A 244,608-nucleotide genomic window follows, 5' to 3' on the forward strand; every position below is an offset into this window, starting at 1 on the left:
ATTCCCAGCACCTCGCAAGAGTAAACACTCATAATCAGTGAACCACGAACATTGACCTGAATCCAGCCCGGCATAACAGACACTTTCTTTGCTTGCTTGTTCAGACTGGGCTATTGATCCTGACAAACAACCCATCGTGTTGCAGTCATTCAACACATCACTCCTCTTGTCTCAGTTCCAAGTTTCTTCTATCAACAGATCCCTCCTTTGCGCTGCAACGCAAACACTCAGCGGAGTTTACCTTCAATGAGCTTAGCCATAACAACTCACTAAGTGTTTGTTCAAGCAGAAGGTGAGAAGAGGTGCGGGAGGGACAAAGGGAGCGAGGGAGGCAGTGATGATAAATCACCAGTGAGGACTTTGTGAAGCTGACAGTATTACATCCTTGGACTGTTCCTCAGTAGGCAAGGTTAGGCTGTCTATTGGTGGGCTGCGGCTCCCTCTGAGCCTGCAGGAAAGGCAAAATTAGGCAATTACAGGCAAATAAATCTTGTATCCCTTGACAGCAAGTTTCAGAGTCTGAGTGGAAAATGGTGTTAGGATTCAGATGAAGTGCCTCTGTGCACCAGGACTTGGGCGTACAGGATGTACTCTACACACTATGAAGAAAGGTCCTATTCTTGTTACCAAGAGCTGGTGCTGCTAATTGTCAATGCTGCAGATCAATAACATAACAGTTTGAGTTTGGTAAACATATGGGAGCTCAATATAATTCATGGCCACCGACAGTTAATTATGTTTGTTATTTTTAAATGTCTGTTTTCACCTGGCACAACAGGTTTTAGCTCTGAGGGCATGTTGCTGTTGATGAACCTACAAATAAAGTAAAAGTCAGTGGTTCATTCATCTCTCATTATCTAATTTATCAATCATATCCTAATGTAATGAAATAGTTACACTGAATAAATTGGCCAGGTAAATCTTGACGGAAGGCAAGTGTAAGGCCTTGTTTAGTCAGCTCAAATCAGTTTTTGGCATATACAGATTGTAACCAGATTGATTTTAGAAAGTCTGGACTGCATAAAAAACATGAAATGCGTCTCAGTCAGGACGCTCTGGCTGCTCAAATATAGGGTACGAAGTAGGGAAGGGGCCTATCCCGCTTTACACCCTTGGCGATTTAGAGTCGTGGCTGGTGTGATTCCATCACAAGATGGTCTCTAGTTTCTGTTTGTATTGGATATACCATAATAACAGAGGATAACATGCATACATTCAACTCGTGTAGACGGTGTACCAGTTGATATTCCCTGTGAGAAAATCGCACATCAGTGCTCCTGACTTCACCAGCAGCCGAGGTGAGGCTGGAAATAGTAAAGATACATTTAATGATAGTGAAACAGAGGTATATTTAGTATTCATGAAGAGACACGCCACTCCAATGCCTGTTCTGCTGTGGAGGGACATGGCTGGCCAAACACAGCAGCTTGAGGTAAATGCACAGAGGTAGTTTATAATGTTTGGGAGTGATAAACATTCTGCCCTTGGCTCTTTCCTAGCAGACGGACCATGGAGAATTTTACTACTGCCATAAAGCATGTTCATCTTCTGCCTCTCCCCTTGCTTTCCCTCAGTTATAACACACACACAGAAACACACACATACACAAGCACACACATCTGTCATATTTCACAAACACCTTACGCATTAAAATGAATGAAGTTAACGGGAATGCCTTCTGTAAAAACAGTGAACGGTTCTCCTCACCACTTCATTGCTTGTTGATACCAAAAACAAAAACTAAGGAAGAGTTAACCTTTCAACTGATTTATTTGTAGTTTGAAATGTGAATGTTTATTTTATAGGTTAAAAGGTACAATATGTAATACTGACAGCTAGTGTTTAAAATAGTTACCCTTAGTACAAATTCAAAACACTGGAGAGTCGTCTCCCCCACCCCCTCCTCCCCATACTCGAAGTTCACGGAGGTTGCCAGGCTGAGACCGCAGCATCAATAGTCTTGCTTTGCCAGACCCTCCTCCAAAGCGTGCTGAAGGAGCATCCACAAAAAATTGTTGCTAGACGCTTGTCTCACATAGCCAGACATTACTTCACAGCACAGCGGAGTAGCTAACGTTAGATGCTGGCTACATTGATAGTCATAGAAGCCCGTGCTCACGCATGCTCTGTACCCAACTGACAGACACTTTTTTGGAATTACGGTAGGAACCGCTTAAAACACAACAGCTTCGCCATTCTCTCCACCCGACGGACAGACACACTTCCTAGGCTTAGAGTTATGATAGGAATCGCTAAAAATAACACTACCTTGCCGTCCTCTCCACCCGACTGAACACACTTTATTGGCTTAGAATGACAGCAAAAATCGCTAAAACACACTGCAAACTCACAGTCCTCTCTTCCCAATTTACAGCCCCCCTCGCTTAAAATAACTCACCGTTGTCGGCTATGGCTGCTGAACAGGCTACACGTTGTAAACAGCCGTGGCCCGCTTGCCTGGTCCTCCGGTATCGTTAGCAGGGTTAGCATAGCGGCATTAGCCAAGACCAGTTGGGGTCACTTTGCTGGCTGTGTCTCAATTTGTTTTTGCGAGTAACCAACTTGGGTACTCTAGCTATATAATTCAATGTGAGTACACAAATGTTGAAATGACATAAAATGTCCTTCCCTTGTTGCCGTGATAAATTAGCCTGAAGCTAATGCTTAACTGTTCAGGAGGAAATTAGCCAACTCGGCGTCCTTTTGGGCTCTTATCTGTCTCCATCTTTCCAATACATCTCCAATATTTACCCAGGGTTTGTTACGTCTCTTGTCACGCAACTGTTAGAAACATGCCGGTTTTTTTTAGGTCGGGTAGAATTTATCTCCATTGACCCCGTTCGTTTGTTTGCTGCTTTCATTACTAATGCTACAGCTGTAGCGCGCTGGGTTTACGTTTTTACAGACCATCTGGCAACCTGGCCTGGCTGTCAAACTGAGCAGTTGATAACAACACACAGGCCAAAACAAACAGAAATTTATCAAAACCAGAGATTACAAAGTGCTTTAGAAGGAAAAAGGTTTTACAAAAAAAAAAAGTGAGAAAGGTAAATGGTAAAAACGATTTCAATTCACGCGTACATACAGTACACAAACACACACGTAGCATGTATTTCATACATACCTACACACGTAAATACACACATGCAGACAAAACTACCCGAATAAAATACCTAGCCCCTTCCATGTTACATGCTGTTTTGTAATCAACACAGACAAGATGGAGTGGTATCTATGGTGATTATGCACTTCAGAAATCACTATCTCCTACAGTTATAACCCTGCAATAAGGATTCAGTTCCAGTTCTCCAGTTTTTAAATCCCACTGACAATTTGTTTTCAAGATGAATTTCTTATGATTTAATAAGTAAATGCTATTTTTCCTATAGGTTGAATGTATGTATTCTATATATGTCACTTTAGACCAAGGCATCTGTCAAATGAATGCAGTGTGATTGATTTATAGTTAAATGAAAGCCTTAATCATAGCCTTAAGTTTCTATATTTTTTTTTAAAAATGTTTTAAATGTTAAGTGAAAACCTGTGAGAACCAGAAAGATGCCGTGATCATCTTCTTTATGTGCAACTCTTTAGACTCCCTGAGGCCTGGTTCAGCTTTACTCATAACCTGAAGTTCTTTATTGAAATTCTCTAAGGGTCAATATAACTTTGACTGAAAATAATGGCAAAAAATAAACTCCTTCCTTGACACGTTTCTCCCCAAATCCCTTACTCTCAGTACAACTTTTATAAAGAAATTTTTTAACTGCAGTCAGTGGTGTCTTTGGCTTCATTGACTCATGTCATTTTCAGTCAGAAAAGGAATACTCACCATGTACTCAATATATAACAAGACTCAAGAGTCTACAGCCATGCTAGCAGCACTGTGAGGCTGTTCTTTGAGCTAAATGCTTAAGTGAGCATGCTAACATGCTTACAATGACAATGCTAACATGGTGGTGTTAAGCAGGTATAATGTTTTATACCATGTTCAACCATCTTTGTTTAGCATGTTAGTTTAGCATGAAGTAAACACTAAATTACAGCCAAAGCTGATGGAAATCTTAGTTGTGTTATTCGTCCATGAACCAAAGTATTGGACAAACTGATGGCGCAGATTTAAAGTCAGGGGATCACTAGTCTATATCAACGACGTTTCATTTTCCAGGATTGTTCAGGTGCCTCCGGAAATGTCCCTCATTTTGGCTGGATGTCCCTCACCTTCCGCTTTCTTTGTGTTGGCATTTTAAAAGGTAAATAGAGACGGCTAGCTAGACTATCTGTCCAATATGAGTTTTCTGTTGCACGACTAAAACAACCTTTGAACGTACACGTTTCACCAAAACAAGTCTCATTCAATTGATATTTTTCATAAATCTGCTCTATATGGTATTGGTAGCTAATGCAAAGATTTTTTTATTTCAGTAGAAAACAGTAAAAGTAGTAACAGATAGATAGATATAGATAGATAGATAGATAGATAGAGATATATAGATATATATAGATATATATAGATATATATATATATATATATATATATATATATATATATATATATATATATATATATATATATATATATATATAAGCTGATTCAGGATGTTATAACTACATAGACAGCAATATTAGATAGAATCTGTGAATTATAACATTTGGGAATGTTGCTTGCTAGGTTACATAAATGAAAAAAAACAAATTTCTGACTGTTTATGCAATATAGTGCTGCCATCAAAATAAATAGTAGCATTGAAAAAAAATGTCAGTCTTATTTGTATCAAAATACTACTTTTTAGTTTAACATTTTTCCAAAACTAAAAGCTGCAGAAATTATTTATGGAGGCGATAGATTTGAATGTTATCTGCGTAACTGAAAATGTATGTCCTGTTTATTGAAGATGTGGCCAAGGGGTAGTCCGTACACATAACAGAAGCAGGTCAAGTACAGATCCCTGTGGGATACTCCAATACAGAACTATTCTACACATCATGCTGGTACCAGCCCATCGAGAACAACAGTGTCCTCAGAAGATCTGAGGGGACCTTGTGATCCTGAGTGTCAAATGCAGGGAAGATATTAGATGAGAATGCACAGCAATTAACAAACCATTTACTACCCTGGTGAGTGCAATTTCAGTAGAGCGTTTACATCTGAACTCAGACTGAAATCAAATCAAAAGGAGTGGACAGATGGGCTGTGAGTTGACCAGCAACCACTTTTCCCAACAGTTTAGACATGAAAGGACGATCAGGCAATCAGTCTATAATTGCTTATTGTAGGTGGATCAAGGTTTGGACTTCAGAGTACAGGTGTGACTACATTTGTTCTGCAAGCTGTGGGAACAACAATAGGATTTAGTGACTTGATGTTAGGTAGTGGACCAGTGCAGGGAACAATCTTTTATAGCCAAAATAGGGTGTAGGAAACATTTTAGAGTCCTCCCATAAGAGCAAAACTATCACCAGCATCAACAATGAATGCTAATTGGTCAAGAAATTGGCAAAATCAACATCAGGTCCGTTTGCCCGTGATCTGCTGATTATTAAACAGAAAATGAATCAATTAACTACAAAAACAAAACATTCATTATTTCCATTTGGTTTTATGGCTGGCTGAGTTGCAGATGAATTATGTCACCTCTAAAAACCAATTACTGGTCCAACTTGAATAGAGAATTGTGTAAAATTCTGGCTCAGTAGTTGTAACTGGCTTAAGTCACCTACTTTTAAAAATGAGAGTGACTGTGATTGACCCCTCAGAATTTTATATGGGTCTTTCCTAAAGTAAATGTACTAATATATTGTGTTATAAATAAGATAGAAGGCATCTGACAATTTAATAAAAAGGCCAAAAATTAGATAATGATGATAGCCTGTAGGAATATCATCATAAAGTATGTCTCTAAGGACTTCAGAAGACAAGCCAGTGTACATCTAATTATTCAGCAATCAAAGAACAAAAAAAAAAAAAAACACAATTTCTAGCTGCAGACTGCATGCTTTTACCTGCAGTGGTGGCAACAGCAAACAAGGAGAGAAAATGTGGATCCATACTAAGGTTGACGTTGGGCGCCAGATGAAGATATCTAACCTCCTACATATAAACACCATACTGTACAAGGATCATAGCCAGAAATACGACTTTCCATTTGAATCCATTTGGAAGAAGTAATAAATGGCACCAATACATTTCCTTATAAGATTGAGCTCATGCATCCATTGCTTTGCAAAATATCAGTACATAAGCAAACCTACAGCATGTCACGCTATACATACTTGGTGGACAAAGTAATGCTGATGAAATGCTGCTTTTAAATAATTGAATTCCTTCGTAAGTGTACTAGCAAGAACACTGTTTTGATCCATTTATGATAAAAAGTGACAGGTTATACGTTCACTTTTACATTGTTCAAGTCAGACAAGATGATGAAACGTGTCTACAGCAGCATATGGCAGGAGTGCACTCTGATCTAAATCTACATTTGGAGGTATTTTGCTTGATTGTTTAGATTATAATGCATATCACTTACCCTGTAAAATCATTATAAAAATGTATTTAATCATGTTCGGCTTATGTCATTTTCTTTGCAGTGAAGTCACATCTACAGCATAACACATAAATGTATAAACATCATTATCATGGTTAAAGAGTAACTTAAGTCTGATTTATGCTTCTGCGTAAAATCCACGCCATAGGTACAGTACGTTTACAGACCCTATACAGCGTACCCTACACTGTAGCCTGACGTGCACCCCTCAAAAACGCAGACTGCAACAACTGATTGGTCGTGGCCGTGGTTTGGTTGCCTCGCATTTCCCCCTACTCATTTCCAGTGGTGGAATGTAACAAAGTACAAATACTTTGTTACTGTACATTTTTCACGTATCTGTACTTTACTTTACTATCTGTACAATCAATAGTGCATACTTTTGGCTTTTACTTCGTTACATTTTGCAGCAATTATCTATACTTTCTACTCCACTACATTTCTACAACGTTCCGTTACATTTTCTGATCAGTTTTTCCCCGTGCCAAAACGTCTTCCTGACGTCACACGTTTGCAGTCCGCAGGGAAGCCTTCAGCAGCAGCCGTCCAGCTCCCGGTGCCGCTCGCGATATTACGAATCCCACTATGGCCACGCCAAGACCCGCCCTTCAATAGCATTTATTGGCCAGGCGCGTACCGCTCCCCGTACTACCGCTGCTCCTGTTACTGCTGCTGCTCCCGATACTCTGCTTGGTCATATGTGAAGCATCCGTTCACATAGGGTTAATATACAACCCGTATAACTATCTTAAAAACACTCCCGGTCCTCCTCAGCTCTGAAGCCACATACTTGTTGTCCAAGCCCGTGTTCTCTCACTAGATAAATGTGTGCAGCATTCACTGTCCCGTGGGAAATAATGCAAAGTCGAGCTTCATGCAGATCACCCTGATAGATAACCAGAATTGTAAGTCAGAATGTAAACTGGGCCACAGATGGTAAGCACAATTACATTAACCTAAAACTAACTTAATTAAAATGCCACAGCCCATACTGTTTTTAATTATTAGAATATAGACATTAAGAGAATAAATCGTTATGCAAGTACTTTTACTTTTAATACTTAAAGTACATTTAAAATCAGGTACTTTTTACTTAAGTCATTGTTGTACTTCTACTAAAGTAAATGTATCTCTGGTTATTTGTACTTTTACTTAAGTACTGAGATTCAGTACTTCCTCCACCACTGCTCATTTCCAGGTTCTCTGTAAACAACATGAAATCAAGAAGATTTCATGATTTCCTGCTACAGCTTTCCCAATGTGGTCAGAAAGCACAGGGGAGACACTTTGTTTCTTCCTCTATGCCTCCAGAGTCGGTACTTGCGCCGAAGTTAATCCCTGTCACTCTTTCACTCGCTCTACCACACACTCCCTGCTATTCTCTTAAAGAGATACGCTAGAACGAAACAGCGCACAAGTATGAACTTCAGACCACTTACGTAGGCTACCGGCGTAGCTCTGCGTAGAGCCCCCACAGAAGTATACATCTCGCTTTATAATAACACTCCCAGAAAATCTTGTTTTTGCTGACCTCCAGTGTTTGAACATCTCCCCTTGCTGCAGGGATGTGCAAGTGTACTCCAGTACCCTGTGACATCCCTGTTGGGTGTTGTTACAGGTATAAAAGAACACACTTCTGACTCCCATAGAGTTGAGGAGGACAGTGAAATATCAGTAAAAGAGATGCTGGCGAGGATTTTTCTGTAGAGGTCTGAAACAAAGCTATTGCCTTACCTTAACCATACTGATGTTGCCATGTGCAGACCTTAAAAAAATGCTGTCATTCAATGTAATTCAAGATTTTGCAGAATTGTACAATATCAATATCAAGAATACTGCTTCTTAGCCTGGCGTCGTTACTTTATAGGGTTCAGCATTCAGCACTACCGCAGGGCAAACTATTTTGGTCTTTACGTTTTCTAGTGAAAGGTATAAATTAAACAAAATGCTATTCAAATATCTTGCCGTTATTCAGTGTCAAATGTGTAAATAGCGTAATGGCATAAATAATGTCTTTGTCTTGCCAAGGCCGCCCAAAGACAAATAACTGGTTTGTCCTTACAGAGGCCTGTTTCAGAAAGCAGGTTTAGTGAAAACTGAGTTTGTTAACCCTGAGATGAGGTAAACTCTGGGTTTTCCGTTTCAGAAAGAGAGGTAACTTAACCTCAGAGTCAGTTAATATGGTAACTGAGTTTCTCTCAGTCTCCTCCCTCTGACACAGCGCGATTTCATTTCCTCATTCATTCAGTCTGTCTGTATCAGGCGCATTTTAGTGCAGTTTGTTATCTGCATAAAAAAACAGGGTTGGTTTATTAACTGTGTAGGCAGACTATAAAATAAATGTTTTTCTCAAAACATGGCATGTCCTTTTGTCGACAATCCTGTCGATGAAGAAGCTGTATTACTTCGCAGGGAGTTAAACACACGTCGGGAGATGATATTGAGGCCCTGACTATAGATGCATTTTCATTTCCAGATAACTACCTATTTGAGCGGTATCGTTTTTCTTCACCGTCGATCAGATATGTAGCCTCCATAACCTTATCCGTCCTCATATCACTAACGTCACCCATCGTGGACATGCTCTACATCCCAGCAGATTCTTTGTGTCGCATTACGTTTTTTGCAAACGGCAGTTTTCTTTACAACATTGGTGATGCGGAGCACATTAGTAAAGCCACTGTATGCAGGGCCGTCAGAAGAGTGTGACTCGCTCTGAAACGTGTTTTAAACCTTTTTGCAGTGTTCCCTGGACACAAACCAGTGAGAGCCATTAAAAAGGAGTTCCACAGTATTGCAGGTGAATGATGTAAACCCTTTGAAATAAAAGATTATGAATTATAATTCTGTTAATGATGGTGCTGCAGCCTCAGAATGGTATTAGTAGGCCTAGTACTTTTTCGCTAATAGATTATAGGTTCAATACCATTTCACCAGTAATATTAGGCTATTGTGATTAAATATGAAATGAATACACTATATTGGAACTTACGCATATACTCGAGCAGCATGTTTCTCCCACACAAATTCTCTTTTGCAGTAGCCGCTGTGTTGCTTTTTTAACGAAATACATGTTCAAACTCGCTGTATGTGCGCATGAGTATTTCCGCCAACCAGTTTGTTTGCGTTTGCTTCCATGGTGAATCGTAGTATCGTGGCTCCATTCATGCTGCCTTTTTATAGTGGTGGTGCACACGCTTAACTCTGAGTGAACGTACTCTGAGTTGATTGAACTAAATCAAATCAGCTGTTCTGGAACCGAAAACTCAGTTACCCATCTCAGGGTAAATCACCTCAGAGTTCAGGGTTAGACTCAAGAGTTTGTTAAACCTCCTTCCTGAAACGGGCCCCTGCTCTCAGACAAATTCTTTTTTAACTCTTATTTTCAAGAGTGCACCTTCAAACATTAAGACTTTCATTTTGCTCAGACTGACCCAATCCTATCGCACATTCACATCCCGTCGAAATACACACTGTGGCTGGGGGCCATAGTGTCCCTTTTTGTAGCCAATTCTGAAGCTCAGACTGTTGCTTTGTAGAGATGTCCCACCCTTTGAAGCCCTACCAATGCATTGTCCAGGATGGTGAGTTGGCCGTGGGGCCAGCGCAGTTAGACTCGAGGAGAAAGGTTCATTCCAGTTCAACCAACCAGAATTACCTTCAGGTCCTTTATAGTTCTGCAAATGTGATTGGTATGCATTAAAGAGGGAATATATGCAGGTACTGTATAGGAGTTGATGTTACTAAAACATGGACATGTCATGGTTTGATCTTTTTAACAACCAACTCTCTTCCAGCTAGGTATTTTAAAACTAGATGGTAGCACTTTCCAAAAATATAAAAAGGAAAATGGCTGCCTGTTTTCACCGAATAAATTGTAAAAGGGATACATTTCAAGCTAGCTTTTCATGCAAACTTCACAACTGCAGCAATCTTCACTGTTTACCGTGGGCACATGCTTTTATCAGCACGAAAGAGCTACCAAAGCTGTTATGATTAGATGTGCACCGTAAAAACTTTTACAAATTTAAATAATTGTGGCAACAGTTTACACAACCTTTTTGTTTTTATTTGAAATCAGTCTTTTTTTTTAAATGAATTAATTCAAATTTAAGTACAGGTTAATTGAAATGGCAATGCAATCAAATCACTTCAACTTAATTATACTGAGTAAAAAACGTGTAACATAACCTTGGCTTAAAAAGAATGCACTTTACAGTGTTTCCCACATAAGATTGTGGTGGTGTTGCTAATGCATAACAGAGGAGGGTCTTGAATATATATAGATATTGATTATTATATATAGCATAAATCATATAACACTGCACTATGATGTGATCTATGGTCATCTGCTGCTGGTGATAAATGGTGCTTCCTCCCAGTCTGGCACAGGACTTTCTCCCTCGTCCGAAGCGTCCAAGTCGAGTCTCCAAAACCAGTCTCATCACAGTTGTAGATGAGATGTGGCTTGTCCTCCAAACTCTGCTGTACAAAGAGGGACTCGCACAGCTTGAAGAAGCCTTCAATGGCCTCTGGTGCAGTGCCTGTCCAGGGAATCTGCTGTCTGGGAGGTCAGTTGTGGACAGCGGGCCTTAAATATTGAACACCAAATGTCACTTGGCCCCTTCTCTAAATTGGCCAGTGTGCTTTGTGTTCTGCCACTCTCCTTAATTATCCCAATCGTTAGGATTTTAACAAAGGATCCCTTGACAGGGAAGCCATGGTCTGCCATCTTCCTCCTCAGGTGTCAGAGCAGAATTGGGATGAGGGTTGTGGGAATATTTATTTGTGTGGTAGTCCTGCAGTGTGGTGTGAGGGATGCTGTATTTTTTAAAAGTTGCCCTCAAGCTAGGTCCTGCCTCAACTGCCTGGTCTAGACTTTCCTTACTGTATTTTTTTCTTCTGAATTTACTTTCTTTTCTGTGATTGGCTTTCCTGACATTCCTTTTAAATGAACACAGTAACATACTTGATTAATCATTTTAATATAAATAAAATTTAAATAAACAATTATGTATGAAATCTGTGAAATCGTATTAAATCTGAATATCTTAACATAGTTACTGTAAGACTTCATTTCAAATTACATTATTTTAATGAGTTATGTGAAATTATTAAGACATGCCATCAGGAAGACAGACATTCTCATTCCCAACTCGTAAAATACTGACGCTTGGTCAGTGGCTCTCAGCGTCAGATACCGACGCAAAAATCACCCTTTAACATCTGTAGTATTAAGAGCTACAACGGTAGCAAGTTGTATGAAAGACCGAAAATTCGTGCAAGGATGTAGGTTGGTGTGGTGGATGGGTCAAACTAACACAGGACTTTCACCCAAGAGACACGGATTTGTGTCCCGTTCTTGTCCCGCGTGTCACTAAAATGTACATTTTGTAACCCACAATCTTTTCCTAAACCTAACTGTCCCGTTCTTGTGCCGCATGCCAGTTAAATGTACGTCCCGACCCAGAGAGTCCAGACAAAGCACATCTAAATATGACGCTAAAGGAGACTTTTTGTATCAATAACAAACGCCAAAGGCACCTGACCAAGCGTCGCTTTTTGACGTGATGGGACTGAGAATGTGTTGTCAGAAAACACAATTTAATAAAGAATATTGATTTGGATTTATTTTAAGTCAGTTTGATTACTAGAAAGTAAAAAAAAAAAAAAAAAGAAAAAAAAAAAAAAGAAAAAGAAATTTATACTTGCCATTTATATCTCTGAACAGAGAGACCCAAGTATAGGTTTTTACAGCATGTGTGAGAAAGCCTGCAGTATTTGGGCTGTAAAAAGCATTGGTTTATCAGTTAGAAAGCTGAAGGAAGCAGCAGGTGTGTGCCTGTTGCTAAGCAGCACCAGAAAATTTCAAAAGCACAGCTGAAAACAACATATGGAAAATAACGCTAATAGAATGATCACTTTTGTGTAACATTTCAAAGGTGGGAACTTAATGCAAAAGGAGCAAACCAATACAAAGCAGTAAAAGTTGCAGCTCAGGTGGTAGAGTGGCTGGCCAATAATCAGAGGGTATGAGGGAAAGTTGTAGTTTTAAGAATTGCAACATGAAACAAATACAAAGTTTTGAACTTTTTAACACTATTTCCATCCCTGCAAAGTCAAAAATCCATCTTAACACAAAGTTCATCTAAAATGAAGGTCACTTTTAACTAATCGTTTGTCCATTGAAAGCAATTTGTTAAAAAAAAAAAATAAAAACATGTTCAATACTTTTGGACATACAGGAGACATAAGGCAGGAGATATGATGTTGAATCTCTATTAGCTGATGATCAATTTCCTGCCAAAACTGTCACAGCTTTGGCAGAAAATTAATTTAGGACCCCATCTTTCATAGCTGATTGAGAAAATAGGTTTTCAGGGCCTTTTAAATTTAAAACTAAATAAGTATATCTTGTTGAGTTTATTATCTTGTTTTCGCCAGGTGGTTGTATTATTTGTGTGTGTACTGAAACGCAGCACATCCTGCAGCTGAGGGGTTTGACAACCTGTACAGTTACACACAAGTACATTTTGAATGCAATGGCAAAAATGCAAATAACTGGAATTATCCTTTAGATGGTTGAAGAAATGAGGAAATATATACTTAAGACATTTGCACTCAATGCAGCCTTTCAGCAAATTACTGGATGCTCAGCTCGGCACTCAGGAGCATAACAGTTTGATTGACATGTCTGAGCTAGCCGAAGAAGTTGCTCTGGGGTCGCTCTTTCAAGATAAAGTGTAGCCTATACAAGTTGTGTGAGTTCATCCTTACAACAGATTAGCATGTTATCTTTTTGAAACAAGTCACAGTGTTCCATGCGACTTACAACATTTATAGTGATGAAATCTGACTGCAATTATGTTTAATCACTGCTTCTCAGTTTTTGTAGATGTCATCTCCACATGTAATCATTTTTGGATGTTGAGCATTTGGGAAATAAGAGTAATTTACACAATGCCCTCTGCATACGCAATGCATTCAACTCCCACATCAACTTTTTCTTCAGAACTACACTTCATAATTCAGCTTTGATTTGCATTTCGGGCTGTTTGTAATGTTTCTTAAACTGGGACTGGAAGTAGTGTGCCCTTTTTGTAGCAAAGCAGATGTTAATTCAATAAGGGGGACTGGTCTTTGTGTCCTACAATTAGCTGGGATTCAGACCGCAAACAGCCCTGCATTACAACAACACACTGATTTGGCAGGTTTAAGGTTTCAGTGAGGCAATGAAATACAATCTAGGAAGTCCTTATCAGATGCCAGAACACAGCATAATGACTTGTAATACTCCGGATTTTACAACTCTGGAAAGTCCTATGGGTGGTTACTATTTTATCTTGTTGTGATAACCGCAAGGTAAACAGTAGAAATAAAGCATTCACATTACAAAGTAATCCACCAGGAATATGCTCTTGCATGCATTTGGTTAACCAACGCAGCACCTTGCTGGAAGACGTTGAGTTGAGCCTGGACAATAACTGTGCTGTATTCAGAGCTCAACTAGATATTTAGGGCTGACAAACAGTAATAACGCTAAACAGAATGGCTACAGCTATGTACTATGTAATGAGGGTGGGGGTTCGAGATGAGTCATCAAAAATATTTTGTTATTTTTACAGTAAGCGAAAAGTGAGGTATTTCGATATAACAATAAAAAAATAAGTTTTGTGATATATATTAAGCAAAAAGACAGTAAAAAAAAAAAAAGGATTAGAACTTCTAAATCTTTAACCGTAGTTGTCTGTTCTTTTCTGGTGAAAGGGTTTGATTGTGCAGATGCTGTAATAATATTGTGGATATTATCGGACTGGAATTAGTGTCAAAGGAAATTGTGCAGTTATTTATCACACAAATCGAATGATGCATATCAAACTAAATCTAGTTGATGATTACAACTAGAGAAGTTAACTTTTATAGCCATCTAGATGCTCTCATATTCATAATGTGACATGGTCATAACACACACACAGTCCAAGTGAATAACAGATGACTATCAGTGCCACTCCCACAATCCCTTTCTTCCTGCTGTGGGCTTCCTTTCTCCAACACATACCGCTGAACTTGAAGGAAAATTGCTTTTCTGCTATTTCACAAAGTGTGACCCACATCCACACACATCCACACACACACATCCACACACACACACACACACACGCCAGATCTACTGCTCGTCCTCAGTGAGCTTTGAGCCTAAATCAAAAATCCATTATTAGTTTCATTTTGTCATCTGTCATAATAGGCCCAAATCAGAGATCAATGCATCATGGTGAGTTAATAAATGACTGGAGCAATAAAAATTGGCGGGTATGATCATGATTATGTAATATTCTCACTCAACAAGAATCATTTTTATGACATTGACTCAGTTGGCATCCTTTGATCAAACTAAAAGACCAAGCTGGAATTAAACTAGAACTGCTGAAAATGAAAGTTCATGCAGCAACTAAAAATATGAGGACATCTTTATTGCCGTTGCTCTATTTAATAGTCATAGGGGAAATAAAGGAAAGCCAGACAATGGGGAAAGATTGGTAGCAAGGAGATGGATCCTCCTTTAAGTAACAAGGCAAATCTTACTGCCATCTTTAAAAGGATCATTCTGGTTTATTACTCTTGTTATTATTCTTGTTTTGCTCTGTCCTGTATATATGATAACATTGTACTCACCAAAGCTATTACTGAAATGTGATAAAGTCAAACAACAACGAACAACAAAAAACTATATAGGTTTTAAACAAGCCAACAGTTTAGCTGGATTATCTAAACCAGCGGTAAAACAGAAGTCTGGATAACTTGGTATTTGTTTGTATAAATCATGTATGATCCAATCCAATCCACTTTATTTATATAGCATGATTTTAACAAACACAAGGTTTCCAAAGTGCTGCACAAAAAGATAAAACAGAAATAAGTAAAATAAATAAAATACAATATGACAAACACCATACAAATATGCAAGTATACACATAAGATCAACACTCTACCAGGAGTTAAAAGGCCAAAGAAAAGAGGTGTGTTTTAAGAAGATTTTTAAAATTAGACAGAGAGGAGGCCTGTCTAATGTGCAGAGGCAGTCCATTCCAAAGTTTTGGAGCTGCAACGCTCAGAGGGGACCAAGCAGACGCTTGGTCCCCTCTGAGCTTAAGCCTAGCTTTAGACACCATCAGGAGCAGCTGGTCAGCTGACCTGAGAGATCGGCTGGGAGTGTAGGGGTGCAGCAGCTCAGAGAGGTAAGGTGGGGCAAGGCCATTCAAGGCTTTAAAAACAAATAAAATAATTTTAAAATGAATCCTCAAATGGACAGGCAACCAGTGGAGCGAAGCTAAAATAGGTGAAATGTGCTCGTACTTGCGTGTGCCAGTTAAAAGACGTGCAGCAGCATTTTGTACCAGTTGCAGCCGAGCAATGGAGGACCCACTAGCCCCTATATAAAGTGCATTACAGTAATCCAGCAGAGTGGTCACAAAGGCGTGGATTACTGTTTCAAAATGCTGTCTATGAAGGACTGGTTTGATTTTTGCCAGCTGCCTTAGCTGGAAAAAGCTGGACTTCACAACAGCTTTAATCTGGCTGTCAAATTTGAGGTCTGAGTCCACTTTTACCCCCAAATTTGTCACAATTGGCTTGCGATACTGTGCAAGAGAACCCAGATCAACGGGGGGGGGGGGGGGCACAGACGAGCCACCAAACACCATGACTTCTGTCTTTTCTTCATGAAAATTTAAAGAGATCCAAGCTTTAATGTCGTGTAAACACTATAGCAGTTGGTTAACAGAGTAAGAATCAGACTTTTTAAGGGGAAGGTAGATCTGACTGTCGTCCGCATAGCAGTGAAAAGAAATGCCATGTTTCCTGAGAATGGAACCAAGTGGGAGTAAATATAGAGAAAATAAGAGAGGGCCAAGCACCGAGCCCTGTGGGACCCCACATGAGAGGAGCAGTGGAGGACACCGAGTCATCAAGGCCGACACAGAAAGTCCGATGTGACAGGTAGGACCTGAACCATTCCAGTGCTGTGCCACCGACGCCCACCCACTGCTCCAAACGAGCAATGAGGATGTCATGGTCCACTGTATCAAATGCTGCAGTCAAATCTAAAAGTACAAGGATAACACAGTGACCAGAGTCAGTAGCTAAAAAGATATCATTAAAAACTCTTAAAAGCACTGATTCTGTGCTGTGCAATGCTTTAAAATCAGATTGAAAAAAATTCAAGAATATTTTGTTCATTTAAAAAGTCCATGAGCTGGGAATATACAATCTTCTCTAAGATTTTAGAGAAGAAGGGCAATTTGGAGATAGGCCTAAAATTTGCCAAAATAGTAGGATCCAGCCCAGGTTTTTTTTAAATAAAGGCAGCACAACTGCATGTTTAAGATTTACCGTGACTACTCCAGAGGAAAGATTGCTATTAATAACTGTGAGACAAGATGGCCCAACAGTGGTAAAAACCTCCTTTAAAAAAATCGAGGTGGGACAGTATCATCCGGAGAACCCGAGGGCTTCAGATGACCAGATGATAGTAGTGCTCGTGTTTCTTGTCTTACTTTTTTTTTGGCCTTTTCAGATCAATTGTGAGTACAATCTTATTGCAAATAGAAATTATGGCCAAAACTATGAAAATACAGCCCTATTCTCCTCTAAATTGTCGTTTGTATAAAACTATTTTGCAAAACGAAAAAACCTTTGACAGATCAACATAATGAGAAAATTGTTTTTAATGAATGGATCTGCAAAGTTGCAAAAAGTTCATACAGAACATATTTGCAAAAAAAAAAAATGTCATGTGTTTTTCCTCCATTTTCCACTCTTGCTCAATATCCGCTCAAAGCAACTGAATAACGTTTATGGTTATGTTTAGGTACTCACATCATTAGGTAAAAGTCAAAAGTTACTTGAATCATTAATTAATGAACATGTAACCAAAACCACAATCTTTCCCTAACCTTAAAGGGGTGGTTCAGAATTTTGGACATAAGACCTTATTTCCAAATTAGCCAGTGTGTTATTTATCAGTGGAGACAGTTTAACACTTTTCATCCAGTCCTTCCAGTTGCAGAGTTCGCTGGTGCTAGGCTAGCGCAAGTCAACAGTATCTGCTAGCCTGCCACTAAAAACTTACCCACTCCACAGTACACCAAAGGCAAATAAATTAAAATAAATGCCAGACTATCGATGTAAATGTCTGTTGATAGAATAATGTTAGAAATAAAACTACCCTTGCATCTCAATGATCGCATTACATTTTGAGGGACTAGTTTCTCAGCAGCGGCGGAATTTTACTTTGCTCCGGTTAGTAGTACTGGGCCGAAAAGTAAACAGAGAAGCACACTACAGTCGGGACACCTAGCACATTGTTATTGAAGCATTGGACTGGAAACTAAGGACTAGGCAACATGGTGATTCAGTGTGCATTTAGAAATTGTAAAAAATAAACCAAACAGATGGGCCCCACAAAGTTTCCAAAAAAATCCATTGCGAGGTCCAGAAAGGAACCAACTGTGGCTTCTTGCTGCTGGCTTGGACATTGAGATACCAGCCGAGACTCTACTCAAGTTGCGAATTTGTAGTGATCATTTTAGACCAGACGACTTTGAAAAACCCCGCAATCTAAAAGGACCACAAATCATTGACAACGAATGCGGTTCCATCGGTCTTTCCAGATGCACCAACAGCTACTGATGAACAGGTAATAACTTCTGGTAGGCTACTCTAGCTAATAAAGCTAGCCCCTTTCATAACGTTAGCCTAGCTGCTACTGATAGATTGAGACTGACGTTAGTGGAGATAACGTTACAGTTCAATGTATTGTGGAGAGTGACAATAGTGTAGCTAACAGTATAGCTACACCCTTGGTAGATACCTGGCTGGGCTAACCGCTAACTATGTAATTGCTTACAGAAAAGTCATGTAAACTCTGACATTTTACATGCAAATTCCTAGCCCGTGTGCTTTTGTGTACCGGTAACGTTATGTGTGTTATAGCCTGGCAGAGTGGGATTAGTCGGAGTTCACATGCACGTGGAGTGAATCCCTGGCCTAAAGCCTAAGTTTATGGTAACGTTACGTACTGTAACTTGGTCTATGCCCAGACACATCTTAATCTTGAAAACTAGTGTCCAGCTCCAGTTCTGTTATCTGTGGGATAACAAAGTCCCACTCCCTGCAGCAAAAACATTCGTCATCTGTCGGCATTTTTATACATTTTCTGCAGTGGCACCACCCATCTCCCGATGTTCTGTCCCGGTTCTCTACGGCATCTCCAGCGGGGGCTGTCTCTACAGACGCTCTCTCTCTTTCTGCCCTTTTATCATCCATCTCTATTAGTTCTTCGTCTGTGTATTCCGGCTCATACAGGTACGGTTCGTTGGATGACATACATTCCTCGTCTTCAAAGTCAGAAACATTGGCATGGCTCTCAAATGTGGCCATTGTACTGTATCTTGTTGATTCCTTCGTGCAATGTACTCTGCTTCTGTAGCAATGAGTGACACCGGCAGGTAAATAAACTTGCGTGATTGTCATGTGAACCGGCTTTCTCGGTTGCCTAGGTAATATCACTCCACCGCTGCTGTAGCCTGTGCTACCAACTACAAGGAACAAAGTATAACTATTGCAATGCGATGCAAGGATAGTTTTATTTCTAACATTATTCTATCAACAGACATTTACATCGATAGTCTGGCGTTATAATTTATTTGTCTTTGGTGTACTGTGGAGTGTGTAAGACTGTTTTTATGTCAGGCTAGTAGATACTGTTGACTTGCGCTAGCTTAGCACCAGCGAACTCTGCAACTGGAAGGACTGGATGAAAAGTGTTGAAAACGGTCTCCACTGATAAATAACACACTGGCTAACTTGGAAATAAGGTCTTATGTCCAAAATTCTGAACCACGCCTTTAACCAAAGTCCTTCCGTTGCTTAAATCTAACCACACATTGGTCTCAGGATGCAAACCCCTGGTCTCCAGTGTCAAAGCACTGCGCTTTGTACAGCAACCCTTCATTCCAACTGCCTCCCTTCTATTTTAAAAACTTAAGTAAGGGTTAATGCCCGACGAGGTGAACGTTTCACGCCTCACCGTCGTCCATTAATACCTGACAATGGATGCCTCAAAGGGCATTAACCCGCTTATACCATGGTCAAATAACATATTTTTAAACCATTAGTTTATATTTTAATTTGTTTTACAATCGAAATCTAAAGTTTATCCAAACAATAACTCTGTTTCCCTGGTTACGCCTGAGGGTTTGACTAATACCTGGAACAATCATTCCCATCCTATAAAGGTTCTTATGCAATTAGTGCTGTCACGATTAGTCGACGGCTATTTTTTTAGTCAACGTCGTTTTACTATTGACCGCCTATTTATTTTTGGTCTCCTGTCTCAAATGGCTCACTGTAATTCACCTCCACACCAGTCTGTGCGCTGTCCGCGCCCTGCTTGTTAATCTCCTATCCCCTTCTTTCCCCCTCCCCCCACCTTCACTGCTTAGATTTGAAAAATGGCGGAGGCAGGGAAGTCCTCCATAAGCACCATAACTGTGTGCCTGCCTGCTTTCAGCGCGATTCATTATTAGGCAGAGCTAAGCGGGGGGGAGCTAAGCTAAGTGTTGTAGGCCCAGAGACTGACTAATATGGTATAGCCTAATGGAAATGCAGATACTTATGCTTAGATTGTTAATACATAATGTTTGTGAACAGTTTACTTAATGAGCTTCTAACAAAACTAGGCTGATATTGATGTGATGGTTAAGGTGAAAGCCCAGACAGGATATTAGGAATGGGCTCTCTACATCAGTAGGCTAATTGTGTATTTTTCTCCTCTTTTTTTCAGTTGCAGGCAAAGTAGTCTGACTGAATTCCTCCCAAGGAAGGACTGCACGCCACAACTTGCAGCAGTACTCACTGACCGTGTTCTGAAAATGATTGTGAGAGATATGAGACCACTGTCAATCGTTGAAGGTGAAGGATTCCAGAACATGGTGGCAACGTTCCAACCTGGCTACATTCTACCTAAACGCACGTTTCACCAAAATGATGGAGAGGAAATATGATGAGGAATTTCAGTGAACCAAAGATGCCCTGTCCTGCAGCTCCATGATATGTCTGACAACAGATGTGTGAACAAGTATGGCCACAGAGGCATACTTAGGCTTAACCTGCCACTTCATAAATGATGTCTGGGAGCTCATGAACTTTAATTTGACTACCATGTCACTTGAAGAGAGGCACACAGCCGTAAATATTGCATCATGGATTGAAACTGCAGTTGCCAAATTTGAAATCCCTCTGCATAAAATACTCGCCATAGTTCATGACAATGCATCAAACGTTGTGTGTGCCCCTCAAAATCCTAGAAGAAAGACATGGGATCTCTTCTGTCCGCTGCTCCGGTCACACTTTGCAGCTAATTGTGAACCATGCTATGAAGAAGAATACCCATATTCAAAAGGCCATTGGCGCTGCAAGGACCCTGGTGGAGCACTTTGACAAGAGTGAGGTTGCCAGCAATAGCCTGAAGGTAAAGCAAAAACAAATGGGACAGCCAGAAAACCGCCTCATTCAAGATGTAAGTGTGAGGTGGAACAGCACCTACTATATGATCAGACGTCTGCTGGAGCAAAGACTGCCTGTAACGGCATGTCTGTTGGATCCAGGCGTCACAAATAGATCAAAGCATTACCTTCACCTCAAGCCAGAACAATGGAGCCTCCTGAAGAGCTTGAGAGAGCTCTAAAACCCTTCGAATGTGCTACAGTGTACCTGAGTGGGGAGTCATGTGACACTCTCTAGCCTACCCCCACTCATTAAAGGGCTTCTAAAAAGTGCACAGACCACTTCTTCATTTCAGAATCCCCACATACTGGCATTTCAGAAAGCTGCAGAAAATGAAATAACTGAAAGGTGGCAAAATGAGCTTGAATTCACTGAAGACACCCCAAATACCAGCCTAATTGCTTCTGCTCTCGATCCCAGATTCCGCAGGCTGAAATTCTTATCTGCAGAGGACATCTTGAGAATGCAGGGGAAGATTCAACATCTTGCACTTGAGGAAAAGCAGAAGTCTGATGTTGTAGTACAGCAGCACGTCACATCCAGCAGTTCTGCTGACACAAGTGAAAAGGCCCCTGTGTCAATGTTGGAGACATTGCTGGGGTCAGACTCGGATGAATCATCCCACCAAATGGACAGTGAGGATGATGAAACTGATGACATGCATTCAGTGCAAGAAGAATTTTTCAGATATATTGGGGAACAGCCTTCACCCAAAAACACAAATTCTTTGCAGTGGTGGAAGTCCAATCAGTCCAGGTTGCCTTGCCTGGCATCTCTTGCAAAGTATTTTCTAGGTGTACCGGCCACATCTACATCTTCTGAGCGCCTGTTTTCCTCAGCTGGAAACATAGTTTCAAAGAAAAGTCCAAACCATGTGGACATGTTGACATTTTTGCACCACAACACAACATTTTGAAGTGGCCACAGTTGGGCACTATACTCTCTTGCACTCTACATGCTTGCATACAGTTGAGTTTATTCTAAAACGGTCAGACAAGACTTATTTCATGGACGTCAGCACCTTCCAAACATGTTGGATTATAATGGAAAAATTACACTTTGGACAGTGTAATGAGTTTAGTTTACTTTTTTTGTGTTTTCTGTGTTCAGTTAAGCCTGCAACCTTCTGTTACTCATGACATGGAGCAGTTTTAAACTGGGTTCTTGAAAACAGAGACATTGACCTTGAAAAACGGTTTTCTCTAATTTTGAAACATTCAGAATTCTTTTTTATATTTGCACTGTTAAGCAAATACTTTGCACTGGAAATTGCATTTTGTTTTATATTGATATAGCAACTGTGCAATATTTGTTTTGGAATGTGGAAACATCCCACTTCGTAATTTTTTATTTGGTAATATTTAAGTTATTGATATTGTTTACATTTGTCATTTGGTAATATTTAAGTTATGTATATGGTTTACATTTGTCATTTTTTATTTGGTAACATTTAAGTTATATTGTTTATGGCACAGGTGACATTTTATGTTTTGGCCCTTCATTTGAGTTCAAAATAAAATGGGCATGAAATAAACATTTGATTTTTTTTTAATTAGTCGTTTAGATTAGTCACTAATCAAAAAATTTGTCGAAAGATTAGTCGTTAGTGGCAGCACTATATGCAATGCATATGCAATGGAAACGTTCACTCCTCCAGGAAATAGGAAGGACCTTAGATACGACTTGCCACCCTTAGCAACCGGAGATATTTATAGTCCGTTCAGCTGGTAGAACCCTTCAGTTTAGCTACGAGCCAGAAAGCTAACGCTATGCTAGCAACATCCAAAGTCAACAACATTGTGTACAGTTGGCAATCAGTAAAAATAATGTGACAGTATGTTGAACAACAAGACAAGCTAGCTATCCAGCCATGTCATTGTCCCCAAAACAATATAACGACTTTTACGAACAATTTGATCCGCGATGTGTAACGTTACTGTCGGCCGCAGCGGCGCAGCCTGAAGTAGCGAGCGACCTGAACAGTGAACGGGATGTGAGATAATGTTCTTCTCTGTTAAGCAAAGTCAGTCCAGAGGGGGAAGTATAACTTACTTCTTGCAGCTTGTGTGTTAGCGCCATCCTGTGGTGTTCAGAGGACGAGTTGGAAATAACAGATCCACATTTCCTTTTTGATTTAATGTAGCGCATTCATTTAGAACAGTAAACAGACAGTTTCACCGGAACTCCTTTAGTAGGTGTCCTACACCACTTTTCTATGGACACCCTGCAGCCAATCAGAATCGAGTATTCACCCAGACCATGGTAAAAACATTATTAATGGACATTATCCAGGCAGCAATTATGTTTCCTTCAAAATGTTTTTGGCAGACAAGGTTAGAAAATGTGACCCAAGTTAAATTTATTTATAAGGGTATCCTTTCAGGATTTGGTGCCTTTAGTTATCTAATACTAAAACGAGATGGCTCAGAAGCTCAGAACACACAGTGACAGTTGAAGCAAAACAGCAGAAAAGCTTCTAAATATTCTAATTTCGAACAGTTAGAAGTTTGATTTCCGCTTCCCTGTATTATTCCTAACTTGATAAAGTGTAGTGCAGCACTTCTGTCATATCTCACCGGCACTACATATTTATACTACAATGTCAGCCGGGAGTACATTTTCATAAAGCTTATCTTCCACTATATTATACATAATAAATAAAAAGAGGGTCTGCAGGATGTGCAGCAGACACTGATCAACGCGATCAATCCCCTGAAACGACTCCGCTGTTAAGTGTATTTTAAGACTATCTGGGGTTTATGTTCAGTCCCATTAAAATGAGCTCACTGTTAGTGATTTGACCTTCAGTTCTTCTGTCATGAGCGGAAAATCCAGAGTTAAAGTGACATCTAGCTGGCATCCACTGACAGCAGATGAGGAGGTGGTTTAGATGTGTGCATGAGAAAGAGATATTAAACCCTAAGAACCCATAGTGCGACTGACAGCTCCTCCACTCTTCTTGTTTCCTGTTCTCATCTCCCCTCTTGTTTTTCCTTTCTCACTCTGTCATCTGACAGTTAGCTGCACAACAGGAAGCTCCACCGAGGAGGTTGAGATTAAATAGCTTTTTTTTTCCTTTTCTTTTTTTACACAGTCAAATGCTCTTGCACAAAGCTACATAGAACATTTGTACATGGTTACACAAGCAATCAAGCAGGCAAAACACATTTCTAATGATTCAGACCAATGGGGGCTTTGGATCAAAATAAATCAATGACAGGGGGTGTCTGAAGTTATCTGCCAGGTTGTTTTTTCATGTCAACATTTTATGAGACGTTAACATCAAATTGTGTTGGTGTCCTTTTTTTCCTGTTGCTCTTTCTGAGTGAACTTCGCCTGCAGAACAAATAGCATCTTATTTTCGAAATGTAGTTTTGCTAATTGGAATTCAGCTGGCTTCATATTGATTTATTCAGTAACAGCTGGTAACAGACAGGGATGTAGTGGGGAATAAAATCCCTTAAATCTTTTTAATTTCTTTATAACCCACCAAATGTATCTGTATCGTCTTAATTTATAGCAAAGATCAGTCAGTACGAAAGTGTCAATTATGAAACAAGCACTTTATAAAACACTTTTTTTCCATTACGGGAACCTAAAGCTACTGAAGAGCATCACTACCAATCCACAAGCCAGGTGTGTTTTTATTACAGAATATAAGGGATGCCAGGCTCCATCTATTGTAACTATGGTTGCCAGTATACAGTATTTACAGTTGCTGCTGTGTGTGTGTGTGTGTGTGTGTGTGTTGCATATACAGTGTTGCCCTGCTATTGAGGTAATTATGTCAACTTTGTAAAGCACGTTTTGGTCACTTCATGCCACTGTAAAACTGAATGGTACTAACTGTGGGGAAAACAATATTTATTGTGGAGGCTCCCTGCAAACCTATGAAACCAAAATCATTCAAAATAAACAACCAAGGGTCTCATTTATAAACATGGCGTAAGCACATTTTACAACCTTTGCGTTTTGTGCATACGCCACTTCCCAAGCAAATGTTTTGTTTATAAAAAACAAACTTGACCGGAGAATGTGCGGTCCTCCACGTAAACTCTGACCCATGCGTACGCACATTTCGGAGACATTGGGAATTGGCGACCCAGATGGTGAGGTGGCTCAGTCAGACTGCAGGAAGTAAATGTGGGAATAACGATTACTCATAATATTTTCAAGTAGGCTACTGATCAGTCCCTCCAGGATTTCTCGGCCTTTTTTTTAGATTGTTGCGGCCCAAAATGCCTGATTTCACGGGATGTGTGTTGTTTGTGTGTGTGTGTGTGTGTGTGTTTGTGAGTGTGTGCGAGTGTCAGCCGCGGGGGGAACGGAGCAGCAGCCCCACCCGCTGCAGAGAGCCGACAGCCAGGATTGAAATGGCAGCAACTTCAGCGACTTTTAAATCGTTAGTCTACATTGAGGTTAAAATGTATACAGGTTGGCAGGACGGTCTGAAATATTTTGCACGGCCTTTCGCTGTACCTTTTGTTGGTAATGTGAGATGTTCGAGTCACATACGTCTCGTCTTCATATCACAAACAAGGAAATGATCAACCCGTTCTCACTCCCGCTTGGTCGTTGGCTCTCAGAGTGCACGTGGGACTGCTGGGATTGGTTGAAGTCGCGGGAAACTTCAGGTTATTGGTCAAATTTGCGGAAAAGTTGCAGTGATTGGTCAAAATTGCAAGTCGCACCAAATTCGCGGTGATTGGTTGAATTCGCGTGAATTGGCGCGATTGCGACATCCTGGAGGGACTGATTGATGCCTCACGCACATTTTTTCACATTATTATGAAGATTAAATCCAGCAGTGTTATTTGCGCTTGTACTGAGTGATAATTGTTCCATAAACACCTTGTAAAACCCAACTCAAATCTTAAATAAAAAGTTGTTCTTAATATCTAATCAGCGCTGTCTCACCATCACAGAGTCCACTACGGAGCGCAGGAGGATGAGATAGCCCGTCTGCAGGGAATACACAGACTGATTTGAAGAAGTGGCATATGTATGACACGCCAATTCGTATGTCATTTTGGCGTGTTATCAAGACGCCTAATCGCTTTTTAGCGTGTTTATCAACGCCGTTTGGCCTCCATTGACTTACATTATATGGCGATTGCGTGTCAATTTACGCCGTAGCGAGTAGTATGAAAGCCCGAAAATCCGCATAGGGAGGCTGGTCGGGGTGGTGGATGGGTCAAACAATACAGGACTTTTACCCAGGAGACCGGGGATCGTGTCCCGCGTGTCACGTTTCCTAAACCCAACCGTCGCTTTCTTCTTTTCCTAAACCCAACCCATTCGCCGTGATGCTAACCCGCAATTTCCACCTACTGCGAAACGGCTGCGGAACGGCTCCGCTGCATGTCGGCTCCGCGCTCCGCTGTCCTTCAATACCCACCAGGTCCGGATTTGTTGCGCAGAATGGCTGCGGCCATGACTGACAGCTGAAGTCACGAGGACCCACGAGATCTCGCGAATTCACGTATGATTGTGCGATATAACAGGATGTAGTTTCTACAAACAGAACCACAAAACAAAAACAAAACAGTTTGTTTCCATCCAGGAGTAGAGGGGAAACAACTCTGTGCTGACCTGCTGAAATATGATCCGCCGTGAGCACGGTGTATTTTATTTAGAAAATTAACCGGATGTTTTATTTTGTTTCTGTGCTCGACTTCCTGTCCCGCACAATTTGCCCTGTGCTGAATTGCTGCGGAGCTCTCCTGCATCCGGCAAAAAAAGAAGCTCTGCGTATCTGCTCTGGAGGGCTGCGGATCGCCGGAGCTGGGACGGAGTCGGAACGCAGCCGTTCCGCAGTCGTTCCGCAGTCAGTGAAAATACACACATTTGACTTTAATGGAAACCTAATGACTCCGCCGCCGTTCCGGAGCGGATCCGCAGCCGTTCCGCAGTTGGTGGAAATTGCGGGTAATTCCTTGAGCCGTTTTTCCTGCTCCGTCTGTGTGTCGCTCTTACACTGTTGCCCCTGGCAACCGATAGTATAGGATCCCAAAATGTTGGGCGGGCTCAGACACCTCCCAAATTGTCACGTGACAGCAAGCTACCACGACGTATGTCCTCATTCTCAATACGGCGTAGATATACACGCATATAGCTCAAAATGCAACGTGCTGTATACGGCGTATACACGCGGATAGCTCAAAATGCGTACAGATAACACGCCACTTGGCTTTGTAGTGGCTCTGTGGCTTTCCTGTTTAGAAAGTGGCGTGTATGTTTACGCGAAGTCATGATGTCACGTTATAAGAGGTCTTCTCACTATTAGCAACTGCTTTGGCAAGTATTTATGTTTTCCATTGTCAATATAAAAATAATTTTAGCCACAATTTGTCCTTGAGAAGTATATTTTGAGACTTTTTTCTACCTTTCCCAGCCTTAGAAGTGCAATCAAATCAAATGAGCATTTGCATTGCCATTTGAGATAGTCCAGAGTCAAAAAAGAAGAAGGTCTGAGGTACAATTTTGAAGCCATATATCTGTGGGTGATAGAAACATTTTCCCATTTAGTTTCCCATCTGTGTGGGTGTGACTGTGTCTATGTATGTGCACATGAATGTGCACGTTGCACATTTGTGTGTGTGTGTGTGTGCGCTTGTGTGTAAATGATGACGTCACTTGCATGCAAGGTTTTTCCACACACAGCCCTATTTGGCCCAGCACAAAGGCATACAGACTTCAAAGGCGTGGGGTTTGGATCAAACGCGGCTGGTGCAGGTAGGTGGTGAATGTACACAACTCTCTCCATGGCTCCGCTCTCTTCATCTAGGACTCTTTTCATGTCTATGCTTGCAAGAGCCACATTTAATACAACACTTGAATCTTAATGTGAATAAATGAGCTTGAATCAAATTAAATTGTGGTTCGAAAAAATCAGATGTTGGAACCTGAGTGTAAAGCTATACTTGACCCTGTGCCTTTCAGTCACGAAAGTCATTTGAATTCAAGGACTGAATTCAAGGACTGAAAGGGACAAAGTGTGTAAAAACTCTGTGGACCTTCAAAGCTGACAGCCTTTCAGAATAGTCTTATACAACAACAGTTCCTATTCACTTTAGGCACAACAAATTAGTTTGCTTTACATTAAAAGACTGCGTCCTTATCAAATATTGGAGATTTGTACTAAACCTCAAGAAAACTTTAACGCCTGTAAAGGAAAACTTGTGAGTTAACCAAAGCTAATGACACACACACACACACACACACCTCTTGTTTAGCAGAGTAATTATCCACATCTGGTCCTCAACCATCAGTTTAACATAAGTTGAAGTCAGATCTGAGGCAACGCAGTGAAGTGCTCCCTAAGAACATGGATGAAGGGGCCACTTTTAAACTCCCACTTAAGTGTGTTGCTAGAAATCCCTGTGGCTGCTCTGCTGCCCAAGTCACACAGTCCTTCAAATTTATTCTTGAAGTTTGACTCGTGTTCCTTTGGGACCTAAAGGTCGGAGGCGGCTGGGTGAGCGTCCCCTCAGCTTTCCTTCTATTCTGTCCCCTCCACCTCCTCCTCTCCCCCCCCCCCCACGGTCTCCTCTCTTCACCCATGGGACACAGGGAAGGTGAAAGAGGGGCACACAACTCAAACGCATGGCCAGTTCTATGTCCATTGGCAAAGATCGAAGGTGCGTTAATATCTACCTGTCTAAACTCAACTTTTCGCTGCAGACAGGTGTCCGCATGATAAATGAAAGCAATAATTCTGTTGAAATTGGACAAAATGAATGAATGATGTTTTGAATTTTTTGGGTGAAAAAAAATAACTCACTTTTTGTCCTCACGATAAATTTGTACTTGCATCTTTCAAAATGCAATATTGTGTAAAAATATGATTGCACCGCTGAACTGAAATGTTTTTTTAATGTAATTTTTATTGACTTTGCTAACTTTCATTACACTTTCCTGTTACATTAAAATGTATTATTGTATTTTGGAATAATCCAGTTAAAAGTTAAGAAGTCTACAGTTGTGTCTTTATAACCTCATAACATTAATCACTGTTAACCTGATAATATTCATAAAACTCCCCTCCCAACCCCGCAGATTCATCTCCTCTGATTCTGTCTGTGTCTTTTTACAAGGGCCTAATGGAATGTGATTGATGACAAAATTTTCCGTGATTAAAAATAGCTGTGACAAAGATGGTTATGTTGTTGAGTGGAGAAATGTCAACATGATGCCTTTAATGGGTTATTTTCAAATCGCCTCTGTGATTTACAGGATTGCAAAACATTTAATATGCCAGACTAGTAACACTGTTGTAATAAGCCATCTAAAACAATTTATTGGATGTTCTCTCACAATAATTCATGAGGGTCATGCATGTTTTATGAACAATCAATCAAACTCAAACACCAGCAGGCTGGATAATGAGGAACTATTGAGAGGAATGAGGCCTGTTCAAGTTCAGAAATGGAGTAGGACAAACACCATTCTCTAAGGACTAGCTTGAACATGGCATAGTAGTTATTGGAAAGTTGTGCATCTGTCTGCATCTGTCCGTGTGCATGCGTGCCTGTGTGTCTGTCACTTACAGAGAGCGCATTTGCATGAGTCGATTTCTTAAAAACATGCAGTATATGCTGACATTTGTGACATCACAGATGTTTAGCAGGTGTAATTTTTAACATGTTTACCAAATTACTTTGGCCTGTTAGCATGCTAATATTTCTTAATAAGCACTAAATAAAGTGTTTTTTTTATTTAGTTAAGCAGCCAAAGTGTTGCATGAATTAAAAATTTGACTTGATGGCGCTAGATGAAAAATGTGGATCATCAAAGATTAAGTTTAATAGGATGAATAGTAATAGGAAATGTGTGTACCAAATTTCACTCAATAGTTGTCAAGACACAAATGTCAACCTTGCAGTTGTGCTATAGAAAATTCAGGGGATCACAAGTCAGTCCGTCACTCAGTCAATCACCCTCTGAGCACCATGGATGTCTGTACCAAATTTAATGGCAATCCAGCTAATATTTGTCAAGACATTTCACTAAAGATCCAAAATATCAACTTAATGGTGGGACTAGAAGAAAAGTCTGCGGAACACCAAAGTCATTAGGCTTCATCCTCTGGGGACTATAGATGTCTGTACAAAATTTAGGGTGCTTTTACACCTTAGCTGTTTGGTCCGTTTAAACCGAACCCTGAAGTGTTTCACGTTCATTTGGGGTGGTGTGAAAGCTTGCCTGATATGCGTCTCGGTTTGCTTCCAGGTGCACTAGAGTTCGGTTCTTTTTAGGTGAGAATGCGATGCTTATGACCATAGTCGTTCGCTCTCTCTCTCTCTCTCTCTCTCTCTCTCTCACTCTCTCTCTCACTCTCACACTCTCACACTCTCTCACTCTCACACTCTCTCACTCTCACACTCTCTCACTCTCACACTCTCACTCTCTCTCACTCTCTCTCTCACTCATCAGGGCCAGTTCTGTCTGTCTTGTCAGCTGCTCACATTGTTTACCTTCTTCTAGAAAACCCAAGACCACATATATGTGGAGTTTCTCCAGATCAGAGACCAGAATGTGTCGGTGAGTTTCACTCGATTATTCTGTCCAATAGGCAAGCGACCGCTTCGACCGTGTGTCATTTGTTTACGGTGTTTGGTGTGCTTGACAAAGTCCAGTGTGCAACAATGTTGCAACTTCACTACCGAATCGCATGAGTCTACTGACCTGTAGGTGTGATAGCGCCAACATTTTCAACATACAGTGCCTCCAAACTGACATCATACTCTGATGTACATTATCACATATTGTTTAACGTGTATGTATATGTATGTTTCCCGCAGAAAATTTGTTAGTTAAGGTGGTAGGGTTGCCATCTGACCGATTTTAATTAATTTGAATTCATTAATAAATGACCAGCTTTTCAAAACAATAGTTGCAATGTGCAATTTTAAGCTCATTAAATTATTTTCAAAAAAAGTGCTATAACAATTTTACTGGCATTGCTCCCATTTTCCTCCGTGACACGCGCTCTTCCACCTGACAACTCTTCTCCAATACAAACCGCGCTGAGATAACAGAGCTCAGCCCATAGCTTCACTCACTCAAGCAGATAGTATATGTGAAATAAAAACAGGACACGTAATTTCACTGTGTGTAGTGGAAACTATAAAATAAATAACCACTAGGATTTGTATTCTTTATCACCTAATGTTATTTTTCCAACCCTGGCATGTATGCAAGTAATCCAACAAGACATGACTCATTCTTTATTGAAAATAATCTAAAAACTGTGACAAATTCCGCTGTAACAGAGCAAACTATTTCTGTTACACATCGTTTGTTACTCCCTAGTCTTGTACTTAATGTGGGACATGCAGCACTAATCTCCCCCAGGGGACATGCAGTCACTTGTTCTATTACCTGCCCATTATTGGGCAGGCTTCCAGATGTATGTAACCATGCTGTAGGTAGAGCTAATCCTGTAATGACACAGACAGTCAATTGATTGCAGTCTGATCTCTATCCAAGGCTCTCCCCCAAAGGTGGAACTGGTGGCTTGTGAGAAGAGAACTTAACCTTCTCTCAGTGAATTGATTGAGAGAGGGACAGAGCAGGAAATGCTTCAGTCCATCCTCGCTGCGTATAGCGGATAAGCAGCCGGAGACAAATACTGACATGACATTTTGTCACAGACGTTGCACTGTTGTGCCATCATTTCGTTTAGAGAACATGGAGCGAGGCAGAGATGTTCCAAGAAACACAATGCAGTCACAGAACAATCAGACAGATCCTTATGATTTGGTGTTTTACATTTGTTTTCAGTTCCACGCATGATGCAAGACTGTGCAATACTCTGCTTTAAAGTCATAAATCATATTCCTCATCTTTAAAACCAAACTATGTATCATTTTGACGTCAACAGATTTCTTTGTTAAATGTGGATCACTCAAGAGAAATTCTCCCGCAGAACCGACCGGGTGGGCTCACTCTGAAGTGATCCAGTTTGACGAGGGGGAACATCATCTATCAAGCAAAGAATCAATTTGATAAGGAATAATTTGATAAACACAAGCTACACCAACAACAGAGACTGCATGGATCCAAAAGGAACAATCAAAATATCAAACAACCAATAAGCAGAATTGATTTTAATGTAGAGCTGGGCAATGTATCGATATTACATCGATATCGTGATATGAGACTAGATATTGTCTTAGATTTTGGATATCGTAATATGGCATAAGTGGTATTTTCCTGGTTTTAAAGGCTGCATTACAGTAAAGTTATGTCATTTTCTGAACTAACCACACTGTTGTAACTATTCTACTTTTTGCCTTTAGTTATTTACTTATTTGCCACTTAGTCATTATATCTACATTACTGATGATTATCAAAAATCTCATTGTGTAAATCTTTTGTGAAAGCACCAATAGTCAACACTACAATATCGTTGCGGTATCGATAGAGCTATTAATAATCTACCAGAAAGCACCACTGAGGCTCAGGAGCTTCCAACACATGCTACGTTTAAGTGTTCAGTATGCTTGAAAACAAACTAGGTTGTTCAACTTATACGAACACGTCTGAGGGTAAAGTGTTAATATCTGTTTTGACTGGCCACTTTGAAGGTGGGTTAAGTGGGTGTGCTTGTCAGATTGTTGGTGTGAAAAAGTTACAAAAATTGTCAAGAACAGCTTGCACAATTCCCCAAAGAAAAGGTGTTGGGAAAGGGGTTTCAGATGCTGTTAGGTGGTCTGACAAGCACTTATTTTGAAGTATACTGATGCCCCCTTCGAGTGATGCAGGACATGTTCAACATGATGACTAGAGGAACAAGCTTTTAACCCAAACATCCTGGGATCTCTAGACTGAAATAAATTTTCCTCATCTTCCTCAACTTGGACGTGCACACAAATTGAGCTCCTCAGTGACCATCTGTATAACACTTAAGAAACATTTCTGTTATGTAATTTGTGTTAAGACGCAAAATGTGCCACCTACAACTAAGCCTTAAATAGGTGTGACCGTTAAGTATCGGAAAATGTCTTTCACACCACTTTAAAAGAAAAATAATTCCACTGACTCATCTGAAAACGAGGAGACATTTAAATTGTATTCTTTTATGAAACAGCCTTACATTTAAGATTTAAACTAATAAATGTGTCAATTTTTAGTCAATACATCTGTAATGTACCGGCTCCAACCTGATTTTTCCAAATGTTTTATCAGCCAAAAGATGTTCCCCGAGCTGTGTGCTATGATTAATAATGGCTCTGAGAAGGGTTACCTCAGGAATAACAGATAAGGGATGATGGTTTATTCCAATGTAAACTGTGAGGGTTCAATTAACACTGCACCAAGTGTCCCTATGTTGCTATGCTGCAATGGACATGATTGACAGATGGGTGTGCAGGAGAAAGGTTAGAGGGGCTTTGGAGGTAGCGGTTGTATTATGGGATGGGAGGGGGCAGTTGGGAGGTGGCGAGTACAGATCACGCTCAAGATCACGCCATGCTATCCATACCAATAGGCTCATGCATAGACACCACCGTACAAATCTTCAGATTAGTGAATTCGGTGCACACATGGATGCATTTGCACACATGCATGATGAATGAGTTTCTTTTTCCCCAGTTTCCTTCTGCACATAAAGAATTTGTACAAATGCATTAACACTTAACATTAAACGGACTGTAAGGAGCCCAGTGTTTCTCAGGTTACACAGCGGCTGGACAGGATCATTATCATCTGGGAACTGTGACTCACACTGACTGTCTGGATGGTCAGCTATGATGGGGTGGCATACTGCAACAAGCTCCAGGTGACTTGGTAAATTAATTGAAAAATGGAAGGGGACGGAAAAGACAGAGAAAAAGACAGAGCAAAAACAGGATGGTGTGAAAACATACAAGAAGAAAGGCAAGGAAAACAGATGCAAGAGTTACAAAATCAAGAAAGGCAGGACGAACAAGGAGGAAGAAGAAGGATTTGATAATGTGAGAAAAAAGCACAAAAAGAGAAAGCCTGGCAGAGCAACAGAGAGAGAAAAAGAGACTAAGAGAGAAGAGAAAAAAATATAGGGACATTTTTCATTTGAACAAAAAGCCTGGCGTCAGGATGAGCAGAATAGTGAGCCGCAGTTCTGTCATCATGTCCCTTTTTCTTCCCAGAACAACCTGTTTGATGTGAACAGAGTAATATGGCGAACAGCGGGGGGTATCCACAGCATCAAAGAGAATTGAAAACACACACTGGCCCATTATTGTGCAAAAGTGTGTGCGTGTGCGTGCGTGTGTGCAGCACGTAACAATGCTTGATTGTATGCCTTTGCCGCGTTGTGACAATTATCAACCAGCAGGTGTTCTTAGCATGATGTGTCTTAACTACCAATCACAACTAGTCCCCTGTCTGTTGTTACAACATTGAGTGTAACAGTGGAAGTAATAACAATGAGCTGCTTTGACTAGGGATCAGGGACGCCATTTGTTTTTCTGTGGGGCTCCATCGTGGCTACTGCGTTCACGCATCAGCAAACACGCTCCGCTCTCTGGTGGAGGGAGGAGGTTTTGAACAGCGCAAAGAAAAGAATGCAGAAGAAAGTCCCTTCTAACCGGAGTGCAGTGATGGATGGTCCATTCCGTTTGGCTCAGAGCTCACATGAATAAATATACAGGGCTGGTGTTTGCTGCAGAAACTCCAAATGCAAACCTTTGAATAGTAAGTATTTGAAAAATTATAATTATAATGATTATGGCTACGGCTTGGAGGGGGATTCAGTTCAGCTGAATTGATGTTTTGATGGGTACAGTTTTGAACCATTGATTTTTCTTCCCCAACTGAAAACAAATTTATTGCCACAAGTGACTACACCTTGTTCCCTTTCTTAAAGCCTAGATTGTATTGTCAACCTTATGTTTTGCACCTGATACAAGACCGAGTAGGTGTACCTGATACAAGACAGTAGGTGTGAAATGTATATAATCAATCTATAGTTTCAATCAACATCTCTGCAGAACTTTCTCCGACCTTTTTCCAGTGTCTTACAGCTCTGCTCAGTAAATTATGGACATTCATTTTCATTCATAATTCTGAGAAATAGATTTTCTGGTTTAGCCTCTCTCCGTCTCCCCCAGGCTACACTGAAGCCCAATCTTGTACGAGAACTGGCCACAGTTCAAGGCTGCCGTTGTACTCAACAGCTTGCAAGGATTAGTATTTGAATGTTAAGCATTGCTGAAAAATTAACAAGTATGCACGGTCGTATTTTTGGATGAATAAACATTAGTAAAAACCTTCTGAGGCATATCACACAGGACTGTCCAAGTTGTTCCATTTCTCAAAACAAGTGCACAACTATTGCAAAAATATTTTATTCAGAATTTATTTAATTTTAAACCTGCAGTACTATGTATTGTCAGTCAAATATTTACTCTCCTTGGTTGGTTTTGGTCTTCACCAACTCCAGGGAAATATCCGGATAATTAGCAACTAACTTCTCCACTATGTTCACCAGCTAGTTTCTAACTTTTTCTGTCAGCCGTCTGATGCTGGGCAGGTAGGATGCAGTGTTTCTTTAGGGCTTTTTATCTGAAAACAACCGCCTGCTGCTGTCGGAAACAACATTGATGAAGGCGATTAAGAGCGAATCAAAACAGTAAAGTTGCGGACCGTAAAACTCACCAAATGAGGTGAAAGATGCTGAAATGCTCTGTAGAGTTGAGGCGAACCGCAGAGTTAGGTGATAATTCTCAGTGGGTTCTTCACTAAAAGTGACCGCTTTTATACACAACTACTCATGCAATCCATAGTTAATATAAAAACATTGATTATTGGAGATGTCCCAAGCCAATCCTAAAGATCAGTGTCAGCGTCGATCCAGGTATATTTGAATGAATCGCTATCGTTTGTCCGCATTAGCCTGCTAATGTTGCAGCGCTACTCTCCTATACGACAGCCGGGCTTCTACAGTGCAGGATTTCGCTCGCACAGCACTGAAAATTGTGTGTGTGTGAATGTGATGGTATTTGCACACAACAGCGTAACTCTGAATTCTGAAACCCAGATTGGCTAAATAACATTACACAAACTCTCTTTCTGATTAGCAAAGAGCAGTATACAAAACATTCAACTAGCAGCTCCAATTGCAAGTGGACTGAGTCTTTTTGTAGTGCCAACAACTCCAACAAAGTGATAATGTGTTCTCTCTAGCTGATCGTGTCAAGGTCCATTTAAGGAGTCGCTTTCTCACAGTTAAACTTTTATTTGCAATATATCAATATCTTAAGCTTATCAAAGTAATAGTTAAGAATCAGGAACATAAAGCCTGTGACAATAAGGTGTGCCAGTAGTCTACAGCTGTTATAACCAATGTAAAGCACAAAGGTGTGTTGAGATGTAGCATAGTTAGTTCAACTATTTAACTCAACTATGGTTATTGCTTTTGGATCATTCTTTTTGAAGGCGTTACCATGGTGATTATAAAGTGATTAGAAGTGATGCAAACTATTGCAAAAACAACACAAACCAAGCCCTCGAAATGCCAATAACTACCTCTCCGACACAATATCAAGGCAGTACTTGTCGGATCGTTTTATTAGTATTGTTAATGATATTGTGTCCACAGTTATAATCATATTGGTTGGTTGGAGTCTTTAGAGGTGTGTGTTGGCAGAGAAATATTTGCTAATTAATGCATGAATTATCTTAATTATGACCTCATTAGCACACCTGATTATGTTTAATATATCACAGAGGTAGTAGAACATGCTGTTTTGCTTATGAAGGCAGTGGGAGAGCTGAGAGAGAGACAGGCAGCCGGGGAGACAGAGGTCACGGCTCTGCAGGGTTTTCATCCCATGCCAGCATGGTTAACAGTGTGCAGTCTCTCAGCTGAGGGCAAGAGATACGTATTCCTGGCTAGTCTAACTAAATCTGAATCCATTTGCTTCACCCAAATAAAAATAAAAAAACTATATTTTCACTTACTTCTTGTGGCATTAGCCATGCAGATAGTTTTGGTTTTATTTGTCCAGGTTTTAAGATATTTCTATATTATATATGTCTGTATCCATGGCTGTGGTCGAGACCAACTTAATCGAGTCCAAGTCAAGTCCAAGACCATGTCCTGTCGAGTCAAAGACAAGACCAAATCCAGAGCAAATTGAGTCCTGTTGAAGACCATAATAGTCAATAGTGTCTTTTCAATGCTAATATAGTGATTAAGGAGTTTTCTGTGCCTTCCAAAGCCTTTACAAATCACTGTTGAAACTTGTTTTATAAATGTAAATGTACAATGCTATGGTTAACGTTAGGTTTAGGCACAAAAACGACTTGGTTAGGTTTAGGGAAAGATCATGGTTAGTGTAAAATTAAATACTTTGTCAAAGTAAGGGAACGACCGTGGTCATTAAAACCAACGTTGACTGTCTTGCATGTTAAAGTCTGACATTTTGATGACCCATCCAGCCAACATGGCCTCTGTGGACTGTCATTCATAACAATGTCACGTCACACTACTTCCTCCTTTGCTTCCAGTAATCACCGAGCAGAGTGATCGTCCTGAATGTTATTCTTTGACAGGTAAGCTCTCCGCATCACATTTTTAGAATAATCCATTTAACACTGCGTAGGGCTAATGCAATATTATACAGTGTTCACTCTGAAAGGTGCAGCCCCACCCTTTAACTACATATTGATCTTGTCTGTGCAATTTAGCACTGCCTCTCTTCCCTTCAACTCCCCTCCCAGGACGAAAAAGCAATACAGCCTCATCATACACACAACAACAAGCAAACAGTGCACACATGTACATATACACACACTGGGTGTGATGTGTGTGTGTGTGTGTGTGTGTGTGGGGGGGTCACACTCGAATACATGACTAATAGACTGTCGACATAGATAAATGACTTTTTAAGTAACAGAAAATTGCTCTGTATTCCATTCACTGAACAGTAGTTTCCTCTCTTCTCAATCTGTCTTCCGTCTTACCTTCCTTCGTCCTCCATTTCTCTGCTTCCTGCTCATATCTCCACCCTCACGCCCTCTTCATCTCTACACCTTTGCACCACTGAGTCCTTTCTCCTCTGCCTGTTCTCTCATTCTTGTCCTACTATGCTTCTCTTCATTTTTTTTTTTTTTCACCCCTGTTTCCAAAGCAACAAGTAGCAAAGGTTTGAGAGATTTCTTTTTTTCCTTCGTCTTTTCAGATGTGAAGGAGGACACAGAAAAAGATCTGGGACAGCACAATAGTGGAATTATGCAAATTAATCCACCCAGTGACAATGGATTAGAGCGTGCTCCCTCACAGATGACAGAAGGGGTTTAGAATGAGCTCTAAGAGTCACTTTAAAATGATTTTTGTCTCACAAATCTGAGTCACCTTCACGCTAAAATGTCCATGTCCACCTATTGCCTTTCTCCAGCCTGGTTGTTTGAATAGCTGTTGTATCTGTGCACCGTGTAAACAGATCTGACATCTCAATACTTTGTAATATATGCAACAGTGAAAAGAAAGCAGACAGAACCGTTGCACAGAATAAGAAGACATTATTATTATCATATCTTGACCTCTCCGCAACAGAGAAATCTCTATATGCATGTTTACAAGTGTGAAGGTGTGACAGATTCCATTTTGATGAGTAGTTGTAACCTGTGTCTCACACGTAACACACATACCTGTGCCACTCCCACGTTACTACAATTCCAAATACCATTTACACCTTATTACGTGTATGGCACCTGGACAGTTTTATTTGAATGATCCATATTTTTTACATGCATTAAAGCTGCATTTTACCTTGTGAAATCAGATTATTCTTTCCTTCCAATCAAATAGATATAATTGCCAACCTGACACCCTTTTTTCAAAGCCAATACAACATTGTTACTCTTTGTTATAAACATTACAGGCTCTGCAGAGGCCATGACAATGCCAGCACTTATTATTTTATTTCAAAGTGTGTTTTTGTCAGGAACTAGCCACAGGGCCCAGCTCAATTTCAATCAAGTTACTAATTACACAAGGATATTGGTGTGCATGTTTTATTGCAATTTGGGCAAATGCAGAAATAAAACGGTTGTGTTGTTGCTGTGTGTACATTGATTTTGCATTTACACTTTAGCCCATCCAAAGCATATCTCACGGCCTATTGAGGTTAGCACTAAACACATAGTACAGCTGAGGCTGATGAGAATGTCAATAGTGGGTGCAGGTATTTGGTCTTAAACCAAAGGAACAAATTAACATTTTAATCGGATGATTGCGCTATAGGAAAAGTTAAGGGATCATCAAAATGATCATCAAAGTTAGTACAGTTTATCCTGTGGGGGACATGATTGTTTGTACCAAATTTCAAGGCAGTCAGTTCAATAGTTGTTTCACTCAAAACCACAAATGTCAACCTCATGGTGGCACTAGATGAAAAGTCAGTGGATCACCAAAGTCATTAGGATTTATCCTCTGGGCACAATGAATGTCTACAGAATTTCATAGTAGTGAATCCAATAGTTGAGATATTTCAGTCTGGATGGAAGTGGTGGACCGACATCACCCCACGACTAGCATGGCAAAAACAAAAATCCAAAGATGCGTGATAACGACTGGAGCAAAAAGGTTGCAATACACAAAACCCTGTGTTGTTAAGTTAAACACCATCAAACAAAAGCATACAGGCAAAAGTGAAATCACCTGAATGTTGACTTGTGTTCCTCTGTACTGTGGATACACTACTAATTGTTTGCATCTTGCTGACTTGTTGGATACACAAATATGTGTATCACTCAAACCAAAGATTCATGCACATGTTCATGCTCTCCTGCCACATTGTGTACACTACATGTGTATACGTTCACTGTACTAATGGCTGAATGTTTTTACAGAGGTTCTCTCACTGATGTGCTAGAATGATCAGTGTGCACTCAGGTATCTTGTAACAGACTGATCTCACTAAGTGGCGTATGTATGACACGCCAATTCGTATGCCATTTTTGCGTGTTATGAAGACGCATAATCGTTTTTTAGCGTGTTTATCAACGCTGTTTGGCCTCCATTGACATACATGGTCAATGGGTAAAACACAGGACTTTCACTGAGGAGAGCAGGGATCGCGTCCCGCGTGTGGCATTTAACAACTGTTTATTTATTTTTTTTAAAATAAATAAATCCTTCCCCAATGTTCTTTTCCTAAACCCAACAGTTTGTTTCCCTAAGCGTGTGACGTTGGTCACCGTTGCGTTTGTCGTTTTTTAGTGTTACTAAAGCCTTTCCCAATGTTCTTTCCCTAAACCCAACCTTTTATTTTTATTTTACATGCGTGTGACGTTCTCGCGATAGCACGTATGTTTACATCCACTGTATACAGCGTAGACATACACGTGGATAGATCAAAATGCGTACGAATAACACGCCATTTGGCTTTAGGAAAGTGGCGTGTATGTTTACACAGTCATGATGCCACCTAACAGCAGGTAATGTCACGATGCAGAGCATGCTGTGGCCTTGAGGTGTAGCCTATATGTTCATGAAATATAAAAAACAAGATTAGTGCCCATTCTTATATGATAAAGCAATTCCTTCATGCACATAGGGAGGGAGACTGCAGGCTGTGTTGACTGAAAAACAGGTACAGGTGGCCCAATACTAAAGAAAAATGTGTGTTTTTGTGTGAGAGAGGGAAGTAGAGGGGAAGATAAGAAGAAGCTATAGGATATATGTACAGTATAGTGTATCTGGCTATACAGATCCACCCCCCATGCTTCAGTGAAGGTCTGATACGGATCAGATTTTATAACAGCCTAAAAACACCCTCCAAGGGGTATCAACCTCAGCTATTCGATCTCTGCGAGAGCTGCCATCATCTTTAGCTCGACAATCCAGCGCCCGTCAACAGCCATCAACCCCTCAACCGACTGATATTGACAATAAAACAGGAGGCAGGATCAGCGGATTACTGTGAATGTGTGCACACATACATGCAAGTTTGCACGTTGGTGAAAAGATCCAAGAGTGCACAGTCGTTCCAACACCACCATCCAGAGAAGAGTCATTGTGCACCTGGTAACTACTGTATACTCTCACACGGCGGGATAAAAACACATTTCATAGAAGCGTGGAGATGAATACAGAAAGGCAGCCGCACAGAAAGAAAAATGTATAATGATCCCCGTTGTCACAGCCATGACTTTTGGACAGCTCTGGTTACTCACAGTGCGCTGCAGAGAAGATGGAGAATTGTAAGCCTTGTCATGCATCATAAATGTAATACCATATGGGAATGTAGCTCTCACACGCAGAAGAGAATAGGAAATTTGTGCGCTCCATAAAGAAGAATGTATTGCCTTTTACGAGGTAGCGAAGGACATATCGTGTGGCAGGCCTCATAAACATACGCACGTTTCTGAGTTTTTCTGGGATTTGAGTGAAAGCTGTACAGAATGAGAGAGGGGGATTAAGAGGACAAAGCAAAGACACTATTTACATTGGTTGAGTACTGCTTGAGATGGGAGAGGATGAGGACAAGTCAAAATGGAAATAGATGAGAATGAGATGATGTGACCTGGATCTGAATTGAATGAGGTTGAAGGTGCAGGCAAAAATAATCATGTATAGGATGTTTGTGCTGATAGATACATATCAGCATGCATACCATTTCGCTCACCCCTGCCCCAGAAGGGCTCTTCGATGGCAATCTCAGTTACCTTTTTTTTTTCTTCTTCTAATATTTGCCACAGAGGAATCAAACAAAAAGTGGATCTTGCGAGCATGGAGGAGTTTTCATCTCGCTGTCTCTGGTGGGATTGTTAAAGCAGACACCGTCTATAGATCTATGGGGGTCACAGCATTCAGAAACCTCCATCTGTTGGTGCCATCATCCCCTTGGTAACAATAAAAAACAAATGGTGGGTGTGAGTCAGCTTGTGGGAAGGATCTGGACTCCTGCTCCTCAGGGTCATCATCTTTGCTTGCTGCACAGCTCTGCTGAGGGAGCAGCAAAACTTAAGACATCATGCCCAGATTTGGCAGTGCTTACTTTCAGTATATCTGGCTATTTCTCTGTCCTCTCCCTGTGACTTAGCAGCATCTGTAGTGAGACTGATCAATAGATCACACCAACAAGAGGTCCTGAGGCCAATTAGGCCAGGCAAGCAGGTGTCTTGTCTGCCCTTAGGAACAATGGATAAGGAATAAAAGCAGATAGATATTACCGAGTGTGTGCGTGTGCTCTGCAGTTACTAATTTACATTAAATGATCATCGGCCCTTCCAAGAGAAGTTCTAGCACATCTTAAGCTCTTGACCGCTCCCTATTTTCAGTAAATGCCTCCTTCACTGTCGGGTCTGCTCCTACATACCAATAGAGCAGAGAAGTGTGACTAAGGGCAGCTGATCAAATGGCATTGTCCTGATTTTATTCACAATGCTTTAGCGCCCTCTGTTGGTATGTTAGATTACAACACTTATTTTTTTTAAATATATATCACATTATTTGACTTGCTCATGCATCACAGGTGATAGAAATGATCCTAAGTGCACACATTTTCAACCAGCTCCTGACAGAAAACAATTGCCATCCCCTGAACCTAACATTTTACAATATTAGTTTAATTTCCCCACGCCTTTAGCAAAAAAAATAAATAAATAAATAAATAAATCAGTCCAAGTCTGCTCAATTCTGAAATACAATTTATCTGAAAGATACCTATCTTGGATTAATCATGAAGGTGAATTCATTAACTTTACTGCAAGGTTTATGTGGTGAAAGGCCGAGGTGTGGTGAGGGTTCATAGAAGGGGAGATACAATCCAAGTGATTCAGTATTGGTTTGCAAAAGACTTCTGGCCAAGCAATAACTGAGAACATCTTTCTCTCACATACACATATGCACACACACCCTCACTCTCTCTAGGACAATCAAGTTAATTAAAGTAGTTGAACAATCAGGTACTCGAAGTAAAGGCAGAATTTGTCACCCTGAGGCCTCAGGTCTTTAAATCTTAATCAGACGTACACTAATTAAACTTCATTTCGGCAATATAGCCTAAACATGAAGTATTTTGCTCTCTGATGCTTGTGTGTGAGGTTGTATACACTACAGTACTGACACCAATGTGCTTGTGGTGTGTGTATGTCTGCATACAGTATAGTTATATAGTAATTATGTTATTAATTGTGTTATGCACATACAAGTGCCCAGCCCATGTTGACTTACTGTATGACACCAAATATACTGTTGCAGTGGTCAAACACTTGTTGGACAAGAACACACCTTGTTACATATATTACACTGCAAACTGAATTTTGTATTCTAAGCCAAGCTCAACAAATGTCACAAAATAAGGTTCCCTTCCTGAAACATTAAATCTTTAATCTCATCTGAATCAAATTAGATAATAAAGTATTTAAAAGATTAAAACCTGCCTGCCTCTATAGCTAATAATTATGTTCCTGTAGGTAACTGTGCACACAGAACTGTTAGAATACACATACTGTACGTTTACACCAGTATGTTCTTTTTTCAAGATGTATTTTTTATGCAATCGAGATGACTAAAAAGAGGAGCTAAATGGAAAACCTTTTAAATTTTAACCATGATTCACACGAAAAATTACCTGTGTAAGTGCATGAAACTTTGGGAATGAATGTATGAAAAATAGCCAACTTGACATGATAGGCTAGTTTATTTGTAGTAGCTTGTGAAGGTACACCGTGACACCAGATGGTAAAGAAAGGCTAATGCACAAACAAAAAAAACTAAAAAAAAAGTGTAATATGTCAAGGAAAATTAGGCTTCTAGCTTGTTTGTCAAAGCTTGACTAACCAGTTATGTCATAACAAATCCTGCTCTGGGCAAAAAAGCTTTGGTGCTGCTGCTTTGGCATCTTAAACTGCTATGCATGTCAGTTCAGGCCAGGAAGAGCAATCCAGCCATTCCCAACCTAGAGGAAACTAGGAATTCAGTTCATGAAACAGATCATGAAAACCCAATGCTCCAGTATTAAAATCAACTCATTTGTTTAATTTTTCCATGTAAATGCCAGCAGCTATTGCAAGAATGGGGATTTTTCTAGCTCAATGCTTTCAGCAACTACCCACTTCACTCAGATTCTATGAATAGAGAGACGATTGGGAGCAGCAGGAGTAGTATGGTGTAACAGATTGGAAAAGGAGAATGGAAGAAATGTACAGCTCCATCTCTCAAGACATAATTTCACTTGCATGTGACCTCACTTCCTGGAAAATGTCCTTCCTACAGACATAGCATGTGGTTATCAGGTGCCTTTTTATCCCTCTCTTATCAGTGTTGTAACGTTTTATGGCACTGAAGTCTTGAGGGTAGAAGGTTCACCACACCCTGGCTGCGTGGTCCTCTCTGTTTTTTGGATACGTTAAAAGTAGCGATTCAAAGATAAGTTATAATAATCTTTTGGAACTTAACCAGGTAAGTTTTATCAGTAACACATTTCTACATCAGTCATTATCTTATGGGTTCTAAGAGCATAATTACAGCTTTATGCCGATTTAGTATTCTTTTGTGCAAGCTGATCAAAAGGTTGTATCAAAGTTAAACAAACTTTCTCAAAACTAAAAGTCTGTCTGTAACTCAGTTTTCTTATTTGTCTCTGTCTATGAGTCCATTAAGCATGTGCAGGCAAGAACACAAAAAGAAAATATGTTGCCAGTAGTGAAAGGGACTAGGTAATTCAAGGTAATCATTGACACAGCATAACTGTTGACATTTTGTGCACATAAAAAAGAACAGCCTGCACTCTGGGAGAGTGCATAGTCAACGCATTCTCACGAAGAATGTCAGGATATCATCTTAAAACACTTCACTTAAATGCCTGTCAATCAACTCTCTGTAAAAGAAAAATGAACTGTGGGTTGTGAAATTCTGTTTTTGCCATGTAAGCACTCTGAAGGACATTCATTCCACATGTGCAGCTTTCCATTTAGCTGTAGAAGTGTTTGTTACATTAACAAACAAGTCTTTCACACCAAATCCACAAGTTAAACTGAGTGTACTGAATCAACAGTGTGAGTGTCCGTATCAGTGGGTTTTTGCATTGGAGCTCCCCTCACTGGGGACTGAAAGTACTATAGTCTGCTGTAGCCATACAGAAAGCAAACACACAGACACACCTCGACTGCCTGCGCCGACTTCCCTGCTGTTTCTCATTCTTCGCAGGTCAAAGGGATTTTCTGTGAAAGGTGCATGTCACACCATACAGTCATCATGAATAAGCCAAAAAAAGGTGAGTTATCTGCAGGTTATGATACGTATGTGGCACGTTCTTCTCTCCTCCTGCTCAGAAGGGCTCCATTTTCACTTTCCTTTGCCAGTCTGAATTAATAAATATTACTGGTGTTGATGATATTATTCTCTCATTAATTCAGGGTCCCATTTTCCCTCATGCTGTTCTTTATCATAATGTACTAGATTGTTTAGCCAACAGTTATGGTTGGTTTGTATTTCAGCTTGAAACCGTTATTCTTTATTGTTCAGTCCCTCCAGGATTTCGCGATGTCATGATCGCAACAATTCACGCGAATTCAACCATGAATTCGGTGCGACTCGCAATTTTGACCAATCACCGGAGTTTACCACGACTTCAACCACTCACAGCAGTCCTACTGACTTTGCGTCAGTATGTGACTCTGCAGACTGATCTCATGAAGTGGTGTATGTATGACACAGCAATTCGTATGCCATTTTGGCGTTTTATCAACGCGTGTTTTTAGCGCGTTTATCAACGCCGTTTGGCCTCCATTGACTTACATTACCTTGCAATTGCGTGTCAATTTACGCCGTAGCGAGTAGTATGAAAGGGCGAAAATCCACGTAGGGAGGTTGGTTGGGGTGGTGGATGGGTCAAACACAGGACTTTCGCAACTTTTTTGCAATTTTCACTGTCTCTCGCAACTTCACTGCACCAAAAACACAAGACATTGCAACTTTTTGGCCATTTTTTACAAAAGCTCCTGCAAAATCAGGCATTTTGGGCCGCAGCTATCTCAAAAAAAGGCCGCGAAATCCTGGACGGACTGATTGTTTGTCATGTATCAATTAGCATATAGCACACCGCATGGAGGATGTATTTTTGTTTCTTTTTAAGTACTTATGTCTATCCATTGTGGTTTAACATTAGTTAATTTGTTGTTACTGTTTTGACGCTTATAGACACCACACCCACACACGGTCTTAATCTAGCTAAATTCTAAATATATAATTATGAAAAATGTAATGTGTAAAGTGATAGGCCTACATCACACACACACACACACGGTCTTAATCTAGCTAAATTCTAAATATATAATTATGAAAAATGTAATGTGTAAAGTGATAGGCCAAGTTTACAGTTTAAAGTTAATAAGCTCACCTTATTAATGCCTACATGAACAAGTGTCATGTACCTATACTGTTGTTTCAGTTTAGTTCAGCATTATTGAGCCAAAGTAAGTTTTCCTTTAATTAAGAACATTGTCTGTAATGGTTAGTACTTTGAGCCAGTTTTCTCAGTTCAAATGTGAGCAATTCTTTAAATAGGTGTGTATATTCATCCTTTAACTTTAGGTTGCTTGTAACGTTTTTGCTCACAGTTGTACATAAGAGTATCAGCTACTGTAAGTTAATTTGAATACAAATTGAAATGTAAAATGAGTTATCCATGCTGTTTTGTTTCATTTTAAATCTCCTTTTAGATGATATTTATGCATATGCGCTGTCCAAGACCCTGACAAAAGTTTCATCGCCTGCAACTGTAGGACTCTACTCTTCATGTCAGAATCGAATTAACATGATCCTCGGACAAATGGAAGGTATTTAAACACTCTCTGTCCCCCAGCATGTCGTCTCTTTTGTCTGCTGGATGACTGTTGCTTTATCAACCACTTAAAGACCAGTTGCAGAGCCGCAGCTTCTCAACAGGCAAGCCAGGCAACTGCTTGGGGCACCAGGCCGTTAGGGGGCCCCCCCGAGGGCTGACAAACTTTACTCCACAGCAATGTCTCAAAATGTGGCCACCACAGTGAACGCAACCCCCCCGTCCCCCTTAAGCCCCTTACACACCAACCCGACGGCTGACCGTCGGCAGAAAAGGCAGTCGGACTGATCAGTCGGCTCCCAGAGGTCCACAAACTGCCTTGGAACACACCAAAACGACGCCGTCTTGAGCGTACGTTCAGCGCGTGCGCGAGACGTAATACAAAAAATGAAAACCGGAAATGACAACGCGTCATATGGGTCTGGCTTCTCCAGCCAATAGTAATGGCGGCTTGTTCGAAATACGATCTCGTATTTTACAAAAATAGTTCACTGAAACGTGTTTCTGAAAACATACAGGCCATACAGTTGCTGAATCTGTCTTCATTTCAGATCGACAAAGGTCTGTTTAAAAGATTTTCGTCAGATTTTGAGAGCCATTCGTCACTCATCCCTCTCGTTATTTCCGGGTTAGTGTGTGCCCGCCCTCCGACTCAACAAGTCAGGTCAGCCAAAACGAAGGCCGACAGCTCCTCCGATGGACGACGGCACGGAACACACCGAACAGACTCAAGTCACTGACCTCGCCAGACTGTCCGACGGCCGATTATCGGGTTGGTGTGTCAGGGCCATTAAACAAACAAATTACTTTTTGCAATGACATCTGAAGGGGCCCCATGTCATTCCCGTCGAAGCATGATAGAATTTTTTTCAATTGAAAGTCAAAGGGAAAAAAAGAGGAGTTATCCTTCTGGGAGAGAAAAAAAGAAAGAAAAAATAAGGATGAGAATATGCAATGAATATTTTTTTTTTGGCAACTTTCAATAACCGCTTAATAGACAATCTGCCCACAGTCCCATCCTCAAGGACTGGGGTCAGGGGCAGTTACAGCACACAATGTAATCTTTCAACAAAGTTGTAATTCTGTTTAACAGCCAGATGCTGTTCACCTCTTTGTGACCTTCTGCATGCAAGACAAAAAAAAAAAAATTGTAAAACTTAAATGTTACCGTATATGTTGTTAACTTGTTGACCACTTGAACATGAACAAAATTGAAAAGAAAATGTTTGCAACTTACCCAATTACCCTAGTTGGGATTGTTTTGTGTCTTACACCTAAGTCGATACTGACTAGCAGGTAATGTTAGCATTACAGCATGGTAACCTCAACAACACAGCTGATAACGTGCTAATGTTATATCCTTACTAGCTAACGTTAGGCGTCTTACATTATTAATAACATGCTAATAACTTCTTTGAATTTCTACGAGATTAAAAGCGTGTTAAGAACATTATACCTTAACTTGAATGCATCCGTGCTGGAGAAATTGTCCTGAGGTGTTCATAACATCAGGGCTTTCGTATCTGACAAAGTCCAGTTTAGAGCTGAAGATCTTTCGTCGGGTTCGGTCTTAATTTCTATCATTTTACACGGGCTCGGGCCAGGCTCGGGCTCCGGGTTGCACGGTAAATGAGCGGTCAGGTGATGCGTTTCGATTAGTGTGAAAATGGATGCTGAGGAGGTGAAACAGAGGCTGGCCTCTGGAGGACTTATTTTATTTCTTTGTTCCAACTTCCAAGTGGCCTATAGCCTATGTTAGTCATGAATAAATGTTAAAAAATGTATAAATGACTCATTCTTGACTAAAGACAAAAGAGCTGTGCGCGTCTCTTTTTTCTTTCTCTCCCTTTTCCGCCGAGTGGTACGTGTGCCTGCTCACGGTGTAAAGCGCGTGTCCTCGCTATTCTCCGACATGCACTCTAATCACTGCTGATAGACGGCCTTTTCTACAGTCAGGCTGTAAACGGGTACGGGTTTTTAAAAAGCTGTCAATCAAAACGTACTTGTCTGGCTCTGGCCAAATTCTGTCGGGCTCGGTCCTTGTCGAGCCGAACTTTTAAGGCCAGATTACAGCTCTAGTCCAGTTCATTTGATTAGTATGAACAGGGCATAACCGTATATTTTTCCCCAAGGAGCACATTTGCTCCTCAGTTGAAAAATGTAGGAGTGACTTACATAAGGTAACTGCTATTACTGTTGTAGCTAATTTGTACAATAATACAATATTGTTACAAAACATTATTAAGTGTAATATTTTCTATTTTGAAATATTGATAAATAACATTTCGCACTGATGCAGTGCATGTTCTGAAATAAAAATAAACATTGCCCTGATGTACACACATCGTTGTTTAGGTTGTTTTTTTTGTCAGAAGCTACATAGGCAGTGTAATTTTTTTTTTGTTCATTACCTCCAACCCCCGTTTTGAGTCGCCGGATCCACCCCACCTCTGCGCTCTGGGACCTCCCACTTTACAAATTAAGCACTGTCGGCAGGCATGTGAGCCGCGGATTAATTGCAAATGTAACCATCATAGTGTGAAATACAGTTTAACTGATGCTGTTACGTGAACGGGGCTCAGCAGAGTGGCGGAGAGAGACGACGTCTCTGCAGCTTATTCAGGGAGTCAGGTCAATGCCGCTAAAGCACTCAAAACGTTGAGTTTCATGCGTAGGCTACTCCCATATGGCTCACATATGTACCCACTCGATCGCTCTCTGGGACATGTTTTCATGCTAATCGAATGCGTTTGTAGCTTGAAACAAGCTAGCGCGGACCACTGATTAGCTTACAACGCTAGTATTCGGGGCACAGGGAAAGTAAAAACAAATCGCTATTTATACCACTAAAAAGGCTCCAAATATCACCACACTTCAACGGTAGCATAATGAGGGTAACTAAATGTTAACCGAAGCATTGAGATCATTGTAAGTGTACAGACAGTTTATTAAAAAGATAGTTTAGAAAGACAGTAGCTCCCAAGACGGCGGCCGCCTATTATACGAGAACGCGACTCTCTTTATAATCTATCTTTTTAATAAACTGTCTGTACACGCCACAAATATATCAATGTATGGGAAACAGTGAAACCTAGCTAATGGAACTGGAGACACCAGCCTAGAGTGCAGGTCCATCTAGCTCCTGTTCAAGGAGAGACTTTCAGGACTGGCTCTCATTTCAATAGGAGCAAAATGTGCGAAGGTCTTTAGATCTGGAGGACATAGTGGCAGCATTTGCCGTAGCCAAGGTCCGTAAACAGCATTTGTAGAGTTTAGAACATAATGGTGACAAACTCTAGGGGCCCCCTAGGAATTCTTGCCTAGGGCCACAACAGACCCTAGAATCGCCACTGACCAGTGGCAGTGTCTACAGTCTGTGGGTAGGAACTATAGGATGTTATAAGGTCTTGAAAAGTCACATTGGCACCAAACATAAAAACTTCAAAGGATATGCATGCAAACAGATACCGTATGGCAGCACAATACCATTACAATGTAGAAAACGTAATGTTGAATTACTGCACTGACTTAGACGCTGCTACTTATTGGCATATGAATGAGCTGTGCACCACCTCAGAGCTGGCTCATACTTCAATGATTTCTTCACAACTGACTGATTGAAAAGTGGACAATGTATTTCTGCTCTGCAGGACTCCAGGGGATCTCTGTGTCCTTAACTAAACATACCATAATTCTCATAAAACACCGCACAGCAAACAAGTTACACAAACATTACATTCAGAAAGTATTAGGACCCCTTCACTTTTTCACATTTTAATAATGATGCAGCTTTATGCTAAAATCATTTAAATCATTTTCCCCCTTGTCAATCTACACTCAATACATAACGACCAAGCAAAAGCCAAGGCAAGGCAGTTTTATTTGTATAGCACCTTTCAGAAACAAGGCAATTCAAAGTGCATTGCAAAAATGTTTTGCAAATTAAAAAGAAAAAACTGAATTATCACATTGTCATAAGTATTTAGACCCTTACTCAGTACAAAGTTGCAGCGATTACAGCCTCAAGTCTTCTTGGGTATGACTGGTTTCCTCCAGACATGATGCTTAGAGTTGAGGCCAAACAGTTCAATCTTGGTTTCATTAGACCAGAGAATCTTGTTTCTCATAGTCTGAGAGTCCTTTAGGTGCTTTTTGCCATCTCCAAGCAGGCTTTTATGCGTCGTTCACTGAAGAGCGGCTTCCATCTAGTCACTCTGCCATAAAGCCCAGATTGGTGGAGAGTTACAGTCCTTCTGGAAGTCTCTCCCATCTCCACACAGGATCTTTGGAGTTCAGCCAGCGTGACCATCGGGTTCTTGGTAGTCTATATCAACGGCGTTTCATTTCCGGGACTGTTCCCTTGCTGCCGGAAATTACGCTGGATGTCCCTAATTTTCGGCCTGATGTCCGTTAAATTCCGCTTTCTTTGTGTTGGCATTTTAAACTCCGGTCAATTTATGAGGACTATGGTTAACTGCTCCTCAGACGTCTGCAGGGTCAATCCAGACAGCTAGTTAGACTATATGTCGAATCTGAGTTTTCTGTTGTTGCACGACTAAAACAACTTTTGAACAATCTGGCAATGCAAGACTAGGTTCTTGGTCACCTCTCTTACCAAGGCCCTTTGCTCGGGGGCTTAGCTCTAGGAGGAGTCCTGGTTGTTTAAAACTTCTTCCGTTTAAGAATGACGGAGGGGCCACTGTGCTCTTGGAAACCTTCAATACAGACATTTTTTTGTAGCCTTCCCCAGATCTGTGATGTGACATAATCCTGTCTCTGAGCTCTGCAGGCAGCTCCTTCGACCTTTTGGCTTGGTTTTTGCTCAGATATGCAGCTGTGAGAACCGTGTGTGCCTTTTCAATATTTGTCTAATCATTTGACCACAGGTGGACTTAAGGTGTATAAATATAACTCAAAGATGATAGAGAGAAACGGGAGGTACCAGAGCTAAATTTCAAGTGTCACAGCAAAGGGTGTGAATACTAATGTCAACATTTTCTCACATTTTTTCTTCTTTTTAATACATTTGCAAACATTTGTTAAAATTCCGTTTTCACTTTTTCATTATGGGACATTGAGGAAATTGTTGATAGGGGGTAATGAATTTAAACATATTTAGCATAAGGCTGCAACAAAACAAAAAGTGAAAGGGTTTGAATACTTTGTGAATGCTCTGTATATCCCAGCTCAAGGTGTGCTCACATCACACTCCTTTAATACCCCCCCCCCCCCCAACACATTTATGTCATATGGGATGTATAGCAAATATGGTAATTACAAGTGGTTTCCTTTCGCAATATACTGCGGCCAAACAATCCTCAGTATTGACTGTAACAGGGCAAATGTGAGCAAATCAAATTACAATTTACAACAATGTCTGCAAAATAAGCATATTTTCGCCTCAAGAATGACGGCTGAACAGGTGCTACTTTGATCTTTAAAGATAAGATGCACATTTTTGAATTGAGGACATAGTCACCTTGCACAGGAAATATGTGAAAACTCAAACATGAAAACACAGGTCACACAAGTGACATTAAACAGACTGAATGGAGCGTGTGCGGCTCTCGTGGAGTCCGTGTTACCCAGAAGGTCTTGCAGTATAGTTGTAGTAGCTTTGACATGTTGCAAAAAATCCATTGTTCACTGACTACATTTGAATTTTTTGAATGTGCTTTTTGCACATATTTAAATAAACAGGCATATATGTATTATCCTCTTTATGTCCAAGCCATTACCCAACATATTGTTTTACCTGTCTTGATGTCTCTTTGCCTTGATGTGTATTACTTAGTTTATACTTACATGTACTCCACCCAGCTATATCATTTATCCTAAATCTAAATGTAAATAATATCAATGTTCTGTGTCTCTTCAGTGTACATGGAGCAGGAAGCTTTGAGGACTCAGCAGGAATATGAGGGAAGATACAGGCCTCGCTCAGTTACGCCTTCATTTAGTGGCTTTCTAGCACTCATTGGCCGAATGCTCTTCTACAGGCCCATTTGGACAGAGGAGAACCAGCAACATCATAACATCAGGTTCATTCATGTACATTTTAGTGCCTGGCATTTTGCAGGCAGTGACCTGCTTTGGGCCGGGCTAGCCATACGGCTGTTTCATGCCATGCAGATGAACTTTGGGAAATTACGGATTGTACTATACCGTGTTGCTCAACATAATGAAGAAGACGAAATCAAGAACAAGGTTCGTAAATTTAACTTTTCTCAGTTAATAAGCAAAATCTACAGCCATGCTAGCGACTCGGTCTGTACTTGGGTGCAACTGTGCTTCGAGCTAAATGCATGCCAACATGCTTACAATGACATTATGCTTCTGTGACACAGGTTCACCATGCTCACCATCTTAGTTTAGCACATGGACATAAATCAAAGTACTCACTTTTTTTATGTTTTTGTCCATTTTTTTCCTCCAATTTTTGAAGCTTTTTCTAACATTTGTCACTTTTTTCAACGTTCTTTTGTCTTTTTTTTTTTTTTCAAATGCTATAAAATAGAATAAAACACCAAAAGTCAATTTAGAGTGTACTTACTTGTGAAGAGCGTTGTATGGAACAATCCACGTTGTTGTTTTTTTTTACAATTTGGTTGAAAGAAACCCAAATTTGTGATGTAGAAACTTTTTGAAAATGGGTCGAATTTGACCCGAAGACAATAGGAGGATTAAAGAACACAAGGTGCATTAACATGTCAACATACACACATCACACCACAGAGCCCCTCTGTCCAACAGCACTTTGCAGCCTGTGCAGTGTGCACACAGAACTAATTATTAATCAATAACTATACAACCGGAAAAGAGGCCAAAACTTAGACAATTACACAAATATGACCGACAAACAAAGACATAAAAAGAGCTATGTACACCTCAGCGGGTGCAACAAGAAATATTAAAAAGCAACAAATGAAATAGCCTGACGCTTCTTACAGAACCAACAGCAGATCAAAACAACGCCAAGGCAAACATGACATGCATAAACAATAAAAACTCCAACACAGCTGCAGCCACAAACACACGTGTTAAAGCCAAAGGGGAGCTGCACAGTTTTCGCACAACACATGCACACAACGCTACGTTGAAATCTTCTTCTGGAGGAAGAGTGTTTGGCTCACCTGTCTGAACGCGAGTCTTGAGCACAGCGAAGTCCTCCACAATCTGCTGCAGGTTCAACTTCTCTGCTCATCCATTTTCAAAGCGTAATATAACCAGTCCACTCAGCCTCTCTCGGTCCCACTATAACCAGTCCACTCTGTCTCTCGGTCCCACTATAACCAGTCCACTCAGCCTCTCTGTCTGTTTTCAAACATTTTAGCTAAATATGAGGCTCTATAGTCGCTGTGACAGAGATTATTGCTAAAACAGCAGAAAGGCCTCACATACCTCACTAAAGGTAAAAGTTCCTCAGTTAATGTGAAGTCACGCTGGAGGATCCACCATGTGCATTTCATCATTTAGCGTTAGCCACACCCAGCATGCACCTGCTCACGCCAAAGTGTGGGTGTGTTTGATTTGGGTCACTTAGCGTGTTAGCCGGGTGGTGCATTAAACCAGGAATTCATTAAAGGTCGATGCGACCTTTTTTTAAACCTATGTGCCGAGGTACATCAATGCTAACTTTCCATTCTCACATGGTTTATCTGGACTTTTGTATGTGGCTTTTGTTTTTACTCTGTAATGGATGCAACTTGAAATAAATACTTGAGATAATAACAAAATACTTTAGTAAAAGTACAATGTTTTTTAAATTAAATATAAGTACAAGTAGCGTACACGAAAAAGACTTTCTTACAGTTACAAGAGTAAATGTAATTTATTTCCACCCCTGAAGAAATGTATTGTAAAAAGTGAAATTTTGACCTGATGATGGCGCTAGATGAAAAGTCAGGGGATCACCAAAGTTATTAGGATTCATAGTAGTAATGTGTATGTAGTAGTAAATGCATGTCATGGCAATCTATCTTAAGGTTTTTATTGATATTTCAGTCTTAACCAAAATGGAGGACCAACCAACAAACAACCAACAACAATGCAATCTCTAGGAAACATTGGCATCTAACCTTCCTAACCCTTCTGAACTGCTTCCCATTTGCTGTGTTTTTGTTTGTTTTTTTAATTCAGACAGTGGAGAATGGTCCCAACCATTGGAGGTCCAAAAAGGTTTGCTGCTGCCCTCTGTGGTTTCTCGTCCTGTCCATTCTTGTGGTACCAATTATCATCCTGGTATTCGTGTTGACTTTTAGCCTTCCCAAACCTGAGGTAAAACCAGGCGGGGCAGTGAATGGAACAAACTGCCAGGTTGATGTGCTGGAGGGCCTGGCCATTGCTGTCTTTGGAGTCCCTGCAGCAAGCGCATTGAGGTTTGTCTTTCTGATTGGTAAGAACCTTATCTTCAACCAGGAAAAGAACATAAAGAAGGGGATGGACAATGAGCGGGTCAGCAGCCATCTGGGCTTCATGAACGAAGTGAGGAAGGAAATGTGGTTTCTGTCTCGATTCATCCAGTTTATGGAGGTGTTTGAGAGGAGGAGGATCCGGGTGGTACTGCAGATCACCAATCTGGACCGTTGCTCCCCCCAAAAAATTGTCGCAGTTTTGGATGCCATCAACATTCTGCTTTCAGATGAGGAATGTCGATATATTTCTATTCTGGCCGTCAACCCAGATGTTCTTGTGGAGAAAGTGAACTTTGCAGATGGCTGCTTTAGCAAAGAGGACAGAGCTTATTCACTGTTACACCGCATCGTGACTCTGGCCTTCACGATCCCACCGCTGTGCGATGATTCAAAGCGCAGTTTATTTTACAGCCTCACTAGTAATTCAAAAAACCCTGAGGACATAAGCATGAGCCGAAATAAACGTAGAACTGGGGGCCTCGAAAAGACATCCTCCTCAGATTCATTGTCACTGGAGATTGCATTTGAAACAAAAGAGTCATATCCACTGATGGACAAAACTACAGCAGACCTGGATGTAAATGAGGAGGAAGTAGAAATGTTGGTCCGGAGCATCCTGACCAGCAATGAAAGGAATCTAAACACGTACATGTTTGAGGATGCCATGTCTATGAGGAGGGCTATCAACTCCATTCGGGTGACTGTGATAATCATGAAGACTTTAAAGAAAGAGCTTCCTCAACCAGAATACATCGCAGCATGGGTGGTCTTGGCCAATCAGTGGCCTTGCCGCCTCAGCTGGATCATCCAGTGTGTGGAAGACGCTCAGCAGAGAGCAGATATTGATCGTAACAATACAGCAAACACTGATGATTCAAAGACCTTGTGGACAGTGTTCAGCGAGTCCAGGGCAGAGCTGTATGTGATGAGTGCACAGATTGAAGACCTCCTCGAGCAGGATGGAGATCCTGAGATGTTTGAAAAATTCCTCGCGGTAGATTTCCAATTCACTGTGAAGGACTTGAAGACATTTGAAGAAGCGACGGTGAACCTGGATCATTCAATTAGGAAGGAGCTGGCTCACATCAGAGGGACATCTAGGCTGAAGGATTCTGGTTGGATGAGGAACCTAGCTCCTCTGCCAATCACAACTATCATCAATATGAAGAAAGAGGATGTATGTGAAGAGGTAAGGAACTTCTTTGAAGTTATAATCTTTAAACCTACATTGTGTAATTCTTTGAGTTGATTCTTAGCAAAAAAAAAAAAACTTTGTTCTTTCACAAATATGTGCTCATTCATGAGTAATTACTTCCACCAACTAATCAAAGTATTCTCATAAGCGTAGAATCTGACATTCAGAATCATTCAGAATACATACCGGCGAATCGCTCGAATGACGGCCGGCATGTTGCGCCTCCATCTTTAAAATACATTAGCCAAAGAGGGACATACCTCATTTCGCCCTTTTACACTCAGTGGCACCCCGCACCGTGACGAATGACAGGGGGAGATTTACTCGCCAGGGAAGCGAAAAAGAGAATTAAAACGACAATGCGACAAAGCAACAAGACCAAAGTTAATATTGCAGTGGCCAGAATAGCTGCGTGTAAACAATGGAGATACTAAGAGCTAATTTTGGGTTCGGCCACCGTACCAGTTAAAACGAGATCGGAATGGGAGAGGCTAGAAAGCAAAAATTCAGTTGGTTGTCATATACAATTTCACCACTAGATGGGAGAAATTCTTACACGATGTAGCTTTAAGATTTCAGTCCTGGTTGATTTACTGTGGTGATATCAGCGAGTGCAGTCTAACACTTCTTGAGCAGCTCCTTTATCAGAAATACAACAGCTGGTTTTTAACAACTGGTGTATCTGTTTAAAGTGCAGCCAAACAAATTCATGTTGAAGATGTTAGTCAATAATTTGCCTTTTTCTATCATGACATGAGCAACCACAATCTGATTTTCCCATGGCACGACGAGTTGGAGGTGCAGCCAGTTGGCTACAGCTCACAGTGGCTGCTCGTTCTTGTGACATTCAACGAACGATCACTGTCAGTGCTAACCTTTGTGACAAAAACATTGCATTTCCTGTAACTGCTTACCCTCTGTGTCACCAGTTCAATGTTTTTTTTCTTTTATGTGAAGCAGCAGTAGTAGAAAATGTTTGGTTTATATTAACAGTAACCTAAAACAGCTGCAGATCTAGAGTTTGGTGAGTGATCAGTAAACAGTGAAGCTGTTATCAATAAGTTATAAAGTAATACAATTACAAATAGTAACACAGAATTACATGCTGCATCATTTCTGTGAAACCCTTGTGCATAGGTAGTCCATTTTAATCAATCCCGGTAATTGCGGACACCGCCACTAACAATGTAAATTACTATATAGAAGGGAATATATATTGAACTTAAATACATTGAATGACTTTTGCTGAAAAATGCTTGCTTGCTTAGCTTAACATAAATAGTATCCAAAAAACAGGGTTTAATTTTTAAATTTAAATCCTGAGTATTGTAAATTGAATGTACTTTTATTACAAAGCAGTATTGAAATGAATGTTTATTCAACTCACACGATAGTGCAAAACAAAACTATGTTTCGACTTTTGCATGTGCAAACAAAAAAAGGATGTTTAGATCAATTCAGTTATTTCAGGGAGGATTAGGAAGTCATTTATATTAGGTCTCTCTGTTTATAATGCTTAAATGTTCTTATTTTTCCTAGTTGGAGAGGATGGAATACCCCCGTAAGTACATTGATACTGTGAAAAGCCATAACCTCAACGGTGCAGCACTGGTCTTTGGTGATGCAGATGATCTTAAAGACCTGCTAGGTATGACCTTTGGTGAATGGGCAACTTTCAGACTCCACTTCCTGGGTTTACCATCACATCTCCGACCACAATACAAGAACATGGCAATGACACATTCTCATCCTCAGAACAAGCTGTCTGGAGTTCCCCTCCATGTTTCCAATCAGTACTCGTCTAATCCCAGTCTGATTAACAGCTAAATTTCAATCCATTTCCAGTAAGTGCAATATCCCTATAATTATTATCTGCATTTGTAACATTTATTAACAATCTTTACAGTAACAATACCGAGTTTGGGAGTTTATGTAAGTGTGAAGTAATTACATTCACTTTGCAGGAGCTTGTGAAAAACTTTTGATTCTGCCAAGAAAAATATCTTCTGTAACTATGTCAAATAACTATCACGTACATGTTGTTCTTTTACTTAAAGGGACCAAGCCCAACAATGATAGCTGTAGTTTTACACACAATAGATGTCCAATAAGTCAACCGCAGTTGACATGATTGCACATTTGTGTTTTTCATGGATCCTATTTTCCTATAATGAAAAGGTCTTTTTCACAGTAGATATTTTGAAGTGTCACACTAGGAAAAGCACATTTATGATGGCTGAATGTCATTTGGCTTCTTCAGGTTCAGGGTCCTGGTATTGTGCATGTTGGCTCACTGTAACACTTGGGAGAAAAAATATAAAATAAAACGGAGTCATTGTTAATGTCACTAATAATAACACCTGTGCTTTTCCTGCTACAAGTCAACATGTCTGCTGTGAAAAGACCTATTATGAGACACACTGTTGTTGTTTTTACAGAAAAGCTGTGGAACATACCTAAAGACAATACAGAGCAAATATTGTTTTAACATTGCTTTTAAAATTATTTTCAGTAATATTAAAATATATCATTACAGATTACATGACCTTATTATTGGAAAATAATAAGCTTAACCTGTTAAAAGCCTCTATTTTCAATCTGTCAGTCTTGCCACACTATCACACTAAAGTGTGATATGCACATTAAGATATGGTGTTGGATCAACCTTTAGTTCACTTAGGGTTAACAGAAGGCTCCATATAAAAAATTGCAACTTGATTGTAGGTTTCTTTTTTATGTTTTGAATGTATTTAAATGTTCTGTTTTGTTTGTTTGTACTGTAACTTTTACTGTGGCTTTATTCTGGAATCAGTGAATGTTTATAATGAGGTGTGGTGTGCCTATACCATACATCATAAATGCATGCTAGTTTGCAAGTTTGGTACTATAACTTTTTTTTTATTTTTATTTTAACGTTTAGGTTGTGGAAATTCCTTAGATGCAGACATAGTAGGATTACATGTTATTTCAGAACCTGAACTGGCTTTAACAAGCTATATTTGGTATTTCATCAATTAAAATTCATTTGGGAATACTTATTGATCCTTAAGAAGAAAATAAGTACTTATTAATACTGTATATGTGCTGCAGTAAACTGTAATTCCCTATTTCATGCAAATCAACAAAATGTAAAGTCTGACAAATGAAATGCATATGCAAGTGTCCCATAACTAAAATGCCCATCCAAGCGGATATATTATTTGTTTTGTAGCAATGCTCATTTTTTTCAAAATACTTTTTCCAGTTTGCAAACAGCCCAAGTAATGTGCTGACTCACTGATGATATTTTTTTTACATCAAAGTGTGCTCATGTTAAATAATCATCCTAAGATTCATTTCATCTGGATTCCTTTGAACTATTTCCCTCTGAAAGTTGCAAAAATTAATTTGGCTAAAAATATCAGGCTAACAAACCCCAGGCATTTACAGTACACACAATACTGAAAGCATACAGTACATGCTGACGTTTACTTTAAATGAGGATTTTGTAGTCTTTCTAATCACATGAGCACCCTCTGATCTCATGTTCTTCCAACTCTCTGTTGGTGTTTGAAAACATTGGGATTAAGGGACCAATTGGACAAATCAGCAGTCATGGAGTAATTCTTTCAAGAAAATATTAACTGCCAATCCAGGCTAGTAGAAAATGACAGGAGGCACCAGTTAATCACCATCTGATATGTATTATATTAACCATATCCAGTGGATTTATTAACACTTAATGGTTTGTATACAAGTCTTGCTCCCAGTGATAGCTAATTTCTAAGTGTTTCTTAAACATGTTTATTTTTTCATGTTAGCAAGAGGAGACATTACAATATCCTCAAGAATACAATGGATGCTTTGTAACTAGTCATACTGAGGTATAAAAGCTTAAAAGGTGAAAAGGCAGGTAGAATTCTGATTTGGGGTATATTAAGGCATAACTATTATAACTGCACGTAAGTCACATTTTAACCATTATATGCATTTTAAGACGCATAGTTTTTATATATATATATTTTTTTTTTTTCAAGGCACACATGTAATTCAATATAATGTCAAACAGCAATCTTTTCAAATTAAAGAACATGTTATACATAGCCGTTTGCAATCATGCTCATGGTAAAGTCATAATAAACTGGGACAACATCTTTTCTAGAGAGAAAAACTAATTTGGACAATTTAGGAATGTTTAAAAAAATTAACATTTCCGTATATAAAAAAATTTTTTTTTAAAAAAGGCATCTGCGAACAGGCCCCTTTTATGACAACACCACAGTGATATACATTTATATATATATATATATATTTTTGTTTTTAATCGGATCCCATTTCAATGACTAATCTTGATGTTCTGGTATAATGCTGAGTCCTTATGTTGTTATTCGGCATTTGTCCTGGATGTTTTACCATCACAGAGACAGTAGCAACACTTCCAGGTAGTTTGGCCGGAAGCAGTTTACTTGCGTCCCAAGGACTCGGCTAGCTTCTTGAGCCTTTTCTTCAGCTCCAGAGGGAACTTCTCATAACACTTTTTACAAACAGGCTTCATGTCAAACTCAACAAACTTGTTCCTGCAAAGGGAAGAAAGACCATGTCAATATAAATGTGTCATCTAATTATTAGTCTGTAGCCCATATTATACTTTCAGATTTCCCTCCCACATGCATTCTTTTTTATCTAAATATGATCATCACTGCAGGTTAAAATTTATTTAAGGTCACAATCTGCTCACTTTAAATAATACTAACATTAGGGCCGTACTGTTAGGAGGTAACATCCCATCTTCAGATCTGAAATTATCTTGGATACCATTGAAATTATCATGCAGGTTTGTCGTTTAGTGCAAGGCAGCAATTACTTATCTCACTCAAAAAAATAAAGCTTGAGGGAAGTAGAAATTTCTCATAAATTAAGTTGAAACAATTAGTAGATTAAGCGATTAGTTGAACGACAGATCATTTAAGTTGATTTTTAAACAAAAATTAAAACAAATACAGTGGCCCTGAGAGCTCAATACACTGCAACTTAAAACACATGCAATAAGCCAAAACACAAGCAAATGGAGAAAACATCTTCACCAATTTGATAGAATATGCACAGAATATCCTGGGCTTTAGACCAATTGAACAAAACAAGACATTTGAAGTTGTCACCTTGGACTTCTTTCTATTTTCTGACATTAATTGAGCAGATTATTCAATAATGAAAATAATGGTTAGTTGCAGCCCTACTGATAAGCATCAGTAAAGGCAAACTTGTGTTTGATATAAATGTATACTATAGCAGTTTTGCACAAATTCCATTAACACCAAGCAATGGCAGGGTGTTGGTTTTACTTTACACAATAAATGTGAAATAATGACACCATCCCATACTGTCAAACAAGTAACACCACAGAAAAAGAAGAAGGTAGCGATAGCACCAACCAAGGATGGAGTGGTGAGTTGTTAGCAATAACAACACTACAGACAGACAGCAGTTTTTTTCTTGCGGTCTTTGGCATCACGCTCACGCCGAGCCAAGCGTCGTTTCAGCTCCTCAGGCATGTGCTCATAGCAGTGCTTGCATACCGGCTTCAGGTCAATTTCAACAAACTTATCTCTGAGTTACCATAGAAGGGAAGTGAAGCATGGAAGAGGAGAAATGGGAGGAAAAGAGCCAAAGAGGGAAGAGTTGTAGCAGGAGAGTGAAATACACAAAGACAAGTGTTAAGACTGACACTAAAGTAGAGCTGGGCAATATATCGATATTATATCGATATCATGATATGAGACTAGATATCGTCTTAGATTTTGGATATCGTAATATGGCACAAGTCCTGTCTTTTCCTGGTTTTAAAAGGCTGCATTACAGTAAAGTGATGTACTTTTCTGAACTTACCAGACTGTTGTAACTGTTCTATTATTTGCCTTTTCCCACTTTCTGTCATTATATCCACATTACTGATGATTATTTATGAAAAATCTCATTGTGTAAATATTTTGTTAAAGCACCAATAGTCAACACTACAATATCGTTGCGGTATCAATATCGAGGTATTTGGTCAAAAATATCGTGATATTTGATTTTCTGCACATCGCCCAGCCCTACACTAAGGTAGGGGTTAAGTAGGAGTGTTAGAGTCCTGAGAGGAAAACAACAATCAGCTGGCAGTAGTGTACATGATTAGTTAGTAAAAGATGCTATTACTGAACAACATCACTTACTTGAGAGTGAGTTTTGTGTGGCAGGTGGAGCATGAGAAACAACTGACACACCAAGCCTTGTTGAGAGCAGACACCACTGAGGGGTTCACAGAAGGAAAAAAAAAAAAAGGATATTATGAACATTCAACGGTTGTATGTTCAAGTGACATTTTATGTTTAAAAAAAAAAAAAAAAACACTGTAATATGCCCTTTGTTATATTGATACTCACCATCGCCTTCAATCACACGGTTGCAGTGATAGCACACATCGCCAAAGAGCTTGATAACAGAGAAACACGGAGATGGAGTTTTTATACAGCAAACATTGCTAACATTATAATGTGCGTCATGTCCTCCACAGCCATTATTTTAATTGGCTCTTTTGTTTCTTACCTGGTTATAATGAGTCTCACAGTAAGCCAATCCCTTCCTCTCGTAATGCCGATGGCCGAGGAAAGGCTTCTCACACTTGGCACACACAAAATGCTGTAAACAAAAACAAATGTTGCTGAGGGAAACATGAAGGCATGTGAAATTGACTAGAGGAGCTGGTGCCAACACAACATGAATATTACATGAATATGTTTACTTACAGGCTTGACCTATGGAGACATGTCACTGTTGTAATCCTTCAATGTTTTTTAATCACATTTAGCCAACCAGTGCCAAGAAGAAACCACTGTAATATTTCTATAGTGTTCCCACAGTGTTACTTTTTTTTTTTTAATTAGGTCTACTTGTCTGGCGCCTACCAGATTAATTTCAGCTAATGACTGTCTTTAGCATTAAATCGACTGCTATACACTGTTGATAGAGCTTGTGAACAGTATAAATTCAGCAGCCTCCAGACAGATGAACACACAGCTTTATCTGCTGTGCTCTGCCTCAGGAGAAATAATCTTACTTAAAAGTGCTCACATCTCTCCTACTGCCTCAATGCTGCTTGTTAACAGTGTTTTGGTACTTAAGTGGTTTATTTAATGAATTCATATGTATAAGTAATGGTAACTAACTGTGAAATGTATTCTAGATTTGTATTCTGCTTTTGTGTGAAGGCGTTACATATATCAACCATTAAAGTTGATCAGCATGACATTTGTCCACCATTATAAACCTGTCAGTGGTCTTTCTGAAGCATACTTCCTTTAGTCCAACTTACAATGTGCAGAATAATTTTAATGAAACACTTGTTATACTCAATTTAGGTTTTGCCTGAATAAATGCCACACGATTCTGTTACTACTTCTTAATTATTTAATTCGCCCCTTGATGTACCTCTCTCTGGGAATTTGGACACATCAAGTTGGCAACTCAATGGAGAGATAATGTCTAAATCAGTTACACTTGCCTGTCCTTACTTCTTTCCAAACAAATACCAAATACAGGAACGTAACATTGCATCCAGTGTATTATAGTCTCATTCTTATTGACAAACCTCCACATGCCACTGCTTGCCCATGGCATTGACAACACGCCCCTCAATAGGTCTCCTACAGGCGCCACAGATTGGTACACCCATCTTGTCGTGGCAGGGCAAACAGAAGAGCTCTCCCTTGAGTTCCCTGGCTTCAACTGTCAATTCTTTCCTGTGGACAGAGAAACATTGAACAACACAATAAAGATATTTTTTCATGTGGTCCTGAAATATATTCTGAAGTGTGTTTTCTGTGCTAAAAAGTGGGGCGGAGTGGGAAGACTGACCCACAGTTGCTGCAGTTGAAGTGGTCTGGGTGATATGGGTCATTCTTAAAGATCAGTGGCTGCTCCTCAATGATGGCATGGCACTTCTGGCAGATATACTTTCCCAGGCCACGAGCTTTCTCGCGGTTATGGCATGGTCGACACAGGTGCCTGAGGTAAAATAGAGGAGAACAAAATGTAGGGGTGTCAAGAAAGTCTACGTATTATATGATGTTTTGACATACTCTGTCACAGCTGCTTAAAATTCCATTATTTGTTAAAACGCAAAAGTAAGAGAGTCAGCAGCTTGACGTGTGTAACCACCTGTTTTACAGGCTGTCACAGTGTTATATTAAGACTGTAATAAGATGGAATACTTACCTGCCAGCATTTTTGACAAACCCCACATCTGCCAGCACAGCCTGGCAAATGTCACAGCAGAAGCAGTCAGGGTGCCAACTATTGTTCATGGCCTTAATGACACGACCAATGATGAACTCCCCTAAGGGAAACCCATAAGTGAGAGATCAGTTTGAGACAAGTCTAAGTTTGACTTTTCCAATATTTGTTGTGACTGGATGCTATTTTTGGGTACTGTACAGTAGTTTCTATAGAGCACTCCATTATGGAGTCCTGGTGTTACTACAATACACTACAGTGCTTCCTATAGTGTTCTCAAAGTGACACTTTAATGTTGAATGCATTTTAATTGTCCATTTAATTTAATTAGAGCATACTGTCTCCCCTTGGACACAGTCAAGCAGTATTAAAATAAGCTTACGTAGCACTAAAATGCATCTTGGGTGATCCAAACACAAGTGGGAAGTTATAAATAAAAGTATGAATAGGGGATATGATCTCTCAAACAAGATATGGAGGCCAGGGATGCTTACATTCACATATGTACCGTAGTGCAGTGGCTCCCAAACTGTGTGGGGAGATGTGGTGAAGGATAGATGCTTTGGTATACAGTGCTTGCAAAGCATGGAGCAGTTTGTGAAAGGTCTGTCGGATAAACATTGAGCAGACAACAATCCAAAGGCAAAAGTGGGACCAACAAAAAGGATTTGGGAACCACTGGTGTGGTGAGAACACAGTGACGGCAATAAATGAATGCTTAATAAACATTTTAATGTGCTTATGTCTGACAAACCTCCCACACATATACACCAATGCCAAAAAACTAGGCAAGGGTTTCAAGTTCAACCCTACACAAAGTCGAAAAAGCCAAAACAATCCCTTCTATGACCATATTGTTAAGTGCAAATGACATTTTTTTCTGTCCATCTCCTGCAAATGAAAACAGATGTAAGCAGGAAGTCTAAAAAAGGTCTAATCATTAATAATCATGTGAGGCACACCTGAGATTTATTCTAGCACCAGGTCTATCTCAATTAGATCTAGACATAGTCAGAATATATACTTTATTCATTACACAATGTGGTCACTAGTCTTTTTGGGGTCCACACACACCCACAAATACTAGATCTGGACAGGCCCTAAATGAACGAATGAGGCCCTATAACACTCACCACACTGGTGACAGCAAGGTGCAAAGAGCATCTGGAAGTCATGTTCACAATATTTTCTTCCTTCAAACTGTGAAGAGAAGAATATTGAGATTCCTTCACTTAAGAGAAACAGTCTGTATATAAAAGAGTAGCAGACAAATCATCACCACACATGCAGTGCATAAAGTATGGCTCATCATTGTGTTAATTTGTAATTCGTATTACAGTGATTATTTGAGTGCACTACCTCATAGAAGAGTCCATCTGGGAACTGCTGAAAACACTGAGCACACACAAAGCACTGCTCATGGTACAGCTCTCCATTACTGTTGACAATCTTCTCAGTTGGAGCAAAGCCACTCTTACATCGCTCACAGGCCGCACTGGCCAGGGCATTAGCAATGCTGTTGCATAAGACAAGAAAATACATATTAGTACATTACTTACCCAGAGTCACTGTGAAATGTTAGGCTGACAAAATAGCTGAGATGCAGGGCTGCACCAATGTTTATCATTTCTCACATAACTTCTACATGAACTGCTTGTTTCAACAGCTGTCACCATGCAGAGTGGGACATAATATGTGAATCAGTTGTGGAACTCACTAACACCGTTACTCACTGCACAGCCATCGCCTAATTTGGTAAAGGAAAAGAGGTACTCAAACCTAGCTGAGAGACGACGTGCAGTATCTCTCTCTCACTCACACACACACACACACACACACACACACACACACACACACACACACACACACACACACACACACAAATACTAGTTAGTAGTTGGTTCAATAAAGTTCAAGGGCAATGATGGCTTCGTGTGGAACGTAAAGAGGTTAAAATTAAGTTGAAAACTAAAACATTAACGTTAGCTAACCCAAGCAAACGTAACGTGAATTCATGTTTAAAGTTCATCATTTCCCCATGCATCCTTAACGTTAGTTGCTGTCTTTTAGTAACTTCAAATCAATCACGGTCACACCTAGCTAAATGCTTATAACCTTTATGATTAACGTTAGAGTTCAGGTGCGGTGAGTACTAATAACTCGCATTATGTTGACAATTCAAAAACCATTAACTTAAACAGCTAGCTAGCTCACTAACGTTAGCATGCTAATCTTACAGTTAGCTCCAATATGGGAAAGAACCGAAGAACACTAGCTAACGTTACCATTATTTCGCATATAGTTAGTTAACCAGCTATAACGTATCAACAGTGAACCAACATTTAAACTGGACCAAGATATGAATTGATAATATTTTTGCTGGTGCCTTAAAAAGGGTGCATCTAGCTAAGCGGTTAGCTAGCTAACTTTACCCCAATGGTTAGCTACGTTGGCAAACTAATGTGACGTTAGCTTTGGCTTGCTGGCTGAAATTAGCGGTTGTGTATGTTTGCTAATAATCTTACCTGCCCGTCATTCCAGCCACCCCCAGCATCACCCCCGATCACGACAGTTTTAGAAACTAATACACTAATTTGTGTGCTAGCTAATTCCTTTCGCTGTTGCCAAAGTTTTTAGTGGTAAGCAGAACAGACTCGTTTACGCCGTGTCGCCCCCTACCAGCAGAGCTGTGCCGTGCCGTGCCGTTCAGGCGACCCACTAGGGGAGTGTCCATGGTATCCTTGATCATCAACTTTCTAAATCTGCTCTTACACCAAACTGCCCTTGATTAGTATGGATTTTAAACAGCCTCATAATACTGTATTACAGGCGGGACAACAGTCTATACAAAAATGTCCATACAAAAATGGGATATGGGCATATCTAAAATACATACTGTACATGAATGCACTGTATGTTTATTTTATATCCTCCATATTTTCTTACCAATATCCAAGACAGAATCACATATAGGATATGTGGTATATATGTTCCTACACATCCACACAGCCTGCTGCAGCCATTTACTAAAGAGACAAAATTCTGATATGTGCATGCATTTAAATATTGTCTTTATATTTCAGATTAAATAAAGACATTGCTTGCTTAAACACTGCAACTAACAGAATACATAGACTATATAGTATTACCTGGCCTGTGATGTGAGTTTGCTGAGGTCACCCATATACCATGTACTTAAAACAATCCAAAAACAACTCGTCAAAGTGAGAGGTAAAACAAGGACAATCAGGGAGAAGTCAAACAAGTACAGTTTCTTTACACCCACTGCCACAAGAAGCATTCAGTGAAGTAATTACTGTACCCGACATATTGCATAGATGTAGCATTCCTGTATATCCAATATGAAGTAGCCTACAGGGAGATTCAGTCAGTAAAGTATACACTGCACAGTATGTCATCACTGTCATGAGCAATTAATCAAAACAAGTGAAAACACATGTGTGGGGAGGCTGACAAAGCTACCAAATTCACACTTCATCTCATTCAGAGTGCCCACTGAGTTATGTCTTATATCTGATTTCACTTAATAGACCTATTATTTGAATGTGTCCTCTCTTGCTTGTGCTTATTTTTTATGATGTCCTCATGTTTACTGTTGTTTATTACCTTCTTGGAAAGCACTCTGCTTGTATTACACTTTATTCCTTTTCCCTGTAATGATCCAATTTCCTCACAGAGATGTTTGAAGTTTTAATGTAATCCTTGCGACTGAGTTTATCCTGTGTAGAGGTGTATTTTTCTACTTGGTAACATGACTTATATTTTGCCTATTTTTTTACTGTAAATACATAGCATCTATACATTAGACACAACATAGTTTGTACAGTGTTTGACCAATAAAATGTTTTCTGTGAGCCATTAGGACAGAGGATAAGAGCTCTGCAGGAGGCGCACAAGAGTTATAAAGGGCTATAAAAAAAAGTGTTATAGAAAAAAAATAAAGAATCTAAAGAAAAACATATATTTCTGGTATTTTTGTTGGATCCACCAAAAGAAACCTCACTCCCAAAATAGTGTGTTTTACTAAATGCTAAAAAAAAATACTAAACTTTGTGGAGCATCTTAGAACAGAGATCAAACTCAGCTCAGATCTCTTCAGCCTTGTGTAGTCTTAAAACAAACTGTGCAACAAAGCTATAATAATAAATAAAAAAACACTAAAAGCAAATTAAAGCAACAGTGTTTTTATAGTTCAGACATGAAATACATATTCAAACAGGCATTTTTAATGTGAACTTAACTCAAATATTACATCTTTGGGAAATGTAAAAAAAAGAAAAAAATGTTACCTTCCAATAAACCTTCTCAGTACTTGTTTAGCTAAAAGAAAACACACTGTCACTGTACACTATAAAATACTGCAGTCCTTCCTCGGCATATCCTTGAATATTACAATAACCATCTATAAGCACTGAATACAAATGCAGTTTATACCCAGTAAATGGCATGGTGTTATACAACAAAATGTACTGTAAGTCAGTAAAGGACTGCAGACCTTCAGAAACAGAAAACAGAAAATTAAGACATGATGGGTCGCTGTTAGAGTGCAACAACTGAAGAAATATTAATGTGAAGATTTTTCAATTAACATGTACACATAAAATACACAAAAAGGATGAATATCCACCCTGTAAAACAAGTATCCATTTTAACTGAACATAAGAGTTTACAGGTCTCTTTCGTTCCACAGTCCAAGGGTGTCCACAACATCCTTGATGAGTCCACTTAACAGATCTTCCAACTATTATTCTTTCTCTATTGCTTTCTATTTCTTTCTCAGTTTGCTACACACTTTCTTTTTATCACTTGAACCCCCCTTAACCACAAACTTCTATCCTCCTCACCATCATTTCATACCTTGAAGCGGACATGCTGCAGGTGGTTGGAGTGCCTTTTGATTATCTGTTTGATGAGTTCTGGGTGTGTGGCCTTCAGGTAGGAGCTGGCTGGCTGGTTCAACTGAAACTCAAAGCAGCACCACAGTTCTGGCATGTGAAGAGCATGGTTCCTGGGGCTACCTGGTAGCTCACCTGATAGAGCGTGTACCAAGGCTCAGTCCTTATCGCAGCGGCCCAGGGTTCGATTCTGACCTGCGGGCCTTTGCTGCATGTCTTCCCCCTCTCTCTCCTTGATTTCCTGTCTACAACTGTCCCCAAGTGGTTCCAGCCTTGGCACACCTGTAGCGACCCCAATAAAAATGATAATTTGTAATAAAAGTGATCTGACTCTCGCAGAAATATTCTTCATTTGGTTAAGCTTAAAAGGAATACTTCACCCTCAGAATGATCATGTGTATATCAATCACTCACCCCGTGTTACCTTGAATTCTTGAAGAGCATTTTGTTTTACTTACATGCCTCCACAGTCAACAAAGAATCCAAAAAACGGAGCAAATTATTGATGAATTAAAGTAGAAACAAGAATTTTCTCCGTTTTTGGATTCTTCATTCATGCAGGCATGCAAGAAAAACTCATTTTCTTCTGGAATTCAAAGTAACGGGGTGGGTAACTGATATACACATGATCATTTTGAGGGTGAAGTATTCCTTTGAGGAGCATTCTTTACTTATTCAAAACTGACTTTACAAAAGACAATTCAAGTTTATTTTAACCTCTATAAACATTTTTAAAATGTCTCAATTTTTCACACAGCTAACATCAGCAGCAAAACTAACCTGCTAGTGGCATACTGAATACTTGAGGACAGAATGCTTAGCAAATCCCTAGCCCAGCTGACAAAATGTGACGAGAAACCATTCATTTACCCTGAGGCAAGTGGCCTTCACCCCAGCAAACACCAGTTATGAGAGTATGTTTGTGTTTTATCCCTTTCTGGTTATTTTTTTTGTTCTTGGGGCCACTTGAGGGCAGTGAGCTGCAGATTCAGGTGACAATTCTCTGTATGCTCATCACTATGAGTGACCACATTCACAGTGTCACTCTGTTTTCATGTTGTCATTTGATACATTGTTATTATTTAAAAAAAAAAAAAAAAAAGATTGAAAGCATATATATTTAGCAACTATTTAGAATTAAAAATTAGAATTTATAATGATAATCTAATGATGAATAATAAACACATTATCTGTTTTGAAAATCTTGTATGCTTTTATATTTTGTTGCAATAATGTCACTGGGTCGATGGATCTGCTAAATTTGCGATTGATTTAAAAAAAGAAATCCTATTCAAAGTACTGAGACTTACTAAAGCAGCCAGATGCAAAGCATGTGTAATATCTGAATTGAATGGTGCAAGATAAAATATAAAAGTTTATTACAAAAAAAAGAGCATGCACATTACATTAATTGTATATCTCTGATGATATACAGCTCTTTTCCATGGGAAATATCAAGATGACACTGCATTTTTACAATAAATAAATTCAGAATACAGTTGCAGAACCTTATCAAAACTCACATTGTCTCTATCAAGTCTTAAATGTTAATACATCTCAGTCTTTCCAACCTGTTTTGATTATAGACAGTTTATAAAGATGAATGGCTTGACAGATTCCCAAAAGTGAAGTCTCAAACGCCTCCTGGTGGCTGGCTGCAGTATAGCTCATAATGTCCCCACCCCCCTCTATGTTAGTGGATGGGACATGGGCTAAACTAAAAAAAAACAAAGTACACGTCAAATGATTTTTGCCCCAAAGATTGTTTCTGTCATTTTAGGTAGTTCTTATGACGTTGTTTGTTCAAGTGTTTAATTTTCTGATAAGTTAGGTTTTATTAGTTATTTGATGCTATAAAAACATGCTGAAACGTCATGATTGATTTGCAATTGGTCGGGCGGGATGTTGATAACGTGGCTTCACCGCCCGATCACTACTGCGCAGCCTCTGGCTCCAAAATTACAAGATGGCAGCACCTGTGTCTGGAATATTTTGGCTTCACTTTTGTACAGTGGGAGGAAGTGGAGATGCATAGTCCATCTTTGTAAACAGTTTATGGTATTGGTAGTAACTGTATTTCCAAAAAAAAGTGCCCACTGGACTTTTCTTGTAAATAAACAAATGTTTGTGTTCACAGTCTGTGTTTATTACCAAGACTAATTGTATGTATTTTTGAGGTCTAACAAACATATTTAATGCATTTTCTTTCCTTTTTCTTAAAAGTTTATCTCTATCTATGTTTGTTGGCTTGCAGTCTTCTTATCCACTGTCTCACAGTGACTTCACATTAGTGTGTGTGGTTTTTTGTTTAAATGTTACCTGTTGATAGTGAAACCGGGTGGAATGTGTGCATTAGAGCAAACAAACTGGGAACCACACATAAAAACATTGCTCTATAGCGTTAAGATCATTAAGGTCAAAAACTCCAAAGGGAACCTTTAAACATAGCAAGAGGAAAAGGAGTACAGAGCAATGTACTTTGTCATTTGCCTTCTATGTGAAAATGAACATGAGACACTTTAATATCAAACCTTCTTCAGATGGTTGCTTGAAAGGTAAAGCTATTTTTTGTCAGTCAATCAACCAGACGTGGTTGTTGCCACTCAGAAAGAAATAAGGCCGCAAAGTGTTGGAGTTGATTTTAAATTCCATGGTAGAGGAGATCATATTTGGGAATATTTTGAGGATCTATGGGACTCTGGACAATCATCTTCCCACGCATGGCTCCTCTGTATATGACTTCAATCAGATCCATGAAATCTTGTTTGGTCTTGAAGCTGCCGACAAACTTGGTGTGATCTGGGGAGCTGAGAGAGAAAATAGGGTCAATCTGACAGCGTGTACAATCTTTGGTTACTATGGTAAATATGCAAAAGCCAGCTTCTCAAATGTAAATATGTGCTGCTTTTCTTAAACTACATAGCTGTGGTGTATGGACTGTTGGCTCTATGAGTTGTAACATTGTAACATGTTATAGACTGCATAATGAACTGATTAATTGTAGAGCTGTAACAATGACTCTATTAGTCCATCAACAGAACATTAATCTGCAATTATTATGATAATCTATTAATTATTTAAGTCATTTTCACAGCAAAAATGTAAAAAAAAAAAAAATAAAAGACGGTTTCAGCTTATATAAATATAAAGTTGGAAAAAATAAGTTGGTTGGGCAAAACAATACATTTGAAGATGTCAACAGGCTCTGCGAATTATGGTCATTTGTCACCATTCTCTGACATTTTGTAGACCAATACTAATTTGAGAAAATAATCAGCATATTAATTGATGACGAAAATCGTCGGTTCCAATATTTACATTCTATGGTTTCAGTCCTATTTATGATACATTTTGACGTAGAGAATAATACATAATGGTATATTACTTATTATCATACAACTACAACCTCAGCCAGCTCCGTCCACTCACCCATAATCCACCTTCATGTGTTGTCCGTTGAAAAAGAAAACAGTGGAAGGGATGTAACTGATGTCAAAGTATCTTGTGTAGACGGGAGCTTTATCCACATCAACAATGTAGATGGATGCCATGTTGCTTAGGCCATGTGCAGTTTTTGACAGCTAAAATGAACAGAAAGGAATTAATTAGTAAATTAGCAAAAGCACAACAGTCGTGACACTTACTTACAGGCGTTTGATGAGTTATTTGCATTAGCCAATGATCCTGCTTACAATCTCATCGAGCTGGAGACAAATCGAGTCTTCGTCTCTCCCAAACCTCAAAACTACGACTTTCTCTGCTACGCCTTTGATAACTTCATCTATGTCTTTTTTGCACGTTAATTTAGGCAAAAACAAACTCATTTTCGAGGCTAAAAAGTTAGCTTTCCCTTGTTGTGCTAACAGGAGGAAATTACGTAATTATTGCTGTACGACACTGTGAACAAATCCGCCTGGAAACTACATCTAATTGACGCGAGTGTAAAAAATGGTTATTATCATTATCGACCCGTCATAGAGAATTTAAGCTACAGTAAAAGTGTATTCGTTGAATTATCGTGTTATGGTCAGCTAGCGTAGATAAACATTTAAGACCAGACAAGCTGTGTCATGCCCTATATATATGGTCATGCTATGTAGTGGCATTTCACTACGACACATTACAGTGTGACACCGTTTTAACAACGTGACCTTCTTTCTCCTAACATTTGACAAGCACGAGCGCCGTGATAATTGGAAACAACTTTGGGACAATTTAGGACACAATATGCAGATGGCACTTTGATGCTACATTTGCATGACGGTGGACAACGGAGAGAACCGCGTTGATGACACTTTTTGTTCCGTTTAAATTCTCAAATTCACAGTGACAGTCTTCCTCGTTGTAGTACTTTTGATACAGCTGCAGTTTGATATATTTTATCGCGATGTTACGGCTCTTCACTAACCAGGGTTTTTATGAACTCTGTAAAGTCCGTCATTTTGTTGCGTCCTGTGTTACCAAGAGGCAAGTCATCAAGGCTCATCACCGACTAACGTTACACATCCCTGCTCGCCTCTTCAATACTGGGATCCCAGTGTGGAACGACGCCCTCCAGCCAAAAAGAGAGAAATCTGAGGAAATGCGTACACTAGATCTGGACAAATGGAAATCTGTAATGAGAGCCCAAGCGGCATCAGAAGAGAAACAACAAGTCAACGACGAAGAGGAAGCAAGTGATGAAGATGAAAACCTCAAAGATCCAGGTGGTGATTTAAAGGACAGTTCTTCACTGGATGCCACTCGGGATCTGGTTGCAATGTGGCGGCAAGCTGGGAAGCTTGTACCTCAAGAGATGACTGAAGAAGAGGTTCAGACGCTGGCAGGGCTCACCACCAAATCCTCCAGGAAGAAGTACCTGAAGTACCTGGCCATCAAGGAGGGCCACAAAAGGGCCCGTAAGGAGAAGCAGCAGCAGAGGAAGGCAGAGAGGGAAGCCTCAATGGAGACGAGAAGAGGACGGGACAGTGATGCAGAGGAAGAGAGGGGACCTGAACTTAAAAACACATTGTTCCTCCAGTTCTGGGGGCGCACCCTGGACAAGCACCTGGCCTGGAGGAGCGCCCAGGCCATGCTGTTCGATCAGCCTCTGGTGTTTGACATGAGCTATGAGTCCAACATGGCCAGGCGGGAGTTAGAGAACACAGTGTCCCAGCTGATGGAGGTTGAAGGGTGGAATCGGCGTGCCACCGAGCCTTACCACCTCCACTTTTGCAACCTGCAGGCAGATGGGGCCTACCAGAACGAGCTGCTCAAACGATACGGTGCAGAAGCCTGGGACCGCCTGCTCATCACCAGCTCTGACCAACAGCATGTGGATCTGTTCCCCCGCGAACAGCTCGTATACCTCACTGCAGATTCCCCCAATGTCCTCCGCAGGTACGACCACTCCAAGGTCTACATCATTGGAGCTCTAGTGGACAGGTCGATCCAGTCAGGCTTGTCACTGGCCAACGCCAAGCGTCTGAACCTGGCCACAGCCCGTTTGCCACTGGATGAGTTCCTTCACTGGGAGATGGGAGCCAAAAATCTGACTCTCGACCAGATGATCCGCATCATGCTCACTTTCAAGGAGACGGGGAAATGGGAGGAGGCGTTGAAGTTCGTGCCTAAGAGGAAGTACGATGGCTTCCACCAACAACAGACACAGAAAGAGATTACCAAAAAGGTCAGGGGAGTCACAAATCCCGGACCAAGACAAGATGAAAGGTCTGTAAGATCTGGAGAAAGAAATAGTGAGAGGACATTTAAGAATCAGGGCCAAAGTCTTTACAGGTCCCATAAAGAGGCTGGGTTCAGTAGTAGAGACAGAATGGCTGCACTGTCCAGTGACAGAGAAAACAAACCAGCTGCAACCAGAGTACGGACATCATTCAAGAGCAACATGGAGGGAAGAAAAGGTCCAGGCAAAGGCAAGATGTGGTGGGGTGACGAGTGAAGTCAACATTTTGTAACTTGGGATAAAAAGGGCTGTCTGAGGAAATGTCAAAAACTGAGACGAGTTGTAAATAAAGTGTTGTAATAGGTAGTCAGTGGTGCTTACGGACTGCATTTGTCTTCCGGTTCCAATGCGGGGTTATAAACAGAACAAGAACAAGACATTTAAAGAAACTACTTTGGTCTTTATTTTGGTCTGACATGGATGAAAAAAGATGTATAAATATTTGTTATGGTGTGCTTTCACTGTGACTTTTACTGTCACCATTAATGCAAACTTTTCCAAACAGATGTGGTAAACCACAACATTATACAACTTGGTTTTTAAAAAATTGCAAAAAGACATGTGCAATTACATTACTCGTCATTTCATGAGGCAAAAAAAACTTTTTAAAATGAATTACAAAAACATCACCCAAAAGGAATGACAAACAAAAATAGTAATTTCAAATGTTATTGGATTTTACTTTTTTTTTTTTTTTTTTTTAATGTTGCTTTCAATTTTTCTAACGCCACACAAGTGTGTACAATAATAATCTATTGTAGTACCGTCAATCACTTCCAAAACATTCAATGTATATTATGACGCCTTTACAGCATGCATTGTACAAAATATATTAATTCAATATAATAGCACCATCATATCGAGAAATTGGGTACATAGGTACAGAGCACGTGCGACTGTACAATTAGCTCAATGTCTGTTAACTTCCTGGAGGGTGTTCCCGTAACAGCCAGCCCGGTCAAAACTCAAACGTATCAATACAGCCCGTTTGCTCTATTGTTTGCACATTGACTTATGAGATTATGTAAACACTTAATACACGAGCCTTATATTCAAGTTTGAATAAGCAGACGCTGTCTGTTCACCACGTAACACTGACTCGTCTTGACCTCACAATAAATAGCCTTTTTTCCATAGTTTAAACCAGACTACAATGGCTCTAAAATGCATTCGGTTTTCGGCACTTTCACATCATGATCCCTGAACAAACTCCATTTTTTTTTCGGGTTAAAGTGAGCAAAATTAAACAGCAGGTTGATCAAGTTTAAAAACATCTGAAATTGTGGAAATCCAAAGATCAGAGATGCAACGCACTAAAATGGGTAGCTGATACAAAAGAAATGTCTGCTGGAGAAGCTAATGTTTTGGTGTTGAGTGAAGGAGCAGAAGTTGACACAAAACAGCAATATCCTCCAGAGTACACTCCCGTTCAGATCTCAGTCATTTCGTAAAAAGCTCTGATGCTGCATTGGTGCCAAATGGGGACATTTTGCTGCTCCTCCACCCCTACAGCACCAGGATGTCTCCGGTGCAGCGCTCGCAGCAGTTAAAAGTAATGTTCTCATAGCGGGTATATGGGTGAAACCTGCCGATGCTCTTCTTATTGCTGAGAAAGTTTGGGGGGGTGGAGTCGCTGAGCGGCGGGTCTGCTGTGTTTTCTGAACAGGAAATTGGATCTAAATTCTTCAGCACCTAAGATAGAAAACAGACAAAACATTTGTGAAGCTCTGGATGTCATGACAAATGTTAGAGAATGGTCAGATTTGTACACGGATATGAAGTTCGTACCTTCTCAGCCATCTTCTCGGCCGGAGTGCTGCAGAGATGCTCCGCCGTAGCACTGCTGCTCTTCACCGCGCTGCTGGTGTTACCCAGCAGGTGGGAGTTGATGGCGTCTGCTAGCTTGTGATTAGCTGCTGCCAGATCTCCTGTGCTGAGGGGCTGTGCACTGGGGTAGTATGTCTGCGGTCTACCCCACTGCAGGGACACCAGGAGCTGCTCCAGAGATCTGAAGACAGAAAAGCGAGCGACGTCAGCACATCATCATCTATGCTAACAAAATGTTGCAGGAGGTGTACAACGGCAGCCAACGACCACTGGCATACACACTTTATCATCAGTGGCTCAGCTGCGAACCTTGTGTTGTGTTCAAGATTTCTGTTTGACTCGGCTAAGAGGTAACGTTCATCCAGCTCTCTCTGAATGTTGTGTATTGTAGCTCATCTATTGTTAAGCAGTGTGATAAGTTCTCCCAGCAGGATCCTCGTTGCTGCGGAGATTTGTTGACAGTTCCTTCAAAAAGCAGACTCCTTCCATTTATTTGCCACGAATGGTTCATTTCTTAACATAGGCTAAAGTGAAGGCTCTAAGTGAACTAGAATGTACTGCATTAAGATGCAAAACCAAGAGTTCTCTTCATTTCCAATATTAAATGCAACTTTGTGCAATTTTTCTAATAACTTCATTTTAATTCGGTAAAAGGAAATCATTACATGATGTCATTCATTCCTGCTCTTATTATTTATCATATCATTCCATTATACCTACTGCTATAGGGCTGAGCGATATGGAGAAAATCAAATATCACGATATTTTTTACCAAATACCTCGATATCGATACAATATTATTTGAAGGGTTGACTATTGGGGCTTTCACAAAATATTTACACAATGAGATTTTAGATAAATAATCATCAGTAATGTAGATATAATGACTAAGTGGGTAAAGGCAAATAATAGAACAGTTACAACAGTCTGGTAAGTTCAGCAAATGACATCACTTTATTGTAATGCAGCCTTTAAAACCAGGAAAAGACAACACTTATGCCATATTACGATATCCAAAATCCAAGACGATATCTAGTCTCATATCACGATATCGATATATTGCCCAGCTCGATACTGCTATAATAATTATTATCATCTCTCTCTTGCTCTCTATCACTCCTTTTGAATAGCCATTTTTTTAACAAATGCACCGGACAGTGGACATCTAGAGTAGAGCGCTTACTTTGAAGGAAATGCCATAAGTGGACTTATGACTTTATTTATAATTAATAAACACGTTGAATTGAACCGAGTGTTCCTCATCTTTAGGATTTTTGTTGGGGCATTTTTTTTTTTTTATTAGATAAAAGTTAAGTGCAGATAGAGAGTGGGGGTGATATATATATATATATATATATATATATATATATATATATATACACACACACACACACCTGTGAGTGAGCACCATGTCGCTGGAGAACTCTTCTCTCTCTAACAGCAGGTCCTGGATAGCTCCTTGTGCCTCCCTGGTCTGTCTCTGCAGTGCTGCTCTGGCATTCGTCAGCTCCTCTGCCATGACTCTGAGGAGACAATGACAACATTGATGCAAGCGTTTTGATCAGCATGATAATGTTTAATTAGGTCATCTCAGATTGATCCTCGTAGAAGTAGAATCTTTCTTTAATTGTTGATTTGTCCTCCTCCAGAAAAGCTGAAATGTCGGACGCTTGAAGGATGAGAGCATAGCAGCTGGTAGTGCCCTAAAATAAAAACGTCCCATCCCTTTCCATCATTTCTTAATTCATTTCCAACCACTTCTCCATTTCATTTGTCACACAATTGTTTGGTCTACTTCATACCTGCTGGCCAGGAACTTGCTCCTCCAAACGTCACACTGGATACTCATTCGCTCCAGCTGCTCTGCGGTGTGTGCCAGACTCCGGCCTAGAGCCTCATTCTCCAGAATCAGCTGGTTCTTCTCCCGCGACATACGCTCAAAGTGGTACTGAAGGTCATCACCCACCGACGCCACCAGCAGTTTCTTCAGCTCACGGTTCACCTGGCACACGGATGAAAGTTACCAAAAATACTTTTACAGCTGTATGTGTGCATGAGGAAATAAACTGCTTTTATATTCACTTAAAAACATGTAATCACTGAAAAGACAAAAACACAGTGCTCTCATTTCTTAGTCAACTCAAAGAGACAATAAGGAGCATGATTATATTGTATTACCAATTTGGACTTATCTGGACAGAATTATAAATTCAAGCAATTTTACACGAAACATTGGAATTCATTGATAATATTAGTGATCGCTATACTGTTCAAACTATCCATAATTCCTGCATGGTTTGATACATGAAACGGCAATAACCCTGACTGCGTAAAGCCTAGTATGTCTAATATCTTAATAAAATGCATCTGCTTCATTTGGGGCCTTACCTCTGTCTGCACACGGAGCTGATTAGAAAGCCCTTCCTTGTCCTGCAGCAGCCTGCGTTCAGAGTTCTGCAGCTTATCCAGCTGACCTCTCCAGTCCTCCACCAGAGGCAGCGGGGGAGAGCCCTGCTCCTCAGCCTGTTGCCCAGCCTCCCCTTTGCCCTCAACAGGTCTTGTACGGGTGTGCCGGCTAATAGCAGCACGTGGGACGATGATCCTCACAGCCTCCACCTCCGTGCAGGCCTCTCGACTCACCCTGCCCAGGTGGAGCACCCCGAGAGGCTGGGGGGGAGCGGGATGGGTAGATTTGGGACAGTGTTTGGGGCTAGCCACCTTCAGAAGGGGAACTGCAGACAGACCTGGTGGCAGCGTCTCCGTGTTTACCTCCAGGACGGCGGGCGGTTTTTCCGTTTCCATGCCATCGCCAGTGCCTCGGATAGGCACACTGGCAGGGCCTGGAATAAATAAATACAGCCAAGTTTACACTTTGAACTTAAATGTGTCCTGAGTGATCCAATCAGACGTGGACCGCTCTAAATGTAGGAGTGAACATTCCTATAAACACACTTTTGTGTTTAGTTTGTATTTTTTGTATTGCACAACGAAACAGTTGATTTGCCAATGCCAAATAACACAGACAAAGACTTGAAGGTGTCCAACATGTGCCATGGTATAACCACCAAAATCCCTCCAGCATGGAGGGCTTGGTATTGAACCTACAGCTGATTGTGTTTAGACAACATTAAACATACATTTTGGCTTCTTATGTTAAATGAAAAAAAGGGGTTTGAAAAAAACTAAACGATTATATTCCTCAAAGTAAGGTTCGGACAAGACTATAGGTTTGATATCAGTACATAAACTCAGGTACTGAATGGGCACAAGTATTGATAACACCCAGCCATAGCTGTATGGATGAGTGGAGAGGTTTTTTTTCTGTGTTTAGCAGCAGTTACAAAATCTGAAAAATCAAGTGATCACTTAAGATGCTGTATGTTCACGGTATCATTTTAAAGTTGTAATGAAAGACAATCTTGATCGGTCTAAACAGGCTAACTATGAAAGCAGTTCCCTGTGTAATAACCTTAACATACATTCTATGTAAATGCTCAACAGTAAACAGAATGAAAACATAATTATTAGTGATGGTCCTAAATAAAAGTAGTCCCAAATTAAAACCATAACGTTACATACCTCTCACAGCAGCGGTCATGGTGGAGGTGCTGTTAGTTGAGAAGGAAGTCCGTTACAGTTCAGGTGAAACCAGGTGAATCGTCGTCCTGTGACAATTATTAACAATGGAGAAAGTGTTTTGTTGTTGTTAACATCTCAAGCATTCAGTGTTAGTGACGGCGAACAAAGACGGCCGCTGGTCAAAAGTCAGGTTGAACAGCTGAGGTCCTGATAACGTTAATGTCCACGATAACGGTATCTAGCTAACTTAGCTGAGTAGCTAACGTTACCTTGCTAACGTTAGCTAGCTAGCTGTTTGTCGAGCAGCGTTGACGGGAAGTTTAACAACCCCACGTTAAAGTAACGTTAACGCTATCATGATAGCTGCTTATTACACGGAAAGACCCTTCCCAGTAGCATCATCTAGGATCAGATTTAGGAATTCAGACAAATTGTTAGATAACATACCAGCCGGCTAACTGGGTCCAACCTCCTCGATTAATTCGCTGTAAGCAGCAGCTACAAGCAAGCTGTTTATTTTGTCACCGGACACAGTTGGCCTGATCTGACGAGATGAAAGGGGCGATTTCTGCCCTGGGTCTGTGTCTCAGGCAACACTTCCTGCCACGAAACACAATAGAGAAACACCTCCTCTTTTGCAAACTAAAGGCCACAGGGAGTTCACTGTTCGGCACTGTGCATCGATCAATACTCCAACTCGTTGGTCTAACTTTCCCACTGACAATATCTATAAAAATGCCATTTTGTCGAAGCAGCAGCAAGCGAAGCTTTAGCCTGACAGGCTAAATCCAGGAAAAAATAACAATTTAAAGTCAACTGTCCGTCCCATCCACAAAAACTGATTTCTTCAATTACTCACGAGCCGTATAGACATAGCTAATCATTAAACGGCTCTGGTTCTACCGTAATTCTTATAAGAGAAACGAACCGTGAAACTGATTAAACATCATCCATGCTGCTGCCCGAAGCTGGTGGTGTAGCTATAGCTATATGTCTATGGGTGTAACAGCTTAATATAACCCGACGTGAATAAGGCGGAACCTTCATGCGTAGTCAAGTAACGTTATTGTTTTCCGGACAAAAATAGTGTAACAACCAACGTTGAAAAGTGCCGCAGCTTATGCTTTCTTTTACTGTCTATGAGTTCATACCGTCCAGATTCTTATTTTTCACTTTAGTGATTTCGGAGTTGATATGAGAACATGCTCAGATAAGTGAAGCACAATTAATTTGTTTTTGTTTTTCAGTTTTTAATATTGACAGTATTTCGGTTGAGTTTTGGTCTATAGTTATAATGGGAGTGCATGGGCTCTGGAGGCTGCTGGAGAGTACAGGGAAACCCATCAACCCTGAGACTCTGGAGGGAAAGGTCCTTGCTGTTGGTATCCTGACTTGGTTGTGATCTATACATCTATCTTTCTATCTGTCATTGTTTGAGCAGGGTCCCATCGTCTTTATCTCTCTGTCAGATCATGTATTGTAACTGACTGTCAACCTTAACCAGACCCCTCCAGACATCAGTATATGGCTGAACCAGGCAGTGAAGGGTGTGAGGGACCGTGAAGGTAACAGTGTCCAGAACGCCCACCTCCTCACTCTCTTCAACCGCATCTGTAAGCTGCTCTTCTTCCGCATCAGGCCAGTCTTTGTGTTTGATGGAGACGCACCACTGCTAAAGAAACAGACTCTGGTACGTCCAATGCCGTCTGAAGAGCCACATGAGCAGTCTGTCTGTGTAAAATATTTTTTTGATATTTCTTCCAAATGGATGTGATTCCCACATATTCTGTCATTTCACATGACCGTGGCTCTTCTGCAGGCTCTGAGGAGGCAGAGGAAAGAGGAGTTGAGTCGGGAGTCGAAACAGACCAATGAGAAACTTCTCAAAACATTCCTGAAGAGACAAGCGATCAAAGCTGCACTTGGAGACCGCAGGTAAGAGACCGTGGCAGTGGCAGTGTACAATGGAGGGATGGCAACAACAGAAAAACGGCCATGTTTCTCCTTTCTCTCCCTCTCTTCTTACCTACTGTCTGAATAAATAATTTCTTAAAAACTACAAGGTGAACTGTCTACTCTCCTACCGCCACAGTAAGGATCCTCTACCCAGCCTCTCCACCGTGAGGAGAGATGAGGTGGACGACATGTATGTTCTACCAGCCCTGCCAGCTGCAGAGAAGGACAAAAACAGGTCAGAGGCCTGGAGAAGATTACTATTTGCTAGTTATAGTAAATGAAGTGGTAATTCAGTCATATTATCTACAGTCCACTCCAGAGTTTTAAATCCATTGTTTGCGAAACAGTTGAGGAGGCTCCAAAGCTTTTTCATCTTCACATGTGTTACATGTGTTAGATAGGAGAGTCAAGTTAACACCAACTGTGCATGAAGGAGCACACAGAATGTATTGTTTTATACAATTATTTCACCTACAATACTGGTATAATCATTTTGAATGTGTTTCGTTCTTGCAGTTCCGAGGAGGAGGAGGAGGAAGAGAAAGAGTTGGAGGAGACAGACGACGGCTATCACATGTATCAGGTAAAATGATTACATGCACAAGAGCATCAAATTCTATAGCACCAACACCAAATAAAATAGCTTTATTGATGGTATTTTGGCTTTTTAATAGTATTTTCATATTGTGTGGTTGTTGTTGGATCCTGGTGTGGTCCTGGCTGTGTAGCAACAAAGTGTTTTCACTGAGTGAAATTAGCAGTGAAGGCCTCTGTTTAAGGATTATATCTTCTTAATTGTTTCATAAAACTCTACTAGTTGCCAGTGTGTTTCTTATTTAGAGTCATGTTCAAAAAAATCCTCACATTATTACTATGTTCTTATGTTGGTTGGCTTTATCGCCCAGCCTTTCTCTGTGTAAACTGCCTGTTTGATAATTGACATTTAAAGCCAGATTGCTCATTGTGTCTTAGGGAGAATTGTATGAAGACCCCAACTCAGTGGACATTAACTCAGAGGAGTTTGCCAGTCTGCCTCCTGAAATGAAACATGAGATACTCAAAGACATGAAAGAGTTCTCCAAAAGACGTCGGACCATGTACCACAAACCCCCAGAGGTACTATTAGCTCTCATTTGTGGCACAGCCACACACTCACCCATCTCACCCATCTCCTGCTCTTCAACACAGACTCCTCTTCACTTCTCTTAGCATTCAGGAGACTTTTCACAGTACCAGCTTGCCGGCCTGCTGCAGAGGAACAAGCTGAACCAGCGACTGCAGGGTGTGGAGAAAGAGATGAGCCAGCAGAGCACCGGCAGCGCTCCACAGCTCTACCAACTGGACGGGGACCAGCAGAGTCACAGCGTAGAGTCACACCGACTGGTTTCAGAAGACTATTCCCACTATATCCTTATTAAAGGTGAGGGCAGCTATGATGGTGTTCACTCATCAAAGGACCATAACAGGTTTTCAGTTTTAAACGTTTTCAGTTTTAAACGTATCAAAAAGAAAGTTTCCAAAACACTGCTCACAATTTTATTATGACAGTGTCACTTTAATATAAAGTAAAGCAAACAAATAGTTTAGTGTGATATCATATTTTAAATCTCTGCAAGAACATTTGGTGCCATATTTCAATCTATGGTTGTCTGGAACCTAAGAAATGCATCTGTAACCTTCTGATGTGTTTTAGACAGTGGTTGTTGTAAAGTAAAGGCTTTTGTGGATTTGTGGAAAGGGCCAAATCCGAAAATGCAAACTTGTCTTCATTTTCATATTAAAAACACCATTCCGCTCTTTCTACACAGGCTCCAAGAAGAGTGAGACTGCCCCCGAGAGCCGACCTGCAGCTGCAGCCTGGTCTGGGAGCTCCCTGACAGGCTGCAAAAGACGAGCAGCGGACAGACCTGAGCCACTGTGGCGTCCTGCTTGTGAGGACGAGGCAGAAGTGCAGGGTCCCTCCTCAAAAAACTCCAAACCCTCTGTCTTAAAACCGTCTCGGGGAGACACATCACCTCCCTCGCCTCGTACACTCAAGGCGATCCAGGCTGCAATGAGCGACAGCTCAGACGAGGAGAAGGTGGACCATGATAAGGACGGCAGTATGTCCCCGCGCACCCTGCTGGCAATCCAACGAGCTCTAGCTGAGGAGGAAGATGGCGCTGCTGCACACAGCACTCTAATCAGCAGCACATCCACCAAACTGCAGGCGAATATTCATCATCCTGGGCCACAAGTGGTCATCGGCAGCTCAGAGGAAGAGACAAAACCTGAAGATGTGAACCCTTTGCCTAATGAAAAATCTAATTTTAAGGGGAACCCAACAGGCCAAAGTTTACACCGGAAAGATGGCTTGTTTGTTAGTAGTTCTGAAGATGAGATGGAGAGTGTGATCGGTCAGAGAAATGAAGCACTCCGCTTTGCGGCGCAGCAACAAACTCCTGAGACGGAGATGAAGTCAGAAGAGGAGACAAAGAGAAGACGGTTGACAGAGGATATACAGACGGGAAGTAGAGGACAGATGGAGAAACCAGAAGAGCTGGAGGGATTGAACACAAAGCCACGTGCTGCTGCTGCTGCTTCCAATCAAAACGCATTATCCATTAATCTCTCTGCTCAACTATTTGGAAAAGCCCTCAGTGCAGAGACTGAAATTCATCCTGCGTTGTTAAAGCAGAGGAGCAAAAAGATGATTGACGCTCAAGGGGAAAGGAACGGAGATGATGTGAAGTCGGAGGGCAGTGAGGAGAGCGAGTCAGAAGGTGCAGTAATAGTTGGGTTAAGATCACACTCATTCGTCATAGTCGTATCCAATTTAAATTCATTCATCGCATATATTGGACCAAAGTCAGGTTAGCAAAGATCAAACCAGAGATAGATCCTACATGTGATAGGTGCAGGCAGGCCCCAGCTTCTCTGCTTCACATGTTCTGGCTTTGTCCAAGTTTGACTGGTTTCTGGAAATTTATTTTTAATCCTATGTCAGTTGCACCGGGCTCTGTAATTAACCCTTGCCCACTTGTTGCACTTTTTGGTCTCTCCCCAAAAAACTGCACGTTTTTTCAAACCTCCATAGCAGTGCGCTCGCCTTCTGTACTTTAATAGCCAGGCGATTGATTCTCCTTAATTGGAAGTCAAGCCAACCGCCTACTCATATAAACTGGGAAAGTGACTTAATGAGCTGCATCCATCTTGAAAATATAAGATATCTGAGAGATGGGAGGCAGGAGAAATTTAGGACCATTTGGAACCCATTCATTTCCTACTTCTCTTCTGTCAATGCCACATCCTGCCATCACTGTCTTCATTAGTCCCCAGCTGATACCCTAGAGACGAACCCCCCCTTATTCAGTTATGTTATTTTAATTATTTTAATTTATTATGTTATTTATTTTCTATATATTTTTTATAATTTTTTCGCTCCTCTTGCTTGGTGTGATAGTAACATCACAAGTATAGATTTTTTCTTCTATCGAATAACTACAATTGCCATAGAGGATGTGATTGTTCAGTATGTAGCTATGTGCTATCTGTATGTCTGTTATATGTTGTCTACTAACAAAAACGAAAATAAAGTTACATTAAAAAAACAAAGATCCCACACATTCATAACTCCTGAAAACAGCAGATATTAACGGAAGGGCTTTTTTGTGTTTTCCCAGAGAGCTTCATCGAGGTGTCAGACAAAGAATTTCCAGAGGAGGATGCAGATGACTCACTAGTAATGACGGGAGAGAAAGGATCTCCAGATGAGGCCCGTAGAGATGAGACCAAGCAGGAAGAAAACCCAGAGGAAGGGTTGACAGAGGCTCCAGCTGCTGCTTTGGAATTAGAGGAAGAAGAAGAAGACAAAAAGAGACGGACAGAAGAGAATGCGCTAAAGGAGGGAACAGAGACAGAAGAATCCAGCTCAACTCCAGCAATCAATGAATGGGAACACTTTGATGTGGTAAGCTTTCGTGTCAGTATTGTTTAGACACGCAATATTTTGCCTATAATGATAAAAACTATTTTAAAGAATATAAAAGTTCTTCGGATTTATAACAGAAAAATAACAAAACGATTGATCATTTTATTTTGACTTACTGTGTGTGTGTGTGTGTGTTTGTGTGTGTGTGTGTGTGTGTGTGTGTGTGTGTGTGTGTGTGTGTGTGTGTGTGTGTGTGTGTGTGTGTGTGTGTGTGTGTGTGTGTATGTAGGATGAGCTGGAGGCGCTGGAGAGCTCTCTGCAGGCGGAGCAGAGCAGCCTGAGAGAGCTGAAACAGCAGCAGGAGAGGATGGCGAACACAGTCACTGGACAGATGCACCTGGAAAGCCAGGTGAACCGAAGACACTGTGAAATCACATCAGGACATACGGACACATTTAAACCACAAATGCACTTCACTCCTCACACTTATCCTTAAGGAACTCATGAGCTGCTATTAGAGCTGGGCGATATGGAGAAAATCAAACATCATGATATTTTTGACCAAATACCTCGATATCAATACCGCAACGATATCGTAGGGTTGATTATTGGTGCTTTCACAAAGTATTTACACAATGAGATTTTTGATAAATAATCATCTGTAATGTGGATATAATGACAGAAAGTGGGAAAAGGCAAATAATAGAACAGTTAAAACAGTCTGGTAAGTTCAGAAAATGACATCACTTTACTGTAACGCAGCCTTTAAAACCAGGAAAAGACAGGACTTATGTCATATTACGATATTACGATATCCAAAATCTAAGACGATATCTAGTCTCATATCACGATATCGATATAATATTGATATATTGCCCAGCTCGAGCTGCTATCAAAGAATTTTCATTGTAAAAATAGAATACAAATGTAGATACACATGCATGATATATGACAACCTGGAAAAGGCGACTGGGGGATATATTTGTTTGTGCTGCCTCTGCCATACATTCCCAGAGCCATGCAGTCAGTATTACTTTACAGTCCTTGCGGTAAGTGTGCGTCTGTCTGTCAACTCACTCACACTATTAAATATCACAGGCTGTCAGCATTTTCTGCCTTCTAACTTCACCACGTAATGTAAAAACCTCTAAAGTGCAATGCTTTATTAATACCCTTGGCTGTTTTGATAATGCTGCTAAGAGCGAAGGTATTTCTCAGATGACTGCCGAAACATGCACATACTAAAACTCTTACACTAAAAAGGTTATAGTTATAAGATCACAGTGCAAAACATAGTGTCATCAAGAAATCAGCATAACCCCGATGTGTGCAGATTAAGACACAAACCATCAACTTTGGTGTGTGTGTTTTTGATTTTATTTGCGAGCAATGACGGTTTCATCTTTGATACCAGGAGCTGCTGCGGCTGTTTGGCGTGCCGTTCATTGTGGCACCGACGGAAGCCGAGGCTCAGTGTGCAGCACTCGACCGCGCTGAACACACACACGGGACCATCACGGACGACTCAGACGTGTGGCTGTTTGGAGGGAGACACGTCTACAAGAACTTCTTTAGCCAGAACAAATATGTTGAACACTACCAGTACAGTGACCTGCAGAGCCAACTGGGTCAGTGCTCTCCATCATCTGTTTAACGTTTGGTCCTTATAAAGTAACATGTTTGATCATTCATTTCCTCTTATGCTGTTTTTTTTTATTTTGTTAAATCGATTGTAAATCGATTTAGACAGAATTTGACATTTTCTCTTATGTTCCTCTGAAGTGTCTAAATTGTTCCACTTTTGACTTTTAAATCTTTCATTTTGTGGTGCATATAAAAATTCCTTTGGTCTTAGTTTTGGGGAGAAACAAACCAAACCACAGACATTTATCACATGCATGATGCCATGTCATTAGATTTTTTTTCTGTTAAACCTGCAGATACCCTGACTTTTATGTGTCTGTAAATGACAGGTTTGTTCACTCTTATCATATTTATTTAGTTTCCATCTTGTTCTATTCCAATCTAACCTCTGTCTGTCTCAGGCCTGGACCGGACCAAACTGATAAACCTGGCTTATCTGCTCGGGAGTGACTACACAGAGGGCGTGCCGGGGGTCGGATATGTTACTGGCATGGAGATACTGAATGAGTTCCCAGGGCCAGGCTTGGAGCCACTCTCACAGTTCAGGTGTGTGTGTGTGTGTGTGTATTTTTAAAGCTAGTTTATTAATCGTTTAGTTACATTTTTTAAGTTCTATATTAATTATTAAATTATTAAAAAAATTAAAAAAAATAGCATTTTTAACATTGATTGATTCTTTAGTAAATGGTGGTCAGAGGCTCAGGAGAAAAAGCGTCTGGTAGCTGATCCTCGGGACACCAAGGTTAAGAAGAAATTGAGGGACCTAAAACTGCACCCTGGGTTCCCTAACCCTGCGGTGGCTCAGGCTTACCTGCAACCTGCTGTGGACCAATCAGAGAGCTTCTTCAGCTGGGGACGTCCACAACTCGACATGATCAAAGAATATCCTTGATCGACGTGTGTGTGTGTGTGTGTGTGTGTGTGTGTGTGTGTGTGTGTGTGTGTGTGTGTGTGTGTGTGTGTGTGTGTGTGTGTGTGTGTGTGTGTGTGTGTGTGTGTGTGTGTGTGTGTGTCATCAATGTATAAAGTTTCCTTAACCAGTCTTTTACATTCTGTCTGAGTCGTTTTGGCTGGAGCAGTCGGAGGACAGAGGAGACTCTTCAGCCTGTGATCAAGCAGCTCAACACCCAGCAGGTAACCAGGGTTACTAGTACCCCAAGGGATACTTTTGCAGTTATTTGCCAGCTAATTACTCAACTAATTAACTCAACTAGAATAGATTTAGGAAATATACATCCACGTGTTAAAGAGGAAAGTAAACAGACAGATTGGTGTGATGCTGATCTTTGTTATATTTACAAGCTGCCCATCAACACAACACCACGTGTTGCAATTGCGTTAGCATGTGAGCAGAGAAGTTGTAATTGAATAGTAATTAGTATAGTAGTTAAAAGTAATGGATAAACCATTGAAATAACTAAAAGTATGAATAAACAATGGATATAGTTTGTTTGTGGTGGCTAAAAGTAATGGATAAGCAGTTTAAATTAGTAACTAAAAGTAATGGAGAAATGGTTTAAACATCTAGCTTCTACCATTGTAAGTGATAGGAGTGCAAATGCAAACTTGAGCATTGACAATGGTACGCAACAAATAGTGTTTTATATGTTGTAGTTAATAATGTTGATTAACAATACCATCCATTCATAAGAACATATTTGGAGCGTGACGAGTGGTGCCGATGAAGGGGTACTTGAGCTCATCTGATTGGGCTGTGGGGTTACATCAGATGTACAACTGAAAGAATTTACAGTAGATGGCTGCTACACATCTTCAGTCCAGTGAGCACACTAAATAGCACTCTCTGACTTTTGTTCTTGGTCACACACTCTTACATGTCTCCAGTTTGATCTTGTAAGTTTGAAATAAGTCAGTAATGGGGGGAATACATCCACTTTGTAGTCTAACATCATTCATACTTTATCTCTCACTGTTTTGGTTTAGACTCAGCTGCGAATCGACTCGTTCTTTCGCATGGAGCAACAGGAAAAGCAGACGATCCGCAGCCAGCGACTCCGCAGAGCCGTCACCTGCTTAAAGAGAAAGGAGAGAGATGAAGGAGAGGAGGAGGAGGAGGACAGTGAGGAGGAGATGCCATCCCCATCCAAATTTAAGAAAGGGAAGGAAGCAAACAGGAGTCTGAAGAAAGGAGGAGGAGGCGAGAGAGAAGAAGAGAGGACCGTGTCAGGAGGAGGGTTTCTGGGGTCGGAGGTGATTGTCAAATCTCCTCTGAAGGATGTCAGCAGCACCAGCCAGGAGTCCCTCTCAGTGAAGGCCGTCCCTCAGTCTACTAAGACTGTACCTCAGAGGGCCAGGAGGAGCAGCAGCAGCAGCTCGGGGGAGGACAGCGATGGTGGCGGTGAAGTTGCTATGGTTACAGCCCGATCTGTGTTCGAAGGCAGCCGACGAGGCCACGGAGCGAGAAGCACAAGAGGGAGAGGAAGCACAAGAGGGAAGGGAAGGGCGAAGAAGTTGTGAGGGGGGGGAAAAAAAACCTCAACATAACATTTACAGAAATTGTCCAAGCAATTCTGATATTGAGTGTGAAACATGTCACACACTCCCAAATAATGTCTGTGAAGTTATATTTGAGATGTATAAGGTAAATATGAATATGAATCATGAACGGTGATGAATTGAGCTTTTTCTGTATTCTTTCAGAATATGTGTTTTGTAAACTATTGAGATGTATATCTGTGAGAGGATTGGCAATATGTTGCACTACATCTTTGAGGTACATTGTTTGTAGTTGAAGTCTTCCCAAAGTTTGGCTCAGGCTTGTTATTTGTTGTGCTAATGTATTAACTGTAAGACTTTAAGACAGGTGCATGTCTTCAGCGCCCCACATCCCTTGCATTTCTTTCAGGCAGTATTTCAGTCGCCTACATGCTAGTGTATCTGAATAAATACATGCCATTTCTATAACTTGCAGCTTGCAGTGGTATTTTAACTTATTAAGTAAATTCTAACCCTAACCCTTTTTTTGGGGTCATTATTTAAAACATTACCCCTCCTTTTCACTCCCCAGCTCCAGTTCAGCAGTTGGACAGAGCAGCTGTCGCTGTCCCTCAGTTATATTGCATCAGAGAAGGGTTTTAAGCATGCCCAGAGAGAGCTAGAAATGTTGGGTGGAGTAGAAGTGGTTGGGCAAGAAGTTGGGAAAGGGTGCCAGCCAACAGCCTGCTTGAGATCTGGATCCAATGCGAGACTAGATCCACAGTGACCCAAATCCAAAGGACTTCATCAGGGACCACAAATCAAGAACGGCAGTTGGCCGCTATAGATTTTCTGTTTGGGGCGTTCTTGCCCTCCATGCTTGGACTCCTTCAAACATGGAGACTCAACAGCCAAGGGTCATGAAGGAGGACTCCAAGACCAAGGAAGAAGGTGAGAATTTGGAGTAATACACAACAACAAAAACTAAGGATTCTTTCTCATTTCAGTGGCTTTACTGGCTGTATGGCACAGGTTTAGCTTTTTTTTTTAAACAAGGTCACAATTTTTAAGAAAGCCTTTTCCTTTTTGAAACAGTTGTGTCTTAAACATTTCAGAGATAGAATGCATGCATCGTTTAATTTAAATCCAATAAACCAGCTGAGGATTTAATGTCAGAGCTTGTTAGCTGTTTGGCTGTGTTGAAATATGTATTCCATGCAACAATTGCATCTCTGCTTGTTAATGACAAATATAACCAAGATACTGTATATATACACACAACAGCTATAAATGGATCTCATAAGCACTCTCCAACCTTTGCATTGTCACTCTGTGGGCTCCCCTGACCTTTTCTTTAAACCAGTGTTACATACATAAGATGTGTGTCAGGTGCTGTTACTAACCGTTGGCACTGACACATAGCTGGAGTCTGACACACTGGCATGATGTTACAAACAAACACAGCAGGATCAGAGGGGCATTATGAGACTAAATGGGATATATTTATAGAGCAGAGAATCAAATGTTACCTGTAATGTGATACGAAAGAAAAACAACAGGATTACTCATCTGCTTGATTGAAGGCTGGAATATTTTAGTGTCACATTTAGGTGATGTGCAGTGATGGACAAAATAAACGAAACACCGACCAATCCTGCATAGCCGCCCTGCAGTCTTATCATGTTGTTGATAGTTTTCTGTCTGACAGAGATTTTCTTCCAACTAATCTTTTACCCAAATTACTTTCTTACTCGGTGGTATCTTGGCATTCAGATAGTTTGGCTTTTATTTGGCTAAGTTCTGAAATACCCATCTATGAGATTTCTGCTTCCATTCCTCTACAGTGGAGGAGGTTAATGTACTTAATGTGTCCCCCCCCCCGTAATTTAAACTGAGTTACTGTTGTTGCTGCTTGAGTTGTTGGAGCATCAAACACCTCAAAATGAATTATTAAAACAGCAGTGGGAATGAGGAACAGTGCTCACAACAGACAGTCATTAACAGATGGGAAGAGACTGCAAACAGTTCACTTTTGAACTAAAAAAACACATAAACGACACCATTATGATCTTTTACAAAACTAGTATTTGCTTGAGGCTACTGATCTGTATTGTAACGTGTTTTGGTTACTTTGCCTCAGTAGCAATGTTGAATACTGTTTATTCTAATGACCTTTTTCAAAATGTCGGCAAAATTGTCCTCACTTTGTAAGCTTTCTTTTTACCGGTCTCTCCCGTGGATGCAAAAGCAGGTGCAGCTGTGGATGAGGAGCTAGCCAAAGCCATAATGGCTCGCTGTTTCCACCCCTCCATCATGGGCCCGGAGGCCTGGGAGGGATACGTCTTTTCTGATCTGGAAATCCGTATCAAAGAGTCCACAGACCTCTATGGAGCTGTACTCTGGCCCTCGGTATGCCCAAACGTATACATTATCCCAAATATTTAGCTGCTGTACTGTCCTCTTTTGCCCTGTCAGTGAACTTTCAACTTGTGTCCCCCAACAGGCAATGGTGTTGTGTCATTTCTTAGAGACCAACCGAGACAAACACAACCTGACGGACAAAAATGTGATTGAACTGGGTGCTGGAACTGGGCTCGTCTCCATTGTATCCAGCCTGTTGGGTACAAAAACAAAACAATCCAGTGATTAGCTCTCACAAGTCTCTTTGCTGTCTCAGTTCCTGTTTGTATCTCATTTCCTTTAACACTTAGCTGCACTGTCTCTCTCCAGGTGCTAAGGTGACCTCCACTGACCTGCCAGATGTTTTGGGGAACCTCCAGTACAATGTAATGCGCAACACCAGGGACCGATGCAAGTACATCCCTCTGGTAGGATTTCTATTCTCTTTTTGTAGTAACAATTTCATACTGTCGAGTTGATAATATACAAAATATATTTAGATATGGCGTGCCTGGGTAGCCCACCTGGTTGAGCGTGCGCCCTTTGTACAGAGGCTCAGTCCTTGCTGCAGCGGCCGCTGGTTTGATTCCGACCTGTGGCCCTTTGCTGCATGTCATTCCCCCTCTCTCTCCTCCTTGCCTGTCTTCAGCTGTCCTATCTAATAAAGGCCTAAAATGCCCAAAAAACAAATATATATTTATTATATAGATAGATATACTCAAAAATCCAGCCATGGTACTGTTGACAAGACAACCATCAGCAATATATGTTGCATTGTGTTTGGTTGTTTTTCGCTGTGTATATTTGGGTCATGGACCAAATATAAAATCTACTGTGTCACTTCATGAAATCTTGAGTGCAGCTAACACCAAAGATGATACAAAACACCTTAAGAGTATGCAAAAGTAGGCTTTACCTTGTAAATAATGTGAAAAATGAATCAACCCTAAATCATCTCTGTTTCTAGGTCACAGAACTCATCTGGGGTCCGGAGGTGGAGCAGCGTTTCCCCCGTGCCACACATTGTTTCGACTACATCCTGGCAGCTGATGTGGTGTACTCCCATCCTTACCTGGAGGAGCTGATGGACACATTTGACTACCTGTGCCAGGAAAATACGCAGATCCTGTGGGCCATGCGCTTTCGTCTGGACCCAGAGAACAGCTTTGTTGATCGCTTTCGGCAACGCTTCCATGTGGATGAGCTGTACGACCTCCCCAGTCTGAGTATCAAACTGTACAGAGCCTGGAGGAAGGACAAGAGGACTAGAGACCAGGGACAGGCTGCTGCCTGAACTGTTAACACAATGCATATTCATTGTGTGTGAGTGTTTCTGTGACTGCAGAATTAGGTGAAATGTATAAATTGTGTTACTGAACGGGAAAGTTTCACTTATTCTGTAATGTCAAGTGTTTTCATGGATCTCTTGTGCAAATGTCTAAATGTCTCTTTTACATAAAGACTTTATGATGTTCATAGTTTTATATGCCAGAATATCACAATCTCAAGTTGTCATCCATGTTTTTACACATTTTTATTATATTATTTACTGTATTAACTGGTGTATTTATCTATTAGAAACATTTAAATATAATGTAATACTAATTAACAACACCACAACCTCCGAAATGACCAATGAATTCAATCTGACACGTCAACAAAAGCTGAACAGTCTTATTTATTGTTGATCTGATCATTTTAGTAAACTTTGATAAACTGGCAACTCTATATGTTTTGATAGACCTAAGGCTTTTTCATGTTTAGTAAGTGGGCATTTTGGATTTTTCACCCTAATCATGACATCAATGCTCCAAATGCTGTTTTGTTTTAGGTCATGTTGGTCAAGAAGCACCTCTGCAGGATCAAAGTGATATCTTTTTTTAAAGCCGGTTGTCATCCAACAGCAGCACAGACTTACACTTCAAATCTTGGCTGACAATGTTGTTTTGTTCCAGTCAGCTCACAGCTCTGATGATGTGGGCAAATATGGCTCTGGATTTTTCAAGTGGATTTCTGATGAGCTAGTAGATCTTATTTAGGAGGTCTGTTGCTGTTTGACTTCACATGGACATTATGATCAGGTTTTATTATCGTTGCCAGTTTTAACAAGGACAGGAGAAGCATACTATTTATTTCAGTATCTCAACTATTGAATGGATTGCCTGTACTGTTGGATCAAGTCACTTATCTTAACATTAGTCCTCTGGGGGCCATGAATGATTGAAGCATTCACCTGATATTGTTAACAGGCAGCAGCAAGCTGAGCAGAGCTTTAAAGTACAACTGAGGCTGGTGATTGTTTAGCAGGTCAGACAATGTAGAGCTGAACCTGACAAGTGAAGTCTGGGATGTCCTGATGCAGCTACTGTTTTGATTCACTTTCACCACTTTCATAGTGTAATTTTCAGCTAAAAAGCTCTAAAAGCAAATTACTGTACACTACCTGCTCAGCACCAAACAGCAGACAGACCCAGTTAGAGACTTGCTGGTGAACCTAGCGGAGCATTTAGCAGCTAAGGCTCCAGATATTTCCTTAAAGAGTTGGTAGGGACCAAAAACTGAGCTAAAAGGAGAGTGAATATTGGACTCACATTTATCAGGTGGCCACAAACTCGACTCCAAATGAATGATAATGTTGCTCTGTAACTGCTGGATGTGTAAATAAGCAACTGTTTGTTACCATAGCAACCTAAAAGATGTAATGTCAGTGTTGTGTTCACAGCTGGTTCCCACTGCCCCCAAGTGGCAGAGAAATTGGTTATTACAGGTCTGATGTTTGACTTGATGTTTGATGCTAGAATGAATGGTCCTAAAGGACGGGCAAAGGCATGACCCGCCTCTGATTGGTTGATGCGTTGGTTAGGTTTATGCATGAGGAGTGAGATTGTTTTAGGTTAGGGTAAGAATATCAGGGTAAGCCAATCAGAGGCAATGACATTTTATAGTTGGGACAGTAACATATATAAAAGCACAACAATGTTATTGCTAAAAATGCAAACGAAAATATTGTATTTATTATTTTCAGACTTTAATGTTCATCACCACTGCATGATGTGGCATAAAAAAAAATGAAAATAGTATGAGGTCTTCCCTTTCCATCATACATAGACCTACAGTCATAATCAGGCTCACCTTTGTATAAACATAATAATCACACTGCCGCTGCACATTTAAAAATCAATGTACAAACATCTTCCATTAATCAAATGCTATATAAATCCAACAAATTTAATAATTTAATAAATAAATAAACATTTATCTTTACACCTAGATGCTACTTCTTTGGGTAATATTTCACCAGCTAAACACTTTAAAGAGGTCAAATAAAGAAAGAGAGGTCATCCATATTGGGCAGTATGTGCTGCTTCAGTAAGATGAGTCGCACACAAACCTTGCATGTTTTGGAAACTCACCAGTTAGCTTGATTATCTTGGAACGAGTAAGTTCAAGTCACCTGCTATTAATATCACCTATTAAATCTGATATCTAAGTCATGATTCCAGATCCTCCCAACATTTTCTGTCCTGCCATTCCTCGTCTTTTTGCCCGTGTGATGGATGTGTGTTTGGCTGCAGGAACACAAGCTGGATTAAAGAGGAACAAGAGAGGCTATCTAAGCTGGTTGCACTGTGTATCATTGTCAAGCCAAACGAATACTCAACTGTTGAAGACTGCGTCCCTAAAGAGGTATCGGTTAACTTTAGCACTCTTTCAACAGTCTCTTGGTAAAATACAACCTTTCATCGAGAGACAGAGCTGAAATGCTGCCTGGCATCAAGCTTAAAAACTTCTTTATCTAAATAAGGCTGCTCCACATCAACCCTTCCTGAGGTTCGGGATGGATTTCAAGTTTTGGGATGTGAGTGGATTTAGAATGACGATATCTGAAACTGGGAGGTGATACTTTATGGCCAAGGCTGAATGTAATGTTAATACACGGGTGTTGCATGCCAGCTTGATCCTGTTGCCTCCCATCTCTGGTAAAGCAATTGAGGTTGTTGCAGGTAAAACAAGCAAGCTAGCAAGCTCTTTACGTAGACTTTGCACAGAGCTGTTTGTGTGTGTGTGTATCTACGTTTGTGTATGCTTATGTATGTGTATATATACACTTTTTATGTACAAACATATCTGTACATAGTAGTCAAATGTTTGTTTGATCAACTATGTTGTCCTTGTTTTTAGCCATATGTCTATTTCTGTATAATTTATACTGTGAGAGCAACAAAAAAGCTGGAGTCAAATTCCTTGTATGTGTTTACACTTACTTGGCTATTAAAACTGATTCTGATAAAACCTGGCTTTCATCTTCATTTATCTTTACTGTCTGATAACAGTGTTTCAGAAGACGTGACATCAACTTAACAGCAATTCAAATAAGTTAATGAGGCTTTAAATGGTTTGGTGCCAACACACACATACACATTCATGGTTTTCTGCCAAGATGCTCTCAAGCCAAACACATGCTGTTTTGGTCTGGGGCTGCGTTACCAGTGTAACGTGCAATATGTGTCCGTAGGTTTTTAGCACATTATCTTTTCAAATGATATCCAGTATGAGGTTACAGACCGAGGAGGCTTCTGGAAAGCACCAGCAGAGAAGTCCTTAAGCAACACTGGAAGCAAAGATTCATGGCTGTTGGTATCATGACATTCCCGTCATTCTCTCTCTCCTTTTGGCTCCCTCACCGACTCATCTTTGTTTGTGTGTGTGTGTGTGTGTGTGTGTGTGCATGTGTGCGTGTGTATGTTTGTGTGTACGTGCGCTCTGATCTTGTATCTTGCTTGTGTTCATTTCTCCTAGTGAGCACGACTCTAAAAATACCCTCATGCCCTTGTGATGATGATGGGTGTAACCAACAGGATGCTGAGACTATAACCTCAAAGTCAGAGGTCTCCAGATGCATTGCTCCTGAGATTCTTCACTGGGAAATAAAGCAGCAGCAGGTAGGCCAAATGTAACAGGTAGGGTGTTTGAGCATGAAGTTTTCACTTTATTCACACAAGCTTTGTGGGAAGCACTTGCAGAGAGAACTTTTTTTAACAAGACTTTGGACGTAGGGTGTTAGGGTTTGGAAACATGTCTCCCATGTAATCTTGTGCTCTGTTCCTGGTCACATTAGAGGACTTGTTTTGCCTATTTAGCTGGGTAAACTGTAGAACTGCACTTAAAAGTAAACTAATTATATAAACACAGTAGCTAATTAGTATGTAAAATATCAAAATATATGAACACAAAATCTTGCAAATAATCTTGTATATCTCCTAGTCTGTTCTCACTTTGGTAACAAAGACATGAAAGACACAGAAAAAAGATAACTACTGTAAGTTAAGAGAAAACGGAATTAAAAGAAGAAACATTACATTAAAAAAGGTTTAACTGAAGCTCAATCTCTAATGCATATATCTGCTATCTGTCTTTCCAAGTCCAACAGCATACAGGACTTGATATGGAAACTTTGTCCACATACTGTGTGGAGGGAACCAGTTATATGAGAAGCGGAGAGGAAGGCAAGGAGGAGGAAGAAAAGGAAGGCGAGGAGGAGAAGGAAGAGGAGGAGAAAGATGGGGGTGAAGAAGATAAAGAGGAAAAAAAAGGTCAGATGAACTATGCAAGCAGGAAGTGAAACATTTCCAAACTCACACTGAGCAGAGAACACAGAGAACTGAGCGTCTGACTTTTCTATCATTCAGATGAGTCAGCCATCCAGCTACAAAGACCAGCCTGGGTTCCGCGTTTCTTCTACAAAGAAGATAAAGAGGTGTACAATTACGTGGGCCAGGAGATCATCATCAGGTGGGGTCTTGACTCCTATGCAGGCATGATATGGCCAGCAGTGAGTAGCACCTTTTTTGCAACCTCATTCACCACAATATGACAGACAGTACCTGTGTTAATACTATTTTTATAGGATGGCTCTGTTTACTGATGCAATCATATGCCAAAGTGTTAGTGTCAGTTTTGGATTATAGGGATGTCATATATTGAGATGCTGCTGCCTAAACTCTGAGGCCCCTAGACGACATAATAACCACTGCTTCTTATTCACATACAACGATCTTGTATCTCATCTTTGTTGCCCTGACCCTCTGGCCCATACTTAACCTGCTCCAGTGATGCTTCAGGAGCCCCGACCCAGAACTGATCTAGGAAAAACACTTATACCGCCCCTGTAACTCATAGTCATCTTGATTTCCCCTTAAGGCTCTGGCTCTCTGTCACTACCTGGACACCCATCGCGAACAGTTGAATCTTATGGACAAGGCGGTCCTGGAGATCGGGGCAGGAACTGGCCTCCTGTCTGTTGTAGCAGCGCTCCTCGGTAAGAAGTTTTTTGCCATTTGCACAGGTACAGAGTAGAAGTCAATCAAAGAACAAGAAACAAAGATGTGGGGGAGTAATGAGCAGTTAAAAAGAAGAAACACAGAAGAGAACACATCTGGGTGGCTCACACATTGAGGTAAAAAAAGTGATGTCAATAGGTCAGTATGTTTGCATGTGGGCTTTAGGTAATTAATATACATTAGTTCTTCCCAGTGTGTATTAGGGGGTTCAGGTGAAGTACTATGAGTTCAGATGGACAGGGGGCTTGGAGTATCTGAAACAATGAACTTCCTACTGTCCTCAGGTGCCTGGGTGACAGCCACAGACCTTCCAGAGGCCCTGAGCAACCCGAGAGCCAACCTTAACAGGAACACCAGGGGCCACTGCAGATACGCACCCCAAGTGGCAACTCTGTCCTGGAGCGACGACCTGGAGCGCTCCTACCCTACATCCGTCTACCGATACGACTACGTGCTAGCAGCTGATGTGGTCTACCATCACGACTTCCTGGACGAGCTCCTGGTCACCATGAAGCATTTCTGCAAACCAGGAACGACTTTGATCTGGGCCAACAAGGTGAGGTACGAGGCTGATCTGACTTTCATGGAGAAATTTAAAAAGGCTTTCCACACAAGTATGCTGGCTGAAGACGAAGACATGAAGATCTTCATGGCAACGTGTAGAGAGTAAGAGACAGAAAAGATATGGATGGATTACTCAATGGCCCCTACAGGCCCAGGGACTCCTGAGTCAGAGCCTCGGTTTAAAGTTATTAACATTACTCTTTGGGAAGTCAAAGGGTGAGTATCTGCCACCATTAAAGCAACACTATGTAACTTTTCCCCGCTTCGGGCCCCCTACAGGTAGTAGTAGTTCGAATGAACTGGACAATGTAATGTAATGGACAATTCAGCTTCCAACCTGTAGGGGGACCAAAGCGGGAAAAGTTACATAGTGTTGCTTTAAGTTTTGCATTTGTTGTTTATTTTTCTCTCCAAATAATACAATGGCCCAGTGCATTTTTAAGCTATAATAATAATAATTAGTAAAGCTATTTAAATTATTTTCACAGTAAAATAGCTCAGCTTTAAGAAAATTCAAGCTGCATCACAGGTTGCCTTTGATGGTTTCATATAATAATTGTATATTAATTTGTAAAATGTAATAAAAGATTGTCCGTTTGGAACTGTAGTAGCAGGAAGGCGTGGGAAGAGACAGCCTCTCTTCATCTCCAGCATAAACAAAATGCTGAATTTCAGTTGCATTTTTTTCATGTTTTCAACCATCACCCAAACTGTAGTTACTGTATGATTAACCTGTAAAATATCATTTTTAAAGATGGTGCTATGTAGAGAGGAGGGTCTTTTACCTGTGTGTGCTTCAGGGCCCATTATCCATCTGTTATAAAGGCTTTATGATGCTCGCAACCAGCGAGCACTACAGATGGTAAGAAGGGCAATACAGCAAGAGTTTTAGTTTAGTTGTTGCTTGAACTTACACTTTCACTTATTTCCTTTTTTACTCCATGCCATCCTGGTCTGATACCATATTTACTACCTTGTGAAGCACCATATTTGGCCTGAATAAGTCAAACCTGTGCTACATAAGGTTCAAGAATAGTTCATTAGAATCAAACCAGTTATGTCTCAATGTTGAAGTAAAAACAATTAGTTGATTAATTAATTGACAGGTCAGCTTTTCAGTTACTTATTTTAAGAACAAATGCCAAACGTTTGGTGGTTTCAGCTTATCAAATGTGCAGATTTAATGCTTTTATATTTCATATATGATAACCTCGATTCAAAAGCGCTTTTGCACACTTCTTTTTTGGGGCAGGTGCATCGGAAATGGTAAAGGTTACCAGTAACACTTATGAAGAAGTCCCACACACTGTCCATTACGCATGCAAATGCTTTATTTCACAACGTTTCGGTCACACAGACCTTCCTCAGGTAGCCTGGTTGACACCAGACCCTTCTCAGTTGTAACTGCGAGTGGGTCTGGGCAAGGTTCATTCGTAGCTCAATTCCAAAAGAGGCGTCACCAACAGACGCCATTAAAATGCCTCTGGGCGCATTGGATAGTCCTTCAACCAATCAGACCAACGATCCGGGTGACGTAGCAGCAACTAATACATCCATTGCATCAACGGGTTGCTGTGCTTTGGTAGCTGTCATGTTGAATGTAAACAAATCTCAAATTTGCTGGAAGTTCGTCAGGGTTTTCGGTTGACAAACTTCCGGCAAATTTGAGATTTGCTCTGCAAGTCAGTCTGGCCAAGAGCCCATTCAAGCCCATTTGCAATTTTTCCAAATCGAGGCACCAATCATAACCATTGAGGCAGGTTTTACTTGATGACAATAGCGCAGCGACGGCGAGCAGCTTTTTGTTTGCATTCAACATGACGGCCACCGAAGCACAGCAACCTGTCGATGCAATGGATGTATTAGTCGCTGATACGTCACCCGGATCGTTGGTCTGATTGGTTGAAGGACTATCCAATGCGCCCAGAGGCATTTGAGTGGCTTCCGTTGGTGACGCCCCTTTTGGAATTGAGCTACGAATGAACCTTGCCCAGAGCAGAGCCACTCTCAGTTACAACTGAGAAGGGTCTGGTGTCAACCAGGCTACCTGAGGAAGGTCTGTGTGACCGAAACATTGTGAAATAAAGTATTTGCATGCGTAATGGACAGTGTGTGGTAACCTTTACCTTTTCCGATGCACCTGCCCCAAAAAAGAAAGAATTCAAGGTTATCATATATGAAATATAAAAGCATTAAACCTGCACATTTGAGAAGCTGAAACCACCAAACGTTTGGCATTTGTTCTTAAAAGAAGTAACTGAAAAGATGACCTGTCAATTAATTAATCAACTAATTGTTTTTACCTTAACACTGAGACATAACTGGTTTGATTCTAATGAACTGTTCTTGAACCTTATGTAGCACAGGTTTGACTTATTCAGGCCAAATATGGTGCTTCACAAGGTAGTAAAGGTCTGTGTGACCGAAACGTTGTGAAATAAAGTATTCGCATGCGTAATGGACAGTGTGTGGGACTTCAACAATATATGATATCCTAAATATCTTTAGGTTTTGGACCGCCGTGGGACAAACCAGTCAATTTGAATGTGTCACGTTAGGCTGTTGGACATTTTTAAGGCAAAGAAATGTATCAGTTAATTGAGAAAATAATCTGTAGATTAATTGATAAAAAAAAAGAAAGAAAAGAAATAAAAGTTAGTTGCAGCCCTTTCTCTGCATGTCTACATCAGTTATGTAATGTCCTGTTTCTGATGGCATGTGAATTGTAGGTTGTTTTTTTAAAAACATTGCTATTGTTTAATACAGTAAAAAAAAAATGAAGAAAAACCCTTGTATCTGTTAACTTCTTCTTGTACTTTACTCATTTCTGAACAAACTCTTGGCCGGCTATTTCAAATGACGAGGTCAATGAAAAGAGTAAAACTGCTCACTTACAAAACCCAACAAACACTCCAACACACTCCATTTTGCTGTACGTACAAATGATGACCAGAGCACACTTTAAATTCTTCCAAATATTTTTTATTCAGTGTCGTTTTCCTTGTTTGTGACTTAACTCCACGTGACCACAAAATAGCGTGACAGTTGCTTGGGTCTTTCCCACGTCATCGAGGAAGAATAGGTATAAAATAATATAATACTAAGAGCATACAACCTTATCTCATAACATTCTGTAAAATATTGGCATTTACTAGATTTTATGACTACAAATATAAACACTCAACATCCAGAAGAAGTATTTCCTGACACCAGCAGAGTGAGAGCAACAGATATAGAGAAGTCTGTCTGGTGCCAGAAATGGACGGTACAGTCCTGTGGTGAAAGTTAAGGCCATTTTGGAGAGACTGTCATTGGCAACGTGTACTGTAGACAACTGAACCCTGAATGTAACATTTGCCTGAACCAAACCCCAAACACAGGAAAGAGGAGAAAAAAGGATGAAGCAGCAGAGAAAACAGAAGCAAAAAAAGACGATGAGGACAAATTCTGTTGAACCCAACTGACTCCAGTAAAGCCCTGCGCACTTGGAGAGGCCTGTGCTGCTGACCGCTGCAGAAAGCGCACGCAAGTCACAGCTAAAAACAGAAACACTTTACCCCTGAGTCAACATGGGTTGTGACAACTGATTCGCCGCTGGCGAGCACCGTCACACTCGTTTAGTCGGGGCCAACTTCAAATGTTGTTTACAAATCGCAACCGACAAATCCTACTCATTCTGCCTTTAAAGTGGGACAATCATGATTTGGTTCAACTGATAATACTACAGACTGTGACAGGAAATCTTACTTTTTGTTTTACAGATGTACAAGCAAAAAAAAAGATAAAAAGTGATTATGTAGTTTATATCTTTAACATCGTCCTCTTTTGCACTGGAAAACCAAAGAGCTGTGTCCTCGTTTGATTCAGGCGAGATATTTTAATGGACCGTGCCAGTGTTTTTGAAGTTTTAACTCGACTAAAAATCATGTAAACCTGACCATTTAGAAATATTCTACTGATAGATGCATTTTTCCTACCATTCTGTACAGTCACCGTTTCCCATTAATTTCCATATACATGAAAAACAAATGGTTGATTTTCAAACTTGCTCAAAAAGGGGAACTACTAGCTACATTTTAAATGTGCGTTATAAATAAATTTGGATTAGATATTTGGAAATAAAAGTTGTATAAAGCCTTTTGTGGCTCCACAGGGCTCCTTTTTTAAACTGTCCATTATGTTATAGGAGTGAAAAACTAAATTGGTGGAGTACTCTTTCAAGTTTCATAATTCAAAATGAACATCAAGCAAGTCTGCATTCATTTTTGCCAAAGTTGCATTATATGTGCAGAGTAAAGCATTGAAGTATATTCAAATCAATGTGTGCGCAATTACACTGCATTGCTAAGCATCAAAATTTGTTAAGTTTTAAAATTAAACAATTCAGCTAACCTGCTTCATCAGGACTTTGTGGGCGTGGTTTAGTCCGATTTTAATTGACAAGAGGCAACATAAACATACAACCCCAAAACTGTCATCTCGTTTTGATTGCTAAATCCTGATTGGTGCTCAGAAATATGGCCGTACCACCTCAACCCAGTGAGACAGCACAAACAGAAATAAATCCCCTGTAACATAATTAAAACTGTTCTGACTTTGCCAGAAAATGTTGTGTTTATGTGGAACCCGATCGCCCATAGTAAAAAGATGATTGAGAAATTTGGTTTTAAGGGTTTTTAATGCAGACTTGGTGTTCACCATTGGGTTTCAAAAGTCACCTAATATATTGAAAATAAACAGATGCCTTAACAACCCCATTAAAAAATATAAAATAACATAGGATGCAAAATGGTTAGCTGTGATGTAAAGTTATTTGTAGTAAATCAGATAAAAACGTACAAAACCCACTGGCATGGTCCTTTTAAAGTAAAGGTATCTGAAGAAAACACTAAAAAACCTTCATGCTTAACCCTCTCTAGTTGGCTATCATTTCAGTTCTGTAGGGAGAAAATGTTCATGTACACAAAATATGCTCACAAGTAACACGTTAAGTCATTCACAACACACACACACTCATGAAAATAACAGTGGATTATCGTCAGAATCTTGTTTGGGATTAAAAAATCTTTCAAATGGAAATTAACTAAAATTTGCTTTCAAATAAAACAATTGTTTTTCCTTACATCCTAAAAGACATGCATATACGCAAAATACATCAATTTGAATAATATTTGTATTATATACCTATTGCATTTTAATATTTTTTTATGTTACGTGTGTATGTACATTACTTATGACACTGTGTACAAATGCAACATTCTGAATGCTGCAGAGACGCGTCTAATACTGCATGAACATTTTACAATGAAATCTAAACATCGTCCCGCTGCCCACAACGGCATCCATTACGTTAGTGAGGTCTCTAAAGATGAAGTTTGTCAAATGTGCTGCTCAGGTAACTGCAGTATAAAATGAGTGGCCAACAGGTAAGCAGAAGCCCAGAAAGTGTGTTTGTGGCTTCCTATTAGCTGACAAATCACTGACGGCCTGCATACAGTTCATGGACACATCAAACTGCAGATATGAGCTTTGTAACCACATTTGACACCAAAAGGCTGATGGGTGAAATGACTACAAGCGGCTGAGTGTTGACTGACGCTACCGATTCTGCAGCCTTGCATTGGTTTTTATCCCATCAGAAAAAAAAAGTAAGGTACATGTAGAAAGGCACCTTAATATTGTTATAATGTGTTCTGTGTACACGTGTAGGAGCCTAAAAAGACAGACAAGACTAATAATGTTAACTTTTATCAACCCGGCCTCGCTGGAACAATCAAAAAACGAAGAAAGAAAAAAGATATCAAGTTGTGTCTCCCTTTTAACCCAGGGACCAGGCAGACACTGCGTGCCCTCGTATGTCCGAACATCGTGCAGAAGAAAGTCCTCCCGTCTTCTCACTGAAGCATTATAACGGCCAGTTGGGAGTTTTTCTGCTGTCGATTTTTTGGAAAAGCGAGTAGATGGAGTCAGTTTATTTCTCTTTAAAAGACTTGGGATGCATCCCTGGGGTCCACACTGTCCCTTTTACACAATATTTACACGAGAGAATGAGGTTATCTATGTGATATGGATTCCAGACAGCTGAGGATGAGTGGGGATGTGAAAGCCTCCAAATGTGTAGATGACACCAAAGTAAAGGACAACACCTAAACTAAGAAAGCACCGAGCTACAGTATTAACAAGCCTTGGCAATAGTTTGGGAGCATTTTATTAATTTAAACTGAATCATTTGTTGTTTTTCTTTTGGTGGCATTCAAATTAACCGTCGGGCCACGTGGTCTGCAGAGCTGTAGTGTTCCACAAGACATTTAAAGACAAACATGATCCCTTTTCGCCTTATAAAGTGTTGAGTGCCGCGAACCATTTACACAGCGTTATCCTTCATTTTGGCGTCCACCTACTTCTAAATTTGAAAACCCAGATGCATAGACCATGTGTGACCCTGAGGGACATGATATCAAAAGGTATCATGAAATGGACCATGTATGGCCATGCTGCTCATGCATGCATGTGTGTATGTGCCTAGAAGAGTGTGTAATCTGCGGGGTACATGACCGGTAGCCAGTTCTCGCTGAAGGTGGCGCAGTGTATCCATCGGAGGTGTCGCATAAGCTGCAAAACAAAAAAAACAAAAAAACAAGAAGTTATTCCAAGGGAACAGGGCAGACAGTCAGCTAACATTTGTTCAATTACACTCTACTCTACTTGGAGAGTATGCAGCCAAACATATCTAGTATACATCTTATTTATGTTGAACCGATATCAGCCGTCACTGCTCTCATACCTGGATGCAGTTCTTCATGTTGTCTTTGCTGGGCTTCTCCTCCACCATCTTTGAGGCGTATTTTAAGGCTCGGCCGTACATCTTGTTCACAAGAGCGTGTTTGTATGAAAACATCAACACCTGAGCCGAAAGGACAGAAGACAAAGAAAATATATTAGCTTAACATGTATGGAATTAATACAAAGTAGTGAGCTTTATAGTGACATATAGTACATCCACCCAAATTGACATTTCCAGGAGAGAAACCAGAGGACAGAACATTGTTTCAGGTACGACCTTCAGATAGTGTGGTCCTTATGACTGATTATACAATGCTAGAAAAATTAGGGAAACAAAATCACAGGTAAGGAGATGAGAACAAATGAGAAGTCTGGTGACATTCTTCATTTTTTATTCGATCTTTTCATGGGATTTGTTGACCAACAGAAAAATATAGAATATGGCCAGCTGTCCTCCATTACAATGGAACGACTTTGGCCTTTCCTTCATTTTTATTTTTTAAAGATTTTGCTTACCTTGGAGTCAGTTAGCTCTGCCCACTTCTGCACCTCCCAAAACGTATCTGTCAGCGCTTGAACCACGCTGTGCACGGCGTCGTCAGAACTGCTGGCCACTTGTTCCCCAACCTCCTCTTCTGCCGCTGCTTGTCCCGTGGAGACAGCACCGGCGCCATCCTGCGGCGCCGGGGGCAGCAGGAGTTGGTCGGCCAGACTGCAGCCCTTCCTGCACAGAGCGTCCAGCAGAGACGACTTCTGCTTCTCCATGTCGCTGAAACACAGACGTTAAAGACAGAATTACGGCTTCAGGGTTGTTGGGATAATCTACTCAGGGTTTCCCCACAGTGTTTAATAGCAGAGGTGGGCCACCTCGCCTGAAACAAAGACCACGTTGGCGGACCTAAATAAATCCATGCACTTTTATGAGTTGATCAAGCTTGAAGCTTTAGGGAAAAAGAGCAGAGGCACTATTTCACACAGCACTCTAGTGCATAGTTTCTGTCTCCCCCATGAGGAATTCTAAGTAATGACGCAGTTGCTTGTGACAAAGGAAGAGATGGAGGATTAAAAAAAACATGATGGACTCTTCAGAAGAGGTCATTATCTTCACTCGATTTTCTGCGTGCAAAAGTCGCCGGACGACACCAGTTTCTAAACACAGAAATACAGAGAGAGTTGTGTGGAGCTGATAATCCTTTTTTTGCTTTGTATCAACTCATTTGGCAATGGCTTGAACGGATGTTCATTTTTATAAAAAAAGTTACGCACTAAAGCTTCAAAGCCAGACTATGTCACTTTTGTAGTGCAACAGTAGCAAAAATAGAGGAGTCACCCAGTCAGTAAACTAACTCACTTATGTCACTTACACGGCGATATCTATTACAAGTTTTGCTAACATTAGCCACCAAAAGCTACTGGTAACACCAGACGACCAATTGGGGCTGTACCAACAACACCCCTGCGTGCACTGAAGTGAAGTTAGAGTGTGTTTATTGCTTCTGAATTCAACTTTTCCTCTGCGAGACAAAGAATGTGTTATTTCCTTTTTCAAAAGCTACATAGTGGCGCTTTAATAATGAGTGCAGTTGTTGTATAGGCCGTCAAATACCAAGGAACTTGATCACAGGGTGAGATGTGTCAGAATCTGGGAGGCTTACCACCTCAGATGAACAAGTTCCTGCTGCTGCATCTATCACTTCATGTTCTATGCTTGTTTAGGAACAACCTAACTGTATATTGTAATATTGGTAAATATCACAAGTCTGTAATGTTCAATGCATTCAAGGATTTATTTTTCATGGGGTGCTGTAATTCACTTTGTGTGTGGTTAACTCACTATTCTCCTGCTCTGCTTCCCCCTTACTGCCAACTGAGTTTGAGTTGATGAAGGATTCTAAAGATGTTCATATTTCTACTATTAATACTAATGTGCGTGTGCGTGTGTGTGCGTGTGTGTCATACGTCTTGATAGATGCGGCATCAGGCCGAGGGTCTGTCTTCAACGTGAGGTAAACAGCCAGGGCCGTCTGGTCGATGTGGGAGATGACGATGTCGGCGGCCGTTTCCACCTCCCTCAGACGTTTTACACGCTCCTGAACACAAACAGGAGGAGGAGAAATGACTGTGAACAGAGATAATTGCGTAGTTTAGAATCCAACTTGGGTAGAAAAATTATGAAATGCTCCTGGGATTGAATTCCGTTCAAGCTCCCTCCATTACCCATTTTCTCTTGCTGGCGTGTACCGTTACCTTTTCGGAGTCCAGCTGGTGCAGTCTTTGCACATGCAGTGGGAGGTAATCGGCGTAGTTCTCCCCCAGTTCATCATAGATGGAGCTGGAGTCTAACCTGAACGGCCAAAAGACAACATGACACGTGGTTAAATGAGAAGAAAAAGAATTTAAAAAAAAAAGGAAAAAAAAAAAAAACGAGCAATGTGTTGCTGAACAAAGCAGAAGAGCTACTGTGCACACTTTGTCATCCACTGAATCTTTAGGTCTCTCATAGCTTCGGCAAACTCCTCCTTCACGTCTTTCTCTTTGTCTCCTTCCTTGTCCTTCTCCTTCTCCTTTCCTCCATTTTTTGTTTTGTTGGGAGCAGGAATTAAGTGGTAGACGACTGGAACAATATCCTGTATGAACACATAAAAAAAAATATATAGTTTAGTCAAAAAATAACTGATACATTCAATAAAAACCCATGACCTCTTTTACTACTCTGAATCAGAATCCCAAATTCTCCCCCTCTTCCTAACAATGCCATGTCCTTTGACTCCTTCTGGTTATCCCTTTTTTTTAAATCAGTTAAGAAAAATGCTTTTTAATACCCAGTTATAAAAAGCTTAAAATAGTGCTCATTATCAATTGATGTTGAAATTCATAGATATATTGGTAATTTTTACTGACCACCGGAACACTTTAACTGCTCTATATCAAAATATATATGGCTAGCCTATTGCATATTTCAATACAGCAATAATGGCATGCTTTGACACAATTAATGAAGATACAACAAATCCCATTTTCAGGTAAGGAATAAGCCAATTCCTAATGGCAGGAGAGCAGTGGGCGCTCTGTTGAACAGTGTTTCTAGCTCATCCAGTACCTTTTTAAACTTCCCTTGTCGTTTTGCAGAGGCCTGCCCCTGGTGGTCAGAATAACACACAGTGAGGAAGAGACAACACAAACAAAAACCAAAAAAAGGATTCTCTCTTTCTTCATGTTTTTTTTTTTTTTTTTATCTTTCATTCTCGCTCAGAGTCTCGGTCTAATCCACCTACCCGTCTCACTTACATAATTGCTACAGTGGTAAACAGTGGTGTAATCCTTGTTGCTGACAAGCTCCGATTTCTATCTTGTGCTCGCATCTAACAAATCTGATCGACGAGTTTTTCCTACTTCTGCTCTGCCGCAAGGGTCAAGCACTGCATCTTCACTCAGAACTGAAAACTACAGGAAATCAATAGGATGTGGGTTCACAGTGAATCCTTGACTTGAAGATACAACAATTCTTGCGTGTGCGAGACTCAAACAAACAGATCTTCAGCAATGCAATGTGAAACAATATGGATATTTTAGACATTGGAAAAATATGCATTTGTAAATGGGTGCTAAAGTTTGACAGGAAAATCTTTGCATTGGAGCCACGGAGTCAGGCAAGTTCAGCCAAAGACAAACATGACACATGTGAGATGATGTAAAGGAGGAGCACCTGCAGCCCATGGAGATAGTGAGAATACACTCCAGAAATCAAATCAATCACAATTCAAAGTGAATATAACATTTTTGTAACACTAAGAAATATTTGACTTCAGCCAATTCCTGTTTTTTTCTGTACACGCACCTCTGAGTGGGCTCAATAGAAAGTAGTAATGTTTGAACTGTTTGACAGTGATAAAAGTTTGGAAACAGCGCAAACATTGTGGAGCACAATGTAGAACAAAAAGACACCAGTAACAATGCAGAAACCCACATAAAATGGGACTATGAATGAATCTATTGCCTCAGTGCATGTTGGGACGGTTCTCAACACACCTACCTCATATAAACACAATCACATGATCAGCACTCACTATATGAATGCTGCTCATGGTTTCACATCTCCACTAAATTTGCCTTTATTTCCAAATTAGAGTGCACTGTTACCCAAGATAACTATATCCAGGATTTACAAATCAATCCCCAAAATGCTTTCAAAGAACCAAATTAGCTGGATGAGAAACAAATGATTAGTTTAGCCTGATATCTGCTTGTTAGCCTGAGTAAGTTAAGCTAAACAGGAGACAAGGAGGATCGAGGGTAAAAACAAACAAAAACAAATATCCACTCACTGCTTTCTTGCCATACTCGCTCTTGGGGACAACCAGAGAGCCTGAAAGATAGCATCCTGGACTCGTCCCCTTTGGGATCCTGAAAAAAATGGGAGAAACAAAGGGAGAAAAATGATAGAGCGAATAAAGACAGGGACATTAAACTAAATTAGATCACAATAATATAATGAATACTGATGGCAGCATCAAAGAAAAAAAATCTGGAAATAAATTGCAATACATCGCAGAATATTGCAATATGGTATGTTGAAAATCGCAATAATATCGTATCGTGACACAGGCATTGTGATTATATCGTGGTTCCCACCCCTAATCTCCAGTTGTCACAGCTGCTTCTTCCTCAGTGCTATGGGGTCATGGAGGACTGTGAATATGTCCTGCGAGTAAATTAAAAGTAATCTTTTTTTATTTCTGTAAAAGGTAAGGTCTCTGCTGTTCTGTGATCAAGCACCAATCAAATTCAGCTGACTGATTCTTAAGAAAGTTAGCCTTTTTTGTTCTGTGCATGATAAGTTCTTTAAAATAAAGTTCCTTCTATAAGATCATACAATGCAAATGAAAAGTCCCCCGCCAAATGGACTCACTTGTCGTCTGGCAGGGCTGTGACGTAAAAGGGCTGTGTGGCACCTGGGCACAAGGTGACAGAGTTTGCCTTCTTCTTGGCCATGAGGGCAGCACGGTGGGACTCGTAGACATCTAGACTGAGTGTGGTGGACAGACGGTGAGAAACCACAAACGGTAGGTCCTTAAGGCGCTCCAGCTCACTGGACTGCTCGTGGCGGACCTGCAGACGCACGGTGTAGTCCCCCTTTTCCAGCTTCAGAGAATACTGGAGAAGTGAAACAGACAGAGGGGGGGCGGGGGGGTGTGTTAGCTCATGGCGTGCACACAAGGAACTTATCCTTCTTATCCACAATCCTACCTTCTGAAAAATCTAGAGATCTACAGATATGAGTGAACATCTGGCAAAGAACAAAAACATGTAATCTTAGGGGCAAGTGCCTAATGTGGCTAAGCATACCTGGTGTGGGTAGGCATCCCCTGAGCCCAGTAGTCTCTTGTTCTGATCAAACAGCATCCAGAGCTGACTGTCAAACTCAGACTCATACAGCAGCTCACACAGCATGGGACAGCTGGGGGTGACCTCTCCACTCTTAGGCTGAGGACAGAGAAAAGAAGAGGGTTATACACACATACAAAAACAAAGAAAAATGTATCATAGAAAGTGCTGATGGTGTTGGCGGTACCTGGTGAAAACTATAGGTGAGCACAATCTCGTAGATTTGTCTGTTGTTAGGCAGAACATCCCTCAATCCCAGGGCTTTTATCTTTGAATTCAATGGCCTAGAACAACAAGGATGAAACAATGAACTGCACTGTATACTGTGTGTATGTGTATGTGTGTGTGTGTGTGTGTGTGTGTGTGTGTGTGTGTGTGTGTGTGTGTGTGTGTGTGTGTGTGTGTGAGCAGTTACCTGAGAGGCTGAACCCAAGACTTGAGGGTGATAGTGGGGGACACCTCCTCGTACCTCAGAGGCGACGACACATCAAACCTCGTCACTCCCTCTGAGGCATGCTGGGCAGAGACAAATATGAGTTACAAACAGATAACTGATAATGTCTGGGTTGTAGCTTACTTGTCAGCGTTGCTAATCTGTAAGCCTGTTCTTCTTACTATGTGCAGGGGTGAAGGGGAAGTGTTGAGTCCGTGGAACGAGATGCTGTAGTCCACTGTCACGTCACCCAGGCTCGCCCACCAGCGGGCAATGCACAGCTCTACTATCCTTCCTGACTGGAGAAAAAAAACATGCAGAAATTAGTCCACCGTTATGTCATTTTTATATGTATGCATGTACGAAACGAAGTGACTTCCATTCCAGGGACTTTGTGACTCTGGTACATACACAGAATTACATATGTGCAAAATCCCAGTCAAATAAGCGTACATTATACATGAAATATACGTACCAGCACAGGGAAGGCCTCCGTTAGTGAGCCTTGTTCCAACAGTGAGGAGAACTTGTAGAATTCATTAGCTCTGTACGCTTTCTGTTTGACCAGGTGCACCGCATGGAGAACAAACTTTGACGACACATCACCCGAATGAGAGGTCAGTGTGATCTCTGCAGGAGAGAGACAGGGACAGAGAAGTGAGAGACGTGAGAATGTAGATAATGACAAGAACAGGAAAAATATTTAAACACTAAAAGCCACATTTTGATGATGCACATCTATCTCTACTTAGAAAAAAACAAAGTAATATCAAGTCACACCTCTTACTACTGACTTGTGGGTTATTTGATAATTAGGATGGATTTAAAAATGTTTCCCCATGCTATATCGCACTCGTCATCAACAATAAATCAAATTGTGACAGCGACACTCTCAGTCACCAAGGCAGGAGGAGCGTGGGAGGAACAACCCACACTGACACAGAGGGACACAGCATATACGTTTTTTTTAAATGCAAGAAATAAGGTTTCCAACAAGAGTAACCAAAATGCAAAAATTGGTTCTGAAGAACGGGTACGGGTAAGTTGAGCCCTCTGGAGAATCCACTTTAAATCTAAAACAATATACTTTACTAAAACTGAATGTTAAAATCAAATAGAAATGGAGGAACATGCTGTACTGTAATGTGTAATGTATCATATTATTACTTAATGAATCAAAACAGAACAAAATGCCACTGACCTGCCCAGGAGGCTCCCTGAGGAACAGTGATGAAGTGGCGTCTGATCTGGCCTGGTCTGAAGTGGACGTCTGTGAAACTCACCTCGTGATTACGACTATCTGTCACTCTGTCACATGAAAGAGAGAGAGAGCTGTCAGACACACACACACACACAAAACTCTAGAAGAGAGACGGAAGAAATAAAATCCTGAAATGATATAAGAACTTACTTGGTGGGGATTATAACCGTGATTGGGACTCTGAACAGGGGGCCACAGCTAAGTGCTGCTGTATCATAGCCACACACCTAAAAACAAAAAGGCATGCGTTCAGAATGACCACATTAACATTGATGGACTCCAAAACAAAGTCTTTCCATCCTACTCTCTTTCCCATCCCCACCTCTGTGTAGTGCACGCCCTCTCTCAGTCCCACAGGATCGACGCGGACATTCACATGACGACACTGGTTCATCAGCTCTAGATGGGAGGGGCACTGGACCCACGGGGCGGCACATGTGAGCGCCAAGTGTAGCTGCAAGGAGATTCGCTCAGAGTTTTCTGTGGTGGACGTTAGAAGAAGACAGATGATGTAAAAGATGCAAACACTTGTCCACACTAAACTAAACGGCTTGAAATGGGAGGATTTTGCTACCAAGTATGAACAGTACCAGTGTTCTCCGGGAAGATGGGTTCAATTCCTACTCCGTGATCCGAGGATGCAAGAATGTGGGCTGGCTCCCTGAGGTAGATGCCTTTTTGTGATCCCACAGTTACTGAGAAACCTAGGTGGCTTGTGGGTAAAGAGGCGTGTTGAGTGAGGTAGTCTAATGCCTTGTCCACCTGAGAGGAAGAAAGGGAGTAGATTACTGGATGGCACACAGACACATGTAACGAAATAGCAACAAATTCTCACGATAAAAATGAAAGAACATGCTAAAACTGTTACAAGAGACAGAAGAGTTACCTGCATTATTCCATGGCCCTGTGCAAACACCTCGATGTCATCAACCTTCAGAGCAGTGTGCTCCAGCGCTCTCCTCACCGCAGGAACACTGGGACGGATCCCGCTCTGTTTCAATCCTTTTATCACACACACAAAAAAGGTATCACACACTAGCATCAGATTTGCATTTGTGCACTTCCATACATATAATATATTCCCACATCTAGTATCAGTCTGTGACACTGGACGCACCTGAGAGGATTAGTGCGATGCCGCCACAGGCATTAGGGGACGACATGGATGTGCCGTTCATCAGCTGGGTACCACGAAGAGTCCAGTTGGGTACAGATGCAATAGCCCCGCCAGGCGCACTGATGCTAACGCCCAGGGCCCCGTCTGTACTGGGGCCCCTGGATGACCAGGTGTACTGGTTGGGAGGCAGCTTCTCCCTCAGGGAATACTCTGCTACCATCATGTCTGGAGTCACATATGCTCCAACTCCTAAGAAGAGAATGGAGCAGTAATTAAGGCGACATGTAAAGAAAATGAATACATATACTATATTAGGGCTACACAATGGATTTTTTTTTTATCATTAGTGCTTTTGGAATTTCCGTGATAAAACACACTGCTAATTACTTTAACATCTATCTAATAAAGCAAGACGTATCTGTATGTATTTATGTATGCGTGTGTCAGCGTTTTGGGGGCGTGGTTGGTGGGAAGGTAACCTGCACGTCACACGCAGACGCCACATGCAGAACACTTTACAACATGCTTCCAACTTTAGCTACATGATTGCAGGATATACCAAACTAACTTTTCTTCACTTCACACGAGCGGACAGCTGAAAGGAACATCGTGACCGTTGTGTGGAATAAGGTTGGCGAAAAAAAGGCCCTACGCTTTTCAGTGTCTATTATTTCGCTAAGAAGAAACTCAATAAAAAGCCATTTGCCAACACTATATAGTATTAAGTTGCTGTGAGCTGTAGCCTACATTCACCACCACAGAACATAACGTAATCTCGGAGATTATTCCTTCAGAGCGCTGTGCAATGCGAGAATATCTCAGAGTTGAACCGGGCAGACACAGCAGTTTTCAGACTCACCCTGGGTCGGGTTAATTAAAGTCTACTGCTAACTTACAACACTAATAACATAACCGTCGCCAAAATACCCCCGCAAATCAAATTCTCTCTCTCTGTCTCTAAGCAGCAATACCACAGACCAAGCAATCGGCCCGTTCCAAACAGGCACATTTTCAACGGGCACTGTACTAGTCGCTATGACCCACCAAATATTCCTAAAGCTGTTGAGTATATATCGGTCCCGCTGTGAATAAAAAAAAAAAAAAAAAAAAAAAAAAAAAAAACTATACAGCCATCTTAACTTACACAATCAAGTTATTCATTCAGCAATAGGCTACAATATCAACTGTAGCACGTGTCTGTTAATGACCCAGTGTGATCATGGCTACATACATCAGTTTTCCAGAAAATGTAAATGTTAGAACAGTGTGTACAAACATACTAACATTATTTTTTATTCTTTTGCTTTTCATGCAGTCTGAAGGTGTAGACTTGATTAATAAGCATTAATAAATAATTGATTGGAGGTTTAATAACAATCCTCATGTCATCAGTGTAAGTACCTATGACACTGCTGGTGGTTCCCCCCGGGCAGCCGACCGTGGAGAGGCACGGGCCGTTGTTTCCTGCACTTGAAACAAATATGACATTGTGCTTCTGCACAGCCTCTGTGATCACCTCACAAATCCTCCTGAAAGACAAATTGACATAAATCAGTGACAGTGTGTAAAACAAAACAAACCCATACACTCACACCCCGTTGCATTACTTACCCCGAATTGGGCCAGTGGGTGGCTTCCCCATAGCTATAGTTAACCAGGTCACACTTGTAGTTGATGACTTCAATCATCTTTGAGCGACAAGAGAGAGAAAAAATTAAAAGGGTGGGAAGAAATTGGAAAGAAAAGGGTAGGCAAACTGCTGATCTGTTTTTGTCGTACCGCTCGGATGAGTCCTGTTCCCGTTTCCATGGTGCTGAGGCGGGTGTCTCCAATCTTCAGAGCCAGGATTTGGGCCCCGGGAGCTACACCATTGCGCTCGGGTTCCTCTGGGAAGTAACCTGCTGCAATGCTTGCCACGTGTGTCCCATGAGCCCCTTTAAAAGCACACAAGCAAGTTAGACTGGAAAATACACGGTGGACTCCCAACACATTATGCAACTTTAACTGCTGAACCTGCCATAACCTGCTGTTATGCTGAATATATGTTTGTGTTAACGGACTGAATCACATGAAGGCTTCCTTTAAGAGGAGATGAATTACATGCTTTGGGATAGCTCACCTCCACTGGTGACGATGCAGAGTGTGTTTCCCTCATCATAAATACTAACAGAGTAGTTAAGCATCTCAGCATTTCCTAACGTGGCATACTCTTGCCTTTCTCTGTAGGAGCTCAGCACAGTGCACTGGGACAGCTCTCCACTCTCTAAAGTGTCGACTACGGCCCTAGAGAGACAGTAACAGACAATGTGAAGGATAAATATACCATGGGTAAACAGTTGTAGATAGCAAAAAGAAAAAAAAAAACGTATTAAGGAGGGGAAAAAAGTTGGGATGGCTTGCCTCCATGTGACGCCGTCGTGCCAAAGCACACAGTCATATACAGGACCAGGATCACTGTACTTCTTTTCTAGTGATGCCAGCAGCTCTGACTGACTCTGCAGCTCTTCTTTTTGCAACTTCTCCATCTGGAGAGAGGAAGCAGGGGGAAGGATACATGCGAGAGTGACAGTAGAGAGAATTCAGATTAGGAAACACCACATTACTGTGACTTGCAACTGCATGCAAACACTGACGAGTTCACAAAGAACTCCAGTTTGTAGGTCTGACCTGTGAGGGTGATGGGTGAGAGAGGTCAAACTCTTCTGTCTTGCGAGAGACCTCAGCTAGTGCTGCTCTGTGTGGTGGGTCCCACAGCTTCTCCTTTCGCTCTTTCTAGTAGACAATAACAACAAAAGGTATCTTAAACACCCACAGAGGATGGCAAGCCAATACATTTTCATTCCTTGGATCTACAGGATTCTGACAATAAACATGTTTTACTACTCTGGCATAAATCTATACTAAGTAGTAACACTGCAATGGAGAGAGGCTATCTGTGCACAATAGGGCTGTTGGAACGAATTCCAAAAGTCGAATAGTAAAAAAAAAATAAAAAAATCAATACTATTCAAATGTGATTTTTTTTAAGAAATATGTTGGCCTCTTCTCACCGTGGCCTACCCACATGTGAAAACGAAATGCTTTTGTCACGTCATGTCTGATGAACAATAAGTTAGCAGGAGTGAGAAACACGCTGACGTTAGCGTTACGTACCGAGTAACGTTAGTACAGTGGGAATAACAGGCTGTGGCTGGGAATCGGGAGAAGGGTGGGAAATAGTTTTAACATCACCACCCACCGAGCACCGTGAGCCTTTACAATACACCTGTTAGATAAGGTTTCATTCTCTGTTGATTTGTGTTTGTCGCTGTGGGCTCGTGGTGGAAAATTAATGTAAACAAAGTTGCGTGCAACGCGCCATGACGTAGATCCCCTTGGAAGTCCCTCTAGTGGACAGAACGTGTAACAACAACCACATGCTTAAGGCCGTTTTATGGTTGTGCGTAAACTCCCACGCCGTAGCTACGGCGTCGCTCCTACGGCGTCGTGACCCTTTTGGAGTTCTGTGTCGGGGTTGAACGCGTTTCTTTACATCGCAGTGCATTTCACCGCCAGAACGCTAGGGGGGGGGGGGGGGGTTTCCAGAGGGTCAACAGCCAAACTCGTTTACTTGCGCGTTGGTGTGTGCCTCAAGCCGGCATGTGTGTGTGTGTGGGGAGTGGGTGATAGAGCGAGGGAGAAAGTGAGAGAGTGACGGCAATTGTCTTCGGAACAAGTTGTGACTCTAGAGGCAGAGAGAGAGAAACAAAGTGTCTCCCCTGTGCTTTCTGACCACGGTGGGAAACCTTTAGCAGGAAAAGTTAACCCTCTCCTTGATTTCATGTTGTTTATGGAGAAGGAGAACCAGGAAATGAGTCGGGGGAAATGCAACGCTACCAAGCCACGGCCGAGCGACGTGCGTGGCCGCGACGTGTAGTTACATTTTTTGAGAAGTGCACGTCAGGCTACGGTGTAGGGTCCGGTGTAGACGCAGAGTGGTCTGCGGGGGTCTGCCGTCGATTATACGCACGACCATAAAACTGCCTTTATAGTGGCATTGACAATGAATATCCTGAGTAGTGTAGTACATATTAATAATATTTAATGCATTTGAGCATTAAATATTTGAATATTATTCAATTATTAAAAAAATAACAGATGAAATTCGAATGGTATTATAGAGGAAGACTGACAGCTCTAGTGCACAACCATAGTGTTGCAAAAATCAAACCCATGAGAGACCCAGTACAGCGGTCATATGTCCTCCTACCTGTATTCTTTCTTTGAGAGCCTTAGGGAAGAACTCATAGCCATTTTTAACTCCAATGCGATACTTCCCTGATGGATTGACCCAGGCAGGAGGGATCTTGAAGACATAAAAAGACACAGTGTGTGACAAATATGAAGAAAATTAGATGAAGTGTAAGTCTAATGATCTATACAAGTATAGTTAGATTTAGAAATGGGCCATACAGAATCAATAAAAAAAAATATTTCAGATTTAAGATAATACCTATGTGACGGCTGTTATTCATTTTTCACTGACCTTAAGTGTTCTACCAGAGAGGCCAGTGATTGTCCCATCTTTAGGTTCTGCCACTGTAGTCATGTTCACGTCACCGCTGCCTGTTGTATCGATGATGTCGACGATCTTTGGCTTTCCCTCAGTTGTGACCTTAGGAAGCATTAATGAAGAAAGCAATCAGTAATCAATTAGGAAATTCATGCTAAAAAGGGATGCATAGTACATAGTAACTTATCCAGATCAGAGAGGGCTGTGGACATTTTTAACTTAAATCTAGAGTATTGTTTAAACTATCCTGAATAGTGAATACATTATAGAGAGAATAGAAAATAAAAACAAGCTAAAATAGAATAAGACAGGTACAAAATACAAGTATAAAAGTTACAGTGCAGTGTACAAAATGAACAATTAGCCTACTTGATTTATTGTGAAACAGAAAAGTCTTCAGCCTTGATTTAAAAGAGTTGCGGCGAACCTGCAGTTTTCTGGGAGTTTGTTCCAGATAGATTGTGTATAAGAACTTAACGCTGTTTCTCCATGTTTAGTTCTGACTCTGGGACCAGAAAGCAGACCTGTCATTTTGAAATCAATTCTTTGAGAGACAGGGAGCCAGTGTAAAGACCTCAGAACTGGAGTGATGTGATCCACTTTCTTGGTCTTACTGAGGACTTGAGCAGCAGCGTTCTGAATGAGCTGCAGCTGTCTAATCGATTTTTTAGGGAGACCTGTAACACTGTTACAGTAGTCGAGTCTACTGACTAAATGCATAGACAAGATTTTCCTATGTTCTTAGACCCCTGATATTCTCAAAGTGATAGTAGGGTCAGTATCTTTAAATAATGGCTTAGTTTCTCAAAATAATGACTTAGTATCTTAAGTATTTTAAAATAATTATAGTATCTTAGAATAATAACTCAGTATCTTAAAATAATGATAGTATATCGAAATAATAAGCAACGTTCTCAAAATAATGATATATCTCAAATAATGATATAGTATCTCAAATAATGACTTAGTATCTCAAAATAATGATATAGTATATCAAATAATGAGATAATCTTAAAACAAGAAAATTTCTCAAATATACTGTAATTTACTATTTATTATATCTCATTATTTTGAGAAAGTTGCTCAATATTTTTAGAAACGAAGTCATTATTTCGAGATACTGGATCTTTTTTTTCATCACTTTGCGGAAATGGCTTCCATAACATTGTAGTTGTCTAAACGTGGCGATTAAAATTCAGTTCTGAGTCATGACTACACCAAGATGTCTGGCTACAGAGACATATCTATCTGTACGAACATTGACAGTTGCTTATCAACTTACCTAGCTAGCCAATACTGTTTAACGTTAGTGAGCTAAGCTAGACTCCAGTGTGACTTGGCAGTAAACATGTAGTTACGGCTCACTAACCGATCGATTGTTTTTGCTACTTACAAATCTGGTCGCAACAGCCAACTCGTATTCACACTGACAGGACACATTGAAATCACTGAGGAGTTTGAAGGAAAACTGAAGCGGACGAATTATGCTGTTAGCTGCCAGGCTAACAGGCTAGCAGGTATGCCCAATTAGCTAGCTAGCTAACGTTACCGCTAATGTTAGTAGTTACTTGTAAGTTAGTCTAGCACCGAAACACAATTCGACACCAGGAGGAAATGCTTGCTATCAATGGTATTATGTTGATTTGGTTGTCATAAAAGCTATGAAGTTAATTGTCATAGTTGTGTTTATCAATCGATGCTAGCCATCTGGCTAGCAGTTGCCGTTGGGTGACTGTATGAGCCGGGCCTTAGCTTTGCTAGCTTGCACCAGTTAGCTCGTAGCTAACAGGCAGCCGGTCAGATTTACCTGCATGCCGGGAGCCCCGGGATCCACGCCGGTGTCAAGGATAGCGATGAGCACTCCTCGGCCATCGTGTTCGGGGAACCTGGTGAGAAAAGACGCGGCGCCGGTTTCTTTCTTGGGGAGCAGCCCGTGAAAGGGGAACGGTTCTTCGGTAGAATGAGCAGCCATGATCAGAAGCGACAATGAAAACAAAGCAACGAAATGGGGAAGAGAGCAACACCACGGTGGGAAAGACGGGGAGGAGAGCTGTTAAAGGGGCAGGGCCAGCCACATCGCTCTACTGTAAACTTTATTCAGCAGGCCTTTTAACATTATGTCGCTTAATGTTTGAGCTAACTTTACCCTTATCCCATCATTTCATGCATGGGTTTAACTTTGGTTTGAGAAGTGTGTGGGGGGAGGGGGGGACGACGACGACGACGACGACACACAAAACAGGGGATCTGGTGGTCTAAATGTATCCCATTTCCTGCATTTTTTACATATATATATATAGGGACTATGATGATACGAAATCCAGGAAATAATGAAGTTGATCATAATGATAAATTCCGCCAGAAAGAATAGTACTGAACAATGTATAAGAAAAAGATGTTTTACTTTCTTTATTGTTTAATATAGGGGCCGATCGCCAAGACTTGAGAGAATCATTTTATAAAGTAAACAATGTTCACAAATTGAAAGTGTGTGTGTGTGTGGGGGGGGGACTGCACCCTAGTGTACATGTAATGTTGTACCCAAGGCTGGCTTATCTCAAAGTAAAAGCCTGGACCCTAAGTTGTATGGGTCCCAGCAGGCCCCAGGTTCACCATGTGCCGGTTGATTTATGGTAATTTAATGAAAATGAAATTTGTTTTGATATAAGGACACTTTACACAACACAAACTGAAACAACAGAGGACTTATGGAGGTACTGCATTTGATCAAAGTTAGGGGCTGTGTCACTATTATGAGTGTACCGTAATTTGCATGCCGTTTTATCAATAATTATCATATGAGCTGTCTGCAGTCTTTGAATTCAAGAACAAAATTACTTAGATTGGAGATGTAATAAGCAGTGTTTGGGCTCAGGAAATCAAATGTCCTATGCACTTAATCAAAGCCTAGAATGGAAGGTTATTTCACATTATTGATAATGCACATAAAAAGCCCTACATGCAACACACCCATAGTATGCACATGCACAGGTGATTTTATTGACTGATTAGATGTCCTCTCAGGAGTTTGTCAGCCTGTACAAAAAGTAGTTGATAGACATCTTCATCACTCGACCGTTATCTTTGCATCAGACTCCACAAATGCCGAAATTCTTGGGTTGCACAAAGCTGTCTAGGGCTGATTTTCTACGGATTCTGGGTAAATTCAGACTTTTTTTTTCAAATTACTAAAAACGTGGCTGACTGAGCAACTGTGTCAAAGTGCTCAGCTTCCTTTACTCCAGCAGCCTTCTTGAAGAATAAAAGGACAAGAGTGTAACAATACAAAAAACGCCCAGTAATTAAGTGCAGAACTGAGATGCTATTGCTCAATACTTCTGCTGTAAATTGCCAACCAGTCACTGCACTCTCTAAAAGCTCTCTATTCCTTTTGCTCTTTAGAACATTGTTAGAAAACTGCAAATCATGAGTCATGTTTTCCTCTTTTTTTGTGTCAGTAAGTTGCCACTTGTCAGCAGGTGTCACTGATTGTCACCATGGAAACATTGCTCTTAGCAGAGGAGGCTAACTTTTTAGGCTTAAACTAATATTCAATTCAATTCACTTCAATTTTATTTATAGTATCAAATCATAACAAGAGTTATCGCGAGACACTTTACAGATAGAGTAGGTCTAGACCACACTATAATTTACAAAGCCCCAACAATTCCAGTAATTCCCCCAAGAGCAAGCATTAGCAGTGGCTAATGCGACAGTGGCGAGGAAAAACTCCCTTTTAGGAAGAAACCTCGGCAGACCCAGGCTCTTGGTAGGCGGTGTCTGACGGTGCCGGTTGGGGATGTGATGAACAGTGGCAATAATAGTCACAAAGATAATGGAACAGTGACTACAAATGGTAGTCATAGTAGTTCATGTCATAACAGGGCACTGAAGGGCGTTACAGGATGTAGTGTGGCACAGCATAGCATGGGTGGATGCAGCCGGACACTGCAGGGCATCGCAGAGCGTAGGACCACAGTGTTTAATAGTAGCCTTTAATTATGTGAAACTGTCTAACTTGCATTAGACCAGTCTAAGAAGAAAAATAAGACTGGCATAAGACTACAGGCCTAAAATATTCCCTCCATCCTGTAAATCTTGTAGTGGGTTCATTTATCCAATAAGTGGGCACTAGGTGGTGCTGTAATACTGATAGTTGTGTCACTGCTGCAATCACACTTTGTTCTCTTGGCTGACTATACTAAACAGAAGTCATTCATTGCAAAGTTTGGCAGTGCTGCTACTACAATTCAATTTTGTACCATATTAAGGGACAACATAATGGAATCTGATGTCTTCATGCAAACATCTATCCTTTGAAGAATAGCTGCTTGCACCAATCACAATGCACTTTACACTGCATTGTGCATTTACACTGTACCTTACATTTGATTCTGTTAAGATAAATCTTGTATGCCCTTTTTTCATGCATTTAAGTGGTTTGAAGGATTACATATCCTCCATGAAGTGAGACAATTCTTAACCTCTTAGGCTCATAACAGACTCCAAGCTATCTGGATAATAAAGCAAGCAAACATAAACAAAGATGTTTTCTTAGTGTCAGGAAGGTTTACATTTTTGAGATACAGATTTATCACCTAAACAGCGATGTGTAGTTTGCTGGTTTGCAGCTTAACCTGGTGGCCCTGAGCAATTTCTTAGTTTACCTCTGTGTCAGGTCGGCTCTTCTTAGTAAACATGTTTTTTCGCTTCATACTTTCTGATATTATCTAAACAGCAGATCACTTCTTACTCCATATTTTAATGGTTAGGGTTAGGATAACATAGGATACAATAAATAAACTGATCAAATATCATACATTTTTAATCTCAGTCAGAGACTGTGGCAGGTGAACAAAAGGTTGTGTTTGGATAAATGTTTGGATTTCTGGTTTAACTGAAAGGATGGAGAAATGACTATCCGCATATCTGCATGTGTTGCTCATTAGTTTCTCTGTAACCCTACTACTAGCCTACAACATGATTTCTGCATTTTGTATGTTTATTTTCTACAGATGCCATGTTGAGAATGGAGGAAGGTGGAAACAATCAATTTAAAAATAACAAATCTGATCACCATGGAGGTTCAGCTTATGTAAATTGGGTATTTTTAAGATAAAGTTGCCGTGGTGTTATTTCCACATACCAAATCACATGCATTGTCTAAAATTTGTTTTCTACATAATACAGGGATTAACTTCACCATCACCATCTGTTCAACTCAGTACTCTCTGTCTATTTCACATCGACTTACATATACCATATCCATACACATTTGTACACTGTATGTTACGGTGTGTGCTTGTACTTAAGAAGAAGGGAAAAAAACAAGCAGCCACAGTTAGGAGGGTTAGTTGTTAAGTATGCAGGTATTTTAAGTGTGCCAATGCTGCTCTGGTGGCTGGCTGTGCATAATAAAACAACAGTGAGCATCCTTTTACTAATCTGCTTAGGGTCAGCATCTGCCTTCTCTTCCTCTTTCTGTCATTGGCTCTGTATTGTCACGCATACACGAACATATGCACACACTTGCACAGACACTGTTTAATGCCACGGCCACACTTGGACACATATTTTGATATTACTTGTTTCCTTTTTTGTTCAAGATAAGTTAGACCTCCAAAATATGAGGCTGTTTTTCTGTCTTATACCATTAACACTCTCACACACACACACACACACATACAGTTACACACACAGGCTTGTGGCTTACCACAGGGCGTAGCCACTTTAGCTAAACTGAAATAAATGCACGTCATAAACGTCTTTAAAGCATTATTTCCCTATGTGATGCCATGCATACAGCAGCTACAAAAGACTATTCGCTTCCTCCCATTTTTTCTTGCAGATATGATACTACTTTGGTTGTTATGTATTGATAGTGGCAACCCTTGACTCTTGCATTGTACTCTTATATTACGGTGATTTGACTGATCTGTGCATCAGTGATCTGTGCATGCAAAGTTAAAAGTCAAGAGGAGAGTCCTCAGTTTACCTGCTGGGTTAAATCGACTTTAAATGAAGTTAGAGCCCAAATCGCTCTCACCCATATTGCCACATGCTGCACAAACATGCAGCTGACAGGATGTGGCCAACATAAAGGACCTTTATTATTGCTGTTTTCCCCTTTGTCAAGTTTTTCTTAATAAATAAACTTGTCTTGAGAGGTTATTCAACATGGGTAATACCATGTTTATTATCTATGGAAGTAGTCGCAGAGTTTTAGAGGAGATAGTCAAAGACACACAAACCATGTTGTTAACTGTGTCACTGATAAGCACGCACAGGCACAATATGCACATTCAGTCAGTGGTGGAAAAAGTACTGAGATACTCAAGTAAAAGTTAAATACAAGTCAAATTCATTGAAAAATCTATGTATACAAAATAAATTACCAAAAGTAAAAGCGCTCATTATGCAAAATTGGCCATGACAGATTCCAATATGTATAATATTATGGGATTATACTGTAATTATTGATGCATCAATGTGTAGTAAGCATCATTATTGTTGCAGCTGCTACAGGCGGGGCTAATTTCAACTATTTTTACATACAGTATATATATATACATATATATATATGTATATATATAATATATATATATATATATATATATATATATATATATATATATATATATATATATATATTATATATATATATACAGTTGGGTAGTTTACTCTATAATAATGCATCATAACGTATTTGTTAATAATGTTTGTATTCAGTTTCTTAACTTAAGTAAAAGTACCAATGCAACAATGTGAAGAATCAATACAAGCATGTAACAAGCATGCTTTCAAAAGTCAAACTACGCGTTCTGCAGGAAAATGGCCCTTGTGAGTGTTATACTATATATGACATTATTTGATGCATCAATGTGTAAGCAGCATTTTACTTTTGTAGCTGGTCAAGTATCTTATATACAGTTATGTATTAGTCCAGTGGCTCCCAATCTAGGGATCAGGCCCATTGATGTATCAGGCCCCTTTCAAAGGGTCACAAGATAAGAGTTTGTGAGATGGTTAATGGGAGAGAAAAGAAAGAAAAAAATTCAGTTCTGCTACACAAATCTGTGTTAATTTTTTGGACATCTCTCTCTAATCTTTACTGTTTTGTTTACTGTGAAATATTGGATAGTTTTACCTCTTTAGACCTTGAATAAATGAAACCACGTGAGAGTAGTGTATGGGGATGTCTCTTTGGTGTAACTGCTAATAACTCATAGACATCTGAAATGTGTCACACGAGGCCCCAACTGGACAATGCTTTTTATTAAGTGGTCACAAGCCAAAAAAGATTGGGGAAAAAAGTACATCCTCAAAATTGTACTTAACTACAATACTTAAAGTAAGTGTTGTTAGTTACTTTCCACCATTGGTGATCCAAATCTAGAAAAAGTAACTAGAAACTGAAGCTGTCAAATAATGTAGTGGAGTAAAAAGTACAATATTTCCCTCTAAAATGACTGAAGTATAAGTATTATGTAGCATCAAATATAAATGTACTTGAGTAAATTTTCTTGATTATTTTCAACTACTGCATTCAGTTAGCTTTAGTGAATGGCAGGGTTGTTGCAGTGTGGAGAGCATTTCTCCCCTTGAGGAGGGTCTAACATGCTGACGGTAGCAATGAGATATATATCTTAATTAGATTTAGAGCTGTTCTAAAGGAGTCACAGCTAATCCCAACACTTTAGCTGGCAGCAGAAGCACTGCAGTTAACTGTTGTTTCTGGTAAAGAGGCTGTCCGACTGTTCTTTTAGTCCCACATCTCTGCTGGGTTGGGCTCGGCCAGCTGGGCTCGTAGAGTGCCCCAGACCAGAGTCAGGCTATTTTGAGGAATGTGTTCATGGTGATCTCAGAGGCGTGGTCCAATAGGCTGGGCGTGTGGACTGATGATGACCCTGTGTCTTTCACCTGAATGGATGGTAAACTGTGTCCAGACATCATCCCTTCCACTGAGCAGGCCAGCACCTTGTCCATTCTTCCATCTGTTAAATTTGACCCAAGATCAATGTCAACAGGAAAACAGCGACAAATTCATTATTCTCAGGTTATTGCTGTCTTGTTTTGTGACTGCCTTTAAGAACATTTCTCTTTTGGCAATATCATTTCTGTCTGTCTGTCACCAGAAGATGAGTTTGGTGGCAATTTAGATACATTTAATAGCATTTCAAATTATATCTATATTTTAATTATATCTCTGAGAGACACAGTTCCAATCTCCTTATCCTTTATTTGACCATTCAAGAGGTGCCTATGTACTGACCACAAAATGTAGATGATCTAGCTCTCAAACACCTGCTTTTGAGGATGATAGCTCCCTTGAGTTAGTGGAGATTTGCACACTTGAGGCACCCTCTTAAACAGAACAAATCATTATTGGTATAGGTTGTTTGAAACGTAACATATACCAATAAACACTCAATAATGGCAGGTTAATGTTTGAGTTTAAGTGGTGAGGGACTTTATTTTTTGTGCTTCTTGTCTCACTTTGCTGTTACGGTAAGGCCATAGAAAACATAAAAAATTCCCCAGACTCAACCAAAATTAACATTTTGCTGCATGATACATAGTGGTCAACTCAGTTTAGGTTTAAAAGGCACAAAGCTAATGTCATTGTGCTGCACTTCTTAGACCATATTATCATACACCGTGTCCTGAGTTTTGCGGTGTCCATAAAGTAGTCAAAATGGTAGTAAGGCTAATATAATCCCTAGTTGTTTGCAGCCTGTAAAGCTCAGATCATGGGAACAGCAATATAAATTATCTATTGCTGTTCCCATGATCTGAGCTTTACAGGCTCCACATAAATAACAGTGTAATCTGGGGAGCTGCTGCATGTGAGGCCCATTATAAAGGGGGAGTAACACTGAACAGTCACAGAAGATGCATTGCTAATTCTCAGAGAGGAAAGGTACAAATAAATTGCTGCTGTATATGAGTATGGTCCCCTAGCTTGGCCAGCAGCTGCAAGTATTCTGTATATTTTTATTATCATTCAACATTATGAGCTAATTCTTTATTACCCAGAAAAGTGAAAATTATGCAGAGAATCATACAGCGGTATACAGAACAGTATACAGGTATACAAAGGACACAAATAAGAAAAACAACATTGCCAGGGGTAGCCTATATTACATTAGGATATTATGAGAGGTCCATATGTTAAATGTTTTTAAAGCCTTTTTGTTATGGGATTTCGAAATGAAATGTTCAAACTCATGGAGGAAAAGTATAAAGTATGTTTTTATATTGCTGAATTTACATTTATGAATGTGTAATTGTTGCCATTAGAATTAACAAATTTATTATAAAGTACTTCTTTTCTTTGACTTTTTAAAAACAAAATACCACCTTCTCCCTCATTAAAACAATATCTTTATAGATATGGTCAATGGTAAATTGGCTGAAGTTTTGCCAGAATGTTTTGGTATGTGAACAATGCCAAAAGAGGTGCAAAACTGTTTCTGGGTAGCCTTCACAGAAATAACAATTTGTATTTATTTCTCTTTTAAATGTAACCATATAGTGATTAGCAGAGACAGATTAATATCTGTTAATTATTCTAAACAACACTTCCTTCACCTAGTTCACAATCAGGTATTTGTGAGGAATCATTCAGACGTTTTTTCCAGTCAATGTCATTTACAAATTGGTTCCAATATGACATAACATGTGGAAAAGATACAATTTCTTTCTAAAACAAGGCATGTATGTTCTTATTATTATTTTGAGGATGTTGAGAGAAACTAATTTTTCCAACTGGTGACTGGCTGGATTGAGGAGGGAGGCAAAAGTAGATGGAGGTCTGCCTGGATTTCTAAAAATCATTATTGTGCCTGATGGAATGGCATCAAATACTATTGCAAGTTCTTTTGACACTGGAATATTGTATGTTGATAAAAACACTCTATAAGAGAACGAGCTAGTTCTTGTCAATTCAGAGTCTAGTTGTAAAGATTATGAAGGGTGATTAATGCCAAAGACCAGCAGTAACGTTGAAGCCATGTATGAGGGGCGATTAATGCCAAAGAGGAGCATGAAGAGAAGGAGCAGTGTCATCCACAACACTATTGCTGCTTTTTTTGTGTCAAATATTTCAACATGACAACATAGAGACATGGCAGTTTGATGTGTTTGGTAGCTGCTGCGAATGTCACAAAATAAAGTTGCTTGTTTTCATATTGCTCTTGCTATTAAGTGAGGAGATTTACTTTTAATCACAAAACCAACACGTCTCGTAACTATACACACTGTGGCCATTCGGCACTAGACATGGCATCCTGTCCTGAACACTGTTTTGAGAAATTAGCTGTTATTCTCATTTACCCAGTAGTGTCGGTCATATGAAAAAACTGAAGAGAAAGAAAAGAAAAGGCATTTTGTCACCTCAACAATGATTGATATACATAAGTGGCCAGCATGAACAAATATAGAAACACGGGACACGATCCCCGGTCTCCTGGGTGAAAGTCCTGTGTTTGACCCATCCACCACCCCAACCAACCTCCTTACGTGGATTTTCGGGCTTTCATACTACTCACTACCATAGTCACTCCTAATGCTACATCATCTTCTCATTGACTTTACATTAGCATTGTTTTCCGTGGTGGCCACATGGAATTTGCACACATTCCGTGCCACCACCACGTAATGCGGTGGTAACAGTTCGTGATCATTTCACGGAATTCTGTGAGACCAGGCTGCAAAATAAAGAGGTTGAATCCATATGTTCACCCTCTGGACTTGTGGCTGGGGCCATTGTGGCTTTTAATTGTGTGTTTTTTCTGTGACATGCCTGAACGTGCTCACTGTCATACAGCAAGTGTGCAAGGACACCGGGCTGTTAAAATATGTTGCGAGACAGGACTTAAGACCTCAGTGGTTTCCAGGGATATGGCCACAACACAGAAATCTATAATATATTTTAGAGCATTTTTATGAAGGGAATTTTCATTGTCAATTTGTGTGCAATATCAGATTTGCACATTACCGTTAACCAGTTTATATTTTTAGCACTGTGTATATTTTTGGATTTGCACCTTATTGATATTTGACATGTTATATTTTATATTTTCACTCTATATATTTGTATATTTCCCTACTGTACTGCAACTTGCAATTTTGTTTGGGATAAATAAAGTTATATCTTATCTTAATAACATGCATTTCTGCCATATATCTAAATAATGGTTAACTTGTTGGTAAGTTGCCGCATTATTCATTTGTATTTATTTATTTTATTAATAAGCTCACTCATCTCAAACTTCGAGATGAACTGTGCCTTGCCAGCCCCATATATCAGCTTGTACACAGTCTCCAGTTGTTTTATTAAGACAGAGTAGCTGTTAAAATGCTCTACATGCGATCTGTTGCTGATGTAAATATACAACAGACTGTAGATGATCTGTAATCTGAAGGGATTTGGTCGCTCTGACTTTTAAACGTCACTATCACTATCAGCCACACAACATATGTTCTGTACAGAATTAGCCTTTAAATTAGACATATAGCAAATAAAATCCCTCCAATTAAAAAACAATAAAAAAGTTTATATAAAACGTCATCATGTTGAGTTGATTCTGAACCAATCAGCTGTTAGATCAGCTGAGAGCCAGGCGTTTTCCATCATGCCCTGGGTCCGCCTGGGTCGGTGCAGTCAGTGATAAGCAACTGCGCTGTCTGCCTCTAAAAACTGCGGCTGCCTTGATCTTTTGAGGTTATTGTTGCCTACGTGTGCATGACGTCAGAGCAAGTCGGGATCAAGTCAGACACAAATCTAACCGGGATGCATTGGACAGCAATCACCGGTAATCGATTCTGCGCAGGCCTGGCTCATCTCAACGAGCCTTTTATGTTTGTGAGACTGGGCAGCAATTTTTAAAAAATCTTTGTTTTTATTTTTGTGCTTTTTATGGCCTTTTAATCAACAGGATAGCTTAAAGACAGGAAAGGGGAGAGAGAGGAGGGACGATGCAGCAAAGGGCCGCGGGTCGGATTCGAACCCGGGCCGCTGCCAAGGACTCAGCCTACATGGAGTGAGCTAGTCAGGTCGCCCCTAGTGGGCGGCACTTGGGCTGTCTTTAGTTTCGTTAATGACACCACTTCCTTTCCTCCTTGTGTTTGTGGCACAGATCACCCTCCATACACATATATATGTGTGGGCGGTGTTTGTATGGAGCCACACCTCCTCTGGCGCTGCTGCCGCTGCGGGACTGAAGCTGAATCTGCCCGCTTGTTCTCAACCAGCCAGCAGCAGAAGCAGCGATCGGGACCAGAGTATAATCGCTGTCCGGAGTGCATAGATGTGCAAAACCCCTGGATTATCGCTAGCGCTGGAGAGGCCAGAACCGACCACCGTGGAGGACTGTCTTAATCTAGTTTTCATAAGGGAAAGAGCCACGGGGAAAGCATGGCGGTAGAAGAAGAAGGTCTCCGGGTTTTCCAGAGCGTTAAAATAAAAATAGGTAAGACGAAAAATCCCTACCCCCAGTCTGAGCGCCTCAATGGATGGCTCCATGTTAACGGGCCAAGCGGGCAGTGAGGGCTGGAGACTGGTGGGGGGACATATCTATCTTGTTCCTGATGTTATTGCAATTCAAATCACACTTTCTTTTCTCTCAGCGCTGAAAAAACTGCAAATTGTAAACATTTTAAAGGGGTGGGAATCGAGAGATTCAAAGCCTTTGGGAATTTAGCAGCTGGCATAACAATCCAAATCAGGTGGGTTTGAGGTTCACATATGGAGACTTGAACTGGAACTGCTGGGTGATATTTAGCAGGCTGTGCGACATAAAGGCTCCACAGCTGCACATATCCAGATGCTTTTTCTGCACACTAAACATCAAATAAATCCTTTATTACACCTTAGCTGGAGCCACCCATTCATGTTATTGCACCCCCTCTTATCTCTCTGGCCTCCCTCCTCCAAACAACTTTAGGCTTCACTGTCTAGCTATTGATTGTTAGCCCAGATTTCTATTTTTAGATATCTAGCTGGTCTTCAGTGAGTAGCCTACCACTGGTTTGTAGGAGGCCTGTGGTGCATGCATATCTTGTGAATGGAGCCATGAGGAGACTGAGTACAGTTTGCAATGGAGGGTTTAGTGGACAGGACAGTGTTTTCATGCAATTCAGAGATTTCTTTAGTTAAACTGTAGTAATAACACAATTCCAACTACCTAACCACATACATCTCATGTACTAAATAATAATAATAATAATAGGCCTAATAATAATAATAATAATAATAATAATAATAATAATAATAATACTAGTAATATTAAAACAGGAGTGAAAAATCAAGTCACCTGTAAGCTTACTTTTAAGTTACGTACTTGCAGTATTGAAGTTAAGGTTACAACTAATTTTCAGATTAATCTGAAAATTATTTTCTCTATTGTCAATTTATTTTGTGTCTTCAAGTAGTCTGTTTTGTTTAACCAATAGTTGAAAAGCCAAATATGTCAAATGTATAGTGATATAAAACCAACAAAAGCTGCATATCTTTCTAATTGAGACGCTGGAATAAGAGAAATTGCGGCCATTTTTGCATGGAAAGTATTTCAATGATAAATTGAGTGTTCTATCAATCGACTAATCCATGGTTCGACCAATTGTTTCAGCTGTAATTATAGTAAAGGTTATAATGTTTATTTTGTTAGGGGAAGAAGTCTAAGATGCTGCAGTCTGACCTGTTTGATAACATGTTAATATTTTTTTTTTTCCGTTTTAATATCAAAACATTCAAAGCAACACTCTTTTCCTCTGTCTGCTCTAAACTGTTATCTTGGGTCAACATGGGACATTTGGAAGCGTCTGCTGTAGTTTTCACCGACATCTGGCGGGCCATTCATCCTGGTTGTGCTGTCCGCTTGTTTTTTTACTCCAAACATGTGACAGGAGGAATGAGCAGAGAAAGAAAAAATCACAACAAACTCATGGACAAAAACAATCTGGTGGCCCTTATTTTTATTTTTTAAAAGTTGAGCTGATGTACAAGTTAGGCTGTGTTATTAAGCTCCTTACCTGCTGTTAAATTGGCTGGAAACAGCTGGAGGGAGAACCACCCTAATCAAGTTTATCAAGTAGTCCAGCCTCAGTGAGATGATAGACTGCTCAGACCTGCAGCTTCAGGGAGAGTTGTTAAATCACAAAGGCCTTGTCAGATTGCTGCACTTTCTGAATGAATGTTCAGTCAGCCAGCAACATTGAGATCCTGTGAATGAAAAACTGAATGAGTGGAGGACCTCTGTCTGTCACAAACGTCTTTCCTAGAAACAAGCCTGCTTACTTATCACGGCAGCAAAGTGCAGTGGTGGAGGAAGTACTCGCATCCTTTACTTAACTAATAGTAGCAATACCACTTTGTAAAATACTTAAGTAAAAGTCCAGATGACCAAAATGTAGCCTACATAAAGTATTAAAAATGTCAAAGTACAGAAAAATGATCCCCGTGAGTTATATACTGTATATTACTGAATTATTACTAATAATCTCTTTCAGCTCTTTGTTTTATATTACTATAAATTGCTATGCTTTTGTCCCGATTCGATTCTTTCACGATACATGGGTGCCGATTCGATTTGTATTGCGATTTTCATTTATTGCGATTCTAAATGTATTGCGATTCGATAGTAGTGAATATTGCGATTTTCTTTTCCTTCTTTAACAAAAACAAACGTTGAATAATACACTTCTAGAGACAGTATATCATGAGACATTTCTAAAAACTAATTGTTTTCTTAAAAGAATGCACATCACATGTCAGTCAGACAGACATTTATTTCATCTGTAAAGAAGTACAGAACATGTATTTTCTGCATTTTCTGCTTTCGGCCTGTTTGGCTGGAAACAGATATGATGTAGTCGCTGTTGGTGATACCTTTTACCTTATACCTTATACAGTATTTAGGTGAATTATTGGTTGAAAAAAAATCATAAAAATGTTGATTCTAGGGAAAAGAATACATTTAAAAAATCATCACAAAAAAAATCACGATACATGCGTGAATCGATCTTTTCCCCCCACCCCTAGTAGTAACAAGTAATTTACAGCTGTCAAATAAAGGAGAGTAGAAGTATATATATATATATATATATATATATATATATTAAAATTGGAAGAAGTGAGGCTAACGTTATGCGCTGCTGTTGTCAATATGGGAGTTACGGAGCCTCCGTGTTTTTGTTTTATTACGCTTGACTACAGAAATTAGCACACATTAGCTCAGAGGGCTAACTTGGCTTGTTAACTTTATTACGTGAATGCCTTTGTAACCCTGAACGTCCCTGTTATAAGGTCAAATAGTTACATAATTTTGCTTTAAAGCATGGATTTATTTAGCGGAGGTAAAGTTATTAATGTTATAAGTTAGTATGACAAACAGTTTGAGTTGCAGCGGTGTTCCTGTAGGCTATCCGCTCATGCTTGTTGACTCCAGGGAAGTGAAGAAGAGTTTGATTGTAACATTTGTATATCTAGCATCCGTGCTCAGAAACACACATGGTGAAATACACAGCAGAGATATTCATCTCCAAATAGTCGCCGGTAGCCCGCTGCAGACAGGGTGCTGCTTGTGACCTTTTTCGCACACAGCGTGCTGCGTGTGATGTTTTTCGCGTATGTGGGTCACCAAATTCAAAGACAGATTATGATGTCATGACTTGTTATTTACAGTTTACTGATGAAGCACATTTATGTTGTTTTCACTTCTAAGCCTGTACCGTTGCGTTTCCTCAGTTCTAGTTCTTCTGTATTGTCATACAGTGACAACAGTAGAGTTTACACCGTTACTAGCAGCAGTCATACTCGCTGTCAGTCCGATCCCTACGGCACTCTGCTCCCTGTAATGTCTATAACCCTTGCATTACATTGTTTTCATCAAAGTCTTGTCCTTTGGAATGAGACTGAGGCTGGCTGATGACTCAGAGCTGAAAATCTGCCAAATATCTGTAGGAGAGAGAGAGAGAGAGAGAGAGAGAGAGAGAGAGAGAGAGAGCGAGAGAGAGAGGATTTATAATTGTTAAGCTCCACCAGGTGATGACTCTCCTCAGTTTCCTGGATGAACACACTGGATTCGGAAACCGAACGGGGCTACTGGGCCCGAGTCCGTTGTGTCTGGCGAACACAGGAAACAGGACACTACCCCCAATTCACTTCCTGATTAGCTGGAATAGACTACAAAAGAATTGTGTTTTTTCCTGCATGGCAACAAGCTAATGCAAAGCAGATGTAGGGAGACACAGAGCGAGGGACAGAGGTGGTGTCTCACATACAGGAGCAGGCTGTGCTTCATCTGTCAGCGACTGTGTCTCTGTCAGCGCTCAGAGAGACAGGGGGCTTCTCAGTGGCACAGCTGGAGTCAGGACTTTGCACTAATTAACAGCAACATGCGTGCATTCGACTTCTCTGTCACCTCTAGAAACACAGTTTAGCAAACTCGGAACACTGGAAAACACATCAAACCATATATTGGTTTCTTTAAATGAATACAAAAAATGAATTACTTAGACATCTTAAACCCCACTGCTGGTAGATCAGTGAGCAATGGTACATCTGTGGAACAATGAAATGAAATATTGAATGAATTAGATTTGGCTTTGCTGTTCAATCCCCAATTTAAAGGTTTAGATCCTTCCAGAGTTCAGTGTGCGCCTGGTGCCAGGTGATGTGGCAGAGGATGTAAGTTATTGGATTGGCCTGAGAGTAGATCTCCACTGAACATGGCATTAGTTCTCATCGTAAGTTACTCAACCTGCACTGCTGAGGCTTTACAGTGTTGTAACAATCCATTTGAAACAATCTTTTTAACCAACTCTTACACGTATTCTAATCTCACTTACTTCTACTTAACGTTTTTATTTATTTCTTACTGTAGCTATGTTACTTTTGTTACTTTATACACTTATTGACTTTTCTTACTGTTATTTTACCTTGAATTTGACTGTGAGCAACTGCAACTAAATCATTTCCCTGAGGGATCAACAAAGTATTCTGATTCTGATTCGGAACAGTACAAGTGTAATTTCGGATGTCGTGACAATAGTGGGAGTGGACCACTTTAGAAGAAACACTAGATTACATATTAGAGGAGGTAAAGTGTTGGAGGTTGAGGAAATAGGAGTGGGTGGCTGAATTCAGGCAGCTTAGGCTGGATGACTGAGGCTGGGTGAAGCTACGCTCAGACCAGAAACAGTGATCCAGCGATTTTCCGCAGGATTGTGCGATGGTGGGAGTGCCACTTAACAAACGGCCCAATTGTGTGATGTCTTGTTGTGTTATTTATCCCCCCAACGTAGCACACATAGACTTTATATTTCACAATTACTGTTTTCCGTCAGATCGTTTATAGATGTCGACGTTTCCGACCGCACTTAAAAGCAGCTTTATTTCACTGGAGAGAAAGAAAGAAAAGAGACAACTAGGACATAATGTGTGCTTTCTTGTTGCAGGAAGCATTCAGGTATTACGCAAACTCCAGTTCAGCGCTTGTGTTTCGTTTTTTACCCTCATAGTGTTTTAAAACTTTCTTGTGGCAGTGATAAAGGCAGTGATGTTTCCTGTTTACTGTACGTAACTCACATCGCCTCAAACCACAGCTCAAAACACACTGACAAGTCTGATCTCCGGCTACATGATTGGCCACCGCAGCGTCGGACGGCCGACCACCAGGCTGTGTGAATGCGGCCTGAGCCTGGGAGGGAAAACATTGCAGTGACCAGCCCCCCCCCCCCCCTCCCCCCACGCCCCCCTTCCCTTGACAGCTGGCAAACAGAGGTTCCCAAACTCCCTCCTGTCCAGAGGAGACATGGAGTGTGTATTTATGTGACAGGTTCTCCATTTTTTTCTGGAAGGCCAGCTCTTTGGGAATTTGTTTGCTGTAAACATGTGTGTTGACTGTTTAGACGCAGGCCGTGTTTCGGTCCAGGCAGCTTTAGGCTGGTGGAATAATCCGGGTTGGGTACAGCAGCTCTCCCTGCACTTGGTAATGTGCCCTCCACGACAACACAGTACCAGGAATAGCGGGCAAGTACAGCCGTAGGCCCAGCATGCAGGGTCAGCAGGGGTAAATAGAGTGCCGCTCCTTTATGATGTCCTTCACATGCCCTGTGGTATAGCTAGACTTGATCCCTCCCTGGTATGACCTCTACCTGCTGACAATGACATGAGCACGAAAACGTTCACCGTGCTGAACAGTAGGGAAAGAAACTCCAAATGTTTTCAGAAGCAAGTTACCATATCGTTTATGTGTTGTGAAAAAGCAAAATTGCTTCAACAGAAAGTTCAACACACGCTGATTAAATCAGGTTCTGCAACAGTGTTACTCTCCTCTGGCTTGCCACATACAGGGACTTGCACCCAACCTACTCTCCCTTTCCTGTGCTTGCAAAATATATCATATCTTCTCATTATTGTGTGTGCCAAGCCTGTTTGTGAGTGTATGTAGGGGAGAGTTGTCCTCATTTGACATGTTTAATAGTTTTTTCTAGAAGTTTAAAAAGAAAAAAACATAAAGCTGTGAAATCAGCTACTTGTACTTCTAACTTCACCATGGCACCACAATGATCTGATTACACTCACATCCTGAATGAATAAACCAGGTTTCTGACCCTAATTTCTAACATGTAAGCATCTAATTTTCTTTCCTGCATGTGCCCTTTAGTGTGCATGTTTGTGTGTTTGTTTTACTTAAGTTATTCATTGAGACGAAACAACTCTGTCTGAACATTAGCTCTAGGACACACTAAATGGAGAGGGAGTTTGATCAGTAACTGAACACTGGTTTATCACAGAGACTGTGGTGTGCGGCACAGCCAGTCTTTAACTGTAAACTCCCTTTTTTTCCACGCTGTTCCTCCTCAACCTCAGCACAGCTGGCGGACAATTTGTGACAAGCAGCATTGCATGTAAAAGTGTAGGTTGGTACAGTCAGCAGTAGGTAGGTCTGCTGCTGTGACCAGCTTATAAACCAAACCAGCTGTTAAATAAGAGCAAAATAAGTATTGACACTGACAGTTAAGGTACTGACTCACCAGTGTTACAAATATATTTTGTGCTAACCAGATTTGTTCAAACCCAGAAAACATTATAAATTGTAGTCAAGATGCCACATTTTCTAAAGACGTTAACTATATCGGGCTAAATTCAGGAGAAATGTTTCTAAATGATGCATACATAATCAGTACTATTTAATGTTGTGGTGTAAAAAATATTGTGTCTTGGGCTTGGATTAGTGGCTCAGTATCAGAGATGTGAATTTAGCTTCAATTAAATATAAAACAAGCAGATTCATTGTAAACTGTGATATATGTCATGTTGTCAAACAGGCCGGGATCGTTTTTATCTGACCTTTAAGTTACTTATAGTTATACTCCACCTAAACTTGTCTTTTGTATCAAACATTCAGCCCATGTAGGCTATACAAAATTTGTAGTTTTATTTATTACCAACCATATCCCACTGTTGCCCTCCTCAGAGCTCTGAAACGGCTTTTTTAAGCCGCTTTTGGTAAAATTGTGATTGTCATATTTGTGGAGAAGTAGATCATGCTGCACTGGTGGTTTGCTGCAGTTGTGAAACGTCGTCACTATCTGACGTTTCTGTAACTGACATGCAAGCTGACCAAAGAGGGCAGTACCTTTTAAAACCTTCAAGCAGGTAAGGGTTTGATAATGAAAAGATACAGGTGGAGTGGACATTTAATGGGTGAAACCAGGCTTTTAGAGGTTAACAGGTTTTCATTGATAGTGGGTTTCAAGATGAGCAAGAGTGGGTTCAAAGTGGCTGCCTGTCGGTCACGGATAGTGTTGCTTATTTTCATTTCAGTGGTGTCATGTGTATTCTCCAAATTGGACCTCTTGACGGGTGCTCACCTTGGATTATGGCACTTAATTCACAAAAACACTTGCATTTTCATATTTTAGTACTAATCATTTTGGTGTTTTTTGTCTATTATCTACATTAAGGTAAAGAGACAGCGTGAGAAAAGATAATTTCCAGTCTACACGGTTGTTTGCGTGCGTGTGTGTAGTGTTTTTATGTTTTGTCATTTTCAGAAGGACACGAAAGACTTGCAGTTTTGTTTCGGTTCTTGTTTTGAGTCTCTACTTAGGACCATCAAAGGAACTGAGTATTGACTGTGGGATAATAAATTGTCCTCTTACAAGTTTCAGTCCTTCTTTCCATTCTCACGGTGTGTGTCTCTCTCTCTCTCTTACACACACACGCACACACACACACACACACACACACACATAGGGGTAACTGGGTTGTTCACTGCTTTAAACTACATCTTGGATCCAGTGTAAATTCCTTTCTCCTCATCTCATTTCCTGTTGTAGCTTTCTCCACAGCTAACCGTTTTCCAGTTTTCTATCTGACTGACTGACTGACTTCTCTTTCTCTCTCTCTCGCTCTCTTTCTCTCTCTCTTTCTCACTTTCTCTCTCTTTCTCTCTCTCTCTCTCTCTCCAGTCTTCCTCCTCTCTCACCCTTGGTTGAGTACACTGCTTGTATTTTTCTCACTAACAACCCCCCTCACTTCTTCCCTTCCTTAAAGCCTATTTCCCAGGCTTGCTAGTCAAGCACAGAGCCACTGAAAGCATCCACGCCTGTGTATCCCTGAATGTGTTCATGTCAGAGAAGATTAGAATAACGAGTGGAGCACCGCGTCTGTAACTGTACACATGAGTGTTGCCGACTGAAGCTAGTCAACAGAGGAGGAACAGGAACAAAGCTACACATTAACTGCGTCCATTACGTTGCTTCAATCACTTGTGCTTCCTGATTTCTTCCGTCTGAGCCTCCTTTTCTTCATTTTCCTCTGCAGAAATGAGGCGGGGAGTCAGCCTTTTTTTAATGTGTCAATGGCCTCCCATTCACTCTCGCCCTCTTTTGGGTGTTCCTGTCATCATTATTTCTCTGCAGCGCTGCTCAACGCCCCCATGTTTTGCGTGCACACCACCACAGCACTCACACAAGTGCCAAGAGTGTGTCTTTGCACTGTGTTTTTGCTCAGATACTAGGGCAAGATATTCTCCAAGGACAGCTACAGTGATGGTTGATGAAAAGAGAAAGCTGCTGTAGTTGTTTTTTTTATTTATTTTCTGCTCATTTTGAATCTTGAGGAGAGAAAACACACCCCCTCTGGAGAAAGTAAATCAGCGAGATGAAGAAAAAAAAAAAGGGGAAGCAACCAGAAATAGAGGAAAGTGAAATTAGGTTAAAGCTAATTTTGAAACGGAAAACGAAAGAATGACGCGACACAGGCCGTACATTGATGAACAGCAAAAAAGGGGGTTCAGACGATAAGGAGAAAACCGCAACACATAGTGCAGCATGAAAAGAAAGTAATAGAGAAAGATCGACATCATCACATAGCCTTCACCATACCTAGAGATTGGCATGGGGTACTTTCCATAAAATCGTCTCAATGAAAATCAAACCAGCTATTAGGCTAACTGAAATAAAACCATGCCAATCTCTAGGTATGGTGAAGGGTATGTGATGATGTGGGGCTATTTTAATTCCAAAGGCCAAGGGAACTTTATCAGGATGCATAGTATCCTGGATCCATGAAATAACTGGCCTTTAAAAATAAAAATCTGCCTGCCTCTATGGGAATTAAACATAGGGGTGTACTTACTTATGCCCCCTGTATTTTACGGAAGAACATTTATTTATTTACGATACATTATTCATTCACAAACATAATTGGTGTCCTTAAAGGTTGGATTTTTCCTCATTTTTTTAATTAAGGCATTAAGATCAATTTCCAAAAGATGATTTTTTTATTCCTCTTTTTAGTCAACTTTAGCATGGGTTCATAAACTTATGAGTGCCACTGTACTGAGACAGAGGATTACACACTCTGGTTGTAAAATAAAGTCTTTAATCTAATGTGTTGAACGGCAGGTTATTTGAGAGGCTTATCCTTTTTTCTTGTAACAGACTCACTCTTCATTAAACATAAACACACACGTCATCTAAACAAATATGTTGCCCTTTTGCCTGTTTATTTGCATATGGAAAATACTAAATTGATCTAAAAAAACAAACACACACATATGCAAAACTCGTATACTCCACTCTTACTATTGTAGTAAACTTCCCTCAATCCGACAAACTCTGCTGCTTATCAACTCATCCAGAAAGACAACTGTCCAGCTTCTCAGTTCTCCCCTTAACAGGAAGCAGCAAAATGTCACTCTGCATCTGTAACTGTGGTAATGACTGGGCTGATGCTGCTTATGGGACATTACTGGTGGTTTTGCATCTTTTAGCCTAACTAGTGCAGCGCCCGTTTGGAGCGCGTGCATGTTCAGAAAGGGCCGATTGCTTGGTTCCCTGTATTTTCTTTCCATAACTTAATCTAACTATAAGCGCAGTTCAATCAGTCGCGGCTCGGCTGCAGCTCATGTGAGATTCAGCATGTCCCCTTTTTTTCGTCTAGCCGTCACTAGGTAGCGATGTGGCCCTAGCAAGGGGAAGGAGGGAGCCTCGCTCAGCCTGCTGGGGAAGCCGGTACAGCACGTAGAGATATGACTTGGGTGAGTAGGGTTGGGTACCGTTCACATTTTTACTTTTACTTTATTTTTACTGGTACCTGAAATTCAGTTCCGGTACCTAACGGTACCTTTTTTCCGGTACTTTACGTCTGTAATAACAACAAATTCATTTCAGTTGTAAAAATAATTCCAAACCTATTTATCCTATTTAAATCGCACATTTTGATATTTATTTAGAACACTCCACACAAAATAAAACCCCTCCCTCTCCCAAACCCATCCCTACAACCTATCAAATCTTACAGCCATTTTAAGCCATTAAGAGAGGCTTGTGCCAAAGGCTCGAAAGGGGGTTTCCCCAGAGCTCGAAGCACCAAGGTTAGGTCCCATTGGGGTGTGAGAGAGCGTACAGCGGGCATCTATTGTCTGACCCCCTTCAAAAAACGTTTCACCAGTGGGTGCGCAAAAACCGACCTCTCTCCATAGCCTTCCTGGCAGGATGAAATGGCCGCCGCGTAGGCTTTGACTGTAGACGGAGCCAAATCATTATCCACTAATGTTTGGAGATAAGTTAACAAGTTGCCAAGCGGGCCCCGCCAGTAGCTGAATCAGAGTCGGGAACCAGGAAGGTGCCACCAGAATGACTGACAGGCTCTCCTCCTAGATGCGTTCCAAGAGGCGAGGGATCAGAGGGACCGGGGGGAAAGCGTATAGGGGGGCTCTGGGCCAGGGGTGGTGACAGAAGGCGTCTACCCCGAGGGGTTGATCGTCTCACGTGTTCAAGGAGAACCACAGTGCGCACTGTGTGTTCTCTCGTGAGGCGAACAGATCCACTGTCGCTCTCCCGAACCTGTTCCCATAACATCTGAAGTGGGATGTAATTTCCAGAGTGAGGATGGCGGTCATAGCCTTGCCAATCTCCGTGGCTAGCTTCGGGGGAAGCGCCCCCGGAGTGGCGGCCATGGCGGAGACAGCAGAAGCTAGCAAGGCGATATTATTCTGTGCCGCGAGGCCCTGGGCTGCACACTGGTGCGAGCGGTCAGTAACCTGCGCACATACTTGGTCTCGGGGGGACGGCGGTGTGGGCAGGGTGGACGCCAGGCTCTGCTCTAGAGGTATGACCGAAGGAAAACCCGCCTCCGTGTCGCCGTGAACCTGGGTAAAAGGCGCATAGCGGGAAACCGGAGCCTTCAGTTTCCCGGGCTGGGAAAACGCCTCCTCCACAAATGGCCGAAGCTCCGAGAAGCGCGGCCACAGCGGTGCTCGTTTGGACGGCGGCTGCTGTGTATAAACATCTCCACTCAGGAGGCCGCGAGCAGGGGCTGGGAGTTCAGCCGGCATCGCTATGCCTCTCACGTCCGCCGCTTTCTTGATGATGTCCGGCAGGTCCAAGAAGAGAGCTTTGGCGGTGGAGAGTGGAGCCGCCTGTGGCAGAGGGGAAGATTGCCGAGGCGAGAGCCGCAGAGGGAGGGCGTTGATCCCCGTCTCGAGGTCCATTCTCCCCAGGGGGGAAGAGGGAAAACATCCTCCGGGGGAATCGAGTCATTAGACTTGAGCCCGTCGAAGGAGTCCTCTCCCGGCGGGTCCAGGGTGTCATGTTGCCGGTCTGCCCAGCTGCCATCCCCTTCACCGAAGTGCCAGAGCGGTGTCCGTAGCTCTTTAGAAGGCAGGCGGATGCAAAGCGGGCAGGAGGCCGGAGAGGAAAGCACCGCCTTGGCGGAGCCAAGGCGGGACTCGCAGCAGGGGTGGAGATCCTCCGGCAGGATGTAGCCGGTCTGGCAGCCGGGGCAGAGGCGAACACCGCTGGAGGTAGAAGTCTTCATTCTGCTAGCGCTGAAGAAAAACTGGGAGACGGGTCCGCTCATATACAGTATCTGCAGACGTAGTTGAGGCCCGTGTTGGACGCAAAGGCGGGAAAGAATGTCTTCACAACTGCGCATGCGCGAAAGGGATAAACCCTATAGAGCTGGTAAGTCCCGCCCCTTCCGTAAAACCCCGCTGGACCTCAAAGTTGAAAAACCGTCAATGCAAGTGAATGGGAGAAAATAATTATTTTCTGGTCCCGTTTGAATTGTGCCATGAATGTGAACATATGTTGTCTGTGAATTTTTTATATAATTTTTCATGTAACGAGTTTGACAGTATATTGCATGATTCTTCGGCTAGCCGTTGTGGAAAAGACAAAACTAGAAAGACTACATGTCGCATATGTGACGTCACCCCATAACGCATTTTCCCTCCATAAATCACGGTGCGATAATCTATGAAGACAGATCGAGATGCCTGTGTGTTTTGTACCCAAATGTCACCATTCAAACAAGCTTTGCTTTTGCTACAGTAACTGCTACTAGCATTTTGCTAACGTGCTAGTTAGCTATTAGACTCACCGAAACATTATAACGCTTTTCTCTTCGACTGGCGTGGACAACGCTGACCATCTCCCCACTTGCGAACTTAAACCCCTCCACATGCCCAGACCTGAAGTGGTTTTCACCACGCTCAATTAGTTTGTCCTCTCCCTGAAAGAATGCGGTGAAGTGCACCAAAGACACAGCCATGTTTAGCGGGATCCATGTGCTAGTGGTGGTGACGTATATAAAACGCGTCGAAAGCAGCGAAGAGCTGTAGTCCACAAAGTGCTCTCACACAAAGTCTAACCGTATCAAAATTCTACCCGCTAAATTGAAGCATTCTTTACACGAAAAATTATATAAAAAATTCACACACAACATATGTTCACATTCATGGCAAAATTCAAACGGGTACAGAAAATAATTATTTTCTCCCATTCACTTGCATTGACGGTTTTTCCACTTTGAGGTCCAGGGCGATTAGCGGAAGGGGCGGGACTTACCAGCTCTATAGCGACAGCTCTTAGAGGGCGAAGCCTATACAAAATAGAAGTTTTTTTCAGTAACGAGTAGTTACTGAAAAATGGGATTTATGGGATTACAATTTGAAATTACCATACAGTTTTAATCCCATGTATGCACGTGTTTTTGTTACTGTATCTGTCAGCGTATACGCTGATATCAATATATCTGTGGTTAGATAAAATCGGTCAATCACCTCGCTTAGTAATTCTTTTTTTTTACGCTGTGAGTTGAGTCATTAAACACACACACACACACACACACACACACACACACACACACACACACACACACACACACACACACAAAGAGCTGAGAAAGCTAGGATGACTTGGATGGTGCAATCCAGTCAAGGGACCTCGCAGGTCATGAATGAGAGCAGGAAAACAGAGATTGGAGGGAATTCAGGAGCAGGAGAGATGAATGAATGAATTACAGGAGGGAGATAAAATAAAATGTGGGAGAATAAACTAGAGAGAATCGGAGGAGAAGACAACACAGGAGGGAGATGGAATAACAGTGGGAAGTAAAGGGATAAAGACAGAGATAAGAGAGACTTGCGTCATCGCGCTGCTCTCACACATAAACACAGACAGAGTCGGGTTCTGCAACAACAAATCGAAGCAATGGAGCGTGTGTCCTGTTTTACAGCTCAGGTGTCTTTGTAATTTGTGAATGAATGTTGTTATTTTGCATTGTGGTGTAATGAACCACATACAGTATGAATCAGCCCCCAGAGACGCAGTCATAACACTGTGTTAAGTTACAAACCCCACAGTGAGACACTTAATCACCTCTGTTTGTCTCAGCATGGTTTTATATTTCTCCTTTGAGTAGTATTATGGACCAAAGGTTGAGATGTACCAAATAGGCTCTCTTTCGTAACTGACCATTTGTCACTCTGATTGCAGATTTAAATTTAAAGACTTTTTTAGCACTTCTACACAATGTGCCGTTGTTGCTAAAAAAGTCTTTGTAAAATTTAAATCTTACTTAAAATTTAAATATGCCCGGCATATTTTACTTATGGTCAAAAAATCCTTTAAAAGGATGACGTATCCTTTAAATAGTGACATTTGCAGGACTTTTGCTTAACTGATTGGTCTCATGGCTGTAGAACAAGCCTACCGGCGTTTAAATAAATCAGTGGTTTTATCCAAAAAGTGTAATTGCATGTGAGTGTGAGTAGTTAGTGAGTGTTTCATGACACATGTGATTACTCACCTCCTTTTCCCTCCTCCTCCTCCTCCTCCTATTCATACTGTTGCAACACCAACTCTTCCTTATCATGTTTTAAAATGGTTCTGTGATGAGATTCGATTCTTGTGAAATTATAAACATGAGGTGTCAGAGCTGGATGGATGGCAGTGTAGTGTTTCCCATTCATTATTTATTGGAAAAAATAACCTTTTTACTTTTTGTTGGAGTTGAGAAATTGAGCAAAATGTCTAATTGGGCTGCTGCATTCATGTGCATATGAGGAAAAATGACTTATTTAATCTGAAGGTAGCTATCTGTTTTGCTGTTTAACAGTCTGTTATCTAGTGTCAAATGCCAACTCTCTCTCTCCCCTTCTTCCCCTCCAGGGTCGAAAACACTGCATTGTGTACAACAGCATTGTGTGCTCTGCCATAAAGTAGCTCAAGATTTATACTGCATAGTATATTTAAACAGTTTTCTAGTGCAGCAACAGAAAGTGTTCTCTTTGAACAGACTGTAGAAATGCTGTTTGATTGGTTTATTTTTAGGCGTTAACACCCCTAAAGGAGCAAAAAAAAAAAGCTACATCAGCAGTTCCCAAAGTGGGGGTTGTGTCCCAAGATAAATACAAGCAGTCACAAGATGACATTGTTGTTTTAAATTAAGCTTTGTTATAATGTTTTTTTTTCTTGTGAAATACTAGACACTTTATATTTTAAGGCCTTTCAACATTCTTCACATTAAACAATTTAGACAGTAGACATTGTTTGATTTTGCAGGTTCACAATAAAATGTTGGGATCCACTGTTGTAGATGATCAACATTTTAAGGATCAGTTTGCAGCACCCAACCACACACTCATGCTGTCATTGTGAAGAAGTTGGTCCGAAAGGACCGAAATAACTCCCAGATGTCGGTTTAAAGGCAGCATCAGACTCCCATGCAGATAATGGAGCGTTATTGGAGCAAACAATGACAATGTTTCACTCATACATGTGTAACTATAGCCTCAGAGTCCCGTGGGTCCTAAGGGTGAAGTGAACAGAGTACTGACCAACATGGATCCATGGCTTTATAAAGGAGAATGTATTGCTCCTGAGGGACTGGAGCACCACCTGTGTGTGTGTGTGTGTGTGTGTGTGTGTGTGTGTGTGTGTGTGTGTGTGTGTGCGCGCGCGCGCGCGCATGTGTGGCGTGTCTCTGTGGGTGGTTGGACCACATTCTTGTGAAAGGGTGTTCTATCTGTCACACATGTTTGATTAACAGTTTAAGCTTCAGTGCGATTCAGGAAATGTCCCACGCAGATTCTTTCATTAACACACACACACACACACACACACACACACACACACACACACACACACACACACACAACAAACACATGTTATTTGTTATTAAATGTGTCTGTTTGTGAGAGCAAGGCTTAATATTTGTGTGTCCGGTATAAGAGTAGTCACCCTGATCATTATACGTGCGGTCAGATTATTCAAATTATTCAAAGCTAAAACAGGTGTGAACTTAAATAATACTATTTCTTTTTAAACTTTGCATGCTTTCAGTGTTAAATAAGTTATAACTTACTGTAGGCCCATATGAGGAAAATCTGCAATGTGTGAAAATGATCATTATTGCGATGACGATTTGACTTGTGATAAATAAACAAATATTGAAGTGTGCATATTAGCTATACATTTCCTATGTCAGCCTGGTTGTCTTCGAAGTCAGAACCTGATTAGAATACAATATTTTAAATATAACTAGGCTAAATGTTGTTTGTAGAGCAGCAACAGTAATGTTTACAACAGCAAAGTTACTATATAAACTCATTATTATCGCACTGGAAACTATCTAGCTTGTCAATAAAATAAATAATATTCCTGACATCAAAATTTAGAAAAGAATGAGCTAAAGAAGAGATTTATTTGTCATCAACTTGAGTCAGGATCAGTCATTCATCCTGTCCTCCTCCCTTTGCTGAGGTTAATCAGGTTCACCGCCAAGGTCCGATGACGTCATTGATGTACTGAACAATTAGCCATGTGCAGGTACCGCTGGTAGAGGGAAGAAGGAGCTGGTTTGTCTCAGCCAGCAGCTAAGTTTACAAGATTTTGCTAAATTTGAAGATACATGGCAAACTAGGATAAACAGTTAGACTTTATACAGACAGCTTGGAGCTCAGCCCCGACACAGAGCAAGGGAGAGGCTGCTTTTAATACTGGGATTTGGTACCCATCCCTAAATAAAATGAGTTTTCTTATTCATTGTGTTTTTGGCACCCTTTTGCGATGTGTTTATTGCACATGTTCATATCGCGATGGCGATAAAATACGATTTATCTGTCATCACTAACTTACAGCAGTGTGCTTGATTAAACACATTGCTATTGCTTACAACAGCGTTCCTAAATAAAAAAAATGCTCACACTCCCCTTTCTTTGTGCAGGAGAAGCAAAAAACATCCCTCCGTACCCGGGGCCAAACAGGATGAGGGACTGCTATTGCACAGTCAACCTGGACCAAGAAGAGGTCTTCCGGACCAAGATCATTGAGAAGTCCCTTTGGTATGTTGAGGGGCCCTCCACCCATTTAGTGTTTGTCATCCTTTCAGTCTGTATATACAGAAAGGTGCAATCATGAAAGTCAAATTATAACCACATTCTCAGCGGTCTAAACTCAAGGCTGAGACTTCATAAAAATGTAAACACATTTTTTCACATACGGTAACTCCCTGCCTTTATGAATTGGAAGATTTAAGCTTTAATTCACTTGGTTAGAGCTAATGTGATAGTTCACAACTATTATGTTGACAGAATTGGTGCTATTGAACTTTAGTATTTCGATGAAACATTTTCTCTCTACTAGCTTGGTCTCTCTATTTACATTTTTTACATTTTTTGGCCACAATCAAGGTGTGTTATTACAAACACTGCAGAATTCTGTATAGTGGAAATATCTTATACAGTATTTCAAGCCAATCTTAAGAGAAAATGCTTGGATGATGGACTGTGTCACTAGTGGAATCCTTCCTGCACACAGATTCTACAAAATTAAATTACATGTATTTAAAGTCACAGTCTCAAAGATCTCTGTTTTGTTCTATGGTGATAAGCGGTAACTGCAGGTGCGTTTTTGGATCTAACTTCCCAGAGATCTGAACAGTACGCTGCTTAAGACACAAGTTGAAGAGCGAGTCTGTTGCATTAGCTCTGCCTACCCTCTCCGGCAGACTCACCACTGCTGGGTGATGGAAAACACTAACTGTTCGTCGCTTGTGATTTTCTCAGGAATGTCGCCACAGAAACCCAGCTCGTAATACTGCAAATGCAAGGGCTTTAATCAGTAGGCCATAGACTCAATCATCATTTTCTTGTGGGTGAGGAGGAGTTTAAAGTTTTAAGGAGGAGGAGTTTAAAGTCCTCCTCACCCACAAAGCCCTTCATAACCAGGCTCCTTCCTACCTCACAGACCTGCTCCACCGCCACAATCCCCCCCGTAACCTCCGCTCCTCTGACACAAACCTCCTCTCCCCACCACTCAGGACCAAGCACCGTACCTGGTGACAGAGCTTTCACCATTGCAGCCCCCTCCCTCTGGAACTCCCTACCCATACACATCCGTGACTGTACTGACCTGAACATATTCAAAACACACCTCTTCAGATTAGCTTTCCACATACAATAGTCTTACATTTCTCACCTGATAGTTACTGGTTTTATTGTTTTTAATTGCTTTTAATATGCTTGTTTTATGTGCTGGTTTTATTGCTTATCTGTTTTTAATGTGCTATATGCGCTAGTTTTACTGTAAAGTGTCTTTGAGTACCATGTAAAGCGCGATATAAATAAAATGTATTATTATTATTATTATTATTATTATTATTATTATTATTATTATTATTATTATTATTATCATTGTGTTGTTAATGCGGCATTAGTCTATATCCACGACGTTCCACTTCTGGGATTGCTCCGGTGCCACCGGAAATTCCGCCAGATGCCACTCTTTTCAGCCGGATGTCTGTCACCTTACGCTTTCTTTGTGTTGGAATTTTAAACCCGGGTCATTTATGAGGACTATGGTTAACTGCTCCTCAGATCTCTGCAGGGTAAATCCAGACAGCTAGCTAGACTATCTGTCCAATCTGAGTTTTCTGTTGCACGACTAAAACAACTTTTGAACGTACACGTTCCACCAAAACAAGTTCCTTCCCGAGGCTATTTTGCAGCGCCACCGTGGCTCCGTCCGGCGCTTAGCACCGCCCATGACGATTGTGATTGGTTTAAAGAAATGCCAATAAACCAGAGCACGTTTTTCTCCCATCCCGGAATGCTGTGTTGACTAGCCAGACCCTCCTCTGCTGCGCTGTGAAGGAAGGTCTGGCAATGCGAGACTAATGCGGCATAGATAGTAAATTAACATTTAGCATTTATTTAAATGGAAATCTTCAACATTATTACTTTAAGCATCCTGTATTTGTAGGATTGTTTATAAATGCAGTCATGCCTCTGCCTGCCTGAACACCCACCCACCCCTCTGTGTGTCTTCATGCCTGCAGAGTTACAGAAGAAGTCAGTAATTGTTAGTAGCAGCACTGAGGGCTCAGCTCACGAGATTCTCATTGCTGTAATTGATCTATGGTCGTTGTTTAGGTGAGGCAGAGAGTGGCAGTTGATGTACCTTCCAGCCAGTGGTCACAAACAGGCCAATTTGTGTAGGCAAACAAGCTGTAGAGTCAACATGACTCATGGAAAGATGTAAATGCATGTGATCTTATTTTATGTCTGCCCAGGGGACAAAATCAATCATGTTTGGGCACAAATTATCTATTTTAGACTAGACTAGAGATTTAGGAGTTTTCCCAATCTCTTTTGTCCCTCATGCCTTCTTCACATCTTTCGACCACTAAATGTCTAAAACTACATTTGTGTTTGTGAAAAACACATGAAAACATGCTCGATGAGAGGAGTCTCTAATCACAGTTCATCTTGTGTCTCCTCTCACCTCCAGTCCGTTCTATGGGGAGGACTTTTACTGCGAGATCCCACGTAGCTTCAGACATCTCTCCTTCTACATCTTCGACAGGGACGTCTTCAGGAGGGACTCCAGTATCGGTGAGTAAACAGCTGCTCCATCTGTTGTAAACTCCCCTCAAACTCCATCCCAGCTTGGAAAATGAATCAAGAATTTCTTGATTCATGGGGGGTGTTTGGAAGGAGAAATAAGCCTCATGCTACTTTGTTATACAACAACTTTCTTTTCAGATGGATACTGTAACCGCAGAGTGCTTTTAAAAACAACCAAACAATCCCTTTAAACTCCAGTTTAAAGTAACGGTCAAAGAACATATGTGAATACCACAGGATGAATTTAAATTTTCAGCTTGAACCTTATAATTTCAAACAATAAAAACAAACAAGTAAATAAATAACATGATCAACAGAAAAAAAGGCAACAATTTTAATAATTCAGGAATCGTTTGAGTCTTTTATCAAGAAAAAATGTTGCTCCAGTTTCTTAAATGTAAGAATTAGCTTCTTTTCTTTGTTATATATTGAAGTAACTTGCGCTTTGAAAATTGTGGCAGACAAAAAAAAAAATTGTGGCAGACACGGGTTGCTGGCTGTAGCTTCATATTAAACAGACGTGAGTGGTATCAATCTCTCATCTAAATTCCTTTAAGGTCCCTTATAGTTACACTGTTAGCACTAAAAAGGTGTGTGTCTGTTTGTGTGAGGGCGGATGTTTTTATCAGTGTCATTGGGTGTGTCAGTGTGCATATTGGTGGATTTGTATATGTGTGTGTGTGTGTGTGTGTGTGTGACCACCGGCCACAAACTGAAAAAAAAATGTAGGGTGTGTTTTGTATCATCAACAGCTTGTATGTGGGTGTGGGCATGTGTGGGTGTGGGTGTGGGTGTGGGTGTTGGAAACAGAAAAGTAGCTTGTTACTTTCAGGGTAGAAATGACAGGGTCATATCCAGGTCACTGACGGTACAGTTTGTGAGTATTTCTGCACCAGGTGCCTACATGCATTTAAAAGAGATGTGGCGTGTGGATTGACAGCATGTGAACAGGTGTGTGGGTGTTTGTCGAGTGTTTGTTGAAGCTTGTATCTGAACACGTAGATCATTTTTAGGAAAGTGAGCTCATTTGTCTTTGTATTATAATGTGTGTGTGTGTGTGTGTGTGTGTGTGTGTGTGTGTGTGTGTGTGTAGGCAAGGTTGCAGTGAAGAAAGAGGACCTGCAGAAATATCACGGCAAAGACACCTGGTTCCAGCTACAACCTGTCAGCGCTGACTCAGAAGTGCAGGTCAGTACAGAGAAAAACACACACACACAGAGACACACACACACACACAAGCTACACACAAACCACACACAAAGCACTCTCTCTTGATCTTTTTTTCTTATTCTCTCGTAGATCCTCCAGTTGTTTTGTTTCTCAGCAACTCTACAGAAACCACATGACACTTATAGGGCTGGATACTTTTTGGTAAAAATGTGCTGGCGTTGAATGCTGACTCCGATTAGTTGTCTTCTTCACTTGTTCCTTGATCTTTGACGCTTTTTGTACAACTACCTGTGTTTAGACAACATTTAAAGCACGACTATTGTAAATTCTTAATAGTTTTCTCAGTGGTGGAGTGAGTGGCAGAGAGAGCAAGTGCCCGGTTGCATAAACTACCTTAAGTTTCAAACTTAACTTTGTCCCTTATGCGAAATATTTCCCTAAGCTAAGGGGATCATTTAGGAGTGTTGCATAAAGCCTCTTAGGTTGTCTCTTTGCCTACTAAGGCTTTTACGGTAGTTACTGTCATAATACAGCACATGTGCACTTCAGTTACCAGGGTTACGCTTCACTCACAGCGTTACTTGACAGCATTATTGTCCGTATTACTGTAGCTAGGGTTGGGCAATTGGATGAATATATATCAGTGATCATCGGTTGTTTTATTTTTTTGGTGCGATTTATGTCATTTTATTTAGCTAATTTCTCAAATAAAGTTATGAAAAAGTATTATTTTGGTTTCAAATGACACCTTGCCTTAGACACTGACCCTGCAAACAGCATACACATTGATGTGTGATAGCGTGTCTGCATGTTCATGTTTGAACCGGGCAGAACCCAAACAAACACAGCATGTGTGCACCTGAAACATCTGAGCCTGCAGGGTCAAAGTCACCTGGCTCTCCGTGTATACTGTAGATCCAATTTCTTCACCTCCATCACAGCTCAGTTTGCGATCAGCTGGTGAAAGAGTGAACACACATATTTTATCACTATATTTCCCACATTCTCACTTGTCATGTGTGTCTTGTGTGTTTTGGGTCGCAGGTTGTGGTTTAGATTTGCTGTTGAGAGTAATAACAGGATATTAGGAGTGGGAATCACCCACGATACGATATCATCACGATACTTATGTCACGATACCATATTATTGCGATTTTAAACATATTGCAATATTCTGCGATATAGTGCAATTTATTACCTTTTTTCCAACTTCAAATTTTTCCTAATTTCAAATGATGTCCCCAAAAGGAAACTTTATCAACAATTTCTCTGTTTGTTCATCTCACTTCAATTGTATTGCTGCAAAATGGGATTGTCAAGCAGACAAACTGACCAACACATGTATAATAAAGGATTGATACTTGCGTCTGTGTATCGATACAGTATTGCCACGGAAAATATCGCGATGTGCTGTATTGATTCCCCCCCACCCCTACAGGATATCACTGAATGTTACAGGAATATGTTCATGGTTCTTGTATGATGGAGGTAAAAACAGAGCAAATCATTCATTATTTTTGGGGAATGTTGAGAGACATTCCTGACTGAAATCTCAATCTTTGCACTTTATTCTACTTTGTTACCACTGACATCTCTGTCTATGTAAATCAAGTGTACATCCAAATGTTAGTCCAAACATTAAGAATGCCTCAAATGCTGAAGTGTGTTAATCACTGGGAAAAGCGGACACATTTCCAGTTTGCTGTCTTGTGACAGTGTAGCAAGTGGAGGGAGGTCTGCACAATTCATGGAAGCATTTAAAAGTGAATTTAGTAGCTTTTCTGATTTACAGCTGCCAGTTAGCACCTCTGGGTATTCTTAGCAAGTTGTAAACAAGCTAAAAAGTAAATTAAGTAACTTTGCACATATATGAATAATTGACCTAAGTTTGGGGTTAAAAAAGCTTTATTTTTGTTACATATTTGCTGCCATTCATCTGTGACCATCTGTGACCTGTAATCTAGTTTGTAGCTGTTGCATTTTTTTCACTTGTCCTTCATGCTTATTTAACACGTGCACGATTTCTACTATTCAGTATTCAGCAGTCTCACTCACCCACACGCATTGGTTAAACACACACGCATGCACGCACACACCCAGCACATAGTAACACACACACACACACACACACACACACACACACACACACACACACACACACACACACACACACATACACTGTCAGAGACACAGTGAACAGTAACATCTGCAGACAGATGGGTGTGTGTAGCCCTGGAGCAGGGATCTGAAACAGAGACACATTCATCCGAGGAGCCGGGGAGAGGAAGGATGTGTGAGAGAATGAGAGAAAAGAGAGAACGCGAGGGAGATGGATCAAATGAAGTAGGAAGATAGAGTGTCTCTCTTCTCTTTTCAATAGAGGACACATTGTTTGGCCTGTGCGCACATGTGTAAGTGCGTGTGTTTGTTCCTTCTGCTTGAATCAGCCAGAAAGAGCAACGCCTGTTAGTTTGCATACTGATGCTGTTAATTAATGGAGCTTTTCTAGACAGCTGCACCACTACACTGTCATTATGTCATTAATCCAATCACTTCAGAGGGAAAATAACTTCAGCATGACGTACAGGCTCACAGCTATTTACATACTCTGTTGGTGGAGGAATGCCACTTTTTTAATGTTTGTGTATTTATTGTTTTGTACAGGGATTTATTATTTTTTATGAGTGTATTTTTTACTCATACTTACAGTCTACAGATCAGGTCTTTTCTGAAAAACTGTTTCAACCATTTCCAACCTTATAAAGTATAGACAGTGCATATGATATGTATATTACTAGAAATTCCGATTTTGGCTGTACTGGGAGAATTCAAAAACTGGAAATTAGATCTAAGAGCGAAGCAGGACTCTACACTGCCCAATGAAAACCAGGGATCTCCAATAATATGTTTTCAGATAACTTGAAGGATTACATATTTTTATGAGTTGAGACCCATGGTTGAACCCAATACATTATTCATTGTGAGAGATGAAATGTCACTAAGACATGTTAAAAGCTGACATTTTTGGATTGGATTAGTTTGCACGTTATTGTCAGCAGAGTTTTGTCTCACGTCAAAAGCCAACTCTATTTCACATACACACAAACAAATTGATGAATGCATGGTTTTCACTGGACATTGACCATGCTACCTGTCGCTGGGCACCTGGCTCTGTGTGGTGGTGCCAGTGTTATACAGGCGCTGTGTTCGTAAGCACTCTGCTGAACATTTAAATTCACAAGCGTGTGCATTAAAAAGTGTCTATTTGTGTGTTTGTGTTCTGCAGGGAAAAGTGCACCTGGAGCTGCGTCTGAGTGAAGTCATCACAGACAGTGGAGCCATCAACCATAAACTAGCCACACGGTGAGACTGCACACACGCACGGACGCGCACACGCACACACACACACACACACACACACACACACACACACACACACACACACACACAGAGTCCTTATTCATACATAACGATACTACACCTCAAATTATTATTTGAACTGCAGTTTTATAAAAATGATCAGAGTTTATGTAAAGAGAAGAAAAGAGGAATTTCCTGACAACATCCTTTGATCACAACATTGATTCTCTGCTGTTTACAGAAAAATACACATTTTCTACAAACAATGATTTTAAAGCTTTATGTCAGTGTTACTGTCAGCTGATGTCTTATTTTTTGCCACCCTGGCAGTGAGGGACTGCAATGTTGGTTGGTCCACCACTTTGGTCCAAACTGAAATATCCTTAAAACTATTGGATGGATTACCATTACACTTTGTATGGACATTGATGGTCTCCAGAGGATATATTCTGCTTACTTTGATGATCCCCTGACTTTTCCTTTAGCGCCACCATCAGGTCAAAATCATAGGTCAAAATGTGACTTTGTTTACATTCCCATCAGCCGCAACTAGACTTCGTGCCAATTAGCTAATGTTAGCAAGCATGCTAACATGCTAAACTAAGGTGGTGATCATGGTGAACATTATACCGGTAACACTTTACAATATGGTACACAAAAAATAGGTAGTTAAAGATTAGTTACTGTTTTTCAAAAGGGTAGTTACTGTTTTTCAGAAGGGTAGTTACTCTTTCAAAAAACAATAACTACCCTTCTGAAAAACAGTAACTAATCATTTGTTACCCTTTCAAAAAACAGTAACTACCCTTCTGAAAAACAGTAACTAATCATTAACTACCTATTTTTTTATGTACCTTATTGTAAAGTGTTACCATTACACCTGCTAAACATCAGCATGTTAGCATCCTGACATTAGCATTTAGCTCAAAGCACCGCTGTGCCTAAGTACAGCCTCACAGGTTTAAATCAACATTGAGGTTGGCCTGACACTACGTACAGTATGGTTATGGATGTGGTCTGATGTTAATGTAAGATTCCCATCAAGCTGTGTAAACGCATGTAGTGTGTGTCTGATACATTTTGCTGCTGTTGTACATAATGCTTAGGAACTCCCTTGTTCACTCATTCCTACTTCCTATATACTGCACACACCTGTACATTTTGCATTGTGGGATTGTTAGCAGGAAGTAGTGTTAATGCCATGGACACAACTTTTTGGTTTTATTGTGGGATTTTTGAAGGCTTCTAAGGTGCATGGCTTGTTGCCCGGCAACAGCTTTTGACAGGCAGTGAGATGGTTGGAGGGTCTTTTTTTTCAATGTTTTTGAATCTGCCCTCGCTACATTGTTTCAGTGAGTGCGTGGTGCTGTGTGTTTAAAATGTGATTGTACACACGTGATGTGTGAACTTCAAGTGTTTGCAGGGGATCAATTATATGCTTATGGTCTAGATGGATTATTATTGTGTGTGTGTGTGTGTGTGTGTGTGTGTGTGCTTGTTTGCTCTCCAGCTCTTCTGTTGTAACATACAGCAGTAAAGTCCGATGACGAGCCAGCGTGGCTCCGTTCCCAGAGCACATTGTGCGTAAGGAGCTTAAGGCAGGAGGTCATCTAGTCAGATTTCTCTAGGAAGACACGTGTATGAGAGAGAGAGCGTCCATTCAGCTCTACAGATCAACCTACCAACTGAAAGAAATCTTCTTTAGGCAAGGACAGGAAATGTTATTTAACATGTTTCATTGCAGGTAAACTGAGCTTTACATTAAAATGCATTTAGCCACAAGTGACATGTACATAAAATACAATAAATTAAATACATTAAGCACAACAGCAATAAAAAAGAGAAAAGAAAAATAAAGGTAAAAAAAAATAAAACCACCTTTTTCAGAATCATATTTATGTGATATCTTATTTATATGATTCATATTTTTTTCGCCATTTGATGCTACTTTATACTTACAATTAGAAGTGCAACGATGAATCTGTGAATCGATGAGTTGTCAAATTAATCGCCAACTATTTTGATAATCAATTAATCGTTAGTCATTTTTTTATTAAAAAAAAAAGATTTCTCTGATTCCAGCTTGTTAAATGTGAATATCTTCTAGTTTCTTCTCTCCTTTGTGACAGTAAACTGAATATCTTTGAGTTTTGGACAAAACAAGACATTTGAGGATGTCATCTTAGGCATTGGGAAACACTGATCCACATTTTTCACCATGTTTTGACATTTTTATAGATCAAACAACTAATCGATTAATCCAGAAAATAATCGACAGATGAATCAACAATGAAAATATCGTTAGTTGCAGCCCTAGATACAATGTACTTTATACTCCTCTACGTGTATCTGACAGTTATAGTTACTACTTATTTTGGAGAGAAAAAAGCATATGCTCATGTTATAAAATATGGTGCATTGTTATAGCTCAAACCACCCAACAGTATATAATGTTAAAATCAGCCCTACCTCCAACAACTACAATGGTAAAATAGTACTTCCACAATAATGCATCAGTAAAAGTAACCAAATAACAAAATGTACAATAACGTAACACTCAGTGGACAGTTTTTGCATGACATGTAATTTTACTTTCAATGCTTTAAGTATTTTTTGTCTGTACTGTCTGTACCTTTACTTGATTAATAATAACAACATTGATGCAGTAGAACCAGAAAAATTGTCTTTTTTATTCCACACAAAATTGTCAAAACCTGGCACCTAAATTACCCATAATGCAACTTGACCAACGGCAGTTCGGTCTGATGCTGCCTTCAAATGGAACTCATGAACTACGACATGGGAAGTCGTGAACATGCTAGTGACATCACTCTCAATTTATCAGATTTCGCACAACTTGCTCTGGAGCTCCAAAACTCCCCAAGACCTTGAAACAGACTTTGATTTCCCCTTGAGTTCCCTTTGGAGTAATATTTTGAGTGTTAAGTCTTTCATTTCATTAATTGAGTATTTTTACAATGTGGTTTACAGTGACTTTTACTTAATTAAAATATCTAAATACTTGACTACTTACAGACATGTAGTTGGTTGTGTGATACCATGGATGACATCTGAGGACAAGAAACCTATAACTAAACACAGTCTTTACTTGTGGAAGATATTCAAGTCCCTTGTTCTGATTTAATTTAATATTTAATTTCACCTACTTGTAATCGTGCACCCGTCAGTGACACAGACTCATAATCACATCTGCTTTTTGTGTGTGTGGTTTTGGCACTATGATGCAATTCATTCTCCTCTTACTTGAGTCAAATTGTTTTTGACAGGTTACGTGGGCGCAGAAGAGAAGCACATTAACCCAATATGAGTAATACCGACTAAAACAAATAAGTCTACTTCACCACCACTGTCTGGCATGCCAGAGCTCACAGTGGTGATGAAAAAGAGTGGAAGGGGAGGGGGCTGGATAGTAGGCTAAGCAGGGGTTATATAAACAAGCTTATTGGACAGGAAGCACTCTGGCATTAGTGACCCAGCCCTCTCCTTATTCCTTAGGAACCTGTCTGTGTGTGTGTGTGTGTGTGTGTGTGTGTGTGTGTGTGTGTGTGTGTGTGTGTGTGTGTGTGTGTGTGTGTGTGTGTGTGTGTGTGAGTGTGTGTGTCAGCAGGATGGTGCAAGCTGTGTTGTAGTTGAGGGCTGCGCTGTGTAATTCATGCGGTGTGAGTAGTGGTGCATCACTGTGACACAAAACAAGTGATTCGTCCCGCTGGGTGTCCTGTCCTGTTTGGATGCTAATCCCCTTACAGCATGATGTCATCAGATAGATAGATAGATACAGTAGATAGATAGATAGATAGATAGATAGATAGATAGATAGATAGATAGATAGATAGATAGATACAGTAGATAGATAGATAGATAGATAGATAGATAGATAGATAGATAGATAGATACAGTAGATAGATAGATAGATAGATAGATAGATAGATAGATAGATACAGTAGATAAATAGATAGATAGATAGATAGATAGATAGATAGATAGATAGATAGATAGATAGATACAGTAGATAAATAGATAGATAGATAGATAGGTAGATAGGTAGATAGATAGATAGATAGATAGATACAGTAGATAAATAGATAGATAGGTAGATAGGTAGATAGATAGATAGATAGATAGATAGATAGATAGATAGATAGGTAGGTAGGTAGATCGTCCTTTGTTGATCAGAGATGCTTGAGTCCTACTCTAGAACCACATTTGAGGATTAATTCAATTCAATTTATTGTTATTTATAGTGAATTATCACCATGGACCATGGTCTCAGAACACTTCACAACAGAAACTGAAAATTTACAAATTAAAATTAAATTATTAAATTAAATCCTACCTGAGCTTTGTTTTCTTTCTCTTCTGCTTTTAATTTTATTTTTTTCTCCGGCCTCTCTCAAGTCGTCTTTGTGCTGTGTTTGTAGTTGCTTGATCACATAGTTGCTTGATCACACAGGACTTAAAATTGGCACAACTCCTCACCAACAGCTTAAAAGGAATTACTCCCCTCTATCTCTTTTCATCTGCCCCCTTCTGTGTTTCTGCCCTTCTTACATACATACAGATACACCTAACATTAACACCAGGGACCGTTTTCACATGCTGAGAAAACTGTCAGAGAGCTCTTTACTTGGCCCAACGTTTACAAGCAAGGACTCCCAGCGGAGGAGTGAGCTACAGTATGAATGGACCAGATGTTTATTGTCTGTGCCAAGGGGGTGGTTGACTTGATTGCTTGATATGATGCTCTCTTTAGATGTCATTGTCGAGTCTCTTTCAGTCACTCAAAAACTTTTACAGATCATTAATATAAGTGTATTACAAAGTTTATTTTTAATACATTTCCACAGATGATGTGGCCATTTGTAGATGCTCATTGTTTTTGAGCTCATTAGAGATGTGTTTACAAGTTACATTTGTTACTGCAGACGTTTTGACATGTCATAGCAGGAAAAGCAGACGTGTAATTAATAAATAACATTGATCATGGTGGGGCGCCTGGGTGGCTCACCTGGTAGAGTGTGCGCCCCATGTAAAGAGGCTCGGTACTCGCCGCAGCGGCCACGGGTATGGTTCTAACCTGCGGCTTCCCTTTCATGTCTAAGCTGTCCTATCAAATAAAGGCCTAAAATGCGAAAAAGAAAAAAAGAGCATGCTGGCTCACTAGCTTTGCTAAATGGAACAGAGCCATTTTTAATGTTATTAGTAACACCTGTGCTTTTCCTCCTTTTTCAAGTCAAAATGTTTGCTGTAAAAAGGTCTGTTGGATAGCGTTCCTTTTACCCACACAAAAGCTTCAAGTGTCACTTGTGTCACATCTTTAGATGTTCTAAGTATTTATTAAAGAGGGATATACATTTTCGACCGTGATGAATGCACTTTATACCTTATAAACCCAATTTTGTCTGTGGTCAGGGAGTATATCTCCATGTGTGCATCCTTGCTAGTGTTATGAGATTTATCTTGATTGACCATCAGTGCAGAAAAGTGAGCATCATACCTGAACAACACTTAGTCATTGGGATGGAAGGTTTTTGTTATTTCCCAGCTCTATGTTGCTGAGAACTTCCCTTCAGAGCTCAGACTTCTAACTGGAACGTTTTTAAGTGAAGTTAAAAATGCATTAGGCCATTTTTTTACCACTTGGTGAGCCGAAAGCTTTCAAAACAAACTCATAGAACCATGACTGCAGAATTATCATCCAAATACTGGATCTACTGGAAATAAATCCAATACTGCATTGTTACTGTTACAATACTGTTTTTAGCTCTTTGGTCTCCACAAACTCCAGAGAAATATATGTCTTATCCTGCTAGATGATCACATTTCCTATCTGTTGTCTCATGCTGGGCAGGTAGCATAGGTTCAACCTATCTTCTTGTTTGCTGAAAATAGCATAATATTGTTTTATACCATGTATAACGGTTGTTGAGAGCAGTGAGACTCTTGCTGTCGGTGTGGGCAAAGGTGTAGGATTGGGTGTCAATTCTCAGTGGTCTTGGCAGTACTGCTGACCCTTTCACATTAGTCAGTTGTGTTATTGTGATGATATAGAGCTTAATAAAGCTTTACCAGTCCTCTGAGAGTATATTCAGATTAGTTTATGTGGCTCCTGGCTTTTAGCATTTTGGAGATCTTTTTATCCTATTTTATTTTTTTGTGCTGCCATTTTTTTCCCCTTACAAAAAGCTAAGATCGCTCCTCCTAACTTAACATAGTATAATGCTAAACACCTTAGCATAATAAAGATACTGTATAAGCACTTTGTGAACATCTGTTGTCTATATTAGATTTATTTTCACCATTCAACCTTTAGTACCATCATCCCTGACATTTGGGCGATAAGGCGAGGCAGTCAGAGTAGAGCATTGAATGAGATCACACAGGGTTAATGGTGCATTAAAATTAACATAGTGTTAATGTTTTACATGGGTGTGTGTGTATGTATGTACGCTTGTACAGCCGTGTGCTTATTCATTAATGTTTTGTGTGTGTTTCTAAAGAGTGTTGGAGTGCCAAGGTCTTCCAATCGTCAACGGCCAATGTGATCCCTACGCTGCTGTCTCCTTACTTGGACCTTCAAGGTCAGATCTCTCACACGATTGGACATGATTTCCCCAGTTACCAGTCACAACTTTGTTTATCAAATGTATAACTTTGTAAAAAAAAAACGTTTTCTCTCCTTCTGCCTCTCTGCGTCTCTCAGGTCAGAAGCTAAGAAGACCAAAGTGAAGAGGAAAACCAACAATCCACAGTTTGAGGAGGTTTTCTATTTTGAGGTAAATATTTCTGTGTGTGAGCTGTTTCACAGTAATTTGTTTGTCATTGTAAAGATGTGTCTTCATGTTGGGCATCAGTCAAAGCTAGAGATATAGTGAGGGTTTAAGGCCTCCTGCACACTGCCTGCGTGGCGTGAGCGTGGCGTTTCTGCTGCGTGTTAGCTGCGTGGCGTTTTCTATGTCTTTGTACACCAGAAACGTGTCTGACGCGGCGCTGCTGCTGCTAGCCTTGTCTGTACACATGTATGTTTCCCATTTATAAAATGAAATAATAGCATGTTTACTGCACTCAAGCAGTAGTATACTTCATGTTAAACATAAATATATACTGATTTGATTACCACAACGTCTGCAGTATTGACGGAAAATAGGCTACCGAATATTTCGTTCTGTATTGACAGGTACAATATTTGAAAATTATTTATTATTTTTTTTAAATTACATTTATATCTGCATTTATGTCAAAACCTAGAGACCTTCAAACATCAAAATGTTCCAACACGTGTCACACAGGCAGTGTGCAAGCTCTAACCTGTTAACATGGGAGCCGAAATAAAAATGGACACGCCACGCAGCTGACACGCTCATGCCACGCATGCAGTGTGCAGGAGGCCTAAAAAAACAGTACATGGCCAAACGTATGCGGACACCTGAACAAAACAACCATATGAAATTGTTGATTCATTTTGTGTAAGTATCTCACACCCATGGCATACTTAGACTCCCTCTAATTAGTGTGGGTGTGCTCAGACTGGGCTTCATTGAGATCCATCTGACCATCCTATTACTTTTGTTTGTATGTGACTGGGTGGGTGAAGTTACATCTTTATCTTTTTTTTTAAATTGTTTGACATTTTGTAAAATAGTGTAATTCCAGCACAGCTTCACCTAATGTCAAACTGAGCAGAGGTCCAATTAACCAGAATAAGTGGGAAACACCTGTGTGCAGGGTCCAAAATTAGCACCAGCTACTAGCCAAATGCTGGTAAAATATGAAAGTGGCTGGTAGATTTGCTTTACTCACCGGCCAAATAACAATAGCTATCTATTGAGTGGCTGGTAAAACTTGAACATTCACTAGCCATTTGGCTGGTAGACACAAAGAAGTTAATTTTGGACCCTGCCTGTGTGGATGTACAGTGCATTTAATAACCACCCAACAGATCTATACTCAGGTAGGCTGTGGCATATAAAGGATACTCAATTGGTACTAAAGGGCCCAAAGTGTGCCATGAAAATTCCCCCCCACACCATTACACCACCACCAGTAGCCTGAACCGTTGATATAAAGCAGGATGGATCCATGCTTTCATGTTGTTTTTGCCAAACTCTGACCCGAAAGATGGTTGTGTGTGAATATCCCAGTAGATCAGTAGTTTATGAAATACTCAAACCAGCTCTTCTGTCACCATGCCACACCAACAACCATGCATTGTGTTGCTGCCATGTGATTCACTGATTAGATATTTGCGTTAACGAGTAGTTGAACAAGTGTACCTTATAAAGTGGCCATACTAAGTTATCTATGTAAGAAAAGTTCAAAGAAATTAGCAGAAGTAACTGAAAACTAGGGGTGCACGATTCAGAAAATGTCACGATTCGATATTGATTTTTAGGCTCAAGATTCGATTCAAAATCGATTTTTGATTCAAAAACGATTCTCGATTTAAAAAAACGATTCACAGTATGTAAATGTAGTTACTTTTCCGTGATTGCAGTAGACATACAATTAAAAAAATAATAATAATAATAATAAAAAAAAATAAAACAACAAATGAATTGATTTTTTGAATTCTATGGATTTTGAATCGGTAGAGCTTGAATCACACACCCCTACTGAAAACATTGCCTAATTGTGTTTATTATTGTATATTTTATTTATATGTCTGATTGTCTCTTTAAATCCACGTCACAGTTCATATTGCTAGTAGTTAATATTTATAGATATTATTTGCCCAAACACGTGCTCACAAACTCCCTTGTATACTATTACTACTGTAATTGCTGAGATTCATGTAATAATAGTTAAGAAAAATTAGCAAAAGCAACTGGAAACACATAAATGTTTGTTGAATTTGTTTTTCTTTGAATGTCTCTTTGAAAAACTTCACAGTTCACATGTTTTTATATTCATGAGTTCATATTTATAGATATTTTTTTACACACGCACACACACACACACACACACACACACACACACACACACACAAACTCCCTTTTACACTGCCCCCGTTAACCCTCACTCACCAGCCACTCAGCTCTGACATTTTTGTGTCGCTCCTCCCTCTGGCCTCCCCGCTGCAGCACTAGAAGACAACAGGACAAGAGTATGATTGATTCGGACAAACCACCAAACAATCTGGCCCATTGATTTCTATCCGACAAGACCGTCTCATTTATTCCCGACCAGCACATGAACAGGACTCATACCCTGTGGTGCTTTCCGCCTGCAGCCCCCCTCTGAGGTCCATGTCCACATGCAAACACAGGCCATCTATCATGTTTCTGCCATGTGGTTGTCCTTTTTTAATTGTTTCAAATTTAATTTTCTCATTGATCTAAATTTACATGGACCCTGCCACATTCTGATCTCTAATAACTCCCATTTTGACCCAGATCTGCTAAATGAGCTTAGAGTTTGATTTGGGTCATTTTGACTTAATTAAAAACAAAACAACAACTAATTAACAAAAAAAAAAATAGTGTGCAATTTAGAAAAAAAAAAATCAGGTTTTCCACACTACTAAAGGGCATCGTATGCTTTGCAATGTAATAGTGAAGCATCGGATGTCTCAATTATCAAAATATTTGTAGACCAATTTTCTGTAGATTGAGTAATCAACTAATGGTTTGAGCTCTAGTCTCAGTGTTCTGTCTCTTCTTTTACCAGCCTGTTTTTTCGAGATGTAGATAACCGACTTCCACATGGTTTATGCTAAATGTTTACTCTGTCTCCATTTCTAGGTGACGCGGCCGTTAAGCTACACAAAGCGGCAGTTTGATGTTGAAGAAGAGGATGTTGACAAGCTGGCACTGAGGTGAGCCAGTAGCTGTTTTAAAGGGGTTCGAAGTGAGTGTGTCAGTATCAGTGCTGAACTTAAAACTTCTCCCATGTTTGAATTGTACCCTGTGGTTTGTGTTCAGGGTGGATCTGTGGAACGCCAGCAACCTGAAGTTCGGGGATGAGTTCCTGGGAGGTGTGCGAGTTCCTCTTCGGGTGCTGGGTCAGGCTGGTGTCCACGATGCATGGTGAGAGGAATGTCATCTCCTTTCACACACTCTGTCAATCATTTTGGGTCTGTTTTATGATTTTTTTCCCACTGAACAAGGACTGTACTGTACCGTGCTGGGGATGGGCGGGTTTGATTTCATTATCATTGTCAATTGACGTTCTGAGTATGTGTTGCCACAGCAATACAGAATCAATACTGACAACAGACCTTTAAAGGTTGTATTTAACCAAGGTAGATTTCGCATGAGATTTGAGCATGAATGCTCTTTTTCAACATTGCTGACCCAACAGAGCCTGTTTTTGTATTTTATATATTTAGGAAAACTAAAAACTTCACCTCCATGAATGATCGGTGCAGTGCTTTGGAAATCTGAACAGGAATTTAAAGGAATAAAAATTGGGTATTCAGTGCAGTACAATTCACTGTGGAATAATCCTCCCCTTACATTTAATGAGAATATGTTCAGTGACACAATTGTCTAGATTTTGATGAGATTGACCCAACTTGGGGCAAAGCAAAAAGCTGTAAACACAACATTGACATATTATGACCCTACAAAGTTGATAAGGCCAACAGTTGCTTATTAACACATCAAGTAGACACGGAGCAACATTAGCATTCACTAGGACTCATGTTTGTGGCCAACCGAAGAATGTCAGTCCAATTTTCACTCTCTTTTTAGCTCGGTTTTGGTCTCCACAACTCCTAAAAGAAATATCTGGCCAAAACCAAAACTTTAAGCTAAAAGATGCTATAAAGCTCTGTAGAGCTGAGGGAAATGGCAGAGTCGTGTGATATTTCTCGATGGGTTCGTCGCTACTAGCAACACTATTCACATCGTAGTCATTTTTTTAATCATTGTTCAATGTTTGTCACGCATTATCCCTTCAAGTTTCATCATGGTCTGATCTAAGATCTGATCATATTTTTCTGTTTCAGGTACTTTCTTCAGCCCAGGGAAAACGGAGGGAAGTCAGTTAAGGTAGAAGAGCTCGGCTCTCTGCGTCTGAACATCGTTTACACTGAGGACCACGTCTTCCCCTCCGAACACTACACTCCCCTCAGAGATCTACTGCTGCACTCTGCTAATGTAGAGGTACGTGTATATGAATGTGTCCTGCGGGATCTTGTGCTGTTAGCGCTCTACGCATTGCTGTTTAAATGCTACACGTTTACTCCTCGCACCTCTCTGTACAGCCTGTGTCGGCGTCCACAGCTCACACTCTGGGGGAGGTGTGTCGAGAGAAACAAGAAGCTGCCATTCCCCTCGTGCGTCTGTTTCTTCACTACGGCAAGATTGTGCCTTTCATCAGCGCCATCGCTCACGCTGAAGTCAACCGCACACAGTGAGTGTCTCGTCGCCTCTTTTCCCTGACTACACAGCACAATTCAGTTAATAAAGTTGTACCTGACAGTCCAGCTGTTGCATAAATTCATCTCCCATTTTGTGGACATCATACAGTATGAAGATTATTTATCTCAGCAGAGGAAGATGCATCAGATGTTGGAGAGATTCCATACTTAGAAAATAATTGTTGTATCTTTGGCAGATATACTGTATACTGTAGCTTTATCTGTATTAGCAGTAATATGAGTACATTTTATTCAAGATAAGCCAGCTGCATCTTGTATATTTGATATTTGGAATGAATTTCACTTTTAAATTAGGTAAATTAAAGTGATTGTAGAAATGAAGTCATCAGGTTGCATTCGAAAATTAACTAGCTTAGTATTTTGATATGACTGTGACAGTATGGGCAGCCGCAGTATTGTAATCTATTATGGATATTAAACTGGAGCTTGGATTTGTACGCAAAAAACACACCTTGTCTCCCTGTGTAGAGATCCCAACACCATTTTCCGGGGAAATTCGCTGACTTCCAAGTGCATTGATGAGACCATGAAGCTGGCAGGAATGCACTATCTGCAAGTCACGCTCAAACCCATCATAGATGAGGTATGGGCATGGCACTGCAATACTTTCATGTTTGTTTGTCTGTTTTTACTCTTTTTTTATTCTTGATTTCATTTATGTCACAACTTTCACCTCTAAGAATATTTTGCTAAATCAGTTATCAATGGATATTCACTACTTTTGTAACTCGTCACAGATCTGCACAGAACACAAATCCTGTGAAATCGACCCGGTCAAGCTCAGAGAGTCGGAGAACCTGGATACAAACAGGGTAAGAAGATAAGTGTGTTGTTTGTGTGTGTGTGTGTGTGTGTGTGTGTGTGTGTGTGTGTGTGTGTGTGTGTGTGTGTGTGTGTGTGTGTGTGTGTTTGTGTGTGCTCAGGGTGTTATCTGACGTATCTGCCGTGCCTCCCCTCTTCAGGAAAACCTTCGTCAGTATGTGGACCGTATCTTCAATGTTATCACCACCTCTGGTGTTCGTTGCCCCACCGTCATGTGCGATATCTTCTTCTCTTTGAGAGAGTCCGCTGCCACGCGTTTCCAAGGTAACTCACCTCCTGAATGACTTAGAAGTAACATGGGAAAGAAGAAGAAGACGAGCTGCTATTAAGGAACAGGAAATAGACAATAAAGAACTGGATGTGCGAGGTGTCCAAGGACACTTTCTTCTTTTTGTGCTCTGCTATTTGTGTCAACCCTGAAAACACTTAAGGCCTCCCACACACTTATTATGGTTATATGTGGAGTATAGAGTATGTACACCCAGTGTCACATACTGTGCTGCCTCCTGCTGGCTGTCACAGGGCACAGCAGTCACAGAAGGAACAAGCTGTTACGACGAAACATATATAATTTATTATTATAGTCATTAGTTAAAATCTAATTTTCTATATAATTCAGACATTGAACAAATCTGCTTTTCTTGTTCCAGACTGACTGTATATGGAATGTAATTTAAGCAATTTTTCTTCATTTTTTTCTTTCTGCTCTATAGTTGACCAAGATGTCCGATACACAGCAGTGAGCAGTTTCATTTTCCTGCGTTTCTTCGCTCCAGCCATCCTCTCCCCAAACTTGTTCCATCTAAGGCCGCACCATCCAGTGAGTCTGATTTTTAAAACAAATACACAGCCAACAAACATATGAAGGGTATATTTGCAAAATGAGATATATTCGTTTTTATTTTTTCCCCTGAGTTATATATTTTTGTGTATGCAATCCAGGGAATATCAAACTGATTTTGGGTTGTTAAATAAGGTACCTCAGTTTTTTACATCTTAATAAATCATGTTTGTTTGTGCACTCAAGGGAATTTCAATCAATATGCCGTTGATTTATTCATTTTAGGAATGGCTTTTATCTATTTTTGCAAATATATATATGTATATATATATATATATATATATACATATGCATATATCCTTCTGAAAATAAGTGCTGCTGGAAATATTTAGCAAATCTTGTTCATTCTCGACCTTGGAAACAGTAGCTTTCAAATATATTTCATGACTTTCCTCAGCAGAGTTAGTTTTGTTAGAAATGTTTAGTTCATTTATTTTTAGATAATCTATTTATGTTCAAATTTCCACATCAAGGACTTCTCGTGCCTGTTGGGGTAAAAGCTGAAGTTTAGTGTTCTCTACTTTGGAAACAGTAATGTTTTGTTGATATATGTTTATATGTGTATTTCATATTGCTAATAGCTACAGTGCTTTTATGGTGATAGCTGATTTCTCGAGATTTGATTTCATGTCTTTTTGTGTCCCTAGGATCCTGCCACCTCTCGAACCCTCACCCTCATCTCCAAGACTATCCAGACCCTGGGAAGTCTCGCCAAGTCTAAATCTGTGAGTTTCTCTCATTAAAGTGTATTTTTCTATTTTCATTCCTGTAACTGAACTGAGACTTCATTTCACCTTCTTCTCTCTGTCACTCTTTCTTTCCATACTTTTTCCGTTCAAGGCCAATTTCAAAGAGTCTTACATGGCTGCATTTTACGAGTACTTCAATGAGCAGAAATATGCGGACGCTGTGAAGAATGTGAGTATTTCGATTGTTTTCTTGTTACATGCAAAAAAATCTCTGCCAGGTTTGTAGACACACAATCAGATATTGTCTTGGTCTTGTATGTCAGATGAGGATAAACTCAGAGAAATGGGTAATGAAAGAGTGGAGACATTTGAAAAGAACTGAATAAGTGGAGTGGATAGAGGAGGGTTTTCATGGTTGGAAAGAATGTAGTTACTTGGATGTCATGTGAGAGGGAACAAAAGTTACCTCCACAATAAATATATTGATATATGACATCCTTTACTTACCTTCATAGTTCCTGGATTTGATCTCCACCTCTGGCAAATGGGATCAGAAGAGTATTGAAACACCAATCATGCTGAAAGAGGGGTAAGGAGCCAACTTATTTTTAAACCGATATTAATGGAAAGAAACACCCCACATAAAAAAGAGTCTATAAAAAGCTCTCTCGATACCACTGCTAAGAAGTCCTACATATGTGATATTAGATTAATGTAGATAATTTATGGAACAGTAATTTGAGATTGTGTAATCGTATGTACTGTGGCTGTTACGATAACTTCAGTCACCTTTTCACTGCCAGTTGAGAAGCTTCAATGTTTCTCTTTTTACCACCTCATTTAGGTTGTCTTGGCACTTGTTTCTAGCTTTTGACAGTTGACAGTTGGGTTGACTATTAACGCTCAACTGTCCAGACTCGGGGAAATAACTCAAAGGAATAGTTCCACATTTTGGGAGAGAAGATTGATACCACTTACATGTCTGTACGGTAAATGTTAAGCTAAGGTGAGCAGCCAGTTAGCATAACTAGAAGCAGGGGGAAACAGTTAGCCTGGCTCTGTGCAAGGGTAACTAATAATACACGGAATCTATTGTTTGTTTAATTCATACAAAAGTAAAAACAAAAGAAAAAGTGTAAAAACAGTTACTCTCCGTTTTACAAGGGACTATTTCTTGACTGGCCTGAAGCCAGTAACTTACTGGATTTTCCGCCAGTTGCCTGGCAACTGCTCAGGAGCAAGAACCCACATAACCATAAAGGGGCACATTTTCCCTTTTAAAGTTTAGTTCAGTTTCTGTATGAAATAAACAAAGAAGATATAACATGTTTTAGTGAGCTTTTAGAGGAGCTGGCAGCTGGACTGTTGTGATCGTTGGACATAGCCACACTAGCTGTTTCTGGCTGTTATGCTAATATAAGCTAAGCCAACCAGCTGATGGCTGTAGCTTCATATTTATCATACACAGACACAGATACATAGTGGTATCAATCTCCTCATCCAATTCGGCCAGAAAGTGAATTTGTGTATTTCCCAAATTGTCAAACTAGTCCTTTATGTCGTCAATAAAGTGGAGCTGGATTTTACCCTTACCTTTTTAATTTTTTTTTACACCCTCATGGTGTGATTCATTTCCAAAGTGACCCGTTACAGTTAAAGATAGACCTGTGGCTGTAAACTGAGCCCTCTCTAACAACACATGGGCTGTTGATTTGATGGCATTTCTAATGAGGCTGTAAAGGGAAGGAGAGTTTCCAGTTGACAGTAGCTGTGCCAGCACCTCGCTCATCAACATCCCCACCCTCTTTTGTTTCTGCTACCGGGCGTAGGAGTGTAAAACTCACTATAAAGAGGGTTGATGGGAAGGGGTCAAAAGGCACCAAGGGCAGGTAAGAGCTCTCTGCATAAAGGTTTTGCCCTTGTGACCCCCTGTGTATGCACTGCAACCCCCCACCAAATCAAGCTGGCCATTTTCTCTCCCACCAACTTCATGCGCTACTGTAGATGCTGCTGCACCTTACTTTATATCTGTTACACCGTCTGGCACTGTGTGATGGATTTTACTCTTTCTGCAATTACACGGCAGTAGGCCGGTGCGTACAGTGACTGTTATGGTATAAAGTAAGGTGTTTACCTTTACGGTTGTAAGCCCCCACTAGTGCTGATAGCCCTTCTCGATTCTCGCCATGCCAGACATGGTTAGTGTGACAGTGACAGCAGGGGTTAGTTACTGTACAAACAGTTCTGGGATCTCATATCTGACCGCATCCTGACCCTTTATCCCCTTTGTCCAGAGTGTGACTATATCACTATCATACACATTAGAGTTTCCAGCACAGCTGCAGGTGTGAAACCAGCACGTTCTTGGCTCAGTAGTGTGAAAAGAGTACACGGCTTCCTGGTGGAGAGTAGTAATTTTGGTGTTTATAACTCTCCTGCTTCATATTACATGTATGCTTTGGCCCTCAAACTCAAAACAATGACATCCTGGTGTTTACTCTCCCTTAAAGGACCATACCAGTGGTTTGCATGTTTTAGCCCATTAACAACAAATAGTGAATACATCACATCCCTGTCAGACATTTTCCAAAGCATGCCATCATTTGTTAGATTGATTTCAAGTTCCGGTCCCTTTACTAGTTTCATTTATTTAATTACACTGTGAGAATGAATTTACAGATATTGGAAACTCCTTTGAGATAGAAAATCCATCACAGTGGATTTATGCATGTATTTATTGATCTATTGGTTAATGAGTTGCGAGCTGAGTAAACAAGTTTAAACATTGTTAAAAGTTTAATGTAATTGTCTTGTAGGGCTGCAATTAACAATTATTTTCCTTATCAGGAAAATATTGGAACATCCAATGAGTCCATTGTGACATCTTCAAAAGTATTGTTTGGTACAACTAACTATCCAAAAACCAAAGCAATTTAGTTTATAGTGATATAAAACACAGAAAAGCTGCAAATTGGAAAAGCAGGAAACAGACATTTCATGGCATTTTTGCTTTAAAAATGATTATTAAATGATTAAAATAGTTGACGATTCGATTTTTGTTGAACAACGAAATGATGTATCAGCTCTAATTTCTTGCATGGATAAATAAAGCTCAGAGGGTCAGGGCATCCTTCAACACACCAACCGTTACAAAATACTCCCTGTCTACGACAGCATTACCACGTGACATGCAAATATAACCTTGATGTAAAAATAAACATGACATGAATTGTTCAGTGTGATGGATTAGCTATCTCAAGTTTCAAGTCTCTCCATGTCAATTTTCATAATGTACTGAAACAAAATGGAAACCAGTGGAAGGAAATCAGTCTGAAATCTTGTGTTGTGATTTGGCAAAAACTCATTTGTGATTTATACACAATTTGTATGTAATGGGCTAAAATATGCAAAAACACTGTAACCTTTGATCCGCTGACCCATCTTATTTTTCACTCATAGACTGTTAAATCTATGAGTGCTTTACTGATGTTTTTTTACATGTACAGCAGCCATGAATGCAAGGAACTTCAAGCATGTGAACGGAATGATAAATGTAGACTAATGACTGCACAGGATTCCTTTAAGCAGAATGGAATGGTTTTTACCAATTGTTTTATGCAAAGTAATTCATTTATACTTAGGTACTGCACTGTTTTAGCACTTAATTAAGGGATGCATTGTGCCAAATAAATAAAAATACTGTGATATATTTAAATACTTCTGTGAAACATGAGCTCATCTGTCAAGGTTTTCAGTGGCATTTCTCTCACCCATTTCCCCTCAGATTTATGATAAAGAGGGCACAAGGGAGAAACCGGTTTGGAATGAAGAACTTCAAGAAGAGATGGTTTCGCCTCACCAATCACGAGTTTACCTACCACAAAACAAAAGGTGCGGTCAAAGGTTCTAAGAATCTCCTTACAGTTTGCATTGTTGCCTCGTCTGTTTATGTCGTTGCGTGTGCTTGTGTAAGAATCGGCAGGAGGGAGAGAATCTGCTGAATATACGTTTAGTCTGAACACAATGTGCATTCAACACATATGGTGGAGATTAAGTTACTGAGCAGGCAAGACATTTGTGCTGCATCCTAACAAAATGGGCCAAAACATAGAGACAAGCTGTTTCTAAATCCCATACTACATAACAGGTTTTTCAAAAGTGACAAAATGAAGTATACTTATATAGTCAGTATGGAGACTAAAAAACATTTATTTATTTTTTATTTTGCTGTTGATGCGCACTGTTGTCCCACGATGCAATGCACAAAGAAATGCCAGACTAACATTGTATTTTAATTAACTGAAGTTAGTAAATGTAATTATCATGTTACATATTACTCCATCCTTAACTTTTTATGTCATTTCTCATGTCTGATATGTTTCCTTCTACATCCAGGTGAGGGCGCTCTGTGCAGCATTCCCATAGAGAACATTCTGGCTGTAGAGAGGCTAGAGGAGGAGTCTTTTAAGATGAAAAATGTAAGGACCCCACACAGCCATTAAATCTGTGGTGCTTTGCACGTTTGGCCCAAATCACTCAAGTATTTAAATTCTCCCCTCACTTGCTGTTCCTTCTTCCCTCCTCCAGATGTTCCAGGTTATTCAGCCGGAGCGGGCGCTCTACATCCAGGCCAACAACTGCGTCGAGGCACGCGACTGGATCGACATCCTGACCAAAGTCAGCCAGTGCAACCGCAAACGCCTTAGCACTTACCATCCTTCAGCCTACCTCAACGGCCACTGGCTCTGCTGCAAGCTCTCAGCAGACGCAGCCCCCGGGTGTACGCCCTGCACTGGGTACGTAAAGTTGTCAGAAATCCACCCAGCATCAGGTTTCCTTTTCTTTTATTTCCACTCTCTTATCCTCCTGTATGCATCTGTTTTCAGCAGTCTCCCAGCAAACATCCAGCTGGACGTAGATGGAGACAGAGAGACAGAGAGGATCTATTCCCTGTTCAGCACATACATGACCAAACTGATCAAGATGCAAGGTCAGACGCTGACACAAGTGGTTTTAAGTGTTTGTGAGCATGCACCTGTTTGATTGCACATTTCCCATGTTTATTTTCACATTGTCGCTTTTGTTCTGTCTCTCACTCTTCTGCCTGCTGTCTTCCCTTGTAGAGGCCTGTGGCAGTAAGTCTGTGTACGACGGGCCCGAACAGGAGGAGTACTCCAGCTTTGTCATCGACGACCCCCAGGAGACCTACAAAACCCTGAAACTGATTGTTTCAGCTGTGCAGACCTTGGAGCATCAGCACACCAAGTACAAACGTGACAAGTTCAAGAAGACAAAGATAGGCAGCCAGTAGGTGGTTTGTTGTTTATTCATGCTTGTAGTTGTTTTGTTATAAACTACAGTTATTTTATATAAAATGCAATGGAGGCTTAGACCTGTGGGGAAAATGTTGAGTGTAAAATCTAGTTCAATACCGAGCAACTTTCCCTACGGACCAGCAGGTGGTGCAGCCGTACAGTTCACAATTGCCTGTTATTAATGTACAAAGTATGTTGGAAATTGAATGTAGCCCTTTTAACATAATATTGGCATCATAATTTTTGCCTCCGGCTCTGCTCAGCACTTGATGATCTTGCCAGAAAATGTTGTTATTTATGTTCTATTTTTAGCCCCAAAAATCACTCTGTAACCCCCTGCCAACAACTAAACACCATCTTTCTCTTTGTTTCCTCAGGGAGCATCCGATTGGAGACAAAAGTTTTCAGTGCTACGTCCGCCAGCAGTCTGAGAGCTCCACCTACTCCATCTAGCCCTGTGTACAGTTTCTATGATGCCCAGAACCAGCCAGAATATTTCCTTTACTGCAAAGAAAATCCATCTTAACAATGCTCCATATCTAGTATTCAGTTTTGAATCTTTTTTTTTCTCCTGAAAACAAGATTTAAAAAAAAAAGTCATTAAGGTGAGATCATTTGACTTATTTCCAATGCAATTTATCCATTCTTCAAGGAGAATATTTCACTTTTTAAAGACTTTTCAGGAAGCTAGTGAAGCTGTTTCAGAAATGAGTGTCACCTGACTGGCTTATTTGTTTCGCTTTAAGGAGAATAAGAGTTTTAAGAGTCAATACCAGACTGAACGAGCTGTGTAGATGGACTTTTTCTTTGCAGTGTCTCAAGATGCATCACTCCAAATTTGGAGAACAGACCTCAGATCAGAACAGTTGTGGAAGAAAGGAGGGATACAAATGAAGAGATAATCATACCATACATCTATGTGGGTCTCCTGTCTGTGATGTGTGATGAGAGAAACAAACATACGTTTTCACTGGACAGTTTTGACAGTGACCAACACGCACTTTAATCGCCTCTAAATCTATGGATGAACAAGCCTCGCAGCACACTTTCAAAAAGCTTATTTTATCTGTTTGATTTGTATTTGGTTATTTTAATTGTTGAAATGTTCCGTTGTATTTCACTTCAGAAGGTAGGAAGGACTGTCATTTTTCCCTCTTTGGTAGTGTTGTCCGCATGTTTTTTTTTTTATTGTTTTTTTTTTTTTTTTCCCCAACCTCCTCAGGGAGGCTGTGAAGGTCGAGGGCACACAAGAAGTGATTGTTGGGACCAAGCACAGCCGAGAGCAGCTTGATGTCATCAATGTTATCTATCAATTCTATCCCTCATTTCATTATTAATCCTTATCATCAACGTGCTAACACATGTATAGGTTCAAGTTTTCACGTTTCATTTGAAGCTTTGGTCTGTTGTGGTTGGATATCATGCTCCTGTGCAGCCAGTACCTGGGCTGAAGGAATAGATTTTTTGGAGAGTTCTGACACTTGAGTCAGACAAACCCATTGATGCCTTTTTTCTGTCTTCATGGGTTTCAAGTTGCAGCTCCTCTAAAGTTAGACAAAATACACTGGATGGCTATTAAGTTAAACTCCATCTTGATCTCCATCGATGAACAAAGGATATTATATAATGTCCAACTGCAGAACCAGTTTCTGTTGATATTAAGGCCAGATTAACCCACGAGGGGCTCAGGGTAAAACCTGCTGTGGACCCCTGTTGACTCTCACGATCATGAATTGTGAATTTGTGCATAAGCACAAATATATTCAGTAAAACACATTGTGTAACCACAATATAAACAGGAAATAATATTTTGCTAACAATATCTTCTCAGCGGCCACTTTATTAGGTGCACCGTTACAATCTATTGCAAATCAGCTCTGTCATAAATTCAGCCTTGACAAACTTTATAATGTTTCTTTTTTGGTGACATTGTTAGAAATGTGTTTTTTGTATTACTGAGTTCAAAGTTAAAGGTGGTGTTGTTCTGGACTACATATTATTGAGAGGTGTTTCTATTTTTTTTTAGGTCCGTATTTACATACAGTTCATGAGTTGGGCAGAATAAACACCTCTGAATATAATGCAGTTCAGAACAACCTCATCTCTAACTGTGAACTCAATAATAAACATATAACTAAATGACGCCTCTATGACCTCTAAAAACCTGAACATTATAGGCATCATTAAAGTAGACTTTATGTATTGGATTGCATTAGACTGTACATGGATACATAATAAAGTGGCCACTGAGTGTAAATAGTATGAAGTGTGCATAAAGGATTAATAAACACATTTTGAAATTCACGAAATTATAACAAACTATTTGCCACATGCTGAACCTAGAGCCTTTGGGCTCCTGTAGGTCTGTGGCCCTGGGCAGTTGCCCATTTTGCCCAGTTGGTAGTCAAACCTTGGTTAGCATGCACACACATCCATATTGGAAACATTTCATTGATTCAGTTGCAGGTTCATATGAATGGAAAACTGTGTATTTTGCGGCTTTTAAGAGGTGGTGATATTTGTTCCCGACGTCCACTAATTGAGCCTCAGCTTGGCTAAGATCAGCATTTAACACACCCTCAAACTGCATGCAGACATATTAAAGGCATACTTATGTATGTTTCACACTGTGTAAGTAGAAAAAGTTGTTAAAGCCAAACTATCCCTTCAACTGTCAAAGCAGAAAATACATGTTAGCACAGCTAACATGTAGCTAACAGCTAACAGTTTTTAGGTTCTAATTAACTGATATACTAACATTTTACCAGTCTTGTCTGAACTTATGATTGTGAAATGGATAGTTACTAGTAAGTTAGCTCTTTCTTACTTTGGAAAAGTTGCGCCCTGTAGTTTTAAACCTATTTATATGCATTCCTCTGAGAAACTGCCTGCTGTGAATCTTACCAGTAAGCACCCCAGAATCTGTTAAAGGTACAGGATTTATTGTTATTGTTTTGTGTTGTTCTATGCTTCCTAAAGGCAACCAATCTCATTGGCTTTTATATTCATCAGCACTCACTCTTGCCAAAACCAGTGCATTTGAAGAATAGTTGTAGTCACAGCGACGGTAGCCTCCACAGTCACTTCTATGCGACTACGACTACAACCACAACAAATTTTGTATTTTCATATTAAGTACCTGGTTATGTAGCCTCATGGGTGTTCCCGTGATCACAGGATCCCAAACAGTGCCAGTCATCACTTTTATAAAATTCTCTTTTTAAAAAGCAAACAAAAAAAGTCATTGTTTTGTTATGTTTTTTATATATCTCAAAACCTATACTGTTTTAAAAACAGACGAGTAATTATTCCGATGACATCTTTTTCTTTGTCGAATGTGTTGATTTATGAACTATAAGAAAGGTTCTCAACAGTTTGACTCTGTTTTCTATTGTCTTGTCATACAGAAATCTTGCTGTGTACCCGAATCGAATGACTGTGGTGTGTGTGTTTTGTGCGTATGTGCGTGTTTGTGAGTGTGCATTTGTCAGTATGTGCATGAGTGACTGACATGATGAGTTGTATTGCCAATTGAATTACCCCAGTGTTACAAGTCAGGAAAGGCAGAGTCCCACACAAAATCACTGCCTGTAATTATACTAAAGACTGTAGTAAGAGTGTGGAAACACTGTTACTGTACTCTGGCCTGATATGGTGTATATCCTCTTTCCTCTTGTATAGAACCACTGTTCCATGTCAAGGAACCTTTGCCAATATATTGTCCCCACTCATTTTATGTATGTATCACAGTAATAACATTGATGAAACATTAAGAGAGCAGCGCTGCTGTAACCTCTGAACTTTGGTGAGTGTTTGTTTCCACCAGTCACTAACTCTCCTCAGGTTTGTGAAACTCAGCACTGCGTGTTTTTTTGCCAAGAGCGAGGAGACTCAGACTGAAGTATTAACCACCAAACCGTTCTGTCTCTCATTCCAAACTTGGTAATCATATTTGTTGTCATTTTCAGCAAAACGTTCCCAGAAACATCGGCTGAATTGGTAGGTTAATGCCAGTTACAGTAACAGCAACTCCTCCACCCTGAAGTCCACAAAAGGGATTATGCAATTATGGTGTTTCAGCATGCAATAATAGTAACAACCCCTCAATAAGCCCATCAAATTATCAACGCACATCTGCTGACCTTTTGCAGTGAAATTCCTCCTTGGATAAACACATACCATAAGGGAGAACAGTGTATTTTACAAATATTTTAAAAGTATTAAAATAAGCCTGTTATATGTGTATATAAAACAGTTGAATGAATGGTGAAAATGTGATGTGTTTTTTTCCCCCTGAATAACTAAATGAAACCAATATTAATGCAAATGTGGTGTCTTTGTCGTTGTGTAAAACGGTGCAGTCTGCCTCCTAACCATACTGTACAGACACACATCAAGAGCTTCATTTTGTTTCAATTAGTAAAGATGTTTTGTAAAATCGTGTGTTTAGCTGTGGTGCAGAAACATTTATGTTTTCTTTGTGTCCATTGTTTGGGTCCAGGTTTTGCCTTTTACGAATCAATTATTCCAGAACTTTTTCACAGCATACATTTTGACATGACATACCAGGAAAATCACAGGTCTAATTAATAACATAAGTGAATATGCACATTCCTGGTAGGGCTTAATCGGACAAATGGAACAGAACTAATTATTGTTATTTCTTTCACCTGTGCTTTTACTTCCATGAAAAGTCCAAGATCTACGATCAATTTCAGACAAATGCCTTCTAAATGATGTTGAGCTATTTACTAGGGATGTCCTGATCAGGTTTTTTTGCCCTCGAATCCGAGTCCGAGTCATTTGATTTTGAGTATCTACCGATACCGAGTCCCGATCCGATACTTCTATAATATATAAAAAAAGAATAAAGAAGAGCGAAAAAACAGATCCAGGATGTTCCTTATTTTTTATTTAATTCACCTTATTTTAACATTCAACAACTCTGTTAACAAACAGAGCCCTTCTGTTACATATCTCACAGTTTGCTATGGCAATGTTGTTGTCATCAACTTTATAATACCTCCAGACCGCAGACATACTCGCACTTTCCGCTTCAAGCTGCTTCCGTGTTCTACTTTGCCGGCATTTAACCAATAGCGTCTCTGCAACAAAGTGATGTCATGCCGCACACGTTGCTGTTTCTGTGTGGAGTCAAAAGGGTCTAACTCATTACTATAGATGTGTTAAAGAATAATGAGAACATATATACATATATATCCGAGTCCTGATCGGGAGGTAACGGCCGATTCCGATCGAGTCTGAAACCACGTGATCGAGCCCGATTTCCGATCACGTGATCGGATCTGGACATCCCTACTATTTACCACTGTGGTCTATTGGCTTTTTCATAACTTCAAATGGATGTCATGTCGAATCAAATCCTTGTCCTAGTTTGTCTTGCATTTACTGCATGTATATGCTTATGCCAGTCTGTGTAAATGCTGCAGAAAGACCCCCATTATCCTAGTCTTTCAATGGAACATCAGACTGTTAATGAGTTTGCACCATAGTGCATTCATTTTTAGAATATTAATTGCAGACTCTCACAACACAACATGGCATATGGGATTCAAATTGCAATGTCATTCAATGAACCATAACATAAAGCCATTGTTTGTGCCAAAACAATATTTTTGGTATTATTAACGAATCATGTGATTCACTGTACATAATAGTAGTGCTGAACCCACTGAGAATCAACATGTAGCCTGTACAGCAGCTTCTTTTGTCTTATTGTGGAGATACTGTATGGTTGCATTGTTCAGAAAAGTAAACGTAGCATGCAGTGCAGAAATACTCTGTTACAAGTAAAAGACTTATTGATATAAGCATATCATAATGTATTTGTTTATTATATTTTGTACTATTAATCTGAATATGGAAAGTAACGTATTGATGCATTAATGTGTAGCCTATATCGCTTTAATGTTGCAGCTGGTAAAGGTGGGGCTTATTTTAATTACTTTATATACTGCTGGGTAGATTAACCTTCAATAATACATCATCATATCAGTTGAATTACATTTTGTATTAATAATCTGAATTCTGAAGTAGCTAGTTACTAAAGCAGTCGAAGAAATGTAGTGGAGTAAAAAGTAAAATATTTCCTTTGAAATGTAGGTCTGTTGAAGTATAAAGTAGCATAAAAGTAGGCCTACCTCAAAACTGTACTTCAAGGTGTGGTAGGCACTTTATTTTATGCGTCATTGTGCAAAAAAAAAAACATAATCATATTTCAGAATGTTGTAATTCAAGTGGTCTGTGAGAAAACTAGACTTCTGCACCTCCGCTTGTTTTCAGGTTCTCAGCAGCATAGACTGTAGCAGCGCCGTTGTTTTCAGAAAATCTAGCCGTCGGACTTTGGCCAATCACACGTCATTTCAGAGAGAGAGAGCGTTCCTATTGGCTGTTCTACGCATGGATTGCCAGGACGTCAAAGAGGGGAGAAGGATCCCTGCGGGAAGAGGTCTCGCTCTACTTCAAATACTGGTGTTTTTTTTTATTTTTGCACTCTACACACTGCACTTTTAATTAGGCCTACAGTACTTGAGTAAACAGACTTAATTTTCTACCACTGCTAGTAAATATAAAGTTGTCAAATAAATGTAGTATGTAATTATGGCGGTTGGCTGTATGCCAGGCCTGTAGTTTGTTGTGTGACTTTAACGTTTCTGTCCTCATTACTTATGAGCTACCATAGACTGTTGGATGCTACTAAACACCTTGCTTGACTAGCTAAATGATAAAAACTAACTAGAAAATATATATAAAACTTGCTCATAGACCATATTTACCTTCATATTTTTCTCCGGCTTATTTCAACCGGGAGCCACTCAACGCAGCAACAGGGGGGGCAGTGTGTGTGTGTGTGTGTGTGTGTGTGTGTGTGTGTGTGTGTGTGTGTGTGTGTGTGTGTGTGTATATGTGTGTGTAGCGCTCCCTAGCTGCCTCCGCTCAGACCCCTCCTGGCAGCCTCCTCCACTCCCCCCTGTCTCTACGAAAACACTTTCGGGAAGAATAAAGTTTTTCTGTGCTCAGCAGCCAGTCTTTACTCTGAGCCAAACCGTGGCCTAGCAGGAAGAACGGCTCGACTATGTGGAGAAAGAAACAGGCACTAGGGGAATCCTTGGCTTGTCTCGTATTTCTCGTGACGCTCGTCGATGCTCATCGATGTAAGTATGCAAGTGTTTGGGTTTTTGCGGTTTGCATTTTGAACCCTACGTAGTAAAGTAATTCACGGAATAGCCGGTTACAGTTTATTTAGTGCCAATGCCTCAGATTGAAAGCAGCTTTCAGCCTGAATGTGACAAGTTGGGAACGGTTTAAGGACTTTTATAACTTTTTAAGCAAACGGTCACTCAAAAAATAAGGGTGTAAGGGGTCGTGACTCCACACCGCGAAACACTGCTTGGACAACATGAGCTGCTTGTTAGGGGTTTCTGGGAAATAACGGTTTCGCAATGACCTTTTTTTCTATTCAAGCCAATTCACAGATTAATCATTTGGTTGTCCAGCCTTTGTCCGCGCATGCAGGCACATCAGCCATCTGTCATGAGGACTTGAATTCCTGCTGGGATCAGTCATGTGTTATCATGTATAGCTGCATATGCCTGGTTGTATTAACCGCACATGTGAGAATATTACTGCACAGTAAATAGGCTTCAGTTCTGGTTGTTGTGATAGCAAGCATGCAAACACTGATAATGAAAAGATAGCTTCATACTATATATTTAAGTGTGTGTGTGTTTATATGTCTTTGTATCTCAGTCCTGAGCCATAACACAGCCTCCCAGTTCCTGAGCAGGCACAAGAGAGCCAACTCTCTGTTTGAGGAGAGCAAGAAGGGCAACCTGGAGAGGGAGTGCATCGAGGAGCTGTGCAACAAGGAGGAGGCCAGGGAGATCTTTGAGAACCATCCAGAGACTGTAAGATAAGAACAGCAACCCCTGATCTTACTGGTTAGCTGTGTCCTGAGGGCAAAGTAGCCTGGTTCCAGAGTCCCCTGGAAGGGGATGAGAAAGAAGAACAAGTGAAATGTCAGAGATGGGTTAAACCGTGAAAGTGAAAGAAAATGCAAGTGATAGATCAGACTATGGCTGCAACTAACGATTCTTTTCATTATTGGTGAATTTGCTGATTATTTGTTTGAAGTATAACATGTCAGAAAATAGCAACAACAAAAAGAAAAGCCACTCACAGTTTGCCACAACTCAAGTTCACATCTTCAGATGTCATATTTTGTCCGACCCATCAGACGCTAAAACTTAGAAACATTTAATTTCCTTTCAGTATAATTCTGAAAAATGAAAACATGCAATGCAGATTTATCCTTTCTTTGTCTTTCTTTCCTTATTATTAAATGTGAATTTGAAATTTCTTGGTCAATCTTTTGCCTGTTTTTTTCCAGGAATACTTCTACCCCAAATATGTTGGTAAGTTTTCAGAATTTATTGTGTTTGTTTGTCATGTTTTAATATCAGTTCTGTTTTGCCTGTAGTAGTCTGTTCTAAAAAAAAAAAAAAAAAAACAACTCTTTGTTGCAGCTTGTCTGGGTTCACATCGTGTCGGCATCAACAACCAGAACTCGGATGCTATCCCCTCAGACCTTCGCACCTGTGTGAGAGGTGAGGGGCTTGTTACTGTAGTAGAAAATAGGCTAACAAAGGTTATACCCACCCGTGAAATGCTTTTGTAAAGGCTTTGATTACCATCCTGTGTGTGTGTGTGTGTGTGTGTGTGTCCACAATGGTTTGCTGCATGCAGAGATCAGTGACCAGTGCACACCACCTCCATGCTACAAGGAGGGTACAAAGAGCTGTGTGGATGGACAGGCCTCCTTCACCTGTGAGTGTAAACCCGGCTGGAAGGGGCCCCGCTGTGAGGACGGTAAGTTCTGATACATCATTTGGGATTTTAAATATTTTCGTTCAGCTTTTTAAATATGCATCTATCTGCTTTTTGTCAGTATTTTGTACTTGATAAAATAGGCTTGATGAATGTAACCTTTTGAAATGATTGAACTGGCTGCTGATAAATGTTGTGTGATGTGTTGACTGGGCAGACATCGATGAGTGTTCAGATCCTGAATTTCCAGCGGGATGTAACCAGAAATGTTACAACTTACCCGGTAGTTTCCACTGCATGTGTGAAGATGGCTACTTCATCAATGACAAAGTCAACTGCGTGGGTAAGACTCTATTTATTTTAGTTGCAATTTGTGCAGCTAAACTGCAATAATGTTATCAATCATTTGAAGTTTATTAATTTCAATTACACCAAAGGACAGAAAAGTACAGTTTCATGAACTGAATGTATGTGTGTGTGTGTGTGTGTGTGTGTGTGTGTGTGTGTGTGTGTGTGTGTGTGTGAGTGTCCTATATTAATGATTTATGTCACATATATGAAGACGTCCAGCTGTTACTACTAAGCAGCTGAGCAAGCAAACATGTTTATTATTCCTTAAATACCTCCTTTTTATTTAAACATATGGATGGTGGAACCCTTGCACTTCATAACAATAACTGTTGTCCAGCTGTTGTCCTCAAGGACTTGAACCATTTGTTATTTCTAAAGCTGACTGACCTGGGGCGACCTCTTATGTAACAGAATGTGAAAAGCTTTAACATCTGAAAAGATGTTCCATCCTTTTGGCTGTAAACAGACCATACTCACATGCTTGTTTTCTCATTTCGTTAATTTCTATCTGTCCTTTTTCCGTGTGGGCGGTTCACTCAGTGTTTATCTTTGAGTGTGTTAAGGCATGTTGAGTACAAAGTCTTCACAAACATGGACTGAGTCAGTTTGGTGAATTAGCTTTGTCCCTTTTTTTGATGGGCTGTCGAGATTTAGGAGACATTACATGAATGACTAGTTTTTATTGGCGCATTCAAGTTAGCTGCAGTTCATAATTATTTTCAATTAATCTGTCAAATATTTTTCAATGAAATCATTAATTTCTTCAACAGAATGTCAGAAAACATTCAAAAATGACACTCACATTTTCCCCAAGCCCCACGTGATATCTTCAAGTTGCTTATTTTGTTGGACAGTGTAAACGGAACTGCAGCAAATATTTGCAGATGAAAAATGGAAGTATAAGAGGTTGTAGTTATTGTCATTTCTGTAATATTTATTATTTTCACCCATGTACCAAAATTACACAACAACTCCATATAGTTTATTTGCAATTTTATTTTTTAATCAGGACTCAGACAGTTCATATTACAAATTCTCTCAAGACCATTTTCCCATTGTCACTGCTTATTTTCCAGATATAGATGAATGCCTGATGTACCCCAGCCTCTGTAAAGAACCGGCTAAATGTGTCAACACGCCGGGCATGTACGAGTGCCGATGTCCCCTGGGTTTCAAATATGACTTCGCTTCCAAATCCTGCAACGGTGAGACTAACCCTAACCCTAACCCTTGTTTCTTGCTGTCTTACTACAAAGAGTCTTATAGTTGGACAGGTGACAAATCAAATCTGAGTCAATTAACCAGTTTTTTTTTTGTATGTTTGAATCCCAATGACGGTACACATTTTGTAATCACACACTTTGAATAAAAAGCTACGATAGACATTGAACCAAAGACCACTGCCTGTACATTTTTCTCTTCCTGTCTTTTAGATATAGATGAGTGCGAGTTGAGTGTTTGCGACGGGACTTGTATAAACACAGTGGGCAGCTATGCGTGTCACTGTGATGGTCGTCAGGGTCTCCATTTGGCGAAGAATGAGCGGTACTGTGAAAGAATCCCTGTTTGTGTGGAGCTGACTGACGACAGACACAGTGAGATGCTTTACCTGGGGGAGCAGTTTGCAGGCCTTCCTGTCATCTATCTGCGCTTCCGTCTGCCGGAGAACACAAAGTGAGGGTCTATCACAAACACACACACACACACACACACACACACACACACACACATGTAGTTTACTTATTTTCTTAAAGGATCGTAATAATACTGTAATCTGTCAATGCCTGGAAAAGTGATTGGGCTAAATCATTGGTATAATGCAATTACATTTGCACATAATTACAGTTTACAGATTACTATGTAAACTCATATTTCTGTCTTTCCCTTTCTGGCTGTTAGGTTTGCAGCAGAGTTTGACTTCCGTACATTTGACCCAGAGGGAGTTGTGCTGTACGCAGAGTCCTCGCAGGACTCGTGGTTCATGTTGGGGCTAAGAGGCGGACAGATTGAAATCCAGTTCAGAAACCAGCACACATCCAAGGTCACCAGCGGGGGTAAAGCCATCAATGATGGACAGTGGCATGTGGTAAGAAAGAGCTGTAGCCCAGTAAGTCCCTACACATACTCAACTCGTTCCACTATGGTTAACGTAGTGGTAGCTGAAGTGCTAATCGATAAACTGAATTGATGGAAAGTGTGTGTTGTGTGTAACTGTAGGCTCTGGTGCTAAACTGTGTTGAGTCACAGTACAGTGAGAAAGAGTTCTGATGATATGTGAAACATGCAGATCTCTGTGGATGAACTGGAGAGCAGCATCAGTGTGAAGATCAGCAAGGAAGCTGTGATGAGCATCAACAGCCCTGACAGTCTCTTTACTTCAGTTAACGGCAAACTGGAAACCAAGGTCTACATCGCTGGTCTGCCCAACCGCACTGACAACATCATCAAACCTGTAAGGAGGTGGTCGTCTGAAAGCCCCCCACCCCCCGACCACATCTAATCGAATCACCTTAATAACATAGTCAAATGAATATATCAGAATTTACATTGGACCAGCTCCAAGCCAGTCTTGTAATGATTGTGTGTGTGTGTCCATTGATCCATTAGATCAACCCCCGACTTGACGGCTGCATCCGGGGCTGGAACCTGATGAATCAGGGAGCATCTGGGGTAAGGGAGGTCATCCGTGAGAAGAGGAGTAAACAGTGCTTTGTGCACGTGGAACGAGGGTCTTTCTTCACTGGTAAAGGACTGGCAAAGTTCGACATTGACTACAGTGAGTAAGTTAAGTTATACTTTATTAATCCCTATGGGGAAGTTTGGCATCTGCATTCAATCCATCCTAAATATTTTGGAGCATTGAGTAGCCACAGCACAGTGCCACAGGAACAAATGTAGTTTTGAGCATGGTGCCTCGGTTTAATGGCAGCAACATGAGTGTTATCAAGCATGTGTTTTTTTGGGAGACTGGGAGGAAAGAGAAGCACCCGGAAAAGGAAACACATGAACAAATGGAGCATACAATTCCACACAGAAAGACCCAAGTAGGTTGGTTTCGAACAAAGACCTGTCTTATGTAGTCATATAGACCAGCACAGCTGCTCAGTAGACATACCTGTATACTGTATAGTTGGTTCTGCTGTAGCTGTTACACTTGTATGTTCCATATATTCACTATCATGACAGAACTTCCCAGGGTTATAGGAACACAGACTTTCTAAAAAGACCATGTGATTTTAAATATTCAAAGATTTGAGTTGAGTAAAACTAGGAACATGTGATCCGTAAAAAACAAAATGTTCCTAAATGTCCAACCTGCCAAAAGAAATGTATTTGTGTTCTCCTATTTGTATGTGTGTAACTAGGTGATTCTGGGAGCTGGAATGTGGATATAAAGATGAACATACGTCCGTCCAGCAGCACAGGTGTACTCTTTGCTCTTGTCCAAAACAACACAGTCCCCCTGTCAGTCGCTGTGGTAACGCAGGGAGAAGATGCTGTGAGTTCATTCGCACTTTTGTTGGAAATAAGCACACATGTATCTCTCTGCATGTCGGCACACATATACATGTACAAGCACAGACACACATGGTTAAAATGTGCAATGTTATTGACCTCCATGCTCCAGAACCTGCAAGTGTTCTTGGACGGTGTCTCAGTGGCAACGCTGGACTCACTGATGTTGTGTTACCCTGACCGGATGACAGTGCAGCTGAATGTGACTCCCAAAGAAATCCAAATCTCAGCCAATACCTCCACTGTTACCTACATGAAGTCTGATGCCCTGTGGGAGGCACTGAAGCACCTCAACAGCACCATGCAGAACCCCATCAGTACATACATTGGTGGGATACCAGGTTAGTTTAAGTAGTAGGTAAAAGTACAAAAGTAACTAACTATGAGCATGATTTATTAGATATATATAGTCTCCACTAAAGGGCTAAATAACCTGGCTATAATAACTTCAGTATGAATGCCAAATGGTCCTCATCTATTTATAAGAAAGCTCTTTCAGAGATGTCATTGTCCTTATTAAAGAAGTTCAAAGCAAAGCTAAATGGAATAGCTTCTTGATTGTGCTGAAACAACATAACTGTTGGCAACTCTCGCTAGCGGCTGTACTTAGGCATAGTGGTGCTTTGAGCTAAATGCTAACATCAGCATGCTGTCATTCTCATAGTAGTCTATATCCTTCACGTTCCACTTCCGGGATTGCTTCGGTGCTGCAGGAAATTCCGCCAGATGCATGTATTTTCCGTTTCCTTCCGCTTTCTTTGTGTTGGAATTTTAAATTCTGTGGATTTATGAGGACTATTGTTGACTGCTTGGTAAATTGAGACAGCTAGCGAGAGTATCTGTCCAATTTTTCCAGTTTTCTCTCGCACGACTATTTTGCAGCGGCTGTGTGTGGAGTTTAGCACCGCCCATGACGATTCTGATTGGTTTAAAGAAATGCCATTAAACCAGAGCACGTTTTCCTCCCATCCCCGAATGCTATGTGGAGTAGCCAGACCCTCCTTCAGCACGCTTTGGAGGAGGGTCTGCGAGACTATTCACATTGTAACAATGCTAACATGCTGATGTTTAGCAGGTATAATGTGTACCATTGTCACATCTTAGTTAAGGTGTTAGCATTTGCTAATTAGCACTACACACAAAGGGACAGCTGAGGATGACGGAATTGTCAGTTTTACAGGATTCTGGTCATGCACCAAAACACTGGACAATTTACATTTTTGACCAGATGATGGCGCTAAAGTGATTACAATTCATCCTGAGAGGGACATGTTGTTGAGATATTTCACTTAAACCCAAATGCCAACCTCACGGTGGAGCTAGAGGAAAGCCTGAGGATCACCAAAATCATTAGGGACATTTCCTGGGAACCATGAATGTCTGTACAAAATGGCATGGCAAACCATCCAACAGTGGTAGAGATATTTTAGTCTGGACCAAAGTGATGGACCGACCAACAGACAGACCGATATTGTAATCCTCGGAAGCCATGGCTTAAAACTTTGTCATTCATCTTTGGCTTGGCTTAAAACTTGGCCATGGCTTAAAACTTTGTCAAATCTGAAATTCTTCAGATTTGTTGTTAAATAAATTACTAAATTAATGAATTCAGCAAAGTCAGTCTCTCCTGGGGTGTACTGGAATCTTTAATTTACACTCTTAGATTGTAGTAGCCTTCTTAAGTCAAGAAGTTATGACTCATCTCCATCCAGTGTAATGGTTGTTTTGGGGTAATGTTTTGACTAAAATTAAACTTTGTACATTAATGCAGTTCTCACCTCTTTTTTACCTGTTAATGTGTTATTTATTTTTATTGTTTAGCATGTTATAACCATGGTAGTAAAAAGGGCTACAGTATATTTACCACCATCTCTTGTTATTGTCATTCTCACTGACTGTCCCATTCGCTCTCTCTCTTTCAGATGCTGTCCCGTTACCTACCACCCCAGTGACGGCCTTTTACCACGGCTGCATGGACATCACTATCAACGGCCAGCAGCTGGACTTTGACATGGCTCTCAGCAAACATAACAGTATTAAGTCCCATTCCTGTCCTCCTTTGTCTGCCCCTGAGAGATACCCTGACGCACCGTACCCGCACAGAAAGTGACCTTAATTAACATCGCATTAAAAAGCCCTCACATTAGGCAGCATCCCACAGCGGCCACTTCTTGGGATATTTTGGAAAGAGAGATATATAAGAGGAGAGGTGATGGGAGGGAGGAAGAGGGCGAGAAAGAAGTGACAGGAAGAGGAGACGGAGGTAGACGGTTATGAATTTAAAAAAATGTTGTGGCAACTTTCACTCATGGGTTAATTCTAAGCTTTGTCTTGTGCTTTTCATCCGTACAGTATAATTGTTATTGTTATTTGTTATTTTTTTGAATGTCTTTTTAGCGAGCCACAACGAAAGCTGGCTTGCCAATGAGCTAGTTGGAAGCTGGATGACGTAGTTGTAGCAGTTTGTTGAAATGCTTTCCAAGAAATGGAAAAGAGTTTGAGTTTGAGTATGAAAGGAGCTGAGCTCTGTGGCACCCATACCATGTGTTGAGCAAGAGATGGTTATGTTTGTGTAGAAAAATAAACAAATGGTCACTGTTGACCAGGCTTTGAGACCACGTGCATCTTTTTCTCTGTTGTTGAATCATGGTACTATCTCTAAATTCCCTTTAATTCTGGTCTCATGGAGGCAAACGTCTGGAGACAACTACAAATTGTGGTTGTTGGTTGTGGCAGTGAAAACCACAGAGGAGAAAGCTGAGCCTCTAGGCTTTACATCCAATTCCTGTTGCATTTTCTTGTTTGAGACATCATCCCTAATTGGTGCTCTGCCTTCTTGAAGGGTTGCATTGGTTTAGTAACATTTAGAAACATGGTTTATAATTGTGTTGTACCCAGATCCCACCATGGTTGTTGGCGGATGTATACACCTCTTGTTATGGCTGGAATTACAAGACTATCTACAACTTTCTGTCCTCATCTTCAGGGTTCTCCCAGTTAGTTCAGAATTCACCTTTTATGTAAAACAAGCTTTAATATATAACTTAAATGTAGTTGTTCAGTGTTGTGTTTGTTTTAATAAAATTGGCCAAAGCAACTTGATAGTATTGCATTTCAACATTGCATCTATCTGCCCTCTTGCCACAGCCAGTGTGTGGTCGTCTATCATAAATCCTTGGTGACACAACAAACTCATATAGCAATTATTTACAAAACACTGTTTTGACCCAGGTGTGATTCCTCCTTCATTTTTTGCAGGGAATGAAGAAAGCATGGCACTGCACCATCATGCTCCATTCTGCCACCATCATTCCATTAAACTAGGTTGTCAAAATCATATTTTAATTCAATTTTAGCATATAATGCACACAGTACATGGTAAAACTTATTTATTTTACCATTTATTTGTAGCATCACGCCCATGAACGGGAGATTACTACAATAATTGTTAGAGGGCTATTACAAAATATTTGTTTATAATACCCTTCAATTTAGGGAATAATGTTCATAAGTCAATTTTTTTTGTAAACTATGTTTTTTACTGCTCAAAATTTACACTAACAATAAAACATGTAATTTTAAACATGTATAATGCTGCAACCTAAGCAGTACTAATTTAAGATTTCCTCTGGATTTTTCACTGTGTGATGATGATGAGCAATTTAAATCTTTTAAATGGAATTTTATTGTAACACCCTATATGACAAAACACAACACAACACGTGTGACACACTGGTCTAATGGCCTAGACAGAAATGGGAATACAGAGGAAAAGCAAATCAGTCAGCAAAGAGGACTGATGTGGGCATTACAGAGGAGTATGGAGTTATGGAGAAATGCGATAATGAAAGCAGGAAAGGGCACAAGAAACAGACCTGCGAGCACACCCTATTCAGGGAAAACAAAACAGAAAGAAAAATTACTTGAAAAAGGAAGATATGAGTCTAAAAATAAACTTCCCTGAAATTTTTGTAAGCTGTGTAATAACTGCTCTGATAGCACCATTAAAGTGGAGGAAGAAGCTCTCTGATCCTTAGTACTTATTTACTTAAGTAGTAATACCACAATTTAAAAATACTCCATTACAAGAAAAACGTCTAGATTAGCTATTGGGGTAATATGTACCACTTTAATGGCAAGCTTTCAAAGGTGAAGTTAATTTCAATTACTTCTGCTGAATAGACAGTTGGCATTATTTAAATCAACTGATTTAACTGAAATTATAATGCTATACATTAAACTACCCAACAGTATGTAAAGTTGTTCAATTCAACGTTAAAATGCTGCTTACACAATAATGCATTAATAATACTTCAATCTATATAATGACATAACTCATCAAGGGGCTATTCTGCATATTGGATTATGTGTATTTATTTTGATACTTAAAGAATACCAAGCTAATAATACTTACATACTTTTAATAGTAACATTTAGAATGCAGGACGTTGGTACTTTAAGTACATTTTGATGGGAATACTTTTTTACTTTTACTTTAGACTGTGGCATCTAAATACTTATTTCACCACTAGAAAACAGCACACAATTTGATGATTAAAGCATACCATTGCGTCCCAGACAGTGAGCTTTCTTTTTTGTCTTCTTTTTACCAACTTGTTTGACACACACACACACACACACACACACACACACACACACACACACACACACACACTGAAGGAGGGAAGGGAGGGATGCACCGTTACAAACTCCTGCCTGCACTTTTCAGAGCTACCCCCCCTCCCTCCTGAAGCAGCAGAAGCTTGCTGCTGTCTTTCTCCGCAGCAGAGTGGAGACTCGAGTCCGGACAGAGAGGGTTCGACACAAGAGAGTAGGGTCAAAGCATAAAGTAACGTTACAGACCGCAATGGGGGACGAGCTGAACCGCGAAGAAAAGAGTACGGTCGCTTAATTTGCCTGTGTTATGAACGATATCCTGGAGAAACACGACAGTTTAGGGTCGCAACGGTCCGCGGCAGTGATTTCACATCAAAAACGTTAACGACCAACGGTCGGAAGTACCTGAATACCTGCAGCGTGTTCCGCTCTAACGTTAGCCTCGACTCTGTGACATTGAGACACAGAGAGGGGGATAGAGAGGACGGGACAGGAGAAAGTTTTTCAAGCTTGGCGCAGATACAGCGGTTAAACAATGCGGCTGACCCCGACAAAGTCTCTTTCATCGGTAGCCCTGCTAATCCTGCTGGTTGCCCGCTGGTCCGACAGCAGTAAGTAAACAATTGCATGCTAGGTGGCTAGCTAGCTCGCTAAGTCTCCTTTGACATTTGTGTTGTGGCTGCTGATGATGCATGTTATTAACGTCATTAACGGGGCTTTAACCGCAGATGTTTCGCAACCTTTCTGAAATGTTTTTGGGAGCCAAAATACTGCTTAAATCCAGAGCTGTTTGACCTTCTGTTCTTGTAGAACAGTAATTAATATATTTTTGGGGGTGTCTGTCTTTTATTTTAGTTTCGTTGTCTCCCCAAGAGGCGAACCAGTTTCTGAGCAGACACAGGAGAGCAAATGCAATTTTCGAGGAGACGAAGCAAGGACACTTGGAGAGGGAGTGTGTGGAGGAAAAGTGCACCAAAGAAGAGGCAAGAGAAGTGTTTGAAAACGACCCTGAGACGGTGAGTGTATTATAATGATACCAATCCCCCACTAAAGTTGTGGTTTTCAATCCAAGGTTGCATGCAGCAACCAAAGCACAACCACAACACCACACCTTCTTCTTCTTCTCCATTGAGGTACTGCAGTACTAAAAACTCAGTGAAGTCTGTTAACTAATCAAAACACGATTAGCAGTTGAAATGGACCCCAAACTGTAGTTTTTATCACCCAGGCCGGTATTTGTTAGAAAACATGAAGCTGCAAAGCCGGTTGTTTACATCATGTTCATATTGACTGGAATTGATGACTTAATGCAACAGTAGACTAATGATTCATTGTCTGGGCCGCTAGTGTTCATGCTCTAATAAGTCCAGAGTGCTGATAGCTGTCAGTGTAAATAATATTCCCATGTCAGACTTGGCATGTTTTCTTCTTCTTTTTGTTTGTTTCTGTGACAGACATTGAGTCAACGTGACCAAGCTTTAGTTTATGAAATACAGTAGCATTGAAGACACTGCTATCCCTACACTCCCTTAAATACTTGAATGCACATTTGTGTGTCTTCTTTTTTTTAAGCTTAAATATATTCAATTTTCTAAAAATTGGCCCTGTCTACATTCATCTCTGTTCTCACCATCTGTATCACTGTATGTCTACACATGTCTATTATTTAATATAAAATGCATATGAATTGTGCAAACTCCTCTCATTCTGATTATTCTCTGGGAGCTTATTCACAGGTTTCTGTTGAACATTGGGTGAGAGATGTGTTTCATTCAACACAGTAACAATGCACATTGCCTCACTGATCTGCATGCTCCCACCCTCCTTTTCTATTCAATGTTCAATACCAACAAACAAAATCCATCGCACATGTGTGTATTCAGGAATATATGCTGCAGATTAGTTTCCATTCTGCATTCATGAATGCACAAATTAGTCTTTCCATCCATGTAAATATGTAAGCCTATGGAATATGTATTACAGTACAGTATATGTGCTGAATATGCCAACAAGCCCCAGAGACATAAATGACGTAACGTGTCATAAAATGTGTAACATGGGCCATCAAACTTTTAAGTCTTCAAAGTAGGTGGTGTGTTGCGCATGTGAATGTTACTCAGTAAGCTAAGTTATAGTGTGGGCCATTTACAGAGCAGACTCTTGCCCAAACCCCTTTAAAATGTTAGCTGTCAAGAAATAACAGCAATAGGTATATCCTGACATTGTTGAATGGGTCTGTTTGTTGTCAGTTTGATTTGTAAGTTAGAGATTCAGATAAAGTTTGAACTATATGTTTGTTAGGGACGCATTGGAGATTGGGAAAAAATCAAAAATCGTATGTATTGTAATTGTTTTGCGACGATTTTTTAAAAAGCAATTCTATTACCTAGAATCTATTTATTTATTTATTTTTACCAATGATTCACCTAAATATTTTCTGTTTATACGGTACCGCTGACGATGATTACATCATATCTGTTTCCAGCATAACAGACCGAAAGTAGAAAATGCTGAATATACATGAAAGAATCAAATTGGGTATAAAGCACATGGTCCCTTCCCTCCTGGAGATGCTGTGCTCTTAATGATCGCTCTTACTCTCGAAGTTTTGACGTTGTGAATTGAAGTGGCGAGGGAGTGAATGAGGCAATCGATGACTCAGAGATTACTCTTAAAGGAACACGCTGACTTATTGGGACTTTAGCTTATTCACCGTGTCCCCCAGAGTTAGATAAGTCCATACATACCCTTCTCATCTCCGTGCGTGTTGTAACTCTGTCTGACACACCCACCGCTAGCCTAGCTTAGCACAGATCCTGGAGGTAACTGGCTCCATCTAGCCTACTGCTCCTAATAAGTGACAAAATAACGCCAACATTTTCCTATTTACATGTTGTGATTTGTATAGTCACAACGTGTACAAATAACAACGTCACATGAGACACAGTCATCTTCTAACCGTATACATACTCTAGGGGATCTGTGCTAAGCTAGGCTAGCGGTGGGTGTGTCAGACAGAGTTACAACACGCACGGAGATGAGAAGGGTATGTATGGACTTATCTAACTCTGGGGGACACGGTGAATAAGCTAAAGTCCCAATAAGTCGGCGTGTTCCTTTAAAATTAGCCAAGTGGACTGATATGGAAGCTGAGGGAGGGAGGATTAAAGTGAAGTTGAGCTGGGTTCAGAGGAAAAGGTGAAGTCAGGTGATTCAGTTTGAATCAGGTGAACGCACACTGCTGTCAGAATAGTTTGTGTGTGAGCCTGTATTTTTCTACCATGTCGTGCCACAAAGCTGCAGTCTTATTCATAGCTGCATTATTCATTCTGAAAGTGCCCATCTCTGACTCTGCATTTTCTTCTGCTGCAGCTTTCTGCCTCTGCAGAGAGACGGTGTTCCTGGATACTCATGATTATCTTTGGCTATACACGCGATCACGCCAAGTTTCTGGTCCCTCAATTGTTAGATGAAAAAAAGGTGTCACAACTGACTGTTATGTTACGATTAGTAATAGTCCAGTTCATCTTAACCTAATTTGACTGACCTTTGCAAATAATTTGTTGCAGTAAATCAGGGGTATAATCAGGCTTTACGTTGTGTAATATGTCCCTAGCTTTACTTGACTTTTGTCTAATAACTGATTCTTACAATATACTTTTTTTTCAACGTAGCCTGCTGCATCTGGCTCATAAGTCTCTGTGCATCCAGAGCTGTCTTTCCATTGTTTAGATCATCCCCAAATTCTGATGTGGAGGAGTAACACACTTCTCATCGGGATCCCTAACAAAAGCCTGCAGAGACTGCAGTACGTTCAGAATAGTGCTGCAAGGATCCTGATGAGAGTGCGAAAATACGACCACATCACACCCATTCTCCATTCACTTCACTGGCTTCCCATTTCCTCCAGGATTGAATATAAGGTCTCCCTTCTTGCCCACCAGTAAATCTATGGAAATGCCCCCCCCCCCCCACCTGAAAGAACTACTCACCCTTCTAACTACAACTCGATCCCTCCGTTCAACAAACTCAAACCGCCTCCTTCTCCCCAAGACTAAGCTCAGCACCATGGGTGATGGGCTTTCTGTTCTGCCGTTCCTCGGATTTGGAATGCCCTCCCCGACCATCTGAGGGCACCTCAAACTACTGAGACTTTTAAAAAAGGACTAAAAACATTTCTTTTTAGAAGAACTTATGAGTTTTAATTAACCCTGCAAGTTGTTGCACTGTCTATTTGTATTTTATATTGATGTTCTTATCATGCTTTCATGATCTTAACTGTAGCACTTTGAGATTTGCTCCAAATGTAAAGTGCATTTCAAATAAAATCAATTATTATTATTATTATTATTATTATTATTATTAGGAGTACTGCAGCCAGGAGGCAGGAGGGATGCTACTGCTATCAGGAATGCAGAGAATTCTCAGGATGCCTTTGGCAAAGGGCCGCACCCATTGGACACACACACACACACACACAGATTACAGAGTAATCATATTGTAATCTCTCTCCCGACATTAAACACACACACACACACACACACACACAAATACAAATGTAAAAACGAAAGATTGTTTATGAATTTCTTTTCACTCCCATGAGTACGGACACAGAGTTCAGGCATGAAACAAAATGAAATCCTAGAATATGTCAAGTTTTAACAGAACCCCTACTACTAATCGTAAACATGTATTTATATTATCTTGTTCTGTTTAGATTTTTTGTTTATAAGCCTATGTAACTTTATCCCCCTCTCTTTCCATCTCTTTAGGACTACTTCTATCCCAAGTATTTGGGTAAGTTATCATTCTGACTAAAACTCTCCATTTCTACTAACAGCCAGCTTGACTGATTACATGTTTGTAATATCTTTGTTTTCATTTGTGTTTCTGTCTAGCTTGTGTGGAGAAGTTTGGAGATGCTGAAATAAAGAAACAGGATCTGATTACATGTGTTCACAGTAAGTTTTATGCCCTCTTGTCTACCTACCTACCTAGTTTTAGAGCTTGATAGCAGAACTGTGGACAGGTTCACAGACATCTTTTGTGTAAGTAAGATCTTTTCACTGTGTAAGTAAGATCTTTTCACTCTGTAAGTATCCAGAGCGAGGCACCTAGTTGTAGTGTGGGGTTGGGCTGCACTGCAGTAACACTGCTCTGCATCACACTGAGGCACTCACACTCAGTAGAAAAGGTAAAAAAGGACAGATGATGAAAAGGTGCTGAATTTCTCTGGCAACTCCAGTTTTTGCAGCGTGACACACCTGACTGATGCTGAGACTTTGAAGTAGCCTGAGTGTGCTATATGTGCGTGAGCTCAGGTATGAGTAACATTGCAGCACTTTGCTACAGTGATGCTGCAGATTGGTGAATGAGTGACACACCCCTTTAGTCGTCACATACTCATTCACTCATTTTCTCTGGGTGACTGCACCAGCGTCTTCGTGAGCTGTCTCAGCGAAGGAGGAGTGATGTGAAAAAGAAAGTCTGACGTGAGTGGAGCACAGGTTCTGCTGCATCAGGATACAAGAGACCAACCCAGCTTTACTGCTATTGGCTGAGGAACCTCAGGGGGGGTTCCATGACTCAGCTGCAGCATCATGACACAGCAGCTCACCACTTCTCTCTCTTATCTCTTTTTCGCTGCAAATCTCTGCCCAACAGTGTCCTGCCTGAGTGCAGACTAGTGGTGGGCACTAACCCAGTATCAAAGCAGACCATGACATTCCACTATTTCCATTTATGGAATTCTTTAGACATGGGATTTTACAAACATGGCATGTTACGGAAAGATACAGTTTTGGTTTTATATTTGCACATACCAAAAGCACAGCAGTGTTTATTCTCCCACTCCTCCCTGTTTCCCGTAGTCTGCAGTTTGCAGACTCAAATGTTTTGCTAATTGCTCGGCAGAAAATCATTAATCCTTATTAAATACACATCTTCCCATTCTCTAACATATACTGTCAGTGACATAAATTGTTGCTGCTCTATAAACTTTGAGGGACTAAATCGTCATTGTGGTAGCCCACAGTGTGTGCTTTATTGAATGAAATTAATTTTGGACATGCTGTTAACCTCTAACAAATTAATTTTGGACATGCTGTTAACCTCTAACATTTTAAGCAGATGAAACAAGTGAGGCTTCTGGAGTTACCCCTGCTTGCTCATAGACCCCAACATATTAATAACCAGGAGCTTTGGGTAATTTGGTCAGATTCATGTAAAGACTGCCTTTAGAAGGAGGCACATAAAGAGGCATATAAAGAAGCATGTACGAATATTGATACAGATATTTTCATGTTTCTTTATTGACACTGATTGTTATTACTGATAGCTTTTTTTTTGTTGCTATTTTTACCTGTGTTAATCCTCCACTGAAAGGAGATGAACACGTTACCTTGGCTCAAATGAAGAACAAAACAAGATTATGAAATTTACTTCGTTAAAACATGTCGAGCTTCTCTGTAATCGTCCCGACAATGTTGCAATAACTTAAAGGGCTTTTGGATTGCCCCTATACAATAAGCTGACTAATATGTTTTGTATTTTACAACATTTCTAACCTGGTAATGCATCTTAAATGCATTTTTAGTATTGCAGTAGTAGTAGAATTTTTGCCAAAGCTCTGAAAGATTGTGTAAAATGTTAATAATAAACTTAAATCACTTAAAACACTGGATGTTTCACTAATGAAATTAAGGTTTTTTTTATATGTACAGTATTGTACATCATTCAGTGAAGAAGTTGTGCCTTTGTGTTTTACGTGGGAGCTTATCTCTCTCGTGTTTCCTTCATTTTCTCCACACACTGCCCTTTCCTTTGGCTGAACTCCAGCTAACATGCCCAGACTTGTCGAGCAGTCAAACTCCACTGTTGAGAAAAGGAAGGTGCATGGGGAAAGAAAAAGTTTTTACACATGTGCTCACTTACACAAGCTTGTAGTGAAAGAGTGGGTCCAATGAAAATATGTAATAGAAAAAAAGGCCAAACAGAAAAGTTAAATCTCCAGTTGATCTTGTTTTTTTGTGAGCTAGAGGACAGGTTAGGGCATCTCCAGCAGGAGGGCTTAGCCAGCATTAGGCTGTTTATGTTGAACTCCTGATATGCAGAGTATAAGAGATGCCCTTCCTCTGTCTGGTATCAATACACAGTTACACTCACTGTATGCGTTCAGTTTGCACAGACTCGATTCTAAAGAAATAACAACACCTCCTTCCTCTGTGTCTGTCTGTTTTTGTTTTTTTTTCTCACTTGAAGATATTCCAGACCAGTGCTCTCCTTCTCCCTGTATTGCCAGAGGTACGGTGCGCTGTGAGGACAAAAAGGGCGACTTCCTCTGTCACTGTTTCACAGGCTGGGAAGGAGCCACGTGTGACAAAGGTACTGTCATCATCGCTATGGAAATTGAGAGAGGATATACTGTATAGCTCAGCAGAGGTTGCATTTCTGCACCGTCACTCTGTCATCTCCAGCGTCTCTGGATAGATGACATGGTCTCTGTGACCTTGCTTCTGACAGCCAACTCCTGTCCTGTATACTGATAGAAAGATCTGGCTTCCCATCACTTTCATTAGTCATATAATTGTTACATATTTTCATTGTTTCTCATCATATTGATGTGAATGTAGTTGTTTTATTTTGACCTTCCAAAACTACTTCTGGTGTTTCTGTTTCACTTTTATCTTACTATTGCAACTGTTGTTGTTCTATAATATCTGCGGCTGCTGCTGTTGTTATTAATAATGTGTGAATGTCGTGTCAATATGAACTGCATGTACGGGAACCCACAACAGGAATCTGTTTGTCTCAGTTAGAGGTCAAAGCTAGTTGCTGTGTATATACTGTATGTAAGGGGAGGCATGGATTGAAAAGTTAGAGCAAGGATGCCACTTGTACAAGGGAAATGTACCAAATATTAAGTGTGTAAGCAGAAACTGGAAAACACACAATTTTTATACGCACACACATACTCTGTGAGGGAGAGGGAAAAATTGTGATTTATGGCACAGACACCATTCCACACATTTCCACTGTGACTCATCCTGCCACCTTACTGTGAGAGGAAACCCAAACAGATTCAGTTTGACTCGGTCTGAGCCTTTTCCACTTGACGACTGCGCTCCTCCTAAACACTCAGCTGCCACAATGACATAGTGTGTCAGTTATTTGTGAAGCGTTTAACAAAGTAAGTACAAATTTACATGACCGTTAAGTGAACTTTTCAAACTATCAAACTTGACGCTGTGTGCTCCTTTGCAGAATTTAAAATGTGGAACTTTCAAAATCGTTAAATTGCGTTAAATATGTCCTAATCCTGAATTACTGTAGGACATCTTAATGCAAGCTAAACAGCCTAATGCTTTTCACAGCCCATGATGAGGTTTTTCCTGTGTTCATGTTGACTGTACCACCATCCTATGTGCAGATGTCGACGAGTGCAGCAAGAGAAATGGAGGGTGTGACCACGATTGCAACAACACTATGGGCAGTTACCGCTGCTCCTGTCACCAAGGCTACATGTTGGTAGAACGCCACATGTGTTATGGTAAGCATACTATCTAACAACTGGAATCATGTCAATACTGTAGCTGCAAATAACACTTTGTTTGACTCCACTTCAAACTATAAAACGGATATTATTTCTGCAGTTACATTTGCATAAATATTTGCAAACATTTTGAATGTGAGAGTTTTTGTGGTCGGGGTTCCTAAAGCAAGCCAAAGGCAGTGTTGTTCATTGTAAGTCCATAAAGAATAAATTGTTTAGTTAATTAGTAAGGTAAATACACATCAACCTCACAACATTACAAACTCATGTTGTGCGAACTCATCATTGTTTAAACCCACAGAAATCATGATAAAGACATCTTGAAATGTAATGGTACAGCCTCCAAAAATGGTAACTTCAATGTACATTTTTATTTCAGTGTAAGTGTGACGTAGTTTCAGTGAGTGCTGGAACAAACTGTATACTATGTATGTACAGTACGATGTGAACAAACAGTTTAAATCAGTCTAATGACCTAATTTTAAATTTAATATTGAGGTCATTTTGAATCAAATGGTTAGCCAATCAGGACCAGAATCTACTAGCATCTGTCTTGTGGCTTATTTTAATTCCCCACTCCTCACAATGAATCCAGTTTAGGTGTCTGGTGTCTTTTCCTGGCCCATTTAATTCCTGAAACTAATGAGCAAAGGTACAAATAACCTCATCAGATCATGTCTGTTTCAGCTGAGGAGTTGACTTTATAGTCTTCCTGGCTCTGTTGAATTTCCACCAGACTTTGACCTGTCCAGCTGACCACATTTTGTGTCTTTCAGATGTGGATGAATGTGAGGATCCAGGTGTGTGTGGAACAGCACGGTGTGAGAATAATGAGGGCAGCTACGATTGCTTGTGTGATGTCGGCTATGTCTACGACAATGAAACCAAGAGCTGCGTCGGTACGTGTACACACACACACACACACACACACACACACACACACACACACACACACACACACACCAACGCAAAGACACACAAACACATAGTTTCATGAGAACTGACTGAGAAGCAGCTTCAGCCTCAGCAGGACTTGATGCAGCTGTGGGGTCAGGAACGGAATGCAAAGACATTTGGAGAAATTCTGTATAAGTAGGTAACAGGTCACTGTCTCCGTGCTGTTAGAAAAAGTTCATTTTTTAGGAGGAATATACACAGACTGACCCTGTGATTCACCTTTGCTTAGTACATAATGTTATTGCCAGTGTCTTTTTGATTATAAATATGCTGTAGTTCAGAATTCATAAACACAGAATACATGCCAAAGGTTTCCAGGTTAGAAAAGTGTTTGCCACTTTTCAGAGTCATCTTAAACACATCAAATCATGCTTTAAACATGCAATTATTTGAAAACACCATGACAGCCATCTAAACAATCACAGCAGCATCACTAAGCCTACCTAATCTTCAAGTAGCCTTGGACCTTAATAAACAAGTTTAATCTCATGTTTTCCCCTAAATACGTAGCAAGAGGCATTAGCTAACTGCTCCACATACTGTACACGTCTATACTCGGAATGGAAGGATGTCCAAGGCTAAAAAATGCTATACTTATGCACGTATTTAATAAGATAACACAATACGATAAATAACCACAACATCAGGTCTCTTTGTAAAAACATAAAAAAAATTTTTTTACAGACTTTAACCAGAGTCATGAATCACTTGTGTGCCCCTGTTTTGCTCAGCAGTGGAAACCAGACTTTTCATAACCTCAGTGTCCCTCCTCTGAGAATTAACATTTATTATGGCCAACCTTCTCATGTCCATGTACGGTTGTATATGGAGCAGGGAGATACCACCCAGTCACCGTCAAAGACCCCTTGTCTCAAGTGTTGTTTGCGTTCCCTGATACGTTGACAGAAAAGTCATCTGATATTTTTTTATAACAAATTTTTTTTTTTTTAGATCCTTGAAAGTTTTGACTAATTCCTCCACAGATGGGACTCTGATAACTTCATGAACTCTCTGATTCTCTGTAACCCTTTATACCTCACTCATGGCTTTCATCTCTCCTCCTCTGTTACTTTTTTTCAACCTGCTGTCACTCGTCAGATGTGGATGAGTGTGAGGCAGGCGTGTGTGCAGAGGAGTGTCTGAACACTCCAGGGAGTTTCCGTTGCTTCTGTGATGGTCGTCAGGGCATGAAGCTGGGCCAGGACCTCAGGAGCTGTAAGGTGAAATACATGAACTGTGCCAAATATTAAACCAGCAATTTCATAGCTCAGCTCTCACCTTTGTTGGTAAATGTGAACTATAAACTGTGTTCTTGATCTGTTAAATCATTTTAAATTAGTCAAGTAAGATAGATACACAAATGGTTCTGAAGAAGGAGCAGCGTGCGTTATCTCCAGTTTTATGTTTGTGTTTTCACAGCCTATAACTCCCTGTATGTCGCCGTCTCTGAAGAGGAACTCTCGTTCGCTCTACCTGGGCCGCATGTTCAGCGGCGTGCCAGTGGTGAGGCTGCGTTTCCGCCGGAGGAGTCATACTGGGTGAAAAAATTGTTTTGATGCTCAACACTCTCAACAGTTGTCTCCTAACAAAAAGATGACACCTCTCTACATTTATTCCTTAGTTACAGTAGTTATAAAGATAGATACGTTATTAAATAGAGTAATCACAAGTCTTCCAGTTTGGTTCTGGTAAGACTGTTTTAGTTTAATCTATAGATGAGAAGACTTAAAGGGAGTGTTAAGTATTACTCTGGCAACAAACCATCTCAGTGCTGCCTAAAGAATTGCAACTCAAAACATGTCGCCTAACGTTTGTCAATTTGTAAGCATTAGAAGATAAAACAATTCACTTTTTACAAGCAATGAAATTCTTGTTTTTATTTTTAATGGGGATGTTTGTGTTAAAAGTATACAGCGGACTGAACAGTCCCTTGGTTTGTTGTCAGAAACCGAAACGTTATTTTTTTTTTTACCATATATAGTCACTCTGTGAAGTTGTATCAGCTAATAAAAAAAAAAAAGACTTATGTTATCTGGGAAAGTGCCACCCACTAAGATTAAGTGCCAAGTGGATAGCAGATAAAAATATTTCACTCAAAGGAATTGTTTTTCTCCCTGCCCCCTTTTTTCCTTTATTTCAAGTTCATTCTCAGTTATTTTTGTCATACTAACATACTTACTCAAATGTCACTGCTCCCCACCTCCCAGGTTTTCTGCAGAGTTTGACTTCCGCACCTACGACCATGAGGGGGTGATCTTCTTTGCTGGAGGTCACCTCAACAGCTCCTGGATCGTGCTGGCAATGCACCATGGGAAGCTGGAGCTGCAGCTGAAGTACGGCACAGTCAGCAGGGTCACTAGCAGCGGACCCATCGTCAGCGACGGCCAGTGGAGAAAGGTTGGACAGTACTCCACGGCTGTCTACATAAGCCTCATCAGCTGATTTAAAACTTCTTTTAAAATGTCTTGTTTTCTTTTTCAGATCTCGGTGGAGGAGCAGGGGCGGAGTCTAGTGATTAAGATTGACAGGGAGGCCGTCATGAAGATTGCAGTAAACGGTGATCTGTTTACGCTACAGAAGGGCATGCACGAACTCAACCTCACCGTGGGAGGAGTCCCTTTCAGAGAGGACGGCCTCATCAATCAGGTGTTTATTTGTATGTGCTTGTATATTTTCTTGAATATGTACCAAAGAGAGATGCTCTTTACATATTTCTCAACTGGTGTGATTGTCACGTAGGTGAACCCCCGACTGGACGGCTGTATGAAGGAGTGGAGGTGGTTAACGGGTGAAGATACGTCCATACAAGAAACTATTCGGTCCAATGACAACATGCAGTGTTTCAGCACCGAGGATCCTGGAGCGTATTACCCCGGCACAGGCTTCGCTCTCTTCAACATCAGCTATGGTGCAGTGTGTGCATGTGTGAGAGTGTTATACATAGCGTGACTGCGGATTGCATATCTGCGCTTAATGGCTTCTTCCTGAAGTAGTTAGTCAATGTTTATTTGTTTGGAGGGGAATGTCAGTTGGCTCCCTTAATTGCTTACTCTTTTGTCAACAGTTTGCCTCATCTTTGTTTGTCAATAAAGTTCATGACCTGCTGTTCTCTCACTTCCTGTTATCGTTACTTTAGAATCACAGAACCTGAGCGTACAGTTGACCCTGCGTCCAACTTCTGCGATGGGAGTGCTGTTTGCACTGGTTCACCAGGACAGAGTGCCTCTCTCCATCACTCTGGCAGACTATCATCCCGGCACTGATGAATGGCGCGATGTGAGTACTTAAAAGCTCGACCTGTGTACGTGTTTGTAAAATGAGTTTGTTACTGTGCTCGATCTCAAAACTGACCTCTTCACTGGCGTTTTCAGTTTGTTCTGGTATCTGTCGGTGATGTCATCACTGCCAGCTCTCCCGCCCTCCTGTGTGACGGTGAGAGTCATGAAATCCAGGTGACCATCTCAGGCAACCAAACCCTGCTGCTGGTCGACGGCCAGTCTGGACGTAGTGAAGACACAGAAATTCCCTTTGACGTCCTGTCACAGTCCAGCACCTTTATTGGAGGCCTCCCTGGTGAGGACACGCTCATTTATATACACATTTAGCAGGATGTTATTCATGCAGTACGTAGGGTTTTATTTGCAGAATATGCAGGACAAGTGTTAGTGGAGATGCTAAGTATTAAAAACAGTAGACAAATATTTTATTTTATACTATACTAATAATTAAGGATTCATAATTGGCACATTGAAAAATCTAAATGAAAGTCAGTCATTTTCTCTTTTCAGTATGTTAGAAGCTTGTCATTTAACAAACACACACACGCACATTATTGTTGGCTATTCATGCAGTTTACTTCAGTGAAGAAAAATGTGTAGACCCAAAACAAGTATTTTGCACATGTAGATTTTTAAATTGCAAAGCCACACAAGTCTCGTTATATCCAGTTTTCTTGAGCAGATCAATTGAATAATGTAAAGATTATGTTTTTGTTGCCAATCTCTGTTTCTGAACACTCCACATGTCGGCATTACATTATCTTATCCAGTAAATGATGAAAAGATGTGATTCCTGCAAGATTCCTACCATTTATAAGTGGCTCACTTTGTTTTCTTGGACTGTATATAGCAAACGATTATGATGCATAGTTGTCACTTCTCCAGTGCCTGGCAGCTGTGTCAATAATTCAGGATCCAACATTCCTCAAACTTGAAAGAAAACATAATGAGGATTTATTTTTCGCCTTGATGTGAATTGTCATGTATACTTGATAAAAGCTTGAAGTGTTGGTTAATGTGCCTGCTGAGTCTGACTGATTCAACACGCTGACTAATACTGTTGGTTAGATCTCAGCTTGGGCTCACACACAGTCCCATCTTGTTATCTGCTGGATCACATGCTGTCGTTTCTTCCCTCAGATGTTCCTCTGGTGTCCACGCTGGTGTCGGCGCCCTACAGGGGCTGTATGGAGGTCAGTGTTAACGGACACTCTCTGGACTTGGACCAGGCCATCCACAAACACAACGACATCCGCTCACACTCCTGCCCCCTGCTGGACTCTCACCAGTGACCAGCGCATTAGTCTGCCAAAACTGATCTATGAGCAGTTCATTGAGGCAATAAGGATTATTTCCAATATATTTATAAAAGCTTTGACCAGTGGAGATATGTTTTAGATTGGAATGTTTAAAAAACAAACAGCTGGACCCGGTGTCATGGTTCAGCTGGAGCCTTAGCCCAGGATCACCCTGCCCTTTTACTGTGATGACACTGCTGCCTAGAGGCATTTGCAGGGATTTTCACAGTATTCTCAGTATAATGACTCATTAAGACAGTTGGTCAGGCAATGAGCAATGTCCCCTGTACTTGGCAGAAGATATGGGAATAAATGCTGCACAACATTGCCTCAAAAACTGCCCATGTATAACAGCCTTGTAAGCCCACAAGAACACACAGGGCCTTATTTAGATCAATATCAAATTTTTGGTCTTGGGTCAGCCTGCTATGCCTGGCATCCTGTGCTTAAATGCAGATCTGACTGGAACTTTGTAGGCAGCGTGACTCTTTTCTGCAGCAACACAGCTGATAGAGCTGTGGTCATGTTGCTTACATCCAGTTCACCTATGGCCCGTGCTCACAACGCTTGAAGTAATCAAGTGCTCATGTAGAATCTGATCAAATGAAAATATGGGGACCAGATAAATAGTCCTTCATCAGCTACCCTACTCAGAGAAAATGTGTGAATAGGTGCTCAGATCTTCATGAGTGTTTGGTGCATAATGACTTCATGGCTTGATTGGGGACTAAATCAATCTTATTTGCTCCTAACAAGATGAATTCCCATCCGTCACCACAGCAGGGGTGGCATGGTATTAGGCACAACTGTGTGTTCTGTTGAGAACCTTGCACATTGTTGCAGGTAGCAATGGACTGCGTGTGTGTGTGACGCCATTTTCTTGATTTCCTCTGGACTACAGCAGCACTCCATGTCTGCCTGCAACCTTAAAAATCAACCATGTGCCTAAAAAGAACAACCAACCCAAACTTCATAATAGCTTCCCTCGAAAACAGGTGAATCATTTCACAAAGGTGCAGTACTGTAACACACAAACAAAACTAATGCTTAATGAAATGTTGTACTCATTGCAGTTAATACACTATGCATTACCACCTGTGCATTTTAGAGTGTTGCAGTCTTTTAAAGAACTGACTGACACCCTGATTCCCAATAATCTTCAATCACTAACTTTGTCACAAAGGCCCCTTCTTTCCCTTAGAATCACCCAGTCACATTTAATACCTGCCATATACCGACCTGAGGACGATAGATTAGTCTCAGAAGCACAGGGAGACAAGAAGGGGCCCTCTCCATGAAGGAGAGAGAGTGAGCACTGCATCAAACGCACCACACAAGCTACTGAGAGTAAAAAGAGTGCGCTGTAATATACTGAATATGTAAATAATGTGACTGTACAATGCTTTATAGAAGACAGAAAACAAAAACTACCTTTTGCTCACTGAGGTTTTCTGCACATTTAAATTGATCCAAAGTCAAACAGTAATGTGAGTCTCAACTTCATCTGCTTCCTAAAAGGTTTTGAGTGACAAATACACAGTTTTTCTCTTGAAATAGGAACTGGGAGAGTGTGAGAGCAAAGTATCATAAATCTTTAGGGACTCTGTTTTTTTTAAATATGATTTTAGGTGCTGAGCAAATCAAAACACAATAAAAAACAAAGAATGTCAGGAGCATTGTGACTGAGAATGCCAAAAGGGCTCCAGTGTTATTTTACCTTCCTCTGTAATGTATCATTTTCTGATGAATGAATGCCAGAATATAGTGCTTGACGAGTTATTGTTTTTTTTTTTTTTTTTATCATGTGTTGTATATTGAACTTGTCTTTAGTTTTCATTTTTCACTTTAACTGCCAGTATGTGTACAATGCTGAGAGGAGTCTGCCTTTTGAGTTTTTACAACAGTGAAAATCCTATTTAAAAACAAAAATAAAAGCAGTTGTATGAACATTATAGAGTAAAATTGTATTTTCAAAAAATGCATTTGTATGCAGTGTATTTCTTAAACTTTCCATTTCTTGCTCCATGTGTGACATGGAGCAAGGTTTACTTAATGTACTGGCATTTTCCAGTACAGCCTTCGACTGTATTGAGTTGTTGTTGTTGTTTACATATATAGTCTTACTTTAAAGTGTTCATATTATGCTCATTTTCAGGTTCATAATTGTATTTAGAGGTTATATCAGAATAGGTTTACATGGTTTAATTTTCAAAAAACACCATATTTTTGTTGTACTGCACATTGCTGCAGCTCCTCTTTTCACCCTGTGTGTTGAGCTCTCTGTTTTATCTACAGAGTGAGACGTCTCACTTCTGTTCCATCTTTGTTGAGAGTTGCACATACACAGTACCTAGGTCAGCATTACAAGCCAATCAGAAGAAGTGTATGAGGGTGTGCCACGCTAGCAGCTAGGCGAGCATTATAACGTATGTTACAAAGTGACACACATTTGTCACAGAAGTAAAGGCTGGACTACAATAGAGCTGTTTGGAGCAGTTTGTGAACAGTGTTTTCGGTTGGAGATGGTAAGTCCCTTTAGAGGTGGACTTTGGGCTTTTTCACTTTGTAAACCTATAACGTGCACAAAAAAGACATATAACACAATAAAGGGAAAAAGCCAAAAAGCATAATATGAGCACTTTAAGATGAAACAATACTGTGAAAACACCTGGTACTGGTAGTAAAAGTTGTACTGGTGATACTTTAAAAATGTAAGATTTAAAGGAAAAGTTTGACATTTTAGGAAATGCACTTAATCGCTTTCTTGCCGAGAGATGAGAAGATTAATACCACTCACATAGACATGAGTGGTATCAATCTTCTCATTTAACTCTTGGCAAGCAAACAAAAAAGCATATTTCCTAAAATGTTGAACTCTTCCTTTAATGTGAGATTTTGATGAGGCACTTACTCCATATGTGCATCAGTAAATATATGCATATATATATATATATATATATATATTCTCAAAGGTGGCTCTTAAATACATAATGTATTGCGTAGCAGCTACAGAACCCTATCCCACTGCAGCTAACATTCATCATCAATAATATATATAGTATATTGACTTTAAAGTGCACATTAAATGATTCACACTAACATACTTAAATAACATCAACATCAGCATAATTTCTCCCCAGTTCACGTTTCAAGAAAGCCCTTTTAATTGCTCATACATAAATATAGTATAGTGAGACAATATACAGAAAGACCTGTAATTTACAAGTTAGAACATAAACAACTATCAGATCACAGTCAAGTGTACTACTATACACGTATTCAATATTTAACATGTACGTAATATGTAAGCATGTGAAGGACAGCTTTAGGCTTAAAGAAAAACATTTTGGGAAACGTGCTAATTTGCTTTCTTGCTGAGAGTGAGATGAGCAGTAACTTCCTGGAGTCTTCGCCTGTTGCCTGGCAACTGCCACCAATAAATAGTCCTGTACATGCCCAGTTTACCACAAACTAACGAGATATAACGTGTTAATTAGTGAGATTTGGAGGTGCGTAGGCGGATTTAGCTGTTTCCCCCCATTTCCAGTCTTTGTGCTAAGCTAAGTTAGCCAGCTGTAGCTTCATATTTACCAAGAGATATCAGAGTGGTATCAATCTTCTCATCTAACTCCCTGCAAGAAAGTGAATAAGCATATTACCCAAACTGTTCTTTTGATGAATACACATGAAATAACGTAACCATGTCTTTATAATCACACTACATAGTTATAAATCTGTGTCTCTCCTCAGTGCAACCACATGAAATGTAGCATTTCTATCAGTACAGAGTAGTTGTGAAGCTCACTGAGGGTTTTCCGTCTACAAGGTCACCTATGAAATGTCTTGTGCTACATTCACTCTGACCAGATATTTCTTTTCCAACATGCCCCAGATGTTTGTCTCTGGGCTCAGCAGGCGTAAGGTGGCGGTTTTTCAAAGGGGCTGTAGGCGGATCCATAGAGGACAGGAGCGTTGGGTGTCAGCATGTAGCCCCCTGGTTCCTGTGTGGTTCCCTGAGGCTGTGGCTGGGTGGGCGCCTGAGAGGGCTGCTGCTGGTTCTCCTCAGACAGACAGGAGTTGGAGGCCTGGCCTCCCTCAGGGATCATCTGGGGAGTAGCAGGTTGCTGATAGCTGCTGTTGTGCTGTGGGAGTGGTGAGGAGACATGGAGTGGAAGGTTGCATCGGTATGTGGAAGTAGAGCCAAAAATACCTAAATTAATTTCTGACATTTTTATATGAGGTGTGGTTTTTATTGTTTGGTTCTCTGGTAGCAGCCTCAGAAATACTGTATCAGCAAAGATGAGCCATAATCAATAAAACTGTGAGACAAACTTCAGACAAAGTCACCATGATGTAAAAAGAAATCTATGCATCTGCTGGTTTAAGGCAATTGGAATTACAGCTCCTGGCAGCAGTGAAGATTAATAGGTTTCTTTCTGGTCAGGTGCTTTGATGTTAGAGTAAAACAGCTGTGCTAGTTCAGCAAAAAATAAATGTGATCCAGTGCTGCTCATCTAGTTGCCAAACTAATACACTGGAATGGAAGATTGGCCAGACATTTTGACCTTTCATAGTATGAAAAGCACAAATAACATCAGTTATACTGTAGTTATATAGCTCAGTTATATCCATGTGTCCCAGTGAGAGTGACAGTGAACAAGCATGCACAATACCAGGACCCTGAAACTGAAGCAGCCAAAATAAATTCAGCCATCGTTCATTTTGTTATTCACGCCTGTGCTTTTCCTGCTGTGTAACAGGCTGTCTTCCGTGAAAAGGGCCTATTGATGGGTCTTTTTTGTGTTGGCCTGGGGCCCTACCTGCATAGGTATTGGATAGTTGGGGTAGGCGGGCAGAGCCTGTCCTGAAGGGCAGAAGCCAGCGTAGGTGAGCATGTGCTGGGTCGGGTTGTACAGGATGTGGGGTGGGGGTGTGGGGCTGGGAGCAATCTGAAGAGTCGGCTTCTGCTGTAGGAAACAGAACAAATGCTTTGGATAAGATGGGAAATCATCAAATGGAGCTTGAAGGCAAATGTGAGTAAGTGTGCACCAGCTAAACACACATACACACACACACACACACTTCATTATATAAGAGGGTAATGAAGTATGATTGCTGCCTAATGTACTGTAGGAACAATAATCGGAAAATCAGGACCATTTAAATGAATAAAATAAGATCATGATTTTCATATCTTTGAAACAGATTACCAGACTCCTGCTAGGGAAACTGCATTTTTTTAGAACTTTCATGTATAAGCAGGAAATGTTTAAAGATGTAGTGAGTAAGTCAGTGAAATAAAAAGTTATCTGCACACACATAAATCAGTATTGAGTTTTAAACAGGACCTATGTTTTTTTGTGGGGATTGTACTGTATGTGGCCTGCAGGCAATAAGGAAAGGCAACTTGTTTTAAGTGACTTAGTCTAGTCAGTTAAGAGTATAATAGAAATCCTTTGTCAGAGTGCTGAAGGCTTTTGCTGAAACATCTTGTCAGCCTACATGGCTGACAAGATGTTTCAGCAAAAGCCTTTTATTTTACAAACTTTTTATTTCACTCAGGATTGTCTTTAAACATCATTCTTTGACTTATTATTTTTTTTTTTTGTTACTTCTTCGTCATAAGTCAAAGTAAAGATGCACTCCAATTTTTTCTTTTTCGGGACTCCAGCTCACCACATCCTTGTATGCTCCGAGGAGGGCAGCGGTGATGATGCCCAGGAACAAGCTGATCACATTGAGCACCACTGAGGCCCACAGCAGACGGTGCAAGTGGATCACGTCCCAGCAGCTGCTGACCCCGGTGAACGCGTAATACTGTGTGTGGTAATTTGTGCTGGAAGATGAAGAGAGCAGGAGACAAATCATGAGCTGGTAAGGATAACTTGGACCCAGCATACTTCTGGTTTTGTTGCTATAAATCACTAAGCTTGTGTACAGTACTTTCACATCAGACACTTATCATGGTAGGAAAAGCACTGATGGCTCTGTTCCATTTAAAATGTCAGTGAGCCAGGTAATGCTAAATGGAGAGCAGCTCTTATTCATTTTATTAATAACACCTATAGGGAAACTACAGTCAAACAAAATGTCTGCCATGAAAAAAGGCTTAGTGTATGGCAACCGGGGATGAAAATAAACAACCCCACCCACTGGCCATCACTTGTACTCATTTTATGACCTTTTCATTAAACCTTCCAGGCAGCCGTTCATCAGCTAATAACTGAGTAGTAATGTACTTGCAAGCAGGGAGGGACTTTTTGGAAAGGTCTTCCTCTTTGATGTAAGTTCAAGAGCTCATGGAAAACTCTCAACATCCGGGATCTGAAAGTTGGCTGTGTAATAAGAGCCTCTTTAATGCAAGAAAGTTGCAAAATTACATGATCCAAGAGTGATTTTCCAACAGCGGGACCTCTAATGCAATTTTTGGCAGCCAACATTGAAATCGAGGATGCTTATTTTAACAATGCTCTCTACTGTATTATCACACTATTATAACATTTAATTATGTTATTATTGTTATAACATATGTTCTTTATATATAACTATATGAAAAAATAGATATGTAAATATCTATTTTCTTCAGCCCATTATTTTGGGCCCCACAAGGCTGTGCAGACCGCACAAGTATACTGTATTCCCCGGTTTTTGGACCCCACGAATATAGTAAAACAAGCACACACACACACACACACACACACACACACACACACACACACACACACACACACACATACACTGATCTGAACACCATTAGCTGGTGATGTGCATCACCTTTCACAGTTGTACAGGTAGCAGCAGTAGCAGGTGTTGCTCCTCAGCTTCAGCTTGCAAGTTTTTTCGTACGAACGGCACGTCACCTACAGCGTCAGAGGTTTGATGAGAGTTAAAGTGACTCTAAGAGCTTTAAATCATTTGTGGTAAATGTTTTATTAACCTCATGAAAACAGCCAGACAAGCAGGAGCTGGACAAACTGTTTGGACAAAAAAAATACATGAGGAAACTGTCTATATGTCAACATATCATTTCCACTACTACTTGCTTATAATTTGATGCAAAGTCAACTAGTTTCTTTCTTTCAGTGCAGTAATATTAATGGACCACTAGATGTCACTACACACGTTGTGAATTTTTCAGTTACAGTAAATACCCAAAGGCTGCAAGAACACAGAATATATTAATCCTAAAATTAACCTAAAATGCATCATTTAGAAGCACTGAGACACAAACGTAAAGCAGTGTGTTGGAGGAGGAAGTTAATGGAAACCATACATAAGGCTAGGTTACGTTAGGTATTTAGATTGTTGTTCTTATTAAGAAATGACTTGGTATGTTTATACAATACAGACAATGGCAGGTAATATTTATTACTGTAAGTGTGTATAAAGCATATGAATCACCTCAGTATAGTAGCTGTCGTAGGCGTAGCCCGCTCCACTGGCATAAAAGTCACACATGTCCTCCTGCAAAGGCCTTATGTCCTATGTGTAGCAAGAGAGAGAGAAGAGACTGATATGTTAAATACATGAGCCACAATTATATGGAAACACACAAATCTTAATTGACTTGTCATACACCACAACTGTGACCTAAATGTTTTTCTGTTCTTTTTTTAGACTTTCTCTCCATGATTTAAGGGTTTTAATTATGCACTTTTAACCTGAACCCTGGATAGTGTTATTCTGTCCATCCTCCTCCTGTTTCTGTGTCACTGCAGCAGTGAAGGTTTACATCATGTGCCTGCTCAAAACTGTCCACTGCACTGGACCACAAACCCTACAGCATTACACCTCAATGGGCTTTATATAATGTGAAAGCTAATATAATCATTTTCATTGTCCAAAGCTTGACGGTGCAATAAACATGACTTTTACTGTCCTGTGAGCACAAAATAAATATATCTGCAGAGGGTTTGATAGCACTGTTGATCAATATCAGTGACTGTGTGCCAGCTTTTTAAACTATCTCTGGTCCAAACTCATTAAGATACCTAAAATTCATTAGGCTGATGTGACAAACTGAGGTGTTTGCGTCCGCGTATCCAAAAACCGAGAGCAATCTAAGATATCCAGTAAGGAAGCAGCAATGACCTCATTTGACCGCTCAGCATGTCTTGTTCATTCCTATATAAACAAATTCAGGTAGTTGACAAATTGAATTTCAAGCATATTAATTTAGGGAGCTATTTAAAAGAAAGAGAGTTTGACCGATTATGAATTGTTTTGGAGTAAATAAGGCTTCTTCCTATGAAAACATAGAACTAAATACAGACATTATGTAACAGTGAACATGTTTGCAGTGGGACATAGAATGAAAGGGAGACAACAATCTTTGTGGAATTGCTTATTTCTCTTTTAATATATTGCAAAACAATGTAAAAATAAGTTCCTGGAAAATCAATTCTCAGTTGAAATAGAGTTAAAGATGTATTTTTGGACAAATATATCCCTTTTTGTTTGCAAGAGTTTTCAGTGACTTAGAGAAATGTGGGTAACGTTTGGACACATTTAATCAGCCTTGTTATGCTGAATGGCTGCCCAGCAGCTCTCTGCAGGTCAGGCACTGACATTAGTTTGTCTGGTCTACCTGTCCGGTGTTTGATCACAGTTCTGTCTGATTGCATCTGCAAAGTTCCTGGTCGTAGTAATGTGTCTGTGCCAGTCTCAACATGCATTTCTGTAGCCCATGTCTCTGTTGATCTTCACGTGTGATTAAATCTGGTGTGTGAATGTGTGTTTGAGGGTTTGTTCACACACAAAAATGATGAATTAGTTTGTTCTTTCTTTTCAGTGCAGGCGCATACGTGTGATTCTTACAATGAACTCTGAAGCGATGATCCCATCAACAATGGCACAGAAGAAAGACGAGATGACTCCGATACTGATGAAGATGATCGCTGCCACGAGCTTAAAGATAGGAAGAGGGTAAAGTCATGAGGAAGTGTTTTGGAACAAAGATTAAAAGTACCACTAAGTGTCATCAGAGTAAGTACATACTGTATGTATAAGCTTGTATTTTATTTGTGTTGATTTGAATGCACAACTATATGGATTGGAAACACACTTCTTACATATTTCAAAATAAACGAATGAAAAAATGAGTATAAATGCACAAAGATTGTAAAATAATCAGGAAATAAATCCATAAATAAATTGGGAATCTGATATGGAAATCTTGAATTTGCAGCAAACATAAATCTGTGGTAAATACAAAGGAAGAGGATACTAAAAATGATTGCCACATATACATTTATTTCTACTCATAGTATCATAATTTAATTTTCCTAACATAACCACGCACGCACGCACACACACACACACACACACTTGTGTACATAAGCTTTCTGCATGTGAGTGTGCTGATTGGTTGTCTGCAGCATCTGGGCTGCAGGACGATAAAGGAAATGAACGGCTTCTTGCTCTGCCAATGCAGAGGTGCTTTGTGGGTAATTTATGGTCACAGAGGCGACATACAGAAAACACAAAACACAAAGAAATGGCCTATTGTACCAGCAAGGTCAATCTAATTCTCCCAATCACAACCACACACACAAATCCACATTGTTGCTTATCTCACACATTCACATACTTCTGTAAATTAAGCCTAAGAATCTGATCACTGATCAATAACCTCAAATCTGTGACACACACCTGTTCTCCCTTTCCTGATAGCTCTCTCTCTCTCTCTCTCTCTCTCTCTCTCTCACACACACACACACACACACACACACACACACACACACACACACACACACACACACTCACACTCACACACACACACACACACACACACACACACACACACACACACACACACACACACACACACACAGCCCAGCAGACCCAGCTGGCTGATCACAGATGTCTGATCAAGAACTTTATCACTGAGCATCGTTTCCTGTCTGTTCAATCACTCCTCCAGGACCGAAACCTGCTGTACTCAGGCAGGAGATTAAACACACACTTTTTGTCTATCTAGCTAAAATAATAGGTGGGATATAGCAGTTTCTACCCAAAAGCAAGAAGAAGTACAAAGGTAGTGACAATTTTCTGAAGTACATCTAGAAATCTAATGATCCTGCATTGACATTAAGGGACAATTGACTTTTCCGTTCCTTGATTTCTGATGTCATTTCAAGATCTTCAGCTTTTGTTTTGAGAGATTTCAACAGAATGTGTTAAATCCAGAAGACCTTTTCTGGTTTGATTATTAAACAGCTGATGATGCTGAAGTAGCACAAGTGATTGTTTGACTCAGATGCAATCATAAGTTACAAATTCTCCAACTTTGCTTATGTTCGTAATTGTTGTTTAATTATTGTCCCACTAACAGCAGGAGTGCTTTTAGTTTGTGACCAGTACATTTTTAACTTGCATTCATAAATATGTATGTATTAGTCTGTAATGTGTGGCAAAAATCAACTGTGACTCTTGACTCTGACCCCCATCCACTGTGCATTGTGTATGCCCCCTGTCAAGGACTCATTGTACGCACAGAAGTGCACATGGCAGCTTAAAACTAGATTTTGAAACATGGCCCCTCTACAAGACAGGGCTCAACAAAAACCACCCAACAATGCAGGACCTGCGTTGGTTGATATTGTACATTACTGGTGCAAATTGGCATTCAACCAAATTAACAAAAAACAATTGACACACAGTGACAATAGGTACATTTGGTGACCCCCTAGGGGTCTGAGGCCTCTGGGTAGTAGCCCTCTTTGTCTACTTGGTAGTCCAGGGTTTTGGAGCACACCCAATGGATGTAAGTTGTTTTGTTCTGAACAGTTAAAAGCAAGCTAAATATATGTGATATAAATGTCAATCAAGCCCAGTCTATGCACGCCTTAACAGTCCTGAGAAGAGGTTTAATCATGTGGGTGGACCAGTGGTATGTGGGGCCTTTAAGTAATAACCTTATTTGGTTTTTAGTTGCATAGGTTGTGGCTAATCAGGAATAAACCTGTTCCATATAGTAAATGTCCAAAACATAAACTGATCAGCTTTGCTATTCAGGCTAATTTGAAGTTAACATTGTCCAAGTGTTATATACAGTAAATGGCTAATGTCTGTACATGAGAATAACACAAGTCGTGGTGAAATAGATATTAAAACAAGGGTATATTTTAAAATAAGTTTCCTTCAACAAAGTGAAATAAGAGCCGGGCGGTGAAAATAAGCTTTTTTCTGGGTGGGTTTTATCTGCCACTGGCCCAGACTCTTCACTTCATTAGCGGTTTAAATGACTCTGTTTTTATGGGCTGCAAGTGAGAGATGAGGCCAGCAGCAGAGACAATAGAGCCTGACAACTGCATTACTTCACATTACCTTAGCACCAGCTGCCAGCACATAAAGCACATTGACACACGCTCTGTCGCCCAAACCCCCCAAATCTCCCAATACAACTGAAGCAGAGAGAACAATCAAATACTGTAAAAGATTAAAGACTCACACTGTAGATAGTTGTATGCTGAGGAGTCGAGTCAGTGAGAAAATATTACAAGACTGCCACTGCCTACTACTAAATTTACTTGATCTGGCTCTTTTGTTGCTAAATGCTCCACTATGTTCACCAGCTAGTCTGTGTCTGTCTGCTGTTTGGTGCTGAGTAGGTACTGTACAGTTGGCTTTTAGAGCTTTTTCACTGAAAACAGCTGCTTGCTGATGCTAGAATGAAGCTATGAGAGTGGTGAGAGTTGCGGGCCGTACAGCTAAACAATGAGCTAAGACTTGTTATAAAGCTCTGTAGAGTTGAGAAGAGCTTCTCTGGAGGTTCATCATTACAAGTAATTTACCAATAAAGGACAAAGGCACACATGATGTAAGTTTTACAGAAGAAAATACATCAGTGACCAAGAGACACAAGGAGGAATTTTATATGTAGCTTCAGTAAAGATATCTATCAGGTTATATAACTAAAGTCGCTGACCGCTGCAAGGTCTTTTTCCCCATGCTCAGTGGTCCAGTGACCGATCACGACCACAGCTGGACACACTGGTAATAAGAAACTTGTTGGGTAAAATACAGCCCTTTAAAGGTTCACCGTTATGCTCTCCAAGCTGCAAGGTGACCAAAAGGACAGCAGTCTGAGATACAGGCAGTAACTACTGTACAGAACAAAGAACAGGAGCATGAAGCATTTAGTCATAAAGAAATCTTACAGGCTCCAGCCCAGTGAAGCCTGTTTTAGGAGCAGCCGTGTAAGTGCAGATAAGAGGGGAATTTACAGACAGAATGTCATGCTCCAGCATCATTTAAAACATTTTGGATAAGACAAAATGAAAAGTGGCGATATTCAAGTTATTAAGATTTTATCCAAGAAATGTCAATGGAGCACAAATGTGTTTTACCTGCAACACACCTCACAATCTTAAAAAAGGACTGGTCTCTCGAGAACATTTGTGATGCGAGCACAAAGTCTTACAATGCTAAAATTGAGAAATACAAAGTTATCCACTAAGCACAGATGGTGGTATAACACTGATATGTGTGGTGGGAAATTATGGATAGATAGATTAGATTTGTAATAGATTTGTTTTTCTCTCAAGTTTCTACCATTGGTGACATTTTGTTTCTTATTAAATTAGTGCTGATTAAATGTAGAAATGTTGATTTGCTCTTCTCTCACTCAGTAAAATACTAGTGTTCATTTCGCCATGATCAGAACTTTACCTGAATTTTGACGTAACACAATATTTACGTCACATTTTTTCAATTTTCAAGCCATACAGTGGCTATACTATACAATAGGAGACTAACAAATTAAAAGTCAAATCCTGTCTGTTGGCTAGATAATCTACTTCTACTTTTGTTAAGCTTTTGCTTGTATTTGGTTATTGGAGTGTTTAACTGCTATTATTTGATATTCATTTATCATGTGTTAATGTTTTAATCAGATTTTACATGGTATAGTTTTTATTTTACTATCATTTTATTCATATTTTAATGTTGCATGCATGTTTTTATTTTTTGCTGGGCATAAGTGTATCTTTCTACTGTATCATCAGTTTTATTAGTACAACAGAAAGAGGAGATCTCAGTTTCGTTCTCTTTCGTTCCTATGGTGATAAGTGAAAATTGCAGGTGTGTTTTTGGATCTCTCTTTTACATCCACCTGTTTTTTTTAAGTTTTCTTTGTTTGTTCGGCCATAGTAACCATTTACTCACAACGCCAGCAGAGACCGGAGAAAAAAACAGTGCGCCGCTTCGCACACAAGTGAGTTGAAGAGCGAGTCTGTTGCGTTAGCTCCGCCTACCCTCAACCGCTGCTGGGTGATGGAAAATGCATCGCTAACTGTTCAGCGCTTGTGATTTTTCCCGGGAATGTCGCCACAGACACCCAGTTTTGAATGCAGCATTTCATCAGTGGGCCATAGACACCATTACCATTGTGTTACCTCATTGAGCGATGGAAAGTGACTTAACAGAAATGTTTTTAAATGGAAATCTTCAAGACTATTACTTTAAAGTTGTTAATTTATGTAATCAAACCAGGAAACATGGCTGTTGGGCAGCTTATTTAAACATCAAACCCTCCATCTGCTGCTTTATGAGGTCAGAGGAGCAAAAGCCTGATTGATCCAGAAAGTAAGAGAAGAGCTCTCAGGTGTCTGTGGCGTTGTCGGTACGTTGGTTAGTTGTTCTTTAATGAGCAACCTCACTCTGCCAGCTGGCTCTCGTGTTACAGCGCTGAGCCTCAGACACAGGATGGGAAGAAGACACCTGTGTGAGAGGAACATCGTGCCACATGTGCCTCATAAGAGACACCGTAGACCGGTGCTAGTGTGGCAGCGATCTCAGCATTAAAGTTTAAAGCACAGAACTGGGAGCGATGCCAGAGAGGCAGACAGACATACAGCAGGTAGTCAATGTCTTTGTCAATGTTCTTCCATCTCACAGTCACAGCACGCAAAGTGAACACACACACGCGCACACACACACACACACACACACACACACACACACGCACGCACGCACACACACACACACACACACACACACACACACACGTGTGTACAGCTCTATGAAGGGTATCTGTGCAGACCGGATTCGTTATGGTACACTGTAGTGTAATGTAAGACAGCGACACCCTGGATGCCACATGAAAAATTTACAACACACACTGAAATACCACCGTCATGGCGACAGGTTTACATCTCTACCACATCAAAACCTTTTTTCTCGGTGCTGTATCAAGCCTGTAAAGTGTCTCTAAATGTCTCTAAAATATTTTTAAAGTCATTTAAAAAATGTTCTAATGTCTTTGAGCATTGTGTTACTTTAACATATTGATCAGTGCCCTGCGGTCATGTCCTCAGTAACTGTTTGTTAATTTGGAGGTTTTAGCACTTTACAGTTCAAATAAAGACTCAATCTAGATTTTAAAGTCTAATGGTATAGTTTTTCTTGACTTACAGTTTTTCTCAATTGCTAAAACACTGAAACCCATTGGCTGAACAAAGTTCTCAGTTGCCTGAACTCATTTAGCTAATTGTGCAGTCTGTTGTCAATACCTTAAACCATTTCACATGGTAAAACACAATTTGCAGATCTCACTTAGACTTTTCAGCAAAACACATTCTCATTCTCAAAACACATTCTGCACTCTAATGCACATGTCATCCATACTTATAAACACAAGTGGCAACAATCAAATACAAATAGAGAACACGTGTCATTGATTGAACACAACCACTCAAAATAGATTGTTTGTTTCAAATGATGTGACACAACCAATATAAGCCAGTTCAGAGAGCAACGGGGGAAGAAGCCTCTTGTGATGTCGACGAAGTGCTCTGGCCTGACCCAGCCCAAAGACAAGAAGAAGCACATTGATCACATGTTCACTCATTTGATTTCTATCCCTTTTACAGTAGTATTGTATACTGTTACAGTAGTACAGTGCATTGTAGGCTGTATACTGTACAATGAACAAATTGTATGGCCCTGAATATTGTGCTTTCCAATATATCTATGTTGACCATTAACTAAGCTTTGATCCTGTTTCTGTTGTTACTGAGGTTACTGAGGTGTGGACTAGCCAGACCCTCCTCCGCAGCGCAGTGGAGGAAGGTCTGGAGGTCTATGCGAGACTGATGACACTCAATATATAATACTATAATACAATACTAATGTCTACAATAATAACAATGGCAGATTTACCACTCAAAATACTACATTTTAAAAAGAAAGTGTAGTATTTTAGGTGGCGAATGTTGATTTTTGTCAGCTAAAATAACTGTTGTTAGCAGGATTTTTCAACTGTAGCTATAGCTAATTTCGCTAATGCTAGATTTGTTGTTTGAAAACTTGGTCGGTTGACTTTAATGTTTCCAGCTAACTCTTTTCAAAACATGAATCTTGTAAAAGAAATCTTGAAAATGTGCTTGATGGCTACGTACATGATCTTGTGCTAAAACACTGAGGCTAAAGTTCTAAAGTATAACATACGATGAGGAAAAATGTTAGACTCTTATTTCTTTCTAACATGACCATGATTAGCTGTTTAGCCCAGGCTATCTACAGACCTGGACAAGCAAAAGTTCGATTTATGCTTTATTGTTACTTATGTTTTCAACCAGCAATAATCGCGCCTCAGATAAACCTCATAGGCTACGATACTGCCACTGCGCAAGGATTTTTATTGTTACTTATTTCAAACTGTAAGGTTGCAAGAATTAAAAAAAAGCTTTTACAATGAAGTCTAACCAATTTTGGGTCAACAGAAGAATGAAGAATTTGGTATTTCCCGTCCAAAATGTTATTCCCGGTTGTGTGGAAACATTTAGTAAGATAAATGTATTGAAAATATAATTCAACAGTTAACTGAATAAATCAAATAAAAAAATATCCGAATAACATATATATATATATATATATATATATATATATATATATATATATATATATATATATATATATAATAACATTTATTTTGGTATCTAATCTGGTCAGAGTTTTTCCGAGGGAGAGTTTGTTGAAGTATTTATTTAAATCGTAGTTATGGCCCTATTATGTCCTGAAACTTTAACTAAATTTCTCTTTGGTTTCTTCTTTACTCTTTGTCCCCTTCTTTTTTCCTTATATTTTAGGTATTTTTAGGTATAATAATTTTAGGTGTATAGTATGATGAATGCTTAAGGAGAGAAGACTATTTTATTGTGAAATGATCAATTACATATTCCTACAGAGGAATAATGAGATGTGAATCATCAAGAAACTTCCACAATAATACTGTAGCCTTCCCTCATAAACTTTGCAAAATTAGATGAGTAGAACATAATAATTAGGGCAAATTCAGAGGTGAAAAACAAAGACTCCCAGTCTACTTAAGTTTCTGTGTCACCGGTGTCCACTTCAGTCCCATGCTGGGTTTCACGTCCTGCGAATGTGATCCTGAATATACTACTTAAATAACACAGAGGAACAGTTTCAGCTTCCGGTTGCCAGTGGCTCTTGTGCTATTGGATTTGTCGTCCTCTTGACTGTTGCCACAAATGATACTAAGTGGAGGTCAGTTCATGCAGATTTCGTTTTCTTTTATTCTTATTTTTCTTTTTTTTATTGGAGTCAGAGGTTCTCAGGTTCTTACTTTTTTCACCATGTTAGAAAATAGGGAATTTTTAAAAGAGTCAATAATCTTTTCAGATAGATCTTTGGTCAACCGATAAGTGTCTCTACTCTGTTCTACAAAGAGGCACTTTGATGATATTATACCTTTGTCCCTGTCTGAAATAAAGCAGCCCCGTCAGCAACTGACCAATACTAATGCAATTCCTGCTCTTTTCATAGAAAACCAGAGCCAATCAAATTCACTTCCCCCGGCCACAAATCCAGTCACGTACTCTGACCCGGGCACAAGGACCAAGAACACATTACGGCCGCCATCGAGTAATCAGATTTGCTTCTTGCTCATAATAGAGCAATTTCCTGTAAAACAGGTTAGTGAATTTACAAAGTCTGTAACATAATCCTATAATTTATGGTATATCTATATATATATATATATATATATATATATATATATGTCTCATTTTCCAGGAACAATGTCTCTTTTTAGAAGATGAATATTATAAAGCTCAAAAAGTTGACAGTCACCTTGAGAGAGAAACAAAAACCCAGAAGGCTACACACAACCCGAGCTGTCATCGTAAAAAAGGGCCAACAATCACGTTGAATGCATTCAAAAATCCTTTTTTGGCCACTTGTTTGCAGCAGAACAAGCTGTAAACACCTACATATTGTCACATTTAAAAATTGGTTCAGCGTACATTAGCAAATTTACACACACAGCAGATACAGAGACACATTAGAATTCATTTGGAGGATGTAAACAATAATCATTCTCCTCCTCTCTAAATGCTTCACTTTCTTCATCAGCTTGTCGCTAACTTATTGTGTTTGGTGCGGGGCAGGGAAGTGTCTGCCCTGTAAACCCAGATTTAGTTGTAATTAAACTTTTTAGTGGTCACTACTTATTCTTTCATGTTTTGTTAAAAACCATATTCATTACTAAATCACATTAGTTGTATGTAATAATCAACTGAAGTATGCAGTGCACAGATCATATTAAGCAGAGATAACTAAGGATCTTAAGTTTCTGTATGGAAAGGGCTGGGGTCATTTGAACTGATCTGTGCTGAAGCGATGCAAAGGCTCATGGGGAAAAAATATATGTTCTGAACAGTTTCTGTCCTGATGCTCTGTTATTGTTTTGGGTGTGCATTTATGTTTTCTGGGTTTTAGTTTTGTATGGTTGATTTAGTGTTTAGCTACATTTGTTGTTGCACCATGACCGAGACCGGGGTGGGGACTGATGGGGTCTGGGAAGTGAGTACATATGCACTGCATATCTGCAGATTGGTAAATGGAAGCTATATTTCCTGAGTAAAACTTTCCATGCTGTTCAATACAATGGATTAGTAAAATGTTCTGTGTGTATTGATTTCCCTTCTGTTTTTCTGGAACAAATATATTTAATACATTATAATTAAAGCTAAGTTGTCACAAAAAAACAAAACAAATATGTATATGAACACATTTTTTCTGTAGTATTGATAAGTAGCCTAATGTTTTATATTTGTCATGTTTCTTTGCATGTTTAAAGCTATAGTGTGTAGTTTCTGTGTCCCTCATGAGGAATTCTAGATAATGACAACAATTCTGTCGGCGCGGCCACATGATACAGCCTTCCGTGATCACACACCACCCCCACCCCCCTCCTCCACACAGTTGCTAGTAGCCAAGGAGGAGACGGAGGATTAAAAAAACATGATGGACTCTTCAGAAGAGGTCATTATCTTCACTTGAGTTTCTGCGCACGAAAGTCGCCGGATGACACCAGCCATACTGAGAAATACAGAGAGAGTTGTGTGGAGCTGATAGTCTTTATTAGCTTTGTAGCAACTCATTTGGCAATGCCTTGAATGTAACGGACGTTCATTAATATCAAAAAGTTACGCACTAAAGCTTTAACTTAACAACTTAACATGTTTATTTTAGACATGAAAAAATAAAAATAAAAATAATTTTATTTTCCATAAAATAATTTATGTTAAATAATGATTTTTAGTAATGACTACTAATGTAAACTTGATTTGTCTTCTGCATCAACTTACCGCTCTGTGTTAATATAACTTGACCTGTTAAGTTTCACCTTGTGTAAAAACAGACGGTTTTAGGCAACGGGTTTCCACACACATTTGTAGTAAAGTCAACTCGATCGGGATAACGGTGTGTCAGGTAAGAATGTTACTACCCTGCAAATATGTGAGAAAAACTTATTATAAGAAATCTTTGCCACTTGACTTCTGCAGGAATTAGCTTATTCATCTACATTTACCTGCAGTGATCCAGGAATGTTTACACCTCTTGTCAACTTTCCTGTCCTACAAAGGCTACCAGCTGTCCCTTTAAATGTGCTATTGATGACATTCAGAACATTAATAAGGCAGAGAATGAAGTCACACTCTTTGTGTGTGATGTAATCCCAGCTTTTCTGTTTTTTGTTTTGCAGCCGGGTCAGTCCCTCCCTTTGAAACTGTTGGCCCTCCCTGTTCCCTCCCTTTCTTCATGTTCATGTCCCAATGGCTAGCTGCTGCAGGAGAGCGGTGCTCATATGGCGATAACTGCAGATAACCATGGAAGCGTAATGCACACCCTCCACTCCCCCCCCCAACCCCCCAGGTCACTCCGGTGAGTGTGAACTGACCCCAATTAACACTGTCAGCACCGTTGCCATTGTTAGCACTGTTAGCCGCCGCCATTTTGGCTCAGCCACCTCCATGTTTGCTTGTGACGTCAGAGGTGAGAGCCCTGTGCATGCAGTCCTCGCCCTGACTCTGAATGTTGTATATAGCACCTTTAAAGGTTATGGAAATGTTGCTACAGCTGCTAATGAAAAAAATACCAACCACGCATGCATCAATGAGACATTTCTTGAAGTTTGAAGCACACATTGTTTATAGTTAAGGTGTCTAAATGAAGACCATAAAAGTAATAAATAGATGGAATAAATGAAATCATCATTGAAATGTGGTTTTAAATGTGTGAGAGTCAGAGGAACCGACTCACCATGGGTCTGCGGTTTTCCAACAGGTGGATGCCAACAATACCCAGAAATGCTCCAAAACTCAGCTGGAGGTACAAAGAGATCAAAGTGGAAGACACAATCATACAGTGCTTGAGGGGTTAATGACATTAATGCTTTATCAGTGTCAGGACAAAGACATTTATGGATTGTGAAGGTGAGAGTGGGCCGTCACTCACGGCGATGCCGGCGTAATATCCAGCCACAGGCACGTTGTCGGTGCGAGTGGCAGAGATCAGACCCACAGCCATCACCACAAGAGACAGAGCCAGCAGAGACACCGTCACCCACAGAGCTGTTTTCCTCCGACGCAGGTAGTGAACTGAGGATGGATGACAGGAGGAACTCTTTACATCCATTACATCCTGAACCCTCTGATTACATGCCTTTCTCAACCCAATTCTGACCATAAAATCCAAAACTTTAACCCCTTTTCTGCTCAAGACAACATGAACATATTGAAATAATTTCACTATATGCTCTTTAATTTCTCTATTTTTTTTAGCAGTGGTGGAAGATAAATGATGATAATGATCTGAATATGATCATTTACCTAAGTAAAAGTACTCCATTACAAGTAAAGTAAATTAAAAGTAAATTCAAAATCTTACATAGTATCAACAAAAAGTACACATACTGTATTCATAGCTGGCTATGGTGGATCTGTTTTATATACTGTTGTGTGGTTTGATTTACTGTATAACAAGGCATCATAGGTTTTGTCATCACCAGTATGCAGGATTTTTGTTTTGTTTTTCACTGCCATTAGAGCACTAATCAATAGGTTCTTCAAATACTCAGTAGAAATAGCCTACCTCATAAATATATGTAAGTACAGTACTTGAGTACATGTACGTTGCACCTCTGGAAATGAGAAGCATTTAAAGTGTTTTTCTATCTAAAAATCTAAGTGTTTTTTGGATGATGAAGGTTGGAGGACTTTTTGCTCACAAAAAGGTATAGCCTACACATAAAGCACACTAGAAGAAAAATCAATGCCTTAATGATATTAAAGATGCTGCTGTAACCTGCAGATGAATGTCAGCAGGTTAGAAGATCTCAGGATGAAACTTGACATAATTACCTGCTGGATCCAGTATTTCTGTCGCTGTTGTTTGAGTTGTCTGCTGGGTTTCAGGCTGCGGCATTTTGACTCAGTCCGGATGAATTAGCTCTAAAATTGAAAAAAAATGAGATCAGGTAGCTGAAGCGACGCTTTGCGTGGCGTTTCTTTTGTCCCTGTTGATTCAAAACAGAGTCCTCATCCTGCACTGGCAACAAGATGCGAGAAAGATGCTTCTTTTTTTCTTAAAATTAAAACATCGTTATACTAATAAAAAGAGCGCGATTTCATATACGTGTTTACACCTGACTCTGAGCTCAGACGAGTTCAACTTTTCTTGAAGCCTGAGAGAGAGAGAGAGAGAGAGAGAGAGAGAGAGAGAGAGAGAGAGAGAGAGAGAGAGAGAGAGAGAGAGAGAGACCAATCAGCTCCATGTTTTCACCTCAGTGATAAATTATTAAATGATCTGTCTTGCATACGTTTAATGTAGCTTTAATACATGATTCAGCTTAAAAAATACTTACAGTATGTGGCTAAACTATATACTATATAATAGAAATGTGGTAAAGTGAGTTTTTTTCAATGTGTTTTAATGTCGATAGGCTGTAGTCTCGCGTTGCCAGCGAACAGGCTGTAATCGGACTGGTCATGATGCTGCAGCGTTGATGGTAATGTTGGTTTACAGCGCCCTCCATCGGCCAAATCTTGGGGGAAAAAGCCTTGAACCCAGCTAATCCTATTATTTTTTACAAAAAAAATTGTCATTCTGAAATATTTTGTACTTTCTTGTCAGTGACTCTTTAACATGTTGCTCCCTATAGAAGCTTGGCTGCATGCAATGTGCCCGTCACACACAAAACATGCATATTTTAAATATTTATTTAATTTGATAACACATCTCTGCAGCAGTGGATACAAGTAAATTTACATGTCTAAAGCTGCAAAAAGATATGCTTTTTTAACTTGCAGTTCATTCACACACACACACACACACACACACACACACATATATATATATATATATATATATATATATATATATAATGATCATTCCTACCTCAAAAAATCCGACAATGTTAGAAACAGAAAATTACATAATAATTTGAAAGTGTGCAGCAATAAAAAAACGAAAAAAAGTCAGTCTACATAAACATACATACATAAATGGTTAAAAGTAAAAACAAAAAAATGGCCAAAAAAGTGCAGGTAATACGGTAAGTATCTAATTATCTATTAGAAACTAAAATTAGAGACATGCATTCACCTCCAAACTCAGCCTCATCACTAAAATGTATTGAAGTCTGAAGTAAGAAATGAACTGTTCATTCACCGTAGCCTCTTACGACACTGAGCATGTGGAAGACTTGTGTGGCTGCTCCAGGATGGATTCACGCCGCAGGTCGTTGGGCAAAGCGCCGTCAGCTCCCCAGACTGTGAGCTCGCTGTAGATCCCCATCTCGATCATCTCTTCCTGCCAGGGGATGGAGATGTTCCCCGAGGCGAACTCATCAAAAAAATCATTGTCTTTGTCTTCAAGCTGCACGCCTTTAGCCGTGGAGAAGGCCCCGACATCGTCAATGTTCTTGGCATAAACTGTCTTTGAGTCCGGCACGAAAGGAGGTCTGAGGATCCCTGAGGAAACACAAGTGTTTACAGTAGGCTAATGGACATTTGGCTTGATGTCTGTGAAGGTTCTCAGTCATCCAGGTCATAGTTATCCAAGGAAGGGTTCAACTCAAAGGCAACTGGACTCGGTTAAAGGTGCTTCGAAGACTTGTTTTGATCAGTTTGATTGACAGTAGGAATCCTGGCAATGTCTCAACTATCCCCACAACTAAAATGTTGCTAAGTCCTGATTGGTGCACAGAAATATGTGACATCACATTTTTTCAGCTGGGTGAAGTTCTGCATTTTGGTAAAAGCATGTCTTGTCAGTAAAAAGTACTTACTTAAAGTATCAAAAGTTAAAGAACTCATTGTGCAGTTAAATGTTCCCTCAGTGTCAGCGTTTTATATTATATATGTTTTTGGATTATTATCACTACTGCATTCTTAATGTGCAGGTTGCATTTCTAATGCTGTAGATGTTTGAGGTTGTGCAAATTTTAACTCCTTTATATACTGTTGGGTAGTTTAATCTGCAGCAATGCATCATATTTTATAAGATCATCATATGTTTATAGCATCGCTGTCCTGTGAGAACCACGTATCTCTGAAAAAGTCAACCTTTCATGAGTTTTCAGCTTTGTGACGATGCATTTTCCAGCTGATCCGAGAGGGTGTTTTAATAATTTTCTCAACCCATAAAGGAACACTTAATCCTTCAGTTAATCAGAAACATTCAACACCAAATCTGCAGATACATGGTTTTCACTGGACAGGATGGGGATTCAAAAACCTTCATCTGAAAAGTAACTTAAGCTATCAAATAAAGATAGTGCAGTAAAAAGTACAATATTGAGAATATATTAAACATGTATATATATATAAAGTTGCATAAAATGGAAATACTAAAATAAAGTAAAAGTACCTCAAATGTACTGTAGCAGTGCAAAATAATGGAATAATATCAAAAACAAGTAAATGATTTAAACTGTGAAGACTACAAGAGCAGGTGTGTGCATTAGTGCAACTCACTGCAAACCGACAAAACAGTGACTGTTATTATTGGGAAACTTTAAAGATATGAAAGAGACCTGCATTGAGTTTCCTCCAGTTGATCTCGCTGAAGAAGGCGTGCGCCCTGATCTCGTCACACGATCCCTTCTTGAAGCCGAGCCTCTTGTCGACCTCTTTGAACAGCAAACCCTCACAGATGGACCGGGCGTTCTCACTGAACTTCTCTGGATATGTTACTGGATCATTCAGAATGCGCTTCTTCAACACCTTATTCTCCACCTCGAAACAACACAAAGTACGGGAGAGAAAGATTTGTGCCAGAAAGGAAAGCTTTAAAGAGAATAATCATCAGGCATTTACCTGCACATGTCTTATTTATCATTTACCTGTAAATTCAGTGTATTCATGCACATCATCCAAATATCATCTGAAAAATGTAAATCCCCTATAAAGTAAATATTACAACATTACAACATTAATGCACATAAATGCTTAATGTGTAAATATGTAATAAAATCCATCAGGTCTCTTTAAAGTTAAATGCAGGGGTGGAAAGTAACTAAGTACAATTTTGAGGTACTTGTTCTTCAAATATTATACCTTTTACTCCACTACAACTATTTGCAGATTTTGCAAACAAAATATATGACCAATTTATAAAATATGATCAAGTGCTATAAATGAAATTATCCAACAGTATACAAAGTAGTTAGTTAGTAGCGCCCACAAGTACTTTTTTTACTGAAGTAAAATCTTGAATGTAGGACTTTTACTTGTAACAAAGTACTCTTACAGAGTGATGTTACTACTTTGTTTAAGTAAGAAATATGAGTACTTCTTCCACCACTGGTTAAAGGTGCTCTAGGCGATGCTGGGTGACGTTACTTCTTGTTGACGTTCGAAGTATTTTCAAACAAAACGAGGCTAGCTCGCCCCTCCCTCCTCCTCATCCCATCCCCTCCCCCTCATTTCCGTGCTTCCGTGCTTCCGTGCTTCCGCGCACTAACCCCCCCAAACCCCACCCAATAATCCTTCTTGTCGGTTATTGGCTGGAACACTGTTTGTTATGTTTCATGGTGCAGGTTGGTGCAGTTTGTTTTTGTTGGCGTTAGTGGAGCCTGGGCTGTCTACAGAGACTGCGTTTTTTACAGTGTGTTCAGGGGACAGGCAGCTAGCAGATAGTGAGGAGATGTTTGCTGTATGTGACAAAAAATGTTGTAGCCTAAAAAACACGTGACATCACTTAGGGCACCTTTAAATGAGGGCTTCATATTTCAGAGCAGAATCTGCAACAGGCCACAAGTGGGAAAAGTTGAGCCATCAAATCTTAAAAAGACTGTTACTGTATTATCACACAGTAAAGTAAAAGCTTGCACATTACCACAGAAAGATGTAAGAGCTAAGAAGACGAGGCAGACAGCCAAACGAACTAACAAAATATCTTTAGAGCACACAATAAATAAATAAAAACAGCTCCAAACGGGGATTGAGAATGGGAAAAACAGGTCATACAGTATATTTACCTTCTCTCCTCGGGTCCTGAAGGGTCCCTTAGCAGCCATGAACTCATACAGAGTGACCCCCAGAGAGAAGTAATCTACGGAGTAGTCATACTCTTCTCCTTTCAGCAGCTCTGGAGCCATGAAACCTGAGGTGAGAGAAAAAGAGGTCACAACCTTTTAGTTTCAGTACATTAGGATGAGGCGAGAAGGATCAATTTCCAATTTAACTGCTAAATAGATCTAAAATATGCTTTTTTGAAAAAAACTTAAATAAGTAAACCTGCACAAATACTGTATCTCTTAAAACTAAAATCCTAAGATCAAAGAGTCAAGTTATCAGATTTCATTTCATAAACAATACAGCTGCTACTAAAACCTATGTTAACCCAAGCACAGTACCTGTTATTTATGTTTTTTACTTTTGCACAAGTTAGTACTTACTGCGTGTCAAAGGAAAATGTACTTGTTCTTAGTCCTATATATTTATTCACAGGTGCAGTGCCTGGTTACTGGTTAAAGATTTAGTTTTTTACGAATTATAAACTATATATGAGATTACTAAACTATCTAATGTACATAATACTACTAGTAATACTAATATAGAAATACTGTCTAAATTCCTCCAAGCAGAACATTGTCCTACTGAGAAACCTTTGACAAGCCGCCAACCAAACTTTGTACAATATTTTGAGTTTTTTTTAAAAATCACAACATTATATTATTATATTATATTCATTCATTTAACTTTTTATTTTTATGTTATTTTGTAAATTTTATCTCCCTCCATTATGGTCTAACTTGTTTCGCAGATCTCACAGATCTGTTATTTCAATATATTTTCATTCATTTTGTAAAAAATTAAGAAAATAGATTAAACTTGTGGCTGTTTGTGTCATTCAGGTAACACTGGTTGGGTAATGGCAGCTGTACAGTAAAGGTAAATGTCATATAAAATAATTACAGAGAGAGAAAGATAAACACTGTAGAGCTGTGAGCTTTGCACGTATGTGGCTCTCCTTTCCAAGATCCTGCTGTATGAGAAGCTACAACCAAGTAAAAGTCAGTTTGGTATGTATTTATTTCGACTGTACCTGGAGTCCCGGCATAACCCTTGATTTTGAACTGATCATCAGCCAGCTCCACAGCCAGACCAAGGTCAGAGATACGGACGTTACCTGTGTGAACAAACACACACCTGGGTAATGTCAAGAGCTGTGCACGTCACAGATACCAATGTTGATCTGCAGTACTACGTCTCTGACTCGTTAACCTGTAGTGGCATGATAACTGAAAGACGTCCTTGTGTTAGACGTAAGACTCAGTGTGTACTGTGTGTGTGTGTGTGTGTGTGTGTGTGTGTGTGTGTGTGTGTGTGTGTGTGTGTGTGTGTGTGTGGTGTGTGTGCGCTTGTGCTTGTGCTTGTGCAGCCTTGTGGGGCCCAAAATGCTGGACCCCACAAGGTTAAAGGGCTGTTTGAGGGTTAAGACTTGGTTTTAGGATTAAGGTTAGAAATAGGTTATGGTTATGGTTAGGGTTAGGGTTAAGGTTAGGCATTTAGTTGTGATGGTTAGGGTAAGGGGCTAGGGAATGCATTATGTCAATGACGGGTCCCCACAAAGATAGTGAAACAAATGTATGTGTGTGTGTGTGTGTGTGTGTGTGTGTGTGTGTGTTTTGGAGAATGGGACAAATTTTTAAAGTCAAGATGAGGGGCTTTAATTATGATTACAGTAAAAGTACAAATTAGTATATATGTTGTAGTGTTTACAAGTGGTTGGGGGTTTAATTATTTTTAAAGGAATAGTTAGTAGACATTTTGGGGAATGCGCTAATTCGTTTTATTGCCAAGAGTTAGATGAGAAGAAGGATAACACTCTTCTTCATTAACTCTCGGCAAGAAAACGAATAAGCAAATTTCCTAAAATCTCAAACAATTGTTTTAATTAAATATTCTAGTGGGCCAAAACATCAGATGGTACCCCATAACTCACTGTTGAACCAATATGGTGTCTTAAATGCATAAATTAGCCTACCAACAGCACAACAACTAAAGCTTAAGTCTTCTGTATGCATTTCAGGACCAAACAGAAGAGACTACATCTTTCTTTTTTGTACATGTCTGACCTTGATTATCCAACAGCACGTTCTCTGGTTTGAGGTCTCTGTAGATGATCCTCTTCTGGTGGAGGTGCTCCAGGCCCTGGATGATCTGAGCAGCGTAGTAGCAGGCCCGCGGCTCGCCCAACCCCGGGTTGTTCTCATCCACATTATAAATGTGATACCTAGCACAAGAGAGAGGGTCATTCTAATATGAGATATATATATATATATATATATATATATATACATAGCATTCATGACATTTAAAACAATCTGTAAAAAAGAGATTATGGAGAAACACTAGGTAACTGGCACTGTGAATCATTGCCACACTACATGGCATCAAACTAAAGCCAAATAAATATCAGATTTAAATTTCAATGCATAATCCCTTTTAAAGTTGCAGTTGGTAACTCTTTAGCTGTAAAATGAGAAAGTTTGTTTTTCAACATGTTAGCCGGACCACAAACTTTCTCATTTAACAATACACTACAATATTTTATTTAAGGTAAACATTTAAGGTGAGAAATAGGCATTGCATTAACAGAATCTTGATTTATATTTGCTCAGCGCTGCCTAGTTTGACTGTTTGATTGCAGTTCACGAGCAGTGATTGACACTATGTTAGAGTCTCCTCGGCTTTGATTGGTTGGTTTCCTCGGGCGCGGTAGAAACACCAGGATCAAGGAGCATGATTTTTTCCTTAGATTATCTGTCTCATGTAGTACTGTCAGGATATAAAGACAGTTTCAGCAAATATGATAAAAACCTATTTTTATAAAAGTTACCAGCCAAACCTTTAAATCATGATTTCTTAATATTGGGTTGCAAAGTGTCTCAATTAGCTCCCTTTGGAAGAGCATCAAAGTAGGGACTGAAATATTGAGATGTTGTGGTCAGAATGTCTGTGAGTGAGAGTGAATGAGATCTAACCTCAGGTCTCCTCCGTTCATGAGGGTCATGATCAGACACAACTCTGTTTTTGACTGGAAGGCGTACGCCAACGAGACGATGAACCTGCTGTGAACTCGAGCCTGGATCTTCTTCTCCACCATTGCCCCCTACAGGACAGGAAGGAAGAGCAGATATAAACTGTTGTTCACAACACTCTACTCTGGGTATCTTTATTGGACACAGTATGGACATAGGAACAGTCTTGTCTGCACATAATGTATCTGTAGTAGCTAGAGAGAAAAGAAGAAACAAGGTTAAGCAAGTCTAAGTGGTTCAGCTTGCTTCAACATGTGCAGTTCTACATGGCAGTACGTTTTCCTAGTAACTCTTTTCATTTCTTTGCTATTAAAGAGTCTTAGGACAATATTGTCAGGTGAGGCAAATGATGTGGTGTAGTTTCAGCGCTCTGTCATGAGAAGGTGCCATATGATAGTGGGTGAGTGAGTATTTGCTGCATGACAGCATTGCAACATCCAGCCAAAGAAGTAATTTCCCCAAAATATAATTAAATATTGCATTTGAATGCAGCAGTTTAGTCAAGCTTCATCATAATTTACACAAACTATTTTTTAAAAACATGTAAAAACATGTTGCTATTGCACCTAAATAACCAAGCTATTTAGCATTTCTTTGACCATATTGTATTGACGACGTTGAGCACCGTGGTGGAACAATATCAGCGTAAATAAAATACTGTATAGAGAGTTACATTAACATTTCGTTTAATCTGTCAAGGAATTGTAAACTAATAATGACATGTAATGTGATGTAATGAAAACTGGATAATTTTAATAAATTCTGAGCTGAATTTATAGCCACCTTTCTGTTTTTTGGGGGATTGAGCAGAAGATTAGGGAATCCACTCCAGAGCTGCCCCATTTATAAACATGGCAGGATTGTCTCTTCATAAGGAGATCAACATGCTCTAATGCTGAGGGCACTCATCATGTAAGCCAAAGGTGCCTCTTGTCATCTGCAAGGCTCCGTCTATTAACTGAGTGTTGTGTAGAGTCACTGTACATAAAACGCTGGAGAACAACAAACTAGACCACAACTCGTGTTTTCACAAGTGACAGCCCTGAGTACTAGTCTTGTGTAGCTGCATCTACAGGATTTCCACTCTTTCTCTGATGAGAAATGACTTGTCTTCTTACCTCATAGCCTTTTCTCTTCTTCAGCCTCTTCTTGTTGAGCTTTTTGCAGGCGTACAGTTTCCCCGTGGCCTTCATCTGACAGGCAGACACTTCCCCAAAACCCCCTTTCCCCAATATGCGAAAATCCAAGAACCAATCCTCTCCCATGGGCTGCATCTCCAACCACTTCCACTGCAGAAACCTTTTCAGATACATACCATCCAGGAACAAAGTGTAGGGCACTTCCTTGAGAAAGTCCATTACGCTGTGCATGGTGTCACTGAGAAGATCATCCCCGGCTTCTTGGTGTTTCTCTTTGACCTGTGTGATGCCGTTTTCTGGCAGGAAGGGGCAGAAATACTTGGCACCAGGCTCCATGTACTGGGACAAAATATTGCTCGCTTTCTTGACTCGATCTTCATCCTGAGCCATGTTGTATTCCTCAATATCTTTCCACAAGCAGCAGGGGACTTTATAGTCTTTGTTGGAGTCTAGGAAGTCCTGGAAGAGACGTTTGCCGATGGGCTGCTGCACACAGACGGTCTGGAAGCCCAAATCTAAAGTCTCCCGCAGGCCTTCACACACCGTGATGTGAGGCAGCTTCAGGCGGGAGTGGTACTTCTTGTCTCTGTTGGATGCAGAGTTGGCAGCGCCATCAAAGCTCCCACAGGCCGAGATGTAGGCAGAGTTGGCCACCACTGTTGCCAGGCAACCAAAATCCATGGTGACCCAGTCGAAAAGTGAGGAGGAGGTCCAGAGAAATGTGTGAGATGCAGCAAACAGCTACAGAGAAAATGAGTTACAAGGAAACAGAAGTGAAGGTGAAAGTTTGGAAATGAGTGCAGAAATGACCAGACAGCAAAAAGAAGTGAAAAGTGGCAGAGAAGCAGATGATATGTGACTAATTTCCAGATAGGAATGAGATGTGGATTTCCTCTTTAGAAGCAGAGAATACTGTACATCTGACCGTCTGCGGACAGCCACAGAGTGCTCAGTGTTTCCCTCAATCATTAAAACTGAGAGTCCCTTTCACACACATGCAGATCTACCTGACTCATCACCTTTCCCCAAAGGGATTTATCCACCCTGTAACACTGTAATGCTTTATCCTGTGCTAACCCATGTGCACGTTGTATAAGAAGAGAAAGGAACAAAGAGTGAAGGCAAATACTAAGGATACAAGATGGAGGAGAAGAAGAAAAGCAAGAGAGAGAGAGAGAGGAGGGATGAATGTGGTATGCATATGCTAAGAGAGAGAGAGAGAGAGAGAGAGAGAGAGAGAGAGAGAGAGATAAGGAGAGAAATAAGAGAAAAGGGTTCACAATAGTTAACATCATGCAGAGTGCTGCTTTTATACTCCTTTGGTCTTCTTACTTTGCATATTTTAAACCTTATCTCTATCTATAACCATACAACAGAAATAAACATCTATTCAGTCTCAAAACCTGCAGTGATTCCTCTGATAATACTCTTTAGTTTTTAGCCATATACCTGCAAAACTAAATATATTCCCATCAGCCTAAGCTGTACTTTGTGTTAAGTGCTAATTAGTAAATGTTGGCATGATAACACACCAAAGTAAGATGGTGAACATGCCGATGTTTAGCAGGCATATTGTCTACCTTGTTCACTATCTTAGTTTAGCATGTTAGCGTGTTAACATTTGCTAATTAGCAGTAAACACAAAACTTCAGCTGAGGCTGATGGGAATGCCATTTGTTTTACAGGTATTTTGTCATAAATCAAATTAGGGATTGGAATACTGGCCTGATGATGACACCAAATAATCATTTCACCCCCCAAAACAATTCATGCTTTGGGGGTCATGAATGTTAGTAGAAAGTTTCATAGCATTCCATTGTTGAGATATTTCAGTCTGGACCACAGTGGTGGACCAAACCACTGACAGACATTGCCATCCCTAGAAATATCAGATTTAGATTTATTGTCCCAGAGGGAGATTTGTTTTCACAGCCAATACAACACAGAAACATATCGATACACAAATTCTTTATGTATGCATTCGTCCATCCCAGCTCGCAACAATGTCAACGAGGCAGATTGTTCAGGGCTTCGATTGCACAAGGGACCAAACTCATGCTGAAGTGAGCTCTTCTCCATTTTAGAGTCTTGTATATGACGCTACGCATAGAAAAACATGAATTGGTTCACGCTTCTTAAATTTGAAGATTTGCTGCTTTTATACAATGTAATCACTGTGAATTGAATATATATTTTTGATTTTGACTCTTGGTCGGACAAAACACTTGTGATTGGCAATTTTCACAATTTTTGTATTGTATTGTATTGTATTGTATTTTGTATTGTTGATCTAATCTGTGATAACATTGTTACAGTATATATTCCCTTTTCCTAAAGTAGTTAGGAAAAGTACAATGTTTCTTCCTAGGCTCTTTTGCAGGAAGAATCAAACAGACGCAGGCTTTGGTTTATGTTTCAGTGTGCCAATAATTTAAATCTGAGCAAATCATATGCAGTCGTCACCTTGACAGTTGTCATTAGCTGCCTGGCTGTTCAAGGTGATCCTCAGGTTTCTCCGAGGAGTGAAGGACGTCGTGGCTTAAGAAGGAAGTTCACCTGTTTCTACGTTGGCCCACCTCAGTCTCCCTACCAGCATGCCCACCTTATCTCGGCCTTATAAATAGGGAATAAGAGATAACACATACATCACACTGGAGCCATATCCGGGGAGTGAGTTTTAGCTTTAATTACTGTAAAAGAGAATGAGACAGGGACCAACAAGACATTAGCACAAACCTGTGTGTGCCTCAAAATCTTTGGGGAGGGACAGGAAGGAGAGAAGAGAAACACATATTACTGTTGGAATCTGAAAGCGAAGGAGGGAAGAAGAGAAGTAAAAGGTAGAGTTGAGTGAAGGAAAGTAAAGGTCGGCTTTGGGTCCTGGTCACCACAGAGCATCATCATGGCCGCCTTGAAGGAGAAGAGGACTTGTGGGCAACGATGTGAAGACTTTGGCCGTTTTGTCTGGAACTCCGACGATGGGACGTTAATGGGGAGAACACCAGAGAAATGGGGTAGTTATAACTTCATTAACCTCTGTTGTACAACATTAAATAAACATTGATAATATATAATGGATGTCAAAAAACATTATTGATAACAGCACAGTAGCTATGTATTAAATACAAGACAGGGTGTATCATTTATGAGGCTATAGTTTGTAGCACTATTATCCTGCGTCACTGCTGGTGAGGGTCGACTTGTCTGTTTATACATTATTTTGCATTGCTGGTGAGCAGTGCTCACAAACATTTAGTCACCTATGTCACCAGCAATGACTGAGAAATACCTTATTAGTACTTGTTTTGCCTCACAACATTTTAAACACAAGGACATCCAAGTGATCCAACTGTCAAAAATATTTTATTCTGGTTTAATTAGTCTCTGTTCTTTATTATCATATATGCACGACAATTACAGTGAAGCAATCTATGGTAATGAAATTCTTAGATCCTAGGCTCCCTCCAACAATGCTCATACAAATATGTATTTAAAAAAAGTCACATAAGTAAAATCTAATTAGAATCTAAGACATAAAATAGGACAGCAGCTAAAATATAGGGTTAAAATATAATATAATAAAAAAAATATATAATGCTGTGTTAAAATGTGTTTACATTATTTTGTCCATCTAGATAGAACTGAAACAAACGGGAACAAATATCAAATGTTTTTCCAATATTTAAACTGAATGAATATTTGCGCAAATGAAAGTTAAAGTACAGATTTACATTTTTCCAAATCCAATTTCTAAAGCAATACTCAGATGCCCCTCATGTCTTATGAGCATGTAAGCATTGTGTTGTAAATGATGCACCACATACATGCACCTCGGTGTATGTGTGTGTGTGTGTGTGTGCTGCAGTAAAACACAAACACACATCATGCACTTGTGCGTACCATTCTGTGTGACTTTTTCTGTCCTTTAAATATTTCCCCAGCGAGGTGCTTGTTTGCAGCATGTGGACAAAGACAGATAAGTCTGCTGTTATGATAAGCTGATACCCCCCCCCCCGTGTTTGATCTTACAATCAGATTAAATTGAGTTCATATCACCTTGACCTCTGTGAAAGTAGACATACACTTTTGTAACCACATTTAAAACCCTCCTCTTGTTTCATGAGTGTTTTCACATTTGATCTAGTGTTTACTGTAAATACAGTACAGGAGGGATCTTGTTTTACTGTACATACTGAACAACTAGGTGAAAAAAAGCTTTAAAATGAGAAACTTTACAACATCAGAGGGGCACTTGGACAAAAAGAGGAGAGGCCGCCATAAACATGTAAACTGACTGTGTGTTAATGTTAATAATACCCTCTCTCCTTAACAGTGTACATCAGTCTGTATTATGTGGCCTTCTACGTGGTGATGACGTCCCTCTTTTGTCTGGCCATCTGGACGCTCATGTACACCTTGGATCCATACACCCCGGACTACCAAGACCGGCTAAAATCTCCGGGTAACACAACAACAACAACAACAACAACAACAACAACAACAAGGAGTTAAGACAATGACAATCTAAATTAAGCCTCACTTAACCAGTTCTCTGTTTGCTTCTCTGCTCAGGGGTGATGGTGTGGCCTGACACTTACGGGGAGGAAGCTGTTGAAATCTTCTACAACACATCTGATAAGGCCAGCGGGATGAAGATGGCCAACATCCTTAATGAGTTCCTGAAGCGTTAGTATTTACTCATTTGACCCTGTTGGACCTTAATATTTAACACAAACCAATACATCTAAATCTTTCTTTCTGCCTCTCTCCGTCAGCCTACAATGACACCCAGCAGCTTGAATCTAACAACTATAACTGCACAAAGGGAAAGTACTTCATCCAGAACACCTTCTCTGCCCCTCACCACACCAAGTGGTCGTGCCCTTTCACGCAAAGCATGCTGGGAGCCTGCTCAGGATTTGAGGACCCAACCTTTGGCTACAACTGCAGCATGCCTTGTGTCATCATTAAGATGAACAGAGTATGTTTAATTCATAAAAATCCTGCTAAACACTTTTGGATAACTTGGATCTTACAGTACATAACAAATCTAATGAAATAACCCTAAGTTAATGTTAATGTTCTGTTTTGTCTCTGCAGATCATCAACTTTTTGCCTACTAATCACAGTGATCTTCCCGCATATGTCAACTGCACTGTACTGGTGAGCAACAACTGTCTGCATAAACTTATTTTAACAGCATACAATAACGAAAATGAATCAGAAGTTTTACTAAATTATTTTCAGGGTTACTCCATTGATTTAGTATAGCACTTTCATAAAGATGGAGGGCTTCCTGGCAGACGATTAAAGAAAGAATAATCATATTGATTCAGCAGAGGCCGAGAAATGCTGACTTTTAGTCCCAGTATTGGGCCAAGCTTCAAAAACACTGGATCCTACATTTCCTATAATGCAATTATTTTCATTAGACTCAGCTACTTGCCTGGTATACACCTACCTTTAAAACTCAATAACCCCAGTTTGTAACATACTTTCTGCTACATTTGTAGTCTCCATAGGCTCCTTGTGAGTAGTACTGGTGACACGTAAACTGATCTTCTTGAGTAAAATTGGTATGGCCATTAAATAAGCTGAAATTGTGTGTGTGTGTGTGTGTGTGTGTGTGTGTGTGTGTGTGTTTAGGATGGACAAGAAAATGTGGCCAAAATCGAATATTTCCCTGACAGGGGAATTATGGATCCCTCTTACTTCCCTTACTACGGAAAACTGGCACAGGTGAGCGAGAATCAAGATCTGTTTAAATTGTTGAAACTGTTCTCTATCAAAAGTAAAGCTTGATCACCAACCGGGCAATGGCCCCACACTCATTGTGTGTCACTTGGTTTGTGGTAATAAAGTACATTTTCAACTGTTGTAAAGGAGCCGTGTGTCACAAAATATATGGTGCATATCTCTTAATAAAAACTTGTTTAACTGAATTACCACAAACAGGTAGTCAATAAAGGTCATTTTCACCACGTGTAAAATTCAAGACACTTTTGAATCACTACCAGGTTAACTAGCAGATGTTAATTCGTTCATGTTGAAAATCATTGTGTCACTCCAAAATCCTCAAGTTATTAATATTTCATTCGAGACTTAAAACAACAGTTTGACATTTTTAAAAATAAGCTTTACAGTTTCTTGCCGAGAGTTAGATGAAACGATTAATAAGTAGCAGGTGGTTGGCTTAGCTTAGCACAGAGACTGGAAACTGGGGGAAACAGCTAGCCTGGCTCTGTCCAAAGGTCAAGGTCAGAATGACAATTTGCAATGACTTCCTACAGTATCCACTGGTTGCTTGGCAACCTCGTTGTAATGTAAAGACCTGGCACACCACAAACTTTAGCTTTTGTACATATTAAACAAGATATAATGTGAGATTTAAAGGTGCTGGTAGGTGAATTTTGCTACCTTTGCACAGAGCCAGGCTCGCTGTTTCCCTGTTTGCAGTCTTTATGCTAAGTTAAGCTAACCGACAGCTAGCAGTAGCTTGCGGCATCAATCTTGTCATCTGACTCTCAGCAAGAAAGTAAATAAGCGTATTTCCCAAAATGTCAGACTATTTTTCAAAGTTTTATTAACATGTCCTAAAGAAAAAAAAATCAAACACCAGTAACCAACGGTCTGCATTGCCTTCTTCCTCCTTTCCTTCAGCCTACTTATGTCAACCCGTTGGTGGCCGTTCGGTTCAGCCTGGTCGGAGAGAAGAAAGCCAAGATCCAGTGCAGAGTGGTCTCCCACAAGATCAGCTATGAAAACTTCCATGACCCCTACGAGGGAAAAGTCATCTTCTCCCTCAAAGCAATGAAATGAGAAGCAGAAGAGAAGAGATATCCAGTAATCATGCAACACCTAACATGTCAGTATCAAAGATAGAGCAGGTGTCTACAGATCAATAGTGACTACTATTTAACAACCTTTAAACCACTTGTATTCAACAGTATAGGCCCACTTGTAAATGTGTGTGTGGTGGGTCTGTGTACATTGTTTGTTTTTCTTTTGAACCAATGAAAGAATAAACAGAAATACCCTGTATATTTTTTTTGTCTTAATCAAAAAACGAAAAAATAACTGGCACAATTTTGTTTTTCGATAGATAGATAGATAGATAGATAGATAGATACGAGTTGGAAAAAACTAAATTGGCCCGTTATTTAACTCTAGTTTTCTAGTTTGTTTTTTTTTTGGTTCAAAATGAAAAAATGTATTTCCGATTATTTTAATTGGTTCAAAAGAAAAAACTAACTATCAAAACTAACACTGACCATGGTGCTTTTATAAACATGATATGTCATGCTTTGCTGAGTGATTCATGACCTTCTTTGTATGATTTTTAGATTTTACCATGACATAAAAAATAAAATCTTTAAATCTACGTAGGCCTATCGACTGTCAAACTGTTGCGTGCCCACAGCATGTCGGCTGCCTCAGCACAACAGAAATTGTTACACAGCATCAACTCACACCATTCATTCAACCATTTTCCTGCATGTTTAAACAGTAGGCTAAAGAGAGGGAATGAAAGTAGTCACTACGCTAACGTTACTAAATTCTGCTAAACTCTAAAAAACTCTACTAAAGCTCTGCCATGTGATTTTCTTTAACCATAAGAAGTCTTGCTTGCATGTGAAAGTCATTGGTAAGCCACTCTGACATTTTTTTACAAATGGCATACAGATATTTTTTTGAACAAATGATTTTCTTAATGTGTCGATCTAATGAATTTCAACTGGGGTTTAGATTGTGTGTTTGCACACCAATTCCTACTAAAGTCTAACTCGCTAACCCGTGTCAGTCAGATGCTTAGAAGGAAAAAAAAAAAAGTCTGTTAAATCTGCATACTTCTTCACACAGCTATGAAACTTCACGTACAAGGTGAGGAAGAAAGTGGTCATAAAGGAAATGTATTAAATGACTCCTAGGTTATCTGTTCTTGGTGAAAGTAGTGCTGTTACAAACATCTCTTTCCTACAACCATCCCCGGTCTCCCGTACAGTGCAATGTAAACTGTATGTGATTTCACTGTGGTTGATTTAAGAAAAACAGATTGGAGTTGCACTTTAGCTTTTTAGATATGTTTTCCTTATATTATTATTATTATGTTTAAAAGATATTTTTGCTCTGGCAGAGATATAAATATAAGTTCCATAAAATGAAATTAAAGTAAAGTACAAGTAACTCAAATTTGTACAGTACTTTAGTAAATGTACTGTTTAGTTTACATCACCAAAACCAAAACTATCAGTTATAAAGTTGTTGCAAAATCCATATTCCTCAAAACATCTATTCAAGTAAGTCCGTAGAGTATTTGTAACTGGTTACTGTCTGCCACCGCTAATAGGATGATGGTGAAGACGTTTCTCACAAATCTGCTGACTGCAGAGTTTGTGGGTTATCAGCTTACACACACACACACACACACACACACACACACACACACACACACACACACTTTTATTTAACGAGGGTTGTATAAAACATTGCTTACCAAAATTTTTTTTATTTTATTGGTTTATTTGATAGGGACCATGCATATTTATGAACATTGCTGTATAAAAACACCATGTAAATAGCCAGAATTAGTAAAAATAACTACTTTTCATCTGCAGTCCCTAGGCAGGTAACATAGAATTAACATAGAGACAGCCTCTTAATGCAGGCCATTTAGGCCTGCATGAACAAAACAGGTGGTTAGGGTTAGGGCTAGGAGTCCTGTTGTCATTCAGGTCTGATAATGCCTCTCAGAATGTACACTGGTCTGCCCTACAGTCGTACATTAGTGTTACTGTATGTGGAAATATATATTTTTTTATTGCTTTGGTGTCTCCCCTTAAAAGGTACACTGTAGGAATTTCTCCCATCTAGCGGTGAAATTGTATTTTGCATTCAAATGACTAGTGCTCTCTAGCGCCTCACTTTTTTTTTTTTTTTTCGTTATGTACCAAGAAGCTATGACAACATGTCTTCCAATTTTCGCTTTTTTGGCGATGAGGATTCCTTCTCCTGTGGCTCGGCATAAGTATGATCCTCCATTATGAACTAAAGTGCAGTGCAGGCTTTCAAATTTGCCGGGGCAGTGACTAGCGTTCTCACTGATCTCCTTCTCCGTTTCAGCTGGTTTCAGTCATGTGACGCTGGCTCTGAACGAAAACGCGTTGTGGATTAGCTAGACAGGTAGGCTAGTGCTTTATGTCCCTCTCAGCGATTATAGTTTTTCAAAATAGTGGAACGACATGGAAGCCTCTTTGGACTTGCCCGTCCAATGTAAATACAGATAAAAAATTATTCGCTTACGAGGAT

The 244,608-nt window shown here is 40.2% G+C and overlaps 15 protein-coding genes and 1 pseudogene across 27 annotated transcripts; 9 read left to right on the forward strand and 7 right to left on the reverse strand.

The window, feature by feature from the left end:
• Window positions 1-44,041: 44,041 nt before the first annotated feature.
• On the forward strand, window positions 44,042-59,692 carry nkpd1 (NTPase, KAP family P-loop domain containing 1). Of its 2 annotated transcripts, XM_031324191.2 has the most exons (6): window positions 44,042-44,511; window positions 45,259-45,325; window positions 46,773-46,889; window positions 52,773-53,101; window positions 55,034-56,497; window positions 58,043-59,692. In XM_031324191.2, the coding sequence occupies exons 2-6, from the start codon at window positions 45,286-45,288 to the stop codon at window positions 58,328-58,330; spliced, it is 2,238 nt and encodes a 745-aa protein (XP_031180051.1). In that variant the 5' UTR covers window positions 44,042-44,511; window positions 45,259-45,285; the 3' UTR covers window positions 58,331-59,692. The 2 variants fall into 2 exon arrangements, with proteins under 2 accessions (XP_031180051.1, XP_031180050.1); XM_031324190.2 differs by lacking the exon at window positions 44,042-44,511 and having other exon boundaries at window positions 45,123-45,325.
• Window positions 59,693-60,166: 474 nt separating this feature from the next.
• On the reverse strand, window positions 60,167-67,512 carry LOC116067695 (LIM and senescent cell antigen-like-containing domain protein 1). 2 transcript variants are annotated; one of them, XM_031324194.2, is made up of 11 exons: window positions 67,279-67,512; window positions 66,113-66,269; window positions 65,887-65,953; window positions 64,736-64,856; window positions 64,376-64,525; window positions 64,110-64,260; window positions 63,068-63,160; window positions 62,905-62,953; window positions 62,695-62,770; window positions 61,915-62,089; window positions 60,167-61,059 (listed from the first exon to the last, which is right to left on the reverse strand). In XM_031324194.2, exons 1-10 carry the CDS (start codon window positions 67,305-67,307, stop codon window positions 61,951-61,953), a joined length of 1,032 nt encoding a protein of 343 aa, XP_031180054.1. In that variant the 5' UTR covers window positions 67,308-67,512; the 3' UTR covers window positions 60,167-61,059; window positions 61,915-61,950. The 2 variants fall into 2 exon arrangements, with proteins under 2 accessions (XP_031180054.1, XP_031180056.1); XM_031324196.2 differs by lacking the exon at window positions 61,915-62,089.
• Window positions 67,513-71,031: 3,519 nt separating this feature from the next.
• Window positions 71,032-73,605, reverse strand: txnl4b (thioredoxin-like 4B). Of its 2 annotated transcripts, XR_004896870.1 has the most exons (4): window positions 73,362-73,605; window positions 73,099-73,250; window positions 72,106-72,476; window positions 71,032-72,035 (listed from the first exon to the last, which is right to left on the reverse strand). XR_004896870.1 is itself a non-coding variant. In XM_031324200.2 (3 exons), exons 1-3 carry the CDS (start codon window positions 73,491-73,493, stop codon window positions 72,311-72,313), a joined length of 450 nt encoding a protein of 149 aa, XP_031180060.1. In that variant the 5' UTR covers window positions 73,494-73,605; the 3' UTR covers window positions 71,032-72,310. The 2 variants fall into 2 exon arrangements, 1 of the variants encoding a protein (XP_031180060.1); XM_031324200.2 differs by having other exon boundaries at window positions 71,032-72,476.
• A 92-nt stretch (window positions 73,606-73,697) lies between these two features.
• On the forward strand, window positions 73,698-75,636 carry trmt10c (tRNA methyltransferase 10C, mitochondrial RNase P subunit). Its single transcript, XM_031324192.2, has one exon. The coding sequence runs from the start codon at window positions 74,057-74,059 to the stop codon at window positions 75,605-75,607; it is 1,551 nt and encodes a 516-aa protein (XP_031180052.2). The 5' UTR covers window positions 73,698-74,056; the 3' UTR covers window positions 75,608-75,636.
• A 134-nt stretch (window positions 75,637-75,770) lies between these two features.
• Window positions 75,771-81,719, reverse strand: blzf1 (basic leucine zipper nuclear factor 1). Of its 3 annotated transcripts, none has more exons than XM_035999470.1 (7): window positions 81,701-81,719; window positions 80,798-80,883; window positions 79,607-80,058; window positions 79,021-79,220; window positions 78,613-78,741; window positions 77,180-77,399; window positions 75,771-77,083 (listed from the first exon to the last, which is right to left on the reverse strand). In XM_035999470.1, exons 2-7 carry the CDS (start codon window positions 80,814-80,816, stop codon window positions 76,898-76,900), a joined length of 1,206 nt encoding a protein of 401 aa, XP_035855363.1. In that variant the 5' UTR covers window positions 80,817-80,883; window positions 81,701-81,719; the 3' UTR covers window positions 75,771-76,897. The 3 variants fall into 3 exon arrangements, with proteins under 3 accessions (XP_035855363.1, XP_031180053.1, XP_035855362.1); XM_031324193.2 differs by lacking the exon at window positions 81,701-81,719 and adding an exon at window positions 81,245-81,460; XM_035999469.1 differs by lacking the exon at window positions 81,701-81,719 and adding an exon at window positions 81,067-81,233.
• A 168-nt stretch (window positions 81,720-81,887) lies between these two features.
• Window positions 81,888-91,046, forward strand: ercc5 (excision repair cross-complementation group 5). Of its 2 annotated transcripts, XM_031324187.2 has the most exons (15): window positions 81,888-82,179; window positions 82,312-82,487; window positions 82,617-82,732; window positions 82,890-82,988; window positions 83,270-83,336; window positions 83,726-83,869; window positions 83,963-84,173; window positions 84,562-85,515; window positions 86,416-86,702; window positions 86,953-87,072; window positions 88,078-88,291; window positions 88,709-88,853; window positions 88,989-89,189; window positions 89,357-89,441; window positions 90,252-91,046. In XM_031324187.2, exons 1-15 carry the CDS (start codon window positions 82,092-82,094, stop codon window positions 90,783-90,785), a joined length of 3,441 nt encoding a protein of 1,146 aa, XP_031180047.1. In that variant the 5' UTR covers window positions 81,888-82,091; the 3' UTR covers window positions 90,786-91,046. The 2 variants fall into 2 exon arrangements, with proteins under 2 accessions (XP_031180047.1, XP_031180049.1); XM_031324189.2 differs by lacking the exons at window positions 81,888-82,179; window positions 82,312-82,487 and having other exon boundaries at window positions 82,650-82,732; window positions 82,861-82,988.
• A 268-nt stretch (window positions 91,047-91,314) lies between these two features.
• On the forward strand, window positions 91,315-94,617 carry mettl21e (methyltransferase like 21e). 2 transcript variants are annotated; one of them, XM_031324198.2, is made up of 5 exons: window positions 91,315-91,694; window positions 92,992-93,152; window positions 93,247-93,364; window positions 93,474-93,571; window positions 94,111-94,617. In XM_031324198.2, exons 1-5 carry the CDS (start codon window positions 91,640-91,642, stop codon window positions 94,435-94,437), a joined length of 759 nt encoding a protein of 252 aa, XP_031180058.1. In that variant the 5' UTR covers window positions 91,315-91,639; the 3' UTR covers window positions 94,438-94,617. The 2 variants fall into 2 exon arrangements, with proteins under 2 accessions (XP_031180058.1, XP_031180059.1); XM_031324199.1 differs by having other exon boundaries at window positions 91,316-91,694; window positions 92,995-93,152.
• Window positions 94,618-97,853: 3,236 nt separating this feature from the next.
• On the forward strand, window positions 97,854-101,373 carry LOC116067697 (protein-lysine methyltransferase METTL21C). Its single transcript, XM_031324197.2, has 6 exons — window positions 97,854-98,086; window positions 98,567-98,737; window positions 98,834-98,976; window positions 99,345-99,462; window positions 99,769-100,286; window positions 100,432-101,373. The coding sequence occupies exons 2-5, from the start codon at window positions 98,590-98,592 to the stop codon at window positions 100,152-100,154; spliced, it is 795 nt and encodes a 264-aa protein (XP_031180057.1). The 5' UTR covers window positions 97,854-98,086; window positions 98,567-98,589; the 3' UTR covers window positions 100,155-100,286; window positions 100,432-101,373.
• Window positions 101,374-104,707: 3,334 nt separating this feature from the next.
• tpp2 (tripeptidyl peptidase 2) lies at window positions 104,708-121,649 on the reverse strand. Of its 3 annotated transcripts, XM_031324184.2 has the most exons (29): window positions 121,387-121,638; window positions 119,553-119,681; window positions 119,277-119,372; window positions 117,695-117,799; window positions 117,428-117,552; window positions 117,147-117,310; window positions 116,807-116,961; window positions 116,639-116,715; window positions 116,429-116,556; window positions 115,028-115,276; window positions 114,797-114,912; window positions 114,501-114,672; window positions 114,233-114,390; window positions 114,061-114,137; window positions 113,851-113,957; window positions 113,125-113,279; window positions 112,832-112,948; window positions 112,632-112,732; window positions 112,404-112,500; window positions 112,178-112,315; window positions 111,741-111,985; window positions 111,157-111,235; window positions 109,932-109,970; window positions 109,301-109,458; window positions 109,079-109,175; window positions 108,791-108,921; window positions 107,348-107,600; window positions 106,833-106,952; window positions 104,708-106,660 (listed from the first exon to the last, which is right to left on the reverse strand). In XM_031324184.2, exons 1-29 carry the CDS (start codon window positions 121,549-121,551, stop codon window positions 106,571-106,573), a joined length of 3,843 nt encoding a protein of 1,280 aa, XP_031180044.1. In that variant the 5' UTR covers window positions 121,552-121,638; the 3' UTR covers window positions 104,708-106,570. The 3 variants fall into 3 exon arrangements, with proteins under 3 accessions (XP_031180044.1, XP_031180045.1, XP_031180046.1); XM_031324185.2 differs by lacking the exon at window positions 109,932-109,970 and having other exon boundaries at window positions 121,387-121,637; XM_031324186.2 differs by lacking the exons at window positions 104,708-106,660; window positions 106,833-106,952; window positions 107,348-107,600 and having other exon boundaries at window positions 108,791-108,950; window positions 121,387-121,649.
• On the forward strand, window positions 120,876-179,324 carry rasa3 (RAS p21 protein activator 3). 4 transcript variants are annotated; one of them, XM_035999467.1, is made up of 25 exons: window positions 120,876-121,096; window positions 148,609-148,726; window positions 151,173-151,276; window positions 152,382-152,476; window positions 155,745-155,821; window positions 162,337-162,417; window positions 162,540-162,612; window positions 165,577-165,650; window positions 165,757-165,861; window positions 166,785-166,941; window positions 167,043-167,191; window positions 167,688-167,802; window positions 167,957-168,031; window positions 168,182-168,305; window positions 168,755-168,861; window positions 169,530-169,607; window positions 169,723-169,800; window positions 170,087-170,160; window positions 171,401-171,460; window positions 173,356-173,462; window positions 173,967-174,049; window positions 174,159-174,367; window positions 174,458-174,561; window positions 174,695-174,878; window positions 175,264-179,324. In XM_035999467.1, exons 2-25 carry the CDS (start codon window positions 148,650-148,652, stop codon window positions 175,337-175,339), a joined length of 2,466 nt encoding a protein of 821 aa, XP_035855360.1. In that variant the 5' UTR covers window positions 120,876-121,096; window positions 148,609-148,649; the 3' UTR covers window positions 175,340-179,324. The 4 variants fall into 4 exon arrangements, with proteins under 4 accessions (XP_035855360.1, XP_031132419.1, XP_031132420.1 ...); XM_031276559.2 differs by lacking the exon at window positions 120,876-121,096 and adding an exon at window positions 131,785-132,052; XM_031276560.2 differs by lacking the exon at window positions 120,876-121,096 and adding an exon at window positions 131,785-132,052 and having other exon boundaries at window positions 174,461-174,561.
• Window positions 179,325-181,803: 2,479 nt separating this feature from the next.
• Window positions 181,804-190,218, forward strand: pros1 (protein S). The gene is made up of 14 exons (XM_031276563.2): window positions 181,804-182,061; window positions 182,657-182,814; window positions 183,297-183,321; window positions 183,433-183,513; window positions 183,653-183,775; window positions 183,951-184,076; window positions 185,161-185,289; window positions 185,518-185,758; window positions 185,984-186,170; window positions 186,372-186,536; window positions 186,692-186,860; window positions 187,450-187,583; window positions 187,713-187,941; window positions 189,523-190,218. Exons 1-14 carry the CDS (start codon window positions 181,983-181,985, stop codon window positions 189,708-189,710), a joined length of 2,034 nt encoding a protein of 677 aa, XP_031132423.1. The 5' UTR covers window positions 181,804-181,982; the 3' UTR covers window positions 189,711-190,218.
• A 2,060-nt stretch (window positions 190,219-192,278) lies between these two features.
• On the forward strand, window positions 192,279-208,279 carry gas6 (growth arrest-specific 6). The gene is made up of 15 exons (XM_031276564.2): window positions 192,279-192,828; window positions 193,073-193,233; window positions 196,990-197,014; window positions 197,116-197,178; window positions 199,478-199,600; window positions 200,646-200,765; window positions 201,545-201,667; window positions 202,824-202,945; window positions 203,145-203,263; window positions 203,933-204,122; window positions 204,207-204,371; window positions 204,465-204,633; window positions 204,862-205,001; window positions 205,097-205,298; window positions 206,144-208,279. Exons 1-15 carry the CDS (start codon window positions 192,753-192,755, stop codon window positions 206,293-206,295), a joined length of 1,950 nt encoding a protein of 649 aa, XP_031132424.1. The 5' UTR covers window positions 192,279-192,752; the 3' UTR covers window positions 206,296-208,279.
• A 1,162-nt stretch (window positions 208,280-209,441) lies between these two features.
• LOC116067652 (transmembrane protein 255B) lies at window positions 209,442-227,289 on the reverse strand. The gene is made up of 9 exons (XM_031324115.1): window positions 226,974-227,289; window positions 226,069-226,211; window positions 225,874-225,936; window positions 215,119-215,208; window positions 213,703-213,783; window positions 213,076-213,161; window positions 211,978-212,137; window positions 211,122-211,268; window positions 209,442-210,443 (listed from the first exon to the last, which is right to left on the reverse strand). Exons 1-9 carry the CDS (start codon window positions 227,035-227,037, stop codon window positions 210,210-210,212), a joined length of 1,068 nt encoding a protein of 355 aa, XP_031179975.1. The 5' UTR covers window positions 227,038-227,289; the 3' UTR covers window positions 209,442-210,209.
• On the reverse strand, window positions 221,808-221,939 carry LOC116034048 (annotated as a pseudogene).
• A 664-nt stretch (window positions 227,290-227,953) lies between the features above and the next one.
• On the reverse strand, window positions 227,954-235,983 carry grk1a (G protein-coupled receptor kinase 1 a). The gene is made up of 7 exons (XM_031276602.2): window positions 235,282-235,983; window positions 234,107-234,234; window positions 233,198-233,355; window positions 232,165-232,248; window positions 231,095-231,219; window positions 229,649-229,850; window positions 227,954-228,584 (listed from the first exon to the last, which is right to left on the reverse strand). The coding sequence occupies exons 1-7, from the start codon at window positions 235,981-235,983 to the stop codon at window positions 228,292-228,294; spliced, it is 1,692 nt and encodes a 563-aa protein (XP_031132462.1). The 3' UTR covers window positions 227,954-228,291.
• A 1,765-nt stretch (window positions 235,984-237,748) lies between these two features.
• On the forward strand, window positions 237,749-242,374 carry LOC116067660 (potassium-transporting ATPase subunit beta). Its single transcript, XM_031324128.2, has 7 exons — window positions 237,749-238,316; window positions 239,636-239,764; window positions 239,875-239,988; window positions 240,078-240,283; window positions 240,403-240,465; window positions 240,949-241,041; window positions 241,963-242,374. Exons 1-7 carry the CDS (start codon window positions 238,205-238,207, stop codon window positions 242,119-242,121), a joined length of 876 nt encoding a protein of 291 aa, XP_031179988.1. The 5' UTR covers window positions 237,749-238,204; the 3' UTR covers window positions 242,122-242,374.
• Window positions 242,375-244,608: the final 2,234 nt, after the last annotated feature.

The sequence above is a fragment of the Sander lucioperca genome, chromosome 3 (assembly GCF_008315115.2).
Source record: "Sander lucioperca isolate FBNREF2018 chromosome 3, SLUC_FBN_1.2, whole genome shotgun sequence".
In the NCBI taxonomy this organism is placed as follows: Eukaryota; Metazoa; Chordata; class Actinopteri; order Perciformes; family Percidae; genus Sander; species Sander lucioperca.

Coding starts and splice junctions, on each gene's coding strand:
- mettl21e (XM_031324198.2), top strand. CDS start 91,640: ATGGAGACTCAACAGCCAAGGGTCATGAAGGAGGACTCCAAGACCAAG. Junction 91,695..92,991: donor CTCCAAGACCAAGGAAGAAG/GTGAGAATTTGG, acceptor TGGATGCAAAAG/CAGGTGCAGCTGTGGATGAG. Junction 93,365..93,473: donor CATTGTATCCAGCCTGTTGG/GTACAAAAACAA, acceptor GTCTCTCTCCAG/GTGCTAAGGTGACCTCCACT.
- LOC116067660 (XM_031324128.2), top strand. CDS start 238,205: ATGGCCGCCTTGAAGGAGAAGAGGACTTGTGGGCAACGATGTGAAGAC. Junction 240,284..240,402: donor TCATCATTAAGATGAACAGA/GTATGTTTAATT, acceptor TTGTCTCTGCAG/ATCATCAACTTTTTGCCTAC. Junction 240,466..240,948: donor ATGTCAACTGCACTGTACTG/GTGAGCAACAAC, acceptor GTGTGTGTTTAG/GATGGACAAGAAAATGTGGC.
- nkpd1 (XM_031324191.2), top strand. CDS start 45,286: ATGTCACACCATACAGTCATCATGAATAAGCCAAAAAAAG. Junction 53,102..55,033: donor AAGACGAAATCAAGAACAAG/GTTCGTAAATTT, acceptor TTTTTAATTCAG/ACAGTGGAGAATGGTCCCAA. Junction 56,498..58,042: donor AAGAGGATGTATGTGAAGAG/GTAAGGAACTTC, acceptor TATTTTTCCTAG/TTGGAGAGGATGGAATACCC.
- grk1a (XM_031276602.2), bottom strand. CDS start 235,983: ATGGATTTTGGTTGCCTGGCAACAGTGGTGGCCAACTCTGCCTACATC. Junction 232,249..233,197: donor CGTGCTGTTGGATAATCAAG/GTCAGACATGTA, acceptor TTGTTCACACAG/GTAACGTCCGTATCTCTGAC. Junction 229,851..231,094: donor TCAGGACCCGAGGAGAGAAG/GTAAATATACTG, acceptor TGTTGTTTCGAG/GTGGAGAATAAGGTGTTGAA.
- tpp2 (XM_031324184.2), bottom strand. CDS start 121,551: ATGGCTGCTCATTCTACCGAAGAACCGTTCCCCTTTCACGGGCTGCTC. Junction 114,391..114,500: donor CATCTTCCCGGAGAACACTG/GTACTGTTCATA, acceptor CGTCCACCACAG/AAAACTCTGAGCGAATCTCC. Junction 106,953..107,347: donor CAGAGCTAACTGACTCCAAG/GTAAGCAAAATC, acceptor CTTTCGGCTCAG/GTGTTGATGTTTTCATACAA.
- blzf1 (XM_035999470.1), bottom strand. Junction 78,742..79,020: donor AGCAAGTTCCTGGCCAGCAG/GTATGAAGTAGA, acceptor TTGTCTCCTCAG/AGTCATGGCAGAGGAGCTGA. Junction 77,400..78,612: donor GACATGGTGCTCACTCACAG/GTGTGTGTGTGT, acceptor TTCTGTCTTCAG/ATCTCTGGAGCAGCTCCTGG.
- LOC116067695 (XM_031324194.2), bottom strand. CDS start 67,307: ATGCTGGGGGTGGCTGGAATGACGGGCAG. Junction 65,954..66,112: donor CAGATGGACTCTTCTATGAG/GTAGTGCACTCA, acceptor TTCTCTTCACAG/TTTGAAGGAAGAAAATATTG. Junction 62,954..63,067: donor GTGAGACTCATTATAACCAG/GTAAGAAACAAA, acceptor TCTGTTATCAAG/CTCTTTGGCGATGTGTGCTA.
- trmt10c (XM_031324192.2), top strand. CDS start 74,057: ATGTTACGGCTCTTCACTAACCAGGGTTTTTATGAACTCTGTAAAGTC.
- rasa3 (XM_031276559.2), top strand. CDS start 131,998: ATGGCGGTAGAAGAAGAAGGTCTCCGGGTTTTCCAGAGCGTTAAAATA. Junction 132,053..148,608: donor GAGCGTTAAAATAAAAATAG/GTAAGACGAAAA, acceptor TTCTTTGTGCAG/GAGAAGCAAAAAACATCCCT. Junction 167,803..167,956: donor TCAAACCCATCATAGATGAG/GTATGGGCATGG, acceptor AACTCGTCACAG/ATCTGCACAGAACACAAATC.
- gas6 (XM_031276564.2), top strand. CDS start 192,753: ATGCGGCTGACCCCGACAAAGTCTCTTTCATCGGTAGCCCTGCTAATC. Junction 204,372..204,464: donor AGGACGGCCTCATCAATCAG/GTGTTTATTTGT, acceptor ATTGTCACGTAG/GTGAACCCCCGACTGGACGG. Junction 205,299..206,143: donor CTTTATTGGAGGCCTCCCTG/GTGAGGACACGC, acceptor TTCTTCCCTCAG/ATGTTCCTCTGGTGTCCACG.
- pros1 (XM_031276563.2), top strand. CDS start 181,983: ATGTGGAGAAAGAAACAGGCACTAGGGGAATCCTTGGCTTGTCTCGTA. Junction 183,322..183,432: donor CTTCTACCCCAAATATGTTG/GTAAGTTTTCAG, acceptor TCTTTGTTGCAG/CTTGTCTGGGTTCACATCGT. Junction 183,776..183,950: donor GGGGCCCCGCTGTGAGGACG/GTAAGTTCTGAT, acceptor TTGACTGGGCAG/ACATCGATGAGTGTTCAGAT.
- ercc5 (XM_031324187.2), top strand. CDS start 82,092: ATGGGAGTGCATGGGCTCTGGAGGCTGCTGGAGAGTACAGGGAAACCC. Junction 88,292..88,708: donor TGACCTGCAGAGCCAACTGG/GTCAGTGCTCTC, acceptor TGTCTGTCTCAG/GCCTGGACCGGACCAAACTG. Junction 88,854..88,988: donor GAGCCACTCTCACAGTTCAG/GTGTGTGTGTGT, acceptor TTGATTCTTTAG/TAAATGGTGGTCAGAGGCTC.
- txnl4b (XM_031324200.2), bottom strand. CDS start 73,493: ATGAGTTTGTTTTTGCCTAAATTAACGTGCAAAAAAGACATAGATGAA. Junction 73,251..73,361: donor GTCTCCAGCTCGATGAGATT/GTAAGCAGGATC, acceptor TGTTCATTTTAG/CTGTCAAAAACTGCACATGG. Junction 72,477..73,098: donor CACATGAAGGTGGATTATGG/GTGAGTGGACGG, acceptor TTTCTCTCTCAG/CTCCCCAGATCACACCAAGT.
- LOC116067697 (XM_031324197.2), top strand. CDS start 98,590: ATGGAAACTTTGTCCACATACTGTGTGGAGGGAACCAGTTATATGAGA. Junction 98,738..98,833: donor AGATAAAGAGGAAAAAAAAG/GTCAGATGAACT, acceptor TCTATCATTCAG/ATGAGTCAGCCATCCAGCTA. Junction 98,977..99,344: donor CAGGCATGATATGGCCAGCA/GTGAGTAGCACC, acceptor TTTCCCCTTAAG/GCTCTGGCTCTCTGTCACTA.
- LOC116067652 (XM_031324115.1), bottom strand. CDS start 227,037: ATGCCGCAGCCTGAAACCCAGCAGACAACTCAAACAACAGCGACAGAA. Junction 225,937..226,068: donor GATATTACGCCGGCATCGCC/GTGAGTGACGGC, acceptor TTGTACCTCCAG/CTGAGTTTTGGAGCATTTCT. Junction 213,162..213,702: donor ACGACAGCTACTATACTGAG/GTGATTCATATG, acceptor CTGACGCTGTAG/GTGACGTGCCGTTCGTACGA.